We start from the raw sequence: 288,358 nt of genomic DNA, 5'->3' as shown, positions 1-288,358 counted from the left end.
TCCCTGTCTCTGACCAGGGCAGTTTTTCTTGGTGCTGCCGCTCCCCAGAGTGCTGCAGGGAAAACGCAGCTCACATTTCCCACACATGACTGAAGAGGGTCCTGGCACAGGAATGGGGCTTTTCTCCATGGGAGAAGGGTACAAGTTACCGCTCGGTTGAGAAACATTTGTCGCAGCATTGATTTGTTTGCACAAATGAGGAAATCTCTTGTGTGTCTCAGTTTCCTCACCTGTAAAATTCATGTATCTGCCTGAAAGAAGCACAGTGTTAAATCTAAGCAGCACTTCAGAGATAAAGTCTCTGGGCACGTCCTTTTATAATATGAAGAAATGGTAAAAGTGCACACACAAGAATTATCATCATGTGATCATCACACACATTATTTATGTGTGCCTTCTGCAGATTTTAATGTTTCTTTTTTCCTTTAAAAGCAAGTATATACAAATACACTTTGGGTTCAGCTGTTGCATGGAGACACTTAACAGGCTTAAAGAGCAGGGATTTATTTGAATTATTCAGTAACAAAAGATAAATCTTTTCATGTCACATTATCTCTGGCAACCAAACCAGTTCATGAGATTGCCACGTTCCTCTGCCAACTTATCCCTGACCCCTAAGTTGGGTTTATGCAACCAATTTGAGGTGTGTACTATAAGAACAGCCAGTGAAACTAGCTAGGTTAAATTAAAAAAAAAAAACAAACCAACAAACAAAAAAAAACCCCACATGTGCACACCCCTTCCTTTCCCAAAAAAGAAAGAGATGGAAAAGGTTAATCCAGATCAACTCAGCAACCTGGCTAAATGAATGGCTTTGTAAACATGGTGGCATAGCCCAGAGACCCGAGCTCCTGCACCCGTTTGGCACCAGTGACATGAAAATTCTGAGCTACATCATAACTTAATTTGGAGAAGCAGGTTGGGGAAACGCACAATGGTAAAAGGCTCCCCGGCTGGGTACAAACCTGCCTGCTAACTTCATAATATTTTTTAATTTTAATTTTGATGACACTCTCAGATGTGTCTGCGCTGCATGGGTAAGTCCATGTGTTGACATCCCTCCCTGCCACCTACCAGCCCCAGCATACCTCCATGCAGTTGCCCCACTGTGAAGCCCAAGAGCAAGGAGCTGTGCAAGCTGAGCAGTCAAGCACTCCTTGTAGGGAAGAGACCAAAGCCACACCAGAGCAGTTAGGTACATCATGCTGCGCATTACCTGTAAACCAGCATTCAGGCACGCTACCAAATAATCATTGGTTTCAGGCATTTTGGCATTTTTCTCCAGCTGCTGCTAGTCGGGTGGGGACACAACATTGGTGCCACTGGCGGGCATAGCTGCTGCCCGGGGCTGCCGGTCTCCAGGTGGCTGGATCCAAGAACAGCAGAAAACAGTTGAAAAAGAGACTTGCATTTGTAATCCTCATTTTGGACATGCAAAGGGTACCCAGTGGGTTTGTACCACTGAAGTTCCCCAAGAGTATCCTGCAGCTCCCCAGTGGAGGTCAGCCATTGCCTGACATCTGCACTCAAATGCAGGGGCTTAGCATGGTCCTAATTGCACAGCGAGCACACCATCAAAAGCTGGAAACCTAGGCCACCCCTGCATCACACATACAGAAATGTAAGTATGTTAGAGAGGGGAACAAATGCTTCAATCCAGGTAAAGTTCTCAGTGAAGAAGCAGAGAGTGCCCAAGCTCCCACCCACCAAAGCCCCTCCAAACTAAGGCAAGTCTACCCTCACTGTTCTCATCTCAGAAGCTGCTTAAAAATGCACTTAATATGCAGGTTTTGAGATGGAATTATAAACTGATAATAGTTTATACTATCATAAACTAATAATAGTTTACAAGCTATTGGACCAACATGCCCTTTGAAGATCATTGGTCAGGCACTAACAAGACAAGAGAGGAGGCCCCTTTCAGGTCATGATGCTACACTGGTTTTCAGCAATAACGCACATGAGACTGTGAAGACACACTACTGAGACATCACAAGAGCCAGTTAAAGCTGGCAAAATGTTATATGAACTCTACAAAGGAAAGCAGTGAACAGATACCGCTAACATTGCCTCAGTTTGCATTATTTTCATACATCTCTTTTGAAAGAGATATCAAAACAGAAAACCAGGAAAATAAGTGAGAAGCATTTTCTGCAAGTGTTAAACTTCAAGCCAACATACAGCCTAAATGCTCAAGAGAAGTCACATAAAGATAACCTGGCTTACTGTCAAATCTCAAACCTTTTCTATCCAGCCTCTCTCTCATTTGAAAAACTTGTGTCGACCCACTAACCCTGTCAAAATCAACAATTTGAAAAGCAAAGCTTAAATGTGGTGTTAATCAGGATGTTTCGGTTTACTAAAAAGCCACCAAGACTTTGCATTTATGCTTATATCCAGTGTAATTTATCTTTTGTCTGGACTATATAGGAACAGTATTTCCATTTTATTTGAATATGCATAATAATTCCAGGTAGGAAAATATGTTATTTTGAATGCTAACTGATTGCATGAACTGCTTCCCTATTTCATGTGCACTTGCTAATAAAATGAGAACAAAGTTCATGTTAAAATATCCATAACAGAAATAATTGAACTTCATGACAGGAGAGGCACCAATACATTCTCCTCAGATGCTAGAAACTGAGTAGATAGTGGAACAAGGTGCCATCTGTTAATATTTATTGGCGAGGGAGAAATTGTTTATGTAAATGAACTGCTCCAGATGACATCAGACTCCCTTATTCCATTTTGTCTTATCAGGAGAAGGAAGACAAAAATCCCTTTGAACGCAAGTGTTTTTCCAGTTTCCTACACTAGCAAAAGAAAAAAAATCTTCCAGATAGTAGAAAGTAATATTTGAACAACTATCTGCCCTGGTATTTATGTTTTACAGAGGAATACAGTAAACAATGCTTCATGAATATTGCATCTGCTTAGGGAACCTGTTGTCAGCATTTTAAAACTACTCACCAAATGGGACAAAGCATTGCAATAGGCTTCAGTGAGAAGTGGCATGGTCTCCCACGCAAATCACTGAGCTGCAGCTACAGCATCATGAATCTCATTCCAGCTTACCACTTAATTACGGCATGGCCTTCAGCAAATCATTTTACATCCCTTCCTTTATTTCTGCTCACACATTTCTTTATACTCACTTTAGAGGTGGGAGGATAGGTGGCTAAAGGGCTTGAAACATAATGGTAGATAATCTTTCTACCAGGAATAAGGTTTTACTTCTCTTTCAAAAAAAAAAAAAAAAAAAAAAGCTGTCAAAGTGTATCCCTCATACAATGGGAGCTGCTGTCAAGCTCTTCAATATTGACATACACCAGCTCTCTGTCCTGTAGTTCTGGGTTTTGGTACTGTGCTTATTCACAATACTCCTCTTTCCCTCAAGTTTAGGTGGTCCAGGTTTTTTGCTGTTCCCTATCCTGGGCATAGGATTTTAGTATAAAGTGTCTATAATAAACATGACCCAGGGAAGACAAATTGCCCTGAAAACAGCAGAAGCACAAGTCCTGCATAAAAAAATTACCTCTTACCAGATCGCAAAGCTTCTGTGGTGGGTTGACCCTGGCTGGAGGCCAGGTGCCCACCAGAGCTGCTCTCTCACTCCCCTCATTCACTAAACAGGGGAGAAAAGGCATAACGAAATGCTTGTAGGTCGAGATAAGGACAGGGAGAGATCACTTGCTAGTTGTTGTCACGAGCAAAACAGACCAAACTTAGAGAGGGAATTCATCTGATTTATTACTAGGCAAAACAGAGTAGAGGAATGAGAAATAAAATCAACTCTTAAAACACCTCCCTCCACCCCTCCCACCTTCCCGGGCTCGACTTCACTCCCAGCTTCAACCTTCCCCCCCTCAGCAGCACAGGGGGACGGGGAATGGGGGTTACGGTCAGTTCATCACACGGTGTCTCTGCCACTTCTTCATCCTCAGGGGGAGGACTCCTCTCATCGTTCCCCTGCTCCAACATGGAGTCCCTCTCATGGGAGACAGTCCTTCACGAACTTCTCCAATGTGAGTCTCTCCCATGGGGTGCAGACCTTCAGGAGCAAACTGCTCTAGTGTCGATCCCCCACGGGGTCACCAGTCCTGCCAGCAAACCTGCTCCAGCCTGGGCTCCTCTCTCCACGGGGCCACAGGTCCTGCCAGGAGCTTGCTCCAGTGTGGGCTTCCCACGGGCCACAGCCTCCTTCAGGTGCCTCCACCTGCTCCAGCATGGGGTCCTCCACGGGCTGCAGGTGGAATCTCTACACCCCCTCATCCTTCCTCCATGGGCTGCAGGGGGACAGCCTGCTTCACCATGGCCTTCACCACGGCCTGCAGGGGGATCTCTGCTCCGGCGCCTGGAGCTCCTCCTCCCCCTCCTTCTGCACTGACCTTGGTGTCTGCAGAGTTTGTTACATCTTCTCACTCCTCTCTCCGGCTGCAAAAGCTCTCTCTTTCTAAGTGTTTTTCTTCTTCTTAAATATGTTATCACAGAGGTGCTGATTGGCTTGGCCTTGGCCAGCGGCGGGTCCGTCTTGGAGCCGGCTGGCATTGGCTCTGTCAGACACAGGGGGAGCTTCTAGTAGCTTCTCACAGAAGCCACCCCTGTAGCCCCCCCGCTACCAAAACCTTGCCATGCAAACCCAACATACTTCTCCAAAGCATGGAAACCTTAAAGTTGTCTTAAAATAAAAATTGCTATAGTGTCAAAGACAGCTTTTTCCTCTGATTCATACTTTTAAATAGGTTTATTGTTTCATTTCAGAACTCTTCTCTTGCCAATCCCTGACAAAAAAGCCAGATTGAGGCAGTCATCCAGTGCATAATATTTCAGCACAAAGAGTTAAAACTCATGCAGTCATGACAATTGCCAGTAAAGTGGCATATCAGTCCCTGAAAAATAGATGTGCTGTCATCCATGCGGCAGTAGAGTAAGCTTTGGTGCTCACAGAAAAAACAAAAATATTTTTCCCCAACAATGAAACACATTTTAATAAAAATTATAGATTTTTTTACAGCCTAGATTAAACTTTATCTGAAAAATTTTTAGAAAACATTTTATTTAATAAGGAAACAAATAAACCATCTCTCCACTTCTCCTATATTTTAGTCACACTAGCAGACCCAAAACAACAGCAGAAAAGCCAAGTGAAAGTCTGTTAATTAGTTGGATATGTGTTTTACACTTGATCTGAATTTAGAGAAGACTGCACGACTTTCTCTTCTTATGTCAGAGTACCTTTGTCTATATCATTGCAGTGCCAACACAAACACATTCTTAAGAGGTAAATTACATGCAGCCTTAATTTCCATGAACCTTTCAAAAGCACAACTAAAGCCATAAAACACCACAGCAGCAAGAACACAGACCACACTAACCAAGAAAGAGCCCCTAGCCCCTCAGCTACTTTTAAACACAACAGCACTTCAGCACTGGGAAACAAAAAAGCCTACATCCAAATGCAGATACCAGCTGAATATCATAAAATGGCCATCACTGGAAATATCAGCACAATTTTTCATAGGATAAGAAAAAATAAATTACTTAAACTTACTGGTTTTCCTTTTGCAATCTTTTTCTTTTCTAAGTCAACACAACAAAAATAGTCCCCATATCTCACCTTCACACTTTTCCAGGCAATCAGGCTTTCAAGGGAGTGAATAAAACATTTTCAGGGTCACAAGTTCAGTAGGTGCAGGGCTATCTGCCTCTTCTCCTTAGCTAATCACCATTCACAGCTTGGGGCAATAAACTGCGAAACAGGTAAGGAGAGAAGCGGGTGGATGTAGGAGTGTGGTTGCCCTTGATAGCTCCTATCAGAGGTGCTTTCAATGGCTGGTGCATCTAGTGGTCAAGGCTCACATTGTCTCTGAGAACATGATATTTGGATGTGCTTGCCCTCTCTAGCACTGCAGAAGCGCTTACTTATCCATCTTTATTCATTTATCACAAACAAGTACATTTATCTCTTTCCTGTGCCCTCCCCAAAACTCTTCCATGTGACACTGAAAGTATCTGTTTGTAGTTCAGAGGAATAGATTAAATCATCCTGCCGAGGCCAATGGTTCTACCATGACTGCAACTGATAGTGGAGAGGTAGCATGGGCACGGAGGCTACTTACAGGCAGAAAACCAAAAGGGGTGATTTACCAAAAAGCCAGTGGTGGGACCCACACAGGTTGGAAACTCATGTTCTTCAGTGGCTGGAGTTCCTTGAGATAATATTATTTCTGCCAAAAGCAGCATTCTGGGAATACATGACTTAGAGGTACCATCTTCTCCTAATATCGAAAGCTAAGGAAAAAACTCAAATCTTCAGTTGCACACAGTAGCTTGGGCCAGTGCAAGATCCGGCCCCAGCTGCTGTTCTCCCCCTCTGTTCTGGAGCACAACAGGCACAGGGAGGGTGAAATCTGTGTAGGTCAAAACAGATAACTTGGCTGAGTCAAAATCCAAAAGCAAGAGGTGATGGTCTCTGGTGACAGGGTCAACTTTGGGCTTCCCCATGTAATTCTCTCATTACCTTATGCAAATCTTAGTTAAAAGTTGTTATGGCTGTGCTACAATGTATGTGGTAGAGACTGGTATGTGACACAATAGACTGCTGTGTTGTGCTAGATTCTGAGCAAGAAAACGACACTGCTGCCACTGCCTCCATGCAGGAGAAGTACAGGCTTCCCCACAGAAGTGAGCAGTCTGCTGCCCCAGGGCTTGCTGTCACCACTGAGACCTGTAGCATCCACAAGACAACCACAATTTCACCATAAAGTGCAGCATGAGCATCTGCAAGGACTTACCTAGAAGCAAGGTGCTATCTGGGGGCAGTGGTGATTCAGCCATGCCTGCAGACTTCACAGATTCTGCCTTTGACACCAAGTCCCATAAGTGTCCAATTAGTTTTCCCACCTTGGCACAAGTTTTTGATCTAGACTGACATCTCCATTCTAGCATCTCTTCCACTTTCCAGCAGACTGGTTTAGCAAATTACAGTATGTATGATAAATCTGGCTCCTATATTGCACATAAAAGGACTTCCATGCTAACTATTGTAGATTAAAGTACCTAGTGTACGAAACTATATTTACCTCCTCAAGAACAATATTCCCTCTGGCAGAAAAATATTAACTACTCACGTAAGACTTGCTTTCTTTGCTTTCCTCCTCATGCAATGTCCTTACCAGTGATATGCAAAATCTCTTCCCTACCCCAAGTAGGACCTACGACCTTATACATATGGTTTAAAGACACTTCCTTTAAATTACTGCCTTCTCCAGGCACGTTTCAAAATTTATCTGGTAACAAGATATAACCTCTAAAGTTCACTGAACAGCTTCTTAGAGAATGGTTCTGGGGTTCCAGAATATTCAGGGTCTCTTCAGAAACTCCTCCAGCTCTGTGAGGATTCAATAGGGTCTTGTTTTCCCACAGTTACATTTGCTTTGTAATGAAATCTGAGATTTGACTTCAACAACTGAAACAAAACTGCTTGTGTTAAAGAAGGGGAAAAGAACTTTAAACTTCTTTCTAGTCTGAATGTCTGAGGAAGTCAGGGGAGAAATGCCAGTCTGAGCTTGTTCCCTATGAAGCTGTTCACTAGCAATATGAATAGGCCAAATTTGACTAATATCAGTATATTAGTCAAAAGTGTAAAAAGAGTATTTTTTTAGCTACTTGTGTATTTTGGAGACTGCATCTGTTAATGCTGTAAGGATCCTTTGGTCTTGGTAAGTTGCAATTTATTGTAAATTAGCAATTTACAGTGTGTTTGAGTTCATGTTTTCCATAAAGCAAAAAAGATGGAGTCAATTCAATCATTTTGTTCTAATGTTAGTATCCATTATCATATAATACCCATAAACCACTCACTGCATAAATGTGTAGCTGTAAGCTTAAGACAAGAGATTAAAATAGCTCTCAAATTTATTTTAGAATAGCAGGCAGCTCTCCAATCATAAAGTTTTGATCTACTTAAAGACTAGCATGCTCTTTCTTACAGGAGTAGCATTCGTTTAAATCGGAGATCCTTTTAAAGCAATCAAAGAGCTCAAATTTAATCAGAGTTCATCGTCTGCAGTGATGGTGGAAAACAGTCCGTCCGAGTCCTGCTTTATGGGAACACAAAATAGTCTGGGCTTGCTCTCCACCATATGAAACCCCTTTGGGCTGAAATGAAACTCTGCAAATAAGCAGAAAGCATTCCACTCCTATTAAATGCAAGTTCCTCTCCCATCTATGCCAGACAGTACCGGAACTTTCTGTATTTCACATCCAGAAACAGCACTTTTCTACATGCAGATCTGGTGCAGCACATCTGAAACAAACTTACCTCTGCAGTCTATGTGAAAACACTTCAACAAGCACTTAAAATCTGAAAGGCAGATGACTGTGATGACTTCAACTGCAATTAGCTATTTGCATAATTAGCTTTACTGATCATAATCCACTTATGCAAAAAAATAGTGTCCTAGATCACAGTTGCTCCAGGGAGAGTCTATGTGGGCATTGAACGGTCAAGTGTACATTTCTGTTTCCAGGAAAAGACTAAACTCATGGCTGTTTGTTAGGGTGACGTCACTGAGACCCTCATCACAAAAATAACTTCAGGTCTGCCCTCCTGGGCACCATCCACAGCATTACATGGGGTCACTTGGTACTTCATTTGGGACATGGTTATGGTGCAAGGTGACTGCTCAAGTGAGGCCTCCTGCAGCATCACTGCCCAAAGCCACCAGCGTAGCTAATACACCAGCTGCCCACCATAGTAATTTGTATTAATATTCAAGGGTCACCTCCTCCAAGCTCAGGAGCAATGCATCCCAACAAAGAGGAAGTCAAGCAAAACCACCAAGAGGCCTCCATGGATGAACAAGGAGCTCCTGGGCAAAGTCAGACAAAAAAAGGAAGCCTGCAGAGGGTGGAAGCAAGGGCAGGTAAGCTGGGAAGGATACAGAGAAACTGTCCGAGTAGCCAAGGAGCAGGTTAGGAAAGCCAAAGCCCTGATAGAAATTAGTCTGGCCAGGGAGGTCAAGGACAAGAAAAGCTTCTGTAGGTATATCAGTGATAAGAGGAGGACGAGGGAAAATGTGGGTCCCCTCCAGAATGAAACGGGTCACCTGGTTGCCCAGGATATGGAGAAGGCTGAGGTACTCAATGACTTCTTTGCCTCAGTCTTCACTGGCAAAAGCCACACTGCCCAGGTCACAGAAGGCAGGGACTGGGAGAATGCAGAACCGCCCACTGTAGGAGAAGATCAGGTTCGAGAATATCTAAGGAACCTGAAGGTGCACAAGTCCATGCGACCTGAGGAGATGCATCCGCGGGTCTTGAGGGAACTGGCGGATGAAGTGGTCAGGCCACTCTCCATCATATTTGAGAAGTCCTGGCAGTCTGGTGAAATTCCCGCCGACTGGAAGAAGGGGAATATAACCCCCACTTTTAAGAAGGGAGAAAAGGAAGACCCAGGGAACTACAGGCCGGTCAGTCTCACCTCTGTGCCTGGCAAGATCATGGAGCAGACCCTCCTGGAGACTATGCTCAGGCACATGGAAAACAAGGAGGTGATTGGTGACAGCCAACACGGCTTCACTAGGGGCAAATCCTGCCTGACAAACTTGGTGGCCTTCTATGATGGGGTTACAGCGTCCGTGGATAAAGGAAGGGCAACTGACGTCATCTACCTGGACTTGTGCAAGGCATTTAACACTGTCCTGCATGACATCCTTGTCTCTAAATTGGAGAGACATGGGTTCGATGGGTGGGCCACGTGGTGGATAAGGAATTGGCTGGATGGTCACACTCAAAGAGTTGTGGTCAACGGCTCAATGTCCAAGTAGAGAACGGTGACGAGTGGTGCTCCTCAGGGGTCAGTACTGGGACCGGCACTGTTTAACATCTTTGTCAGCAACATGGATAATGGGATCGAGTGCACCCTCAGCAAGTTTGCCGACAACACCAAGCTGTGTGGTGTGGTCAACCCACTGGAGGGAAGGAATGCCATCCAGAGGGACCTTGACAGGCTGGAGAGGTGGGCCCGTGCGAACTGCATGAAGTTCAAGAAGGCCAAGTGCAAGGTCCTGCACGTGGGTCAGCACAATCCCAAGCATGACTATAGGCTGGGCGAGGAATGGATCAAAAGCAGCCCTGAGGAGAAGGACTTGGGGGTATTGATTGATGAGAAGCTCAACATGAGCCGGCAGTGTGCGCTTGCAGCCAACCGTGTCCTGGGCTGCATCAAAAGAGGTGTGACCAGCAGGTCAACGGAGGTGATTCTGACCCTCTACTCCACTCTCATGAGACCCCACCTGGAGTACTGCATCCAGCTCTGGGGTCCTCAGTACAAGAAAAACACGGAGCTGTTGGAGCAAGTCCAGAGGAGGGACGTGAAAATGATCAAATGGCTGGAGCACCTCTCCTATGAGGTCAGGCTGAGAGAGTTGGGGTTGTTCAGCCTGGAGAAAAGAAGGCTCCGGGGAGATCTAATTGCGGCCTTCCAGTACCTGAAGGGGCCTACAGGAAAGATGGTGAGGGACTGTTTATCAGGGAGTGTAGTGACAGGACAAGGGGTAATGGGTTCAAGCTGAAAGAGGGTCGAGTTAGATTAGATGTTAGGAAGAAATTCTTTACTGTTAGAGTGGTGAGGTACCGGAACAGGTTGCCCAGAGAGGTTGTGGATGCCCCATCCCTGGAAGTGTTCAAGGCCAGGTTGGATGGGGCTTTGGGCAATGTGGTCTAGTGGAGGGTGTCCCTGCCCATGGCAGGGGGGTTGGAACTAGATGATCTTTGAGGTCCCTTCCAACCCAAACCATTCTATGATTCTATGATCCTATAACTCTGGGTATTTGCATGGACTGCACTGGTGACAGAGCCCACATGTTTCACTCAGGACAGCTGACAAAGTCCTGTTCACACAGGAGCAAAAAAAATATTTAAATCATCTTAACAACATCAAACCTCAAAGTTGTTTCCCAGTCTTATCTCTTCCAACTGTTGAACATGAGAAGATCATAGAACAGAATCATAGAATCATAGAATGGTTTGGGATGGAAGACATCTTTAAAGGTCATCTAGTCCAATCTCCCTGAAATGAGGAGAGACATCTTCAACTAGATCAGGTTGCTCAGAGCCCTGTCCAGCCTGACTTTAAATGTTTCCAGGGATGGAGCATCTACAACCTCTCTGGGCAACCTCTTCCGGTGTTTCACCACACTCATGGTAAAAAATCTCTTCCTTATACCTAGTCTAAATCTACCCACTTTTAGTCTAAAACCATTAGCCCTTGTCCATCCACAAGTACCCCCAAGTCCTTCTCTGCAGGGATGCTCTCAATCCATTCATCCCCCAGCTGGTATTGATACTGGGGTTGCCCTGACCCAGGTGTGGGACCATGCACTTGGCCTTCTTCAACCTCATGAGGTTCACATGGGCCCACTTCTCAAGCTTTTCCAGGTCCCTCTGGATGGCATCCTGTCCCTCAGGAGTGTCAACCACACCACTCAGTTTGGTGTCATCTGCAAATTTGCAGAGGGCACACCCAATCCCACCATCTATGTCATTGATGAAGATATTAAACAGCACTGGTTCCGATATGGACCCCTGAGGGACACCACTCATTACTGATCTCCATCTGGACATCGAGCCATTGATCGCTACTCTCTGGATGTGACCATCCAGCCAACTCCTTATTCACCAAGCAGTCCATCCATCAAATCCATATCTCCCCAGTCTAGAGAGAAGGAAGTTGTAGGGCACCGTGTCAAAGGCCTTACAGAAGTCATTGCAGATGACACCTGTAGCTCTTCCTTTGTGCACTGATGTAGTCACTTCATCATAGAAGGCTGGTCAGGTAGAACTTGCCCTTGATGGAGCCATGCTGGGTGTCTCAAATCACATCCCTGTCATCCATGTCCCTTAGCATAGCTTCTAGGAGGGTCTGTTCAATGATCTTCTAAGGCACAGAGGTGGGGCTGACAGTTCGGTAGTTTCCAGGGTGCTCCTTTCTACCCTTTTTAAAAATGAGTGCCTTTTTCCAGTCACCTTGGACTTTGCCTGAGTGCCATGACTCTTCATAGAATCATAGAATCATAGAGTCATAGAATCATTACAGTCAGAAAAAAACCTCTAAGATCATCAGGTCCAACTGTCAACCCAACACCACCATGCCTACTAAATCATGTCCCAAAGTGCCATGTCTACATGTTTTTTCAATACCTCCAGGCATGGTGACTCCACCACCTCTCTGGGCAGCCTGTTCCAATGCTTCACAACACTTTTGGTGAAGAAATTTTTCCTAGTTTCCTAAACCTCCCCTGATGCAACTTGAGGCCATTTCCTCTTGTCCGATCACTTGTTACTTGGGAGAAGAGACCAACACCCACCTCAACACAACCTCCTTTCAGGTAGTTGTAGAGAGCAATAAGGTCTCCCCTCAGCCTCCTTTTCTCCAGATTAAACAACCCCAGTTCCCTCAGCTGCTCCTCATAAGACTTGGTCTCCAGACCCTTCACCAGCTTCATTGCCCTTCTTTGGACACGCTCCAGCACCCCAATGTCCTTGTAGTGAGGGGCCCAACACTGCACACAGGACTCGAGGTGTGGCCTCACCAGTGCCGAGTACAAGGGGATGATCACTTCCCTGGTCCTGCTGGCCACACTAGTTCTGATACAAGCCAGGATGCTGTTGGCCTTCTTGGCCACCTGGGCACACTGCTGGCTCACATTCAGCAGGCTGTTGACCAGCACCCCCAGGTCCTTTTCCACCAGGGAGTCTTCCAGTCACTCTTCCCCAAGCCTGTAGCGTTGCATGGGGTTGTCATGACCCAAGTGCAGGACCCAGCACTGAGCCTTGTTAAATATCAAATATCATGGACAGTGTCTTGGCAACTACATCAGCCAATTCCCTCAGGACTCTGGGATGCATCTTGTCAGGTCCCATAGACTTAGGTATGTTCAGGTTCCTCAAGTGGTCTCAAACTTGATCTTCTCTTCCAGTGGGAGGGATTTTGCTCCCCCAGACCCTGTATTGCAGTCCATCCACTTGAGAGGTGCGGAAAGTGAGATTGCCAGTGAAGACTGAGACAAAAATGTTGCTGAGTTGCTGCCTTCTCCTGTTCTGTTGTTACTGGTCTGCCAGACATACTTGTAGAAGCTCTTATTATCATTTGCGTCCCTTCATAAGTTCAGATCCAGCTGCACCTTGGCCTTCCTAACCCCATCCCTACAAAACTGGGTAGTATCCCTGCACTCTTCCCAGGATACCTGTCCCTGCTTCCACTGCCTATGCATTTGCTTCCTGCCCTTTAGTTTGACCAGCAAGTCGCGACTCAGCCATGCCAGTCTCTTGCCGTCCTTTCCTAATTTCTTACACATGGACATCAACAGCTCTTGCACTCTATGGAAAGCGTCCTCAAAGATCTGCCAGGTCTGTTCTGCTTCCTTGTCCCTGAAGGCAGTTTCCTGGGGGGTCCTATTGACTAACTCCTTGAACAGATGGAATTTTGCTTTCTTAAAATTCAGAGTCCTGACTTTACCCTTTGTCCTCCCACACACCTCAGGACTGCGAACTCCACCAGTGCATGATCACTGCAGCCCAGGCTGCCTCCAATCTTAACATGACCAGTTAGCTCACTTGCATTGGTGTCCATCAGGTCCAGTATCACAATCCCTCTGGTAGGGCTGTTTATTACCCAGCTTAAGAAGTTATCCTCAATGCACTCCAGGAGTCCCCTGGATTGTCTACAGCTCACCGTGCTACTTTTGCAGCAGATATTGGGATGGTTGAACTCTCCCAGCTAGACGAGAGCCTGTGAGCGCGATGCCTCCTGTAGCTGGAGTAAGAAGACTTTGTCAATCGGATCCCCTTGATTGAGCAGCCTGTAGTAAACACCAGCCACAAGATTCCCTTTGTTGCCTCGGTCTCTAATTCTTACCCATGAGCTTTCAACCTGTTCATGGCTATTCTTCAGAGACAGCACTTCACAGTCTATCCATTTCTTGACAACTTCTCACCCCTCCTTTCTTGCCTGTCCCTTCTGAATGGCTTGAAGCCATTGATAGCCATGTTCCAGTCATTGGGATTTGTCCCACCAAGTTTCAGTAATGGCAACTAGGTGGTAGCTTTCTAGTGGCATGGTGGCTTCCGACTCCATCTGTTTGTTTGAATATTGTAATGGTGAGGTGATTTGACTCTCTGGGGGTGTTCTCTACCTGCCAAGGAGAAGTCCATCGGGACCTAGTGAGGTGGGAGGACCCAAGTCAGTGGCTGGCACCGTCCACAATCTGCTGGGGAGGGTGGCTCAGTACTTATCACCTCCTACTTATTCTCTGAGATCTCACAGCATTTTGGTGAGGGCCATTGTACACACTCATCTTTCCAAGCTTACTGCTCCCTTTCAGGTCAGTGGTGGTGAGGAAGGAAATGATGTCTCTGGTGTGTAACAAGACCCTCTCCCTTTGCCCTCCAGCCAGAGGAGCACAGAGGACAGCCTATCTCCAGCTGCCCTGCAGCTTCTCTTGGAGGCAGAAAAAATCCTCTCGGACGCCAGCCAGGGGAGTTTTGCTCAGGGCTGTATTGACAGCACATCTGAGATGAGAAGTTTCCCCTGGGTCACCTTGGAAGGGAATGTAAAAAGGATCAGCAACATAGTGTGGCTAAGACATTGCAGTGTGTTGTACCCTGAAGGGAGGAGATACACGGTATCTGTGGTATATTAGCCTCTCCTGATTCTGTGCAAGGTTCACCCTACGGTATCCTGAGGACTGAGATACCTTGTTCCCACTACAGCCTTCTGTTTTGAAATAGGGCACATGGACGAAAGTTGACAGGATACATCAGGCACGGAGGTGCTGTTAAAGGTTCTTTGCAGCTCTCATATTGATGGCACCCCTCTGACTCTTCAGATGCTACAGGTCACTTAAGCCTTAAGACACCAAAGAAAACAAGAAAGGGAGGGCAAAGTTTCTGGGGCTTGTTTGGATTGGTATTCTCATAGCAAACAGTAGGAAAGAAGTAACTCAATTCAGTATTTAGTTACATTCCTGGAAGACAGAAACCACTTAACTATTTTACAGGGCTGTTCTTCCACTTTTTGCGGAAGTTTAGCCCCAATATCTATCGCACTAATGGCTAATGCTGCCTCATGAACAAGCCTATCAGCTCCAACACAAGAGAACAACAACACATTATCTTCTAAAACTATCAAGGAAAGCAAGAGTCTCTTATATTTGCTTGAATAGAGGCAAACACTTCTCTTTATTTAACATAGATCTAGTCTTACAGACCAATTGAGAATGCCTTCCTGTAGAACACTACATGCTATTCAGGACAACAGAGCTCCTTAAAAGTTTAACAAAAAGCTTTTTCATGAATTTTTTTCTTTGATTGAAAACTCCCTGCTGGGGGGGCATAAAGGTTTGGGGGGTGGATAATATGCTCAATGCAAAAGAAAATGCTAAACACGTGAGAGCAAGGGATAGACAAGTTTCCAGTTTGTCTCACAAAATTCTCAACATGTGACCCATTTAACCTCCAGAATATTCATGGGTATCTGCCTTTTCACAGTCCCCATGCTTTTCTACAGCTCTTTTCTGGTTTGCACTAATTTAACTTGTGAATTTCAATACTGAGCTCCTCCCTACATGCACAAACACAACTCCCAAATGAATAAAGCGTAGATTTCTTCAAGGGCAAAGGAAGACATGGTGGGATGAACTGACTTAACACAACTAACAGCACAAGCTGCTGCCCTTTCCTTCAGTCTGGGGTCTTGCTGCACCTCTCAATAACCCAGCTAAATTTAATACCCTGGCGAAAACATAATGTACTAAAACCAGTCAAAGGTTTTCTACTCTGTGAGTTTAATTGATGCATGGGAGGATGTTCAGAAAGAACTAGGTCTGTACAGGTTACAGTGAGGCTAGGAGGGACAAGGCAGGGAAGATCTTCCACCTTTTCCAAGATGAAGCAGTTGCTTAGGCTGTCTATCTGGTAGAACTGCACTGTCCCCATGTGGATACAGATGTAAGTAGCTTTGTGTCACACACTACAGTAACTTATTTCTCTCGTTATCTGTAGGAACATGTCTGCCAGCACTAGGTACCGTCACAACACTATGACTGAATCCATGCAAGATACTGGGGCAGAAAACATATTTAACACACTAACCATGCTCTTACAATTATGAAAATACAACCCGTGTGCGAACAAGCCTTTACTTGTTGGGATTAGCAAGTTGCAAAGAGAAAATTATTATTACAATTGCACAATAATTCCTAGATGTGTCACTGAAAAATGAACACCAAAGCTCCTTTGAAAACTGTTTTGAGGCCATCTGAGAGGCTTTGTACGCTCACTGCCTTGTACAATCAGCTGTTCCAAAGCTAACTGCACAAGTGCAGGAACAGTAGTGAAACCTCTAAAGAAAATACACACACATTTTTCTGATGGCATTAGGAGGAATGATTCATCGTACATGTCCTTGTGTTCCCCTCTTTTTGACTGTTTATTATTTCCTCTCCTTTGTTCAAAAACTGGCATACTTTGATTAGATGCTTGGCAATACATGTACACAGAACTGAATTTTGGCACAAGGTGTTCGTCTCAGGAGCCCAAAAATGCACATTTTTATGTCAAGAATGTCCAAAACTCGGTTACTCTTTGTTCTGTTGTGTCTAGGAGGGCATCCATCTCTGCTCTGCACAAAACCATGGAGCAGTCCTGCTCAGCAGAGGCAATGAAAAGCCAGACAGCTGTTCTAATTCAACACAGTCAGCCATGAGGTGTTATTTTCATTTCTGTATCTGGAATATTAAAGAGGAAGGAGACAGAAATGTGTGTTTCTTGTGGCTTTGTTACTTCAAATACTCCATGCTATGTCATCTCAAGATTTGCTTGTTTCTGGCATGCTGACATTTCACAACCTACAGTGAACAGGAAATCACCAAGAATTAGTCTGTTTACTTTTAGATGCGGAATACACACTGCTCATAATTGAATGGCAGCATCATAAAAACATGTGGTAGTTACAAAGTTTGACGGCACTGTATGAAAATCGCCCTCAACCTTTTTAATCCCAGCTATATGCTACCAACCGCATGTAACTAGTCTGGCTTTGTGCTCTCAGCAGAGCATTTAGCCAGGATGTGTTACAAAATGAGTGGGGGCAGGAGGAGGAGAGTGGAGAGAATCGTATTTCCCAAAGTTTTCAAGGCAGGATTAGTGCTCTTGTCTCCTGAGATAAAATACAGTTCAAATGTGATGCACTTTGAGGTGCAGAATGAAAGTGGAGAAATAAAGAACAAAGCACCCCAAATATTGAAAAACTAACATAGAATGCATACATGATTTGAAGACTGACTCCTGCATTGCAAAGTGTTAACCCTGTTGCTAGCTGGATAGCTGTTACTCAGAAAACTGATAGCAGTTGGTATTATAAGGGTTTATTTCCTCTACTCTTCTAAATGAAGCACAGCTGAATACAGAATGACATGCAATGTTGTCTTTGTATTCCGGAGGATGTGGCTTCTTTGTATCTTTCCTCATTGTGCAGAAGAAATCCACATCTGAGAAATCATTCTAGAGGTTCGTAATTGCATCCAGATGATCACAAGTTGGGGGTCTGATCTTTCCTGTCTTTATAATACATAGTACTTTAGTCATTCCCTAGGATTAAACTTCTGACTTTCACAGCCAAGAGCCCAGGCAACTGCAAACTGAATTAAAGCTGGACTCAAGAGCAGATCTGCAAAAGTATGAAATTCATGTACACTAGCAAGCACCAAAGTGCCAAATTTGGGTTCTTAACTATCTTTCATCTCTGCTTGGGATTTTCAGTGACAAACCTGGAGTTGGACACCTAACTCAGTTCACCCCAGTTTCCTACCTAAGAGGATAGATCTACTAGATGACGAACCTTTGTGAATAAAACACTTGGTTCGAGTTCCTATTTCAAATGAAGTGAAACAAGGATTTGATTACAGGCTGTGGGTACCCAGTTTGAGTGTATCACCTCTCAAAAGACAAACATATCTTCACCCGTGTTCTTGGCTGCACCAATCTCAGATACACAGATGCTGCCTGGGAGCTCAGGGTCTTGGTGCCACGGGAACACTGAGTTTGGAAATCCTGCACAAGAGCCTTCTCTTCTGCTGGCATTGTGAGCAGATACACCAAGGGGGGTCACATCTTGCTAAGTCAGCCCACTGGCAGAAAATTTAATACCTATAAAATTAAGGAGAAGCTAATAATATTATTTCTGAGAAAGTAATTGTTGACTAAATATTAGACTTCTACATTCAGCTCCCAAAACTGGACACAAATGAGGATACACAGAGTACAGACGCTGAATAGGGGCACTGCACATCTATTGAAAAAAGGTTAAGAAATTCTCACTAAAACCTAGCACCACAACAGGACATCTTGGTTCAGGTGCTGCACTGGCCCTGCTAAGTCAAGGCAACACTGTGCTAAAAAGCCACCCTTCTTTTACAAAGGGAAGGTTGCATTCCTTCAAAACTACTTAAGAGACACTTAATACAGTATGGGTTGCTTTTCTTACTCTCACTATGTTAACTCCAATTGAATTACTGATGACTACTCACTCACCACCCTACCCTGAGCACACAAACGCAGGCAGGTGAGCACTCAAGTACTGCCATAGTGGAGGCCATTGGGAAGCTTCGATAAAGTCAGTGTGAGCAAGAAGAGAAAATCCCTCCTGTCCTTCCCATAATGCATGTCCCTACAGGACTATGGAAAGCACTGGTGGAAGAAGTGTTGCTTGACTTTAAATTCTTTAATTACTTTAAATATAGGCAACCCGAGGATAATTTGCTGATGATGGAACTATTTTTAATTGGTGTGATGGTGGCAATATTGAACTATTAATAAAGCGTCAGGACTAGCTATTGTTCACATACCTAATAGGAAGATAGACCTCACAAAAGTACAATATAAGACTGCTAGTACACACAGCTCTTTAAGTATTGAGGTCCTTCTGAAGTGCAAACTAATAAGAATTCACTGAAACAATGTGTTTAAACTAGATTTGCAGTGATGAAAAAAACAAACCCCATCTCTTTTGCAATACTGAAAAAAAACCCCCAAAAACTTCTATATAGGACTGATGGTTTATTGCATTATTTTTTAAATACTTCCAAAGAACGTTTACTCCAAAAATTGAATGGGAAGGTGTCCAAAATCAATTACTTAGATGTGCAGAGTGGAGCCAACAAGAGAGAATAAAAGAGGCTTAGTGAGGTTAAAAGCCCAAATCTGAAGTGGCGCAGTCTCTGCAACTGCAGCAGCCGGCAGCTCGAGGCTCCTCCGGCAGCCAGTGCACCCAGGGGCGACTGCAGTGCTGGGGGATGCCAGGAACCCTCTGCTGCTGGATAAAACGGAGTTGTGTAAAGCTACAGCAGGGCTCATTTACTGAGAGAGTCCTCAGCTCCAAGACGGACTCGTGTGAGCCTCCTTTCCTACTGGGACATCATCGAAAAGCAGACATTGGAGCAGATGATCTGTTCCCTGTATTTAAACAGCTGCCTCAGCCCCTGTCCCTGGTACTTTGTTTCATCACTTCTTTCTTTAGTCATGTCCCATATGTAAAAAGCAGTTAGTGTTAAGAAGAAACCTGGAACACTGCCAGAGGATTCATGTCTGTCCTTCTACCCTCCTTCCAACAGGTCAGCCTGGAAACTCTGTCCTGGAGAGAAACCAAATCTGTGGCTGTTTTCTTCTCCTCTTCACAACTGACTTTGTCTTGAAGATTTCAGTTAAAGAAGAAAAAACCACTACACCCTGCTGACACAAGCAGAGGAAATAAAAATAAGAACAAAACAGGCAAGGGACCATTTTGGTTATACAAGCATACAGGCTGAAGCACAGCCGGGAGAATAAATGGGCAAACAGGACAAAGAATGGGAAGGTTAAAGCAAAATAATGAAACCATGTGAGTGAGAGTCATTTAAGAATTCTGGAGCCTGTTTGCAAAAAGAAGAAGTATAAGAAGAAAGATCCTAGCAAGGACACCATGAGCCATTAATTTCTTCCTGTGGAATTTGTTGTGTTGAAAAGTCACCTCTTCCTTGCCTTTAAATTCACCCTTCATGTTGTTTCTGCAGCATCCAATATTAAAGTAAAAAAAAGTATGTGGCAGAAGAACACAGGAGGGGAAAGGAGGGCAAATTTTGAATACAAATTTTTAAATCCATCTCAGAAGTTGCTTAGTGGCCTTCACTTGCATCAATATCAATCTTCATGCAGCAGAAATCACTGTGTCTGCTTCATCTCTAAGTTGTAACTGTTGTAAAAGGATTCTGAAGGGTGTTCCTTTTGAAGTGTCCATTTACATTTTGGAAAAGAGTAACTCCTCTACATAGCCCCAGTAAAACAGCTAATCTTATGCAGCGTCACATAAAATCTGTCCAATTTCCTGGCAACACCTGGGAGCCCCAATAACAAACAAGCATGAAACTGTGCTACTGCTAGACAAGTACAGAGCCTGAAAACCGTCTCTTTTCCTTACAACTTAAGTATGCATTGTAGGCATCGCTCAGAATGTTTCTTTTTATTTTTCCGAGCACCTGGAAGAAAAGGTTAAATTGAGGATGCTGGAGCCTCTGCCATTTGGGGGCTGTCCAGAGCATCCAGCGTGCCGGATCTTTGCCTCTTGGCCAAGCAATACAGTGCTATTTTCGAGCTCTTCCATATTACTTTCGCGCAGGCTAAGACAATTCATCTGGAGTGCAGTGCAGCAGTTCCTGTGCCCTCAGACATGCTCATCCCCAGGAGGCTGGAGTTCACTGCCTGCATGGTGGGGCTGTGCGGACAGTGAAGCTGGTCTGCAAGACAGGTCATTCTCCTACAAAGATCTTTTCCTCTCTAATCACATTTTATCTTCTCTGCTCCTTTCTTATTCTGCATAACAGCTATAGAGCAGTATATTTTCCATGTGCTGCTGAATTCATTTGAGCAATCAGTTTTCTTCTCTCTGTACTTCTGTTTTGGTTGCTGTTAGAAGTAGAAAGGCCAAAATGCCATGAGAAAAATTACTCTCACAACATTTCAAGCATTGCTAAAATGAAAATGTATTTACATTTCGGAAAAGGCTTGCCCTTTTAAGAGCTCTAGTCTAATTTTGGGAGCCTTAAGTTATGTGAATCCGTTAGGGATATTTTTGTCCATTCTCTTATTATTAACCTGGAGCACAACTCCCTTTTGCTGCATGCCACATTTATCTAGTCAGTACAAGTACAAAGTGGAGCAAAACTGAATGAGATGACTGGGTTTTCTACCAGTTTTAAATTGGCCCTAAAGCAAGACAGCTGCTGAAAGACAATGAGAAGTCAGATACACGGGGATCTGTTCATACTCCTTAATGCCTCCGTGCCATGCTTAACCTTGAAGGCCCAAATACAATATAAAAGTTAGAAACTTACGCTTACAAAAACTTTTAGAAAGAAACTTTTATACCTCCAGATACAATATAAAAGTTACATGAAGTGAGTGAGGGAGACTGTCACAGGGAGAGGAAAAAATAAGAGCTCTGGTCCAAGTTCTGCTCTGACCCACTGCAAATCTGATCCTTTCCTATAAAATTTGCTAAAGGTGCTATCAAAGAACAATATGTTATTCATTATCTACCCCGTGACCTCCTGCCATCTCCCATTTAACAGAAAGCTTTCAGCAAAGAGCAATTTAATTTTCTAAATCTGTTTACTTTTGTTACACTCCCTAAAATGAAGCATGTTGTTTTGGGCACACCGGCAAAAAGTCTGGATCTGCTTATTAGACTGAAATTAGACATTTCAAGTCTCCACAAATACAACTATTTCAAGATTTGGCAATGATTTTAAGTGAATAGGAAGGGGTTTCCTAACCACAAAAAATGTACAAGTAGTTACTTTAATCTTCTATAAAGTCAGAAGCAGTTGGTGTGTTGTAAGAAAAGCCACTGCTGGCAGATGAACAAATTTTTAGTTCCCTCATCTGTAGTTACCAGCATGATTCAAACATAATGTGACCATGTCTAAGAGCCCAAAATGTAATAACTGAAAATCTTTCCGAAAGACCACATTCGCTCAATAACCTGCAAGTTTCTGTGACAGAAAAATCCTTGAAAGTGCATAGGTGGTGTGGAGACGTGGATATATTAGGCACCGCAGCGTGCAGCCCATCACCTGTGCAATTGAGGTGGCACGTGTGGGCTTCCCGGGGATGCAGCCCCCCCCAGCACTGATGAGCCTCACCAAGTGCCTGGCCTGGGCAGGGAGGAGTGGCTGGGGCTGCGTGCGGACACGTCCTGGGAAAAAAACAGGGACAGGATGAGTGGTACAGAAGACACCAGGAAGCCCTTTGAACACTAAAGATAGTTGCAGTGATGATGACTGCAAAGATAGGCCCCCCCGCTGCTCGGGTGTGCCTCAGCAGCAGGTGGAAGCCAAGGGGAGGAAAAGAGGAGCTGGAGGAGGCTCTCCTCCTCCACCCTGGTGACTGCTTTCCAGGTCTGCCCTGAAGGCAGAAAAGGAGCACCATGCAAGTCTGGACCCTGACTGCAGGAGCTGGGATGCTTCTAAGGTGACTCTGAGGAGAGGCTGAGGAAGTGGGAAGATATTTAACGTCTAGGCTTAGACAAAAATTGCAGTTCACATTTTATTTTACCTGTTTTCAGTTCTGTAAAAAAATCCTGAATTCAGATCTCACTGAAAAACGATTTTTGCTTTGTTCTGCTCTCAAGCACTCTCTTGGTGCTGCAGGGAAAGCAGGATAAATCCAGTGGAGGGCTGTCTCCATGGGGAGCAGATGCAGGACACAGCAACGGGAAACACAGACCACTCAGAGGGAGCTGCACGCAGGAGACGCACTGTGGGAGGCTTAGGACCAGGGCAAGGTTACCTGCCAGCCTGCCATGGACCACGTTGCTACAGTCCACGTACCACAAGAGGCTGAATTACTCCCTGCAAGAAGTAATTGGCCAAGAGAGATCCTAGGGCCCTCAGACAGCCCCAGCGCCACAGCCGACCTCATTTCCTCTCATCAAAGAGAAGTATAAGCCCAGTGGACTTAGTTCTGAACATGTATTAGGGAAAACTGAGCCCATGCATTTCTCCCACACACATGCTTCTCCAGACGCACTGTCTACAGTACCGGGTTTTGAAGAGGGAAAGCATATAGCCAGCAGTCAGGAAGGGAACCCTAGGTTAAAAGCAACTCAGGGTGGCTTTCCTTTTCACTAAACCTACAGCATACCCTAGAAGAAGTGAAGCATGCTTGAACACCAGAGGTAACCCTCTATGCCATAAGCCTTTTCTGAAGTCCATGAGATCATCTGCTTACTCCATGCAGATATACCACCTCTCTCAGGGGGTACCACCCTAATGCAGAGAGAATTAGTTCTATTGCATGTCTGCTCCCCTGGGGTATACATCCTAAACTTCTCCCAGTGCTGTGCAACAGGGATGAGGGAAGTAAAAAACTAAAATAAAAGTAAAGACCGTAAAGCCCATTTTACAGAAAAACGTGTCTTTCTCTAAATTTCAGGCTTGGACAAGGTCAGGCTTTCTTTTATGGTAGGATCAAATATACAGCACAATTTTTTTCCCAAGAAGCAGTCACAAGAAGTGAGTTCAGATTGGCAGATGCTCGCTGATACCTTACAAGATTTAGTACCTGAAATTTAAGCTGAACCAGTAACAGCAGCATGCAAAGCTGATAGTCCTGTTCTGTCTTCCAGAGTCTCTCACAGAGACATGGAAGTTAATTGGCCCTCACCTTCCAGGACCCTGGAGCATCTGATGTATGCTGGAGTTTGGAGAGGTACCATAACTCTACAAGCAGATCTGAGCAGGGCACTGATTTTGGGAGGAGATAGACCAGGAGATCCCCCAGCACAAGAAGGAAGTACTCACATTGTCTCTTGACTACATGGAAACAGTTACATTAATCACTGTAATCTAGTAAAAATAAGCCAATAGGTGTGTAATTCCATATTTTGGTAAAAGTAAGGAACGGGATTCCAGAAGAGCTATTTCTCCTGATGTCCACATAATGGTATCTCAAGTGTTACTTCATCACTTGCCCCAAAGGCACATGACAGCACATGTGTCACAGTGCAGCCATCGGTCAGCCTGTTTCTAGCATTCAGCGCAGATAGACATTGCAAAAGAGGAGCAAGTCCAGTGGAGGGCCACTAGGATGCATGGACACATGCCCAGCAAGGAAAGGCTGTCCAGCCTGGAGAAGGCAATGCTTCAGGGGGACCTTATTGCTGTCACAAGCCACCTGATGGAGGGTTTAGAGATGATGGAGCCACACTTTTCTCGTATGTGCTCAGTGGAAGGGCAAGAGGCAACAGACACAAGCTGGAACATGGGGAACTCTGACTTGATATAAGGGGAAAAAATTGCACCCTGAGGATGGTCAAATTCTGAAACAATGCTGTAAATCTCCATACATGGGGATATTGAAAACTCAACCAGACATACCATGAACAACCTGGTTCAACTGGACATGCTTTGAGCAGGATTTTGGATTAGAAAGCCCCAGACTTCCCCTCCTACCTGCACGACTACGATCTGATTCTGCAACTCTGAACATAACCAACACCTTCCACTAAAGTAATAAAATCACCAGCATCCTGAAAGCAAATCATTCAATCATCATTTGCTTCACTCCACTGGTATTTAGACTACTTTCCATCATCCTGTGTTTTGTCTAGCCTTTAAGGTCTTTAGAAAAAGAGCAATGAGGCATTACTTCCAGTTTTACTGCACTTTCTAAGAATTTTAAATTTATCTCCTCTATGATACTGTGTAATGTTTTTCAGCCCCATACTTTCCTTTCTTATTTGTGGGTTCTTTAATTTTCAAGTCTATCAGACAGACATCTCCACTCACAACTGTGGGATGAGCTCACACACACGTACGTGCACCTTGGGTGGGGTGTACTGTACACTTTCTTTCCCCTTTACGCATTCTCCACTTTCCCCCTCTCAGTCTTCTTGGAGAGTGGTATCACTAACCCCAAGTGTAGGTAAACAAATTTTGTCCATTGCTGATTTGGGACCTATAGGACTTACTTGCTGTTATCCAGCCACTTTGGAACAATAAAGTTTTCCCATTTCTGTATCTTTGCACCAGTTCTTAATCTCTATAGCTTTGCATCTGTTCTTTTGGTCAGACAAAAAATTCTGGAAAACCTCACTCCGCCAATATAAAACAAGAAACTTTTTTACTCTTTCTCTTGTCTCCACTCTTTCAACCTTTCCCCAAATCCCCTCTCCTTCAGCAACAATTTCTAGCCACATTCCACGGACTGGATTTGCCTGCTGTGCAAAGTGATTTTCACTAATCTGCTACTTAGTAGGCAATTGTTAAAACAATTTGTCCATACTCATCTGTGGTGTAACATCATTGATTTCAGTTGGAGTCACACCAGGAATTAATGTGGGCTATTAATTTTGCAGAAAGCTTTTCGTATACAAGTAGGTGTGTTGTGCAATTGCCAGGAGTATTGATGACTGCTCCAGCTCCTAGGGCAGATACCAGTTGTTGGGGGCTCTGCAGTGTCTTGCCATAAGCAGATTTAATTCTCTCTGGATGAAAGCTGTTGGAAGTTATTTTTTGTCCAATGGGCTTATTTGCTTTACCTACCAACTGTATTTAACATTCATTTTAAATTTTCATAGAAAAATATGTCAGTCCATGGTGCACAATACTTCTAACAATATCTGCTATCACCGTTGACCCAAAGTTCAGGAAAAGGACGCATCAGGCTTGTCTATGTAATGAACATAAGCTCTCTTTCACAATAGATCATTAAACTTTTTTTAATAAAGGTCTTGTATACAATGCACCAAGACTGACCTAAAACCTGGAGCAACAAGATTTCCATGCAACATTTTTTTTCTTGCAGATGTTGGTACCCTTCTCATGTAAGTGAAAATTTTTTCTCATAGAATAAAATATGATGTGAATGACAGACTGAAGGTCAGTGTTCCTAAGGTCTTTTCATTTGATAAAAAATTAATTTTGTGATATGCCCATTGGTCTTTGTTATTTTAAGGGGCTGGAAGATTTTTAATGGTAAGTCTTGAAGACTGGTGCTGTAGAAACTGGGAAAGAAGACTTGGGAGGAGGGGAAGGCTAGCAGACAGGTAAGAGAGATTTCAAGTTTCTGTCATGTGGCAACAGCCATGGCGGGGGGGGGTTACAGACTATTCAAGGTAAGTGGATATTTTAATGAAACTAACTATTAGTTTTAATCAATTACATGACATCTATGTTACTATTAAGTTTAAATGCATGATCAAACCTCCTGTAGCCATCGTTTTATAACATATATCTCATGTTACCTTCACAACCCAAAAGGCTACAAAGCCAGATTGTTTGAAAATCCCTGTGGATTGTTTGAAAAACTCTGTGGCTCAGAGATAATGAAGCTGTAGTATAATGATACTGATGTGGGACATGCGCAACTGTTACAAGACTCAATAAAAGCACCCTGAATTCAGCATGCATTTATCACACCAACCCAATCAGGCACAAGGAACTAAGAAATTTGCAAATTACAATTTGTCCTTTTAGAACACAAGCTCTATTAAAAAAAAGGACTTCTGAATGACCAGTCTGCATACTCAAAGGATAAGGTCATGTTTTTATCCCAGTGTGCCCTAGCCTTGTATAAAGAAAGCAAGGGACAGTGATGCTAAGAACTCTAACTCTATAAATAAACCAAGAGCAAGCTTTCTCAGCAAAGTGTGGCTGATCTGACTATGAAGACTATCCGTGGTTATATATAGCTAAAGAATGTGTATTTTTAAAAGATCAGAGAAAGAATAAAAATAAGTTACGTACATCCAAACATATTTTGAAATGCAGGTTTGAAGTTCAGCAATAACTGAATCCGTGAACAGGAGATACCATGTCCTGTCCTGTAGAGAAAATCCGGGGAGCCAGATGCAGGTGACGGTGGTTGAGGCATCTGTTGAGGGCAGCAGACAACACGGTCAGTGAAAAGGCATGAATGAGCCTTGGCCTTGCTCTCCACATCATCTGCACCAGACGAGATGAGAACAGCATTGCTCAAGACTGAGGCCCTCCAACCCCACCTCACAACCCGTGGCAGGGTACAGACGTATTGCATCTCTGAGCCCAGATCTACAAATGAAAGAGTAATCCAAGCCCATCAACAAGAGTGGGATTTTTAGTAGTAGTTATATTATGTGGTGACTTGAATAAGTCCTGGTGCATCCACAGATGAGGGCTTACCTTCATAAATCCCTCAGAGGCACATCACAAAAGCAGTTTTGAGACCATCCCCAAGGATGGCCTGCCCTACCTGCCAATTTGACCCTTCTCTTAAAGAGCTGTTCAGGGGACAGCCCATCACTGACCTCAGTAGAGCCATGGGTAGCAGTGTGTGGCCAGGACACCCTCAGATGTTGGGACGTGCTGGCAGGGCTGTCAGCAGCACCCTGCAGCACTAACACCACCCATGAAAAACGGGAGTAGAAACGGAAGAGGAAAAAGGAAATGGTTACAACAGATCTAGATCACATGATAATTTGAAAGTAGAAAAATAGGGTTAAAAAGGATATTTTTAAGGATAAACCAAAAAAAAATCATGGGAAGAGAAGAAACATTTTCAATCAGATCTCTCCAGAAAGAGGTGTATATTAGATGGATTGTTTTATTAAAGCCAGCTTTCTAAGCAGCATGCAGAGGGTTCTGCAGCATGCGTCTGAAATAATAGAAATCAGATGCAAACCAGGAGCACACAGATGAACCTGGCCAAACCTTCAGGGAGATTAGCAAATTCCGAAGTGTGCTTTTAAGCGAAGGATCATCATGCTTGCTTTATATACACCAATTAACCTTGCATGAAGAGTAGCACTGAGGAAGCACAGTTACTCTGGTGTAAAACCAGCATGAGATTAAACTGGGAGGAATAAATTATTTTTTACTGTAGCCTCTCACTTCTCATACAGTTTATACCGATGAGAAGCTCAGACCCTTGACCAGAATAGCCCACATGCTGGAGCCGTACTGGAGTCTACAGGTGGTCAGAAAGGCAGTACAAAGAGCTTTCCTTCAGTGACATTTAATGGCTGATGCTTTGGGGACAGGGAAGCATTGTGTATTATTTCATGTTGTCTCCATGGGGCAATGGCTGAGGTCTGTTCACAGCACCAGCTGGGAGTTCAGCAGTGGGAAACAGGTGGGAGTGGGGTGTAGAGAGATGTGGAGGACAGGGAAGGGGCTGCAACGCTCACCAGCAGCTGTGCAAGGTACACAGAAGTTAGGCAATCATTTAGATTAATCAGTTATTTCAGTGCTTGTGTTTATGGCATTAACCTCTATTCCCACTACACTTCTCTCTCCTTTCCTCTAAGACTTCAAGTGTGCAGCAGCACTGTAGGATCCCCTGCTGAAAAGCTAATAAGCCGTGCAGACCCTGCTCTTTGGTGAGCCGGGATGCCCCAGAGGGTAATCAGGATCAGATCAAAATGTTGGCAGGCACACAGACACCCTGCCACAGCCCCCTCTGGTACCTTTCCCCTCCACCTTCCTTTTCTCCTGACTTTTTTTCTGCTTTTCAGCTGATCCTGAGATCACAGCATGTTGCAATATTTCCCTGGGCACCACCCAGCCTATGAAGACTGTCCGAACGAGGCCAATGCCACGTGCATAGCAGAGCTGAGCACCGGGACCTGAGCATCTGGCTGCGGTGGGCAACCCAACCTGCCTGCCTGGCAGAGCCAGCATGAGCAAGCAGCACCTCCCATCCTGGAAGCACCAGGAGAGTGAGATTTTTCTCCCCTTTCACACTTCTCTTCCTTCTGTCAAAAGCAGGAGCAGGGACTGCAGTGTGTAGTGGTCCTGACAGCAGGACTGACACCTTCGTTCCCGCTCCAAAAGACCAGCAGACAGACCGCACGCAGCGGCCCTGCCCGAGAGAGGGGCATTCACAGGTTCTGATTAAGCCACTTTGGGCACCACCTGGTTCCCATTTCAGCGTGCTGTATTTTTCACTTTTCGCTCTTCTTTTCTCCTGTAAACTAATCAACACATTTCAAAAGGCTGGCATGAATTTTGAAGTGTGCTTGCAGCAGCAGACCAAACTCGTCTCTGTACCCAAAACCCCGAATAGTGCTCCCTGTTTCTCACAGCAAGAGGAAGAGTTGTACCATCACCTCTGAACCCTGTAAGCCCAGTTAGTCCACCAAAAATCAACACAAGAGCATCAAGCAACACTATTTTTTTTCTAGTAGTGGGAGAATGCAGTAGCAGCCCATCAGGACAATACCGCATGAGAGGGGAGGACAGAGATGCCCATGAGTTAGGTGGACGGTCCCACAGCAGCCACTGCCAAGCCCTGCAGGGCTACAAGGAACAGGGTCACTTCGGTAAAACTCCTCCATCCCCCCAACTGGAGCCAGGCAAGGGTGAGGCAGGGCACAGAAATTTTAACAAAGGGATCCGCGTATCTGCAGCGAGCTCACACAGCAGCACGTGGTTATGTTTTCCTTTTCAGCCATTTGATCAGCTGAAAAGCCTTTCTGTTCCCAGGGAGGTTCCTGAATTCATTTGCAGCTCAAAAAGCAGACCCCAGTGGCTGGAAGCAGGGTGGGAACCGGCCATCGTAGCGCCCTGGGTCCCACCAGGGGCTGCAGGGGACGCCGGGGCGGGAGTGCACAGCTATCGCACGCAGGACGCGGCCCAGGGACGCAGGAGCCGCAGAGAGGCTGGAGGAGAGGCAGCTGCAGGCAGGGCCATCAGCAGAGGCTAATTTTACAAACTGAAACAACAATAATGGTATAGGCGTGACAAGCCTCGTCGCAGCTGGTTTGGGATTCAGCCGGCTTTATGTTGTTTTGATTAGCCTGACGTTCGGCTGGTGGGATGCTTGTATGGGCACATGTGTGGGCCGGAGGATAAACACAGCTGAGCAAATCTGGTCTGTCATCTTACTTCTGCACAAGCAAATGGGCTTATCCTCGGCTCGGATGAGAGCCGTAGCCACCCTCCCTCCCACATCCGAAAAGGTGCAGCTGTATTTAATGGCAATGTATTACAGGAGCATTTGTGACAATTTTGCTGATGTTTATTGCTACAGGCAAAGCGCAAATGCTTTTAATGCTGTGTCAAGCCGGTGAAACTCAGACAGCTGTGAAGAAGAAAAAGAAAAGGTACCGAGTAACTTGGGGAGAGAAGAAGGGAAAGCAGCAACATCTTGACAGAGAAAATATGACAGTTTAAATAGGATTCTTCCCTGTCAGGCAAACATACCCCTGCAGAAAGCCTACTTTCAACCAGATCTTTACTGCAGAAACCAGACAGTCTTCATTCGAAGCCTGTACTTCTGTTCCTATGGTGTGTTAATGGCAACTAGTTGTAAACACCAACTGCATCTGAAAGAAGAGCTGGCTCTAGGGGGCTGGGGAAGGGAGAAAGAGGGAAAATATTAATCCATTAGAAGGGGGGGAAATCAAATGTATGAATGGGTTGAGAAAGAAAAAACACCATCATCCTCCCAAGGTAAATTATTATGGGATTCTCCATGCTCTTCATATACACTCTATACCTGGTATCCCTGCCCCTGTTTTAAATGGATGGTTTGACTTTCTCCAATTCCATAACCTTTTCAAAGAGACAACATAACTTTCCTGTAATTTGTATAGAAAGATAATAGAAATTATCTTAAGCTGACAACAATATAAGCTCTGTCTTCTGTCTTCCCCTATAGCTTCTGAGAATTGGTGTTTTTTCATGATGAATGGTAAAATAAATTAAAGCAGCCACAAGCCTCTCCAGGGGATAATAAATGAGCACAGATGGCTGAAAAAGCACAGCCAAGACTTTATGCCTCACAGTGGATCCAAGGTTGTAAACTCAGGCCTACAGTTTGCTAATCCGCCCCAACAGCACCTCAGTGCCCTGTGAAGTCTTCATTACCATTGAATTCCTCCTGAGAGCACCCAACACATCAGAGGTGCTGAGGGGTGGTAACCCCCAGATTATCACCACCTCCTTTGCCAGAGTTTCCTCCTTCTCTCCCATTTCAGCCATCCAAGGTGTGTATGTTTAAATACTCCCTAACTCACTTTGTATCTGCCAAGGGACTTCAAATCACATCAGCTACCTAGATTGATTTGATGGACACATAACTCCATCAGGAGAGAGGCAGCAAGCCTTTCACCAGCACAACAGTTTTAAGAATATTCATCAATCTATGTATATCTATTAACACTCAGAGTTTGATGTGAAAGACTATTTTATCTCCAGTTCTGCTATCTGTTCCCCTGCCAGTGATATCCTCATTAATTAGAATGCAATGAGGATAACGTACTTAAGCAATAGCAAGGCAGGAGGTGGAAAGCCAAGATGCTTTGTTTCCATCTGTGAGTTGGAAGGGAACCAAGGGATTTCAAAAAGTGAGCATAAAACATGGGATATAGATGTTCAAAAGGAAGAGGAAAATGGTTTGCCTGACACTGTTTGCCTCCAGCTTGCCTGAATAAGAAAAATCCCCTGTATTCATGCAAATAGGAGGTGAGTGGAGCTTATTGATATGAATTTTTGTAAGCAAAGGGTGCAATATATCCAAAATATTTTATCCTGCCTTTTGACTCTGCTATGCTGTATAAGGTATGTGTTACACACCGCCACGCAAATAATGGACTTTTTTCACCTATTTATTAATAGACATTTGGTAGAAGTAACTAATTAAATAAATTATTCCCTGTATATTGTTCAGACATTTGAACATGACCTTGTAATGAAAAACCCCACTTTGATCTATTTTTTTTAAGTAAAATGTACCAAAATTCTCTGGAGAAGACATAATTTGTCATTCAACCAGCACCAAAAATAGCTGCTGATCCATCAACAATATAGTTTGTATGTCTTATCTTGCACAGAAGAGTCTTTAAAGCGAGCTAGAATTTTTAAAAGTTACAGACAATAAATAACTCTTTTATGGGTACAAATACTGTTAGAATTGTTTGTAATCGGCTCTGTCTTAATCCTGATGCTCCAGCAATGGCAAGCCTTCTGTTTGTTGCATAAAGAGCTTTTTCTCCAAGGAGTAGGATTTCCACTGTCTAACAGCAGTGCTGCTTTTACACCTCATACCGAGGCAGGGGAAGGATCAGGGTCACAGCATAGCTCCTCCTGTGCTACCGGTTTGACCAGCACATTATACAGCCCAGAACATCTCTGAACCCTTTCCCCCTTCACAGAATCATAGAATGGTTTGGGTTGGAAGGGACCTTTAAAGGTCATCTAGTCCAACCCCCCTGCAATGAGCAGAGACATCTTTGACTAGATCAGGTTGCTCAGAGCCCCATCCAACCTGACCTTGAATGATTCCAGGGATGGGGCATCTACACCCTCTCTGGGCAACCTCTTCCAGTGTTTCACCATCCTCATCATAAAAAAATCTCTTCTTTATATCTAATCTGAATTTACCCTCCTTTAGTTTAAAACCATTACCCCTTGTCCTATCGCAACAGGCCCTACTAAAAAGCCTGTCCCCACCTTTCTTATAGCCCCCTTTAGGTACAGAGAGGCCACAATAAGGTCTCCTTGGAGCCTTCTCTTCTCCAGGCTGAACAACCCCAACCCTCTCAGCCTTTCTTCATAGGGCAGGTGTCCCATTCCTCTGATCATCTTTGTGGCCCTCCTCTGAAGCTGCTCCAACACATCCATGTCTTTCCTGTGCTGAGGACTTCAGAGCTGGATGCAGTACTCCAGGTGGGTTCTCATGAGAGTGGAGTAGAGGGGCAGAATCAACCTGCTGGTCACGCTTCTTTTGATGCAGCCCAGGATACAGTTGGCTTTCTGGGCTGCAGGTACACATTGTTGGCTCATGTCCAGCTTTTCATCCACCAGTACCCCCAAGTCCTTCTCTGCAGGGATGCTCTCAATCCATTCATCCCCCAGCTGGTATTGATACTGGGGTTGCCCTGACCCAGGTGTGGGACCATGCACTTGGCCTTCTTCAACCTCATGAGGTTCACATGGGCCCACTTCTCAAGCTTTTCCAGGTCCCTCTGGATGGCATCCTGTCCCTCAGGAGTGTCAACCACACCACTCAGCTTGGTGTCATCTGCAAATTTGCAGAGGGCACACCCAATCCCACTGTCTACATCACTGATGAAGATATTAAACAGCACTGGTTCCGATATGGACCCCTGAGGGACACCACTCATTACTGATTTCCATCCAGACACTGAGCCGTTGACCGCTGCTCTCTGGATGTGACCATCCAGCCAACTCCTTATTCACCAAGCAGTCCATCCATCAAATCCATATCTCCCCAGTCTAGAGAGAAGGAAGTTGTAGGGCACCGTGTCAAAGGCCTTACACAAGTCATTGCAGATGACACCTGTAGCTCTTCCTTTGTGCACTGATGTAGTCACTTCATCATAGAAGGTTGGTCAGGTAGGACTTGCCCTTGATGGAGCCATGCTGGCTGTCTCAAATCACATCCCTGTCCTCCATGTCCCTTAGCATAGCTCCGAGGAGGGTCTGTTCAATGATCTTTCAAGGCACAGAGGTGGGGCTGGCAGGTCAGTAGTTCCATTCCAAAACGAGCTTCATGTTGCCATCAGGATAACTGCAGAATCAACGCAATCTAAGGTTTGATACTGTTGCTTTCCATCTGGGAGGCTGTTCCAGAAATGGCCACAGCAGCGGGGCTTCCCTGATAAATCCACAGACACTGTTTGTGGGTTAGATTCAACTGAGAATGAGTGTGCTTTTGCTGAAATACATCGAATATGACCATGATTTCAGGAAGTTTGCAACAGCAATTCTCTCATCTCTTCCTCTGCCCAGGTGTAATGAAGGGAAGGGATTTCAGTTACTCACAATGTTATAATGAGCAGCAGTGAGTGTAACTATCCTTTAATGGCTGTTATACCCCAGCAGCATCAACTGTGTAATCCTCCCGGATACAAGCTAGCTGCCTGCTTCATCCAAAATCTGTTTGGTCAGAGAGCATGGGAGATAAAAGAAACCAGTTGTTTCCATATGCAATAGGTCGACATAATCTATCATCAAAATTTAAAAGCAATTAGCCACATTGTCAGGATTATCTAGGACATAAGATAAAAAACACAGAGGCAACATAGTAAATTGAGAAACTTGCTGATATGGAAAGGCAAACCAAAGGATTAACCGAAGAAAAATAGCATTCCAGCAACAAAAATTAAATGTAATCCATATCCTACTTTACTATTTGTTGATTTATTCTAGTTTACCAATGTACTGCCCCATACAAAACTCTACCTCAGAAATTCAGTATCTGTGGGACTCTGGTGAATCTTTATTAAGCATAAAGATGGTGTAAAGAAGACTGAATTAGAACTTCTCTTCAGTCTATTCCTGATTATAGGGTGGGCCTCTGTGTTTTCTTTTCACTGTATCTTGAAGCATTTATCTGGAGGCTTGCAAGCCAAACCCAATGGCTGATCATCTAAGATTAGGAGATGGAGCAACCAAACGCTTGTAAGAAGATACAAGCCAGTCAGTATTTACTGTAGTATAGACATTGTGCCAGGCATGATTTTTTTTTATCCGGATTGACAGTACATGCACAAAGCAGATGCCTATGGGCAGTGGCTTGCTGGGGTGAGGGAAACAGGCATTTTTTTCCACACCAGAGTGCTGGCCACCCAGGGAAGGAACTGGAAAGCAATTTAAGAGGGAGCATGGGCCCCAGTGAGGAGCAGCACCTCCCGCACCCCCAGCCCAGCACCCCAACCGCAGCAGCACACACAGGTCTGCAGAGCTTCTCCCTGGATAAAGTTCACAGCCTACACACATTGGGACAGCAAAATATAATTTTCCCCGAGCTGTTGAAGAGTTCTGCATCAGCTGTGCTTTGAATAACAGCACTATCTGTAGGGGAACAGAAAGGAATTCGGAAATTGCAAGTGTCCCCAGAGCAGTGGAGGAGCACAACCACCACAAAATGGCCCAGTGATGGTTAATGGCAGTTGGCCAGACCTTTATTCCAACTCTCCTTACCAAAGATGGGTCAGATGTTTCCAGCCAGATCATCTCTGATATAGCAACTCCATTTCTCCAATCACAATAATTGTTTGTATCCTGCCATTATAAATAAAGTTTTAAGGATCTCTGATTTTAATTTTCTCCATAACATTTCATTTTCAGATGTACTGCCAAAACCACTAACAGAAAACCAAAAGAATATAAATAATGAAACTATGTATTCTATGTCTGAATTAAGAGTACGCTATTTTTTATCTGTATTTAGAAACAAATTATTTTCTACATTATATTTATTTGAAAAAATATGTAAATCCTCTTGTCATTACTATAAAAATAAAGAATTATTATTTTATGCTTGACATAAAAATACCTGCTTCTGAACTGAACAGACAAATCTTAATTCCATCAAGCTGCTATCACAGGCTATGCCATAAGTGAATGTCTTGACTGTATTACAGCTTTTCATTTCCTTTCCATCATTTATTTCATCAAAGATACTTCTAAAAACAAAATCTTGCCTTCATCCAAAAATAAATCTGGCTGAAAACAACTCCAGAGACCTCCACAAAAAGCCATTAAATAACAAGGTCTGGAAGCAACTGACAAGCATAAGAAAGCTCAAACGGAGCATAAATTTTGATCATTACAGTCCCTACTACCACCTCACCACGGCCCTGGAGAGATTTGGGTTCTGAGATCAGGACAAAGTGTGGCCACACAGTAGGGACAACACTTTGCAAAAGCCAAGATGCAAAATTTCTTTCATCTGGAAAAACTCACAGAGGACTCCCAAGGAGAAATTCCCAGTCACCTTGGAAAAACATTGCAATCTATATTTTCACAAATACTTGAAGAGTTGGCTTGGCAACCTCAATATGTCTGATCCTAGAGGCCAAATTTGACCCTCATTTGCACAAGAGAAAAGCCTGCATTGTTCTAGTGATGCCAGCCAGCAGTCCTTGGGGGTCATGTCCATGACAGGGCACAGGCAGTTTCCCCTGCAACCCAAGCAAGTGCACCTTGGACCAGGGACCACCAATGGCATTAAACTTGCTGACTGGCAAAGATCATTTGATTCATTACTGAACTGTCAGTACGGGTTCAGGCACCAGTCCTCAAATAAGCCAGCTGCACATTGCCTGTTCTTCTATTTCCATTTTGCAAGCAGGATCAAAACCTGATCCTGCTTCTATTTTCTTTCAAAGCACCGTACAGACCATGAGTGTTTGTGTTTTGTGTCACAGGCAACCCCTCTGAAACCTGGTAGGTAAGTAGAAACCTACTGCCTTTTCACAGAAGTCAGTGTAAATCAATTTGCCAGAGCCTTCACACACGAAGAGATACAAAATCCAGATATATCAAAGTAATGTCAGTATCAGTATGAAAAAGCTGTTTTGCAGTGTCACTTCCCTTTCACTCATGAATTACAACCAGCTGCTGTAGGAGATGTGTTGGCCACCTTCTGCCAGATGATAGTGCTGCTCCCTTCTCCTCCCCAGGCAGAAGACATGTCCTCCAACAACCCGAGCTACCTCCTGGGACGAGGACTGTTTGTAGGTACACGATTTTATTAGTGTAATAAATTATTACTCATTTTCACATGCCTTTGATTTGGGAGTTTCAAGACAGTGCTCAGAGAAAACCACTTAACGGAGTCATTCAAGCCTAACCAGAAATTACTGGAAACATTAAGGACAATTTATTCTTGTAAGATTACCTAGGCTAATTTTGCAGACCTAAGAAGTTCAGAGGTAATTTGGACTCATCTGAAATGCTGGATCCTTCTGCAAAACAATCAGTAAAACAAAGCTCTGCTTTCGCTAGGCACTAGCTACCACTACATAGGAGGAGATCATGCTGTTCAAATATTACATTGCTCATCCCATATCAGAACTGTCTTTCAGAATATCAAAAGGCTAAAATGCTCTTTGGAGTTTGGAGGAGTGGGGGGCATATCTCAAATTTGAATAGAAGAGTGTTAATCCACCCTCAGGCAAAATATCAAGTTTGGCCAAAGGGATCAAAGCAACACTTTCCTTTTTTTTTTTTTTTTTTTAATGTGATTCCAAGTTGGCAACTTGTATGCCAAGTTTCAACATGATACTATTTCAAACAGTTGAGATAACATGCAGTACCATGCAAACCAACTTGCATAGTAGAAACTAAAGGAAAAATTATAATGTAAAAGTAGATATCCTACAGGTCAGGAGCAGGTATCTCATGTATGAGGTAGGCAGAAGGATATGAATGACATATCCTTGCTTTGGTGCATGAAAATGCAGAATGTGTCTTTTACACTCTCTCACAATGAAATCTGGCAATTATTGGCAAAATTAAGAAATTGAGGAGTTGCTCTGAAATAAGAAGAAACAAGTGAACTACCAGAAAGCTGTGATAGCTACGGTGTTATAACATCTACGAAATCCTTTTACCTAAACCTACATACAAAGTTAAAGTTGTTAGACCTAGGACACTTTTTCATTGCAGGAGAATTTCACTTCTTGAAATTTAACAAAATGTTAAGAAAGGGGAATGTGAAAACATAAAAATAATATGAAAACTTTCTCCCTGTTTGATCAACTGAGGTGCCTGGAACACAAGACGGTCCCTGGGTTTAGGAGATTATAGGTGGCTGATAGAATGAAATCCATTATTCTTGTCTACCTCTAAACATGTTCTCTGGGTGTTATTTTCTTACACCTTACAGATTATGACCGCTGCTGTCCCAGCACACTTAAGCTAAAAATTTCTGCTTTATAAAATCTTATTTCATTGAGATGCTATCACTGAGTGGAAGGTAAAAAACCTACAATTCATAGTCGACTCAACCTTAACATTCTGAAAAAGGATAACATAAGGCATTTCAATCTTATTATAGTAAGACACCGTGATTTTTAAGTTTTGAGGTAGCTTTTCATTAGTTTCATGGAAATTCTGAAGTACTTTGTTTTATAAGACTCCAGGCTGAAAGCAATTATTTTTAAAGCCAGGCCTCCTGAGATGCAGAAACTAACCAGATCCATGTAGAAGTGCATCAGTACAACAGTCAAGGACATTATAGTCGTATATGTGACCTGGCAAGGAAAAGCAGACCAGTAGACGGTTCCTGTGTGACAGCTCAGACGAGCTGTCAGTCCCTGGTATCAACATCGTGTGTACCACACATCTCCTGCCACACTCCCAACCCCACGGCTGCTGTGCCGTCTGGAGACAGAACCGTGCTTCAGCATCCACACAGCCCAGACCTGCTCCTAAACCTGACCCACTCCAAACTGGACTCGGGCCCAGTGCCATTGAGGCCCAGTGCCACAGTTGTGCACAGACCTCGTACGTCCTTTAGGACCTCAACATCAAAATGGAAGAGAAAGTAGACTTTGCAGGGCTCCTGCCTATGCAGAGCAGGCAGGGTAGTTATCATTTTTCAGAACTTCAGAAGTCAGCTGAGTATCTAACAGACCAATATCCTCTGTATTTTAGTGAAGCTCTGCAGAGTTGAAAGAAATTTGCTGCCTCTTCACTGGCTGTGAAGTCTTTGGTGTCCCATTGAAATGGAGCAGTGTAAGTTGGAGGGGACTTTTGGAGGTTGTAATTTCCATGCCCTGCTCAAAGCAGGACCAACTTCAGAGTCAGATCAAGTTTCTCAGGGCCACCTCCAGTCAACTTTGAAAGTCTTGTAATATTTAAAGTCCAGGTTACTGTATGTGGAGATGTAGTGAAAAAGGATGAGACATGAATGGAAAACACTTGACTTATTGAGGCTCTTCACCTGTTGCTGTTAGCTTCTGACAGTATGCACAGCTGCTAGGATAAAGGCAGCAAGAAGTCCGAAACAGCCAGCTATGAAAACTGCTTTCTTTGTACCTCCTGCTGGGAGCCCTCTGCCCTTTTCAAGCTACCATGGCTGCCATCTCCCCTGCCCTCCTTCAAAACACCCCCCCTGCACCACCAGGGGCTGCAGACAGCCAGGACCACACAGGCACCTGGCATCCTGCGAGTGTCATCAACAACCCCTTTACCTCTGTACCTTCCCCCTGCTCTAGGAGAAAGGTTAAAGAGACCTCAACACCGCTAGTAGCTTCTCCACTTTCCTTTGCCCAGGCATGGTGCACAGTCTGGTATCTTTGTATTTTGATGATCCCTACCAATAGCTTTATAACACAGACATGTTACTTTTTTCAGTCCTTTACACCATAGAACATGCTGTCATTGTTGCAGCAGGAGCAGTCACTCACTGGACAGAAAAGCTCGCCAACCTGATTAAAAAAAAGGGTACTAGGGATAAAAAAATCCAGCTGGATTTGCCTGAACTCAGCCAGTAAGGAATATACTAAAGCCAACTTAATTTGGGAGTGAATTTTGTCTCTAAAAGGTGAGGTAACTCAAAGAGCTGGGTCTGTTTAGTCTGGAGAAGAGAAGACTGCGAGGGGATCTCATCAACGCTTATAAATATCTAAAGGGTGGATGTCTAGAGGATGGGGCCAGACTCTTTTCAGTGGTGCCCAGCAACAGGACAAGGGGCAGTGGGCACAAACTGGAACACAGGAAGTTCCATCTGAACATGAGGAAAAACTTCTTCATTGTGAGGGTGACCGAGTACTGGAACAGGCTGCCCAGAGAGACTGTGTGGAGTCTCCTTCTCTGGAGATATTCAAAACCTGCCTGGACGTGATCCTGTGCAACCTCTCCAGGTGATCCTGCTTTAGCAGGGGGGTTGGAGTAGATGATCTCCAGATGTGCCTTCCAACCCCCACCATTCTGTGAGTCCGTGATTCTGTGAGCTTACTCGAAACGAAACTGAATCAAACACATGCTTGAGATACCCCAGAAGGTTTTGCATCTCGTCCAATGTTAAAATAAAGCCAGATACTCAACTAGCATAAGTCAATACAGCTTCACTGCTTTAGTAAAAACTATACTGACTTCTGCCACCTGAGGAATCTGCTCCACCAGTCAATTAAAGGCTGCGAGCAAGGCAGTGGCAAAACAACTACTACAAATGTGTGTCAAAGAACAGCAAAGCTCAATGCTTTCAAATGGCCAGTGCTGTCAACAGTAAAAAATGTTCATGACAACCAAGTACAATTTAAATTAATTAGGGTCCCTGCCTTCAGAGGAGGCGCATAACAAGCTTCTGCAGCAACAATACAGCAGCAGTGCGTGGAAGCAGCACCTTATCTGTACTTGCTTCATCTGCTCGACTCTGATCATCAGTGAGCACAGACATCAGCACAGTACAATCATACAGATTCACATCACACTGGTCCTAACAAGGTTATGTTGATTATTTTGCTATGTAGTGCTGTCTGTGAAGTTAGACCGGGCAATCTGACACGTCACTCAGGTCTGGAGAAACTACTCTTAAAAGCGTGTATGAGCCACTGAGCTCTACCACATTTTTAATTTCCAGGGACAGATGCTCAGCTAGCACAAACTGATCCCACAGAGCTCTGCAGACTGATACCCGCTGGGAATCTACTGAAAAGAAATAATGTCCTTTAACTTTGCAACACAGAGGATGAAATAAAACAGAGGCTGAAATAAAAACTGAGAAGTGAAATTAGTCAGTGGAGGTGCGGCTTCCAGTAAAAGTTTCTTTGCTATTTTAATGAAACCAATCTACATAAGAACTACAAAACTGTGAGGATAATATAAAAACTGGCAACTGACATCTGTGCAAACTCTTTCCTGTTCCTCTTGAGTGCAGAGCCCCAGTACTCAGTACGTGACCAACTAATTAATCTGAGCACCTACCAAAGCTGACCCTGGGAGACAGGACTCTGGGCTGGAGGGACTGTCACACCAAGGGAGTGCAGCCAGCAAAAAGGGTGCACAACAGCATTCTGGGGATGAGACAGCTGCATTTTTAGCAGCGATAATGCTTCAGGCTCTCATTCTGAAGGAAGGAGGAACTGCGCTCCTGTCTGACCAGCGGCAGAGCTGTGTCTGCAGACAAGACAGCAAGCCACCATACAACACACCTACACCAGGTTAAGCTCGGTTGTTGCAGCTTCATTTCTGCTCTTGGCATGTTCATCTGATCCAGCGGCTGCAATGATACAGGTGAGGATTTGAGCTCAGGCCACCGGGAAATCTCGCCCACCCATGCCACACTACCTCTTTTCCAAACGCCCTGTGGCCCTGCCCTCAGAAAAACACCAACTGGCACATGTCCTGCAATACGGTTTCACTTCCAGCCTCGTGACAGGAGCATGACCAGAGTAGGAGAGTCATGGGACTGGAAAGCACAGACGTAGCCCATCACGTGGCCCACCTCACGTCACCAAGGGGAGCAGCATCACCCCACCTGGCTGGGGCAGGGTGCAGGCAAGGCCGCAACATTTTACCTTCCAGGCAATAACGTTAAGGAGGTAGCAGAGTAACAGGGCTGGATCCTGCTGCACTAGGCTTCACAAGAAATCACTGGGCAAACAGCAAAAGGAAAATTTGAAGTGTTTTACTCTTTTGCAAGTGTTTTCTGCTTCAAAGGTTTTGCGAGACTGATTTGAATTAAACCCAGTGGCCCACATCCCCCCTGTCAAATCCAAATGCCATAATAAAGTCCTATATTTATTCACAATACCATAGGGCACCAAGTTTATGTCCAGGATCTGTAACACCTAGCAAGGGGGCACAACTAACATGAGCACACAATTAGCTATCATAAATAAACCGTGGCTAGCAGACCTCGTCATCATGCATCTTCCACTGCACAAGACGCAGCTGCATGACATCTTTCAGTATTTAGCTGAAAACAGCAGACAGAAAGAGGAAAAAAATCCACTACTGAAAATCTCCCTTTTTAGATTTGCGGCCACACTTAGTAACATCATGTATTGCCTATGTTCTGATCCAAAAAGAAACAATTAATTTCATCCCCAAGTCCTCAAGTTTAGCCATTAAACCATGCAGAGTTGGGAAACAGAAGTACTGGTTTCTATTCAAGTACTTTTATTAGCTGGGTTTGGGCATCATCCACCACCTAAAATCAGCAAAGGAAAACCTTTCTTATTACTGAAGCATAGCTAGTGCATCCTATTTTGGTGGTAATAATGAATGGCAATTAGTCGGTTACTGGTGCATGGGAGAGTTACAACACGAGTGTCCCAAATGATGCTTAGCAAAACCTCATGCTGTTCATTGCTTCATCAATTTAAAGCCTAATTAATGGTCCATATAATAATCAAATTAACTTGCTGTGAATTGTCATTATGTCCTACCCTCAGGAAATGCCTTAAATAAACACTTAGAGCTGAAGGAAGGACTCATTGCTAACCCTGTTAGCTCATGAGTGATAATAATATGACAAGTTATAAATCGGGGTTGTTCAAGAACAGCAATAGTCTTGAGTTTTGCTGTATAGTGGGCCTAATAAAAAATCATTTCCATAACCAATAGGAAGACAAGTAACTGAGTTAGGAAATGTAATCACTGCAGCTATCTTTCAGCAACTAGCAAGCTCCTGAGGAAAAATAGTTGTGACATGAATTAATACAGTAGTGTCCTGTGAATGAATGAAGCTCTCAGCAGCAGTTTATAAAGAAAGGTGACATAGTCCGATGAAAGCCTGAGGCACTGCAGAGGTATCAGCTTTAAGAACAGCCGAATGAGAGCAAAGGAACCTACAACTCCCCTTAGGAAACAATGAATACAAATACTGTTGTTTTAAGAGATATGGACACGTTTCCAGAAAATTACAAGCAGACATAAATGGCCCTTGAATAATGAATAAATGCGGGTTTGCTCTGAAAAGCAATTACATATCAATAAAGCCTTCTCACTCAACTGACTTTCTGCATGTACTCACATTAAGTCCTGATGATATTATTCTCAAAAAATCATTGCTAACAGTTTTTATTTGGAGTAGTGTTAGGAAGCCAAAAGCCTGGCAGAGCTAGTTGAAAATAGTGAGGTCACTAAAGACCTAATTTGGTAGTTCAACTATACATTAAGTGTTCTTGAGTGGTTTCAGTGACTTCCAGGTATTGATAAGTGTTGGTAGAGTAAGCTTTGCTGTTTGAATTTTGGTTTTACAGATGGTAAAGAAAGTCAAGGAGCTGAAACAAGTTGCTGTCAGCTTCAGTGGCAGAGCCCAAATGAGCGCTCTGGAATGTGTCACCATCATCCCGTGTGCTTGTTCATGCCATACTAGTCCAGTTTTCTTTCTTAACTGTTACAATTCCCAAGGTACAGCAGTTTCAAAATTCCTCTCAAGCCTATGACTTGGGCCTCAAGTAGCAAAACAACAAAAAATTGTTTGTCACCATGAACAAAACCACCACTGATAGAAAATTGGCCTTTGTGATCAGGAGTTGTTAAAGGCTACTGAATCCTACCCAGGAAATCCACCTGTAAGAATAAACAAGCAGTCAGAATCAGTGCAGTACAGAGGAAGAGAGGGGAAGCCAACAAATTCTTTTTACCATAAATAATTGAAAAAAAATCAACCAGCATTCACTTCTTGCAGTGTGAAAGCAACAGCAGAGGCCACCACACTAGCTGAGCAGACAGACCTCAGGCACTGCAAAAACAAAATCTGGATTTGCTTCTCAAAGGAGGTTAAGCTTGTGCCAGACTAGTCAAATGCACATCAGGTTTAAAAAATTACTCCTGCTACGGTGCAGTGGCTAAAAGTACAAACAAAAGAGGCCTTGCTAGATGTGTCATGAGGTTAGAACAATGGTCACTCCAAACCCTCTAGTGCAACTGCTACCAAGAGCAATAAGACCATGTTTGTTGCTCAGCTACCTTCTACATCAAAAACATTGAAAGACAAGTAAGTTGAGATGGAGTAGATGGTTTGGAATAAAAGAGGAGCTGAAATAAAATTTCACTCAATTGCAGTCTGAAGGTTTATAAATGAGGGTTTTCTCCCAAAATAGAGGTGAGAGTAAACAAGCCAGCCAAAGCAGGGCAGCTTTCTTGAGCTCATAGATGTCAGCTGAGCTGGGCAATGACTCTTATCTCCCCAAGGACTGTTCCTCCAACTCTTCAAAGCAAGAGGGCACAAGCTTTTCTTTATGCTGTTTCAATTTAGATGCATTTTGTGAAGCTAAATATCTGGTGGAACTGTCCAGATATACAGAGGATACTGCTTGCCCCTTTTTTCATGTCGGCATATACAGAGTGCCCAAAGATGTTGAATTAGCTTTCCAATACCTCATTTTGGCACATGAAGGAGGAAGTTAGTATCTGCAAAGATGCTAGCTCTTCTCAGGGACAACTTGGATTGAGCCAGGCTCAAGGTCACCACTGCGCAAACACAACACTCTGTTCCCAGGGCCAACCCAGTCCTGGAAGCCCAACAAGTGCCTTGGCAGAACTGTGGTTAGTACTCTTCACACAACCTCTCATGGTGCCCTGCAAGCCCAATTCGCATGGCCTGTACCACATTCCCATCACCAGGGACTTTCAAAACCACCTCACGTGCAGCATGGCTTATTAGGTATGAAAAGGTTCTGATGTACATCGATGTACCTAAATTGTAGTTTTTCACTCCCATTATTGATCTGTCCCAGTTTTCACAAGAAGCTGGGAGGGGACATAGCCAGGACAGCTGACCCAAACTAGCCGAAGAAGTACTCCACTCCATGTGACGTCACACTCAGTATATAAGGCGGGGGGGAAGTGGTAAGGGGGCAGCTGGCCAGGCAGGAGGGATCGCTGCTTCAGGACAGGCTGGGCATCAAGTTTCAGGGCAGTAAGCAAATCAAATTGTGTATCACCCGCTTTGTATTTTCTAAGTACTGTTGGTATTTTCTTCTTTCTTTGCTGTCCCAGTAAACTGTCCTTATCCCAACCCACGTGTTTTACCTTTTCCTTCTGATTCTCCTCCCTGTGCCACTGCTGGCAGAGGGGTGAGCGAGCAGCCGTGTGGTGCTCAGCTGCCAGCTGGGGCTAAACCACGACACCATCCTCCTCCTCTCTCTGCCTAGATATTGAACAGTTGGGAGTACTTAGGTACCAGATCACTCTGAATCTAGAAAAAATGCCAGTTTTCCTTTTTTTCTTTCTTTTTAAATCTCTTGATGGGCTCGTAACAGGATATTGCGATGCAGGTTGAGGTAAACTCAGCTTGAAAGCAACTAGGATTAACTTTAGCAAGGTTGCACCCAGCTTCTGGGGTTTTCAGGTTTAAGTGTCTGTGAAACACTGTGTGGTTCCTGGGCGGAAACTTAGCCTGTGTACTTCAGGGCTTGAAATGAGGTGTTCTGTGGGAGCTGAATGTTTTCCCAGAATATTTCCAGGGTTTTAAGATAGCCAGAAAAGTAAAATACCAAACTGTATTTGTGTTAGTTGTTTTTATGTTAAGGCACTAGGGGCCACAGTAGTTTTGGGGAGGAATACCTCGTGGGGGTACATCCACTTTTTTTGCTCCACGTGCCTGTAAAGAGTCAGTGATAGAGGGCTCAGGCAGAGCAGAGATGTGTGGAAAAGCCAGGCAAGGCTCTTCTGCAGCCACAGATCTCAGGGCACGCTGCCATGCAGAGGTCCTAGTGCTTGGGGAGAAGCAGGTCACACGTCCTGGATGGGTATCTCCACCACCACTCGTGCCCAAAACTGAGGCAAGGAGAGTCAGTGGAAGCTCTGCAATCCACCTTGCAGCCAGAGCAATAACCACAGAGTGCATTCGCTGTGACAGCACACTCTTTTTCCCTTCTCCATTTTCCCCAAAGGCAGTAATGGATGTCGTTGTATTGTGTTAATGATAGCAGAAGAAAATGCTGGCATAGCAGCGGTACCTGACATCGCTATAGCTTTGCCTCTGTGACACCATTAACCCAGAAGAGCAGGTTTTGAGCACCAACGATGTTTTATGGCCTGTTCCAACACAACAAAGACAGCTCAGATTTTTTCTAAGCTGTAGCTACACATCTTATTTTGACACAGATAATCCCACGCTGCTTGCTTGAGGGCAGCGGTGAAGAATGAAACCCCTCATTCAAGCGGTGTAGTGTAACAACAGCTCCTTGTGCATCCACATTTATCTAAAAAATTTGCATCTAATAAACAGTAAAGACCTCATTCTTTAATGTTCGTATCTTGGAAGTATTTCAACATTTGGCATTAGAGAGCAGTGTACAATTTTGGGGGCATTTTTAGCCTTAATAAGCTAAAGAAAAATAGTCAGGGCTTTGGTTCAGTTTCAGTCCTGCATCTGCAAAAAAACCCTTACCCAAAACAGCCACCAAAGTCCCACTGCTACAAGAATTTATTCCCCAAAATAATGATGTTCCTTTGAAGCAAGAGCTGGAGCTTGTAAATCCCAGCGCAGCAATCACCCTGCTGCAAAATGCTTCAGACTGATGGTGCTCTGCTGGTACACACACTCGGGGGTGCAGATACCTGCCCCAGGGGCTGCATCGCGTGCTGGGCGCAGTGTAGTGAAGGGTAGGTAAAGACCAGCAGGACTGAGCAGGCTCCCTCAACCTTTCCGCTTTTTTTAATTTCTTTGTATCTAAAAAAACCCCATCATGTATAGGCATACAGGACAGGCGTTTATATTCAAGAAAAATAAAAGTCTGCTGGGTTTATTCTACACTTTCAAAGCAATGCACATAACATTTTCAAGACATGAAAGCTTAATGACGCCTTAATTCAAGCCAGCTGACTGCTGGAAATGTGACTGTTTATAGAGAATTAACAACACATGATAATTTGCTTCTTCCAAAGTTCATCGCTTTGAACATGAAGATGAACTGGATGTTTTCTGGTCATACAGAAAATGAAAAACTTTAAAAGATTTTTAAAACCAGGATGATTTAAAGCAAGACAAATGGTACCCGTTTTAAGTTTCCTGGGTTCAGTCCTACCCTCCCACATAAAAAAAGGTTCCTTTTCCCTTGATCTGAAACAGAGTTGTGGCTGATGATGGCTAATACAAATATGAAAAATATGAATATGCTACTGACTCCAGGGGAAGGAGTCTCTGATAGTTTATCGGATTTCCTGTGGCGGTTCTTTGATCAGGAAAAAAAAAATAAGTGATTTAAAAAAATCTGTCATCAAGTGAATGGTACTGCTATGATATATTGTAATAAAATTCAAATTTAAAAGAGCTTGATAATAGGAGGAACTGAAAACAGAAATACAGGAAACGAATATGCAGAATTCTATGATGTGGGAGTTAAGAACAGTACTAAGTAAAAATGAGTCTCAGCTGTGATATCTGAACCTGAATACCATCTCTCCCAAAGTCTGGGGGTGTTATTTCTTTGGGGGTGGTCTGTATTTACCACGTTGTGTTAAAGCTGATTCTAGTATTACATTTCCTTTCTCTTTTGTTTGACAGATGAATAGCCTGACTCTTCCCCAACAGAAGACGAAAGAGGAAACTGTGCTGGTAAACTTCTGGAGAGCTAAGCACAGAAAATGAGTTTATTCCCTTCTTATCACAGAGAAAATTCCATCCCTCAGCAAACACCTTTTGTATTGTTCAATACATATGGATTAGATACTCTAAGAAATGTAATAAAAATGTAAATGCCCAGGTTTTGGGGGGTTTTGATTGTAAGTAATTGTAAACTAGTTTATTTCCAGATCTCTTCTTTTTATGTTATACACCCTCCGCTCACGAGGAGCCAACTGCAGCCTCTATGGTACAGAATCATCCTCCGAACGTGGAGTTGCCCTGATTCACCCCAACAGAGGGACTGGTCTTTAACATACTCCATGTCACGGGTACCTTGGCCTACAGCAAAAAAATTGTAGTAGTCTAATAATGTCACTGCAAGCACGATGTTTTATCCACACACTCACAGGTACAGGAGCCCTGATGTGGATACCATGTTATCACTGAAGTCCAGGAGTCACACTGGTTATGGGCTTGTAAGTTCCTTACAATTGACACGTTTTGTGCAAGTTTTAGAGTTCAGGTCCGCAGTTAGTGGCGAAAAGTTCTGTCTCTTACTGACAGGATCATACTGCTGTGTAGACGATGCAAAGCCACCAAAGAGCTGGCAAGATGTGAATCCCACCTTTCAGTTGTTTGTATTACAGAAGAAAAAAGGTCTTTTCTCAAGAGGGTGCCCACTGCAGCCAGCAGAGTGCATGTGTCAAGAAGATAATTTTGACTGCAGTTATGGCCATTAGACAAAAAAGGGAAATAGTAAATGTAATATGTGCTTTCCTTACAAGCAGTATGTGGCAGGGGGGAGGTCCTTTTAAGCAGTATATGTGCATTTACACAGCTTTGGCATATATATACACTCATAATTTGTACAGTATTTTCACATCTCAGACATTAATTATATTAAAGACAGTCTTATTTGATCATAAAAGTAACTGTTCCTATTCCCACTGTGACACAGTGACAAAATTCCTAGTAACTTCAGAAGGAAGTAAGAACAGATCAAGAAACTAGGTGACCTTTTTACTCCCCTTCCAGTTCTGTCTCCTTAGATCTAATATTTATGTATGAAGATCAGCATCATGAAATAATAATACCTTCAGCTTCTAACTAACCACGAGTTTGCATAAGTGAAAAGAAGATAAAACATGAGAAATCCATATTGCCTGCTCAGAGGGGTGGGAAGTGGAATAGCAGTGCACTCCAGCGCAGGCTGCGTGGCGAGTCCGGCTGGCGGCCGGGATCCTGCATCAGCAGCCAGCTGAAATGATGCAAACCAAAGGGCACACGCTGTCAACCAAAGCGCACACGCTGTCTCCCAAAGGGCACCGCACTCAGGGGCCTGAGATCTGGAGAGGATGAATACTATTATTGCTTGTGCAAGCCCAATAATTAAGTCTTAATAAAGGAACTGGCTTCCCTGTGTATTCCAGGAGTCTTCTGTTCCGTTAGGGGTTTTTTGTTGGGGTTTTTTTTTTTAGGAAAATAATTTTGGCTTAGATTATAGGAAAAAAAACAAAGAACAAAAACACTCTAAGAATTTCTGTCAAGCTGTCCAGAGAAAACACATTTTTACTAGTGTTGTGCATATTTGTTTTCACAAAGATGGGCTTAATGTTTGGAGGAGAGGAGAAGAGAGGTCTCAGTAAACTTAAACCAGAGCCAAAGCAGTCGACACTGCGTGCTTTCATTTCAGCTCCATTGAAGACAGCAACTCTGGTCTTGCAGGAAGCTTAATATCTTTAAAATACGGTATGGGTGCAACCTGAGCTCATGATGATAGTAGGTATTTAGCATGCTTGCAAACAGAGGTGTTGAGAGAGTGGCAGGCAGGTTTTAAGCCAGGCTTTAGCAGTGAGTCTAAAGACCCTGCCTGGGGTGCGCACATGAGGCACAGTCTTGCCCAGGCAGCCACGTGCTTGGCTTTCCAGAGGGACAGGCATGAGCTACAGGACCACGCTGTTGGGGACCAGAATGTGCAGCAATTTCATAAAACAACAGGCTCTCTATATTTTCTCCTGCCAAGATTAACCTAGGGCAGATATGGGGGCAAAGGGAGCAAGTTGCACAGACCTGTTGCATCCAGCTCTTTGTGTGGGAGCAAGCAAAGACAGGACACCACCACCACCCTCACGTCCCAAGGAGCAGTAATATACTGAAGAAGGTATGCTGTAACAGGAACAAATTGTTAATGAGTTATGTCCTGCACAGAGAGACAAAGTGAAATTACAACTTCAAGTGTCATCACCTCCTCTTCTGAGATAGCCAAGGATCAACACTGCCTCCTATATGGACTGTATGCACCTATACATTTATTTATCTAGTCTGCTTCCACCTTAATTCACAGTAAGTATGGTGGTGGCACCTTCTACTCCTCCACAGTTACACCCAGAAATTAGCCCAACTCCCTGGCAGTTAAATTTGCATTTAAGCAGTAATAACACCTCCTAGGATCAGTCCAAATACAGACTCACTTTTTTTTTTTTCTTTTTTAGAAATCACAGTTTGAAAGCCATCTCAAGTATCACTTTTCTTGCATCTTTATGCCAGCGACAAGCTTAGTACAATCCCACAGACATCAAATTGCACCAGGAACAAACAAGGCCTATTAAAATGCCACTACCCTTATTCTTCCTTTTGAAGAAGGAAAAGCCTACCCTTAGGCTAAAAAGTTTATACAGCAGAATTTAGTCGCATACTTCAAACAGCTGAATAGAGCTGCTGTAAGGAGGGATTATAATGGAACAGCTTCAGAGCTCCGAGCGTAGTGGGCGGCAGAGCAAGGGCTGCTGAAGTGAAGTCAGAGCCTAACGTTTCATGTGACGTTGTTCCTAGCTTCAAAGTCATATGCCAAATTGCTGTGCTCAAAACCACTATTAAACAAAGCACAGTTTTGAAAATATGACATTCTGTATAACCACACTTAAGAAAACAATATTTTAACAAATGTTTTCCTTAACCACTGTGTGGTCTATTGGGATACATTTCCCTGGAGAGACACACAGACAGCACAGAGCAACCTTCTTTCTTGTCTGTGCTGATTTATGGCTGCTAGCACAAAATAACATCGCACAAGTCAATTCCTAACCTACTGCTTACTGCTCAGGTCCTTCAGGGCATGCAGCGTGCCGTATTTCCTCGCACACCGATTTACATAACCACCCATCCATACATGATGTCTGCAGCCCCCCCTCCCGCGTTCGCTGCTCTTGCGGCAGAGACAGGGAGAGAGGTGCTATCGGGCAGACCCCAACTACCCCCGCCCCACGCTACCGCTGTGCAATAGCTGGAACTTGGCTCTGGCTGCCGGCTGGAGCACAGCGTGCACGTCTCACCCCACGGACCCTGCAATCACATCTCTCTCGGTGGGGCAGGCAAGACAGCTGAGAACAATACACTCTTAAGCCACTTCAACAGCTGGCACCTGCACACAGGCCACAGGGTGTTTTCTGAACCCCATTGGGGGTTTACTTTTGATGTGCCAAGAGTGGAAACAGGATGTATAACTTCCAAACCCCATGCAAAACATCTTTTCCAATCCCATATGATGCCTGGCTTCAACCCAGCACTCTTACCTCCTTGTACCTCCATATGTTTGCCATAATAAACTCTCTCACGTCAGCTGGGAGCAGAATGTCATGGCATAAAAGTTAATGCTAATGTTACATTATCTCCTCCTGCAGTTGCCTTGGGCAACAGGGGGAAAAAAAATGAGCTAGCAATGTGTTTCTGCCTCTAATACCTATGAGTCCAAGGAGAGAGCATAAACAGCCAGAATTTTCCAGTAAAATAAACAGTACTGACATTTAAATATAATCATTAAAGTTAGGGATGAGTAACTAAAAGAGCAGAGAGAGATTGGCCGTAAGTTTGCCAGTGGTACATTTAATAAAAGGGCAACATTTTGTGCTTTAAGTCTCCTGTCCAGCAAGAAGATATAACACCCCCTGCTTGGGCAAAATGCTGCCAACTGTTAGCAAGTGCAATGGATATTTAAAAATGAACTGCGATTAATAGTTATTGATTGAAAATCTCACTTTAATATTTTTCTAATGTATTTGTTGCCCCAAATACTGTTTGACAAAACATATCAGAAAGCCATTTATCTGCTTCAGGATGAATGCCTGGCAATGGGAAGGGAGAGAAGGAGCAGCAGAAGTTCTCTCCTGGCTCCTAGAGACCTGGGACGCACGATCGGTCTTGTCCCAGCGCAGCACAGCCCTTGCACAACCACACGGCTATGACAGCCAAGCTCCTGCTATGAAGAGAAGTTGTTTTAATTGAAGGCTGCTTTACAGATTGATGGTTTCAGACAAAAGCTGGATCAAGCAGAACAGCGTTAAAGTTAACAGGCCTTCTCATTATGGTTTCACTCAATCAAAATCAAAGTGCTCTGCTAACTTCTAGTTTGAGGGGTAAATTCATCCATTATGAAGAGCAGTACCTAAAGAGGGCAGAGGGCCCTCTGCAACCCTCCTCTGAAAAGCCTCCCACTGACTCCAGTGGCAGCTGGACCTGTAAAGTTTTTAACCACACAGAAGTCAGATCATCCTCCCTGGCTGAAAATCCTGGGGATGGTGGCTTATGGGATGTCGGGTCTTATTCTTGCTGTCAGCAAACAGCTGCCTCCAAAATACTAGTTTGAATACTTTGTGTAGACAAGCAACAAAAAAATACAATGGAGTGGAAGAGTACAAGATTTTAATGAACCAAATACGACATCTGAGGCAGCGTAATGGAAATAATAGAAACCGAATCACTGAACATATGGTGCGTCATGTTCCAAAGGATGAGCATCTCTGAATGAATCAGTTGTTTTGTAAATAATAATACAACCTCTTTATTACAAAATCAGAGCTGTGAGCAACTCAGCACCTCTGCATTTTCTCTGTTATCTCTAAGTTTATACTACTGCAGAGTGGAGATGATGCAATTAGTTTCCAAGAAAACATGTTATATTAGGAAAAATCACGTGGCAAGAACTGCAAGTTAACAGGCTGTTTGCAAGCTTGACATCCAAAGCATGCAGCCTACTGGCTCTTCTCTGTCCTAAATGGAAACTAATTTATAAATATTTATTTTCACATTCCAAGTTGGAGCACACACCGACCAGTCCTAGACCTTGGTTCCAAAATCTCGACTGCTTCATGGTCATGTAGGTTTTACCACTTCTGCAAGCTGGTGCCTTCACTCTGCTTGTCCCACGCAGCTACCAGACAAACAGGTTGAGACAGACCTCTCTGCAGATGGCCTTGGTGGCAAGCAGGGGAAGCCCCGTCTCTCTCTACGAGGCTTCCAGAGTTATAACCTTCACTGCCAAAAGCCTCTGTGGTAGAAATGCCAGCCTCTGGCAGGCGACCCACGCCGGAGAGCTGCGTGCTGCAGGCGCTCGGCTGCGCCCCAGAAGTGCCGTTATGGCACAGCGTCCCATCGCCCCAACCCTCTGCTGTCTCCCCAGCCAGGTCTTTCCATTTCTGATTCTCCTCACCATCTTCCCTCTTTTATCTTGCTCAGCTTCCCACCGTCACTCTCGAGGTCCCCTCCAGCACCTTCCCATTCGCACTCCTGGCCTCCACTACTCCTCTGTGCACACGCGAGTGTCCCGCAGCTCTGCTTTGCACCCTGCTTTCGCGTTAAACACCACCACCATGACCTCCTTCAGTCAAAGATAAAAATGAAGCTTAGCCATCTTCTAAATTTTTTTTTTTTTGGTAAAAAACCTCATCTTTCTCGTTCATTTTTTTAGAACTGTACTCTTCTCTTTATCTTTGCTCTTATCTTTTTGAAAAGATGGACTATAAGCCAGATCAGATATTAATACCTTTATGACTCCTGGTTAAAAAAAAAAAAAAAAAAAAAAAGACAGGGTTTTCTCACATTACTTCTAAGATTTTTGCCAGAAATAAAGCATCACACAGACCCTTCGTGAAAAAATTGTCTAGCTGACCCCTGACATATATGGGAGTAATACAGACCAAATCCTATTTTTAATTTTTTTTGTTTAAAATAAATCTGATCGATCTTTATAATAGTCCAATGAAAGGCAAATAAGCACATACACTCCAAACCTTAAATATTAATAATTCAGCAGTTGAAGTGTTTAGATCCATCTTCAGGTCTACTTTGTAAAGAATAACAGGACAGCTTGTAAACATTTCCTATGAAGTGTGTGAGATGACCTCCTTATCATCACACAAAAGCTGTTGTAAAGCAGTACATAACAGCCATCACTTCCTTACAGACTCATTACACCTTAAATTCTGGAAACACATAAATTGTTTCTAGTACCTCTTTATTTGCTAGAGTGTCCCTAACATATGAAAGAAGGATGTTTAATTCATGAATCCCCAGCTTATCCCCAAAAGAAGAAATCCAAATCCAGCCTTGATTAATTTGATAAAAATCTATCCTCGCAACTAAAAATCTCTAAATGGAAGTAATTAATCCAAACAAAATTACAAAATCACATGTACAGCCCACAATTTGTTGGTATTCCTAGAAGTCTGAGTCCTCTACCACTGCCTAAAATTTCTTTAGCAATGCCATTGCACCCTGCTAAGCCCTAACCAGTACCGTTAACATGACAAAGAGATATTACAGTCTTGAACCCTTTTGGAGGAAAATGCTTCTCTCTAACAGGAGAAGTTGCAGCACATCATTGACCAAAATTGCTCAGCATTAGCTATAATTTCAAGGAAGCAGTACGAAAAGCAGACTACTGATCTAAGCAGAGTCCTGCGCACTTTACTGGTTGTAGTAAACCTTTCCCAAGCAAAAGGGGCTCCCCTCGATGGGATTTAGCATGTCAAGAGAAACCTGCCAAGGGACATGTCCTAACTGTGACATGCTGGTCATTCGGACTGACTGACAGACCACCAAATTATAGGCTTCAGAGACTGTAAAACTCTGCGTCTTGGAGAGCAGGCCCTCCGCTACACGGCGTAAGGACTTTCAGCCACACATACACGCATGCTTGCACACACATGCAATTTTTTCCATCATTCTTGGAGCAAAAACTTTGCACTCCTCTACCGAGTAGTTTTGCTGTCCTTTGATTCCTGAGAGACAGGTGAGAAGTGTTAACCCCAAGGGAAGATCAGGGCTTACATACAAAATGCACAAACTCAAAACTTTTATGACTCATCTAAGAAAAACAGCAATCTTTGTGCTTGCAGCATTCTTTGGAAGAAGAGTGGAAACTCATGTGTACAAAGTACACACTATCTGCATCTATTAGCTTGTGGATTAAGAACCATGTTGATTGGAGAAAGGAAAAAGTAAGTGTGTATTCCGGTCATCTTATGGTTTCTTAGCTATTTTTTGAGGCTCTATTCATGCAAACTGTGAGGTGAGCTTCCCTGTGCAGCACATGGAAAAGGAGCGATACTCCCATGTTTAAGGAACAGTGAGTGTCCCTCTGTCAGATGATTTAGGATCTGTTCCTGGTATTTCTACAGACTTCCTTTGTGGCCTTGGGCAAGTCATCTGATTTCTCAGTGTAATTTCTGATAAATCCTTTAAAGTGGATTGGGTTCTTTTTTCACACACATAGCATCAATATGCATGCAATGAGAAGCCCATCATTTCATTGGGTGCCTACATCATTAATCCTTACTTACTGTCTATGAAATGTGCAGGTTTTCCACGGTGCTAAGCATTTGCAACTCCTCCTGACCCCAGCTCAGCACTTCCAAAATAGGCTTTACACACAATTAGAAAATTCTGACATCATACTAAAAGTTCAAAAGCAACGTGAAAGGCTAATTAGCACTTTAGAAGTGACTTCAAAGCTTGTGTGTCATAGAAAGCCAGGACAACAAAGGGCTGGTTTTCAGCAAATTATGCTAAGAATCAAAAGCAAAACAGAAACAGCATAGCAGGGAAAGAAAAGCTAAAATGCTGCTCCCAAGACCCAAGCTAGCTATGCTGCATAGCGCTGAACTGCACCAAACATTGTCGTGAACACTAGGTGAAAGTAAAAATCCATCTTGCTTAGTAACCCATTTTGGGCAATATTAGCAATAGATGCTTAAAAACCAGGGCAATTATGGAGTGATCTCTCTTGCTCAGGGCTAGCCTGAGGTCTCTAAACACAGGGAGAATTCTTTCAGGGCTCCTAACTGCCTGAAACACTTTTGCAAACCTGAATTTGATTCATGAATACTTGAACTGATTCTGAAAATCTTAGATGCTTTTGGCAGCATTTGCAGGATGCATTTTCTTGGTACTCTTAATGAGGAGAAGCACAGGCATAGCAGTACAGTAAGAGCTGACACAGCTGGAGACCGTGCTTGCAGTGTGACAAGGGCTACTGAAAAGGCACCACTTAAGGGTGAGCTCATTAAAAAAAAAAAAAAAAATTACAAACTCACAGTTTTTCCAAGCTTTGGCAAATTGTTATATCTGGAAAACATTAGCCTATTTTTTTTGTTCCAAAATGATTTTCATTTTTGGAGGAGTGGAAAGGGAATGTGTCTCATAGCTAAAAGTCTCTTCATTTTCCAAAATGATACTTTTTTTTCCTCAGCACTACAAATTATAAGTGCAAGACAGAGAAAATTGCATATAATTAACTCTCATTGCAAAGACAAAAGCCTTTTCCATTTAAAGGAAAAGTTCAGGTATAACAGTTGAATTCCGTAAGGAAATAACAGCGTTAAGAAAATTACCCTTTTTAAAAAATCTCATGGAAAACTTGGTATCTCAAATACAACAATGGAAGAAAAATAAGTCAGCAAAGACTGAAGAGGCATGAAAAGGGCTATCAGACTTCTCTAGCACTGTATGTGTTCTCATATGAGGCATATTTTAATAACCACTTTCCATTTTTGGCTTGCATGTGCAAAGCTTAAAAACACTTTATGATAGTGTGGATCACTTCTGAGTGGAGTGTTGACCAATCTGTGACTATAAGACTATTAAGTTTATTTCTAAAGACAGCATGTCTGGGTACACTGGGTTCCATGCTGAGGTCTCCTGTACTGATTAGATCACTATGCAGTAACATAGTTTTCGTCATATCTGCATTCAGTGGCCAAAATTTTGTTCCTATTTATATTTTAAATAAATCTTCTAAGTTTTAAGCTCACAGCTATGTAATTTCCAGCATCAATTTGTTAAAATCCTTACACTACAGGTCTTCTAAGTCCTGCATCTTTTATTTACTAAAAACATGCTGTCTGTCTGACCAGAAGAATACATGTTTTTAAATTCCAAAATTATGTTTTTCAAAAGATATTGGGGGGAAAGTATAAATAACCTTTTTTCCCTAACATTTATTCACAAAAGGTTGATAGCAACATGTTTATTCACAATGTATTACTGTGATTTAATATTTTGCAATAAAAAAAGTAATCCAGCAAGAATTTACTTAATCTTTTCAGTTTGAAAATGTTCTGTTTTAATGAAGAGTTTGTTGGCATTTTAAAGAAAAAATTTTGGTACAGCTTTAGCTCTCGGCTCAAAGTCCATGTGACATGGCATTTTTCAGGAAGTGATCTGCTGGGCCCTAATTTGATGTCGTATTCTCTACTTAGAAATAAGGCCTGTTATTTCAGAGAACTATCCAGGTTTGCTTCAGGGTTTGCCAGCCATCTCTAACAATGTTCAATGGTAGTTTTACCATAGAGCATTAGTAAGTATAGGTTTACACTACATAGTTACCACGCACAACTGGCACCAAGGCACCCCAGATGCCCATATGGGGAAGGCTGTGTCTTCTGTTCCTGGAGTAATCTGTGTGTTGGAGGACATGCCACCAGGCTTAATTTTTATGAGATGGTCCAAGTCTCAGATTTTCTTTTAGCCGGTTGTGAGAAAGCCAATCCTTTCCCTGGAGGGGATTTAGGGGATGAACATCAGAGCATAAAGCCAGTGATATTATCCCTCACTCACCCAGGACAGCGGGTACATTAAAGTCTGGGCACAGTCACGGCTTTCCCGTTACTTCTGACTAAGAAAACTGCATATTTGCTTCACACACAGTCCATATATGGAGACTAATCAAAACCACCATAGAGATATCGCCTGGGAGGGAGCAACTGTTGAAAAATATTTGTACCTATGAAATAAGAGCTTTTGTTCAAAGCAGTCTACTTCCATTTTTTGCAGATTAAATTATCTCAAAATCTATCACAAACCTTCTTGACCCTTTGCTTCCCACAGATGATGAAATATTATAGGACTTCAGTAAGCACGTACGGCTAATCTGCTTTGGAAAGATGTGGTATTACCGTGGGAATTAGGAGAGACGTCTAGCCCATTTGGTTCCTAAAATATTTAGGCTAGATTACAAATAATATTTCCTGGTAGTCAGTTGAAATACATCAGCCATCATTCTGATTTCTTGAAATAGAAAACAGATGAAAGCTCCCTGGATCAAAATTGTTTATTAAATCAATTTATCTGAAAACTGTGTATCTTGTTGAGCAAAAGCATAAAGAAAAAAAATTGGTACAGTCCTAATTATCATCAATCAAATGGAGATGTCTTTTGCTCTTTGCTGTAGTCTAAATACTGAAGAGATGGATAATCATAGCTGTGGAGCACTCTCTACATTATCATATCTATAGATATTATGTAAATAGAAAAAATTGCATTTCCATTATTACTTTCCATGTATTATGAGAGACACAATAGGATGCAATATAGAAATGTAGTATAGAAACATCACTGTACATGGAAGGTACTCATCTCCGCTACAGAAAGCACAAGATAACAGGTACTCTGCCTGCTCAAATCAGCTTATGCTTATTTTTCAAAGGTATCTAAAAAGACCAGAATTACTTCCCCTTCAAGTTGAACTGAACAACACATGGTAGTCTGGCTGCATGGATGAGAGCTGTAGAGCAGCTCTGTGTTGGGTGACATTCATTTTGTCTCCAGTCACCTAAAACATAGGTGCCCAGTCTAAGGGGGTTACCTAGGTTTCCTCCACAGTTAGTGAAAAGGGATATGGACCTCCAAATGCCAGTTCAGTCTATGTATCTTCAGAGGAACTAACTAACTTACAGAATTGTCTTTGTGTACTGGCAGCAAAGGGAAACTAAGATGATCTGCATAGGCTAAAAACTTAACTTTCAGTGATTCCTGCTTGTTGTGCCTTCATCTCTGCAATTCCCTTGCCACTCGGTTCCTCCAGAATTGCAGGGCACACATGTCGTTCATAAGCCCACCGGGCATTGGTTTACTCTTTGTCAGCACGTTCAGGCATGCTGTACACAGGACATGCATGCTATATAAAGATCTCCCAGCTCTAATTTCTGCACAGAATGTTGTTTAGAGGCTTTGGACCATGTGCCACTCCTGCAGCAACGGAGAGACTCCTATTGGCTTCATCTGTTGGAGAACGAGCTCAGATGAGAAGGAAAGCTTGAGAGTTATCCTAACCCCTAATGAAGCGGAACATCTGCCCTATAAAAGCATGCATTGCATTTTTATAACTACTTTATCAAATTTACTTTGAAGTAATAAGATTATGAGGATATTTCAAAAAACTTACTCACCTGCCCATCAAAATCCTTCTAAGTGTATTACCTCACGTCCCAGGGATTGGAGGAGTACGTGTGATTTAGGGAAGGTTGAAAAACATCAAAGTGAAAGAATCCTTTTCTTTTGCAAAGAAATACTATTTATTCTGTAAGGGGGAAAAGCACAAAACATTAACATGAGCCATCAGTGGTTTAAAAACCAAATTCTGCTTTTGAAAGTTCAAAAATGAGAAAGTGACTATTCAGACATCATCTTTAAATGAGAACTTAATGTATCCCAAAACAGATGGTTCACAGTTAATGTTTCCTGTTTCTAAAATAATTTATTCAGTATCACAAAACAACAACTTTCAACAGCTGCTGAAAACAAATACTAATTATAGCAGGAAGATATAACCATTCACTGTGCCCCAAAATCATTAATAAGTCAACATGCACATTCGGAGATGACAGCAACAGTCACAATAAATGGTACCCTCTTTTGCGTATGTGTTTTTAAACTAAACAGACTTCACCATCTGTGGTTAATTATTCTGGGATCATTGCCATTATTTTATTCGAGATTTGCTATCTAGTTTTAATAAATTAATGAGGTGTTAGAAGAATCCTTATGTGAATGGAAAGAATGCATTTCCATTGTTTATACGGCAATCCCAATATTCTGTCAGCTGCCATTCCTCTTCTCAGAAGACATCATACTGCGTGCTTAATTACCTTACTCACCCTCCTCTAGAAAACCATACATGCTTATGCAACTAAATCCTTGCGCTACCCGTTTCAGCTTTCCCAGACTGCTCTGGATGAAGTCCTCCATACTGGATGTCTGTTTCAGACAATCTTTCTGGAATTTTTCAGCAGAAGTCAGGAAAAAAGAAATCACTTGAAATCTGTGAATCCTCCTTAGAACACATCTAGGATTGGAGCCAAGCATGAGACAAGGGACAAGGAAGGGAGAATCATCCTCAGTCATTTAAAACATCTTTGCAATTCCCATAAAAACTTACCCAGACTAGGGCGACTTACACACTAGGGGCTTGCTGCATATGCTTTGGCTGCTCAGACCTTCAGCTGGTGCCCCAGGAGCCTCTTTTCAGCAACTGGGCGTTGCTTGGGCTGGCCAGTGAGTTGGGCTCTCACGCATGCAGGATAGGCACTAAGCACCACACACAGGAGTCACCATTGGACCACCTTGCTGATCCTCCCATGGCCTGGAAGAAGCAGGGTTTGGACCAGCCCATAGGTAGAGCCCCATCAGACGAGAGGCAGGACTCTGCCCTGGCTTGCTTGTTAGGCACCTCCAAAAGCAACGTGAATAAGGTGGTTCCTAGAAAAAGGAGCCTCATCTGCTCTTCAGCTTCAGTGAGGCTTCAGAGCAGCTCGGCTCTCAGTACTGAAGAAGGCAGAGGGCCTGGGCCAGAAGCATGATACGTCAGCTTGTAATTAGAGATTATGTTGTAATGCATATGCTAAATAAGGCTGCTCAAAACACTGTTGTTTTTACATCCGTTACCTTACAAATACTTAACCTTGCAACCTTAATGCCTCCTTTCTACATGGTTTTTGTGTCAGTGCACTATTATATGTAAACAAAACAGAAAATTATTCAATCCATGAATATTTCAGCAGTAATGGCTGAGGTCAGTGGCATTCCCTGGAGAATGGATGATAGCGTAAGAGACTCAACGGCCCAGGAAGAAGCTGGGAACTATTAGCAAAGCATTACTTACCTGAGAAATGCCGTGGGATAAGGTTGTCATTTCTCTAGCAGGGATGGCTGTCAACTTTAGTTTTGGGGGTTTGGTTGCAGTCCATAAAGCACAGACAGAGAACAGGTCCTGTTCCCAAGCTTGGTGCTACGAGAGCACAGGGGCCTTCACTATTAAGCAGAAGAATAAAAGCAGCAAAAGGGATTAAACATTCTTGTTTGAAAATCGTTAGCATGTCACAGTCAGATCTCCCCTGAGCAGAACTGACCATCCCCACTGCAGCAGCAGTTTGAAAAGTTTTTCTCTGGCTGGCTTAATTTGGTATAATCCCCTGAGTCTATTGAATTAATACCAGCTGTCAGACATTTTTCACTGTGTTCCACTCTCTACTTGCTCTTTTTGTGCCTGAGTCTAAACGTTGTAACCAGCTAGGGTATTGCTTACGTCAAGTATTTTTGCTTTGTACCTTAAATTGGTCTGAGGTAAAAGATGTCAAATCAATATCTTGTTTGATGTCACAGGGTCAATTTGTATAATCAGATCGGGAAAATAAAAGTCCTTTTTTTTCAAGTTAGTGGTGGAAAGCAATTAACCCAAATTCTTGGACTGTCTTAATGACTCATTATTGTAATAGTGATAAATGCAACATATGTGTTAGATCTAGAAGGAAATATATTTTATACGGTGCTTGAAATGGTCCCATCTGGACCAGTACACCATAACAACACTTCCTAGAATGTCAGGACTAGAAATTTATTTATACACACACAGAGCAAACGGATGTTATGCTATCATTTCTAGATTTCTAGCAATTCTATACACAGCCATGATTTAGAACTAAATAAAAATAAGCAAATAACACAAAAATATTAAATATGGTGAAGAGGGTGGGTGGAAAGGGTACACAGTCCTCGAGAACCTTTGTGAATGGGGTCCTTGGGGGTGAAGCCAGATCCTGCCAGTGTCAGTGGGAGCTTCCCCGTTGCAGGTAAGGGCTTCAGGTACTACTCGAGACAGGTGGAGGTCATGCATGCCAGGGGAGGTACGTGACACACTCCCCCCTCCCCATGCTCCTACATGGGCATAAAGCTCAATTAGCCTTCTTACTGAAACAGAGCACCACACATAGCTAAGGAGATCTTATATTCTGTGGATGAAAACAACAATGATGTCTCTTTAGCCTTGAATAAGAGGAAATATAGCAATCTTATCTGAGTCCTTGTCTCAGAGACCACCACGCAATGTTATGACGCCTGCCTAGCGCTGTGACAAGTGCTTTCTGAAGCAGGGACCGACAACAGTATCATGCTTGTGTACAGCTGCAAGGAAGGGTTGCGACCTTCCCTGGCTCCTATCACCATGGAAAAGATAATGCTACTTAAAATGAAAGCTTTGCCTGGGTCCCCACGCTCACAGCAGGCAGCATGCTGAGTCCCCAGGCCTGGCTATGTTTTATCCAAGCAGCAGAAGGAACACTCCCATAACAACCTCATGTTCTCCCCATTTGTTACACACAGCAGAAACCCCGGGCAGCTTCAGTGATGAGTTGTTTGCTGCTGCTGCAACACCAGGTAACTCCTTCAATCAAGAGCACACAGGCTTTCCTGCACGTTTGATCATACCCAGATGAAAAAACAAGAAGAAATTTTAGCTCACATCCTGTAGGACCTATGTGAAGTCTAAGTCCTTTTAGAGTTTTCTGTGTAATTTCACCATCCACCAGAGCAACTCGTAGAGTTACACTGAAGGGAAATATTTACATACTCTGAAAGCTGAGTAAGTGTATTAGTCAAGGCTGAACTTCAACAAACTAGCCTGAGGCATGACCAAATACTGAACTCTGCAAAACTATTGCTGGACCAAGTTAACACATAGTCAAGTGGTTTTCTGGGCAGGAGTCAGCATCCACCCAAACATGCACTTGCATGTACAAAATAATGAGTTATGTATCAATAATTTCACAGTTAGTCAAAGAATCTGGCAAGAAAGAGAAAAGACTGAAGAGGAAGCAATGCTTTAGAACTAAAGAATCACGGTGATGACGCGAAAACTTTTGAGAATTAAGAGGAGTGTGACTTTGTAATGGAAATTAAACAATTGGCTACATTCAACTACATAAGTCAGAACAGCTCAAATACCACAAGGTTGGGTACACAGGACCTAAAACTAATTGAAATCAGAAGTAAAATATCAATTAAGGAAAACACTAGCACAGGGGGAAAAGAGAAGATGGGAGTAAGGGAATGAAAATGAAAATTACCTCAAATAAAATGGAAGCAGAACTGAAAGATTTTGTGCATTCTTGATTAAAACAATCAGACAAACTCCATCTCAAAACTTCTAAGGCTCTCCTCTATGAAATCGCAGCTTTGGTAGGAAATATTTTCCATAAACTTCACTAATTAGTGGAGGCACAATATGAGTGGATAGTAGGAAATTAACGTCCGTATTTAAAGAACAGGGAGATAAAGTGAACTAGGCAAAACAACCTATGTTAGCCAAATCTTAGAGCAAATCAGGAAAGGCAGCCTAATGAAAGACAGAGTTAAACAGAAACTGGAGAAGACAAGTGTACCAAAGGCAAAACCAGGCCAACATATTATTTTTCCTTAGGAAGAAAAGCAAGCTTCTTAAAAAGCAAGCAAAGGAAACAAACTGTGATAAACACCACCTAGCATCTTGTGGAAGATTACTTGCTCAGAGAAGGGATTTTTGCAAAAACTGTTAAGAAGGCATGCAAGCAGCTACAGGAGAGCTGACAGTCAGCTGTGATGTAAGAACTGTCACTCTGGAGGGACAGTCCCCTCACGTTTGTCTTAGGGCATCCATATTATTTCATATTCTCATTAATGGCCTTGGGGTAAAGGATATAGGAGTCCACTGGTTAAATCTATCAGTAGAAACCTGATGAATAGGAAGGAAAAGCAGCAGAATATGCATCAAGAAGCAGGAGGTCTCAAAGCCTGATTAACCAAAGCACTGAGCCTCCCACACCAAAACTGACCCCTCCAGCTCAGCGTTTCCTTGATCTCACAGTGATATTCGTCTTTTGTGAAGCAGGAAAATATCCCAAGGTGGGTTCCCAGCCAAGCAGCTGGAATCAAGGAGGATGGGGATACATTAACTGAACATGGGAAGTGAGCAGTAGGCTTGGAAAGTCTCAGCACAGTTTTGCAAAGGCAAGTCCTCCTCTGCAAACCTCTTTGAGTTCTCTGGATGGATCAGCAAGCATGTGAAGGAGGATGTATGGTTGACAGATAACCTCTCTGCATTTCTAACGCTTTCAGCAAGGTCCTCCACAAAGGGCTTCTAAGGAAACTCAGCAGCCATAGCATTGGAGGCAAACAGTCAGCTTATGCCATGGAGGGAGGTGACAGGCAGTGTTCTTCAAGGGTCTGTGCTGGGACTTGTGGTGTTTGACAAATTCAGAGTGGAAACAAATTCCAGTGATCTGGAAACAGCAATGTGGTGGCAAAATTTGCTGATGCTTATTTATTCAGGGTAGTTGAAAAAGGCAGTCTTCAACAATTTCAGGAGTACCTCATGAGACTGAATGACTGGATAATAACACACAGATGAAATTCAGGGCAGATAAACATAAAGTCAGCCCCAAAGGAAAAAAGTATCCTAATTTCAGATGTCAGATGATGGTTTCCGAGCTGACCGTTAGCACTTAAGAGCAAAATTTTGAGGTTATGATAAATAGTTCCATAAACACATCAGCTTAGTGCTCAGTAGCAGTCAAAACAGCAAACTGAATATTAAGAATTATTGGGAAAGGAACAGAGAATAAAACCAAGAACATCATTATGCCCCTGTACAAATCCAGGGTTTATCCACAAATTGAATACTGTGTGCAGTTCCACTCTCTCATCTTCAGCAGGACATAATAGAATTGGGAAGGGTTCAGAGCAGGGACAACAAAGATGCTCAAAGGTGCGGATTGTTTCCCACTAAGAAAGAAAAACTTACTGGTTATTGTTTCAGACTCCTCAGTCTTAAAAAGAAACAACTGTGGAAGAAAATTATAGAGGCCCACAAAAGTATGACACCCCACAGGGACAGAGGCACAGCATCTGGCAGGCAGCTCAGAAAAGGCAGTGGGGCTGGCTGTCCAGGCAGGGCATTGTAGCATCCATCATAGGAGTAAGTTGGCCAGCCAGCGTCTGCAGGGAGAGGCAATGTCTCATTAAATCAAACACTGTAGCTGGGGAAGAGATGACAAATTTCTGGGCATGCCCATCCTTCTTCAGGATATTTGGCATTTACCAGACTAAACATCTGGCAAGAAAATGTCTCTTTCAGGGCTGGTATTGAAATGTCTTAAACATTTCCACTTTCCTAATGACTTGATTGCTTTTTTTTGTCACAGAACATAACACGTGTCAGTTGTTGTACTGCCCTCACGGTGTCGATGTGCTGGCTGAAGCCCAGACAGTTTAGCTGAGGTGGGAATGGGAGCACTGAGAAAGATCCCTCTGCCTATGGAGCATCAGTTCTTTAGGACAGCTTCCTATCCCATTCCCACAAGGATTTCTGTCTTTTCAGTATTTGGGACGCCGCTCCATACACCACAGGACACGGAAGCACAGAAAGAATATCACAGCAGTTACTAACAGACAAAACCAAAGACACAAATGCACCTTTGTAGCACAGTTTATCCCTTTGTCTGCTCTCAAAAAAGTGTTGAAAGCCCTCTACTGAATCACTTTTACATACCTCATGCAAACACAAAAGCTACCCACTCCCACAAGTCCTGGGGCCTCATCCAAAAATACAGCGGCGGATATATAGACGCTGCAAATGTGCTGGTCCTGCAAATTAAGATTCTTTTAACTGCATGCTATTATTTTTTCCTGAGGCATGACATACACATAGAAAGGATCCCCCTGCACGCCCTTCTCCAGCTCATTGCGTAAGGAACTGGAGCCTGTTTTATATCTCTGCAGCACCTACTTTAGCAGGTCAGTGCAAGAAAACCTTAGTCACTTCTCATTGAGTCTCAGTTAATCACTCAGAGATTTAAAAAAGAAAAGAAAAAGAAAAAAACACTAAAAAAAACGAGAAAGAGTGCTTCCCTCTGTAACAGAAGTGCATAATAGGGTAAAGACAGCCAGGCAGCTGAACACTCTCTTTTCTCACATATGCCCCACAAGGGCAAGACATATATGTAAGTGATATTACTCAACAGTGTCTGTGCATCTGTTCATGCCACTGTGTAACGGGTTGATAAGGGTGCAGCAATCCGTAAGACAGTGCCGTAGCTGAGCTCTCATCTGAGCCGTACGCAGCGATGGTATCTTCTCTGATTTACAGTCCAGTGCATTCAATTCTTATTACATGCAGTCTGGAAGCACGCGGCGTTTCCCTCCTCTGTAGTAGTCCAGTGGAACAAGAGCTTTTTATCTTACCATGTCTCCCTGGAAGAGAAATCTCTAACATAAGAGAACGATAGATTATCTGTTAAATGCAAGGCTACCAACTAGGAGTTATTTGTTCTCGTACTTACTATTCCATTATAGGAAATTTAATATATTTGCCATCTGTTACCTAAATGACCTGCAGAGCATGTTGGTAGAGCTCTGCTCACGCTGGCATCACCTGTGATCACCCTGGAAGTCTTTTTCAGAAAGAGCAGCAGCAAGACACGGAAACAAGAATGTGCTGATAGAATTAGTGGAATTGCTAGAACATGCACCGGGGAAACAGTCATTAAAATGCTGCAGAATTAATTTCAGTCTGGAAATTATCCGTGACCTAAATGGCTTTTATAGATTACCAATTCTAATGACTTTTTGCCTAATGGCACATTAAAAGCAGTTTTCCATCATTTTTAATTAATTGCTGAAAGCAAACAAACATCCAAACGTCTGATAACATAGCTTCAATTCTGTAAACCAAGGTATGTGTTTAATTTTACCCACTGTGTAGCTCTTCTAACTTTATACATACAAAAAGCCCAGGAAACCAACTACATTCATCTGTGCTTGCTAAATCAGAACCAAGGATCATCATCAACCTTCTCTCCTCACAAAGAAAAATATGTCCTTTTTTTTTTGTTCCAGAGTGCTTGTGGTGGAGACTGGTTAATCTCTTTGTTGTGAAGTTAGGGTAGGGGAGCAGGAGTTAGGAAGGAATGTGTGGAAAGAAAGAGAAGAAGAAGAAAGTAAACATTTCACAACAATCTCCAATGAAAGTTACCACAAGACATGCCATCACTGCCAGATGGATTGGGTAAATATGAGTTTCAACAGATTTTCCTCAGAGATGTGGCCCTAGCTTGAAAAGCAGCTCCATAAAAGTTGATTGTTTATGGTTTGGGTTTATTGCATCTCAGCAGCTTCAGCCTAGATATGCTCCATTTCATAGAAAGACCACAAAGCAAACAAAATCCCTTTCTTAACTAAAAATTACTTCCCAGGAGGCATTAAAATGGCACAAGATACAAATTTATCATATCCTGTCTCAGAACTATTACTGAAGTTTTATTACTTTTTTTTCTTTCACATGCTAATTTGAATTTTAGTGTTACTCTCTGAGGTTAAGCAGCTGCTGTGCACAATTACAGGAATAACTACTTATCAGAAAGTGCAGTGGGTTTTATGCATATTATATACAAGCAGCTATACAGCACTGGGCTAAGACGTGTGAAACTTCAAGCAAGTAAAGAGTGCATCACAGTTAAGCAGAAATCAATCATTATACATAGGGATTTAGAAAATGCATGTCTGGTCAGGGCTTCCTGGGACTGCAGCCCAGCAGATGAAAGCAATACATATATGTATTATCTGAACCAGAATCAACCACAGTAAGTTTCTGAGACCAAATATATACTAGTTGCTTCTGAAGAGCTGATGTATCCTTCAGACCTGCAAGCCTTTATTCTGGGTTCTTACCACTAATTAAATATGTCAAAACTAGGTCCTTTCAGGAGAACAAATATAAACATGGACTTAGAAAAGAAGCCACAGGCCTATTGCTTTAGACCTTATTAATGAAGGGGAATAGTTGGGCAGCCTGGGAACGTATTTCATGAAAATACTCAATGCAAGTTTAATGTTGGGTTGCATACAGTTAGTGGCCTCTGCTCAGTCGAAACTGCTTTTGCTGCCAATTGTTATGCAACAACGGCAACACCAAAGTCCTCAGATATCCCTGAACAGAGTCTCCTGCCCATTCAGCTCAGGCTGTGAGCACAACACGGGAGTCTTACCGGTCCCTCTGCTCCTTCCAGGAGGAGCTCGTTAGCCAAGCATCAGGTCCAAGTCTTGTCCACCATCTGCCCTGGATGAGAGGCTCCCATGCAGTGTTCTCCACCTCTACTCCATGTTTCCATTCTGTTTCTCTCTTCCACTGACAAAAGTGATAAGCAGACCTTTCACTGTGAAAAGCTCGATGCAGCCAAGCATGGCAACGTGCAGAGGAAAACAGAGCAAAACCTGCAAGGAGCTCCCCGCAATTTCAGCACAGCCAAAATTACAGGCCCCAGACCTCCGCCTGTGCGGTGCACCTCCAACTCACGCTCCACCTGTGGGAGAAAACTATTATGAAGGCTGAAAAGTCTTCATAATATGTGTAAGGTGAAGAATACCAGAATTAGAGTTGCATTTGCAACGTAGGTGGGACACGAATGTTTTTTCCTAGCCAAGAAAAGTCTGATGTTTTAGAATGGCTTCTCAGCTTCATTTGAGGTAAAAAGCTGACATTCTGAAAATTACTATTCCCTTAAATTTTCTTTTAATATTTTCAGAACATTTTGTTCTGATTTTGCCCTTTTAATTTTATGAATTCTTTCATATAAACCAAATCTTTAGGGTGAAAGATTGTTTTGCACTATAAAAAAAATACAAGTTTTGTCTCAAAATGAAAAGGAAAAAAAATGGACATTCTGGACACTTCTGAAGTTTTTATCCAGAACTGTCTGATTGGATGGTGCTGTTAAACCAGCCCTTTCCCTACAAATGTTTTTGCTCGATCGGTGTTTCTGATTCTCCTTCTCGAGGACAAACCCTCATGTTTTATTTACTGCCCACTATTCAAACTGCACTCACACTACGCAATTGTTACTCTCCCGCTGAGCTTTGCCATGGTGTTCCTCATCCACACTTCCCAGGCTCCCCAGGAGTATCCTGGACCCTTCTGCCTGACCTTGCCCAGCTGTGACCCCTTCTTCTCCACCACACTCAACATATTCTTGCCTCAGCTACATCTTTTCCTTTAACACCATTTTATAGCCACTGTTTCGCCTCTCTCTGCTTATCACAAGGTATTTTTATTTCCCAGCCCAGGCCAACCGTCACTCTCTAGGTTTGCTGTCCCCAGCCACTCGTGTCTCCTCCCGTCTGATGTTCCGTGCCTGCAACTCGCAGGCAGCCGTGGGCAAAACCTTCTCCGTGCTTCACCAACCCCCTTTAAAAATAAATACACGTACAAGTCAGCTTGAGACAGACTCCTGACACACATAATTTCAGCCCATGCAGTTAGAGTCTGTCAAAGTAATAAGAAACTAAAAAGTCTTCTAATGGAAAGCATTAAGCAGCCTTAATAAATAATGTAATTTTTTTGCTGCTGAAGGAAGAGACAGGCTTTCTACAACACAAACCTGACTCCCCTTCTTAGAGGTCATTTTCCTATCTTTTACCTCTCTCCTCACACCTGCCTATTGTGTCTCTTCCCACTCCTTTAGTCTCTCCTGTTCCTTCCCACATTTTAGGGAAATGCCAAGTCTCATCAAAACAGGTCAAGGCCTGACTGACTGTCCTCCTCTATGGAGGAGGAACCATTGTGCCATTGCAAGGGCAGGCTCAGGTGTCGAAGAAGCCATGGCAAGTGATGTCAGCACTTCTATTTTTTATTAGTTCATGGATTTTAGGAATATAAACTAACTTATGTATTACCCCAGCAAGATGAAGATTTCCTTCTCGTTTAAGGTGAGTCTAAAAAGCAAATAAGCATTGTAGGCAGAGCTTATTGGTGGTATGGACTCTAGAGATGCATTATTTAAAGCAATGGCCCTGGGCAGGTCAAAGACTCCATATTTCAAAATCTGCCTACAGGTTCAGCAGATGGAAATCACGCTGCTGTTGTGGAAAGGGGAATTACTGCAGGGAGGGGACATGCGCCAGGCGGGACCAGAGAGGCCTCTTGCACTGCGGTCCACCAACGCCAGCATATTCTGACTTCACTGGCTTTGCCCAGGGGAAAGAGATCGACCTCTCCCGATGCCTGGCACAGGCAAGAGAGCATTACTGTCCTCCCACACGGATATAATATTGCTTTCAAATGACAATCAGAAACGGTGGGGGGAGGACACGACACGTAAAGAAATTTGTACATTTGCTACCAAGTCACCTAACATCCTGTCACATGGGTTAGGTGGTTTTTAGTATAACAGTTAATGACAGAAGCATCCCAGAAGTAGCACATAGTAACCAAGGTGAAGAAGAGCTGCAGCTCACATTGGAGGCGGTCAGTTTCCCACAGCTGACACTGCTTAAGCTACAGCAATGCCTGAAGCGGCTCCAAGGGTCCCTTTCTGCCAGGCACCAGAAGAGTCCAGAGCCAGAGGGCATCCCTGGCAGTCTGCAGAGACAGAGGCTGGAATGGAGAAACAGAAATCTGGAGAAGCAGAGTGATGCTTCCTTTTATCACATCAGTGATAAGATAAAGAAAGACTAGGAAAAATAGGAGCCTTCTCCAGAATGAAGTGGTAGACCTGGTTACCCAGGATATGGAGAAGGCTGAGGTACTCAATGACTTTGCCTCAGTCTTCACAAGCAAGGGCTCAAGCCACACTGCCCAGGTCATAGAAGGCAAAGGCAGGGACTGCGAGAATGAAGAACTGCCCACTGTAGGAGAAGAGCAGGTTACAGATCACTAAGGATCCTGAAGGTGCACAAATCCATGGGACCTGATGAGATGCATCCGCAGGTCCTGAGGGGACTGGTGGATGAAGTGGCTAAGCCACTCTCCATCATATTTCAGAATCTGTGGCAGTCCAGCGAAGTCCACACTGACTGGAAAAGGGGAAACATAACCCCCATTTTTAAGAAGGGAAAAAAGGAAGACCGAGGGAACTACAGGCCGGTCAGTCTCACCTCCGTGCCTGGCAAGATCATGGAGCAGACCCTCCTGGAGACTATGCTCAGGCACATGGAAAACAAGGAGGTGATTGGTGACAGCCAACACGGCTTCACTAGGGGCAAATCATGCCTGACAAACTTGGTGGCCTTCTATGATGCGGTTACAGCGTTGGTGGATAAAGGAAGGGCAACTGACATCATCTACCTGGACTTGTGCAAGGCATTTAACACTGTCCTGCACAACATCCTTGTCTCTAAATTGGAGAGATATGGGTTCGATGGATGGGCCACGCGGTGGATAAGGAATTGGCTGGATGGTCGCACTCAAAGAGTTGTGGTCAACGGCTCAATATCCAAGTGGAGAACGGTGACGAGTGGTGCTCCTCAGGGGTCGGTACTGGGACTGGCACTGTTTAACATCTTTGTCAGCGACATGGACAGTGGGATCGAGTGCACCCTCAGCAAGTTTGCCGACAACACCAAGCTGTGTGGTGTGGTCGACCCACTGGAGGGAAGGGATGCCATCCAGAGGGACCTTGACAGGCTGGAGAGGTGGGCCCGTGCGAACTGCATGAAGTTCAAGAAGGCCAAGTGCAAGGTCCTGCACGTGGGTCAGCACAATCCCAAGCACGACTATAGGCTAGGCAAGGAATGGATTGAATGCAGCCCTGAGGAGAAGGACTTGGGGGTATTGATTGATGAGAAGCTCAACATGAGCCGGCAGTGTGCGCTTGCAGCCCAGAAAGCCAACCATGTCCTGGGCTGCATCAAAAGAGGTGTGACCAGCAGGTCGAGGGAGGTGATTCTGCCCCTCTACTCTGCTCTTGTGAGACCCCACCTGGAGTACTGCATCCAGCTCTGGGGGCCCCAGTACAGGAGAGACATGGAGCTGTCGGAGCGAGTCCAGAGGAGGGCCATGAAGCTGACTGGAGGGCTGGAGCACCTCTCCTGTGAGGACAGGCTGAGAGAGTTGGGGTTGTTCAGCCTGGAAAAGATGAAGGCTCTAGGGAGATCTGAGAGCAGCCTCCCAGTACCTAAAGGGGCCTACAAGAAAGCTGGAGAGGAGCTGTTTGCAAGGACATGTAGTGACAGGACAAGGGATAATGGCTTTAAACTGAAAGAAGATACATTTAGATTAGGTATTATGAAGAAATTCTTTACTGTGAGGGTGGTGAGGCACTGGAACAGGTTGCCCAGAGAGGTTGTGGAGGCCCCACCCCTGGAAGTGTTTAAGGCCAGGTTGGATGAGGCTTTGGGCAACGTGGTCTAGTAGAGGGTGTCCCTGCCCATGGCAGGGGGGTTGGAACTAGATGGTCTTTGAGGTCACTTCCAACCCAAACCGTTCTGTGATTCTATGATGCCTGACATGGCAGGACACTGGCAGACTTGCAGCCTGTCCATATCACAAGTCACTCAAGGAGCGTCTTACAGGCACCTGCCAGAATGTGATGGCAGCACACAAGGATTAGAAGGAAGCTCTGCATTCTGGCAAGGGCTAAACTACTGTTAGCCACCCTTGTCTGGGAATACAGCAGCAAACATGTGGCAGCACAGCTGGTGATCTGTCACTACCTAGGAGACAAGACTGCTCCAGCAGCTTCAAAACTTGATGTTATGTTCATTAAAAGGCGTCCTTGGGGGTGATAGATAAGAAAAATAAATCAGATAACTATTAGCCCAGAGCAGTTAATGAAAGAGATGTGTAATTGTGTGCTGATAAATACACAGACAATGCTAAGCATCCACAGAAGCTGCTTATTACTACACATTTTTTTTCAACTTAGGAGGGTATTAGAAGCACATTTGAACCAAACAGCTCATCGTCTCTAAAATGGAAAAGACCTACTTTGCTTCATGAGCAAGGTGAGCAATTGCAAAAAAAAACCATGCAAAGGAATTCTGAGACCCTACCAGAAACGTGAAACTCAGAAAGAATCTGTTCAAGCCTGGAATTAGGCTTGAAAACAATTTCCAGCGTACAGTTGTGCAGTAAGGGCCATCTAGTAGTGATGGACGTTACTGTTGTGAATTTAAGTGCTCAGATATGGTACACTAAGATGAAAATGTAGCTAAGACAGCATGAGTAGTGTGATACAATAAAAAAAACCCATGAGTATAGAGACTCAGAAGAGTGCAAGCTTTAAAGCAGGATCAACATGCTGCATTGAGCCACGGTACTCACCAGAACCAGGGTAAAACAAGAGATGAGCACAAGCAGTATTTACAAAACAAGGTAACCTTTTAGAAAACACCATTTCCAATGCCCTATTTCCACTACTAAGCCTAGGTGGTTGCAGGCCAATGTTCTCCTTTATGGAGGACCAGTCTCTAGGAGAGCAGGATCCTTCTGGATCCTGCATCCAGAAAAGAGCCTGTTGCTAGCACTGACTCCTGCACATCCTCCACCATCCTGCTCCCTGTCCTGCCAAGCACAGCACTAGGGTCTTTCACAAGCTGGGAGGCTTGAGCAGGGCCAGAGGAAGTCAAACCATCCCCTCACATCCCTCAACAACAGACTGAACTGGGCAACTGATGAGGAAGCTATGGAAAATCAAAAGCTTAATAAAATCTAGCAAACATTCTGCTTGATCCGTTCTACTGGCTGACAGCAAGCTCTTGCCTGCATTTTCTCTCTCTTCACAAACGCAATTGTCACATTTAAGAAATTGCCCTATGCTATCCTCCTGTCCTCTGCCTTCCCACCACGTACTTTTCCTAATCACTCTGCACAAATTGCAAGGGGCTCTGACTGATTTAGAGGAAAAGCAGAGCGTATCAAAATAGTTAAGCTGTCATTGCTTTGTTTAATGTTTTTTAACTAATTCATTGCATAATATTAAAAAGTCTGGGTTTGAGCCCATTAGCTCAAAATGGCAGAAAACAAACAAGCAATGAGCTTTGTCAGGATAAGATGCACACTAAAAACTATTTCATTTCCATCAACCATGCAATTTCCAAACAACACGCTATTGGTATGCGCTTCGTGTTCTTCCTTCTGGCTTAGTCGGTTTCAGATCATATTGATGATTTGTGAGATGTTACGCTTACAGGTCATGCTAATGTGAAAGCACGTGGAAGAGTCTCAGCTGCAGAGCTAAACAATCTCTTTTCTTAAAAAAAAAAAAAGTGCAGGAGGAATTGCATGTAAACAGATTGTCTGAAAGCAAACAGCTGACAGTCACTGGAAAACACAGTTCCATCCTCTTCTCAGAATAAAAATCAAATAGGTTTGGGGTTTTTTTCCCCAATATAACAACCTGAATCAGCTCATTGAGGACTCAAGAACATCTGAGCCAATTCAAGGGGACTGGAGCATGGAGGACCATACAGGCAGCAAGCAACTGCCCCAGAAGTAAAACTCTTTCCTGATATCAATGACCTGATATATTGGCTCTGCCAGTGCCATTAAACTTCACCCCAATTCATATCTTAACCTCAGGTTACCAGAAATAAAGATGAGCAGTGAACGGATGAAAGATACGGGGCTTTCTTCCTAACAGCGTCATCTGACTGATCAGGAGGATGCTTAATTGCGCAGCACCAGAATTTCCCAGGCAGAAGGATCAGCACAAAGCTAGGATTTTCCTGGGCAGTATTTAACACAGGCAACTTCACAGCAACCACTACCACAAAGTAGGGGCATACAACAATAGCTAATATGCTTGCTGTCTCTCAGCAAAATGTCATTTTTGAGAAATAATGATGCAAAAACTAAATGGACAGTAAGTATTTGAAGGTGTCTGTGATGTCATGTAAAGAGCCATTTGGGATGTTATTTTCCTCTTCATGAATGGGAAGAGCATCACTTGCTATCAGGAGTCTCCAGCACGTGCATGTTCACATGAACATGCAAACTTTGAAAACTAATGTAGAAAAAAGGCCTAATTTGAGTGAAAACTCTTTAGATTCATTCCTGTCATCCTGCAGATAGTAAACAAGCGTAGATAATATTTTACAAAGAGCCCAATGCCATTCCTAGAATCTACCTACGTAAAAAAGAAAAACAAAGTAAACAGAACTCCCTCCCCTCCTGTCATCCCAAGAAGGATGACAGAGAAAAAAAGATAACCTGAAGTTTCCTGTGGAGATCTGCTCATTTGTATAAATCTAGTGGAGAAATGATCTATTTCTGTGCCCCTGCTCCCACGTTTTCTGCCTCCTGAGCAAGTGAGAGCTCTACAGCCAGGATTTCTGGCTGTTTATTTCCACCCCATGATAACTTTAGAGACCGGACAGTTTTCAGTGTGCCTGCTGTAACAACCAAACTGAAGTCCATAACTAAACAAATATACACATGACCAGGCAGGACTAGAAGGACTCATCAGCACGTGTCACTGGCTCACACGAGCTGGCCAAATGCTGTGCTTCAGACTCATTTCAGGCTCCTGCATCCAGTTCCTGCCATACCTTTCAATTCTATGCTTGGGTTGGAAATTAGAGTCACTTTCCTTTGTAGTCAAATCTGTTTCAAGGAGGAAAGTAGCAGAGCAAGAAACAAACTTGAACATCCTAAAGCACTATCTCCAGGATTATCCAATTTAAATTTAAAAAAAAAAAAAAACCACCAACCCTGAACACAAGCTATTTTGATTCAGGAAGATCATTAATAACCTTTGAACTCTTTAGTTATCCTTTGGGTTGGGACCCACAACCAGATTTCAATTTCCTTTCAATCATATCTCCTTATGAAAACAGATGTAATATAACACGTCTGTCCAAAAGAGAGTAAACTGGGAGCAAAAGGCACAGAGTCTTCCAGGAGTTACTACAGCTGAATCTGAGAATTCAGTTTTTACAAACACCAACATATCCTTGCACCCTTTTACTCTTCACTCCCTAAAGCATTTCCAAATAATTTTCATCCATAGATTTCACTGGTCTCTCTCCTCTTTACTTGCCTTCACACTGTACTAGAATTTTGCTATGTATTGATGCTGGCTTTCATACCAAACAATTTTAAGAACCTCAGACTTTGAAATAGTAGCAGGATGCCCAGAGCACAAAAATCAGTGCCCTCTCCTACAGCCCAGTAGTGCTAATTGCAAGTGTGAAAGAGTCCAAAAATATCATAAAGTCAACTCAGCACAGAAAACTGTAGCTGCTGTTATGAATCCAAAACTCACCAAATCTACCCATAAGAATGATTTCACCCAAGCACTCTGCCTCCCCCAGCAGCCAGGAACAGAAGTATGTGTGCAAGAAGAATGGCACCATAGTGATAATTCCTCAGGGACATTACCTCAGCTTCCAAAATCTGGTACCTACAGGCTTTCCTGAATCAGAGTGTGTGTATTCAATCTATTTCCATTAATTTGCCCAACCATTTTGGCTCAGTTCTTACTTGCTTTGCTTCAATCCACCACTACTATAGGATTGCTTTCCTATTGCTGTTACAGAAGACAGAGGGGCAAAGCTGCATTTCCATGGCTTCACCCACACTGAGCAGAAAAATAAAACAAAGCAGCACAGGGAAGCACAGTGGAGACACAGCCAACCTGCATGGATGTGAACCAAACCAGTATAGTTATATTGGCTATCCTGTTTCATGTTCTTTGAACTTTTAGGACTTACTTTGGCATCTTGCTGCTTTGCTTTCATGTGGGTAAGAAACCTGGCAGGAGAAGAGAGAGACGACGACTCTCATTTTGCTGTGAGACTTGGTTGGGGTTTGTGGTTCCAGGTGAAACCTGAACAAAAGGAAGAGAACCCCAAATCATGCACTCCATGCACTTCAGGCATCACTGCTAACTTTTATCCTAAGCAGTCTCAAAACAAGACTACTCAGACCTGGCAGAAGAGAATGATAACTCCTCTGCTATGGTCTGTGCTTGGAAGAAGGGGGTGGAGAAGGGGAGCAACGCTCACTCCCACAGCTCTGACCCTGGAACCCTGTGTTGCTGCAAACTGCTCTTGTCACCTAATTTAATATCATTGCAGTTCAGACGAGCACATGTTGGTAAACAAAGCAGCAATGGAAGGGCAGCATCCTGTTTACATTTCACTGCAGGATGATTCATTTATGGTTCTTCAGCAGGGCAGAGGCTGTAATCATGCAAAAGGTCAGCAGTTTCTGCTAGGGCTTTTGCATTTAGTCAGATAGTGTTTAGGTTTAAAAAAAATCCAGTGTTGATATAATCCTGCTGAACAGTCTTCATCTTTCCTGGAAATCAAGAGTTTGACGCAGATGGAACTTCTTTAATTTAAGGTATGGAAAACACTCCCCGTGTTTCAGAAGAAAGTTGATTGTCTTTGAGTACAACAAATGCAATCCTCCTGCAAACCATACCTTCTGGTGAATGCTGGCAATACACCGTCTCTCACAGATCCCCAAAACCAGCGTTGCCAGACTTGCAAGGTGAAGGAACAAGAAATCTCCCTGAGCATTAATGGCCTCTGTTAAATGAGGCTGGGGGAAGTTCTGTCATTGTTTGGATAAATAGTCACAGATGAGCAAATAATCTAAAGCACTTGCCCTTCTATTACACAGCAGATGGCCTGCAGGATCAGCCATTTCACTTCAGCATTAAGATATCAAATACGACATCCGGCACAGTAGGAGCTAATCAGTTTCTGATGAGCTATGATTTCTTCACGCTTAGCATTTGCCTGAAATCTCATCTTCCACCCCAGTCACTGAGCTCTACCTTTCGCATGCATTATGTACGTTTTCTCATGGTGTGGCTTTGCTGCGAACGTAACACCACACATGCGGGCAGTGCTTGTCTCCAGTCTCTACAGGAACACACTTTATGAAATCTGTGCATGAGCTCCCAAAGGAGCTATTGATATAGAAGTTGACACCAACTCTTAAAAATAGCAAACCCTCCCAAGGTGTATCCTCTTCAAACCCTAAACTTAACTCACCTATACCAGAACACACACGAGGAACAACCTTTCCCAGCTGTTGGAAGAGTCTGACCTTACGGTGCTACATGATTTATATTACAATCAAGTAAACATGGCCTCTGAGAAGGTTAGAGCTACTTACTGCTTTCCAAATACTCCCTCACATATGCGCTTTCAAGCCAAAGATGTCCTTAAATCAGTAACTACTTCAACAAGCCCTCGAGGAACTAGGATGTAATTATTACAGCACCAGTTCCTGATTAAGGACTTGTTTGGAAAAGGGCTCATTAATTTGCATGCATGTCTGATTGACTGTGATGGAAGGGAGCCGGCAGAGAGTTACGCAGGGCACTGGTTCCCCTACACAGTGCTCAGAGCATCAAATACATGTCTATTAGAAGAATTGCCACCTGATTGTTTTCCATGTCTTCTATACCTTAACCCATAAAGATTCAGATCTCTCCTTTTCTTGCTGGCCTAATTAATACTAACAGTTCTGGCTAGTCTATCCAGACTGTAAAGACGTTCCCAAAAAATAAGTGACTCGGGAAAGTCTGACCTGTTTGCAAAGAGTGCTCGACAGGAGAGAGGGAGGCCAGCGTGGCTGGGGAAACAACTTGCTGCCTGTTTTCCATTCCGTTCCACTCCTATATAAAAGAGAGCCATAGTATAGCAATATGAAAAGTAACACTGTACAACTGTTAAGATTATATTAAGGATTGCTCAGAAAAATATGAAAATTATTCAATTTTATGAGTACATTTTAATCAGCAGAAAGATTTAATCACAATTTTACCTGCACTGTGAAAAGGGAGGTTTATAAGCTTTAGAAGCTAGGAGTATGCAACTGACTTATCACGGGACAGCTGGCCAGAGTTATGCTGGAAACCAGAAAGAAAGTAGCTAAAACTAGCGTATTACTTAAACAAGACAAAGGCTCATTGGAACAGGAACAACGGGAATAATAAATACACAGGAGTACACAGGCCAGTTTCCCAGCATCAGCTAATGGTACCACAGACCCACAGCAAGGATGCAACCCTGCCTGCAGAGAGGTCCAGGTGCCAGCAAAAAAGTCTCCATCTCCAGTTCCACCACCAGCTCCAGTGCACGTGTGAGGGGTCACTTTGGCTGCAGTTTCCCTTGCTTGCGTATAGCTGGTGAGAAGTACCTACACCCCCACTTTGAAGACGATATGTACCCTGGAGCTGACTCTGTTTTGATGGAGCATTCTATGAAAAATAGAAAAAGTTGTGCGGGGATGTCAGGAAGGCTCGTTTTCTTCATGCCCTGGCACAGCATAAATGCAGAGCTAACATGTCTGTCCTCCCAGCTACTTTTGCACTTCTTCCATTTGTATAATATTCAATATTTCAGGTTAGACATTGGTGCTGCTTTCCAGCGAGTGGCACATCTTGCACACAAAATCCTTCATGTTCTTAATTCCAGGGAGTTACGTCCTGAATAAATGGTTGCAAGCTGTTTGGGGGCAATAGCGCTCCCCTCTTTGAAGAGTGTTCAACATTACCAGGTCTTTAAGCACTAACACACAAGCTTTTCACCTGCTGCTGATTCCAACCATTCATAAGCTGCTTTTTCCCAAACTCCAGAAGGTTTCTGTTTTGTTTTGCTTTCCTAAATATCCACTTGCTTGTTTGTCTTGGCAAAAACATTCCTGTGTTTGCAGTTAAGCTTTCAAGAACCCGAAGGAATGCAAGAGACATCCACCTTTTTCTCCATAATCTCAAACTGATCACCTCGGCAGCTGGTACCACTCTTCTGGACATGTGTTACACAGTTCTTTCCAAGGACCATTTCTCCCCCTCTTCCCCTCCCTGAGGATTAATTCCTGCACTCTCGACAACAGAGTGCTGTCTGATATCTAGACCCTAGAGAGCAGTTTCATCTGCAAAAGGACCACCTCTGAGGTGGACAAATGCCAGGTATTCAGGACTTTTAAATCTTTTCCTACAAACCCTGCATAAAAACAAAGAAAAGCCTGTTCCTCTGCATTCCTGTCCATTTAGCTTCCAGATTGCTTCCCTTGCTTTGTTCTGTGTGCTTTTACACTGGTGATAAACACAGAGGACTGATAGCAGCGAACATGGGCAGCTCCCTGCTGTCAGTGGTTATTTAGCACGTGGCAAGCACCAAAGGCTTGGCAGGGCAGCCACGTTCATACAACCCGGTATTAGGGATGAACCCTTTCCCAGCGCCGCTGCAGTTCTGGCAGAGCAGCAGCCAGAACCGACACACCGCGTCGTCCAGGGTGGCATTTCAGGCTTCTGCGTGCGATAATAATTGGGGCGCGCACGTGCTTTCACGCTGTCCCTGCTGCAGCAAGAGGGAACATCTCCAAGCGGTGGGATGGGCGGGCAGCTCCGAATGTCAGCTCCCCTCAGCAGGGACACGGCTCCGTAGAGCAGAGCACAGTGCACACCAGCGCAGCAGGGTGCTGCAGAGCCCGTGGCCACGCGCAGCCCCATTGCAGCCCCTCGGTCTGTCTGCACCTGCACCACGGTGGCACACAGCCCCGAGCAGCTGGCACCACCACGGAGGCAGGCCCAGGTGGCATGGTCCTGGAGATGAACCCCCAGCAGAAGGTGGGAGCTGCGGGCAGCCCAGGGTCAAGTTACCTCAGCAGGCAAGAGTAATCCTGATAAATTTCAACCCACAGCCCATCCGTGGAGGTATTCGAAAGCCCTCTGGACATGGTTCTGGGCAACATGCTCTGGGTGACTCTGCTTAAGCAGGGAGCTTGGCCAAGATGACCTCCAGAGGTCCCTTCCAGCCTCCACAATTCTGTGATTCTGTGAAATCTTAAGATCTGTCAGTTCCTGCTGAAAACAGTTGTGTAACTCTGGTTCAACTATATATAAAATTCATAAAAATTACAATGTGACCAACTCCAGCCAGTGCTCTTGTTGAGGACTATAGAACCAGAGCACAATAAGAGATTTTAAAACTCATAAAATGCAAATCAGCATACTTAGATGAACACTGCCAGCTGGTGTTAGGTCCAAGAAAATCTTGACTTTCTGTATAAATATGGTTTTAGTAAGAGCCCAGTAGCAACGGAAATATTTTCTTGAGGAGTAGAAAAGAAAAATGGTTTAATCAAGCAAGTCTCTGCATGGCTGCAAATCAAATATTATTCTGGTACATGGGAGCTTTGCAGTTTATATAACCTGCCTGTAGGAATACTAGAGAGATCTGGAAAGAAAAGTGAAAATTGGTCAAATCAATATGAACATGAAAATGCTCAAAATCAATAAGACGTGAAGTAAGTTACTTTCATTACTCAATAAACAGGGAAGAAAATGAAGCTTTAACACCTGCAGGTAATGAGTTACAGCAATACTGGTTTTAAAAAAAAAAATCAGCTTTGCCCCTACCCTTTTATTTTATTGATGTGACCAGCACTGATGGTTAGGAAAGAATATAATAAACAATGTCAAGACAAAGCTAAATACTACAAAAGTGTATTTGCATTCCATTTAGGAAAGATCTGATACACGAAAGCCAAGAGCTGCTGATTGCTGCTTTTGTTTCCCAAATGTAAACCCATGCACATTGTAGGGTCTATAAAACAAACAAACAAACACGATGAGTTCATTGGACTAAGTGTTCGCTTTAACCCCAGAGTATATTAATCTGTATGTACAAACACTGTGTGAGAAGAGCTCTCTGTTTCTCAATCGCACACTGCGGGTTTGAGACATATGGTAAATAACCTTTGGAAAGACCGCCTCTGATTTCCCTGCACAGTAAGCCAATTCACTGCTCAAATGTGAATATAAATCACATACTTCAGGAAAACAACAAAGAAGTATCTTTCCTGAAAAGTCCTGAGAAGTGGAACCGTTTGTGCTGCACTGGGTGGACGCGGTGGGCAGCGGTGACCCCAGGAGTGACTCCCAGCAACAGCCTCGTGCCCTGCAGCGCTCCTCACGCCTGGCGAGAGCGTGGCAGAGGGACTGGCCAGCCTCCACGCTCTGCAGAGACCCATTCGACATCTTCAGAAGCTACCGCGTGGTTTAGCATATCCTGAAAAACGGTAGCGGCCAGCACTAGAAGCATCCACTGAAGAGACCTTTTTAAAAAGATCTGTAGGCATTGCACTGGCACGGGTGCCATCTGCAGATTATTAAACAGGCAGCACAGGAAGGAGACAGCACAATTACTCCTAATCTGCTCTTCCAGGTCCTAACTCAGACTTACTCAGTCCATACCTACCACGCTTGAAAATAACCTGTGAGCACTCGAGCCTCAGCAGAGACCATATATTTTGCTTCACCAAGGCAAGGTTTTAATCAGTAACAAATAGACATTAACTTGTTAGGACGTCTGGGAGATAGCCCCAGCCTGGAGGGAGGATAAGGGCATATTCTGCTTACACAAGGCAGTACGTGCTGCAATTGGGTGGTCCTCTGAACCCCCTCACGTTTATTCAAACCAGGTGCCTTCAGCAAAAGCTGCGTCTCTGCCCACTGCAGTGACCTGTTTGTCTTTGGATACTTGGGCATTATTGCCTACAACAACAGTTTTAAGTTTCTTAGCAGTGTGTCCTTTAACAGGGAAGGCAGAAACAATGAAACATCCCACGGAAAATGAGGTGGTTCAAAAAGAAACTAAGAATTGAAACAGGATCTGTTCTTGGAGTCCTCACGCAGCTTAAAAATTATATGTATAAGCATATACATGCACACGCATATGCATTAGTCTTTAAGAGTTTTCTGTGGGGTAAGAATTAAAAATCAGCAAACCCACAATGTGTATTTTGGTTTTTTAATACATTTCCATCTCCAATAGAAAGCTACAAAACGTTTAACAAGAAAAAAACTCAAGTCTTGAGCAGAACAAAAGTACGTTTCCGACTTAAAACTCTCATCTCCAGAACATACTGCATCCTACATCACATCATACGGTGGCCTTTATGAGATGGTTGCTCAGTTCTATTTCACCTTGCTCTATTGTCCAGTTCCTCTAGAAAAGAGAGAGTGCTGAGTACACCCAGCATCTTCACTCGAACACCTACTGCCCTGGCAGCCTGATCCCTTACATTTTGGTCTGCTTTATGTATTCTGCTTTTACCTGTAGAGTGCAATAGGCTACAAAATGTTCCTTCCTAGAAAAAGGAATTATTTGGGCCTGTCCTACATGTAATTAAAATAATTTTGTGGAACTGGAGCTCTTAGACTTCCTTCTGCTGTGCAGCTCCAACTTGAGCACTGCCACACAGTGATGCTACCTTACAGCCGCGTGATGCACCATGTACGCCCCAACTTGTGCAGCATCGCTGTAGTCATCACCGTGTGAAATACGTGATCTGCTCTGCCTCTGTCATCCGGAGAAATCCTTAGATTTGGAACACTGCATCATGTTGCTGCTGAGCAAAAGGAGAATGGAAATGCCCAAGCTCTTCTTACAGGGCAAAAAAGCCATTGCAGAAGTGGTGAAAGATGGGGGCAGAGGGCTTCTGTTAAATGGCTGTTTGCAAGTGTCTTTGGGTTTTTTTTTAAAGGAGTAAAAATCTAGGCCCTGATTTAAATGGTCAGCAAAGGTTTGCATGAGAGGTATAGCAAAAAATCTTGAGTATCACCTTAACTCAAGTTGAGGCATGGGCAGATGGGGTGGTAATTCCTCCGCTACAGAAGTAACAAGAACAAGACCTGTGGATTTATTTCTCCCCTCTTGGATGGACACCTCCTGCTGCTTTCCAAGGAGCTGGAAACAGCAGCAGGCAGCTTTATTTCACTTGGACCAATCCCAGGATAAAAGCCAGCCTCTCCTCCTTCAGTCTCTGGCTCCATGAATCCTCAAAGTCTTACCATAAAAGAGCTTTGTACTGGGTAAGTGCATGACCTCCATTACACATGTAGCCTTTGATTTTTATTTACAAAAATCCTCAAGCAGCTTTCTACCCCCACACATCTCTGTTCCCTACAGCAGGAGGATGTGCCCACAACTGAATACAAACATGTGACCAAGGAATTAGAGGGCATTTAGCCCAGGATGAAAACACCTGCAGCATCTCTTACCCAGTCACTGTGACAACAGAAGAAACTAGTGGGAAGTGTTGTCTTCCTCCCTCAACAGGAGAGCCACAGTATCACCTTACATCCCAGAGACAGGCTGGCACATTAATATATCTTATTCACTAACTCCCTCAGGTCTGGATGGTTAAAAGTGCTTTTAATTAAAAGTCTAAAACCCAGTTATGAAGTCTCATTTTCAATCATAGTGAGTATCTGTTACTCCTACTGATCAACTGGAATAGGTTTGCTCTCCATCTTTGAAAAATGAGGCAATTACATATCAAAATAAAGGTGCTTCATGATAGCCACCTAGATTTGAAGGTTCTGTCCAAAAGCCGCAAAAACTTGTCATAAGTACTCATGGCTCATTTCCAACAAGCATGCATCAGAACTAGAACTGCAGTGCAAGAGAGAGATGAAAACTTCTTATAAAAGTCCAGTGGAAAACTCCTTTAAGTGATCTGCAAGTTGCAGACAGTAAAAAGCCATCTCATCCCAACTCTGACAAAAATCAGTCTAGCTGCAAACACATAAATGATAGCATGTCTCAACTATATCTTTTCTGTCCTCTAGTGTCAGCTTTTTGTGACAGACAGAATAAGGTTTTTTCTGTTGTCGATTTTAACTGCTTTTTTTAAGCACTGCTTTTTTTTGTGAGCATTGAACACTCATAGAGACACCTCTGAAAAGAGGCCAAGTTTTGATTGAAGAACATCTGCCTTCCCCAAACCCAACTGCAAAGTTTCAGACAGTATCACTGAAGCACATGAATGCAACCAGCAATCTTCAAACAGGAGATTTACTTCAGGGGAGAATAGCAGCAGAACAGAGAATGCAACTGATTTTGCTCCCAGCTTTTCTTCAAATGTTCATGTATGCACAGAGTTTGTGTAGCTAAAAATATAACAGAACTGTCTTTCCGTCCTTGATTTACAACTTACCTATACATGCAGGCTGTTCTGCTTAAGAACACCTCTAGCCAAACTCCAGCCTACAGCAGGCAGTTCAGTTTCACAAGTATAGTCATAAATTATAACCAAAGTAGAGCAGTTCTATGAACAGTACAATTGTCTCTGCATTTAGGAGCTGGTACAGTAAAGTATATATATTAAAACAAAACAAAAAACTAGAATACTTAGCCACACTAGTTTAGAAAAACAAAACCAGATTAACTAATAGTTGCACAAGACCTGTGAGCAGAGCAGGCGCAGAGACCAGAGCCAGCCGAAGTTCTCCAGCACCCTCTTCTGGTTCCCGGAGCCCACAGGCACGACCGCAGCTAGAAACCTCCCTCCTGCTCAAGCAACATCGATAGACCCAGTCAATACACACCTGGGCGCGACCTAACGCGATGCCAGTACCCTCAGCAGCACTAGGGTGAACAATATAGGACGTCCTACTGTTTTGAAGATTTCAGGAAGAAATTTCAACTGTTGCAATATTCTCTGAGTCTCAGCATCATTATTTGTGATACTGTACTTGTTAGAAGCCATAGATCCAGGGCCAGAACCTTAATGTAGCAGACAACATACAGACACTGGGAAAACTGCTTACAAGACACCCATGGGAGAGCAGAGACAATTCACGTGCAATGTGGTCCCAGAGCCAGGCAGAGGTCAGAGTAGCCTGAGTTGTCAAGGTTCCTCATTTTGCTTCATTTCAGTTTGGAAGGGGTGGGAATGGGGGGGTGTCAAACACCGTCTCTAGGAAGTAAGATAACAATGAAATTTCACTGACCTCCAGAGACAGCATGGAGGAAAGTATAAGGATACCATTTTCAAACCTGACCACACGGATGACACAATCCAGCATCACTGGGTGGCAGATGCCATCCTCTTCAAGTAAAGTGAAAAGTGACACACTGAGTGGGAGTGTCTACATCACAGGAGGCCAAAAGCATGTTTAACATAATTAGGGGCAGGAGATACAGGGAAGAAGCCAGAAAGGATCAAAGATGAGAGAAGAACCTGTGCAGTATCCCCCTGAGACAGGTAAAGCAGCACGGTGCTGAGGCCAGAGACAACACTGCTGACCCAAGAGCTGGGCAGATGAGAAGAGCCCCAGTGAAGAATCTTGAGATATATGGGCAGAATAGGTTATTTCTTAGAGATGTTATACAGCGAAGATCTGCAACAGCTAGAGGCAGTTCTGCGAACCCACAGATTGTGAAAGATGAAGAGACACACAAGATAAGTTAATAATTAGGAATGGAAGTGAAGAGTGAAGTGGTCAGAAGATAGTATTTAAAAGTAAGAAAATAGAAACCTGACCATTGATTGGGACATTTGTTCTCTTGGCTAAGCAATACTGCTTCTGCACCACATGGAGCCATTTGCTTTTCTTCCTGTCACACTAGTATTTTAGATCATTGGTGTCAATAGCTCTGAGGTCTTGGCCACACAACATTGAGCAGCTTCTTCCTCTTGGGGATAAAAACAATCATCAGCAGCTAACCTCTGTTCTCTCTAGCCACCCCACAGTCTTTTTCTCCCTGGAGTCACTAGAGCTCCCCTGAAGCCCAGATTGTCATCACTTTGCACAGAGCTAAAACACCAAAAGCACCCTTGAGGGACAGCCATGCAGAGGCCCTGGCCAAGCAGCTGGAGGGAAAGGTCAGCTGGCCTGGCCAAAGACTGACATTACCCTAGGACCTTGTCAAAGTAAGCCAAAGATAAAATGACCTGTCTGCTACTGCATGGTCAAGCTTTCTTGCAAGATGGAGGATATAATACCGTGCAGGTGCCAGTCACAGAAGAGCTTTGCAGGAGGACCAGGCTCATGCTGAAGAAGTTCCCTGGGAATAAGAACTTCCTCAAGAACAGGGAGGACTGCTGGATGCCCAGGCAGCAAGGCTCAGAGATCACTCCCAGTGATCCCAGCCAAGCAGCTAATCCCCACACCATTAACAACCAGGAAAACCAGCTATAAGCATAACCATTAACGCCACATACCCACTACATGACGATGACAGCAGCCAGCATATTGCTGCTGCTGGGCACCCCTAACATGAGCAAACATGATGAAATACCCTTCCTCGGTTCACACACACTCTCCCCACAGTGCTCCCCGCACGCCCGGCAGAGCAAGGGCTCGCCTTGCTCACCATCCACATCTCCACACCAGATCCTCCCGCTCACTTCCCAGTAAAATCAACAACACTATTTGTCCCCTGTCATCTGGCAGCTCTGCCAAGACTGCCACTGTTTCAAAATTAATCAAAAAGGTTTCCTTCTTTGCTGAGGCTACGTATTAGTTAATTAAGTCTGTCCATCCCGGTTTGGCAAATCCTAACAGTTACCTCACATAGCAAAGATGGCTTTTTATCATTTCTTCTTAAGGAGTTAACAGTGAAACAGCTGCAGAACTGGGGTCTTTTGCTCAGCTCCCATGCATTCCCCATCCACGCACCTCCTTCAAACACTGCTCAGCAACTCACTGCTCAGCCAGAACTATTTCACCCACAGTTCCTCCACTTGCTTCCATGTTTACTCTGTCAGGGCTTAAACACCATTAATTCAGACACCAGCTTACCAACTTGCAGGTCTTTGCTGCCCACGCCATGTACTGACTGTGCTACAAAGCACTTCAGCTCAGCCTGGAGATATAACCCACCACTTTCCATCAGTCCTCCTCCTCCCCTAGGTGTGTTTCTGAGCCCCTCAAACCCTGCTAAGCCCCCCACCCACATGGCACCCATTGTAGCACCAAGACCTCACTGGTTGCCCTCACAGTCCTCACCCAGAGGCCAGTTTGCTCCCTCAGCCCCACCTGGGAGGTAATGAGGAGCTCCTGATCCACAGCTGCAGCACTGCTGAAGCCCCTGTATTCAGCAGAGCCATGCTGCCCATCCTTTATTTTACTCAGCTGTTTCTGCTGAACACTGAGCTCCTCCACCACCCAGCCCCACGAGCCATGTCTCTGCATAGTCCTCTCCACTCTTTGTTCTTACTATTTCTTTAGAAATCGTTTTCCACTCTTTATTAGAGCAGTTTCTGCTCCAGTCTTATCTCTCCACCCATGGTCCTTGAAGCCAGCTCTAGCTGTAATTGCTACCCACCACTGGGCATCCACAGCAAGAAGCTAGTGAGTCCTAGCGGGTGAAGGTGTCTTGGTCTATGTCCCGCTCCCTCAGCCCAAGTGGAGCAGCTTCTGGGCCTGTCCTTTTGCTGCTGACTTGCTGTTTCTTGCCACAAAATCTGCCAAAAATTCAATGGTGAGGCCATCTGCCTTTCAGAAGTCTTAGTAGCAGGAAGACGCAACAAAAAAAAAAAAAAAAGCTGAAAAAAAAATGCAGATTTAACCCACACTGTAGCTGCCCAGTTTTGACCAATACATGAGTTAAGCCAGGCTGTGCATACTTCTGATTTCATTTCAGTCAAGTACCAGCCTCACCTCCTTGGAGAGTTCCAGCCTCTCCCCACTCCTGCCGTACTCTAGCAGTGATACACCTGTTAGGTAAGGGCACTTCTACACCACAGGTTACTTGGAGAATGACCCCATCCTCACCCACAGGACTCTGCCTGCTCCTGAAATCCCTTAACAATTTTACAGAAGCTCCAGCTTTTTTCCAATCTTAATCTTCCCATTGATACAACAGGAAACTATTCTAACATCAGGATCACCTTTGTTAAGCAGCAAGAGAAAAGTATTCAAAGAAAATTAAGGTCAAGCACTTGCAACATGAGAAATACAAAACCTGACTGAAGGCCAGGAAGCACAAGCCTGTACAACCTTCCAGCCCTTGCAGGCATGCGTTGTTACCTTTTAATTGCATAAGCACATGCCATTCACCTAGCAGGATACCTGCCTTACTCAGTACTTTGTTTTTACCTACTTAACATGTCACCCACGCTGTGCACAAAATACAGAACTACTCCCCTCCTCATAAGTGTTGCCTCTGGTACACTTGTACTGAGCCTTTCACCAACACTAACTTACCTTGTGGTTAGCCCACAGCATCGTCCATTTTCTCTAAGTAAATAAATTACCAAGGTCAAGATAAAATTTTTCAGAAACATCCACTAAAATCAACATCTTGCTTATTGTTAAACCTGGCACATCCTGACCAACTTTATGTTCTCTCAGCGTGAAGCAAAAACATTAAAAATAGAGTCAAGAAGTAAGAGAACCACATCAAAACTCTACATGAGCCATCTAAGATTTTTACTTTCTTACAATGCAACTGTGTAATGCAAGATCATCATGTGCAGCAAATGTTGGCTGTAATCTAACACAAGACTAGCCACTAAGACAGGAAGGAACACTTCACTGGCATCAGAAGACGACTCTTGCTTTCAGGTACATGAGCTGGATGAGACCATATTGCAGACCTTTCTTTTCAGAATTAGGAGCTTCTGCCCGCTCCTGTTTGCTCCCATTTATTCTTGTCACTGAACTTTTCCCCCCCTTCTTTTGCCATTGAGTCCTCCTCAGTTTTAGCTGCCCTCAGCCCACCTGCTGGGCTCTGTCGCCCTACAGCTGCATCCCCAGTGACCTGCTCAGCCAGGGAAAACTGGTCCCCCAAAGTTAAGTATTTGGCAGTCAAGTGACTGAGAACAGATCCTTGCAGTGGAAGCGTAAGGTAACCATGACCACAGCCAGTACCATCAGTTCCACCTACGATGTGATCATTTTTCAGCAGTTTCATCAAAAAAAAGACTAGAAATGAAATTATACTATAGTTTAACTGGAACATTAAGATATTTTCACATTGCATTTTCAGAATAACTAATTCATTAAACTCAAATAAGAAAATGCTTTTATTCTGTACAAAGATTCTTTGTCCATGCCCACTTTGGAAAAAAAAAAAAAAAGCAGATAAAAATGCTCATGTAAGGATTTGGTTAGATAACTGTGTACTTTACATTTATACTTGAGCTTCTTTTTGAAATAGCTTTCCAATGCAGACAGAAGTATTTCTCAGGTTTTGGTAATGAAGTGTTTACAGCTTAGCATAAGCAGAGGCTTGATTCAGTAGGCTGCTTACAGAACATGTCAATTCCTTACAGACCAGCTCATTTCAAACATTATCCTGTCAAACAGTACACCTTGTTACCTAAAGCAATTCCACAGGAAAAAATAGGGAACCTGGTAATTGATGAAGAGGCCCTTCAGATTGGCTACAATTTAAGTCCTGTATATCCTGGGCAGGAAAGAACATGATACTCATGATAAGAGCCACCAATAACAACAGCAGGTACAAATGGCAAGTGTAGAAAATAAGTTATCGCTAACAATTCTACAATGTCCCCTTGTATTACATTTGAATTGTGTGTGCACGGATGTATGCCAGACAACTCAAACCTCAATCATTTTTCATCTGTGCATGATGCAGTCACTTGAGCTCAGATGTCCCATATCTTGCTAGAGATTGCTCCACTTCACCAGTCTTGCAACAGGAAGCAAGGGGAGTGGGAAGATGCAAAGATTAGAATAGCACAGAGCTCCCAAACATCCAGCTATCACACAAGAAGGAATAAGAATCAAAACCCACTGTACCAAAGCCACAGTACTAGAATAAGCAGGATCAAAGCTGCACATCATGTCCTGCTATTGGCTATACTGAGTAACAGATAGGAAGAAAAGTTACATACCTTCCTTGACGCAGCTGTGAGAACACTAGGGCAACGGCGGATCCTGTCTGGCTTCAGAGCAGGTCAGGAGCTGTCTGTTGGTACCTGATGCAGAGAGGCCTGTTTCAGAGTGTACAGGCTAAGAAGATAACACAACACAACACACAGCCAGTCTGGTAATCTTAGCAAAATGCAATACCTCAGGCCACCAGGCTGCTCCAAGTTCATCTTTCGAGCATTTGCAATTTCTTGCACCAGTTCTCAAGCTGAACTGCTTCCTGGCAGAGCAGAGTTTGCTTTCCTCTGCTTCCCAAGCTGAAACTCTGTAGTGCCTTGCTTAGTAGCGCCAGAATCAGTTGTCTCCCCACATGTCCCAGGGGGAACACAAGTTTCTCATATGACACAAGCTCCATGAGCCTGATGTGCAGATGCTTCCCTGGATATCAGCAATCAACCTAGTTGCCAAAAATACTCCCTTCCACTTCAAAGCTGTATCTTTGACCTGGACAGGATAGTAAAGTAAATCAGCATTTGCCCTACAAGTACGGAACGCCACTTCCCTGTAATAATCGTGCTATTGCCAGAGGAATAAATAGCTGCATGCTAAGAGGATGTCCAAGGCAGATGTGTACAGAATTAAGGCTAAATCGCAAGCATACTCTCAGGTATCTTTGTAGGGATTTAATAAACACATGCCACTATAGACCCTGTAAGACCTCACATCTCTAGATGATCAGATCTGCAGAAAAGAGTGCAATGGAAGCAGGCTTTGGTAGACACTGAATCCAGTAACAGAGCAATACATTCTACTGGCCAACTGGTCGAAGGTACGAATTTTTCTTTAGTCTGTCTGAAGGTCTTTCCTAGATGGCAACACACCAAGAGACAGACCCCAGAAGTTGCTTACAAATGTCTGAGGAAGCGCAAGAAAGTTTTTGATACACACTTACTCTTCGCACAGAGGCAGACTGCCTCGCAAATCGCTGCCAGTGCTGGTTTAGCAAATGCATTGCCAGCTACCTCTAGGGAAGGCTGAAGGGAGATCCAGGGAATGAAACAAACGTCATTCAGTTTGCAGTAAAGCTCACTGATGACTCTGAATAACAGCACAAGGAAAGCTGACCAGCTAGTCAGTACATTTATCATCCTAATGAGCCAATAATTCTCAGTGCACAACAGCAATAATACTGAATCAGACCGAAAGTTCCCTGCAGCTGAGTAAACTGCCTCAGCCACTGCCTGGCAGCAAACAGAAAACAGGGAAAAACAAAGACATCCTTGACTGAACTCCCTTTCCAGTTTCTGGCAGCTAGCAGTTTAAATGTATTTACTGAAAAACAAGTATTCTTTAAAGAAGAAACACTAAAGTTGAGGTCCTCATCACAAATAAAGCCCTTTTTTTTTGTTCCCCACAGGCAATTGCATAGAACAAAAATCAATTTCCTTCACACTTGATAACATTTCTCAAAGACTGGGATGACAAGCAGCAAAAATCTACTTCAAAATCTTGATGGGTCCAATATGCTTCAATGGACAACTGTGCTGTAATTAACACTCTTTTCAAGAAAGACAACTAGCTTCTTTTACCAGTTAAGAGAGAAAAAGGCCCAGTGAGGAAGGCCTCTGGTCATTCTCAATGAGGTAAAGGAGCCACAGTTCCCTACCGCAAACACAGGTACCCTCGATCCCACCAGCAGATGCAGAAGATACATCCATCATCACCAACAGATCAGAAAATCAATGAGTGACTCATCACACATCTTCCTTTTTGAAGAAGGATGGAAAGGGGAGAAAGGAAGATACGGTTCTCTGCCAATAAAGACAGGATGAAGAGAAATGGCAGTGACTGCAAATCATACAGCAGTGCCATGTCTGCATCCAGCAACCGGTGATTACTGTCATTGAAGCTCTTTCAGCCCAGCATTGACAAACTATCTCCAGCAGACATTCTTTAACATCCAAAGTTTGCTAGAACCTACTAAGGGAATGGGCAAGCTTAGTCCACCAACTTCCTAAGCCTTTAAGGCAGACTTCCTTGCTGGTGTTTAATCTGCTCAAGCAGAAAAACAAGAGAGAATGTATCCTGGGAATGGATCATGGTTTATGTATGACAAAAGAGATAGGCCAATGAACTACTAAAACTGTCCTGGGAAAGAAACAAAGCCAGAGGGAAAAAAACTGCATTGTTATGTACTAAAGAATGAGATTTCATTCTGCTTTACCTCCTCAAGCACTGAACAAAAGGGAAAGGGAGAGCACAAAAGAATGTTTTCGTACATTTTATGGAAGTAAAATACGAAAACCAAACTTTGTTTCAAGTGACATTTCCCAGGAAAATAGAAGTCAAAAACTCATCTGAAAACAGAGTTCCTCGGTGAGTGACTGAAGAAAATGTTTCTTAAGATGGCAAAAAAGAGGACATAAACACAACGTACGGCAATCCATTTCCTCAGCAGAAACATCAAAGCTTCCCCACTTCCATACTGTGGTGAAGGGCAAACTGAAGTAACAGAGCAGGCAGATAACCATTTAAGCTAGGGGCTATGCAGACCTCTGACACATCTCTGAACCAGCAGAATGGACCACTGCATAGGACTAGAACTGCATCCACAAGTATCAGTTGGTTAAGGCTACGCATCTGCACAACATCAAATCACAGTATCAAACATGCCAGACTTCAGAAACACAAACATGGTGTAGCAGGAGTACTGAGTAGTTATGTCGTGTGTACAGAGCCAGGCAGACAACACAGCAGATACAAGAGAAGCCGCCACAACGCTTACACAAGTTGCAAAGGTTGTAAAGGCGTTTCAGTCTACAAAGCAAAACCACTGCTCAATTCCCATTACCTGCTTTACTCACAGATCATTATAACCAGTGCTTGTGTTACCAGTTTCAGAATATAAACTCATGAAAAAGAAGTACCAAGTATAACTGTTATTTCTACTTTCTCTAAGAGAATTTTCTGTTACAACCTGTAAATTTCCCAAGTCTATACACTTAGTATGACACAATTTTTCTATAATTATAGTATATTCCCAAAGGGTTAATTAGAGAGGTAACGCTTCTTACTAAATTGAATAAAGAGGGGGGGGGAAGTCTACATCCCACTTTGAGAAATACCAAGGCCAAAAAAAAAAAAAAGTTTTCATTTAGTAATAAATATAGCGTATTCACATACCACTAACTAATTAGGAAAGGTAGATGATTCTGTTACAAGGATGTGAAAACCAAAAAGGGAATCGACTAAACCAAGGTGTCAAAGTTAGTTAAAAAAAGCTGCAGGAAAGCGGAAGGAGAAAGGTGTATAAGGCATACAGGTAGGAAAGACTTCATTACTGATATGGCAGCTTTCTCTTTAAAAAAGGAAACATTTTTATCTTCTTAAATTGAGAGAAGAAAATGGCATATTTCAATACATTGTGACAAAATTAACTACATTAACATTCGCATGCCTGTTCCAAGACAAAAACTGACCTCTTGAAGAGAAATTCTATTTAAACTAATAAAACTAATAAAAAAACCCAACACACACACACACGTACACACACACATAAATATATCTTTGGCCCAAAATTCATAGATGCCACCTTATTAAAAAAAAAAAGCCTTTTCCTAAAAAATATGGTCAAAATCTCAGCTTTATACATATTTTTGCTTTAGAGTTCTCAACTGCAAATTACTTGCTATAATACTACAATTAAAATGGAGGGAATGTCTATATATAAGCTATGTTATAAATGTATGTGACATCACCAAGAGCACTTGTGCTTATGAATTAGTGCTACAGTTTGTACAACCCTGTGGAAAATGTTTAAAGAACTAAGATGAACCAAATAAAACTATCAATAACACAATATTGTTTTTTAAATGCATGATCGTAAAGAAAAAGTTTGACACGAAGTAAACAAAACAGGTTCTTATTGCATAGATACACTTCTGCTGCTGTAAAAGCAAGATCTGGTGATGAAAATACTTTTACCTCATTCTAAAATGCAGTCACTGCTGCCAGAGTACAGTTAATATAAATGCAAACAAAACTTAACAGATTTAAAAACAATACCCTTGACGTTATGCACTGAGACAATACTCTGTAAATCAGTTTATTTTCTATGTAGTGGACAAATCCAGTCTGTAATTATTTTTTTGCATGTGAATAGTAAAATCAAAGTGCTTATTTTCCCACAAGAAATGTGTTCACTGTGAGAATACGGGGCCCTGCAATACCCCATGAAGCTTTCCATTTAAAGGTTAGTTCTAGAAATTTGGAACTGTAACGTCAGGGTCTTTTGCCGTTAATAACGACAACTACACTACAAATGGCTAAAGAGCAGTTGGTTGTGGAAGAAGTAGAACACTACAACAGCTCAATTAAGGAAAAGAGTTTTAGTGCACTTTGCTCATTTTAGCCAACATGCTACATTGCTCTTTTTGCATACAAAGTGGAGTCAAGTATTTCCATTGTAAGAAAGAAATGATGTGGCAAGCAAAACACTGTGTCAAGCTGCCCTTTCTTTCCTTATAGACTTGGACATTTTAAGACAGAAGCTTTGCAAGACATTACACAATTCCTTTTTTTTATTATTAAACGAGAAAGTCTGATTTGTTACATTGTCACATTGCTAGTCAGAAATGCTTCAGTGATGAAGAAAGTCAATGCCGGGTCAACCCAAGTCCTCATTCTACAACATTCGTTTACAAAGAAATTATAGCAAGGTTCAACACGTCCAGCACAACATTCCTTGCTTTCTTCAGAGAAAAGTGTCATCATTCTTTCTCTAGTGGGTATGTTACTACATAAATTAGAAAATTTTTTTTGGACAACACATCCCCAAATTCTCATGAGATCAAAACAGGCTTCTACAGATGTTACAGAAGTCTTCACACATCATCATCATCTGATGTATCACTGCTGCTCGTCTCAGAATCCTCATTCTCCAGAGCAGGTTTGAAAGTGCTGTTTTTCCAAGGACTAAATTTAAAATTATAGACGAGGCCATTTTTCAAAATGCCGTTTTTCCGAAGGCCATTTTTTTGTAACTGAAATGGGAAAACAAGATGTATTTAGAGAAAGGAAAAACTAAACAACACAATCTATTGTGTTTCAACATTCTCTACACCTTCATCTCTGGGCTACATTAGATCCACAGCACCACCTTTTCATATATACACACGAAAGAAAACTCTCCTGAGAGCTTTCACGTCTGGGCCAGCCACCTGTATCCAACTGCCTCCAGTTGTGCTAAGCTCCTGTAGTCAACGAGAGCTTACCCTCTTCTCACCCACTTCCTCAGACATCTTGCCCCAGTAATCCCTCCTCCCACAGGTCTCTCCTGCAATGCAGTCCTTTTTTCCACAGTGCTGCAAACATCTGTGCTAAGAAGGGCAGGGTATGCAATAAGGAAGGGGCCCAGAAGAGGAGAAGCAGCGTGGAGGAATGGTGTGTTGGGTTTGCGTGGCAGGGTTTTGGTGGCGGGGGGGCTACAGGGGTGGCTTCTGTGAGAAGCTGCTAGAAGCTCCCCCTGTGTCTGATAGAGCCAATGCCAGCCAGCTCTAAGACGGGCCCGCCGCTGGCCAAGGCCAAGCCAATCAGCGCCTCTGTGATAACATATTTAAGAAGTAGAAAAACACTTAGAGAGAGCGAGCTTTTGCAGCCGGAGAGAGGAGTGAGAAGATGTAAGAAACTCTGCAGACACCAAGGTCAGTGCAGAAGGAGGGGGAGGAGGAGCTCCAGGCGCCAGAGCAGAGATCCCCCTGCAGCCCGTGGTGAAGACCATGGTGAAGCAGGCTGTCCCCCTGCAGCCCATGGAGGAAGGATGAGGGGGTGCAGAGATTCCACCTGCAGCCCGTGGAGGACCCCACGCTGGAGCAGGTGGAGGCACCTGAAGGAGGCTGTGGCCCGTGGGAAGCCCACGCTGGAGCAAGTTCCAGGCCGGACCGGTGGACCCGTGCAGAGGGGAGCCCACGCCAGGGCAGGTTTGCTGGCAGGACTTGTGACCCCGTGGGGGACCCCACGCTGGAGCAGTTTGCTCCTGAAGGTCTGCACCCCGTGAGAGGGACTCCATGCTGGAGCAGGGGAACGATGAGAGGAGTCCTCCCCCTGAGGATGAAGAAGTGGCAGAAACACTGTGAGATGAACTGACCGTAACCCCCACTCCCCGTCCCCCTGTGCCGCTGAGGGGGGGAAGGTTGAAGCCAGGAGTGAAGTTGAGCCCGGGAAGATGGGAGGGGTGGGGGGAGGTGTTTTAAGAGTTGATTTTATTTTCTCATTCCTCTACTCTGTTTTGCCTAGTAATAAATCAGATGAATTCCCTCTCTAAGTTCGGTCTGTTTTGCTCGTGACGATAACTAGTGAGTGATCTCTCCCTGTCCTTATCTCGACCTACAAGCATTTCGTTATGCCTTTTCTCCCCTGTTTAGTGAATGAGGGGAGTGAGAGAGCGGCTCTGGTGGGCACCTGGCCTCTAGCCAGGGTCAACCCACCACAAATGGGTATCCCAAGCCGTCTACCTGATGCAGCTGGAAAGTCAAAGACACTGGAGAGAAAGGAAACAACTAATTCTACAACAAGAAAGCAATTAATGCGTTTCTGCACATAGTGCAGAAGCTGGGCGATAAGCCAACCATTTCAGAGTTTAATATTCAAAATGCTCTAATTAATAGAGGTGTGGCTAGACTTATGGACGTATCAAATGTTCAGATGTAACATTGCACAAGATTCTCCTTTCCAGCTCCTTCTCACTGACCCCATCAGGTCTATACAAGACTCGTAATTTAAATTTTAAAAAAAAAGTCTAGAATGCCTTTTCAAACTTTGTTACTAGTGAATTAGATGTCTCTCAACTTCCAACAGAGAAAATTCAGATTTTGGAGAACCAAGGAAACTGCATAAAAACCTTGAAAGAAAATTCCCTTTCCTCACCTAAGGAGCTGGAAAGCCTGTGCAATTCTACCACCAGCAATGCTGAAACCACTCAGAAGTACTCCCTTACCCTTCCTTTGATATTTTGAGAATACGCCTTCCCTACAATAAGCACTGGTTCCTCATCTTTTTAAAGCAACTATTCTTCCAAAAGCACAATACTGAAATGATCCTGAAACGGCAACATCCCTAATCAACAAAATTACTACAGATCCTCCTCAAAGGTAGGCATTTAGGGTAGTCAACTACAAGTTCACAATGGAACATGAACTTTGCGTTACCTGTTCACTAATGACTTGGAACTCCCTCATCTCATCCTCTGTTAGTGGAGCACATGTTTCATCATTTTCACTGTATTCCTGCCAGCCCATCTCCTTTAACAACCTTTAAAATAAAAATGACAACATTAAGGAATTTGCTACACACACTCAGACATTTCAAGCTCTGCCTACATATATGTGTAAAGATCTGTAACAAATGGATTAATCAGTCTGTAATTTTTTTTAAACAAACTTTTATATAAAAGTAGGTTAAAAGCCTTACAAAAGATATATAAAGCACAGAAGTTGAAAAGTACTCAGGTCCTTCACAGATGACCCTGTTTTACCACTACATGTGGTAAAAACTATACTTTCATTTTAAGGCAAGAAATCTGTGTCAGGTGGAAAAGTAGCAAAGTATTTCCTTTGCATAACTGCTCTGGTGGAGCAGCAGTGTACCCCCTTGAAAACTATATGAAGAGACAAAGACTCACACTGAAGGAATCTGAGGGTTTTCCTGGATAACAGAGCAGCCATGAGGAATACTGGTGGTGTCCCTGCATGGGAACCAATTCAGGATGCAATGGCCTCATACAGTTTCTTTTTCCTAGTGTATGCTAACGTCAGAGCCGGGACAGGATTCTTCACAACTGAGTCTCACCCAATGTCAAATGCTGGTATTTCAGCACAGACAGACTGTAACTATGAGTGAGTTTTGGGATGAGGGGAGGAAAAGAAACAAGAGACAGATTCCTCTCTTGACTAAACTTGAGATATCCAATGATGCATTAATCAATGTATTTCAGCTAGTGCCAAAAGTGGGACAGCAGTATCTGAGCAGGAGGAAAGTAGTTTTGCATGTGAAGATGCTGTGAAAACAGACATCTGAGGGTGAAGACCACATGACATTTAACAATGAAGAAAGTAAGCTCTCTTGCTGCAAAGTCTTTGCCAAAAGGATTAGCACCTTCTTCAGGCAAATCATGCACCTGTTGACCTTAAATGTTAAAGGAGGTTAAAGCTATTTCACAAAAAAAAAAAAGATTCTTAAGTACATGCCAGAACCAACACAACAAACTGACACTTAGATCTGAAGATCAGTGAATATATTAAACCAGGGAAGTAAGACAAACTCACAGTTGACGTCATGTGCCAGGTACTTCATTTAGCCAAATGTCAGCAAAAACCACCCTTTAACATAACCCTCTGAACAAAGAACTCTAGGTCCCAATACAATGGGCATGCATTGGGCAAACTTGCAGGTGACAAATGATACCAATGACTGTTGTTAAAACCATAATAAAAGCGTGGAATTGTAGAAGGAGAAGGGGAGAACAGTACTACTCTGTTTTAAAAAAAAAAAGTTAACAGGACAATAACAGAAATGGAAATTACATCCTCTGTGGTATTTGGACCAAATCGGACAATGCGACAGCCAGGAAAAATTAAATCCTCAGGAAGCAGCAGAAATAATATGCAGTTCATCCAAAACTCTCTTTTAAGAGAATACGTACATTTATACAGACGTACACAAAAAAGATTCACAATGCCAAATGCAGTTCAATGATAGTTACATTTTTGGCAACAGTAATTTGAGTTAGAAAGTTTTACTCCAAGCAAGCTAAGATTTTGACACTATTATGTACAATAAAGTGAATAGTTACAGAGCTCCTGTTAATGTAATTAAAACTTTGGGCAATGGCTAATTATCTTTTAAGTAACGTTGTCTGAAGTTAGTAGGACTGCTGTCCTTTTAAAGTGATACTAGGCTTCTAGAATGGTTGAAAGTGTGAACTACACAAAAAATTAAACTTCCGATTAGCAAACTTGACACCAACAGGATGGCTGCATGTTGGAAACTTCCCCAGCAGAAGGGAAGCGCAAGATACATTTTGTACAAGATGTACCAACGCAGTTACTAAGTATGCGCAAGTATTCTGTGAGTTAAGCTGGTGACTTCAAATCCAATTTACCACAAAAAGGCTTGCATCCGTCTACATGCATGCAGAGGTCAGAGCCAAAGGGCTGGGACAGTATGGAGACACAGCCTCTCTGGGATACCACAAGGGAAAGACGCTTGCCCAGAAAACCTGTGACGGCCTTTCAAAGTCATTTGAATTGACAAATGAGAGTTAGATTTGCCTCCTATCTTCTGGTTGAAACAGAAGTCATCAGCAGCCTCTAGTGGCCAAAGATTTGTGTCACCACAGCCAGCAGTGGAAAAAAGGCACAGAGCAATGCGCATTTCAGTTTTCCTAGTCATGAGAGATAAGAGGTCATGAAAGTTTCCTCTGCAGGTACTACAAAAGGGAAAGTTCTCTAGTCCAATGTATACATATAATCTATCACTAAAAAAAAAAACCACCTATCTAATCTATCACTGCAATTCTGTAGTTGCCAGAAACAGAAACAGTAAGAATCTGACAGAGCTCATGATGAGCGCATCTCCAGACTGAGTTGTAGATTTCCCAGCAGCATCATTCTCACCTCTACCAGTTGCTACTGCACTTATTTTTATGAGATATTAGAATCATGTTTCAATCCTTTTTTGGAAGTTACCTTCTCCCTTTCCAGTGCACCATCTTGAGATATCACTGACGGTGTCAACTGGTCAGCTACAGAAATAACTAATTATTTTAACAATGAGAAAAAACTCACTGGAGTTTTACATAAGATGCAGCATTTGAAGTATTATTAATACAAACAGCAGTTACATGCATTGTTCCTCCTAGACATGCACACCAAAATCAGAGGGATGAAGTGACTATGCAGTTGGCTTTATTTCATTATAAGGAAATTCATCACATTTTTAGTAAAGCAAGTTTAAGTCAGTACATAAGTCTAGTAGAAACAAAGTATATTGCATTTTACATTAGTACATGTCTAAGTTAAACTTTGACAGTACTCATTATACATTTTGTGTGTTCTCAGTTTTCAGATTTTGACTTTTGAACCAGTAAGAATTTATGACATGCTCACTTACCATGAACGAACACACTTAGTATTATATAAAGTACATACCTATGCTCTGCCTCAAGTGAGCTTGAAAGAACATCTGCCTGAGGGAAAGCTGAAGACTGAACAATCTGTTGAGATGTAACTGAAGCATTGCCATTCTCCTGCAGATTTTCATTTTCAAAGTTTCGGTTTATATCTCTCTCATGATGAGGACTGTTGCTATTATGCAAGTTAAAGGACTCATCATTCTGTTAAAAAGAATTATATATTACAAAGTTAAAAAGTAAATTTCATAAGTAAATGTCTGCAAGTGCTGCAATTCAGTGATTCCATTTAATTTAAATTAAGTTTAATGGAGATACTCTAACTACTTCATATATAATTCTGTTCATACTTCCAGAGTTTGCAATACCTGGAAACTACAGAAATCTTCAGTTGTGCCACTGATCAAGTAACACAGAAAGAAAGTCCCATGCTCTGCCTCAAACTTTTTTCTACAAAGTTTCAAACATATCTTAAAATTCAAACTTATTTAAGCGGCCCTTCATATTTACAGAAAAAATAGGTTATCTGTTTAACTTACATACAAGGTTTCAAATTAAATATCAGAGCCATCTGTGTCAGGAGAAGTCTGAAAGCCTAAGAGTTGTCAAGTTTACTTAGTTTAAGAGGCGGGTCACAGCCACCATACCTCAACCAGCAAATTCACCTGCCACAAGTTCAGAAAGATTGGATACTGCTCTTAAATCAGGCAACAGCTTCCCCTGCACACACGCACTCACCACAGCTTCTCAGGCTGTTGTTAACAGCAACTGTAACTTAATAGCCATGAAATAAGAATGAGGAAGAAAGTTTATGTAGAAAGCAGACTGTTCAGGTTCACTCAAATATTAAAGGCTCTTTAATCCTATAAACCAGAGATGTTTCTTTTTATTCTCCCCATTCAGCAACCTGTAATTCTTATTTAGTAATAAGCCAAATAGCCTCCGAAGTCTTACCAACTGTAAAAACAAAGAGTACTATCATTATCTAGTTATCACCCTTTTGACAACAAAATCCCTAAACTAGGCAGATACCAGCATCATCCATAGCACGAAGCAATTGCTGCATCAGTCAGTTCTGCACTTGTCAGAAACCATACTTCAGAGTCCATGATCAACCATCATCATCATTCCCCTCCCACTCAAGTGTTGTCTGCTTCCAGAAATTTTAGAATGCTCAGCAAGAATTTCTTAAGAACAAGTATCCCAGTAAATACACATTCAGCTGTTAAATTATATGCCTGAAGAATGCATCTTGAACAAAATTCAATAAAATATTAAACCATTTTTATATATACAGGGCAAAATCGTGTTCTTCAACACGATTCAGCTGCTGATCACTATGTGCCTCGTTAGTTGAGGGGTGAAATCTGTCACTGCAGGCCTTAAAATTCCATCAACGGGATTATGTTATGTTATTGAAAACTGTTCTGCACTTATCTTCCAATCCACTCAGTTGCACACCACATCTTCTACCAATGATCATTAAAATGAATGTTGGAAGTAGGAAGACTGTTAGTTACGTGATTTGTTTAACATTTCTTCACTAACAGCAGGAACAGGAGGCATGCACTTAAAACAACTACTCCAGGCTACATGTTATATACATCTGTCGAAGGACATTACAACTTCCACTATTAAAAGCCTTTTTTTTTTTTTCAATACACTTGCTTCTGAAAATCAGCTGTGCACAATGGGACAATCAAATGCATTTGACACATGTATCAAAGATAACATGGACTCCAGACAATTTCAGGAACAGAAATCCCCACCAAGTTAATGTGCTATTTTCAGAATTCTGAGCTCAAAACAGTGTTTCCCAGTATCTTTTTAATCTTAAATCAAAATCTTTGTGTATTCCTTAAACACACATGAACATTACCCCCAACACCCATCAGCAGAACCAAGTTTTTCCATTAACTATTTGTAGGGTAACAAACAGCCAAGGTGTGAAACACTGCCCTCCACAAAGATTAGGTTAGTATACTAAGCTTAATTTATTCTTTTTATTTTTATTGTTGCTAAAGACACAGATGTACCTGAGTTATTACCAAGTGTGAACAGATACTGAAGAAAGAAAAAAAGAAACTACTAAGCAGCACTGAAGCAAGAGTACTACTTGGAACAACTTGTTTAAATTAATCAAAATGTAATTTCTTTTCTTCATTTAGAGATCCAAGATCATGACTTGACAACTGTTTGCAGCCAAATAAAAAGTAGTTTATGGTCCATCTGAAAACTACTACTGCTGAATCTACAATAGCTATGAATAAAACTACCTTCTCTTGCCCAGCACAATTCTTGTCTTCATGTTCCTCTTCCACTCTATCTTGTTTCAGTGCTTTCAAAAATTCACTCTTCTTATCAGTCCGCATTCTTGTCAATTTTGTTAAACGAGGCTGACCAACTTTGTCAACAGGGGATGAAGAATTTGACCGATTACACTAATGTAGGGAGTCAAAAAAAAGAAAGAATATTACAAGTTTATTCATTTAGAAAACTCTGAAAGACAAAAAGATTCCCTGGCACCTGTAGTTTCAGGTTTCACATATATTCACAGTCAAAAGCAGAGGGAAGATATGTGTGTTTCAGTACACATAGTCTTTGCAAATAAACCCAGAGATGAAGGTTTATGGAGCACTGCTAACAAACAGTGGACCTTCTGAAGTGTATCATACCATTAGCAGCTTTGAATTTAAAACTTATCAGGTTACACTTCCTAATGCAAACCTACAAAGCAAATCGTCAAGTACTTAGATGTGTCTTCCATATTAACTTCCAAAAAAAACTTATTTAATACAATTCTGCATAAAACTTACAGATTCCCTTATCTAACCAAATTAAATGTTTTATGGATTTGACAAAAAACACAGACATTGATTTACCTCTTTCACTGGATTCTGTGATACAGCAAATGCCTTGGCAGTTGATTTGAAAGGACTGAAATTGCCAACACCATATGCAGATTCATGAGGAAATGGATTCCCAAGTTTATTTTCTTTTGCTTGGCTTTTCCACTGTGTAGGCTAAACAAAAATTTAAGCAAAAATTTAAAGAGTTATTAACTACAATAGGATTATTTTCAGGAATCTTTAAAAAAAATGATTAAGCAAAAGCAAACCGTAACTACAACCACAATTTAGCACAAACACCTGTTTTCTTGTGGAGAAGAGACTGTTTATGAGCAATTAATCCACTCACAAATACTGTTTACACTTTTTATATAAAGACTAAAATTTCAAAACAATTAAGACCCTCATATTTGAGGTATTAAGAACCAAAATATGAGTCTTCTACAGCTGAAAGTAGTGTTTTTAATGTAGAACGTTAGAGAGTTAAGAACCACTATCATATGTTCTCAGGAGCACAGAAAAATTCCTGAAACAAAAATCAAAGGAGGAATATGGAAAGTTGCATTTAGAAAGGGATGAGAATGACACTAGTCGATTGCAACATCATCTCTATCAATAATTGGGATAAATTCTGAAGGTATTTTTATGCCAACTATCTCTCTCCACTAGGTATCTACTTTTCTGTTAAAGTCATCTATACAAAAGGCATTGCTATTCTGTAAGTTAAAAACAGCCTTTCCACTCTCACTTGGATAGCTCTTGCACTGCTCAAAAAAGGTATACGAGAATAAGAGAGATCCAATTACAATATAGTTCAAAAAGAAAAATGAGAAGAAGTTCTTTCCATTTACTTCTGGAGTGTGTTCCTCTTAGCAAGAGATGGAAAGCATAATACTCTAGGAACAATACTCTCAGGGGTGAAATAAGCACATTCGGAACTACAGCATTATTTTTTTCAGCATGTTGTTCATGCCACAGGTATCCAAGACTCACCTTTGCAGGTGGAGTGACAGGTTTAGGGACTAATCCTTTATAAACACTTGTGCCAGTTCCATTTCTTACTGGTTGTGAATGAAGACTTCCTCCTACTGGGAATCCAGATATCTGTAATTCTTTTGTACTGCCCTTTTTAATGACCAGCATTCTCGGAGATCTAGATTTAGGATTTAAAGGATACTCTGGAAAAAAAAGAAATACATGTGTGTGTGTGTGCGCACGCAGGCACATGTGTATACAATCTTCATTTTCTAGTTCATAAGGTACTGGATAGCCATATGGTCCAGAGCAAACAGGCATAAATCAAGAACTTAGTCCAGTATTAGTTCCACAAATAGCACACTGTAAAACCTGGATAAACATAGGTTCTGTTTCATTTTCTACAACCACCATTTGTAAAATATTTCACTTGGCAATGCAGGAATTTTTCTTTCAGAAAGTAAAGATTCTTCAAAGATCCAGCTACAAAGTTCTTGCTTGCAAATCTAAAATCCAAATACTGTTAGTTGTTGATAGTTACCTGATCTTCAAAAAAGGTTATGGTTTTCATATTTCCCTTTACGGTTACTAAAAGAATAATTATTTATCTATTTAACAACAGCTCAGTTTAGAGCCAAATCCTTCACACCAAGGCTCTATAAACATGAGTAGTGCACATATCTTGTCTCTAGACCACGGCGATGACCAGTTTCTCTATCTCAAACTGGTATAACAGAACATCTGAAGCTTACAACAGTTCCACGTTCAGGGGAGCACTAATTAGGAGACTTACAGTCAGCTGTCATACTGAGTAACTGACATTTAACAGTTTTAAAGAACATCTATTAAAAACAGTTCTAAAATTTTCAAAAAGTGAAAAAATAATTTTAATTACTTTTTGCACGTGTGTTCCAATGCTGCATTAACAGCCTTTTCCAAGATCATCTCCTCTCCCTGCAAGCGTTTCTACTACATCTTAAAAAATCTACCTTAAAAGCCTAAGTGACTTTGTTTAGCAGGTAGATGTTGGCCTTCTATGATGGGGTTACAGCATTGGTAGACAAGGGAAGAGCGACAGATGTCATCTACCTGGACTTGTGCAAAGCATCTGACACTGTCCCGCATGACACCCTTGTCTCTAAATTGGAGAGACATGGATTCGATGGATGGACCACTCGATGGATGGACCACTCGGTGGATAAGGAATTGGCTGGATGGTCGCACTCAAAGAGTTGTGGTCAACGGCTCAATGTCCAAGTCGAGATCGGTGACAAGTGGTGTTCCTCAGGGGTCAGTACTGGGACTGGCACCGTTTAACATCTTTGTTGGCGACATGGATAATGGGATCAAGTGCAACCTTAGCAAGTTTGCTGACAACACCAAGCTGTGAGGCTGACACACTGGAGGGAAGGGATGCCATCCAGAGGGACCTTGACAGGCTGGAAAGGTGGGCCCATGCAAACCACATGAAGTTCAACAAGGCCAAGTGCAAGGTCCTGCATGTGGGTCGGAGCAACCCCAAGCATGACTACAGGCTGGGTGGAGAATGGATTGAAAGCAGCCCTGAGGAGAAGGACTTGGGGGTACTGATTGATGAGAAGCTCAACATGAGCCGGCAGTGTGCGCTTGCAGCCCAGAAAGCCAACCATGTCCTGGGCTGCATCAAAAGCAGCGTGACCAGCAGGTTGAGGGAGGTGATCCTGCCCCTCTACTCTGCTCTTGTGAGACTCCACCTGGAGTACTGTGTCCAGCTCTGGGGGCCCCAGTACAAGAAAAACATGGAGCTGTTGGAGCAAGTCCAGAGGAGGGCCACGAAGATGATGAGAGGGCTGGAGCACCTCTCCATGAGGACGGGGTGAGAAAGTTGGGATTGTTCAGCCTGGAGAAGAGAAGGCTCCGACGAGACCTAATTGCGGCCTTCCAGTACCTAAAGAGGCCTACAGGAAAGCTGGAGAGGGACTGTTTATCAGGGAGTGTAGTGATAGGACAAGGGGTAATGGGTTTAAGCTGAAGGAGGGTCGATTTAGATTAGATGTTAGAAAGAAATTCTCTACAGTGAGGATAGTGAGGGTCTGGAACAGGTTGGCCAGAGAGGTTGTGGAGGCCCCATCCCTGGAAGTGTTCAAGGCCAGGCTGGATGGGGCTTTGGGCGACGTGGTCTAGTGGAGGGTGTCCCTGCCCGCAGCAGGGGGGTTGGAACTAGATGATCTTTGAGGTCCCTTCCAACCCAAACCATTGTATGATTCTATGTTACAAAACATTCATGATAACTGTATACTTAGCTCTCATTAAACTTTATGAAAAGACTTTTCATAATACTCACATGCTCCCATCACATATATACAAAGTAAAATGGAATCTAACAGTAGCACACATTTTTACCAGGCATTAGAAGGGAATGGTAACATTCCTCCTGTGCTGAATACTGTTTCCTTTAAAAGGGATAGCCTTAATTTCATTTTTTAAATTACAGCACAAGGTTTGCAATAGCAGAGCTGTAATAAAGTAAGATATCAAGCTGTAAGCTGTAACGCCACCGCACTGTAGTTTACAGGTTGGACTAGACCTTTAAAGGCCTCTGCCAAACCAAACCCCTCTATGATTTTATGGAGCTAACAGAACTGTCCTTTCCCTTGTTTCTGAAGAATGCTATCAAAAAAGACAGAAAGCTTGCCCTCCTTCAGATCAAACTGAGCCACATCACACAGCAGCCACAGCCAGAGTGCTGCAACGGTTGTAAAACACCCAAATTGCTACGACATTTTTCCCAACTTTGTTAGGAAAGAATTTAGTTACCATTGCTGTTTTATTGAAAGATAACTGTATTTCCTGACTTTCACATGAAAGGTGCTAAACACAGGAAAGGAGAAAGCAGTCCAATTGTTTAGGCTCCTGCAAAAGTTCTTAGCAATTAGATATTTATATTGAGGGGCTGGCCTACATCTAGTGTTACCTAAGAGCGCAAAACTGGGGAAGTATGAGAAAAAGAAACAGCAAATTAAAGTACCATTTAAAATGAGCAACAAGTTTCAGATCTCTGTATTAGCAACAGTTTAAGTAGTAGGTTTTATGTTTAATTAAAGTTATTTCTTCATAAAGAGAAAGGTTCTTATTATGAGTAAGTTTATTACTTTAAAACCTGCGCAGTTTAAAGCTGCCACCTTCTTAAGGGTGAACAACTGACTACATGAAGCCCACAGAGCTGTAAAGTGGTAGCCAAATTTCATCAAGTAGAGACGAGAAAACAATCCCAGACTACAGTTGAGTTCAAGGCCCACTCTCAGGATTGGATTTCTTACAAGTAAATCATAAACACAACCAACAGCTTAAGACATTTGCTTCCAGGAAGAGACCTTAAACCTCTGCAAGCTAGTTTGCTCTTCCCCACCTGTGGGATGCCAGACTTGTCCAGGCTTGTTGGTGCCAAATACAGGGCCATTATGAGCCAGCAGAAGGGGCCCTGGGGGAGTCCAGCTTGGGCGAGAGCAGGGATTGAGCAACTTGCTTATCTTGCACTGATAAGCACCGGACCCGAACAGGGGCAGGAGATGAGCAATTTGTTCATCTTAACAAGATGCGGCACCTGACGGGTCTACTCCTCAATCAACTAAGTGAGGGGGAGCCTTCACAGCTTGACGTTACTTTGGTAAAACTAAACAGACCACCGCACCTCTGTACTGAACACCTTTGTTCTCTGCCACTTCCCCCCCAGTCCCAATGAACTGCACAACAAGCCTTGTTAAGGGCCAATCAGCACACAATACCTGACTTAGTCCCACCTCGCCAAAAGTATAAATCTGGCATTTAGAATCCTCTTTTCTGAGGACGAGAACTCCAACTATCCGGATGGGTCGACGGGCCTGGACCTCTCTCCTCCCCAAGCAGGGACGCCTCTTTGGTAAGACTTGCGCCTCCGATTATGTGGGATGTTACCCCGGGAAAACTATCATTAACAAAAGCGCTGAACTATTAACTTGAGCTCAAAATTGTTGCAGTAAGTGCATTTATCAATGGCAATTCCAAACTTTTTATATCTGTCGCCTCAATAAATTACCTATTTTTCTTTTCAACTTTGCGAAGCTGTTTCAGTGAAAGTCCTTAGTGGGGCTCTGACAGGCAAATGTTGACTCTGATAAGTGGCTACACACATAATCCTTTAGACATAAAGCACTGACCAAGTCTGGGACTAAGACTGGACCTAGCCGCACCTAGGCTCCTCTCTGAGAAGGAGTTTAGAAAGCAAGGGGGTCCTTTCTGAACCTCGTGACTCAACGGGAGGGCCTCCCTCAGCCACACATCAGACTTGTACCCTCTCATGCGACACCATCCTCCTCAGTTTCTCTCCAAACTCTTCCAACAGCTCTAATCAGTCACAAGCGTTCTTTTACGAAGTCTTCAGCTAGCATTTGCATCACTAGTTTAGGTGACCCACCTTCATTGCATTTCCTCTTGAAAATACAGGTGAAGATAAATTCTTCACATCTTTACAAAAAAAACGTATACTTGTTGTGGAAAAGAATCCTAGTTGTAGCTGCATCTACAGATCAACAGATTGATATTCAAATAGAAGTGTTACCTCTCTAACAAAAAGATACTTACATTCTAATAATATTGAAGTTTCCTCAATTTCAATCTATACCTTAATAATTTAAATGTATATTTATAATTCTAGAAAAAAAAAATCTTACGTTTCAAATAAAACAACTTCAGATCTCTGCTACTTATTTACATTTAAAAACATAAAAATACTCACCCCACACACCTGCAGCTAAAGATTTATTCTGGTTTGGCTCCCTCTCACATTCAGGGTTCAAAGATGGCTGAAAGAAAGTTTTATCATTATTAAAAAAAAGTCTTGAATTCTGTGATCAATGAAATAAAGCATCACTATACTATCAGCAGTATGACCTCTGCTGTCAAAGACTGTTAACTTAAGACAGACTAGACACTTCCCCCTGAGACTCAATGCTCACTTTTTTCTCTTCTCCAACAAAACACCTCAGGCAGCAGTCAATACTATTACATTAAATGTAGAGAAAGCAAAAACCAGTGACGTATCTTTCTTCAAACAGAAAGCTCATGCTTCCTCTTATATCCTACAATTCTAGGTTGAAGCACAAGATCTCAAAGGGCCATTGGCAGAAAGAACACTTTGTTAGTACTTCAGATTTCCAGTAAGGTAACTGTGTGGAATTTAATCATACACATAACCACAGTGAACTTGAACCCAACTGCAGTTTCACTTAAACACTTAAGTGACAATAATAAACATATAATGACAAAAAATGGATATAAAAGGAGAAACAAGTTAGTGGACAAATGACTAACACCCTCTTACCTATGGGAAGGGTGATCCCTTATATGATGATCTGAAAATGGTGAAATCTCATTAAATACCTTGTAATTGACAAAACAGCACTTGCATAAACAATGAAACTTTGTTTATTAGAATTACAATTAACTTACAAAATCCTCAGCCTCAAACTGTTTGGGTACTTCTTTGTCTTCCTTTTTCCCAATTTCATTATCAGGTACACTGTTTTCATGCAGTCCTTGGCCTTTTCCACAGTGGAAAGTGCTGGTACGAGCGCGGGAACCTCCACCATGGTATCCCCCACGATGGTATATATTTTCTGTACCATTTCTGCCTTGTGAACGCCAACCATTCTTCTCTTTCCACCCAAAATGCCCTTAGATTTTTAAAATTTTAAAAAAATGCAAATACAAACAATTTTCAAATAATATTCTACTTTTGCAAAATTGTTAGAGAAGTTAAGTAAGCAGCTCTGTACTCTGGGATGTGATAGTACAGTAAACTTAAGTTTTCATTCACATTAGCAGCAGGGAAGAATCTTACAAAACAGTGCCAAAGAAAGAGGATAGCAGTCCAACAAGTCAACCTCCTTTTCTGTCTGCTCATTTGTATATTGTTGGCTAGAATATTAACTTGACGTTCTTATTCTTCTTAAGAGAGAAAAACACCTGGAATCACACTACTTTAACCAACCCTTAGTCATCACACCCTCTCCCAGAAGATCTGTCTTTCCATTACCTCTATTTTATTACAGAATAAGAATTTAGCAGAGGAGAGGTATTATCATCAGACTTTTTTCTAGCTAGAGTGCTACAAAGCAATGATGTAAATGTATTCACAATGTTCCACAAAAGCTAAATTATACCTCCATTAGGCCGTCCAATGTTAGGATCAAACCCATCTGAAGAGTTGTGTCTTCTGCGATTTGCTTCATAACGATTCTCAGTCCACGGAAAATTTTCCGAATGTTTCTCAAAGTTCAGTGATGACTGTAAAGGAGCACAAGTGGTAGACCTGAGATATCTGATTAATAACAAAACTGCATTATCAGAACTCTAACATGCACATTACTTATGGTAAATACAATTCATTTTTAGAAGGACTTTGAATGACAGACAATGCAGCAGTCCTCAAGTATGCCTATGTTCAGAGCTATGTCACCATCTCCCATGCTAGCATAGTGGAAGCTGTATCTTCCGCTCCAGGACACTGAAACAGTGCTGAGGACCATGCTTGTGACACAAGGCAAAAAAAAAACCAAGTGCCTATTTTGTTTTGGCAGAAGAACAGAGCACAAGTGACACGTGTTCCAGCAAAGGAAAAATAAAAAAAGGTGTGAAAGGACAGAAGATCACAGCTTGGAAGGCAGAAAAGAAGTCTGAGATCTTAATTTGGGTGGTCAGACTACATTCCATAGAAAGCAAGGAGTCACTTCCACCAGACGCAGCGGTACCCAAAAAAGGCCAAATTTATTTAGTCTTGTCATTGTAACTTAGTAAGGCAAATGCAACTAGTTATGAAACACAAATAAAACCTAGAGTAAAAAGTGTACAGATTCACAAACATCTTCAAATTATCAGCTTGTAAGTGGGCATTGTAGAAATTTTAAAGAAATAAATCCTTAAAATATCAGTAGGAAGAATTTTATGAACTAACTCTCATATTAAGAATAGCACTCAGAAATCAAAATACATCCTGACTAGAACTCATACCTGAGGGGATTAAAATAAAAAAGATCACGTCTTACGGCAGCTATCTTCCCTATTACTTCTATCTGGCTTTATTGTTTTAACACTGTAACGTTTCTTCCTCTGTTACATCTTAAAAATTCAAGAATAAATTTTCATTCTACTAAAGCAGTGCTCAGCCTTACTGTTGTTCACACTACACATCTCCCCGTGAGCAACAGCAGAGGGCTGTGCCACCCAGCACCTCCCTGCCACACAGCCAGCCTTCGATGCAGATGAAGCAAAGCCCCCTTCCCTGCCAGCAGACTTACTGTGCGCATGTATGTCCACTGTACTGCACATGGACAAGAGATGCAACACATCCCAGGGCCATAAAGCTACAAATGCATAAATGCACAGCTGGGTGGAAATATACTGTAATACTAAAAACTTAATGATTAAAAGTAAAAGCTTAATGATTCCAGGGAATATCAACTTTACTGCACCCAGACTATCAATTTTGCTGCCTGAAGCTCGTTCCCTCTCCAGACTGAGTAACACTCAGGAAAACAAGGACAGCAGTAATGGTGTATGTCTGAAAATGAAAGCCCCAACTTTATTTCAACAGCTATTATCCACTAACACCTTAAAACACCCCACTGATCAAAGTGAGCGGGAAAACAACAACAAGAAAAAACCACAATAAAAAAAAAGGAAATCTCAGTAATAAGTTTAACTACTTTGGAGAACATGTTGACGAAAATTGCTTCCTTCTTCTCATCTCCCCCACCTCCTGCAAGAGACAATTACACAAAAGAAATCATACCCAAGAAGAGCTCAAGGTGCTGTTCAAAACTCACTGCTTAAAATTCAAACTCAAGCAAGCAACAGATGTGTTTAAAATACAAAGTTTGTGTTTACAACCCGTACAGGATTCAAATGAAAATGGATTGCCCACTCAATTTGAGACCTGGGAAATGAATTACTTCCCTGACAAACTTGGAGAGAGAGAAAAAAACAGAAAACCACAAGTAACTATCAAAAGATCTAAGTAGTTTAAAAATTATCATAATGAATCACAATATTTAAGTAAAAAAATAAATCCTTATCAACAGATTTTGAATAAGCTGCCAAAAATTTCACAAAGCTCCAGATCTGTTGATCACAGATGAAATTTTAGAAGACAGCTTCATGTGTTCATTTACATAAGACAACCTTCTAATATTGCCTTTGTAGTTTAATCTTTTTTTTGTATGAACTTTGAAGAACAATCATATTTTCACAAAGTGTAACTGACAGCATTTTATTTTTTTATATATATATATATATACAGTGTTTGAGCTGTACATGATATAAAGAATCTAAAGTCTCTTAATTGTGTGCAAAAATCATGCAGTTTGCATTCTCCCCACATGATGGAGGTATCAGTCTATCAAGCCTCTTGTAGCAGAGGTGACAGTAATCTTTGTAAGCAACAGGAAATCTACTGGCAATTTCTGGAAGTTGAGAAATTATCCAACTAGGTTCATCCAGCCAAGAAAGCAAGCAACACACGTTTTTGAAGTATAAGAAGTAATCTTGTTGCTTAACATGAAGTAAGCTTGCAAAAAATGAGTTTACCAGTCTGTCTGCAATCTCCTCATACATGTTTCACAGCAATCCTTTCTGAAAAGTTTCATCCATATCCCAAGATGGCTTCACTATTCACTACACCTTCCCATTTCCATCTGCCCAACTGCAATACTGCACTCACATGAATATAGCAGTTCCAGACCTAAATTAAAGCTACTGAGCAATGGATACCCAGCTATTTAGGTGGACTTTGCTATAAAAGAGACAGGGAGATGATACAAAGCTTATCCTTAAGAGGAAATCATCAGCAATAAGCAAGATGGATTTCAGTCAAGCTGTAATCTGTATCAGTCACTTTGAGAAAGCTCATTCACAATCCCAGCTTCCTGGATTAGGTTTTCCTAATGCTAGCCTTTACCTATGTAAGGAAAAGCCTCAGCTACCCAGGATTGAGGGGGGAAACCAGGCTCCTAAAGATGCAATTCCTAAAAGTGCCTCTTCAGGGAAATAAAATCTGACCTGGTAGAGTTCAGTTTCTCCTTCTCAAGTCTAAATGTTGTTGATACCATAGCCCCACACAGCTCTATTCTACATGAAACATGAGACACCTTGCCTTCTTCACCCCATCCTTCATCTCCATTCCTCTTATCTGGTCTTCTCTTCAGGTGCTTTGTTGATACATGGGAAGCAGAAATAAAAATCTGTTCTAGGAAATGGAGGGGACAGGAGGCCACAACATTTGAGACCTGTCTTGTAGAGGAACGACAGGACAAGTCTTATTCTGTAAACTAAGAATTACTACACATCGGGTAGGACCAAAAAAATTTTGCAAGTGTTTAATATCCAAATGTGCTGTCTATCACAGAATGCTGATCACTGGGGCAGGAGGTAATACAAGGAAATAAGCTGCATTTCAAACAATGAAGCACAAACACTATAATGGAGAAAACATACTACGGAGTTTTTGGAAGAGATGAAAAAAAGTCTATCTAAACTCCCTGAGGCAAAGAATCATGGAATAGAACAAGATCCACAACATATGCTTGCTATGAAATTTCCTGCAATTCAGGAATGAGGTGACAAATACAGCCTATACCTCAGACATATTCAAGTGGTACTGGATTAATTCTGGAACTTAGTTTTATGCTGCTCTATTGACACCTTAAGCATGCAGGAAAGCTCTTCCAGTAGATTATTGAAATATGTGAAGATTGTTTTGTAATTGTGACACCATATTAAACTAAGCTCTGATTACTTTTCCAATTGAAAATGCATTAAATTGGAAAAAAAACAGACCAAAAGAGTTAAATATACCAGAAATCAAGTAGAATGAAAACAAACAGATTGCAGGAACCATCCTGGAACAGATAGGCCTGATGTTCCCAGAACAGCAACTGAGAGTTGCTGATAGACCATACTAAACAAAGAAGCTATCTAGGTCACAGTGTAAAAGAAAGATAATAGAGCAATATGAATAAGGACATTCAATGACCTGACTAACAAAATGCATCCGTGTGTGTAGGCATATAGAAGTAAAGCAATGGCAACACAACTAATACTAACAGCTGACTGTGAACACAACTAATACTGACGCTGACTGTGCATTTAACAATAGCACAAGCCTATTTCCATAAGTTTATAAAGGCTAAAGATTTTCCATGGACATGAAATAAAGCAAGAAACTTACATAAATACATTAAAGTAAGGCAATGCCACTCTCATAGCTGCAGATACGGATACTGCTTTCAAAAGATTATAATGAAGACGACAGGTCTACAAATAGGGAAATAAATGACAGGAGTTTGAGTATCCAGTGCTGCCTCTGCTTCTGCATTCACACAAATTAAGAAAGAGTAGAAGGATAGGCCAGAAAAAAGAAACATTTATTAGACAAACATACTTATGACTTCCTAGAATATTTACAAATCCTAACGATTCAGAGATTGCTACTTACTGTTTCCAAGCTAACTGTCCCATTGTATAAAGTGAGTAACAGTAGACTAGACGAATCAAACACAGTGAAAATGCACAATTATTGGACAAATAGCACCTCACTCCACCAGTAGTAACAAGCAGCCCACCAGCAACTGAAGAGAGGGTTTTTTTAATCACTTGGATGACAGAATAACACTTCCATAAAATTTGTAGGACACAGAGCAAAATCAGAAGCAAGAACATCAAGCACATGCCTTGGTACTTCTAGCACAAAATACAGTAATTAATTTTAAACATTTGATGAAGGCAATCTTAATCCAGCAACAGCTCTGATAATGTGGCCAGGCACACCCTTCTTTACATGAACTCGGCTGCTCAAGCAAAAAACTCTACTGGAGGTATGAGATTGACAACCACAGTACAACTACCTAAATCACAACAACAAGACTTGACAAATATCATCTGTTATCGCCCTACCTATAAAGAGATTTGCATTTGTACTATGATTGAGGTTATGACATTCAGACTTCTCTAATAATGAGAGTGCTTGTTCAAAAGAACAACAAAGAACACACCTTTGTTGATGATGGTGGAGTAGGAAAATTAAGCCAGGCTGGAGCAAAGTCATGCTGCGCCATTTAGGTCCAGGCTCCGAATCAATGAAACAAGGCTTCAACACCTCATGGCAAGTCCCTGTAATTGGAAAAACAAGAAATGAGTATTTTTCAGATGCTTATGTTACAAGAAGATTAAACTTGTGGTGTTTTGATCACTATTTCCCTTCTGTTTTCTGGTATTATTTTCTCACACAGGTCTGGTTTAGAATCTAACTATCCTCATCTTGTTTATAGCATCGCGTTTGTGCTTTTATTACCAAAGTGTCACGCTAATCAAATATATCGCAGGTATCATGAAAATATAACTGCAACATTCCTTCCTTTATTTCCTCTTATAAATGGGATGAAGCATCTTGTGTAAGGTCTGATCCAGAAAGCCGTGGCAAAATTAGCTTGTTGAAATACTTTCTGGTAGTATTTAGAGTAGATTTCAGGAGCTATTTCATTAGCTTCCTAGAAGAAGGTGATTTTTTAAATTAGTCCCTACAAGTTAGTCTCAGAGGCCAGATTACAGTTCCTTATGAAAAAAATAAGATTCTCAGGGCCATCGCAGAGCCCATATTATCTCTAGATTCAATGGAAACAGAGTCTACATGTCCAGAAACAGTGTCAAAATCCAGTAAAATTCTCTAGTTTGAAAATGGGTAAGAGAAAAGTAATGGCTTAAGATTAAAACCCAAGAATACTCTTCCTACCTCACGCTCTCCCCATAAGCAGGAAAACATATCTCAATAAGCAAGAGAATGCAATACAATGTGAACTATATTACCTGAAGCTGAACTATAGCACAGAAAGGAAAGAAATGGATGAAACACTGCCTGAATCATACAGATATCTGAATCATGCTCTGCAGCTAGACACTGCAAAATTGCCAATGATTCAAAAAATATTTTAAGTATGATATACACACTATTAGAAATCCAGCTAGTGAAAACATAATAAACACCCACATGCATTTCAAAGGGAAACCCAAATAAACATGTGTTCCACATCTCTGCACAACAGCGTGCAGATCTGTTAGCGAGCATAGATGTAGTAGATTTTAATCTAAGGCGCTGTAATGTTAGCATTAGTAAACTGTGGAATCTGAACTCATTAACTGATAATTATTGATGTATTCTGGCCTGAGCCAGGCTATTGCAGATTTCCAGTGACAGATGAGAATGTTCCAGCTTCTAAAAGAAAGTCTAACAGATCTGTAAGCATTAAACTGCACTTAGTTGAGCTGCCAGTTCTTTTTTTATGCTATGAGCTCATATGTAGGTTTTTAGGTACCTCCAACACCAGAGTTAAACTGTAAGGTCAGATGAACAAAATCTACTATCATTATTAAAGAGAGACAAGTTTAAAGGTATGTCTCACCCCAATAACTTGTTATAAATTGCTCTGTTGAAATCATCCAACGCTTTCTTTTAAATTACTCTCAACAAAAATTCCAGAGATATTTTCTAAAGTATCCAATTTTGTCAGACTAGCAAAAACAAATAAAGGAAGTTCTAGAGTCACAGAACCATCACAAAAATAGCTTGTCTTTCTAACAGGAACCAAATTCACTTTTACTGATTAATCATGTTCAGTAATGGTATAGAAACAGAAAAGGGTATACGTTTACAGATGAACCAATACAAGAGATGCTAAATTAAGAAACAGCAAATTAAATGTGAGCAGACTGCAGCTCCTTCCCTCAGATACAGTTCTCATCTCCAAGCTGGAGAATGCTGAAACCTTTAGAAAGGATCAAGACAGGTATCAATAGTGGAAGATCAGCACAACAACAACCACATCTTCAGACCAAGGCAATTACAGTCTGAAAAACAAAGGGAGAGATTATGTTTATACCAAATAAGAACATAACAAAGGATCCAAGAAGTATTATTGGTGAATTGGCTATTAGGTATGGGACAACAAAGGCACTAACAATGTGATTTCTTAACAAATTCATATTAGTATTTTTAGAAAACTAGTCAAGCTTCCTAACACTACTATTTATCCAACTGCCATAAAAAAGTTTTTTTCTTAACTCATTGTGCTGCTTTTGATTGGGATAGAGTTAATTTTCTTCATAGTAGCTGGTATGGGGCTGGTTTGGATTTGTGCTGAAAACAGTGTGGATAACACAGAGATGTTTCGTTACTGCTGAGCAGTGCTTACACAGAGCCAAGGCCTTTTCTGCCTCTCACACCACCCCACCAGCGAGTGGGCTGGGGGTGCACAAGGAGTTGGGAGGGGACACAGCCAGGATGGCTGACCCCAACTGACCAAAGGGATATTCCATACCATGATATCATGCTCAGCATATAAAGGGCTCGGGGCAGAAGAAGGAAGAAGGGGCGTTTGGAATGATGGCATTTGTCTTCCCAAGTCACAGTTACGTGTGATGGAACTCTGCTTTCCTGGGGATGGCTGAACACCTGCCTGCCCATGGGAAGTGGTGAACATATTCCTTGTCTTGCTTTGCTTGTACACGTGGCTTTGCTTTACATATTAGGTCCTACCATCCAGAGGGACCTTGACAGGCTGGAAAGGTGGGCCCGTGCAAACCACATGAAGTTCAACAAGGCCAAGTGCAAGGTCCTGCACGCGGGTCGGAGCAATCGCAAGCATGACTATAGGCTGGGCGAGGAATGGATTGAAAGCAGCCCTGAGGAGAAGGACTTGGGGGTATTGATTGATGAGAAGCTCAACATGAGCTGGCAGTGTGTGCTTGCAGCCCAGAAAGCCAACCATGTCCTGGGCTGCATCAAAAGATGCATGATCAGCAGGTTGAGGGAGGTGATCCTGCCCCTCTACTCTGCTCTTGTGAGACCCCACCTGGAGTACTGCATCCAGCTCGGGGGGTCCCAGTACAGGAGAGACATGGAGCTGTTGGAGCGAGTCGAGAGGAGGGCCACAAAGCTGATCAGAGGGCTGGAGCACCTCTCCTGTGAGGACAGGCTGAGAGAGTGGGGCCTGTTCAGCCTGGAGAAGAGAAGGCTCCGGGGAGATCTAATTGTGGCCTTCCAGTATCCAAAGGGGCCTACAGGAAAGATGGTGAGGGACTGTTTATGAGGGAGTGTGGTGACAGGACAAGGGGTAATGGGTTTAACCTGAAGGAGGGTCGATTTAGATTAGATGTTAGGAAGAAATTCTTTACTGTGAGGGTGGTGAGGCACTGGAACAGGTTGCCCAGAGAAGTTGTGGATGCCCCATCCCTGGAAGTGTTTAAGGCCACGGTGGATGAGACTTTGGGCAATGTGGTCTAGTGGAGGGAGTCCCTGCCCATGGCAGGGGGGTTGGAACTAGATGATCTTTAAGGTCCCTTCCAACCCAAACCATTCTATGATTCTATTAAACTGTCTTTATCTCAACCCACAAGTTTTCTCACTTTCACTCTTCCAATTCTCACCCCCATCCCATGGGGGGGAGTCAGCAAGCAGCTGCGTGGAGGTGAGCTGCCGACTGGGTTTAAACCACAACACTCACTAACATCCCCACCTTTTACCTTTTGCACATCAATAAAGGGCTCAGTCAAGATTTGGTGATCACCAAGTATCAGAGGACTGGAAAGGTGTTTTGAACAGCTTTGTCCATAGCTCACTGATACTGGATGTATATTTCTTCCCACAAAAATTATTCTAGAAGCAGATTCAAGTCTTCCTCATGTTGTTAGTTCTTCAACTGTAAGTTCTAAAAAGGTTTTTGATGGTGCTGCTCTGTCAGATGAGTCAAATCCTTTCCTACCAAGCAGTATAGTGAAGTGATAAAGACAGAGGCCTGGGCCAAAACTACACAATACTCAGAGTACAAAGTCAGCAACAGAATATCTGTAAATTTGAATAGGCCCATAAAAGAAAAACTCTTTTAGGTCTAATTGTTCCAGCTGGTTTTGATAAAAAAAACCCAGCCATAAAAAAAGCACAGATGTATTTTTAGAACACTATCCAACCAATTTCACAGGTTTACCGTTAAAGACTACCAAGAAAAGCAACTATTGAGGATACTGACTGCCATACCACCCAAGTCAAGAAAACACTTTCTCTCATCTGATTGTATATATTATTATTGATCTGGCAATTAAACAAGAGAAAATCGAGTTTTTTCATATTAAACCATACTAATTTCTAATAGGCACAAATACCCTGGCCATAATTAATTCGGGAAACAAGCAGATCAGGAAAAGGCAAATATTAATTTTTTTTTAAACTCTTGCTTACGAAATTAAATGAAGAAATCAAATATTAAACAGTATAGTAAATTTTTCCTGCACTACTACATTTTTCTTTTTTAAATAATCTCAGAAAAAGATAGAAGTAAACTCACAGTTAGAATAACAGTACAGAAATTTAGAATTTCACTTGGTGTAACAATGAACTATTTCAGTCATCAGGACAAGAAAAGTCCAAGAAAACTACTTGGCATGCTTTGCCTCACAAAATGAGGACCTAGGATGTATTTAAACAGTGGTTATAAACATCTGTAGGAGTAAATTCCACCAAAAAAAGAGATGTCTTAATTCAAAACACCATAAGAATCACAAGAAGATACCGATCATAGTAGTTTTGGGCTGGACACACAGTCCTGAAGATCAGAAGAGCAAGATTCTGGAACAACTTTAAGACTTAAGACAAATATTTGAACTTGTCAATTCCTATTATGTTTCTAAATCAGAAACTATTAATTATAACTGAAGAGTTTAATGTGTAGCAAAATGCATGTACACATTGTAATAATTAATACAATTTTTCCCACCTTAGGTGATAACCATATGAGAATACTGTTCCCCCACCAAGTTTTTTCCCTCTCTCTCCCCTGCTACTTAAAATCAATATAGTGTTTAAAACCCAAGCTTTTTAAGCATGAAGACCACCCACTACAACCAAAGTGTAAATTTTTTTTTTTTTTCTGCAGTAACACAGATAGAATTGAACATGGTACAAAAGCAGAAAACAAAAGCAGAAAGTTATTCATGAACTTTTGGATTAACCTACTTTCAGATTACCTTAGCAAAGTGCTTCTTCAAGCTTCATCTTACATTACAATTTTCACCTTATCTGCAACCTTTAATTCACTATTACTGAAAAAAATATGCAACAGACAAAATAACTAATGTTTAAGTTTTGTTTGCAAAGCTTGTTTGTAAGCTAAAACCCTCCATGCATTTCGCACATAAACAGGGGCACAAAATACATAGATCAAGGAGATTCAGTTGAACAAACTATCCAAAACATTGTTATGGAATACATCTTGGGTTTAACATTTTCTCACATTTTAATAGAACTTGTGTCATTTCTTGCAGTAACTTTTTTTAAAAACAATCTCTCCCCCTGTCATCCCCCCCCCTCCATGTTTTTGGAGGGGGCAGGGGGAGGAATGGGGGAAGAATGGGACAACACATGACAGACTAAAACATAACAGATCAACCACAGAATGCTTGTTCATTCTCATACCATTTGTCCTACATTAGGGACCCCTGCCACCTAAGTCAGTTACAGATTTCACCCTCCTTCACTCCTGAATGATTTCACCAAATAGGCAGACTCGCAATACGTGGCAGTAGCTTCTAACCACTAGTGAAGCGTGAGAGCATTACAAGCCAAGCATAGTGAAAAACTCTAGCAAGCATCTGTTAGTCCAGCCTCTATCTCTATGTAGCACATCAAAAATGGGAATACAGTGCAGTCACATACCAGACTCACTACAGACAGGGTAACTGTAGAGTCACTACAGACAGAATCGAGTGCATTTATTAACTCACTTAGCTGCAGTGCTAAACCAGGAAGCAGCTGTGCTGCCAAAAGTTCTAGAGCAAAAGGATAAGGCAAGAAGAAAGACCTAGACTTTTTTTTTTTTTCATGCCAGGCACCTATAAAAAGCTAGAAACAATTAGACCTGACAAAGCTTTAAAATATATTAAAAAAAAAAGTCTCCAACTCAAACACTGGAACACTTATGAACTAACCTGACTTCCTTCATATACTAGAAATTGATACAATGTCTCCTGCGCTGCTCTTGCCGACACAGTGAAACAATTGTAATTTCCTTTACAAATGTCTTCAACCTGGCCTTAAACACATCAGTAAAACACAGGCTACTGAGGTCTGGAATAAACTGGTTACATACAAAAAAAAAAAAAGAAGTTTAAGTGATCCCTTCTGTTCCCTTATTCTTTATCCAGAATTTCTTCTAGCTTCAGTTCCATTAATCAACTCTTTCCAGCATTAGAAATCCTCACTCTATATATTTGCCTACTTATACAATACTAAAAACAGCTATAAGCATCGCTGGAAGTGCATAATACTCTTCAGGAGTTGGAAAAGTGACTCCCATGAGAATTCATCTCCAGGGAATCTCTGCACTGGCTGCACAAGTGGACATGAGAGCCTACAGACAGGGCAAGAAGAAATGCTCCTCTTGGGTATTGCAAGGGCAGAGAGCAGAGCAAGCAGATGTAATCAAAGCATTCTGAATTTTAGTTCCATGTTTTTGTTTTGTATAAACAGGTCAAATAAGAAAAAATGAGCCCGATTATTAAAGTACAGAATCCCAAAAGTACTATGGCATATAAAATAATATGCATTCACAGTTAACTGCTATGATTTTTTGAGACAATTTTCCTTACTTGGTTTAGGTAGCTGTAACTAGAGGAAATGCATTTAGTATCACATATTTAATATATTTAACTATAAGCACTATAAGAACGTTGCAACTCATAAGACTCAAGTGTAAAAACTTGTAATCCTCCCTTTTACTTTCCCAGGTCCACACCCATTACAGATTATAGGAGGAACCTCGCAACAACACAACTCTTCAATTATCACAGGCAGGGTTATGAACTTTAAGCATCCCATTGTAACGAAACATAGCTACCTTGTAACATCCCTCTGAGGGCATACCCTCTACTCTTTTCTCAGCATTCTGTAGGCCCTCAATAGCATAAACAAACAAGAAGCTCCCTCACCGTTTTCACCTTCACAAAATTTTACATGAGAAAAACATTAATTTGATGGCTTACTGTGGTGGTTTAACCTTGGCTGGATGCCAGGCATCCACCAAGCCACTCTATCACTCCCTTCTTCAGCTGGACGGGGAGAAGAGAAAAGTAAGATGGAAAAAACAACCCTAAACTCGTGGGTCAAGATAAAGGCAGTCTAATACAGCAAAAGCAAAAGGCCGTGTGCAGAAGCAAAGCAAAAGCAAAAGACTTACTCTCTACTTCCCATCAGCAGGCGATGTCCGGCCACCTCCCGGGAAGCAGGACTTCAGTATGTGTAGTGGTTGCTCCAGAAGACAAATGTTTCATGAAAAAACGCATGCCCCCAGTTCCTCCCCCTATCTCTCAGCTTCTTATTGCTGAGCAGACGTCATACAACATGGAATATCCCTTTGGTCAGTTTGGGTCAGCTGTCCTGGCTTTGTCCCCTCCCAAGATTTTGCCCACCCCCAGCCTACTGGTGCGGGGGGGGGGGGGGGGACGGGGGCGGGAAGGGGGAGAGAAATGTTGGAGAGACAGCCTTGATGTGCGCCAGCACTGCTCAGTAGTAGCCAAAACACTGGTGTGTTATCAACACCTTGCTAGCTACCAATGCACAGCACAGCACTATGAGGGCTGCTGTGGGGAAAATTAACTCCATCTCAGCCAGACCCAATACACTTACTAATTTTAAATCTGGAACGTATCTTCTAAAAAAGATACTTTTTTCAGAAAGTATATTACATCCAGAGAACATTTTGAAAGACTGAGGACCAACTCTAGTTCCTTAGAAGATCAAAAAGAGTATCAGGCTCTCTCCATAGGAAAGATGCTCTAGTACCTTAATCATCTTTTTGCAGTCCTTTACTGAACTCACTCCACTAAGTCCGTACGTTTCTTGCACTGGGGAGCCTATAGTGGGACACAGTGCTCCACATTTGGCCTCGCCAGGGCTGAAGGGAGAGATGAACTCCCTTTGATCTGCTGGCAACACTCCTCCTCATGTAGCCCAGGGAGATGCTGGCCTTATTTGTTATGCAGATGCATTGCTGGCTGATGGTTGGCTTTTTGTCCAACAGGACCCCCAGGTCCTATTCAGCTCCCAGCATGTACTGGCACGTGCAGTAGCATGGCATACTACTCCCCAGACACAGGACTTCACACTTTCCCTTTGTGAACTTCATGAGGATCCTTTGTCCCGTTCTCCATCCTGTCCAGGTTCCTCTGAATGGCAGCATAAACATCTACCATAGCAGCCATTCCTCCCCATTTTGTATCATCTGCAAACTTGCTGAGTGTAAACTCTGCCCCATTGTCGAGGACTTTAATGAAGATGTTAAATAGTACAGGCTCCAGTATTGAACCCTGGGGTACAACAATAACAGCTTCCTCCAAATGGCCCTTGTGCCCCAATCACAACTCTGACAAGCCGGGCCTGGCCATTCAACCAGTTTTTGATACACATCATCATTCACTTCTCTACACTTTGTCAGCTTCTCTAGGAGGATGTCATGAACACAATGTCAAAAGCGTTATTGAAATCAAGATAAACAACATCCATTGCTCTCCCTTCATCTACCAAGCTAGTCAGCTCCTTGCAGAGGGTTATTAGCTTGGTTAAGCATGATTTCCCCTTCATAAAGCCATGCTGACTGCTCCCACTCACCTTCCTGTCCTTCATGTGTTTGGAAATGGTTTCCAGGATTAGTTGCTCTACCACCTTCCCAGGGACTGAAGTGAGGCTGACCAGCCTGTAGTTCCCTGGATCCTCCTTCTTATCCTTCCTGATGACAGGATTGACATTTGCTCTCTTCTAGCACTCAAGAGCCTCTCCCAATCACCCTGAGACCTCTTGAAGATAATAAGGAATGGCCTTGCAATGACATCAGCCAGCTCTCTCTGCACTCATGGGTGCATCCTGTCCGGCCCCATGGATTTACATAGATCTCATTTAAGTGTTCCCTAACCTGATCCTTTCTCCACCGTGGGTGGAGAAAAAAGCACAGCAGAACTTTAAGATGACAAGGACATGAGATCAGAGACTGTCTCCACCCAATTTTAAGAGCATGTTGTTTAACTTGTCTAACCAGTATTTAGCTGGCAGAAGTAAGACAGTCCCATTGGTACTGAAGAGATCCAGCTTCAGGGAGGTCTCTTCAAGTGTACAAAATAAAAATATCTCCTCAGTCCAGAAAGATGTCTTGAATGTTTAAGATAGGTTTCATTACTGTGGGCAAAATACATTTGGTAACACTATTTGTCTGAACTACCAGAATAAACAAAAACAGCTTTTTTTTTCCATAATGTCCTAGCATGAAGAAACAAAAATGGTGACACCATTATAATAAGGAAAAGGTTAGTCAATATAATAGTAAAATAGCCAAAACACCTACAATCTAAAAATTTAATTTACTAAAAGATTGTATGCTTTTGTCCATCTTATGGATTATCATATTAATTAATACATCCAATTTAAATGGAGCCAACCAAAATTTTATGGGAAAAACAATTTTTAAAATAATACTAAAAATTAGGGGAAAAAAAACCACGCTGACAGCTGAACCCATCTCACCAGAAGCTAGAGACAAGGAAAAATAGTTCTGCATTTTCAGCTTCTATACTTCTCATGCTCTGTGGATAGCCTATATTATTTCAAACAAAGCAGTTTCTGTGACACTGGGTATTTCAGAGACTGTCTCTCAAAAAAAACCTCAAAAAGCTAGGAATACTTGAAGCTTGTGAGTGGAGTAGCAAAGTTATTAACAGGGGAGAAAAATAAGGAAGCTTCAAGCCATGAATTCCAGAAGTTAGAAGGGAGATATAAATTCAAATTTCTTGATGCTCCCTGAAGACCAGTTTATCAGTCTATCGATTTGCATAGAGAAACTCTTGAATAGAATAAATGTTAAAAGCACATGGATATATACACATTCATAGTCTTCAGAAAAGTCTAAAATTAGCATGTACACATATCTAAGTGGCACATACCTATGATCTTTTACCTATTGCCTCACAGATTATTATTACCACGAGCACACTGCACCACAAACTACATGTGGGAACCTTAACTCCGCCCCTCAGCTACACACTTGTTTGACAATCCACCCTCACCTTGTCACCATAATTTTTAGTGCAATATTTAAAAATAGGGGAAAACAAGTTTGTAAGCCATCAGAATTAAAATATACTATAATGTTGTTGTGACAGTAGAAAAAATAAAAGGTTATGTATTATTCGATGTCTCAAGTTTGTTGCCGCTGCTTTGCTTCCTTGGTAATGAGCTACAGCAAGTATATCAAATCCTTAAGAAGTCAGGAAGACAAATGAAGCATATATATGAATTTCAGAGGTGTCTAATAAGGAAGTCTGTATGACATCTTTGAAAAGAGTGACCATCTAACAAGAAGGGAAAGGAGGCACATGATTTTCTAGGAGGGAATTAAAACTGAATGTTTACTATCAGACATGACAAACACCAGTGGTGCTGCATTTCACAATAAAAAGAGAAAGCTATTTGCCAAGGTAAAGTTCTCACTAAAACAGAGCAACTCCAGAATAACTGAGCTACAGAATAAATTCACCCTTCAGTTCTCCCGCCTTGGACCAGCTTCAAATGTTTATTTCACCTATTTAGCATCAACCATAGAAAAACTACAAAGCTTTGCTCTGAATTAGGCAGAGAAACTCTACGCACAAGTCCTACTCATCAGACTACACAGTCTCTCCTTCACAAACAGAAACATTCAGAATTTTTCTCAAACTAAGCAGGCCTTTAAAATAACCCACTCCATCAAAAGTTTTTTCCTTCTGCCACAAAACCACATTCTTTCAAACCACAAATTTCTTGTGATAACAGATCCTTCCCTGTTACTTCTAGTCAAGAGTAGGACTAATTTGAAGTAAAGTTGTAAGTGTAAACTTTAAACTACTTTTGTTTAAATCCTATAGATCCCGATTTCCATCCCCCTTTTAAAGACAGAGCTTACTGGAGATGTTCCTTACTCTGTGATTCATTTAGTTTGAACAAAGCAAAATGAGCTAATTTCAAGTTATTTTGCTATCCCAAACTTGCATGTTAGTAAAACAGAAAATAATATTCCAACCCCAACACAAGCTTCACAGAGTTTTAAAAATGGAAGCATTTCTACTGATCACAAATTGCTGCAAAAGCATGACAATTATTTGAACTAAAGATTATTTATTTCCTTTCTTTTGTCTCCGTGTAAATACACAGCCACGACAACAGAATGAGCTTAAATCTCTACAACCAATTTTTTAACACTTTGAAGGGAAAGTGTGCATGTTGCCCCCTCCCTATATTTCAGTGCAGAAGAGGGTTTACGGACATATAATTTACAAATGAGGTTAAGTTTGGGTATGGTAATTATCTCAAGTTATTTGGTTCTCTAAAATTTACTGTCAAAGACTCACACCTCCAATAAAAAGAAAGGGAGCTGAACCTTTAAAGGTCTTCTCTCCCACTGGTTCTAGGGCCACTAAAAGTTCTGAACAATTCAGCTAAGGCCTCTTTCTCAACTGTGCTACTACTGCAGAGCAAGGAAAATCTCCGGGTTTAGTCTTGCTGTCCCCACCATCCAACGCAGAACTGTTCTGATGAGTATTCTAGCACTAGACACTAAGGAAGAGTAAAAGAAAATATCCACGCTTTAATTTACCTTCTTGCCTCATATTTAAAAAGAAGTATGAGAACTAAGGCTTCCTGCAGAACACTGAGGATGGATCCATGTCCTCTGTCAAACCTAAATGTTAAAGGAGAGGCTGCTGCCCGATCATTCACACACCATTAAAGGTGTCACACACACACAGAGGGAGAAGCTGTTGAGGGATATTAGTTGTTTAACATAAATAAGTTTTAATTAGAATAAATTACTTAGGATTATAATAGGGTGTGATTTGTGCTGTTTGCTTAGCTTTACTTAGCATGAGTGGCTAGATTTGCTGAAGTCTTTAGGCTATGACAGAGTTATTTTTCTTAGCAATTTTCCTAGCAGTTGGTACAGTGCTGTGTTTAGTCTTTTAGTATAGGAAAGTATTTTGATATCACCATTGTTTTGGTAGTGTTTTTCCCAAGTCCGGGACGCTTCAGTTCTCCATGTTCTGCCAGCAAGGGCAGGTGCCGAAGGAGCGCAAACCAGACGATAAGGAGGCTCCAACCTTCAGCTGAAACTGCAAATCAGCAAGATAATAGCCTGCCTGGGCACAGAAAAAGAATCCAATTAGATGTTAAAAGACCCCAGACCAAAAATCACCACTGGAACTAAAAGAGCTTGGACAGTGCATGAAGGGTGCATGAGGGGTGGGTGTATAGATCACAAGTGTATAATTGCCCCGGGATTTCTTTGTTCAGGGTCCCTCTCCCTGGAGGCACCCAGCCCAGGCTGTTCTTACTGCTGTACCTTTCAATTAAATTATTTTATAAAATCCAACGCCTGAGACTCTGCTACAGGAAACTTAGGGTTGAGCCTGAAGAAGGAGGAAGTGTGCCCAAGAAGTGTGTGTGTGTGCAACATCGTGAATGTTGTGTGAATGCTCGGGCGGCAGCTCCTCCTTTAACACTGAACACCTCCAAAAGTCTAATGACATGCCTAGGTGTAAGAAGTGTATGAAGCCAAACTGTAACAGTCAATTCTTTTAACCATTTAACGCCAACACATTGCCTCATACAGCCACAGCCCTACAACCTAGCTGTACAATGACTTAGCAAAAAAACAAAAACAAAAAAAAAAGGAAAATTCGCCTTCATTTCTACCTAGGGCTGAAGTTCCTTATGTGAGGAGGAATCGACTAAAGCACACTTTGTTTTGCATAAGGATCTAGAATGTCGGCAGACTTGGGGGGACACTGATGTTCTAAAAATACCAGTCACTGCACTTTATCATATGGTCCCCTTCCTGTATATATATATAAATGTGCTTCATAAGCAACAAGGTTTACATCACTTCTGTGAATCAAATATTAATGTCACAACATTCAAAACATCTTTTAGGAAATGTTTTAGAAACAAAGTTAATAAGAAAGCTTTGAACAACTTAATCATCACTTCTATTCAAAAAAGTTTTTCCTCCTTCCACTGTACCAAAATGTAAATTTAAAAAGTAAACAATTTCACAACACAGAATAACTTCATATTTGAAGGTAAACTACAACCAGGTTCCTTCTGCTTGAAACCCTATACACTTGCAGTACCATTAGTGGAGAGCTAGATAAACGCTCATCTCTTGCCCTTTGCAAGGTTCAAAGTCCAAAAGCCGAAGTGTTAGTGCACTAACATCACTACCCCGTTCAGCATACATTATGTAGCAAAATCACCAGGAATTCTTTTGCACTTGGGAGTCTTCACAGGGATCTAAAGAAAAAGCAGTTTAAAAAGTCAGCAGCTTTGACTTATCCTGAATGTATAAAGCAGAAAAGTAATTCTATGTATTTTAGCTGTTTCCCAGACTATGTTTACCCAAAATACAAAAGGAGGTGATTGTGGAAGAGTTGATAGCACCACATAGGGCATTATCACCAGTTACTGTATAATACTACTGCTCAAACACACACAGTAATAAAAACCAAAACAAAAAGCATGCCAAGTCTCATTCGAGTTCATTTATAATAGGGTCTGTAAATAGTTCTCCTTGCAGGCCAGAATTTAGTCTTCGTACTGAAAAATAAAAGCAACTTTCCCAAAAGTTACTGATGAACTATCACTGGTTTATGCACACATTTTAAACAGAAGAATCTCATTAGAATGGAGGGAAAGAAAGAACCATAAAGTATATTAACTTGTTAAGTACTAACAAAGCTAAATATCTACACAATTTCTCTATATTATTTTACAAATGTAATTCCACTTAAGCTTTGCTGCAAGTTTAAACTCTGCTTACTCTTAAAAGCCTCCACCAACACTTTTTTCACACAGCAGAGCAGCCTACACCACTCAAGACAATGTCTCAATACAAATGTACCCATTCTAGGATTCTACCAGAATAAACACATCAATAAAAGAGCCAAGCTGCTGACAGTTATTCCAGTACAAAAGCAATGTTTACATTAAGGCTTAAAGTATAACCTCTTGGGGGCAACGATCTTATCTTCATAGCTGTCTGCAAACCATTTAACAGAGGGTCAGCACCAGACAAATAAAAACTTAAAGAAGAAATTAAAGTGGACCAGCATGCTAGGCATTTTCTCCTCAATGGGCCTAACCCCAGTATGAATTTTGCTTAGGGTACAAGGACACAGCTGTAAAACTCACCTGAATCCTTGTCAAATACATATGCATACAAATAAGAACAACTGGACTTCCCAAGTGCAAACACAGTGAAAAGAAAATATATACATATATCCTACCAGCAGAGACATGTAAAGACAGAGTTAATTTAATGAAGCTAAAAAGCAAACTCTTCAAAGGATCCAGAAGGGAGAGTCCAGATAAAGATGTCAGCCAAAATAGTAAGTGGGGGGATGCAGCTCCTTGATTTCAGTGAGAGCCTCTTGTCAAAAGGTAAGTATATCACAGCACTAAAAGTTACTATGTTGAAAAAAGAGACATACCACTTTTCCAACTCTTTCAATTTACCAAATGCTTTCAAGTAAAACACAGACTAATCCAACTAAAGGCACGAGGAAAATCATTCTTCTTTGTTGGTTTGGTTCCTTCATGTGTGGCTGAGTTCATTCAGTCAATCCCCAGCCACACTGAGACTCAATGTAAAAGAGACACAAGCCACAGCCACAAGAAATTACAGGAACAGACTCCTAATCAAATTCCATAGTTTCCATGTTTTCAAAAGAGCAAAACTGAAATAGAAGTTAAAATAACAAAACAGCAAGGCCATCCAAACAAAGCAAAATGCTGAAGGTAGATCAACTTTTAGATATTGACAAGACAGCACACAGAATACAAGTACCTCAGCGAGCCTAAGAATTTAAAAAACTTACTTAGATGCAAGTCTTTCATTCATGGTCAAAATAACAAGGTATAAGGGGAAAAAAACACTGTAGCAATCTTTACATACAGTTTCACAGGCTTAACATTACTTTTTCTACAAGGCTTTAACACAAGCCATCTTTCCAAACATCTTTGCACTGCCCATTCCTTTTTTCATTAGCTCACTACTACTACTATTACTACTGCTTCAGTATTGCAGAAGCTCTGAAGAATTTTTAAGAGGTAGCAACTAAGGTAAATGTATCACCTTTACCAGACACTCAGTTTACAGTCTACCCAATAATGCTTAAATTAAAGCTTTATGAATAATCAAGGGGTAGTAGGGGGGAGAGAACTTAAGTAAAATTACCACTGACTTTTGAATTAAGTTCTTCTGTCCATCTTAATTTTCTTTGAGGCAGTAGCAATTCAGTTGAATGCAAACCTACAAAAAAATTATTGTAAACATATTAATTTCAATATTTAAATTATATCTATCTTCAGAAACATTTAACCACTACAGGAGGAAGGGGACAGCAATACATCTAAAAATAACATGTAAAATTAGTTAGTTCACTAGATTTTGTTTTGAATCCTTCCAAAAAGGTGGAGGTTTTTTGTAATGTTATACTTTCAGACCAGGCTCATTCATTCCTACAGAATAGGAAATTACTCTGAACACAACCTTAAAATATCAACACATTAAAAAGCTAGTTTGCATAGGCAGTAAAACTAACTTTTGGTAAAAAATATCTTGGTTCCCTAAGTGACAAAGAACAGTGGAAGGAAATAATAAATAAATAAATAAATAAATAAATGCCAACAGAACTACATTATTAGTTTATTATTATACTGCAAAAACATCTAATGGAAATGATAGATTGAGATTTCCAAGCCATCCAGCAGACTTGGTCAATAAGTATAATAGCTCATTGTTGAGATTACAATATTAATGTGAAGGATAAGTTACCTAGGGATTCAGTCTAGATGTACCTATTTTTTGATCTCCCAGAAAAATCACATTCCTATCTGCACATTTCTTCTTGAACATGTATTCTTCAAATTCTTCAAGAATTATTCCATTAATTATTAAAAACAGCAAGTAAAAATGAGATTCTGCAAGCTTATTTCAATGTTCTCAAAACACCCAACAACCCCTAGGCAGTAAACATTACTAATTTAAGGATTTTACTGATAAAATGTTTATTCAAGGGTAAACTGATTTATGAACAGTATAACACTTACCTAATCCAAGAGGACTATGCAAGGTGTTAGGTACTGTGTGATTTATATTTTTCCAGTTTGTTTTCCTTGAGATAATATCCCCAGTTCTCGTTGATACTACATTCGTTGCTCTTTGACGTAGATTTGACCTCACAGAAATCAGCCACCCATCCTTCTTGCTTACAGATTCCACAAGGCTATCTCCAAAATTTGCCAACTCTCTGTCTTAAAAAGCTTTTTTTGTCTCTGACAGCTTCTTCTCTTGTCTATTCCATGTACATATCACTATAAGAAGCATCAGCTCCAGGTGAAATAAATACACTTTTTACAGCACAAACTGTGAAGCTGAAAATCCAAATTTCACATCTGAACTGTGGAACATCTGCTAGCTTCGGGTAACAGAGGCATTTGTAAACAACAGCTATCTGGATACCTCCATACTGCTTATTGGGAACAACATTTTTCAACAAAAATATTAAATAAAATACAAAAGAAAAAATGATAAAAACCCATCTATTAGATTCTTCATTTAGAAAATAGGTCTCACTGCAAAATGACAGAAGGCTATGTCAAAAAATCTAAAAAATAAGATAAGGGGAAAAATATCTGCCATGAAACTTTTCAGCAATGTCTACACAGTGACTCAGGCTGCATTTAACCTGGAGCCAGTTAACAAAACTGCTTATGCCTATGACTCAGACAGAATGTTGCCTAGAAGAAAAAAGTATCTAAAAGCAAGAAAGCACTTTATTTTGACAGCCAAAGTATTCAGAATTTGATAAATTTAGCCATGTATCCATGCCATGTGGACAAAAGCATCTAAGGGTGAGGTGCTCGGCAGTGCTAAAAAGAAAAAGCTCACGACTTCAAACTTCCAATTCACTTCTCAGATGCCTACTGTTTGTTTCAGGAGGAAGCACCTGGACAAGTAATCCCAAAACAGTGTCCGATATTTCTCCCCTTTCACGAGAAGCAGCTGCTGCAGGTACGTTTCCACCTTTTTTTTCTCCCTAGCAGCTGAAGCAAAAGGCTGCAAACATCCAGGACTCCCTCTGTAATCCAAACTGCCTACGGTAAAAAGAACCAGAACAATCAGTTTTCTCTTTGGAAATCTGAACTGGCGTCAGACAAACACATAAACCTGACTCTTAGAAAGCAAACACGCATGCAATCGGGGAGACGAACGCGAGTACAGCAGCCTCGGTTAAACCTTCACTCGCACCCCGGAGAAAGCAGCAGGCATGTTTATGGGAGAGCGCAGCCTATCAGCGAAAACGTTCTCCTGCTTCTCATTCCCGAGAGGAGAAAATATTTTTAAAAAAAAAAAAAAAAAAAAGAGAAGAAAGGGGCATTTCTCATTTTATTGGGAAAGATGGACGTGTCTGCTGCAAGCACCCGGGAGGGCGGTGCTGACCGGGGCCAGGGACACCGACCGGAACCACAGAACGAGCCCCGCGGGAGCCGCGAGAGCCGCCCGGGGGAGCCCCAGCGCGCCCCGGGGAAAGCCTCGCCGCTTCGGGGCTGCCCGCCTGACCCGTGCGCGGGCCGACGCCGGGTCCGCGGCCGCGATCGGGCCTTTTGTTGCGGCGCCGCGCCGGGCACCGGGAAGGGCTTCAGCGGCCCGCACTGGGCGCTCGCCCTGCCTGCCCGGCGCGGGGGGTGGGGGGAGGCCGCGCCGCCCCCGCGCAGCAACAGCAGCGGCAGCCACCGCCGGCCGCCCCGCCGGGGGCTCGGGGGCGGCTCCCCTTGCCCTCCCCGAGGGCGGGCCTGGCCGCGGGGCGGGGGAGGGAACGGGGCGGCCCGGCGCCCCGCACGCCAGTACCCGCCCCGGCCCCTCCGCGCCTCCTCCCCCGGCCTCGGCGTCCCCGGCCCGCTGCCGCCACCACACCGCCCCTGGGGGGGGGGGGGGGGGGGGGGAGCCGGGGGTGTCCTGGCCCTGGCGGCAGCCGCCCCCCACCCCCGCGAGCCGCGGGGACCACGGGCGCGAGAGCGCCGCACGCGCACACCCCCCGCGCGCGCGCACACACATGCATGCACACACGCGCGCGCACACACACACACACACACCCCGCTCGCCTCGCTCCCAAAATGGCGCCGCTCCGAGCCGCAATGCTCTGCGCGCACAAGCCTCGCGAGAGTTGCCGCGCGACCCCGCGGGAGCCCGGGGCGGAGCTTCTCGGGCGCCGCCAAGGGTGCGACCCCGCCCCCGCCCCGTCGGCGGGAGCCCCCCTGCCGTGACGTCACGGAACAATCCCGAACGTTCCGCGCGGGGCGGCGGGGGAATCCCCAACGCGCGCCCCGCCCCCGCCCCGCCCCGCCCGCGGGAGTCCCCGGCGCCGCCGTAATTAACCGTGCAGCGGCGCCACCCCTACCGGCACGGGAGGCAGCGGCAGCCCCGGCCGGCGGTACGACGCTGCGGTGCCGAAACGGGTCAACGCAACCGAGACGCGGGCTCAGGGCGCGGTCGGGTCGAACCAGCCCGGGCGGGCGCCGCGGGACCCCGGCTGGCCGCGGGAAGGTCCGTGTGCCGCGTACGTGGGCGGGAGCGGTCGGCGAGCGCGGTGCCGGCCCCCGAGAGCAGCGCCGTCGGTGTCCGGCAGAGTCCCGCTGCCCCCGTGACGAGGCGCGTAGGCGGCGGGGAGCGCAGCGGGCACCGGGGAGCGCAGCGGGTCCCTACCGCTGCCGGCAGAGCGGGGGCCCGGGGCAAGGCTGAGCGCAGCTCGCACGGGCAGCGGGGTTAAATCGCGGCGCCGGCAGGGCCTCAGGCCAGTGAAAAAAGCCGATGACCGCCATTTAAGCAACCAACCAAAAATTAGCATCTTCACCGAATCGACAGGAATAGCTGCAATTTACAAGCTTGAGAGAGGAAACGTGCTTAACTTGCACGCAGCCCTTCGGCTGAAAGAAACGTGACGGATTTTTGCAGCCTGGGAACTAAATGTCTTGAATTAACGTTTTGCGATTTGGAAATCTCATTTCCTACGCAAGTCAAATTATTTTGCAATTAATTACGTGAAAAATTAAATACACAAAATTATGTTTAAATATTATTAGAAAGGGTACTGGCAAGTGTTTTTAGAGCCTGCATTTGATTCTGGATTTTCTTTCAATGGCAGGGTATGAGATTTAAATTGTTGTAGGAAATTAAATTATGCACTGATTTTTTACAATTCCCAGAAAAGTTACTAGACATTAACAACTCAGAAATTTAGAGAGTACAAAATACATGAGAGTTTCATCTTTATTATACAAAAAGGTAGAAACTGTATTGTATCACAGAATGGTTTGGGTTGGAAGGGACCTCAAAGACCATCTAGTTCCACACCCCCTGCCACGGGCAGGGACACCCTCCACTAGACCAGGTTCCTCAAAAACTGACAGAACCTCTGAAACTATGAGCCCAGTTACCTTCAGCTCAACCCTGAGTAGTCACCCCAAGTTTCAATTCCTAACAGCAACGGTGTTTTTCTAGGTTCCCATCACAATCATGACTGCATTGCACTCTCCTTTCTCTGTCTCATCCTTGAAATTGTTTGTCCTTTTGTTTTCCTTGACCTGTGCTGCAGGACTGAGGCTCACGAGGCAGGGTGAAGGAGCATAACCCATGCCCCTCGGTTATTTTCATAAACAGGAAAGGCAGGGCAGTGTTCTGCAACCTGGCCCGACTGTGAACCACCGCTTCAGCTGAGGAGCCAAGTCCGATGCCTCTACATGGTGTCACTCGGACCATACTACCAAAACTGCCCATGCTCTCAAGTTTCATTATTAAAATCTGTTTCAAACTAGTAATTTATAACCTACAGATTGATCAATTTAACTCGTATCGGACATATGCTGCAGTACTAGCTAGAAGGTAACACGTTTGTTCAATCAGGAAAAGTCACCAAAAACATCTCAGGACTCCAGGACTCACTATCCTGTGTGCTTCAAACACATGTAATATCAAGAAATCTCTGACCTGAAAAGGGATCATAGACAACTCCCAGAGCAAAGTAGACAATCCTAAAATATAATGGGTAACAGTATCTAGGAAAACAAGGTAAGAGGTGAACCCAAAGCACCATGAAAACGCAGTGTATAAAGTCAATAACGCATTTCCAGGCCACGTTGACAACACACACTTAAGGCTATATTAATGATCTGAAATGACCTCTCAATTCATTTGAGTGAGTTATGGCTAAAGCCTCCACTCTGCACAGCTATTCTGAGCATCTTCTGGCTTTGCAATACATTATACACTGTGGGTATCAAAAGAGAAACACAGAGAAAGTAGCAGGAGACTATCAACTAATCCATATCAGTACTCCTAATAGATTACTGTTTGTGTTGCTTCATATATGATCCTTCTATTTCCTTCCAGTGACAACCACCACATCAATTTTAGTAACCACAGGAAAAGCTGTGATAGTGATTGGGGAAATTATTTTAAAGCAGTAATGGGAAATAGGTTTGATTTATATCTCTTTAATTGTTTAATAAAAGAAGGTATAATGCCATGTCCACTTCATGAAAAGCAAGGCTTTGACCCAGCAAACAGCTGAGGTGATGTCCTTACCTTGCTAGCATCAATGGCAAACCTCACACTGAAATCAAGAGCTCTTCTCTTTTAACTCATCAGAGTTTACGTGTCACAAGCATTCAAGCATTTCTAGCAAAGTCAACAGGACCATTCTTAGTGTGTGAGGATTAGTTTAAAGGAATTAATTTGCAAGCCTGCTGGATATAAATTTGGTTTGTGAAAAGGTTCCTGCCATGCACAGCCTAACTATACGAGCTGGCTCTTGTGGTATTCACAGAGTTTATATGAGCAGAACAATGCTTGTACTAATAGAGATTGTTTTGTTTGTATGGGGAATAATTAAATTACACTGATAAAACCATACGTGTTCCATTACTAATCCTAGCATAAATATAGTCACTGTCTGTCATGAAGAACAAGAGGAAAGACAGAAGATTCCCAGAATGGCAAATTCGCAAAGCAATATTTATAGTATTTTTTGTTTATAAAATGTGTTATTTGGTCTTCTGAACCCAAACTGTACCTGGATCTTCAAAAGTTTATAGAGCACAGACAAGGGCAAGAGCATTAAAGTCATTGAAATTTAACAGAAACAGCTTCCAAAGCTAGGTAGGCTGAGCAGAACACATCTGTTTTGGAAAATTGCTGCAGGAGGTTATGATGACACTTATGCTGGAAATTAATGGGGGGGCGGGGGGGGGCGGCACGACATATCTCCATACGAACAGTTCCCTTTTGTTAAACAAAATTGGAAAAGGCGGCCAAGATTTTTGCCACAGATGCTCAGATGTTTTTAAAAAGTCCTTTCCAAAAACCATGATATAAGCGAAGGGTAACACATGGAGAATTGAGCCAACAGTTGAGATTTAAGAATTACTGTTTTTGAATGACTGAGGTACCTCTGGGTAGTTTGATGAAGAGAGAAGAAAAACACATTTAACACTTTCATCCAAATTTAGTATTCTGGATACTGTATGTAATTTAATGCTCTCTTTGGTGTAGAGCAGTCTACAGACTGTGAGATAACTGAAGAGTGAGAGATCATTCCATGTGCAGGGACTGTCTACATCGATACATGAAAGCATTGAATAAATACAATGAAACAAAAATGTATAGGAAATGGTGAGGTATAAGAAATGAAACCATAAATATTTTAACTCCCACCAAATACTAATGATCCATATTTAAATACAAGTCTTAGAACTCATTTTAATATGAAAAATGTATAATTAATTTAAAAATAAATTATTTACTGAACAAACTTGGACGATGGGACAAAGTATGAGACCAAAAGTTTAAAAAGTATTTTGACAGGTATTTGAAGCGTGCTGACTTTCATTTGTTCTAGGAGTAGAATACAAGATACTTCTGCGAGTATATTACACACTCAGATTGTTAATTAAGCAAATATTAAAGAAAAATATGGAAAAATACCAAATTCCTTACTATTGCACATTTTTGTGCCACTCCATGAAGAAGTACAAAACACTTAACCCTATATTAAAAACCCAGTGTGCCCAATATGCAATCAGTCTGAACCAAAGAATCAGGCAGAAGGCCAAAATCAAAATTTTTATATAACAGGTTTAAAATCTGATTAATACAGATTTGATATAGAAAGCTCCTGATGCAATGAGCCCAATATTTAAAAACTAGACAGAAAATAGCCACCTAATATTAATTAAAAAAACAATTTTGATGTATGTTCTTCTCAACAGAGGAGTATTTGTACAATCAGATCCAAAGCACAGTGATAATTCCTCAGTACAAACACAGTTCTAATAAAAAGTCCTTGTTGCAAAGTTTTAAATATCTTTCAGCAGCACGTTCACAATATGAAACATTTTAAGTAATAAAATTAAAAGAAAGGAATTAGTATACAAAAGTACAAAGCATCATCTAGTCGTTATTTGCAGTAACGCGATGAACACTAGTACAAAGTATCTGTACTTGTCTATTTATATCTATTGTCTCTTCCAGGAAAGGAAAGTAAGATGACTTTTGCAGTTGCTTCAAGATTTCAGTGGGTCTAACTACACAAATAAGACAAAGGGATTTGACTGTATTAAAGAATTTACCATTATTATTATTTGCATTGAAGGATGTATAACCTCTAGTTATTTGATTTTTCAACAGTTCTGAGCATCTCAGTGTCCAATGCACTTCAATACAATTACCAAGTGCTAAACAGGTCTGAAAATTAAAACACAAGTGCTTGTTGACTCATTCTTTTCTGAAGAACTTTAATATCAAAATTACCACTGGCGTTGATGGGAGCAGCATTTTGGGCCAAGACTTCAATAAAGCTGTAGGTAACAGTTCATATTTTGAAACAATACCTAGGTATTAATTTTGAATGACACATTGTTGTGGTTTAACCCAGCTGGCAGCTAAAATAACCACACAGCCCTTCGCTCAATCCGCTCCTCCCCCTACCCCCCCCCAGTAGGATGGGGGAGAGAATCGAAAAGAAAAAGGTAAAACTCATGGGTTGAGATAAAGACAGTTTAATAGGACAGAAGAGGATAATAATAAATAATAATAATACAACAAAGCAAGTGCAAACAATTGCTCACCACCCAAAGCTGATGCTCAGCTGGTTCCTGAGCCACACCACCTCCAGCCCACCCCCCAGTTACATACAGAGCGTGACATCATATGGTACAGAATACCCCTTTGGCCAGTTTGGGTCAGCTGTCCTGGCTGTGTTTCTTGGGCGCCCTACACCTTCTCGTTGGCAGGGCAGTGTGAGAAGCTGAAAAGTCCTTGACTGCTTGGCAACACCTGAAAACATCAGTGTGTTATCAACATTATTCTCATCCTAAATCCAAACCACAGCACTACACCAGCTGCTAGGAAGACAATTTAACTCTATCCCTGCCGAAACCAGGACACACATAAGTATAAATTTGGCCTATATTATTGAAATTAATTAATCATTTTATCTCTCTCAAGATAATGACTGTTTCTACCTGCAGGAATCAGCATCTTGGTGACACTAGTGAAAAGGCAGGACAAGAACTCAGAGGCTGTTCTTTTGTTATACTAATCGGAAGGTAAAAAGATTATTAAGAATCAAGCTTTTGAAAGAGCAGCTTCTCCTTTTCAAGTTTTCCACCTATATTGTAACTGAAAATAGCCTGACTAGTACCTTTTTCCCCTTTAACAGTAAAAGCATCCATCTCCAAGAATACAGCTCAGAAACATTGGGCAGTATTAAATCAAGGGTAATTTGAAACTATTTTAATGGTTTATCTATATTAAGTTGTATTCCTTTCATGTAAGTTATCCAGCTAATGAATTGAGGTTAAAAGGGTGCAATTGTTCTTCAAGTATGTCCCAGATGAATGTTGTCTACATGATATTTATTCTGTTGAAGGATAACATCATGCTATATACCTTCTCTAAAATAATGAGCACATAAATCCTAAATGTACTCAACTTCGGCCCTGTTCCACCCAGGAAAGTGAAATAACAGCAAGTGAATACCCCATTGTTCTAAATTTCATGAGGAACTTAATAACTGTTAATCACAATAAACAATTTTGATGCAAAAGGAACAAGTTGAAGGAATTATGAACTGAACATGCAATATCAAGTGGCTCCTTTTTCATAAGATGTTTGTCTTTACCCTACCCTTTTATCTATAAAATAAAATTCCTATATTTTCCCCAAAATGAACCTAGCTAACTTGTGAACTTAGACCATGTTAATTTTTAAATAAGGAGACCAGACGATCAGCATGATGATAGGATCTTGCACATACTTAAATATGAGCAGATCTCATTTTAATGCAGGTACATTTCATAGCCAAATCTATTTGCTTTATCCCTTTTTCTGTATTGACAGCAACTTGGCATTTTATTTCCTCCCATTTTTTAAAGACAAGATTAATTTAGAAACTTTTCACATCCAAGTGAAGAAAACCATTTTTGTAAGGATTTTCCGTAAGTTTTGCCCACCGTCAATGTACGTATTACCATGGTTTTTAAAAGTATGTTTAGTTACTACAGAGGCGCATGTCAGGAAACTGGCCCAGGAGATGTGCTGTTTCTCTACACAGACAGACCCGATGAAGGAATTGCATGTAGAAAAGTCTGTGTCTTCCCAGCTATACTAACTGATCTAATTAATAGAATAATGTCTCCCTACTTTACCCCCCCCGCCCCAAAAAAAGACACAAACTTAAACCACTTTTTAGATCTGTTTGCTAGAACCACTAGAAGCATAGTTTTTGTCATATATACCAAACACTATGGGACATAACTCACAGTTCAAAGATCTGAGTTTTGTGGCATGATCCCCCAAAAGAACTACCATCAAGGTTGATAGAGCGGGCTTAGCTGTTGCAGACCCTTACCTTTAGTACCAATCAGCCTTTGAGAGAAAAAAATGCATCACATGATCAAAGTAAGATTCACTTCCAAGTATTTTTAAGAAAGACTAAAACTAGCTGACTAGCAGAAGATTTCTTCCATCTTTAAACCACACTGAAATGCCTCAGCAAAACTTTAGTATTCTATGAAGGTTAAATGCAAAAGGTTAAAGAGGGAAATCTACCTGTTTCTCAGCTGCTCCTCTTTCTCTATTTTGCCCTTCATGGATGAAAACAGGCAGCAAAAGTTTCTACTATATCTGTTGCGTGGTTCTGTCACCTGAAACTTTGCAAAAATAACCCCAACCAACAAAAAAAATCCCCAAAAACCAAAACAAAACCACCAAACCCCAAACCACCAAGGAAATTAATGGTATGAAAGGCTGTGAACAGTGTCAAAAGCAAATGAAATATTTTCTCAGACTTATATTTCTGGAGCTATGTTATGCTGTTTCCAGATCCCTCTGAACAAATTTCAGAGGCTCTCTTTTATTTGTTCCGAATTGGCAATTTAGAGATATGGTTCCTTCCTACAGGACACCAACCCAATGTGTACTCATGGAGCAGATCCTCCAGGAAACTATGCTCAGGCACATGGAAAATAAGGAGGTGACTGGTGACAGCCAACATGGCTTCACTAAGGGCAAGTCGTGCCTAACAAATTTGGTGGCCTTCTATGATGGGGTTACAGCATCAGTGGATAAGGGAAGAGTGACAGACGTCATCTACCTGGACTTGTGCAGAGCATTTGACACTGTCCCACATGACACCCTTGTCTCTAAATTAGAGAGACATGGATTCCATGGATGGTGGATAAGGAATTGGCTGGATGGTCGCACTCAAAGAGTTGCACTCAATTGCTACACGTCCAAGTGGAGAACAGTGATGAGTGGTGTTCCTCAGGGGTCAGTACTGGGACCGGCACTAACATCTTGGTCGGCAACATGGACAGTGGGATCGAGTGCACCCTCAACAAGTTTGCTGACAACACCAAGCTGTGTGGTGTGGTTGACACGCTGGAGGGAAGGGATGCCATCCAGAGGGACCTTGACAGGCTGGAAAGGTGGGCCCATGCAAACCACATGAAGGCCAAGTGCAAGGTTCTTCACGTAGAGTCCTGCATGTGGGTTGGGGCAATCCCAAGCACAGCTACAGGCTGGGTGGAGAATGGATTGAGAGCAGCCCTGAGAAGAAGGACTTGGGGGTATTGATTGATGAGAAGCTCAACACGAGCCGGCAGTGTGCGCTTGCAGCCCAGAAAGCCAACCGTGTCCTGGGCTGCATCAAAAGAGGTGTGACCAGCAGGTTGAGGGAGGTGATCCTGCCCCTCTACTCTGCTGTTGTGAGACCCCACCTGGAGTGCTGCATCCAGCTCTAGGGGCCCCAGTATAAGACAGACATGGAGCTGTTGGAGCGAGTCCAGAGGAGGGCCACAAAGCTGATCAGAGGGCTGGAGCACCTCTCCTGTGAGGACAGGCTGAGAGAGTTGGGGTTGTTCAGCCTGGAGAAGAGAAGGCTCCGGGGAGATCTAATTGTGCCTTACCAGTACCTGAAGGGGCCTACAGGAAAGATGGTGAGGGACTGTTTATGAGGGAGTGTAGTGATAGGACAAGGGGTAATGGGTTTAAGCTGAAGGAGGGTCGATTTAGATTAGGTATTATGAAGAAATTCTTCACAATGAGGGTGGTGAGGCACTGGAACAGGTTGCCCAGAGAAGCTGTGGATGCCCCCTCCCTGGAAGTGTCCAAGGCCAGGTTGGATGGGGCTTTGGGCAACGTGGTCTAGTGGAGGGTGTCCCTGCCTGCAGCAGGAGGGTTGGAACTAGATGATCTTTGAGGTCACCATTCTGTGATTCTATGATTCATACTCTTATATAGTGGCATTTTTGTATGTTGCTATTAGAAACTCCTGGTATTTGTAAATAAGTAGAAAATAAATTTGAAATCCCTGAAATGCAAACTTTAATCTATGAAGATGATGCAAGAACTTCAAATCAGCATTGTCTCATTTTGATTTTCACTTCTGTCAGAGATCCTGCATTAGACTTTTGCCAAGTATTTTTTAACTTTTCTGTGCAGAATATAGATGCTTGTGTATCTTTGTGAACTTATTGAAAGACAATGATGATACTTTTTGTAAACTTGCTAATTATTATAAATTGACTCAAAAGAAATAGGTAAAAATGCCCTCAAAACATAAGTACAGGGCTTAATGTTCAGGAAACATTGCTTCTCAGTCCTTCCAAAACAACGATATCCTGTTACACTATACTAACTTTGGCAGAATGGCTAACAACATTGCTTTACTAAGTAAAAGCAAGTTTCCTGCAAATATTTTTCAAATTATGATGGCTATGGCATATGCATTTAAAATATTGACAGACACCAAAAAGCACAATGTTTTTTCCTTCATACCATGTGACACATCTGCTGATACTATAAAATGAAAATTAGTGAGGTGTAATACTAAGGAGAAATTGTTTCTCGTCATGCTCTTAATTGTTTACAATTTACTCACACACCTACCCTTTCATTAAAAACTCCTACAGTCCTCCTTGCCCAACAGTAAGGCATACGGAGGAGATACTGGGTCATCTGTTTTTCTATGCGTAGCTGACTAACAGTTGTTTTCATTTATATTGCAAGTGAAGTCACATGTCAGTATAAGTACAATTGCAAAGCTGCTTTCTCTAAGCAAGAAGCCCTTCCTGGGAAAGCTGGGGCCTTGAGGGAGCATGGGACTCATCCCCTTCACACCACGATTATCCCACCCCTGCAGTGATAAAACCAGGAGGGCTGCAGGGTACAGCCTAAGGTGGGTGCCTGATAACAAGCCTTCCTTAGACTCCCTCTGTAAAATGCCTGAGGGAGCTGTGGTGGGCAGGAGCTCCATGGGGGTGAGTGCCTGCTAAAGGAACAGGCAGGAACATGCCACCTGGGAAGTGAGAGGGTGCATTACAGGTGCTTGGAGAAGACTCTGGAGTCTAGAAAGAGGGACAAATTCAATACAGGCTATGCAAGTAACATGTAAAAGAAGCTTGAGGGCAAACTAACCAAGATGCTGGCCAACTAGAACCCCCTTGGCACTTTAAACTGAATGAAAAATAAACCCAAATAAATACAAACAATTATTCCAGTCAAGGATGATTCACTGAAAAGCTGCTTCTCCTGGTAGAGGGGAACTGATGGAGTGACTTGGCCAGGAGATTGAGGCTGCCTAAGTTCCTGCTACAATAACTAACATTTTATTTACAACTATTTATGATGATATACAAATGAAATTGTTTAAATTCACAAAAGAAACCATAAAAAAATCTCCTAAATTAAAATATTTGTTATGCTCACATTACACCATCTTTTATGTAATTACCAGTAACGTCATTACATGCAAGTGCTGTATCTGTCTGTAAATCTGGGTAAAACATCTCCTTGCTGTAAATCTGCTGGCTGTTGGTAAGCTTCACCAAAAATAAGCTGTTTTGCCTATTACTAAAATTAAATTATTATTATTACCATAAGTAAATAATTTTTTCTCCATGTTCTTTGGTGAGAAATTAAACTTTATTTTTTATAAAGATAACAGAATACTAAAAGCTTGGGAATGAAGTAAGGGAAACTATTCCCTTTCAAAATTTGGCATGAGAGGTAAGTAAGCAACACTATTTAAAAAAGTCAAACTTACTTATATTATACTGGAGTCCAATTAGTACTGCAGAAAGGTGTGTTACTTGCACTCACAAAAGTTAAAGTGCTGGGAGACAGAAACAACTAGGGAATTAAAAAAACTTACTTTGTGTATTGTCATGGTTTAACCCAGCTGGCAGCCAAAACAACCACACAGGCATTTGCTGACTTTCCCCTCTGCCCAGTGGGATGGGAGAAGAGAAATGAAAAGAAAAAGGTAAAACTCATGGGTTGAGATAAAGACAGTTTAATAGGACGGAAAAGGAAACAATAATAACAATAATAATATACAAAACAAGTGATGCACAGCACAATTGCTCACCACCTGAAGCCGATGCTCAGCTAGTTCCCAAGCGGCCCCACCTCCAGCCCATCCCCTGGTTATATACCGAGCATGACATCGTATGGTACAGAATACCCCTTTGGCCAGTTTGGGTCAGCTGTCCTGGCTGTGTCCCCTCCCAGCTTCTTAGGCGCCCTACACCTTCTCGTTGGCAGGGCAGTATGAGAAGCTGAAAAGTCCTTGACTGCTTGGCAACACCTGAAAACATCAGTGTGTTATCGAGTGCACCCTCAGCAAGTTTGCCAATGACACCAAGCTGTGTGGTGTGGTTGACATGCTGGAGGGAAGGGATGCCATCCAGAGGGACCCTGACAGGCTGGAAAGGTGGGCCCATGCAAACCACATGAAGTTCAACAAGGCCAAGTGCAAGGTCCTGCACATGGGTCGGCACAATCCCAAGCACGACTACAGGCTGGGTGGAGAATGGATTGAAAGCAGCCCTGAGAAGAAGGGCTTGGGGGTATTGATTGATGAGAAGCTCAACACGACCCAGCAGCGTGCGCTTGCAGCCCAGAAAGCCAACTGTATCCTGGGCTGCATCAAAAGCAGCATGACCAGCAGGTCGAGGGAGGTGATCCTGCCCCTCTACTCTGCTCTTGTGAGACCCCACCTGGAGTGCTGCATCCAGCTCTAGGGGCCCCAGTACAGGAGAGACATGGAGCTGTTGGAGCGAGTCCAGAGGAGGGCCACAAAGCTGATCAGAGGGCTGGAGCACCTCTCCTATGAGGACAGGCTGAGAGAGTTGGGGTTGTTCAGCCTGGAGAAGAGAAGGCTCCGGGGAGATCTAATTGCGCCTTCCAGTACCTGAAGGGGCCTACAGGAAAGATGGGGAGGGACTGTTTATCAGGGAGTGTAGTGACAGGACAAGGGGTAATGGCTTTAAGCTGAAGGAGGGTCGATTTAGATTAGATGTTAGGAAGAAATTCTTTACTGTGAGGGTGGTGAGGCACTGGAACAGGTTGCCCAGAGAGGCTGTGGATGCCCCCTCCCTGGAAGTGTTTAAGACCAGGCTGGATGAGGCTTTGGGCGACGTGGTCTAGTGGAGGGTGTCCCTGCCTGCAGCAGAAGGGTTGGAACTAGATGATCTTTGAGGTCCCTTCCAACCCAAACCACTCTATGATTCTATGACATTGTTCTCATCCTAAATCCAAACCACAGCACTATACCATAGCTGCTAGGAAGAAAATTAACTCTGTCCCTGCCAAAACCAGGACACATATCCATTTTCTATTGCAAATACGATCCCCAAAACAATGGTATCTGCACAACAAACAATGTGATTCAGAGTAGTAAGTGATGTTCCTAATACACAGATGGGGTTCCTTCTTTCCTCCCATCTCAAAGCTCAAAGAATATAGATTTGTGGGAGATAGTGACTTCTATTTTTACAATTTAATTTTTTCCAGTAAGTTAAATACTGCTGGGACATGGTCATCCATAACATCAAACTATTAGGATGGTCCCTGCATGCTTCTTGCCCTGCTCCCCACCAACCTGCCTCCTCAGTACCCTTTGGGGCTTATTGTGCTCAACAGTCCATCTGCATCAGGTGGCCTCTGAAAGAAGCAGAGGTTTTGCTAGCAGAGATGTGGGTAGTTCTGTGCTGTTTGATGGTTTTAATGCCTAGGAAACATCCCTGAGCATATTTAACTTACTAGTAGATATACAGCCAAAGGGTCTAAGACCAGCTCCGTTGCCTGAACAAGTAGGGTTTACTTTTTGTCATTATTATGGAGAGGGCTGTTTGAGGCCATTACTCTAAGATTCGGGCATCAGGTTTACTGGAAGAGTGTGGACTGAAGTGAAAATCTATCACAACATTCACGCCACCCAGATACAGACCAAGTCTTCAAGCATGGTTCTAGTATTCTCTGATCACCATGTATCTGTTAGATGTATCCATGATATACCTAAGAGTACAGAATATAAAAGACTTAACAATTTTATCATTCTTTAAGGGTAAAGGAGAAAAAAAATGCTATAGATCAAGAGATTTTCTTCTAGAGCTTCTGCACTCTATCTTACAACTCCTCACCTATAACTGTTCAGATTCATTGCATTATTGGTTTTGGTTTTTTTTAAAAAGACTGGATTATTCTCTTTAATTAATTTTAGTTATTTCCATTTTTTTTTAATATTTCAATCAATTGAAACAAAAAAATCTATTAAAAATCTTTTTTTTCCCCTTTTTTGATCCGAGATTAACATGAATGATAAAATATAGTCAAAATACAGATACAAAATATATCGTCCTCTGTTACTTCAGAAAGAGGAGTTTAGGCAGATTTTTGTCCCATCTTCTCGATTCCAATTCAAGAGAAAAGACACCTTGAAATACAGAACTCTACACAGTCCTGTATGTCCAGCAGCTATGGAAAACTGCATGTCCATTGATTTAACTATTTGATTCACTGTATATATACATACACATATGTTGTCCGGCCATCTCTGAGTCCCTGTAAAATGGAAAGAGCAATCTCACATGGCCTTTCTGCTCAGAGAGGCGAGGCAGAGAGCAGAAGCGCACCTGTGAAAGCACCTGGGCACCAGTGGAAGCTCCACACCAACACTGTACCAGACTCCACAGAAGCACAAGGTAGTTTGGTTTCCAAGATGCACTTTAAGAGCATATCATGCTCTCAGCCCTGTTTCTGGAGAAAAATGCTAATCGACAAAGGTGGTGCAATCACATCCTTGTTCCTCTCCATCCTCTTCAAATGAACTTACCCCAGTAACTTCATCATCCTCACTCTTTATCTTGATCTGTACTCAGTGAAAACCTCTGGGGACGTAAAACATGTTGTAACTTAATCATGTTAAAGTCATGTTTAAAACTGAAAGACTGTGAAGTAAACTATTTCAGAAGTTAGGAAATAGCTACTTGCATCCAAATCAGGGAGAATTTCTATTAAAAAAATGTATATAGTAGCAAATATGTACTTCCCTGAATTGGGGATTCTTCCTGCTGCATTTTCTGTGCTATTTTGTTGATAAGATGTTGGGTGTCGGCGTACCTGCCAGCCCTCCGTCACACCAGCACCTAGGAAGGGGCTCGATTCCGAGTGACGCACAGGTGACTCAGCCGGGTACCGTTTCTGCACGGCATCCCCGGGACAGGACGGCAAGCCGCGGCAGTCAGAGACGCGCTGACCCAGACGGGGGGTGTCCGAGTTACCCGGGCTCCAGCCGGCCTCGGGGCCCCTGAGGCAGCACGGTGAGTGCCCTGCCAGCTCCCGCTCGCCTCGCTCCGGGGCGGGCAGCCTCTACCGGCCCAGGCTTCCCCGGGCGGGGCGGGTGGAGGGCGGTGGCCGGCGCCGTGCCACTCCTCCGCTCTGGGCTCGGCGGCGGGCACCGAGCGCCCTCTCCGGGCGGGGCAGGGCCGGGGCGCGGCGGGCCGGGGCGGGCAGAGCGCCCTCACCGGCCGGGGCGGGAGGCTGCGGCGCCGCCGCCGGAGGTGGGGTCCCGGCGCTGCCCCTGCCCCGGCGCCGCCTCCTCCGCCTCAGCCCGGTCCCGCCGGCCCCTCCGCTCCCTCCCCGGCCGGCTCCGGCTGGGGTTCGGCGGCTGCCATTGGCTTAGCGGCCCCATCCGGGCACTCGGCGCAGCGCTGTTCCTCAGCCCGATCGTCCCAATATGGCGGAGGTGAGCGGGGAAAGCGGGCTGGGGCGCCGGGGTTCGGCCGGTTCCCCGCGGGGCCCTGTCGCCGGCAGACCCCCCGCGCCCGCCTGGGCATCCCTGTAAGGCACCTCCGGGGCGGCCCGGCGGCGCAGGGGAGGTCAGCGGAGCGGCGAGGCGGCCGGCGGAGCCGCCGGCGCCGGGGCAGCGGGAGCCTGCGCGACTAGGCCGCACGGCGGGCGCCGCGGAGCGCGGGTGCCGGGTTCGCAGCCCGCGGGCGGCCGACAGGCCCCGGCCGGGCGCGGAGGGGGGCGCGGCCGCCGCGCCGGGCCCCGGGGCGGGGGAGCGCTGGACGGGCCGGTGGCGACGCTGTCGCAGCAGCGCGGGCGATGGAGAAACGCCCGGCGGGAGGAAGGAGGAGCGAGCCCCGGGATGGGAGCGGGGAAGAGGCGGCGGCCGGTCCGGCTGCTTCCCCTTGTCATGTCCCGCCCGGCCGGGGCCGGAGGGAACTGGAGTGCCGTCCGGGCCGGGCGCGGCACCTGGGGGGCTTCAGCCGCCGGAGGAGGAGGGAAGGAGAGCGACTGGCAGGGAGCGAACAAGCGAGGGAAGGAGGGATGGGAGAGGGTGAACGGGATGAAAGGGCCAACAGGGCGGGACGCAGGGGCTGAGGCCGGCGGGGAGCGGCCGAAGGGGGGCCGGCGGGGGATGAGGGCAGCTCCAGGGGGAAGCATGAAATGAAGCCCTCTGCCCGCTGCCGGGCCGCAGGAAGCCTGCTCTCACCTCGCTCTCTCTTCTCCCCGCAGGCTTCCTTTGGGAGTTCGAGCCCAGGTTCGTCCTCGCCCACCTCCTGCTCCAGCACCCGGCCTGCTGCCCTCACGCCGCTCTCTCCTTCCTGCTCCTTCCCAAATTTATTCCCTCGTAGCTTTCCTAACGCTTCATGTGCACGCAATTAACCACCTGACAGATTTTTAAGAGAAGGAGATGTGCACTGTGGAGTACTTTCCTTAACTCCGGTTGCAGTTAGTAATTGGCTGCTTGGAACCCAAAATGAAAACAAAGTTTTGTAGCACTTTTAAGTCAGCATCTCAGTAAAGCCATGTAGCCTGGAGAGAGACTGCTTCTCTTGTTGCTGGTAACTACAGGCTTGTGTAAATTTTTGACTTCTTGGTAGTAACCGAAAATGTTTAAAAACATAATGATAAGTAATTTTTAAGGCTTTAACTGCTATTAAGGTTCTTTGGAATACTTTACACAAGCAAGCATAGTTAACATCAGCAGGGCTACTCTTGAAGAAGAAGTATTTGGGGAATGTATTTGCTTCTGTGTAACTGCTTTCTGCAGTGGCTGTCATCGTTTTGAACTACTATTCTGAAATTTATTGAGCTTGTATTTTTTAATATGATTTTAAATATTTTAAATGGGATACTGAGCATGCAGAGCTACTAAAGAAGTGGGACTTTTCTATCAAAAGTCTGTGAGTGGAATAGAACTTCCACTTGAGTTACTCAAACATAAAATGAGTTAGAACATCAATTAGATGCAATAATCGCGAGTACATATGTATAAATAGATTAAGGCAGTTGACACTTCTTTAAAACTAGATCAGAATGTGATGGCAAACAGGATGAAAATTCAACACATAATGCCATTATTGTAATTGGAGTAGTGTTACCAGCTATAGAGAAAGCTCTAGGAGACCATCTATGTGAATAAAAAGCATTTTTGGCCTGAATGTTTCTCTACAGTATGATATTATGAACTTTCACAGTATTGTCTTAAGTGAGCTAAACAGATAAAGTTGTAATTACCTGCATATAAGGAATGAACACTTAGCATAATTGCTGAAAAATTAATTAGATGCTTTAAGACTCGGAAGTGTTAGTGTATACAGCTGTCTCTTTCAAGGCTGGAAGCAGTGCAGAGAGGGATACTGCTTTATGTTTTTGAAGAGGATTGAAAATTTGTAGCTATTTCTTTCAAAACTTCTAAAGAAGTTCTTACATGGAAATAATTTGTAATGAACCTTTTCTTTGCTGCTTGTAAGCCAAGGATTTTATGACAGAGCACTGGTATGTAAGAACTAGAAGGGGAAACCAGAAGAGAAATACCCCAATCTGTTTGTTTTCTCCACCCTGAAAGCCATAAGAAAGTGAACATTAAAGAACAAAACAACCCTGTAGTTCAGTGATTTTCATTGTAGAACACTGTCTTTTTGGTGCAGAATATTTGCATCTTTAAAATTTGTTTAATGATGAACTTTCGAACTGTTGACAAAATCCACTTAACACTACTTTTTTGATGACTTACAACTGTCCTCTTGAGTAATGAAAAAGTGTCTGTTGGACCGCAAAGCTATCACAAGAACTTGTTAATTAATATGATCCATTAGAAACACTTTGTTATTTTTGGTATATTTTCCTCAATATTTCTTGAAACTCTGCTATGTTTATTTTTCCTATCTAGATCAAGTGCTAAGAATTAAATTAGTTTTAATAAAAGATCTATCTGTGAGGCTAAACTAATCTGAAGCATTATTTGGTGTTAGTAGGAAGCTGATTCATAACCTGTTAGCTGTTTACCAGTGAAAAACGTTGCTAGTTACCATATAAATAACATAAATAGAGTCTATAAATCAGTCTTGCAGCATCTGAAATCTTATGATGTGTGTGCTTTGTACCTTAAAGATGATTTCATGGATGTTTTGAAAAATCTTTTATTCAGTAAAATACTAATTTGGGATTGTACTTTCTGAACTTTGTTTCAGTAGCTTAGGTACTTCTCTCAAGTACTCTATACTGCAAGAGAGAAAGCTGCCCCTATTACTTACAAATAGGAAAAGGGAGGGCCGGCTAAAACAGCTGAATTTGTCAAGTAGTTAGGAGTTTGTTCCACTTATTCCATTGAGAGTTCTGACCCTGTGTGTAAAAGAATTCATGGAACCATATTTTTTTCTGTGATGTAATTTCATATGTTGGTATAGAAAAAAAGTGACTCAAATTAGGTTTTTTGATAGTTGGCTCTTTATCGTCTGAGGATCATGACTTTGACCCGTCTGCTGAAATGCTGGTACATGATTATGATGATGAGCGAACTCTCGAAGAAGAAGAAATGATGGAAGAAAGCAAAAATTTCAACTCTGAAATTGAAGATTTAGAAAAGGTAAGAGTGACTTTCTCTCTTGCAAATGTCCATACATGTAACTTTTCTAGTGAAAAAAGCACTCGGCTTGTTTTTCAGTTTGTATTGTATAATGCAGTTTCCTGCAATATGCCTTTGCAGCTTGTTTAAAAAAAGAAAAGATCAGGTTTGGTTAGGATATAGCAGTGCATCCTCACAGAAGGGCTGAACTTAGCTTCTCAAAGATATTAGTGTTAAGTTCATATTCTTTTTCATTTAGTAGTCTCTTTGGTAGAGAAACCACTGAAGCAGGTTTTAAAGTCCTATCATCTGATACCAGTTATCACTTCTGAGTTTTACAAGTTGGATATAAGTTGAAACTGTACATTTTGCATAGTATTAAGTGACAGCTAGCTGTATTTCATTCTGTTGGTCAGGTTTCGCTTTCCCAATGTGTGAACAGTCCTGTTTAAGGCATGATGGATCACATTCGTTTTCTACATAAATGTTAGTTTTATGTCTTAGTTTCATCAATTTGGCATTTGGTGGGTGTGCAAAATGACCAGCATGCTCCTTGGTTTTTCCTATTCCATTTTACACTCTTTAATTAAATATTTTTCCTGTTTACACCTGCTGTTCATCTGTGGCAGTGCATCACCCATTTTAAATGCCTGCTGAGTGCTGAACACCCACAAATTCATACAGCTTGCATTACTGTTCAGTGACCCACTTACACCACTCAGCATAACTGCAGATTTTGGTCAAGAGAGTTCCAGGAAAGTGTAATTTTTAGCATCGTATAGGAGACTGTGTTTTTGTAGTCCATGTAAAACCAAATTTTCTAAATGTGGAGTTGGCAGTGTTTATACTCATGGTTTGGTTTTTTTTTTTCGGTCCTGCCACCTTTATAGTTACATTTTTACTGATTATGAACTTGCAATTATAGTACTGAAGCAGCTTGCCAAGTCTGGTGGTTAAAATGGAGTTGTTACTCCACAAAATGATCTTGTTGCTTCTGTAATAGAAGGAAGAGGAACTGAGAGCCACTCATCTTAAACACTTTATTACTTTAGGTCCCGATCCTGGAAAGACTTGGACATGAGTTTACGTTTACCCATTGTGAAAAGTCTTTGCAGGACTAAGACCTTAGCTGACTAAAGAAAACAAGTAATTTAATCTGTGTTTGAGTTCAACAAGAAATTTTTAAAGGTAATATAACTTTTAAAGGTACAAATATTGGAAAATATTTTTAATGTTTTGATGGCTTGAATCAGGTAACTAGAAAAATCTCCACTGTTTATTATTTTATTAATTGTATTGCGATATTTACTAAAATCACTTGATTGAAAGCTGTTGGAAAAAACAAGTTATAAATCAAACCTTTCTCCTGATTTTTGCCTTCTGTATCATTAGCTGTCTTTTTCCTATTACCTTCTCAACAGTCATTATAAAATATATTGTGCAGGAGATGGAAAGGAGGGCTTAAATGTTGCTATATTGGTTTACTTTTGTGGGTTTTTGCAGACTCACAGCTGTAAGTGTGTAGGACTAAAGTCTTCAAGTTTTTCTGTGTTTCTGTCTTGTAGGGGGGTTGGTAGTGTTTCTAGGATATCTTGTGTCTTGAAAAAATAGAGGCAAATCATGCTCTACAGTATGAGTCGGATAAGGAGGACATTTTTTATAATAACTCTCTAGTTTCATCCAGTAAACAGTTTTCTTCAGTAGCTTGATGGGACTTCACTATATGCCCAGATAACATTGTTATGAATTATTTCAGTCCTGTGCCTGAAAACATTTTAAATCTTTAATCAGGATTCCTGCTTTCAATTCAGTTTTTCTTTGTTTGTTTTTTTTACTTTTGTTTTTCAAAATATGTCTTATCATTTTAGGCCTGAACTGTTTACAAGTATTTGGGAGTGTGTTGAAATGTTTGTAAATCCTCTTGTATTAGGAGGGAAACATGCCATTGGAAGATTTACTGGCATTCTATGGCTATGAACCCACGATTCCAGTTATGGCAGGTTCCAGTGCAGATAGTTCTCCAAGTGAGCTTGCAGATGAACTTCCAGATATGACTCTAGATAAAGTAAGTCAGAACCATTTCTCACTTGTATTATGGTTAAAAAACAGAAATTCAGATGACCTTAAACTACATTTCACTATCTCTTGATGTTACAAAATATGTATCTTTGTTAATTTCAGTATACAGTATTACTCTGAATTCACTCTTTTTCAAGGGTATTGAGGATCTGATTCTAATTATAATTATCACATTTATAAATGTGTAGCAACTTTAGTGGTACTGTATTACTACAAATGAGAAATGAGTAAGTTAACAGTTCTTCTAAAACACATCCAAAGAACTTTAAATAGGTGAAGGGTTTTTTAATAGAAGTGGAATTTTTTTTATAATGTGTGCAATGTCCAGAAAAAATAATTCAGGTTTCTGACACACATGTCAAGTATCAAAAGTTTTGTGGATAACTTGAAAATGAACTCCTGAATGCTTTGGAATGTTGCTTTCAAATGCATATCATTTGGAAAGGTCTCAATTTTGGGGAGTAAGAGAGAGATTGTTTTATGTGCAGTGACTCTATGTGTTGCATTGCTGATGTAAAAACCTGAAACTTCAGGTTTTGTGATTTGCAAGTGAACTTTGAATTCTGAGATTTTAAACTGATTTTTGGCTATAAAGCATATGCAGCTGCTAGTTCAGATTATAAAGTATGTAGGTAGTAAGTGTATGTCTCTTTTTTTTTTTAAACTTTCTGTAAGTATGATGTAATGGTAAACTCCACAGAAAGTAGGGTATAATGATGGCTCTGCACATCTGATTCTCATTATGATTCACGATTGTGTTGAGACTACAAAAATGTAGTCGGCTTGTTGTCCAATACAGTTCTTTCCCTTCCTAACCTCTATACAGAGGGGTTCAAACATATCTGCTAGTGGAGGACATGTGCTTTTTCTTTTTTGCTATATTTTTTCTTTTTTTAACCTACAGAAGTGTCATTTTTTTTGTTTTGGGAAGATAGCAGATTGTCTATTATCTGTAACTGTCCTCTCAGCAAAAGAAATGTGCCTGGCTGTTTTATCTTTTTTTCCACAGAGTTTAAGGGGTAACAACCTTTTAAAGCTTCGGTATATCTGTGACGCAAAGAGTGATAGAATTCTAAAGATTTGAGGCAGTTTCCACTGGCATTTTTCATTGGGAGCAATTGGAGGAACATCTAAAATTAATCCTTGCAGAAGTTACTTCTTGTGTGTTTATTTTAATAGAAGACAAAGGGGAAAGGAACCCCTGTGTTCAACTCTGAAATTAATGGTTATATTTGTTCTTAGATTTAGGAGGAGTTAACTAGCTTTTTAATTAAGGGTGTATGGTCTGCTAAATTTACTTATGGCAAAATAATTCATTTTAATTAATGAGACTTAAAATTTGCTGAATCTAAATGCTCATCAGTCTGAGGTTTTATTTTTTTATTTTAATGATACAGGAGGAAATCGCTAAAGACCTCTTGTCGGGTGATGATGAAGAAACACAGTCCTCTGCTGATGACTTGACACCATCGGTTACTTCACATGAGGCTACCGACTTCTTTCCTCGGCCATTAAGATGTAGGAAACCTAATTTTATAATAGTACTCAAAAAGTCTTAGCATTATATATAGCTTCCTAGCTTAGAATACCAAAATTGTAGAGTAGTGCTGACTTTACCAGGAATTGAGAAACAGTGCTTTGCAGGATGTTGTGTATGAATGTTGTCTTCAGTTGGTATTACTGATTACCTAAAAGACTCACATTTGATACTGTGCTCAAAGCTCAAGTGCAGCTAATTTCTCTACAAATAAGAGAACTTTTCATAATTAATAGTTAATGTGGTATTGAGAAACACTCTTCATGATTTTCAGTACATTAGTGAATTACATGAATATGTAACCCATATGTAACCCCTACTAAAATGTTTGCTGCTGCTTTTAAGCCAGTGACTCCTCCATGCAGCCTGTGGATGTGAACTGGGATGCAGTTTCTTTGTGATTATTTCCCTTCACACATTCAACACTTTTCCGTAGGACTTCATGGGGTGAGCCAAAGTGGTTTTATATGGGATAGGGCCTATAAACGCATGAGCACCAAAATTTCACTATCTATGGAGCTATTATGGAAAAAATCTGAGAACTAGTGGTTCAGTTATCCAACCTGGATGAGATATTCCTCATTGCCTGTTGCAGCTCATTTGTTCACTGGTGTACTAGAATTAGAGCAATGTAGAGCATTTTTATCACAGTTTTAATTTGGTAAGTCTTTTAGGCTATTCCTGGGGGATTTCATCCCTCTGCAGAAGGGGGACAATAAAGGGGATGTGCTGCCTCAGTCATCAGCAGTCGTAGTCCTTTGCATGTTGCTGATTGCGTAATAAAAATAATGTATTTGTAATGAAAAAGATACACAAAAACCTTAGAAATTTTAATGCCCTTTTTTCAGTTAAGCAAACCCCAAATTTGCTGGCACTTAATCATTGCTTGTGAATTGTTAATGAGTATGACACTGAAAGTGTGACAGCTTTATAGAAAAAAATTATTAGCCCCTCATCCTACTGAGGATTAAGAAACAGTCACCTTTGTTTCGCTATCATGGTTTTCTATCAGGATGTTACTTTCTCTATTAGAACTTTTGGTTGGACATTTTAAAATCAAATATCCACCATTTCAGGAAGGGAGAAGTCAGTTCTCTGTACTGTTGGCAATTTCTTTTTTTTTTTTCTCTGATCCCTGTCCATTTCTCAGATACTAAGACAACATTAAGTTTTGAGATAAACATGTCCAATACATACTATAGGCTATTTTATTAAATTTCCATTAATTGGAAAAAATAATTGCCTCTGATTATCCAGGCATATTTTTTTTTCATGCATTCATGTTAGCTTCTTGCTTGCTGTTTCTAACAACAAAAAGAGATAGACTGGTGATTGTAGTAATGATTACAGAAGAGGAGACTTAGTCCATACGGTCTTGGATATTGTCTGTGATGTTGACAGTTCTATTCAGTTGTGATGAAGCTAAAATTGCAACCCTATTTATGAGCATGTTGTTTCCGAAGTTTGAGAAAACAAAATAGTTTTAATTATATCAGAACTGTAGATTTCATTCTTCTGAGGGTTATACAGCTATAAAACCAAAATTATTTCAGAACAGTGTTCCAGATTCTAAAATACGAGTTCTTCTATGGAATACTGTATATGAATTGCTTGGAGTGCTCTGCTGTATTTCTTCCTAAGTTAAAAAGAAAAATAAAATTCAGTCTTTTGCTGATTCCGTTTTGTATATCTGTCCTGCATCTTCACTCCATGCTGAGGCAGCCTTCTTTAAAGGAATGTTTTGAATGCCCATTAAAATTTCTGATGAAAGGTTTTAGTAGGTAGTAAAGACATGCCTTCAACTTTACTTTCTTTGTGATTAACCTGAGGCTAAGTCATAGCCCTGGAAGTTTTCTGTTTTTCTCATACCTTTTCTGTAAGGTATAAGCCTTTATTGGAGAAAATTCATTAAGAAAAATGATCTCATTTCCTTTTGACTGTTAGAAATATAGTAGATGGTCTCAGTTGCAGTGATGATAAATGTTTCACTTCTGCAGTGTACAAGTACCAGTGCCTTCTGACTTCATGCTAGTTTGATAGAACTGTAGATTAACAGACTTCTGATAGAAATGTAGATCAACAGACTCATGATAAGTGTCTCCCAGAATAAAAACAGGTACACCTTTCATAAGTAAAGGATATCTTGTAGTTCTGTGTTTCAACTGAAAATTCTTCCTAGCTAAAACTAAACTTCTTTGTGTCTGAAGCAAACACTACGTGTGATGGAGATAAAGAATCAGATGGTGAAGATATAGAGGCAGACAATGGTAATTCGTCTGAAGATTTGAGAAAGGTAATAATAGTATCTTTAAAAAAAGTTAAAAAAACTTTACTGTTAAGAAAAATGCATTAAGATTTATAGTACGTATCTAAAATAGTACCTGAATTCTGGAATTCTCTGTCAAATGTCGTTAATGACATTTCTAATGCTTCCATACACAACATATTAAGTTAATACCTTTCTCTTTTAATTTTTGTTACATCTTCAGGAAATAATGGTTGGTTCACAGTACCAGGCTGAAATTCCATCTTACCTTGGCAGATACAGTGATGATGAAAAGGGTAAGTTCTTCTGACTATTTTACTTTTATTTTATATGTATACATAGCACTTAAATTTAAATGTTATTTAAATTTATAAGGTAAATCCAATGGCTTACTTAAAGTCTCAGAGACCTGAAAAAAAAAAGGCACTAGAAAACTGAAGTAATACAACCACATAATTATGTCTCAGAAATGGGATTTCGCAACTTTGAGAGGACAAGAAAACATCAGAGGATGGATTACAGTGTTAATTCTGATGTATCTATAATATTAGGAGGCAACAAACTGTGTGTCAAGTTACATTGAAGATCTTCAAAATAGTATTTTTCTTTCCTTGTTTTTGGGAAGTCTAACAGTGTGGGTTACAGAATGGATATGGAAAACAAAGCAATAAACCATTTTAAATTACCATAGCATGAGTAGAAGATGTAGGTCCTGATACACTGTCTTTTAAAAAAATACAGTGTTTTAAGTATGATGTTATGCCAGTGTAAATTTAGGTTAAAAACTGCAATCATGCTAGAGTAGGGAAAAAAAAACTTATTTCATAGAGTCTTATTTGGTATCTTTAGAAGCCTTCACTATGAGAAAAGTATAGCACATACAGGTGTGGAATTCAAAAAGCAAATAATGAAAGAAATTTGCTCATGGGTGGAACAGCTATGAAATTAAGGAACAGTTTGGGGGATATGTTAATAAATGAAGGGCATTCTTTGTTTTTTGCTGTGAATTTTCAATATTCAGTAAGTTACTTGTGTTCAAACTGTAACAGTTCATGGGAGTATTATTCTAGTGAAGTATCTAAAGTCTTTTCACCATTACTACCTGCTTTTTTGAAGAATGATCCTTTGCAATAGAGAAGAAGAATGTTCGGTGTGGGTGGAGCTGGAAGCATTAGCAAGTGAGCATCACTTCTGTTGCTTAAGAGACCTAGGGAAGTCTCTTATTTTCTAAGATTCATGCATTATGCTTATGGGTTGTAAGAAATGGAGGAGTAAGAACAGGATTTATCTTTTATCTTTTACTATTTACACATCTTGACTTCCCCGCAGCCAAGAACTAGAGAAGGGCCAATAACCAGAGGATGACCAGGAAGGGTTAATCTGACAACTTTGTCTGGAATGGGCTGGTGCTAGAGAGAACCCATGAGAGTCTTGTCTGCTGGCAAGGCCAAGAGCAAAGAGGTAGCTAACAGATGGGAGAGCCAGGGGATCTCCTCTTGAGATTATCAGTCATGGACTCCAGCAAGAAGGGCTGGATTGTCTTGGCTGATAAACAGGGTTGAAGCTGAGCGTCAGCAGTGCTCAGAGAGGTTGGACCTGACCGTAGGAGTGGATGATTCTGTAGAAGCCTCTTCTGTACTCCCTGAAGAGCTTGTGACAGCAAGCAGGGCCTCATATTTCTGCTGTGTAGTTCCAGCTACCAGAATTATGCTAGAAGGCAGGTCTGCTCTTCTTTAAACCTTACGCTTGTAACATGTCTGTCTGAAAGCCTTCCATGTTCTTAACCTGTAACAGAACTTTCAGAGGACATGTAGTTTTTTTCTTCACCTTAGCTTAATATTGTTTCCTGCAGTTTTATGAGAGATTTGAGAATCTTCATCTCTTCTACTGTAACAGCCATTATGCTTGTGTTTGAATTGAATAACTCTCTAATTTTGTATCATGAGATTTTGTATCAAGAGAGTACATGAAACACTATGTAAAATGTTAATTACATCTATCGATCAGAGTAAGGGATTTATAGTTTAATCTAGAATTGAAACATGGGCACAGACTGACAAAGGGTTAGGTCTACTCTTGTAGAGTGTTTCCAATGTATTGTCTTTCACATAAGCTACTTAAGAGGTGCATACATAATTTCAGTGTACTCTGAAGGAGGACTATACATACTGATTGCTTGTAAAGTATGCAGTGTGTAAGTTCTTAACAGCATTCAGTTGTTAGTGAATCAAAAAACAAATTACCACATTGAGACCTAGATTTCCATTCTGTTAAGTAATTTTTGGCAAATTTTAGTTGAAAATGACCATTTAGTCACCATGTAGGGGTTTTTTTTGACATGTGATATTTGAAATGCTAAAGTAATATCCTAAACTCTTTCACTGTAAACTATGGTTTATTTTTTTGAAAGCAGCTGAATAAAAGTGTGAATGATTTTACTAGTTTGTTCATACGAAGTTGATCAATACATGTGCATAATTTGACTTCAATCATCTAGCTGTCAACACGCTGCTCTTCTGTAAAGACTCTTGTCTCAAGAGTTGAGTCCCTTATCTCATCCTCATGGAACCTGAACCTTTTTGCCACACCACATTGCAGAGTCTGTCTCTTAACTGAGGCTTTTGGGGAAAAAGTGAGCTGCAAGTTAAGTGGCATGATAGTGCTTGATTTGATTACTTCTGTGTTCCTGTTCTTTGCCTTTCTGAAATAGTTTTTAATGTTACAGCCTTAAAAATGCCACACCTGGTGTTAATGGATTTCTGTTTTAACAGCCTACGAAAATGAAGACCATTTACTTTGGAAACCTGATGTGATCTCAGAAAGTAAAGTTAAAGAATACCTTTTTGAAACCTCCTTAAGAACAGGAAATGAAAAAATGATTGGCAGAATTCCTGAAGGACTACATACACGGGACAATGAACAAGTATGTTTTATGTCTTCTTCCATTTGTGACACATTGCTTTGTAATTAACATGTGCTCTTTTTCTCTGCCTTGTATTATAAAGGCAGCAGTACTCCATTTCTTTTTTTTTTAATTAGATGTTATTGGGGTCAGGATCTTATTTGTAATTTTAAGCATATGCTTAAAACTCCGAGTATTTGAATGTTGGCAGTGTTGTGATCTGTGATATTTTCTGATTGCTATGCTGTTGACAAATCCAGTTTTTTAATAATTGCATATAATGTTTTACATTTTCTTAATTAAACTTTCCCTCAACTTTTGGATGGTTTTGCTTTTGGTTGTTTTTTTGGTGTTTTTTTTTAAATTTTTGTCATATATAAAGATAAGCCCTTTTTTTCACATTAGATGTGCTCACTGAAAGGCTAGTTTTAGAGGTCTAGTTTGGATATTTGCAAACTTTCACTCTTTCTAAAGACTTTTTCCATTTTATAGGCACTGTACGAACTTCTTAAAAGTAGCCATAATGTTAAAGAAGCAATTGAGAGATACTGCTCAAATGGAAAGGCATCTCAGGGTAAGAGTACCTGTTTTTTCAGAAATGTGTGGGTAAAAAAAAAAAAAGGATGTGTAAAAACTTGAGCAAGATTCAGGTTGAGGAGCACATCCATTTCCATGATTTCTGTAGTACAGATTAGGTGTAATCTGACTGTTGGCCAGTTGGAAATTCCTGCTAGAGAAGTTTGCAATTTGTATAAAGTTTGGAGGATCAGCTTTTCACCTTCCTTTCTTTCCTCCATTGCTGTTGTAACAGTGGCATAGACTGAGGAGAGAGGTGGGAAGAGTGGTGATTTTGCTCCCATAAGGTAGTTCTCACCCACATTACAGTATCTTTTTGAGATCATGATCAATTATCATCTGATGACATTTATACTAGAATCAGAAGAACATAGCTGGCTACATAAATAAGCCCCACTGTCTTCTTCACTGTGCTAATGTTGTGCTATGCCAACCCTAAACCAGTTCTGTGGTATAGTTCTGTAGGTCTTTGGTAGAACATGGAGAGCTTTGCTCGAGTTTACAGTGGAAAATGAGCTTCAATCTTGTTTATCTGTAACTGTATTACTCCCTTAAATGAAAATCAGAGTTTATCATTTAGCAAAAACAGTTTTTTGTCCTGTATTCTAACGTATGTGTTATGTCATATGCTATGATCTGCTCTGCTCACTACTCACTGAGGTTCACTGCCATTCTCAAGATGAGAATTAAAAATCCACCACTCCCAAGATAATTTCTTAACATTAAGACTTTACATCGGGATCTTTTCTTCTCTTTGAAGCTGGAGAACTCTGTAGTAAGGAGTGCAAAATTAATGAGGTGAGAAAGAAAGAAAATGGCCTTGCAGTGGCACGATTATCACCTTCATCTGGGAGCAGAAAGGTCTTGGTTCCAGTGTCTGCTTCCAGAAATGTTTTGAAATTAGTTTTTTCCCCGCATTGGCTTTAAATGTCAACGGAATGAAACTTTTTGGATCACCGTTATGAATGTGAGATGCCTGAAATATAATTTCTTAATTATATATAGACCCAAAGCCATAATCCAGATGGGAAAGCAACAGTGCTGGAGACAAAACTGACCTATTCAAATTGCTTGAGCTACTTTGTTTTAAGAGTCCTCTTCTTTAATGATTTTTTGTTGTTGTTTGTAAAACTAAAATTCAGTTTGAGAAACTGCAGGTTTTATCTTTAAAAAAAAAAAAAGAGATTTGCAGTTCCACCGTAAGAAGCCTGAAGTGGTTGTTCATGGGATCTTTAGGAGCAGATGGTTCTTTGGTTTGTTCTGGATTCCCTGATATCCCTTGTTTTTCAAAACCCTGGATCAGACTAAGTATAGTCCCAGTCGGTTGGCCCTGTATGGCTACCTGAGGTATGCCTAACACTAAAGCTTTCCTCCACAGTTCATTATACCTTTTCTGGGGGTCCACTACCTCACCAGGGTGTTTATGAGATCAGGAAAAGTGTCAGGTTCCAGGGAGTTTGTCTCACTTGTTGGATCTGTCTGCTGTCTGTGTCAGCTCAGGATCACCCTGCTGGTGTCAGTTCATACTGCCTCATTTCTTGACTGTGATTTACAGTGCCATACATCAAGTCTGCCCAAGTTGGGATGGGTCAGAGGTGGGGTTGGCCATCCTGACCCTCCTGAGAGTTATGTTCTATATTTTATCTTATTTCCTCTCTTTTTACAATGAGGTACAATTTTAAAACAGCTGGGCTCCCCTTATTAGTGGTCTCATGACTTTGGGGTCTGCAGGGGCAGAGATAGAGTAATTACCACATGCACCCCTGTCGTTTGTAGCCTGAAGGCAGGCTGCTTTTGTAATGGCAATAAAAAGTTCATTTAATGATCTTACTGATACAGCAGTGTGCTCCCCTCTGTCCTGAGGGTCTGTGCCCCCTGCCCAATATGCTACTTGGACGTAAAAGAGTGTGGTTCGCTGTTAGGGGCTGATCCCTTGTTCAAGAACACTCCTGGTCCCCAAAAGCCATCTGCTTTGCCTTGATCTAACATAATACAATCTCCCCTAGTTAAGGAGATGTACCAGAGATATTCAGTTTCGTTTTCACCCATATTTTTCAAGCGGATTGGCCAGTTGAAAGGATTCCCATGGAGTGGTCTTTATGGTATTTCTCCAGTTTCCCCTTTGAAGTCCGGCACATACCTCAGTTTTAATAGTAGGGGCTACCTTAAATTCTGATTCATCTAATTCACTCTAATCGCTAAGTTCTTGATTGGGGCCCTCCCAAATATCTTCATTCCTGTCTTTCAGGGGAAGGATTAGCTTACAAATTTTCACAGGATCGGGAGGGCTTGGGGGCCTGAATTATCATGAGTTCTAGTTTATCCTCTACCTTCCTGCATTTTTCTTTTTCCTCCCAAAGTTGTTTCAGCAATTGGTCTATTCACAGAGGTAACAGCATTTCTTGTCGCTTTCTTTTTTCATCCTCATCTTGTAACATTCTCATTTCTATTTCTTTACGTTCCTTATGGTGATAGAGTATAAGGAATGGAGAGGGACTGTTTATCAGGGAGTGTAGTGACAGGACAGCGTGTAATGGGTTTAAATTAAGAGGGTAGATTTAGATTAGATGTTAGAAACAAATTCTTCACAATGAGGGTGGTGAGGTACTGGAACAGGTTGCCCAGAGAACTTGTGGATGCCCCATCCCTGGAAGTGTTTAAGGCCAGGTTGGATGGGCCTTTGGGCGACGTGGTCTAGTGGAGGGTGTCCCTGCCCGCAGCAAGGGGGTTGGAACTAGATGATCTTTGAGGTCCCTTCCAACCCAGACTATTCTATGATTCTATGGTATGCAGCTCCTAAATACCTCTTCAGCATCTTTTACATTATTATTACCTTCTTTCTACCATCTTTCAGTTTCCCTCTTACAAGAGTCAACTGTTCTTTTTTCTTACTCCAATTATCCCACTTTTTGTGTGCCCAGTCATCCGAAAATTTAAGTGAAGGGTTAACTCCATGCCTCCGTAAGTAGTCAGTGATTGAATCTGCCATCCTGCCGACTACACCAATTTTTGTCGCAGGTGAATTACTAAGAAAAGTCATTGTTGTGGGGTTAACTAAAAGGTTTTATTAATGATCAAATGATAATTAATTGATTGAATGATAAATGGTAATTAAGCAATAATTTAATGATTTAAACATGATTTAACAATTAATAATTAGTAGAACACTACTACTTACTACACTTCTAATAATTAAGCTATAGCTTGATAGATACATACATGTCATTAGCATACAGTATACTTTTAGGCTTAATGTAAAGTGTCACCTTACCTTGTTACAGACAGCCCTGAAGGGTAACCTTGAGTGGTGTCCCTTCCCTGCTCAAGGGGAGATCATCTCTGTGCAGCCTGCTGCTGTACAGGAGAGCTCAATGAGCTCAGGGGGCTACAAATATTTATAGTGTGAAGTCACTGACACATAGTCATCCCCTCCTTTGGTGTACATACAGGTGTACAGCTGTAGCAGTTTTAGTTTTGTCTAGTCCCAGTGTGGGTTGGCACTGTTAGCTGCTGATGAGACATGGCCTAGACTCCGTAGTTGCTTAGAAGACACGACCTAGCACAGTTCTCCCAGTTCGCACAACAGGGATGATTTCACTCAGGCCTTCTTGGCAGTGATTCCTGATCCGAAGTGCTGTTCACTCAGTCAGAGTGGGGACATCCATCACAACAGGTTGTTCCTTCAGTCTTTTTCCAACAACCACTGTTCTTTCTATGTAGAAATATTCACAAAAATTATCTCACTGATATCTCAGTGATGTGATCAAACCTTGTTTTTTTGATGACAGACTTACTAAGAAAAATAAATCTTTTGAATGCCCTTTGCCCTCAAAGATAAAAGATTTCAGAAATCAAATTTTTTTATGAGTTTTTTTAAATAAGAATGTTACATTTCGGGTAGGATATCTGTACAATAGAAGAAGGAACATGGATTTAAATAACTGAACTGTTGGGGTTTTTTTTAGAATGCATTCAGATATTCATGTATTAGCAACATAAATATTTTATTCTCTGTAAAAGGTTGGTGAGTGAAAGTAAGTTTATCACACTACTTTTTTCATTGTCTAGAAGAGATGACAGCGTGGACAGAAGAAGAATGCAGAAGCTTTGAACATGCACTTCTGATTTATGGAAAAGACTTTCATCTCATACAGAAAAACAAGGTTAGTATTTACAGTTAAATGGAAGAATTGGTAGATGATAGGATGCTGAAAATTTGTAAAAGCAATAAATTTGTCAGAAGCCATGCGGAAGAGTGAAGTAAGAACCAACATATTAAAACCCGCTTGGCATTTTTGTGCGAATTGTTCCTCAGATGTCATTGGAAAAGCTAGGCATTGCAAGATGGGTCATTATATTATCTCTGATACCAACTTATGTTGACGTTACTTCCATTTATGCATTTATACTATAATTTAGTTTAAATGTGTTCCTCTCCTAGAAGTATAGTATTTCCATACCATGGCTGTGGGAGGGGAAAATGCATCTTGTCTTAACTTATTTTTGTCGTCAGGAAGGTGTCATTTTACAGAAACCAGTTTAGCTCTTTGTGTTTTCAGAAAGTGTAGTCATCCATCAGTACTCTGGTTTCTCACCAGCGAAGGAGTTCTAATCTTGATGTGGATGGCTTCTGATTGACTCCTGTGTGCCTGAGGAATAGGGATTGGATTTTAATTTTTTTTTAAATGAAAAAAACTTATCATTTGGTACAGTTGACAATACAGATTTTCCCAAATTTTCTGTGTATCTCCTTTATGTTATGATACCACCTTGAGGTTTTGTTCTTTAGGAGACTGGTGTTTTTGTTCTATTTCAAGAGAGCTTTATCAGGCTGTGATTGCTGCAGCTGGTACTGCTTAATACCTGCTTTAACCTGTTCTATGATAAATATTTGGGTGGTTCAGATTTTAAATGGACCTTACCAATAAATAGTAATTCATCAGAGATGCAAAGAAATAATCTAAAAATATTTTTTTCCAACATGCAACAAAGCACATGAGTTGATGTCACTATGGACAAGAATTTGTCTTAAGAAATCCACTGGAATTTTTTCCAAGTAGGTAAAATGCCAGAAAGTTTAGGGAGGGTTCTGGGACCCAGAATAAGCTGATGTCACTTGTATATGGAAATGATCAGCTAGACAAGATTTAGTGTGTGGAGAAATTTACAAGAGGTGTTTCCTTGTCACTGTACTGCAAAACGTTAACAGGGACTTTGTATACTAGGTGGTGCATATGGACATTTCTTAATTTCCTCTCCTGCCTGTTATGTCTAAACTTGCAAGGTTTACTACTGCACCCAAGGCATTTTGGATTTGCTTCTGATGTTTCCAGAAGTTTGATTAAGCTCAAGTATAGTTTACTGCCAGACTATTTCTGGATAGAGTTGTATATTCTAGTTGTAAAACTTCAACTGGAACTGTGAGCTGATGATGATGTCAAACGTTTCTGCATCTTAAAACGTATAGTTTATAAGTATATAGGTAGAAGTAATGACTTTTTCTCCAAGAATCTGACTTCACATAGCAACCTCCATTTTGTGGAAAGATACAAACAATGTAGATCAAAATGAATCTTTTGAGTCCTTTATACATTCTCAACAAGACTACAGTTTTATTTTGTTGTTTAAGCATTTACTGTTGTGAATATCTGTTGTTGAAGCCTCCAGAGTTCTGGCCTTTCCGAAAAGAAATAAGTACCCAAAATCTTTTCTGCTTTTTCAGTCACTTCTCTTAAGTCATTGATTTGCTCAGCTTTTTCCATCTTAAGAGTCTGTCTTACAGTTTAAAAAATTGTTATATATGTTATGAACTGAGATCACAGAATCACAGAATAGTCTGGGTTGGAAGGGACCTTAAAAACCATCTAGTTCCAACCCCCCTGCCATGGGCAGGGACACCCTCCACTAGACCACGTTGCCCAAAGCCCCATCCAACCTGGCCTTGAACACTTCCAGGGATGGGGTATCCACAACTTCTCCAGGCAACCTGTTTCAGTGCCTCACCACCCTCATTGTGAAGATTTTCTTCCTTCTATCTAATCTAAATCTACCCTGTTTTAGTTTAAACCCATGACCCCTTGTCCTATCACTACACTCCCTGATAAACAGTCCCTCACCATCTTTCCTGTAGGCCCCTTCAGGTACTGGAAAGCCGCAATTAGATCTCCCCGGAGCCTTCTCTTCTCCAGGCTGAACAACCCCAACTCTCTCAGCCTGTCTTCATAGGAGAGGTGCTCCAGCCCTCTGAACAGCTTTGTGGCCCTCCTCTGGACTCTCTCCAACAGCTCCATGTCTCTCCTGTACTGGGGCCCCCAGAGCTGGACGCAGTACTCCAGGTGGGATCTCACAAGAGCAGAGCAGAGGGGCAGGATCACCTCCCTCGACCTGCTGGTCATGCTGCTTTTGATGCAGCCCAGGATACAGTTGGCTTTCTGGGCTGCAAGCGCACATTGCTGGGTCGTGTTGAGCTTCTCGTTCACCAACACCCCCAAGTCCTTCTCCTCAGGTCTGCTTTCAATCCATTCTCCACCCAGCCTGTGGTTGTGCTTGGGATTGCTGCAACCCATGTGCAGGACCCTACACTTGGCCATGATGAACTTCATGCTTCAGATATACAGTTTCAATCTAGTTTTAAAAAAGCCAATAATGCATACAATAGAAGAAATGTAATACTGATTTGAAGCTGTAGATCTCTTTGAAGTCTCCTAGTTTAATTGATTTGTTCCAGATACTAGAACAACAAAACTAACAACATTGCAAGAATATGGGAATTGGGGAGATGACAAAACATAAGACTTTGCATTAATCTTCTCAATTCTTCTTGCTTTCTTTTAGGTAAGAACCAGAACAGTTGCTGAGTGTGTGGCTTTCTATTACATGTGGAAAAAGTCAGAACGCTATGATTACTTTGCTCAGCAAACGAGATTTGGAAAGAAGAGATACAACCATCATCCAGGAGTTACGTAAGTAAAATGTTCTTGAATATGTTTTCTGTTGCAAATCATAAACGTAGAATAGTGGGTTTTTTCCTTCTGTCATTGCAGTGTAATAAATACCGCAGTGCCTATGGTAACTGAAATTAAATCTATCATCATTTTTAGGCGTTGTTTTCTGGTTAAATAATACATTATGGATGCAACATTCCTTTAGGGACTACATGGATCGTTTGGTAGACGAAGCAGAAGCCCTTGGTGGAGCAGTGCATTCTTCATCCTTAACATCTAACAGTCGAACAGAAACCATTCCTGATCAACAGCTAAGCATTCTGAACTCTATCACTGCCAATGAGTTGACAGGTAAATAAAAAAAAAGATAAAAATCTTTTTGTTCAAACTACACAAACAACTATTTCATTTGCACTTGTGTTCATCTTTTTTCCAGCATTGACTAATAGCGTAGCTACAGTCTGCCACACTTCAGATGTGAACTGCCTGGATGATGCCTTTCCTTCTATGGACAGCTTACCCCGAGCACCAGTTAATCATGTGCCTGTTGGAACAGAAGAATTGCTCAACTTGCCTAGCAACGGTGAAAGTGATTGTTTTAATTTATTTGAGACTGGCTTTTATCATTCAGAAATAAACCCAATGAACATGTGCAGTGAGGAGACAGAAAGACCTGCGAAGAGATTGAAAATGGGAGTTCCTGTCCCAGAATCTTTCATGAATGATGTCTCTGTAAATAACCTTGGTGTGGACTTCGAGAACCACACGCACCATATTACCAGTGCCAAAATGGCTGTTTCAGTGGCTGACTTCAGCAGTCTATCTGCAAATGAGACAAATGGTTTTATCAATACCCACACTCTTCACCAACATGCTGCCCTTCACTCAGAATGACTGTGGAAAACTAAACAAACAGTGGGTACTTTATGCAGTAGTAGTAAACTTGATGGGAGCTATCAGGTTTGCTTAGTCTTTCACTGGAAGTTTGAACTTTATGACATCAGTGATGTCTTTGTATGTATAGAACTATATCTTGATTTATCAAGAGTAATTTCTTTTTTCAGTCCATAAATGTGGAAATGTCATAGGATATTTGGCAGAGTTTGGGACTAAGAGAACTCTGTGGTGCAGCTTTAAGCTCTGCTTCAATTTTTTTTTTTTTTTTAAAGCCTGTAGACGGAGGCCACCATTTCAAAACCAGCACAGAAGTCCTGAACAGATTGAAGTGGCTTTTTAGTCTAAGTTACTTTTGCTGTAACGGATGCAGTGGAATAACAATGTTTACAGGTACCAATCCTGATCCCTGCTCAATGTAGCATTTTTTTTTTTCTTATAAAGGCAGGGATGGGTTTCTTTAATTTAAACTGCACAAACATACAAGGATGTTTTTTAAATGGAACCTTCTCTCATGTGATACTAAACTAGAGCACTTCAGTTTACAAAACAGCAAGTTCATCTTGGTGGAAGCTAGCACAAGGGACTTAACATAAGTGAAGTGTGAAGACCTACACTTCGATGCTGTTGCAAAATTACAGGCCATGGCTACCTTAGACAAAAGTAATTACGCTGCCGTAGGTGTCTGTGTACTTTAAACTTACTGGCTTCAAACAGGTGCATTGTAGGCTATATTGTATTCAGATGGGTTTTGTCCACGACTTTGAAGAGTAATGTGATGGTGTACCATAACTTTCCTGAGGCAGCTGATGTTGTATAAAGCTACAGTCTGCACAGCTTAGGATTTACCACTAAACAGTCTGTGTTTGGAAGACATCTTAAATTGTTTGGAGCACTGCAGTTCAAAGTCTTACAGGTTTAAGGGACTATTTAGTTTGTATAGGAATAGTAGAACCTTGAAGTATGTATTGGAAAGTTTTTCTTTAGTGTGGATGGCATTTATTTGTTTTGGCAAGTCATTGGCTCAAAAGTGGCACTTCACTACCTTGGTCAAATAAGAAAGGATGAGTAAAAATGTTTCCCATAAAAGCAACTATTTAACTTCAGTATTATTTTTTTTTATTTTGAACACTGAGTGCAATTTAGCCATCCAGGAAGTTTGTCTTGCAAATGTACTGATTCTTGTGGGACAGTCAAACCAAACATAGTATTGGCTTAACATGTTGTTTTAGCATACAACTTGCAGGGTTTTTTAATGAGAATCTGAACCTTAGTTCATTACCCCTTTCCCTCCATACTTTTTCTTTGCACTGTTTGTATTGCAAATTTAATTGCCACTAATTTGTTTTCATTATTCAAGAGATTAAGTTTGCATTGCTGATACTTGTAATAGTTGCTTCAAGGTTATGCTGAGTAATTAGGAAGTAGTGACTTTAATATTTGAAAGGGAAGAGGGTATTTATTATGCATACTGTGAACTGCATTGACATCCTGGGTTTTGGATGCAGCATATGGAGTTTTCTTTACAGCATTGTAATGAAGATTGCTTTGAAGTGTTTACACAATAGCACACTTACCGTATTAAAAACAAATTAGTTTAGCACAGTGGACAAAAGTAGAGATAATTTTGTTATCAGTTCTTAACTAACACATTTGAAATATGTAATTTTAGTAAGTACACGGTAAATAACGGGTAGCCTTGGCCCTGTGTTGTACTCTGACATTTTTAGCCAAGTTGTCAGCTTCTTGTTGCTGTGTTTTGTGCTGAACTTTGTACCTTCTTTCTTTTGTTTATGAATCAACACATTTTATGTAATTTTGTAAAATACTGGCCATGATCTTCCATTGTTATACATTCAAGATTATCTATGGGTTTACAGTGAGTGGCTGGTCTGTATAAAAATTATTATACAAAGATGACTGAATGCTTATACCAGTTGCACTTAAATGAACATGCCCATTCTCATTAGCTGATGCAGTAATATATTCAGTTTATCTATGCATTGCTGGGCTCTTAATGTAGACAGAGACTTGTCTAAGATTTGGGTTGTCAGCAAGTTGAATGGACACTTTAGTTATTTAATAAAGACTTTTGACCAAAATTCAGAAAATGATATGAGAGAAAAATGAATTCCAGCTAGTCTAATAGATTTTTAAATGCTGATCTTATTTAGCCTGTTGGCTAGCTAGCTGGTATCGTTTACTTTTAATTCCTTGTTAAAATGAGGCAATAATTTGCAAGATTTTGTAAATATGTAAATTCTTCATATCTTTTTAGATATCTATTTCAATATTTTCTGACTACTTCTGTGTATAGTAACATTTTTGTGCATGCTTGATGTGACATTCATAAATTTGTACCACTATGACTTTATCCATGTAAAATAGCTATTTATTGAATTTTTCTTTTAAAAGCTGGACTTACTTATTTTTCTCTCAGTTTAAGCATTTAAGTGGAGAACTTGTTACTGTTTATTAAAAGAATTGTGTTTTGAAAGTCAGCATGAACATAACCGAATTGCAACCATACGAAGAAATTGCATTGCCTTGTTTCTTGGATGGTGAAGCACAATTCTTGTAACAAACTGTGATGAATTCTTTGTCCTTTGCCACACTTTTTCTTCAGACAAACAAACCAAAAAAATCCATGATGGGCAATTGCAGTGTTGGTAAATGTATCCTTTTTATGTACAGGGAATTTGAAGAGGATAGCCGATTCATTTAGAAGTGTAACTGGTGCTGTGATTATAGCAATACTTTTACTTTGGTTACTCATATGTCATCTTCTCAATGCTAGGTTTTTAAATGTTTAGTTTTCCTCTTGTCATGATCAAACTGCTGAATTTACTTGAAGGATGTACAGTACTGTTTGAGGAATACTAAATTGTGTACAATTAGGTCAATGAATTGTGCAATTGTTTCCTGTTTTTAATTTTTAAAACTGAGGGTAAAAAATATAGAAAAACTACAGATCAAGTAGAACATAGTGATATTACTTAATTTAACCAAAGTCTAGTGAATATCTCAACTTTGAATGTAAGCTAATGGATAAACTGACCAACAGGGACACTATTTGCCCAGCATTACAAGCACATTGTCTACAGACAGGGAAACTAAATACAGTAATTTATAAAATAATGACAAGGTTACTATTTTTTTTATTCCTATTTTTCATTGTAAGACAAAGGAAGATTCTATTGTAAAATACAGTAGGAATGGTTATAGTCCTCCTAATAAAACAGAGATTCCAGTTATTCTCAGTTTAAAGTAAGTACCCTGTGCATAACAACAAATCTAGTGACAATCGGAACATGTTTTAGTATCAGATGTTCAAGAGGAAGTCGCTATTGTTGCATTGGTTTTAATATTTGTACATAAACACTGATTTTTTTGAGCATTATTTTGTATTTGTTGTACTTTAATACCTGGTGTACAGTTCCAGAAATAAATGTCTGGAAACCTTTCTTTACTTGTAAAGCTTTTCATGCATCTAGGCTATGTTTGCTACTTCATTTTCAGAATTATTTAGCAATAACTGTGAACACATTTTAAGAACTCCGAGTACCACTGAAGTGCATGCTATACCACTCTACCTAATGTTAAAAAGAGTGAAAAATGCAGCGATGCAGGTAAAATTGTAACTAATTATTTTCCTCAAACATTAAAATATTATGGCTGAAGTATAGTGCAATCTTAGATGGGACTTAAACATAGCTTCAGAGTAACATGTGGCCGCAGTGTAACCCGCTGTTCAAACTACCTGGCAAGCTGTGGGGAAGGCGGTCCTGTTCGCTAGCGTAAGAAAACTTGCCCAAATCCTTAAATCCATGGCAAGCCAGATGTGAATACAAAAAGTTTACCCTGCTAAGGCCTTAATGCTGAAGTTAAACTATTTGGAATGCTTTTTCTCTTGATTATGCTTTCCCTCAAGAAAATGAGCACTACTCTTGGATCCTGGAAAGCACTTACTTCTAAGGTCTCCCATAGCAATTCTGTCAAGGGCCAGTGCTTTCCTAGGCCCAGCGTGCTTGGTTTTGCAATGGCTGGCACAATAAAGCTTCAGGTAAAGAAATTATTATAGTGCAAGCTGATAGAATTCTGAACAGCAAAAGCTGTAATTTGCCAAGTAATGTCATGAGCTTTGCTTCCCCTGATGACGAGACACAAGGGAAGTGTCTTTGTAATGGTGGTTGATAGAAGGTGCAAAATACCTATCCAAAACTCTGCTGACAAACCACATCTCCCTTTTTCTAGATGTTTACCATAAAGATCAATGTTAGAACAAATCATATTGACGGACCTCCTCTATCGTCCTTTCTTGTTTTGACACAACTAATTGTTAGCCTTGTGATGCTGCAGTCTTAAAAATGGTTTTAATTATATGTATATATAATGGCAACCTATTCCCCCCAACTCAGTAGTTACTTTAACTACTTACATTCCCAGTAAAGTAATCCCAGGACCCATCCACTTCTGCCACTAAAAAGGTGAGCGGCCCCTGAAGTCATACAATCATAGAATCGTTTTGGTTGGAAAAGACCGATCACCAAGTCCAACCGTTAACCTAGCACTGCCAAGTCCCCCACTAAACCATGTCCCTAAGCACCACATCTATGCGTCTCTTAAATACCTCCAGGGATGGTGACTCAACCACTTCTCTGGGCAGCCTGTTCCAATGCTTGACAACCCTTTTGGTGAATAAATTTTTCCTCATATCCAATCTAAACCTCCCCTGGCAACACTTGAGGCCATTTCCTCTTGTCGTGTTGCTTGTTACTTGGGAGAAGAGACCAACACCCACCTGGCTACAACCTCCTGTCAGGTAGTTGTAGAGAGCGATAAGGTCTCCCCTCAGCCTCCTTTTCTCCAGGCTAAACAACCCCAGTTCCCTCAGCTGCTCCTTACAGGACTTGTGCTCTAGACCCTTCACCAGCTTCGTTGCCCTTCTCTGGACACGCTCCAGCACCTCAGTGTCTTTCTTGTAGTGAGGGGCCCAACACTGAACACAGGACTCGAGGTGTGGCCTCACCAGTGCCGAGTCCTTACAGTGCTTGGCTATTTGTGCCTAAGTCCTTGTTTTGTCCACAACATGCAAGGCAGCAAAGATGGAAAGCATAAACCCCAGTTACCAGTTTGCTAAACCATTTTTTACTAGTTCTTGGATTTGTCTTCCCTCTCTGTAGGACAACTAATTTAGAGCTCCCAGCAAATCTTGTCCCTCTGATCCAGGAGGAGGTGAGGATGCCTCAGCAGAAACACGCTCTTCTACTGCCTTCGTGCTCTGCTGAAGTCGTGGGCCTCCTGCCCTGCAGCATGGCTGCTTACCCCCACCTGCCCCTTCTCCTCAGCGCTGGCACACGCCTGCCTGCCGTGCAAACAGCTCTGGCGTCATTCATTACCTCAGCAGAACTTCCCTCCCTTTTGGTGCGGTTATTGACTTGGCTTCCTGTGTCGCCAGGTGAGCTCCAGGACTGGGGGGGAAGGTGCACACAGCCAGGGAGCAGAGCAGCCTGGCGGGCAGCAGGGAGCTGTCAGGTAAGTACAGCATCACCTTTATACACAAAATAAAAGTGTCTTAAAGCATGGTTTCATATATCCAGTGAGTCAAATTAGTGACTTGCAGCCCTCACCTGCTGGCTCACTCGCCCTGGCCTCTCTGAGCTGTTTGAGCTCGCTGCAATAACAGACAACAAAAGAAGTGAGACAGCCTGGGGTGCGTGGTGGTGTCACCATGGTCAGCAAGTGAGATCAGTGCACGGTAGGGTGTGATGAGCAGTGGTCAGGAAGGAACGGTGGCTTTGAGAGCAAGGGAGGAGGGAAGGATGAGCAGCAGCATTTACGCATGCTCACACCTTTCCCCCTTGCCTCCTGTCACAGTGACATGGGAGTTGCCTGGGGAACTGTAGCCCCTGCACCAGTCTCAGATATGTGTATGCTTCTGTAGAAACACACCTGTGTATATGTATGAATATATACACACATACACCTGTAGTTCAACAGATTAAATTTTTTCAGTGCCTGACAAACTCTTAGTCCCGCCACAGCAGGGAGATGCAGTTTGCCCTGCTCACACTCTCCACGGCCACACACAGTGGTGACTGGTAAAACAACATGCTGAGGGAAGGAAGGGTGACCTCTGAGCTGCCCCCCTTCACCTCCCAGCCCAGCCTTGCCCATGTGCACAGGCATTTCAAACACAAATGTGCTAACCAGGAGAGCTGACACCGCCTATTTCATGTCTACCTGCTCTAAATCATACTGGTGATACTTCAGAATTTGCAGCTCTATCACTCCCATCCTTAGCAGGACAGAGGGGGTAAATAAGGTGAAACAGAATGTGTGGGTCAAGATGAAGGCAGTTTAATAAAGCAAAAGCAAAGGCTGGGCACAGAAGAAAAGGAGAACAAAGAAAATATTTATTCTCTACTTCCCATCAGCAGCCGATGTCTGGCCACTGCCCGGGAAGCAGGACTTCAGTATGTGTAGCGGTTGGGGCAGAAGACAAATGCTTTAAAAACAAATGCCCCCCCCCCCCCCCTTAGCTTTTATTGCTGAGCAGAGGTCATACAGCATGGAATATCCCTTTGGTCAGTTGGGGTCAGCTGTCCTGGCTGTGTCCCCTCCCACGATCTTGCCCACCCCCAGCCTAGTGGTGAGGTGAGGGGGATGCTGGAGAGACAGCCTTGGTGCAGTGCCAGCACTGCTCTGCAGGAGCCAAAACCCTGGTGTGTTACCAGCACCTTGCTGGCTACCGGTGCACAGCACTATGGGGGCTGCTGTGGGGAAATTAACTCCGTCTCAGCCAGACCCAATACAGGTGGTGATCCTCACTGAGGACATCACAGCAGCAACACAACAGCTGGCAATATCACAGCTGGCAACATATTTATACAAATTATCTCTTGAATTAGGACAGTATTTGAACACGTGCAGAGTATGGGTCTGCATCTGGGAGAAGGACTTTGCAGATCGGGCCTATCAGTAATTGAAACTACCTTAAATTTCGGGTTGTTTTTCCTTTCCTTCTTCTATCACTAAGCATACAGGCATATAGAGGCAGAGTTAGCCAAGTCAGTCCATATTTTTAGGGATTTCCAAAGAAAATTACCCAGGTAAATAATTGTTTCAAGAGGGAAACTGTGCTTACTATAATGAATAATTTATTATTATCAACAAACCATAAGTAGATTGCATAGAAAAATTTATTGGGTTATTTTGAGATTGCGCATTACATCTGAAATTACATCAGAATACATCCTCCTCTCAGGCACTGGCAGTGTCAGTTTGGTGGTAATGAATGGGCACAAAGGGAACTAGAATGACTTTCACTTTTAATGAAGAGACAGGAACCTAAAGACAAGGAAAAGTCTGATATGCCTGAAGCCCTTTCATAGGCTGTAGCACTTTACTGGAATATTATTTCTACTCCTCCATTTTCCCTTCTCCTGCTCAGTCCCCATGTTGTGCTGCTTCTTGCCTACAAGCACCACCTGACCGGACCTCCTCCTGCCACTTTTTGGCTTTCTATAGCCACCAGCAGACAGAAATCAATCGCTGCTGCCAGTTGCAGGCCAGGCCTTGCTTTCCCTCACACACGAACAGTCACTGAAGCAGGCTGTCAGGTGAAAGAATTTCAGCAAGGCGAAGCCAGCCCCCGCACCCCATTAGTGACAGGCAGCCTGCCCTTCAGCACTGCAATCTGCCGCTACTGTGCAACGTTCACATCCAGGAGGCAGGAAATGCAGTAAAGCAAACTATTCTCGATAAAAAGAGTTGTAAACCAAAGTTGCACGGTCGTCAGACAGGAGTATACTTTCAAATATGGTAATTTAAAAAGTATTATAAGTGTATAATGAGACAGCTGAAGTAATCTATACTTTCACATGACAGCGTCTCAGCCTGGAGAACATCAGCAGCACCTGCCCTGTCCAGCATGCTGAGACTAGTGTTCCCCACCTACCCATAAACCCGAACCTGCTGAGCTGGGCAACACCGCAGGCGCCTAAACAGCCTGCTCTTCAGAGATCAAGAGATGCCCAATACTCTCCCCACAGAGAGCTGGGGAGGAGGCCCAGCTCAGGAGAGAAGGGATCCTCGGAGTGATGGAGGATGAGCATCCTCAACAGTAGACCGGAGATCACCACCTGCTCTGATCCATTACCGCACAGTGAAGACACAAGGACTGCCACTAGAAGTTGTCCCCAGCACCATCATAAAACTTGTACAACCCATGCTGAGCCACATGCCACTATCTCACAGCTCTGCCATTTAAATCTTCCTGAAAAGCCAGCCTTCTCTGGCTGAGAAGGACTTCCGGATGAATATGAAAGACAAGGTTCAGGCCTTGGAAGGAGACCAAGTAACACAGACACCAAAAAGCTTTGCATTATGAAAAGGAGACTAGATGCATCTGCAGCTAAGCAGGGCACCCTGGCTGCTCTGACCCTACCAGATTCCTTAGAGCGCACCACTTCCCGGCTCCTCCGTTCTCATGAGCTTATGCCAACCACAAATTCACTGGGAGGCTTGTTTGGACTTCTGCAGTAAATACTGCATGATTTTCCTTTCCCAAGCTGTTTAGCCAGACCCAAAGACTGACAAGCTGTCTCTTGTTTACTTTCTGAAGGCAGTTTGCAGGCAGCAGCAAGAATTAATGTGGGAATGGCAGCTCTGTTTATGCCAGTAACTCATTAAAAAAAAAAATACACAGCACACTTGGCTGGCATTATTTCCTCCAGCCACGCTGCAACATGCAGTTTTCTCTCTTGGAGAATAAAAGCTATGAAAGTTGCCACATGCCAGGAAGCTTTCACTGAACCACTGAAACTAGGATTGGACAGGGCTTCAAGATACATACACCCTCCCTCTACCCCAAGACAGGCACAGCTAAAGCAAGTGCCTGAAGCTGGCCTCTTGCTCACAGCACATCCGAAGTGCATATTGGCACTGTTTCAAAACTGGCTACTACAAGATTCAGACAACTGGCTACACTGAAATACTTTCTAAAAGGAAGCAGATACCAAAGGGACCAACTGCAAGAAAACCAGAACAACTAGTCATTACCTTGAACTATGAAGATTACCTGAGGAATAGGTCACAAAAGGGAAGTAATTTTTACAAACTGTGTCCATTGCAAGCATGAGAAATGAAATGGCATAACATTAAAACTGAGCCACAGGTACAACTATGCAAACTAGAAGATTAAATGACATGTCCAGAACTTAGGTTTTTATTTTATGAGCTATCATATGGACAGCTGAACTCCAATAAGCAGTAACAGTAGGCAGCTGAGAAACTAATGATGCAAACAGTTAAATTTTCACCACTGCATCAAATGTGGAATAATTTCAGGGAAATACAAGCCTGCAACTTGCTTTCTAAATGGTAAAGCTACAGCCCCCCATCATGTAAAAATGCCCATGAAGCTTGAAGTACACACACAGTAAATATTTTAATGACACAGATTTCTTCAGTCTTGAATTTATTAATTCAGTTGACAACAGTGTAGTAATTAGAAAAAAGTTCTTCTCCTTGCTTGATGTCTCTGAGAGTGACAAGCACTACACATCTCAGGTGGCTGTAAGAAAAGGAAAAGCAAAACATATAGAAGTGAACAATTAATTCTTCATGGCAAGGAGCTAAAACAACAGCTCCATCTAGATTACTTTTGGGAGTAATATGCATAATGCAGGCCAGGGAGCCTGGAGAAACAACACTGAAATACAGATATCAAATACAAGCAAACCCAATATAATTTAAAAAAAAAGCACAGTCTATGTGGGTATGCAAATAATGTTTCCACTCACACAATTATTCAGAAAAGAAAAGAATTAGTCAGGACAGATAAAAAGACACTTATACAAACAGGAGGAGAAGCTGCAGCGAAGTGCATGGAGCAGAAATTACTCCTCTGGACACACCTACCTACAGGTGCTCGTTGGCTAAACCCACTCTCAGCTCAGCAACATCCAGAAAAACAGCTCTGAACTGCACAGAGACCTGCTGCGATCTATGATTGTGGGTGCATATTCCACAAACTCCATGTTGAAATGAGTGGCTGACAAACAGTTTTCTTACAGAGAGGTTTAGCAACCCACACCTCTAAACTTCCTTTAAGTAAATGACTTTGCCCTAAAGCTGAAATTCTAGGAAGGAGAGCACATTCTTCTGATGCTGATGAATGTGGAAGTGAAGAACAGCATCAACCCAGTCTCCACTAAGAAATTTAGTGTGAGGGCATTCTGAAACATATCAACAACAAAAATATAAACAAGTACTAAGAACTCTTTTACAAGACAGAAAAAGATTTAAGAACCAGATTACCTATGTTGTTAGCACAGTAAATATCAATATCAAAACAAGCAGCTAGAAGCAGATGGGCTCTTTTGTCTAGTGGCTGTACAGAGGGAGAACTGATGACTGAAACACTCTATTTTCTTAGACAGGTTCCAAGGAAGAGAGCAAAATTCTGCCTTCCTGAAATGGTCCCATAGCTTAGCTCTGCTCATTGAACTTTCACACTTCAAGTACAGCATCCAGGCTTCCTGAAAGCTCAGTTTTATCTCTTCTTTTATTAGCATTTATTTATTTATCTGCAGATTACAAGTGCATCCCTAACACTGCCTCAAGAAAGTCTAAGTTTAATCAGAAAAGCCATTTTCCCAATATGGACCGTAACTTTCTCAAAGGGTTTAAAATAGCTCCAGAATTACATTAAAAGTCTAGATCATCTGTTCTGAAATCCATATGCATCCTCTAGATGAAGAGGATTATTTCATTCCTGAAGGTAACAACTGGACCAGAAGTGCAATTTCTTTGGTGTGTTAAATTCAGGACCATCATTACAACTTACTTCCTCTCTCTTGAAAGTTCCTCTTGACCACATACCAGTACAAGGCACAGACATATTGTCTGTCCTTGTTGTCCATATTCATTTAATTGACACTTTTCCCACATTTCCAAACAAAAATCTGAGAAAGGTTCCTAAGTGTTCTAATTTCTAAAAGAGGTGGTTTTTCAGGACATAATGAGGATGCTGTAATTGTGTAGAGTAACTAAAAGTCACATGCCTTTATATTGCATAGTATTTCATTTTTCTCTACAAATTAATTTAAGGTTTCTCCTTGCAAATTCATCTGCTTATTTCTCACGTTGATATCTATAAAGTAGAATTTTCCACTTTACAGGGACAGAAATGTGTTTGGGTTAGTGCTTAGACACTGTTTAATTTAAGGTTAAATGCACTGCTGTGCTTTGCTAACAACTATACCTTTGAGGAAGAGATGAAGGACTGATAAAAAACATGCTTTGCTAAAAAGTATCCTTGAAGAAGAGCCAAAAAACTGATAAAATAGAAACGTCCTTCCCCAGAAGGAGCGGAGAGCTAGGTGATTGCCAGAGAGGCCTAAAGTCAACAAAAATTGGTAGTAACTAGGGGAAAGGTAAAGGTGGCTGGGGGAGTTCGTGACCACCCACCCAATTAAAGGACTATGCAAATTACCCCCCCACACCATCAATGAGCATGCATGCTAATTTAAATATGCTTGACCAATAGTAGACGATGCAGTAATTACTAACCTATTAGCATCAATTTAAGCAGGTTTTTCTAATCTGGTAACAAGATAAATACATTGTAGATTCTGTGTGTAGCTGCTAGCTTTGTGCACCCATCTCTGCACAGACACGAAATAAATAAAATACCTCTGCTCTGTGTGTATATTGTCATACTGCACACCAGATGAATGATCCCACTTTTAGGAAAACAACATAAGCAGAGGACATGGAGAACAGGAGAGTAAGAAGCCTAAATCTAAACTACTTTAGAAGGGCTTTTTTTTGGTTAAGGGTTACTAAGGGTTACATTTGAAATACATATCAAAAAACCTCAGTACTGCAATACAAGCAAAATATAACTAGTGCTTTTTGGGATTCAGAAGTATCCCGCTATAGTGTAACCACTGCTTGTAAAACCATGTCTTCAGAGCTATGCTGATCTCATTTGCAAAGATGTGGGAAAAGGAAGGAAAAGAATGTCTTCTAAATCACTTAAAATTTGTGTATTCAAAATGCTCTTCCACAATGGTGCACACTTTTGTGTAACTCATCTTCATATGGAATATTATTATGTTCAACCATGTTTGTCTGCTTTACACACACAGTGTGCTTTGTATCGCACAAATCTCTGAGCTTTTGGTTTGCTGCTAACCTCTCTATGTCATGGCTGTAGACGATGTTTGGAAGATACTGTTTCAGTTCTACTGGAAAATATTCCGGCACATCAAACTCCTGGTAACACACGTTGGCTGCTTTTTCTAGAAATAAGAAGGAAAAAAAAAAAGTCTCTATGATACTGAGAAAATCTAAGATCGGGTTTAGAGATGTGTAAAAATATCAAATGTATTGCTGCAAAAGTACCAGATGCTTCATCAAGCCTGAAAACCTTGCCTCTGTTGAAAGCTGCTAGACTCCTCTGAAGTCCTAATTTGAATTTACACAAGAGATACACAACCACCTATAGAAGTTTTAATTCATCCTTATTGCATTAAGCAGGATGGTCTGATTATCAACATATGCATGAAGGGGCACAACTTGCATAGCACCAGGGGTAGCTTACAGCATTGCTAAATGTTAATATACAACATTTACTTTTACAGTTTAAAAGTCTTGAAAAAAATGTTCCCATGGCAAAATATATCATAAATACAGCCAGGGAGAAAATCACCTTCTGTCCAGCAGGAAGAAGGCAATTTTCTTTACATGGACATCGGACCTGGAAGCTGCAGTTTCACGGGACAGACCTTTGTCTCCATGCCAGTCAATACCTGGTTCGCTACTCCAGCAACCTTTCTGGATGCTACTTGGAGGCAAAGTATCTTTAGTGTAACACAGGCTCTGAAAACCACTTAGAGGCTGGGTATGATAGCAACTGAACTTTCTGTATCTCACAATCACTCCTGTGAGTTATTTATTCCCCCAAACCTTAACACCAACACATACTGTGTAAGACAGAATAAATAAATAGTTCCCCTTTTCATGTCCAACAGCTATATCATACCAACAGTTTCGCAGATTTTGCGCATAAATGGAAGGAAGTCTAAAAAAAGTACTATAGTCCAAACTGAGCAGTGATAGAATCTTACTGTACAAGTCACTGTGCGTATGGTTTTCTCATGAAGGCTGCTGGAACCATACTGCGGAACTTGATCTGCAACTCTGCGCTGCCTCAGCCCAGCAGTCCTTTGCTAGATATCCTTTCCCACCATCTCACATTCTGGGATGTGTGCCTTTCACTCTACATACCAGGAGGGAGACTGGGGGATCTGCAGGAGTCATTGAGAAAAGCACATGAATATTTGAAGCGTTGCTGTGCTGAAGGATTCTAGCACCCAGCTGTCACAAAAGGCCTCAGAAACTCTTCATCCCGTAAGTGCTTATCTTGTTTTAAACAGCACTATTGGTGCCCAAGATCATAGAATTGGTTTAGTTGAAGACCTTTAAGATCGTCAAGTCCAACCGTCTACCTAGCACTGCCAAGTCCAAATCAACATTTGATTCTCTTTGTCACCTCCAAAATAATTTATATCCTTAAAGACAAACTCAAGCCTGGAAAATTTACCTGGCAACTCACCATGTGAGCAGTTGTTGACATACTGTCCCACTGCCAGTGGGTTCTGCAGGGCAGCTGTGAGCCAGCTCTCATCGCTCATTTGAAATGGGCCAAGTCGATCTCTCCTGCTGCAAGACCTGAAATGACTGACAGCGTTAACGTGAATCACAGCTCCTTCACAGATGTGAAGGCTCATTACAGTATGAACTTCAAACTCATTCCCAGAATTAAAATCTGGTATTGGTATTAATATTCAAATTAGGTATTATTTTAGATCATTTTGCTTGTTAATTTTATCTTCTTTTCTTGTCATATTTAAACACAAATTACATTTCATGGTAAGCTGAAACAGTTCAGGCTAGCTGCATCAGGGGAAGTTCAGACTGGTCATTAAGAGGTTCTTCACCAAGAGGGTGGCTGGTCCCTGGAACAGGCTCCCAGGGAAGTGGTCATGGCACCAAGCCTGTCAGAGTTCAAGGAGTGTCTCGACAACACTCTTAGTCATACGGTTTAGTTTCAGGTAGTCCTGTGAGGAGCAGCGAGTTCAATGCAATGATCCTTATGGGTCCCTTCCAACTTGAGATGATATTATTATCATCATCATTACCATTATTATTACTGCTCCCTTCTAAAGTGCTGCTCATCTGTAGACCAGAGCCGGAGTTACCAGATTTGCCCTTTTGGTTTTAGCAAGTCCATACGGAAGCTTTTTTTTTTTTTTTCCCATCCACTAAGCAGATTTGAATAACAGCTCAGAAGCATTTAAAAAAGTTTATGCTACATCCTGCTCCTATTAAAACTATTTTCTTTACAGGAAACAGTCTCTGTACATCAAAACGCATCTCACTGGCGTTACAGATGAAGACAGAAGTATGTAACACATCACATCCAGCAGCTCTTACCCTTGTGTTTTTTGCATTACAGGATACACATAGGTGAATGATATCCAACTATAACTCAATTTAGGGTAAGACAACAGGGAGCTGAGACTATTAGTACCATTGTTTAAAATCAGTTGAGTGACAATCCCCTATTTCTTTTGACTGCTTACCTGTACACTGATCTTGATATTCCTTTATCGTTCCCATCAATAAGGATGCCATCTATGCACCTAAAAATAAAGGGATTGCCAAGGGACTGGAAGAAGATGGGCTCATGCTTTCTGTATACTGTACCTGTTGCAAGATAGATATGATTATTTCAGAAGAAAATAAGTTAACTGTCAGAATGGGCTTACGATATCATCCCGTCCCCTCCACACAGAAACTCAAAGGAGACAGAGAGGGTAGGAGAGAACTCCTCTCTCAGTTAAAGACATTAACACTTGTAAACCTACACACTTTTAGACACATCTTTGTGGGATGCAAAAAAAATCAACATGAGCGAAGATATTCCAGAGAAGCCACTGAAGGAAATCATTGAAGAGAAGACCTGTGTTCAGTATCGATGTGAGGTAGATAAAGCATCATAGCCAACTGGCCTGCTTCAGAGAGGAAAACAGCAAGTGATGTTTGTTCAGAAAAGCACAGCTGAAAATACTGTTTTGTTACTACTGTGTCAGGACACTTTGAAAAGCACACACACATAGACAGCAAAGAACCTCAAAAGCCCCCTCCACCACCCTGATCAGAGATTTGGCTTGGTACAGGAGAAGGAAAAGGCCAAACCAAGAACAGACAAATCATTTCAGCAGACCGTTTCCCAAATTTGTGGACAGGATTTCAAGTGCCCTGGCTGCCAAGCACAGAAAAGTGACAGCAGACTGGCTTCCAATTTTTCATGACATTGCAGTGTCACATGTCTTGCACCCACTATGTCTTCAGCAACACCCTGCACAAATCCTCCACTGAACCTCACAAGGAGTTAGGCGAAAGCCCTGCTGGCAGGCTGCACTCACTGCCAAACAACAGGCAGGAGAGCACTGACCTGCTTCTCTCCACAGGGTGCCTTCCCCAGCCAGCAGCCCTGCAGTTTTCTCCATACCCCTGAAAAAAGAAGGCATTTCACCAGCTCATCCTCTTTTTTCACTAGATAAGCTGTTAGAGGAGACTCTCAATGAGCCTACACTCATGTTTAGTATGTGCCTGAAATCTGAAGCGAGCTGCAAGGTTGCACGCTCATTCTCTGTGATTGCCACTTGACAATTACTCAATTCATCAGTCAATGGTAACAGCCAGACACTCCTGCCTTGGCATGGCAAAACATGCTCTGCCACCTGGTCTCAGTCCTGCAGTGTTGGCATAAGCTAGAGACCCCACCCAGGGGATGATTCTGTGGACAAATCCAAAGCATTTCAGCAGAGCTGTCCTACCTTGGCCGTACTGACAGAATTACAAATCTTTTTATGAAATGTAGGCAAATACAGTTCCAAGAAATGAGGAGGAGGAACAGAGTAGTGCTGATTATCCAAACATGCTTTATGGAAGAGAGTTCCACTAAATAAGGGGTTGATTTTCACTCTCCAATTTGTATTTTTGTGGTCTGAAAAAAGATCATAGTCTTATGATCTGTGTGATCTCAAACCCCTATTTTCAGATCCTTATCCAAAACAGAAACCCAAAAAATTCAACTGTATTGTTCATCTACTTGAAAGTGCTCCCATCCAATTGTGTTTACAGAATCTGGAACAACTTTTCCGGCAGCTGAAAAAGTATTGAAAGTTTTTTTTTTTTTACAAACAAAATTACCCCACCAATATTGCTTTGCTTATTTCCAAAAGAACTCTAGTCAGTTTATACAGAAATATTCTCATTTACCATCACTTGTGATTTTGTTAAGGAATGATAGAAATAAAACCTGTAAAATAAAAACTAGTGCAGAACTTTGGCATTCTATAATTAGATGGTTAGAAATCACATCTAAAATTAATGAGAAAAAAGAACATTGCATTACCAGGATACATAGATACAACTGTCCCTTTTGGTACAAAACCTTTGGTAACAAAGACTCCAGTCCCAGCAGACACCAGGGAACTTTGGTCTCGAGTAATACTGAACCCTAGTGTATTAAACAGGACTTCCTCTGGACTAAGCACACGTTGACTCTGGTGGTTATGTGAATTTACTGTTGATTGCTTCTGCTCAACAGTCAGTAATCCCAGATATTTACATTTGATTTCTGGAAGTAAGGCCAAAATATGTGCTTGTCTACTTAAGTCATTTATGAACAGAGCTTTAAATGTTTTCAGTAGTGTTTCAAAGACATCTTCATCAGAGATAATTTTGTCTTGGGAGCTTTCAGGAACATATCGAAGCGTCCTGTAAAGAAAAAAATACTTTAAGATTACATTTTTCCTAAATAAAATACAGAAGAACCATTTTTACAGCAGCAAGCTACATGCACTGTTGTTTCAAACCCAAACTCTAAAGAATATTCTTTCATTTCTGTCCTACTGTAAAACCATCATCTGATGTATTTACAGCAAGGCAAGTAGGTTAATACCCACTGAGTTCTTAGTGACAAACATAGCAAAAATCAAATATATGTTATTAATGAAGTTTACAAAAATATATAAGAAGTTCATCACATTTTAAATGAGGTGAGACCAAATACAATGCTGACTTGGGAGATTTTAATTTATGCTACTTATAAAAATGTCGTACTCACTTAAACTCAAGCGCTACTTCTACCTTTAAAAAGAGGCAAACAAATCTTACTGGAAAAAAGAAAAAGCTACCTATCTAGTTTTAACGTTAAATAGCATTTTGAAGTGCCCAAGTATCAGAGCTTTACGCCGGGGCAGTGACACGGGAGGCTGAACCGCTTTGGCCAAGCAGCCCCCCTCAGTGACAAACCCGCTGGCCCGAGCGGCGCCCCCGCTCACTCCCGAGAAAGGGGGAGCGGGGTCTCGGCCATGGCCGCTCCTGGCCCCCCGAGGTGAGCTCTCGCCCGCCGCCAGCAGCTACTCGAGGTCGGGAAACCCTGCGGGAAACCCACCAGGGTGACACCGGCTGCCGCCGCTTCGCCCTGCCGGGAAGGGCACAAAGGGGGGCAAGGCAGGCCCCCTCCCAAGCGGGCTCGCCGCTGCCCAGGGGCCTGCCCCTTCGCCTCACCTGCGCTTGCGGCGGAGGTTGAGGGCCAGCCAGGGCACGAAGCGGTACTTGTAGGCGTCCCACCGCCGCCGCAGGGCTCGCAGCATGGCGGCGGGGAGCCGCGCCTACTCCCTCGCGCCCGTCGTGGGCACCGCTCGCTCTCAAGCCGCGCCCGCGCAGCCGGCCCAGCCAATCCCCGCTCCGCTCGCGGGGCCGTGTTCGCGTACGGAGCTGCCAACCCGGCGTCTGAGGCGCCATCTTGTCACTGCCCGGGGGCGGAGCCCGGGTAGTCGCCGCGCGACTTGCAGGGGGACGAGCGGTAGCCGTCACACCGCTGAGGCGAGGAGGCATCTCGCAAGGAAGAGGAGAAAGGTTTTAATGCCAACACGGAGTTGTTCATTTGGGCTCAAGTGGAGCTGGGAGTCCCTGTGCTTCAACGGCTGACGGCTCTATGAAGAAAGAGTTGGTTAACCAGAGGTAGTATAAAGGCATGGTATATTTGCACCAAAAAAGAGAGAGCTGCAGGCACTGGAAAACAAAACTCACATCCCATGGGTGCACATACACACAGATGTCTAAATAATGTTACATGCCCCTTCTCTGTTTTATTGAACAATCCAAAAATGGCAAGATCTGTTACCAAAAGGAGATTTAAAAATTATCTAGAAGCAGTTGAACCCCACCTCCTTGACATTTCTGATCCACGGGCATTCCCAGCACTATCAGATCACTTTTCCAAAATTACACTGTACCCACCTCTACTGACACTGAAGACTGGTAGTGCCTCAGACGAGCCACTTCATAAAAGGAGTGGGTTAATGGTCCAGAGCATTTCTGCCCGCACTTTTGACTAGTGTTTGGCCCTGGTGACAAGGAGACATGAATTGTGCTTTGTAGCATTGTAAGTGACTGCAGCTTGAAAGGTGCAGCCTGCTCACGGACATGAAGTGGTCTGCAGCATTTACAGCAAGCCTAACAAGCCCAGCAAAAGGGATATATTACAAATCATGAGCACTTATGACTCAAGTGCACATGGGGTATGGGCAAAATCTCTTTCGGTGCCGCATTCTACTATCATCTGTAAAAAAAAAATCCCAAAAACATAGTGAAGAAAAAAGTCACTCAACAATTGATCTTCAAAAATTAACAAAGGCCTCCAAATCATTCTTCATAAATCATTAAGGGTAATGCTCTCTCCTTAGCCACTGTTCCTCCTTCTCTGCTTGGGTACCTACTTTCATAAAACTTGTATCTTTGGATGGTGTTCCTTATCTGCAGTTTTAGTTAAAGTCTGCCGATGAAGTCAAAAGTTATTGGGAAAAATTGAGACAGAACACAACGACATATATCTTACTTTTATAGGAAACTAGTTTAAAAACAGTCACATGGAGCTAGTGTTTGAGAATTGGTTTGGGGGCAAACAGAGGAACCAAACCTCAAACTACTGTCAAGGCTTATACTCCTATGTCCAGACCTGAACTTTTGCCAACAGTTTGGGATTTTGTGAGGCAGGCACACCAAAGCAATGAAAAGCAGAATTAACTTCTCATCTTGGAGCTTTACAAATGTTTATAAAGTGCCTCTTGATTTACTCCCTATTCACTTTAATTCTATTGTTAGCCTTGCACATCTTTTCTGATGTGGACTGAGTGATGATATATTGCAAACTGAAATAATTGAGGGAAATAAAAAGAAGTGTCACAGCAGCTGCCTCAAAATGCTTTCCTGCCATCTCCTGGACATTCTCGGTAATGACAGGGAAGAAAGGTCAATCCACAACTTCAATTCTGGGTATTGGCAGCTGGGTGCCATAACAAGAAGACGACATGCATGTTTGCCACAGCATATGCATATTGTGGGTTTTAAAAGCAAGACTGTCACATTCATGATTCAGCTCAGCAAGGAAGAGTATGCACTGAGAAAAAAGTTAAAGGGAAACACGGTGTCTTGGGAGCTGGGCACAGTCAGGTCAGAACAGCCAGGCATACAAGTTGCTCACTCAGAAACACATGATATTTATGACACTCCAACATGTTCTGGAAGCAATCATTACCTTTCAATGAGAATTTGCAAAGATGAGACACTGTCGTACTTCAGCTAATGACCATCACATAGAATGCAGAATGTACATTACTCCCACCAGACAAAAAAAATGGGAATAGCTTACTATTTGCCTGCCAAAGAACTGAACATGTCCTTTGCAAATGAAGACATTTGGTTCCATAAGCAGGTATCTTTGACATTCACTGCCAGCTGCTGGGGACAGGTGATCTCCACCATCCCTTGTTCCTAAAAAGGAGACTGCAACATCACAACTACCACAGAGTAGAACTGCTGAATCTTACTGTGGTACTATAGTGAATTAAATAAAGGAAGGTACATTACACTCAATTTATCTTCTATTTAGTCCTTGAAATGTCAAGAAGGAAAATATATGACAATTAATACATTTTTCTGATTTAAAAAACCCCAGATATTAGACTTTATCTGAAGATTTATGCTGCCAGTTTTTGCTGGTGAGTTATGTGCTCATGTCTATTTGCAGAAGTCACATAAGTAGTAGAGACTATAAAGAGAATGATTCTTCAAAATGTAGAATTTAGTAGTCACAAAAAAAGGCTACAGAACACTGGTTTTCAACTATCAAAAAATTTCTAAATTTTAAAAATATCAAAAAATCAGGAGAGACAAGCAACTGAAACAAGACCTAGCTTTGCAATACGTATTCAGATTGCCTGACTATGGGACTGATTGTTTGCTATTTAAATCACAAGCAACAGAATCATTTAGCTGGAAACAAAATAGCATATTAACTTCCAGGATACACCTCAATCTGATCTAACCAAATCAGCTCACCTGACTTGGTAATTAATAGTTACATTTACAGTGATTCAAAATTTAGATATTTAATGTTTGATCTGGGGCATAAGCAGGTGAGGCTCAGATACAGTGTTGTCCTAGAGACAATTTCCTACCTTTATTATCAATTAAAAAAATTTAGTGTTTGTTGCTACCCTTTATCTAAACATTCTTTATTGATACACCTAAGATATACATATATCAGCCAATACTCACTCATACGTGTCATTTAATATTAGAAACTAAGTCTTCATATATCAAGTGTTGCATACAAAATTGTGTCTAAACAGTAAGTGTACCAGAAATATTTTATTCGCATTGGTAAACTAAATGTGTTTACATTACAATAAACAAAGGGCAAAATTTGTCCAAAAACTTTTATTTACTATAAAGACAAAAACCACCAAAATAGGTACAAATTATACTATATAAAATTGGTTCAATGGGGTAAAAACTTTTAATTAAAATATCTTGATATATTTAAAATAACAAAGGATACAATGAAGCCAAATTTCTTAACCCAGAGATTTCTGTAAAATTTGCCTGCACAGTAAGGTGCTAATAGAAGTTAGCCCTTAAGCCCTGGAAGTCTTAGGAATCAGTCACATAGCAAATATAATTTCATTGTGAAAGTGAACTTTGGTAGAAGAAACTCTATAGGACACCTGAGGTAGTAGAAACTGGAATAAACAGCAGTAGACGTTATTTACAACTTAAGTACCAAATAACATTAAGAACACAAAAAATAATTACACAATACAATTTTCAGTCCAGCTTTGATCCAAAGAAAATAAGAATATTACATCACATCTGCATTTTAAAAACACCACAATTACCAGCAAGCTGAGGGAAACGCAAACAAACTCAAACAAATGCATTTGGACACCTAGAGGCAGTTTGAGTTTGAAATGTGGTAGGCATGGTGATCTACAAAGTAATACTGATTAGCTGAGGTTCATCAGTCTATACAGTTTACATTTCTGCCAGAAACAGTATTAATCTGACAGCTGATCTTCCAGTACATGAATTGGCAAGAGTGCATCCTTTAAAGCTTGCACATAAGAAAGACTTGGAGACAATCTTATTAGAATGAGAAATTCTAAAGTGGTCAAAAAAAAGTCAAGTACAAAACAGTTAGAGCTACCAAACTTCACATTTCGGTATTATCTTTTTAACTCTTCAAAGTCTGCCAATCTTCCAAAACAAAGGAATGTAAAATTTCCAAAAGACACACATTCACAACTAATGACACTGCTTTATTAGCATGAGCACTATCATTCTTGTAAACTTATCTTTAAGATGTTTTACTTCCAATTTGTGTTGTACGTTTTTAATGTACTATAGCTTATTTAGTTTGTCCTGAGTCTTTGAAAATAACCAATTCCATTTCAGTCCAACGATCCAACTGACTTCTGAAGAGTTAAAACACAAACAGTATTTTTTCCAAATGGATTAAACACAATCAATATTTGATTTAAAAAGATCCCCATTTAAAAAAAAGCAAAAGAAAAGCTGCCATTTTCCTTCAGAATTACATGCATCAGAATCTAAAAACCTGCCTTTAAAATTATTTTAAAAACCTGTTTTTAAAAAAAACACACCTGCTAAAAACACAAGTTTTGCACTACAGGTGAAGCTTTACTTCACATTTTACTTTATCTTGCTTTTCAAGTCCAAGTTTGTTTCTTGTTAGAATAAATACCTTTCTTACGGTAATATTTTTAACATTTTCAAATTAAATTATCACTAATGGCTACAGTAAATAGATGATGTATGGCAGAAGGAAAACAGCAGGTAAAACTTGTTATCAGTAGAGAATGTCACCTCAGTTTTGTTACATAAAGAATGAGATTTGCTCAAGCCAGCACCTGCTTCCACTGAAGTACAGGATAAAGTCTCCCGTAAACTTTAGTGGGAGCTGGGTTTGGGCCCTTTGACATGAAATATCTCTACATGATTTGCCAGAAGAACTGCTATATGAAAAGAAGGCTCAACAACTTTTAGCGTGATTCAGACTAAGTTGTTTTATGCAGAACAATCTTGGTTTTTTCTGTTTCATTTTTTAAATAACCTATACTATCAGAGCCTTCAACACTGCCTCATTAAAGGTGGCATTCTATTTTATTCCAGATTTCCAGCAAATCTGTTTTTAAAATTCTTGTGTCAGCAAGATGTTCCATGACACAGTTTGCATCTTTTTCTAAAGACTATTTTAAAAGATCACCTTTCCCTGAAAGTTAAAGATACAATGAAAACAAACTTTAATTTCAAAAGAAATTACATAGCCAGCAGTAAACGCACAGTGAACCACAACTGCCTGCTCTTAATTTAAGGAAGGCAAAATTTTTTTTTCTTAAAGTATCCATCAACATTTGGATTTGTTACTCAGAGAACTCTGTATAATTAAAAGGGACAGATACAGAACTTCCTTTTAAACAGTGCTGAAAACTGACTAATTGCAGAACCCTCTGCTTACATCTACGTGATGTGAAATGGAACAGTGATTGTTATAGTAAAACAGATCCTGAGCCCCTCAGCTGCTAATATTGCTGAAAAAGTGCTCCAAAGAAAATAAAAATCACTTATCTGCTAAATAATCATGCAGATTTAAGGAAAAATGCTTTTGAGTTCACGTAGAGCCAGATGTTTGAAAAGGCACAGTTTACAAATCTCTGCTCAAGTTGTGAAATGTTGCATACTGAGCTTAGGTAAAGATCTCGATTTGTCAATCACATACTTAGGTAGAGTCCTCCACTGGCCTTAAGTCCTGGATGTATCTATCATTAAGGCCAGCAGAATAATACAACTTGCTGTGCTTAACTGCACTGCGAGACAGTTAATTGTATATTCAGCAGAAGCTTCTTCAGTAATCAGCCTTATACATATGTAGCTACCACGTAGTACGGAAGACTGGGTGCTTCAGCAGTTCCCTCGATGGGGGTCTGTCCTGAGGCTGAAGTTCTAAACACCGAAGAGTCACATCTTTCAAGCCAGGAGACAGATGTGTAGGGATTGATGGAGCAGTAGTTGCACTAGCAATCTGAACAAACAGAAAATAACCTCTTATAAGTCTGTGATTCTTAAGCCTCCTCTCCTACTCCAAACACTTTCCACAAGCTGATCATTTTCAGCTGACAAGTTACATTTATGAGCTTTTATCCACTTAGCATATTTCCTACTGCAGTTTGAAGATTACATTACTGCTTCCATTCTATAAAATGGGTCTTAAAGTTGTCCTTATGCCTCTTTCCCCCATAACATCAGTTCTATTGCCTTTCACATTCTGCCTCTCTCCTTGCACTTTTCTCTAAATTTTCTTCGTACAGCAAGACTCTGCAGCAACCATCTGCTGAGCAGGCTGTAAGAAAAGCTCTCATGCCATATATATGGGGTATTCCTTAGTCTACTAGTTGTCATCACTGTTAACTGGCATAAGCCAACATAGAGATATATTAAGCTGAGTGATGTTACATTATGATAGGTTAGGCTGGATATCCTCTCTTGCATTGTCTGTGCTGTATTTCTGCTACCACTCCAAAGGGCAATCTTTCTCAGATAGATACAGATCACTCCCAACCAAATTAATTTTTATCTTCTCTAGATCAAATTAAGCAAGATGATTGTGAACACTAGGGGTGGGACCCCCACATTGACGCACACAGAACCAAGACAATTACATATTTTATCACAAGGGGTTTGTACTTTAAAATTAGAGCATATTTGAATACTGCTATGCTAGTTCTGTTTTGTGGAAACATTTTCTTCACTCATGCTAGTGAAGATGTTAATCCCTTTCTTCACTTGTGGCAGTATTTTCTTCATTCATGCCTACAGTTCAACTAGACTTTTAGAATTAAAATATACCTAGTTGATTTTAGTAAGAAACATGAATGCCAAAATGGATGGCCTAGAAAAGGGAGGGGCAATATTTATATATAGCATGGCACAATCATAGGTATCTTTCAGCAAAATCTGAATGTGGAACATCAAGTTTTTACCAAAGGACATTCCCTGCTATAAAATACTAATACACTCAAATGATTTATGGTAGAAATACTACTTTTACTCCTGTATTTTACAGTATTGTAAGAAAGTTTAAATCCCTATCTTCTGCTTAAAGCCAAGACCAACTCTATTTCCAAATTTTTCTTCAGCCTTTTACACTAAGTATTTGTATCTTAGAACAGAGCTTTTTTGCATATTATTGTATTGGTACCTTTTTTTTTTAACAAACAAGTATGATTATGTTGATATCATGTATTGATTTTGTAGTAACAGCTCCAATATAAAGAGCAACAACCCCTACTACTTGTATACTTCTCTAAAATTTACATCACTGTATATGAAATTAGTCAGCATCTTTTGTAGCATATTTGTAGCAACAAAATACCTCACCTTAAATATCAGAGCAAGATGATTGGAGTGTTTCTCTGCATTCCAGGGAGGTTTAGCACAGGCCATTTCTATAACAACACAGCCAACGCTCCACACATCACAGCTCCTACCATATTGCTGACCTCTCAGAACCTGAACAGACAGACCAAAGCTCAGATTATCCACTTTAAAGTCTCTTAACTCTAAGTAATTTAGATTTAAAAAAAAAAAAATCAACTAAGTGCATTCTGATAAACATTTCAAGTTGAGAGAGTGATCAGTGATGAAAATGCCGTAAGATTTATACAGCTGTAGAACTACTAAATAAAATGCCTGATCAAGGGGCAAAGCAAAGTACCTTGCAACAGTTAGCTTTTGACCAAATGTCATTTGGGCTTTAGTAACAATACTTACAATAGATGTAACAAACTACTTAAAACAATTTTGACAGCAAGAATGAAACGCCATTATTGCTATGTTGGAATCACTTCTGTACTTTAGAACAAGTACACTTAAAATACATTTGAAGCATTTACAGCAATTTTCTTTTAGTTATGTATATGAATTAGCTTAAAGAGTTCAAACAAACCTTTTGAAGTAACTTCCAAAACCAGTTTCTTACCTCTGGTGCCATAAACGCAATAGTTCCCAACAACTGTCCCTGAAACTCCCCAGCACCAGTTCCTTTTGATGCCAACCTGGCTGCAGCTCCAAAATCAGCAATTCTTAATCTATGACCTGTGCTGTCAATTAGCAAATTGGCACCTGTCAACAGCATAATAAAAATACTGCTAGTTGGCTTTCTATTAAAGGCAAAAGGATGAACACACACTCTTCCTCCCTCCATTTCAAAACTATAAATGGGTTGACCTTCCCCACCCCCAATATCAAGAAAATGTAAAAGGACAAAGTCTAATAATGTCACTTTTCTGTTATGCCTGAATGACACTGCACACAGCTTAAGGCTATCTGATGGATTTAGAGAAGCAATCAAACTAGACAAAGTAGGGCAAACACAGGATTCTGGAACAATGCCTGGAGACAGAATAATGAAAGAAAATGGTAACCTAAAACCCCGGAGGTTTTTATTGCCTGCAGCTCCCTGTGAATTTAAAACATATTTCATCCTTCAGCAACTTTGAGTTGTCTTGAAGAGAATTATAGAACAATTGAAAGTTTTCCTATTTTAAGGAGAAATATTAAAAGACAAATATTTGCCATCACTATGTTGCTACTTATCTGGATATCTCTTCAGTTCGTGGACAGTTATAGTCACATTAAAGTGAAAATGTTAGTAAGACTGGTATTTCCCAGTAAAGTCAACATTTTGATCAAACATAGTACAACTGTATTTATGGTCAATTAGGATGAAGGAAGAAAACACAAATTTTATTATCATTTCAGTGTAAACATTTAATTTAACTAGCCATATTTAAAGCCACATGGCAACTTCATATTTTATTTGAACAAACTCAGAAAATCAATTTTTCTAAATTATCAGCACAGGTAGCAAATATCCCCAAGCATGCTATGAACATTCTGATTAATTTCACTAACTAAAGGTTCTTAAGAATGATTAGACAAACCTAACAGAAATACCATTCTTGAGATGGTATCTGAGAAAAGCAATAGGTCTCAAGCTGAAATAGATGCTGTTTTCTGAATATTCCTGTTTAAAAGACATTCTAAATAATTCTCACCTTTAACATCTCTATGGATTATCTGATTCTCATGGAGGTAAGAAAGGCCACGTAACAGTTGTTCTGTGTAATTAATAATAACTGATTCTTTGAAGGCTCCATATTTACTTAACAAATGAGCAACTGAACCTCCTAGAAGACAAAAAAATAATGCATTTTATCAACACATATTTTGTATTACTAGAATACAGCACTGCCTCCTAAAATTGGAATTTGTTATTGGTATTCCTAATTTATAACTAGATTTCTTCCCCCCAAAAACCACATTAAAAAGTTTCATAGGCAAAAAGTAATATATTTGGTTACTTAATTACTTCCTACCTAGAACTGTACACATTAGACATAAATCTTCATGCTTCTTAATTCTATACTTCCTTAAAAGAATGTACAAATCCCTTAGTATACAAAGTACTGTTGCTGATTAAAAACTACACATATTTATCCACGTTTTGCGTTAATGTTTAAGCAGAACACTAGCTTTCTTTGGGGCAATCGATATGTACAGCCTCCAGTAAGTGCTCCCTCTGAGGATCTTAATTTACTGTTGTTACCATCCAAGTACCAATATATAGAAGCAAATAGAGAAGTAACGAAAAGCAGTACCTTCCTGTTTTCCAAAACTGATATATAGATCCTCAAGATTTTGTATTTCCATTGTGCCTCTCAAAGTATTCTAATATAATTTGGGCTTGAATGAGGTAAATAATTCCTGACATTTTGTTATCTAACTATTATTTCAAAAAAATTATATTTTAAAAAAGTTAAACACCCTTAGTTTCGAGAAAATATTTTCTGCACTACTGCTTGTAATAACACATACTTGGGCTTTGTTTGTTAGTACTCTGGTAGTGCTAAGTGGTTTCTGCCAAAGAACATAAGTGTAATGCTTTCTTTAGTAAGAAATAAGGACATATAAAACACCAAATCTAGTCATGATAACTGGACAGCAACAACACACAATCCATTCATAAGATTTATTAATCTCCTTAAAAAAAGGATATAGACTTTCTTTTCCCTACTCTGCACAATAATGAAAAGATTTCACTATTTATTACTAAATTACCACTTAATATATTTAAGATTTGAACATCTTTTTCCCCGAAGGATCCTGCTTACTACCTATTATTAGAAGTTTACTCTAAGTTCTTAAATGTCTTTGCATGTCACTTCACACAATTTTTATGAAAATGCTTGGGACAAAGACAAGTTACAAGTATTCCAAACTTCCTAGCACAGTTACTTTTAAAAATAAATTTACACAGGTACGCTGAAAATCTAGCAGTTTAATGTATTTCCAACTGAAGTGCCTGTCTCTCAAAGTTTCTATCTTCTCCGTTAGGTTCAGAAATGGAGGAAAAAGTAGTAGAATTTTTGTTCAGGGCTTCCAACTGCTTTAACTGTATGACAGATTAGGTACGGAAAATTCCAAATCAAAAAAGGATGCACCACAAAGAATATTGCTACGACCACTTGAACTGTTCTGTAAGTAGGCCTTTGTACTGGTTACCAACAGCAATGAAAATCCAAATTTGTAAACTGCAGTGTTGCATTGATGCAAAATGCAGTATGAATCTACATAGTTCCAGACTCAACTGCTATTTTCATTTTCTTTGGTATAGTAGTTGTTTACCTGCCATCCATTCAATAAAGAGGTTATAGTTGCTCTTCTCACATGTAGCACCCAACATTCGAATAATGTTAGGATGGTTCAGATGACTCATCATCCTTATTTCTTCTCTCAGTGCTTCAACTACCTCTTCTTGCTCAGATGATGTGTTCCTGACATATGTCACCTGTTTTGAAACATGGTATTCAGATCTACTGTACATAATTACCAGTCCTGTAAACCTCCCCCCCACCCTGCCTTCAGTACAGTAACAAGAATGGATGATTTTCCATCCCTTTTTGCCACCTGGAAATAGCAAGTAATCTTTTATTTCAAGTCGCTTCAGCTGAGAACATATCTCCTTGTGAGACAGTCATAGAAAATTGAGAGTGATCTTCCAGGGAAATACCAGCAAAAATCTCTCCAAGTATGGAATGGGGATACTTCCCTCTTCACTCTCCTCTGCTTAAACTAGGACTTTTTTTCCAGATGTTGAAGAAAAGGAAAGATAAGGCCTGAAATGTGATTCTGACAGTGTTGTTATTTATAAGATTTTTACCAGTTTAACCATACTATCTGTTTCATAACTAAACGTCTTATCCCAGAAATCTGATATGGGGAAGAAAAAAAGCAGATCAGAAGTCCTGTAATGGAACTGGAGCCAACCCAACTCTGATCCATACTACATTCTGAAATAATGGTATGCTGCAGAGAATGTCTCCTGGGCATCAGAATCATCATAATCTCTTCAGGAGGAACATCAAAGATTACGAGGACAGTTCTACTCTTTCACAAGCAAGAGAGTTTCAAGGGAGAAATAGCTGATGAAGATATTCTTCCCCTGATTAAATGTTTTGAAATTGATCAATTCCATAGGTATAAGTTCATTCCAGAATTAGTAACAAAATGTTAGGATGAAGATTCTCTCTATGTTGGTATCATGATTCAGACCTAGGGCACCTTACGTGTGAAAGATTTACTCACATCTAGAACCTTCAAAAATCTTGAGTGAAGCATGTGCATTTGGGCCTCTTTTCTCAGTCACGCTTCTGTATCTATTAATTCAAATATTAAAAATACTTGCCTCAAAGTTGGCTGTTGGATCAGAGAAGACAAGCATTAAACTATATTTCCTCTGCTTAAATTGCTTTAGGAAAAAAGTCTTGACAAGTAAGGGGAAACTACTTTTAATAGCTACCTTGCAAACAGGGCATCAATTTGGAATCAAGAGATCTGGGCTCCATTCCTAACCCTGTCACTGGTTTATGAACTTGATAAAAGTAAAAATGCATTTGAAGAACTATGAAAGAAAATGGATGTATAAAAACCTACAGTACTTTTTTCATTTTAATATTTTCAATTTTTTCACTTCTTATGTTAATACCATGCACATAAAGGATTTTTATTATGTATTATGTGAGAACACATGACAGGAAGCAGAAGAAGCAAGGAATGCAAGAAGTCTGTGAGAGCCGAGAGCTTTTATATTTAATATTCCAAAGAATTATTGAAGAACAAGCATAATATACTCAAGAAAGTGAAGTATTTGAAGCATTTACCTGTTTTACAGCCATTAATGTCCCCGTTCCTACATCTTGAGCTTGGTAACAGGAAGAGAAAGCTCCAAGACCAATTTGCTGACCTTTCAGCCATTCTGCATCTTCTCTGTAATGGTGTTTTGCTTTGGTATGTCCAGGCAGGGTTTCTGGTGTCTGCAAATTAAATTCCAAATCAATTCCATGTTTACTAGCATGCATCTAAAATGTAGACATTCCAGAAGGTTATGAAATATGCAAGCTTATATGCCTCTCTTCTCCCTTACAGTTCTTTGTACTGCATGTTATACATGTTTCAGCTGAGACCAAACCACCAGTGTATTCCATCACCCACATATTCTGAGTGTAGGCAAGAACAGAGCGCCTCCTCTATGTTCCTACCTGAAGATGAAAGGCAAGATTTAAGGACACAAACAGGAGCAAGACTTTTATTTTCTATTCCTGATCTCACATCTAGTTAAGGTTTTAGTTAGCACCTACAGTAAACACAACCAAAATCATGCTTTCTATTTAATTTATCTCCTTTTATGCTTCAAATGTTGTTACCTCATGCCAAAGATCACGATTAAAATACTCCTGTGTCTATTATTATTTCTTGTGCTTTTGTCTATTTGCAAACAAATATCTTTTTTCTGACTTCTCAAGTATCTCACATCACGTCTCTCAAGATGTGACAAGATATCTTCCAACTCTGCCTTCTCTTTCAGAAACTAGTTTGGTTTTGTACAATTGCCTTCAAAGTAAGTCAGCATTAAGTGTCAGTACAATTCTACTCCTGCTTAAAAACTTTGTTCTCATGTCCTGTTTTCCCCACTTTTACACTTCCTTTGCCATTTTAAAGGTTGGTACATGACATGATATTTCTCTTCCAATTACCTTCTCTAAACTTGTTAATAACCATGGAAGGATTCTGTTAGCATGGTCAACTGGCAGACTGCTTATACTTCAACTCTGAGGAGAGGGTACTGAGTACCTCTGTGTTTTATGTGACTTTGGAAATATAACAGCAGTGCTTTATAAAGTCAGTGAACCTCAATTAAGACTTACGCTAAATTCCCATATATATACTTACATCCTGCTGAATGATTATGATATCTTCACCATTTTCAACCTGTAGTTGGGGAATTATTGGCAGGGCATCTTGAGATGCTGACATTGCCATAGCAATAGCTAAAGCTTCCTCCTCTTCAGCTTCCATCTTTTCCTTGCATTTTTGATTATGATTTACATCATCTTTGTAAGTGTCATCATTTTCTGCCCGCTCAGGAGAAAGAACTGCAACTTCAGACTTGAATGTAACTGTGCCATCACTTGTTGGCATGGAGGCCTCAAGTAGGTCCTCAATACTGGAATTGAGCTCTGCATTAACATCCAATCGACATTTTTCATCTACTGGCGTGAACACTGTCTCTTCACTTGGTATAACTGCACTGCTACTACTACTACTATTGCCATCACACTGTGAAATATCATTCAGGTCAAGTGTCATACTGGTTTTTAAGATTTCTCCCTGCTTGTTCGCATCACTTGGGGTGGGTCGTGATGGCTTTGGCCTATGTATGTGACTGGATGGCAACGGCCTGGCTTGGGTAAAAACTGGAGAAAGTTTCTCTGGTTCTTTATTTTCAGAACAGTTTCTATGAAACTGGAGAGAAAGTTTCCGCTGTGTTTGAGGAGAAGATGAAGGGATTTTGCAGGGAACAAATCCCTGAGGTCTGAGTTTAGAGACATCTGTTACAGTGCCAGCTGGTACAGATGGGTTTGAAGGAGACAGAAGCGTTGGGAATAGTGACTGGGAATGACTGGATGAAGGAGAAGAGTTCAAACACTGACCGTGGGGCTTTCCTTTTGTTTGAATGGCTGGCTTTGGTTGTTCAGTGGTTACTGATGAAACAGGAAGTCCCACAGCAAGGCCAGCCAGCATCTCAGAAATGTCCTCTGGACTGGCACTCAGTTTTTTATCACTTAAACCTTTCCCACTTTTCCCTGATAACTGGACAGTATTGTTAGGAGTATTACTTTCTGTAGTTTCTGGAGAGTTATCTGGTACAGGGAGCTGCAAAAAGTCTTCATGTTGACATTCTCCAGAGTGCATTTCTTCCATGCCTAGCTGGATGGCTTCTGCAATTTCCATTTCATCTGCTATTGCCATTAGACGTCGACGCATCCTTGCATAATGAGTTGAGCTCGTCACACTCAACATTTCTAACAGCTTTACAAAAACATGGGGCACTCTTGCCACCATTCTTGCTGCACTCAAAAATACTCTCCGTGATAGTTTACCAACCATCGAGTGGCAATTGTCAATTGACTGCAAGGCGAAAGTTAAGAGGGAGAGGAGTTTCTTATACCTAAAAAAAGGAACAGATATGCTCTAGTTAAATAGTGCCAAGAAAGCCATTTCAAAATAATGTATTTAAGCTGTCAGTTCTGCAGTAGAAAGGAGACTTATTGCTGAACTGGTGATTCACAGGTCAGAAGATTTAAAAAAAGGCAGTCATTTACTCCATAAAGTAAACACACTTTTGCATATAAATATATACTACTTGTTTACAGGAATTACAACAACTTTTTTTTTTTTTTTAGAAATCACCAACATTATTCAACTATGAAGAGTAATAGTCACATAGTGTAAGCAAGTACCTGTCTACTACAGTTTCAGCCTGTAAAACATCTCCACAGACAATGTGGGGATAAAATTCACCAGGAAATTCCAACAGAAGTCTGTCTATTAGACAAAGTCGCCCCAGTAGCGCTTGCCAGTTGCTAGATTCAGTTTGGGTTCCAAGAATACAGTTTAAGACATAATCCACACCACCAATGCCAATGGATCCTATAAAAAAAATTGATAAAATAAGGATTAGATCTGTTCATAATCTAACTTATCATCTAAATAAAAATCAGAACTATATCATGCAAAAATACACACTGTACACCCAAATTACCCCCCTGCCAAACTGCTGAGACAAATAGTTTTCTTTGCCATACTGATATTGGATAAATCCTGTATTAAATTTAAAACACTTCATATGTAATTGAATTACAATTACAAGTAAATATACTGAAGAGCTATTATTACCAGATTTAAGTATTTCTCTCCCAACTGCCAGCTCGCCTGCTTGGCCTTTACACATCTCCAATAGCGTTGAGACTGAAAGTTGACTTGTTCGACTGTAAGAAATTAAAACCAAAAAATAACTCTTAGATGCTTTCAAGGAAAAAACAGTCTAATCATTACATTTCAATAATCACTAGCTTGGAATTGTGCATGGAAAATTATTTCACATCACTTTATTCTAATACATTTCTATAATCCTCTATCTGTAAGCTACCAATAGTTCTGACATTTTTTACAAGGATACTTCCAGAAGTGTAATGTGTATCACTAATAAATACATAAAACCCCAAACAGGACCTCATCCTTTTGCAAAAACAGGTCAAATCCAGGAATCCAGCGACACAAGGAACAGTTCTATCTCACTTATACCTTTAACTTTAGATGTTCTATTGCTAGACTACTGCCAGGCCATCTCCAGCTGCCACTTCAGAAGCAATGCTGCTTAGGAACTAAACCTAAAGAGACAAAAATCAAGCTGGTGGACTTCTGCACCTTGTTTACAGTACAGGGGAAGAAATGGTTGGTCTGGCAGAACAAACAGGGTAGCTTGGGACAGGAAGACAAGGCCTACACAAGCCAGAAATGCCAAGGGTATTCACTCAGAATAGCCATCTCCTAACATTACACTACAAAATAAAAAATAGCAGTGTTAGGTTAACACTTCAGGGCACAGATATACAACAGATTTTGCTGAAGTAGGAAACATATGTGATTGGTACTTGCTGAAGGGGACTTGGTGATTGCTTAAAGGTGAGTCATGAGAATTAGACCAAAACAATATTAACTGAGATAGAGAGGATGATGACTGCACCTAATATCTTCCTTTATTTTTAAGGGGAGGAAAAAAGGCCTTATTAAAGCACAATATCATTTAAGATCTGTAAGTCCTGGAAAAATACAATCAGGTGTCTTCAAAACCTACATCTTTCAAGACAGAAGTTTGTTCATAGCAATTAGACTTTAACAAAAACATGATATACTGACACAATCCACACATTTTATTTCACCACCAACTAAAAATGGTCTCCTAGTTGCACATAAATAGCAACAAATACCAGCAAAAAAGACAGACAAGGAACTACTGGAGAGAGTCTAGCAGAGGGCTACAAAGATGATGAGGGGACTGGAGCATCTCTTGTATGAGGAAAGGCTGAGAGAGCTGCGTCTGTTTAGTCTGGAGAAGAGAAGACTGAGAGGGGATCTCATCAGTCCTTATAAATATCTAAAGGGTGGATGTCTAGAGGATGGGGCCAGACTCTTCTCAATGGTGCCCAGCGACAGGACAAGGGGCAACGGGCACAAACTGGAACACAGGGAAGTTCCATCTCAGTATGAAGAAAAACTTCTTCATTGAGGGTGACCGAGCACTGGAACAGGCTGCCTAGAGAGTCTGTGGAGTATCCTTCTCTGGAGATATTCAAAACCCGCCTGGACGCCATCCTGTGTGACCTGCTCCAGGTGATCCTGCTTTAGCAGGGGGGTTGGACTAGATGATCTTCAGAGGTCCCTTCCAAACCCCACCATTCTGTGATTCTGTGAAATGAAGCTTCAAGACATTTCAGTAACAATCCAAAATGAATTTGGAGTTCATGAGACATCATACCTGTTGGCATCTGCACATTTAACTAATATCGTCTCTACAACTGGCTTGAGAAGTCGCTGTAGTTTAGTCCTCTCTGCCAAAGTATGACAGGGTGTATATACCAGCATGGCTCTTAAAGTTTTCTAACAGAAAGGAAAAAAGCAATACATATGAAATCAAGTTAGCTACTCATTTTTTTCTTAAGAGTTGTAAATAGTTTTACATAAATTGCATGCAAAACATCAGTGAAATGTTCAAAGGATGAAGAGTTTACTACATATTCATTGTTAGTATGTATTCTTTGAGGTTGGAAAGAACCTAGTCATACAAGTACTGTTAATACATTGCACTGTAGCAAGCATTTCCTTATATCTGGCCAGTGGAGTCATGACATTTCACTCTTGATGAGGATTTTATTCATCTCACTTTCAGATGCTGGTTAAAAGTTAAGTCACCAATGGTGCTCAACAACAATTACTAGGATTCCTGACTTCATGTATCTCCTCCCTTTTCCTCCCCTTCAAAAATGAAGTAATTTCAAAATTACTAGAATACAAGTAAACAGCTACTTACTAAAGCAGCAACATACACTTTGTAGACAGGGTCGGCACAAACCATGGACAGCACACTGCAGCAAGATTCCACCACCACATCTCCTGAGATGGTGGTCTGAGATGACCCACTAGCTGCTCCTAGCGCTCCAGCACTTGTGTTGTTTCCATTGCTACTTCCAGAATTCCCTGTACTTTCACCATTAGCCAGTAGCAGAGCACCACTAACATCATGGGAAAGACGTCTTAGTGCCATCTCTCGTATATTCCAGTTTCGAGAAAACAAGCAACCAACTAACTCCATTCCAAATACCTGTCAAGGAAAAAGCAACATTACATGAGTCAAACTGAATAATACTTGTGTTGGGTTTTGTGTGGCAAGGTTTTGGTAGTGGGAGGGGCTACAGGGGTGGCTTCTGTGAGAAGTTGCTAGAAGCTTCCCCTGTGCCTGATAGAGCCAATGCCAGCCGGCTCCAAGATGGATCCGCCCCTGGCTAAGGCCAAGCCAATCAGCGCCTCTGTGATAACATATTTAAGAAGGAAAACAAAAGAGTTAAGGAAAACTTTTGCAACCGGAGAGAGGAGTGAGAAGATGTAAGAAGCTCTGCAGACACTAAGGTCAGTGAGGAAGGAGGGGGAGGAGGTGCTCCAGACACCAGAGCAAAGATCCCCCTGCAGCCCATGGTGAAAACCATGGTGAAGCAGGCTGTCCCCTGCAGCCCATGGAGGAAGGATGAGGGGGTGTAAAGATTCCACCTGCAGCCCGTGGAGGACCCCACGCCGGAGCAGGTGGAGGCACCTGAAGGAGGCTGTGGCCCGTGGGAAGCCCACGCTGGAGCAAGTCCGGGCCGGACCGGTAGACCCGTGAAGAGGGGAGCCCACGCCAGGGCAGGTTTGCTGGCAGGACTTGTGACCCTGTGGGAGAGACCCCACGCTGGAGCAGTTTGCTCCTGAAGGATTGCACCCTGTGGGAGAGACCCACACTGGAGCAGTTCGTGAAGGACTGTAGCCCGTGGGAGAGACTCCATGTTGGAGCGGGGGAATGTTGAGAGGAGTCCTCCCCCTGAGGACAAAGAAGCAGCAGAGACAATGTGTGCTGAACTGACCGCAACCCCCATTCCCTGCCCCCTTGTGCCGCTGAGGGGGGAGGAGGTTGAAGCCAGGAGTGAAGTTGAGCCCGAGAAGATGGGAGGGGTGGGGGGAGGTGTTTTAAGACTTGATTGTATTTTCTCATTGCTCTACTCTGTTTTGCCTAGTAATAAATTAGATGAATCTCCTCTCTACATTCAGTCTGTTTTGCTCGTGACGGTAATTAGTGAGTGATCTCCCCCTGTCCTTATCTCGACCCAAGCCTTTTGTTAGACTTCTCCTCTCCCATCCCGCTGGGGGAGGGGTGAGTGAGCGGCCGCGTGGCACCCAGCTACCGGCTGGGCCTAAACCACAACAATACTGCAACACAATCCTGTGCAACCTGCTCTAGGTGATCCTGCTTTAGAAGGAGGGCTGGACTAGATGATCTCCAGAGGTGCCTTCCAACCCTTACCAATCTGTGATTATGGGATTAAGTAACTTATGAAGAGAAAAGCAATCAAAAAGAGCAATGAAATGTTGCTGGTGGAAAAATCACCTTAAGAAGTCTGACAGCAAAAATGTGTCAGAAGGTACAGTTTTTTAAAAAAAGATTCTGTCATAGAAATGAAACATCATAAATGATAAGTCATTGGTTCTCCAAAGACTCTGTTAAGACAAGTGGGACAATGACTGTATGGATGGTTTCATTCACTCTGAATTTTAATTATCCAGTACAGAGTTTGTTTCTAGACAATGATATAAACAGCCCTGAAACCAAGGTCCGGCTACACCATACAAAAGTTACAACAGAAATACAGGCAATACAAGTTCTCCCACTTTTAAGAGTGTGACCCCACACTCAGTTGAACCCACCTCTAGGCTCTAGTGGTTATTTTATTTTGGCCATTTGGCTCCTGCAACACAACCTGGGTAACAGTAAGTGCCAACTTTGTATTTATATGACACCTGCACAACCAAAACTAGAGTTAAAAATACTGCATTTTATTACATGGACCTTTAATACAAGGCCTGAGATGGAGTCCAAAACTGAAGCACCAGTTAAAACAAGAATGGAAAGCCTTCTCTTCTGATGCAAGTTAAACATAATTCTTTCCAGTAATAACAAACCATAAAACTGATCAGATTCAGAATAAATTTTTGAATTGTTGATCTGACAAATCATAGAATGGTTTGGGTTGGAAAGGACCTCAAAGATCATCTAGTCCAACCCCCCTGCCATGGGCAGGGACACCCTCCACTAGACCACGTTGCCCAAAGTCTCATCCAGCCTGGCCTTGAACACTTCCAGGGATGGGGCCTCCACAACCTCTGTGGGAAACCTGTTCCAGTGCCTCACCACCCTCACAGTAAAGAATTTCTTCCTAACATCTAATGTAAATCGACCCTCCTTCAGGTTAAACCCATTACCCCTTGTCCTGTCACTACACTCCCTGATAAACAGTCCCTCACCATCTTTCCTGTAGGCCCCCTTCAGATACTGGAAGGCCACAATTAGATCTCCCCAGAGCCTTCTTTTCTCCAGGCTGAACAACCCCAACTCTCTCAGCCTGTCCTCACAGGAGAGGTGCTCCAGCCCTCTGATCAGCTTTGTGGCCCTCCTCTGGACTCGCTCCAACAGCTCCATGTCTCTCCTGTACTGGGGCCCCCAGAGCTGGACGCAGTACTCCAGGTGGGGTCTCACCAGAGCAGAGTAGAGGGGCAGGATCACCTCCGTTGACCTGCTGGTCACACCTCTTTTGATGCAGCCCAGGACACACTGCAAGTGCACACTGCCGGCTCATGTTGAGCTTCTCATCAATCAACACCCCCAAGTCCTTCTCCTCGGGGCTGCTTTCAATCCATTCCTCGCCCAGCCTATAGTCATGCTTGGGACTGCGCGAACCCACGTGCGGGACCTTGCACTTGGCCTTGTTGAACTTCATGTGGTTCACATGGGCCCACCTCTCCAGCCTGTCAAGGTCCCTCTCGATGGCATCCCTTCCCTCCAGCGTGTTGACCACACCACACAGCTTGGTGTCGTTGGCAAACTTGCTGAGGGTGCACTCGATCCCACTGTCCATGTCGCCAACAAAGAAGTTGAACAGTGCTGGTCCCAGTACTGACCCCTGAGGAACACTACTCGTCACCATTCTCCGCTTGGACATTGAGTCGTTGGCCACAACTCTTTGAGTGCGACCATCCAGCCAATTCCTTATCCACTGCGTGGTCTATCCATCGAATCCATGTCTCTCCAATTTAGAGACAAGGACGTCGTGCAGGACAGTGTCAAATGCTTTGCACAAGTCCAGGTAGATGACATCAGTTGCCCTTCCCTTATCCACTGACGCTGTAACCCCGTCACAGAAGGCCACCAAGTTTGTCAGGCATGATTTGCCCCTAGTGAAGCCGTGTTGGCTGTCACCAATCACATCCTTATTTTCCATCTAGCAAGACAGTTCAAAATCAGGTTTTACATTTGAAGCTTCTTTTACAAAGTAAAATTACCTGAATCCATGGATCAGCCAGATCTTTATAGGCAGAAGGGATCTGCTGGACCCCATAATGAGTAGGGTTAAAATTGCTGTCTTGGGTTCTTCTCTGTGATCCAGCTGTAGATTGCTGCTGCGTTTGCTGCTGAACCACACGGATAACAGAAGAATCCACAGGGCTTGGCAATTCATGACTACAGATTAACAACAGGTAATGTGGATTAGCAAATGAAACATTTACTGAAGTAAATACTTCAGCATATTTAGGAACATCAACTAAGGATCCAGAAACAAATTGTTATACACAGACTGAATCCTTACCTATAGAAATCATGAGATCTCCATTTAGATCTACAAAGAGGACATATAAGTGGCTCTCTGTTTCTTCTGCATTCTTCTGCCCCTGGAATACAGCAACAGGATAAGTAGTACTTCAGTTTTACAGAAGCTCGCATTACTATTTCCAAGTTTTACTGAAGAACGTTAGTTTCAGGATAAATGCTTCTCAATGAAGCTGTTTGCAGCAGCCTGATAAATATGGGCATGTAAACATTTTTGCATGCAGAAATGCTTCAGTTTAGCACTACAATTAATATTAGAAGTTATGAACAAAAATGCAGTTCTTTTTGTACCTGAAACATAGGAAATATGTTTTCAAAAGTATTAAAATATCAGAGATGGACTTTTATTTGTTAAAGCAAACTGTAACTATTTATATACTTCATTTAATGTAGTATAGAAGTATACTCTGTAATTCACTATATAATCCTGGCTGATAGTAGATGATTTTCATGTATTCTAATGACAAGTCACAGGGGGCTAAAAGTCTGTTCCTAACATTGCTCTAATTGGGCATAATCTTTTCACACAGGTAAAAAGTTCAAACCTCTACCCTTGAAGTTTTTTCAAAGCATCAAACTACAAATTTGATCTGTGAATAGCTGATAAAATTGGGCGTATCAATAGTACCCAAATGATACCAAACTCTCACAAGAGCTACTGGTCATCACTTAAGAGCAGGTTTCTGGTTTTTACTTTTAAAACAAACAAAAAACCCAATGAAAACATACTAAGTTATAATACTTTTGCACACTTAGAGTCACCAGAAATTAACAAGACAAAGATGACAACATACATATTGACATGCAGTGGTGGTGTAATTTGTTCCTGCAGCCATCTTCACACACAGTCAGGCTCTCTTCATCCAGCATGCCTAACAAACAAATGGGGCACATCTGTTCTTCTTCATCCTTCATACTATAAAAATAGATATTTGTGATTGTCAAAGTGGCATATCAGAATTCAGAACAGGCTTTAACAGCAAAAAATGATTAACTTCCAGTTTGAAACAGTCACTTCTGACTACTGATAGTCTATTCATGAATCATTCTCCTTAACCCTGGTCTGAATATTAAGCAACCAAATTTTTAGAAGCACTGAGTACAGACAACACGTTGTCGACGTGAAAGGGAAAGTCACAAAACACGCGACATCTTTTCAAAACTGGGTCGGATACCAATTAGAGATTGAAAGACGCAGCCTTGGGCACTTACTTTTTTTTTGCCTAAGGCTTCTTTAAAAACCAAACCTTTGGTTTTTTACTTACAATTTGGGTTTGAAAAATTAAGATTTGTTTATATTTTGAAAGCTACCCACATATTTTTTTCCCATCACACTCCTTTCAGAGTATTGAGTTACAAGGTAGTCTTTAGCCGATTACAGATAACTGTAAATACTATTTGATGAACATATGTAAAACTAAAAAAAAACCTAACAGAATATAGCAGCTACTCAAGAATTTTCTGCCACTAACACAAACACTAACATACCTACATATCACACGGGGATTTAAAAAAAACCCCAAAACTAAACAACCACATTTTCCCTGTTTTACATGTTGCTTCCATTTTATTTACCCCACCTTAATTTTTAAATGGATATAACCAGAGATTTTGCCAGAAAAAATTACTCCAGACTTAAACAACATGTAGTGAAAAGACACAATTTTAATATTCTGTAATATTGTTTAAGTGTGCAAAACTCTTACTATTCATAGCAAAAATTTAAGTTACAGTTGCTGTGTGTCTAAAAGTTTGCAGGAACTCTGAATTTGTTCATGAACAATATATTTTAAAAATAAAATTTGTATATACATTGTTTCAATACATATATATTAACTTCTATTTCCTTGCAAATGGTTGACATTTTTTTCCTTGAAAAAAATCCACAAAAATAAGCTTACAGTGAAAAATTCATTTCCACAGTATGTATAGAACACAAGTATTAATTTAACTTTTTGAAGAATTAGTAGTAAACCAAAAATAATTGCAAGTCACAGAAGTTTACTCAGTTCTCATTGAGCCAGTAATGCTAGGAACTAATCATCAGGTACACTGGCAAACAACTGAAAAATCTTTCATCCTGTCAAAAATGAGAACTAACAGAGCAAAGTTCACAATTCAGTGAAGTCAATTCTATAAAAAAAAAAATCCTGCACAACATATCTACGTTACAGAACTCACTTGCCAGATAAGCAGTTCCAGCGTAGATTATGTATTTAACTGCTTAGTTTATGCAGTTTATTTACAGTGACACAATTTGGCAATTTCAAAAAATAAGTAAAAGATTATGGGAAATTAAGGTCACAATCTGTACATCAGAATTATAAGCCTGTCTCAATATATTCATCTAACAGTGTGCTTATTATCGCAACGTAACATACCAAGGTGCTCCTGAAGTTAGGTTTCACTGTACACAACAGAAAGCCTTGGTCTGGGTTTCCTTCTGTGGTTTGACCTCTCTAGAGGATGTCTAGTTGTGCTGGTTTTGACTGGGATAGAGTTAATTTTCTTCATAATAGCTGGTATAGGGTTAGTTTGGATTTGTGCTGGAAACAGTGTTGATAACACAGAGGTATTTCAGTTATTGTTGAGCAGTGCTTACACAGAGCCAAGGCCTTTTCAGCTTCTCACACCACCCCACCAGCAGGTGGGCTGGGGGTGCACAAGGAGCTGGGAGGGGACACAGCTGGGACAGCTGACCCCAACTGACCAAAGGGATATTCCATACCATATGGCGTCATGCTCAGCATATAAGGGACTGGGGGAAGGAAGGAAGGGGGATGTCTGGAGTGATGGCGTTTGTCTTCCCAAGTCACTGTTACGCATGAAGTTAATAGATGCTTCAGTCTTGCACTTACATTTTAAAAGTTTGTTTCCCAAATTCACAAAGGGTCAAAGTAATTTTTTTTACAACTCTACTTAACATTTTTCAAACCAAAGTTATAAATCAAATACGCCCACTTGGTACCATGGTGACTGATGTATATTCGATTCTTTGAAATGAAAGCAGCTTTGAACAAAAAGAATGTAGGTGATTCTAAACCTCCAAAGTTAGAAGAAAACTACAGAACAAAGCTTTTAATTCCTTTAGAAAAATACTAACCTGTTTTCTGAACTAGATGTAGAAGTACTAGATGATGACAATGTATGAGAATTTGACATGCGTGAGACAAACTTCTGGATGGTGTTACGAGATGGAGCTTTGATCCTCGAGCTACGCCTACTGTGATATTTCTGGAACAAACTCTCAACCTAACATCAGAAAAAGATAGCAACAGTCGTATTTATGCTATGAATAGCTTGTAATTAAAAGTAATGTTACTGAAGCTTAACTACTGCTAAAAAAAAATCATCTATTCACCTTCACAATAATGCATTAGTAGTAGCAGCAGGAATTGCAGAAGTCTTACAATTAAACAGATCACAAGAAACACTTTACAACAAAAACTTATTTGCTTATTAAAAACAGCTTTAAGTATAGACACAATTACTTCTGAAGGCTCTCTACTTACTCTCTATTTCAGCTAATCAGCAAGACAAATCTACTCAAATTTGAGTAGAAAATCCAAGATTTGAATCACTCACTGAACTACAGCTCTCTACTATTCTTCTAGTTATGTCTTATTTGCAGCTTGGGGTTTTGTTTCTACTTACAGACCTCTTGAGGCTGAATTAAAGATATAATTAAAAACATATATCCTTGTTGCTTTGAAAAACAATAGTTCTCAGCATTTTTAAGATAATGTCCTAAAGACTTTTACCTGGAGTGTATTTTAGATCTGCCATTAGATCTATTCGAAATCAATTACCTCAAAGTTCTTCAGTGTTTTTCTCCAGAGCATTGGGTCTGAGGGTTCAAGCTGGAACACCCGCAGCATAACAAACAGCAGATGAATGCAAAATGTTCCACGGCCACAGCTACAAGTCTGCAAAGGCAAGTATATGCTACAGCTCTACTGAATTGATAATTACATACATAATTTTTCCACAGTTAAGTGCATCATAGAACATATACTAGCCACCCCTACACCCCCTGCCCCCTCTCCCCCTGCCTCAAAAGTAGTTAATGCAGAATGTCATATATAGGCAGAAATATGTTACATGGCCTTACAGAAAATTTGAATTCACAAAATATTATTCAGGAATATATATGGAAAAGCAGATCATTATTATACCAGTTTTCAATTGATTTTTCCCCTTTAAAAAAAATCAACTGAAGCTGTTGCTACACTTCATACTAGAAGGAATTTATGCACATAATCATCATATATCCATAACATGACAGCAATCAAACTTAGATGTTTCTGTTTACTCCAAACCTAGATATTCCCCACTGCAGCATCACATTAGTACTATGAACGTCTATGAAAAGGACCTCACTATGGGTGTTAATGAAGTTATCACATCCTTAAAGGAATGATGACATATGTTTGCCATATACACACACACATATATATATCCCTCAGAGGAAATTGAAAGACTTTCAGAGTGACAAACTAGGAAAATGAAGTGGCCAAATTTTAGCCAAAAATACTTAGGAGATATAATTTGGAGCCACCTCTAGGAATGAGAAATAGGACAATAGTAATTGCTTCCCAACTACAGTCTTTTTTTTTTAAAAGAGAAATTTTAGACTTGCTACATATTGGACAAAATATGGGCTGATTGTTATTTTACATGAGCACAGATTACAACTTTTAAACATTACTTTATAGAACCATTATCATGGGTTGGCAACTAACTTGATCTAATTTGGTTTTGAACACTTTTCCAAAATTAACTATAAATTAATAAAAGCTAGAGACAACACAAAACTATTCTGTACCTGAGGCCCAATAAACACTCTGTATTTATTATCAGGGCTGTCTCCTCCAATTAAGAAAGAGTTGGGTCCTATCTGCTGCAGCAAGTACAGCCTGGCTCGCATAACTTTGTTGACACGACGATTTGTTTCCTCAGGGCTGTAGGGAGAGAAGCCATCTGGAGATGGGGCTCGTCGAGGTGGGGTTATTCGTCCACTCTGAAACTACATAAGTGGTTCCATCATAAGCATTTCCAGGACAACAGTAAGTTTAGTTAGGTGTTGTGGGTTGTTTTTTTGGTGGTTTTTGTTTTGTTTTCCTCCAAATGACACAGAATAAGAGTCCCCAAAACATTAAACTACTACAACCTGCTTAGACTGCATGATTTTAAGAGGATTACCTTCCTTCCATGACAAGAACTTGAGAGCAGAAGAAAAACTGAAATTTTGTCTGACATCATGACAGAAAAGGAGTTTTTTAAATTGCTTCTGTTTAAGTCTTCAGTGGTTGCCTTATCACATTACTACTGAATTAGCAAGTATAATTCAATGAGAATATAATCATAGACTTGTGACAATACAAGAAATTATTATATAAAGTTATGATGCCAATATATTTCATAAATGAAGAAAACCTATGACTACAGTTTACAAAAGGGTATAGATGGTCAATGAAGAACAAGAGTTTAAGCAATTCCAGAGAAAAGGAAGAAGGATACAGCTTCCTCTCCTTTGCACAATTAAAGTACCTTTCAGCTCAGGATGTTTTTGGTTTTGTTTGTTTGGTTGTTTTTTTGGGTTGTTTCTTTGGGTTGCTTTTTTTTTTGTGGTTTGTGTGTGTGTGTGTTTTGTTTCCCCATGATTAAAAATTCAATGACCCAAACCTTTTAGCTTAACCTTTTATTTTAATTGTCTTCCTTTAAATTCTTCACATTTCTAACATTATGAGATACATTAATGGCTCTGCCCAATTTTAAATCTTCTGCTTTGATTTCTATCCACTTTGAATTTTATGTAATGATGCCATTTATAATTGGCTCACTGTCCATTGGTTAAGTAAAAGACAGCCTGAACTTGTAAAGCTTTTCATGTGAAAGGTTAGTATAAGACAAAGAAAAACAATCAAGTAAAAATGGATCAAAGTCTAAATTAGATAGTTTGGTGGGTTGTTGTGGTTTTGTTTTGGTTTTTTACCATTTCAGTTTCTTTTGTCAAGAAGAAAGGAGCTGTGCTGCAGTGCTGTAACTTGTGATATTTGTCCCTAGTTCAGAAGAATAGCAGTACATATTTTAATTGTTTTTGGAAACCTTGTTTAAAGCAATTAGATCCTGTTCTTCCCCTAATTGCACTGTGAAGTTGTAGACAAGTCCACTGAAGCCAAACTATGGATGAGCATTTTTATAACAAGCAAACCTGTTAGATACTAGTGCTCAAAACATTATACTCTTGATCTTTAATGAAGCCAGTTACTATTGCTCAGAAGATTCTATTCGAGATCTTCTCAAATGTAATGATAGAGATTTTAGTCCTCTAACAATGTACATACCTAAATCTCCCCTAATCTGTATGTACAGATCAGTTCTGGAAGAGATGATCACTGGTACCATACCAGTAACACTTTTCTGCAGAAATCTTAATCCAGTTAACAATCCTGTTCCAATCCTATTCCTCCAGGAATATACCTGCCTGGAGAACTGACATGTAAAACTACAGGAAAAAAACACAAAATACTAACATCTCCTCATGCAAACGAAGCTAAGAGAAAATACATGTCTTCACGACTGAGTATCTATACTTCTTCATTTATTTCCTAGAAATAAAAATTGAAAGCAGGACTGAATTAACAAGAAAACACACCCCTAAGCAGGGAATAGAATTTCACACGTAAGAAACGTAACACGAGATATGCTCTGTGTATCTCACTCAAGTAATACCCTGGAATAACCCCTTTATATCAGCATCTTGCCCTGTGCAAGGAAGATTAATTGCCTCTATAAGCAAAAGATTGCAGAATATAGCTAAATTAAAAATCACATTACAGCTTGCAACTTACAGGCACTGGAGATACCCTTTTTCTTCTAACACCTGGTGATTCAGATTTAACCGTCCTAGAGGATGATGATGAGGAGCTACTAGGAGAAGGACTACGTCTTCCTTTCAGTGTAGGTGAAGAAGCAGTGCTTTGTCCTTCGTCTTGAGATTCTAGAGAGAGTTTGTTCATTTCTGATCCATCTCCTTTCCCCAGGATAGGTTTCACCACCTTGCAGGAATTAAACCATGTGTTAGAATTACAAATTGATCATTTTATACTAAAGCAAAACAAATTAATCAAAACTGGTTTTGCTAGCATTATGTAATTAAGCCCTTATTCTTACATCCAAAGTTTGCATATTCCCTAGGTTCTAATATTAGTATCTAATAGGAGCTATCTTGTTAATCTATACGAAACAAAAGCAAGAACCCTTTTTTCCCCGTCCATTTGTGCAGTTTATGTTAGTTGTGGCAGCAACTGATTTGATTCTCAAAGTACTTCTGTAATTGTCATTCATGATATCTCTAAGGACAGCAGTTTCCCCATTTGGATAGCAGGAGCCAAAGGAATTATTTTCTACAGGCATTGTCTGCTCTTTAAGACCTATAACATTAGATCCATGTGTTATATACAGTAAGTATCAGCTGAGAAATGTTGCTATTTGCAAGAAGTGTTGTGCTGTAGAAAGTAAAAATTACTTTAAACCTGGAGGCAATGCAGCAAAATTGAGGTGCACTGTGCCCTGTAAGAGCCACACCCAGGTCTTCTGCCTGCCTTACAAATAAAACAGCTACACCACATCTGGTATCTGAGCTCATCACTGTGCACAATGCTGCACTACATGAATGGACGCATGTGCTCAAGCACAGTGAGTACAACAGTGTTTTGTTGCATGAACACTGAATTTTGACACTGAGGTGTGGAATATTTCAAGACAACTTTCAGATGCCTGTCCCTCAGACCCACAGAATGCATGAGAAGAGTAAGGCTGCTGGGAATCAAATTAAAAGCAGTCATAGCAGGCAGAGTCAGTCTACATTCCTCCATGTCTTATAGCCTTGACTCAAAACTGGAGGGAAGCTCCAAGTAACACTTCAGATTAACAGGGCAGACTTCTTCTAGAAAGTTCCAGAGGTTTCCGATTTAGGCAAAATTGAAAGAGGCTTTCCCTGCTCAGGGTAAGGGAAGACATATTTAGACCCTGTGCCTTTCTACCTGATTGTTTGGACTGCATCCATGAAGTCAAATACTATTTTAAACTGAACCATTTAACTCATCCAACTGAAACTATTACACCATCCAGAAATGCATTTCAGTTTCAGCCAGCTACAGGGAGAAGACGACAATGAGGAGGTTGTGGTTCAGCAGTTAAGCACTGCCTATAGAAGAAAAACCTGCATCTACAACCTTGATCCAAGCACTGCTCATTTTATTTTAAGAAGTCGCCATATTTGATGTATTGCAAACCTGAACTTTTCAAAAAGCTTTGTTGTTATTGTTTTTAAATATATTGCCATCTGATTATGAAAGTGAACAGGATAAAGGAGAAGTATAAAAAGCAGTTCAGCCTTTTCCAGCCCCCCCTCCCCGATTACTTTAAAGGCTTTTTCGTTCCTGGAAGGTCAGAATGGAAATTCATGTGCCTATGGACAAGTTACAGTTACTAGCTACAACTGCATGAAAATATTAAAAATGTAAAATAGTAGTAATTGAGAATCTGGAGCATCAAAAGTTGTGTTAAAAAACCCCAGAAACCTCAAGGGAAGTGGGCTGAGCAGGGAAACAATTTCAAGCTATACAGTAACAAAGACACATTTAAAATATTTTAAAGTAAGAACTGTTTTGCATTATTTGACACTTTGATGTATTGTTTTTTTGGTGCATTTGTAAGTATTTTCAATGTTCTTTCTCATGACAGAAAGTTACCAACAGAGCCGTGTTATTTCTGTTCTAGAAAAGCTGCCTCCAAACACTTGTTTACTGCATCAGACAATGTTAGCTTTAAATTAGCACTCTCATCAAGTGGTACATGAGAGCCACATCAACCAATGCAACTATACTTCTAGGTAATTAATTGTTATTAATTAACTAGCATTATACTCACTAGAATTGTAACTATGCTTAGTAAGTTTCAGGTTTAATCTGCCCACAATTTCTTAAAACTGCTTCTGAACAATTTATACACAATGATTACCCAAAAGGCTGATAGAATACTCTGGCATCCAAAATTTAGCAGAGTTGAGATTTGTGTGAAGGAGTTACTCAGCTTTGGTTTTTTTCTGGTTCCAGTAAGATTGCCATTTGTTTTTTCATCTAGCAAAAATTCCATATACTTCCGTTACAATACGTAGAAAACTAACATTTTCAAACTACGGAAGAGTGAATTCAAGAAACCCCTAAGAGCTAAGGAAGTACAAAAGGACTATAATGCAGTTTTGTACTCAAGTTTTTACCTGGTGAACAGGAGCTACTTTTGTTCTTGACATTAGAGGGCAGTGTTGTCACAGTTAACACTACACAATCAGCAGCACAACTGTATGTTCTCAAAAATAAAGCTTAATAAATGCATACATTTCAGAAAGTCAGCCACAGTTTCCTGTTAAACAGGAAAAATATTCATAAAAATGAACAAGAGGACCATAATTAAGAGTATGCAAATTGTTAAGGTAAAGAGGTTTCTAACAGAAAAAAATTTAAGGGATTTTTATTTGTAACAGCTGTTACAGATATTGCCCTTCCATCAGTGCCGCTTACCACAGGGCCTCTCCTGCTTCTTCTTTCCAACCATTCATGCTTCCAGGCTGGCATGCACGTTGCCTTGAGTTTCTCTCTGATCATGCGCTCTTCTGGGCGGTCTTCCATCTTCTGCAACCCCCTGAGGGTTTCTTTATTCTCCATGTCACGACTACAGCAAAGAAAAAAAATACAATTATTTTTAGTTAAAATATAACACCACAGCATTCTTAAATTTGTGCCATCCTATTGTCCATCTCCTTACAACACAGCTACTAAAACATTACTTCCAACTAACTGCAGCAAGCAGTGATGACCTACAGCATATGCCCTGTGACATTCATGGCAATAAGATGATGTTAAAACTACAATTCCTATCTTCATCAGCAAAGTATTACTAAGGTTCATTTATCACAAATCCCTACTTAGAAAATGAGAAGTTTTCACTGGTCAGAAGGAGTAGTCCTGGTATTTTTTTTCTCTCATTGTAGAGACAAAGGAAACAAAGTATTCTGAGGCAGGAAATAACTCTTCCTGTTGAGTGCTGAAATGTAATAAGCAGCTGGATACTGTAAACAATACATTTTCTTTCAAGCATCTAAACCTACTGTTAATAACCCATTTTAGACAGTGTCTAGCAATTAAAGACTTAAAAATGTTTATAAATAGAAACAGTCAACCTAAGAATTAGTGTTTTTTCAGAGGTTAAGCATTAATGCTTGCTTAACTTCAAAACTAATGCAAGTGACATAAGTATTTGTCCCAGCATTGAATTCCATACTATTGCTTTCTAGAAAGAGAGACAAAAAAATACCTAATGACAGTTCATGAAAAACAAAAATATTATAGCAGCTGGTAGAGTCCAAATAGAGAACGTCCTTAAAAGTTTAAAATAACGTGTAAACTATTGTGTAAAAAGGGTCAACTTCACATTTTTTCCTCAGTCAAAAATAATCAGTTCAAAGACAAAAGTCTTTGAATAAACATTATGTTCTGCACAGGAACAGTACAGTTCCAAAATAATATAAATGCAAGTTAAAAATATAGAGTTACTCTGTTTTTTATTTTAGTTATTCCATGGCATGAACCATCTCAGTTGCATGAATACTTTGTATACAAGACAGAAAACACTATCCCAGCAGTGAAAGAATGACACAGTATTTCATTTGTTCATATAACCATGATTAACTTCCCAACTGATATAAAAAAAGTCTTTTAGAGGCCCTTGGACTTGAATTCATGAACAATGTAATACAACAGTGGAGGCTTCACAATCTGTGCTTGTTCTCTAAAAAGCAGAAGCAACTATCTTCCTCTCATGTGACAGCTAAACTGATCTACTCTAGCCTGCACAAAGAACTCTTGTGCTTTTTGCTCTAAGCAGGTGGGAAGGACCAACCGAGTCTGAAAGCTTTTGCTTAGTAAACCACGGTTATCTTTTTTGCAGAATTTAAGCATTATGTGTATTTTTATAGAACACAGTTTCTGAAGTGGTCAAGAAAACTTTGTATTTTAACTCAAGCTTGGCTAAAATATTTATTATATATTTTTATGCTGTTGGGTCTGTGGAAAAAATATTTTTCCTGTGACTAGACAAACCCCCTGCATACTGCAGGACATCCTCATTTTGTGGCCCTGAAGCTGCAGGGGGTTTTTTTGTTATTACTATTTTTTTTTAATCTAAAGCAAACCTCTTCATCTATTCCAAGCAAGCTGAAGTTTCCCTACATGACAATGGCTAGGTTGCCAATCTTCCATCAATGTACCTCAGCACAAAATAAAAATAATAAATCCAGAATATATTCCACCAAGGACTTGATCCGGCAGGGTACACAGCATTCTGATCTTCCTACAGCAAAATCTATTCACGAGTCAAAGTGATGATGTGCTTATGTGACTGTGAGGTGGTGCTTTATTTGAATAGCAGTGACAAAGCTAAGGAGCAGGCCAAAAAATAAATCTCAGAGAACATCCTGGCTTGGACCAGGGAGTCTGACATTTCTCAACAACCCACTCCTCTGCTTGATCAGGAAGCAACAATTTTGGTCTTAAATGTTTCAGCTTTTCATGAATCAAGAAAAAAAATACAAGGCTTTTTTCCAGATAAAATTTAACTTCTAAAAGAATTAAAAATATGGGCATCTAGCTACCTGCAACCAAACTGTCAACAGGTCCTGAGAACCCTGGGCTAGTCAGTAGGCCTGGAGGCATGCTAGGAGCAGCACTGAGCACTTGGAGCAGGGACAAAAGAGTTAGCATTCCCCGAAGTGAGAAGGCCAGCTATTAGAGTCGTAGATAGCTTCTTGCCCCTAACAGTTCAAGTAGTGCTCACAGTTTCTCTTTTGCCATTAAGTATTTTTAAGGATATCAAGATCAGTAAAGAAAAAAATCAGATCAAGATGGGCAAGGCATTGTCTGTCCTCCTGCCAGTCTCCCATTCCTTCTCCTGATCCACTACTGTTGGCATCTATGATCTAACCATTTATGTCCATGCTAACAAAGCAAAAGATCAGGTATTGCACATTCTATTAAAATTAAAAACTTAACAGGGAACTTTCTCAACCTGGTACTAAATGGCAGCAACTGCCACTTAAAGACAGCATTGAACACATTACTTCATAGAGACTAATTAATCTGGCTTCCTAAAATAGCTACAAGGATTCCAGCCAAATGTTATATAAGTGTGAAATTAAGTTATATTCTTCTGTTAGACTACCCGAGAAACACAAAAGGGAAAACAATAATCATATTTCTTTTTTCTAGCTGCCTCAGCTTCTTCCATAGCTCATCATCTTTCCTTCAGAATCACATAGGCTCTCTTCATTTGGCTAACACATCATCCACTGAAGCTCACAAGGAGTATATATTGAGTGGTACTCTAAATCAACTGTTTACCTTTCACTCACATTAAAAAATTGCCACTTTCTTATGTCATTTAGATGAATCACTAACAAGCATTCTCAATTAGAAACACTCTTCTATTTACCTCAAATAAGCTTGTATCTTATACATATATATATGAAGCACACTTATAAACTACAAATACATTTATATGTTATAAAAATACAGAAAAAGCATAAATAGTGCCTAGATGTAATTAAACAGAGAAACTTAACACCCAGCAGGTTCCTGTGGAACCTCTGATGCCCTGGGGTCCCAGGCTGCAGTGCCCCCATTAGAAAACACTATCAGGTAAGAGTCCCTGCATCTTTACATCAAAGTAGTTTTAGAAGCTAAAACATATCACATTTCTTCCAGCATTTTTCTGTAAAAGGGATACAAATCTGTACAGAATGTGAAAACATGAAAGAAAAACTATTCTGTTATTTGGCTCTAAAAAGAGAACTACTGAGCTTACACCTCTATTTTGGCAATAATCATTATTTAGTCCCAGTTTGATACACCCCTTGTCTTGTCTCCCTGTAATTTTATCACCTGTCTCTCTTGAAGACTGGTACATCAAAAGGTGTATTTTTCAAGGAGAGTATTTCACTGCTAACAGGACAATATTCACAACCAAAGCACTAACTCCATAGACTGAGCCATCACCTCCAGTGGAACCTCACAAGCCTTGGTCAAGAAGGATCATCCCCTCAGTGATGAAGGCTCAGATCTCCAAAGATGGTATGTCTAAAATTACAGAGGTAAGTTACTTGCCTGGATTTTCTAGCTCCTATGAAGTCAAATCCACCTACCTGAAATATATAAAACATTGGTTGGATTGCTTACTCTGTAGTCACCCAGCCATACTTTGAGATTTTGGTACTATTCTGTAGCCACTGAAAATGAGTCCTCCTACAAAACAAGCCAAGAAATACTAGCCTCTGTTTGCAACAGATGCTTGCTACAAAGCTAATAAAAATGGGCTTCTCTCTTCTGCTTGTTTCCTAAGAATGTTATCAGACATCTGAAACAATTATGAGAAAAGCTCCTAGGGCTCTCTAATCCCTCCCACTGTTATTTAGTCTCCCAGTACCAACTCAGATGCATCAAGGTATACACAATACTGGGGTATTTTTAAGATGTGAAAATAGCAGTTACATTGCATGAGCTCTCACACACTTCACTCATACTAAAATGTTTGCACAGGGAATCTAGCATTCTACCTCTATAAAACTAAAAGTTTACACCATTATTGAGTGGAATTTCTAGAAAATACAGGAAGTAGATAATTTATATTGATACATGAGACCCAAAGCTACTAATTATTGTGCAGCTTAATTATCTTCATAATTTTATGTGTTTGGACTAATACATCTGAAGTGTGTTAATACAGCTCACACAAAGATTTGTAAGTTTATTACTGTATGATAAACTTCAGTATCCCAACAGAGAACAGATTCCAGATGCTCAGTTCACGTTATAGCAAATGAAGAGAATACGCAAGTCCTGCCCCCATCCCGGTGCAACATATTACTGGGCCTTACTACAAGAATAGCAATAATGTCATTAAAAAGAAAAAGATTGCAGTGTGAGTGCTCACTGACAGTCAACTATGTGATCAGTTCATCTGCACCAGGTTATAGGATCTCAATCATAGGTGTTAGAAAGGGATTCGTTTTTCCCCTGGTTAGCCCACCAGGGCCCTCTCTATCCCCTGTTAAACTGTAAGACCCAAGTTTTACTTGGTCATGTATCACCTAAGCTAACTCTCCCCTTTTAACAGAATCAAAGTCTTTACTTGTAGTATGCAGTTTAATCTCTTAGGCACCAGACTGAACTTTGGATTCAGATTCTTTAAGCCCGTCAGTGACAGGACAAGGGGCAACAGGCACAAACTGGAACACAGGAAGTTCCATCTCAGTATGAGGAATAACTTCTTTATCCTGAGGGTGACCGAGCACTGGAACAGGCTGCCCAGAGAGGTTGTGAAGTCTCCTTCTCTGGAGATATCCAAAACCTGTCTGGACACGTTCCCATGCGACGTACTCTACGTGATCCTGCTCTAGCAGGGGGGTTGGACTAGATGATCTCCAGAGGTCCCTTCCAACCCCTACCAATCTGTGATTCTGTCGTACACCAAAACAGGACTACTAGGTGAAATGCAATTGGCTAAGATGCAGAAAGCATCAGGTTAGAACAGGTATGGTCCTTACTGATGTGAAAGTCTGAAGCCATGAACAGAAAAATGGAATTAAAAGCATAGAATCATTTAGGTTGGAAAAGACCTTTAAGATCATTAAGGCCAGCTGTTAACCTAGCACTGTCAAGTCCACTGCTAACCAACTCCATTGCTACACCATGTCCTTAAGTGCCACATGTACACATATTTTAAATACCTTCAGGGATGGTGAATGGTGACTGCACCACTTCTCTGGGCAGCCTGTTCCAGTGCTTGACAGCCCTTTCAGTGAAGAAATTTTTCCTAATATCCAATCTAAACCTCCCCTGGCACAACTTGAGGCTTTTTCCTCTTGTGCTAAAACTTGCCCTTGATAAAACTCAAAATTGACATCCTAAAACAAAGTTCTCGTTGCAGATTATTTTTATATGTCCATATATTTGGTATATGAGAACATTCATACTGTTTTGAATTAGTGTCTGCCCTACTTTTAAAGATGAAATTGCTTATTGCATATTGAATAACGGAGCAGAGTAAAACGACTCCACACATGACACAGAATTAGACAATTAACTCCCCTATCGCCAGAGAACATCATCAGATATTTTATACAAAATAATTATACTTTGAATCAGTTTAATATAATAGGGATAGGCAGATAAAACCATGCATACTACATTCCCCACCTCCAATTAGAATGGTGGAAATAAGATGGCATACAAACAATTAACTTGGACAGGATGAACTACGTAGATTTTCAAAAGCTACAAGCTATTGAATACTTTCTGGAGGAGTTATAAATGAGAAAGGGAATACAGACCATTTTGGCACCGTTCAAAACAGCACAATTATCTGCAGATACCAAATGTTCCAAGATTGCTACTGGAAAGAGAATTTTAAATTTTTCTCAACAAAAGATGATCATAAAAATAAGCGATATAAGAAAGCAAATAAAAATTAAAGGCTTACAAACATGTAATTTCTTGCAAAGAAACATATTATGTTTCTTTAAACGATTTAAAGCCTAATTCAAAAAGCTATAAAACCCAACAATGTTTTGCCTTACAGGAGGAGACCAGAGACCCAGAAAGACATTTAGCAGGTTTGGTCTCATTCTTTTCTTTTTGTGATTTTACTGCCATGCTTCTGTGATTAAAATAATTATTTCTCACCAGGGTTATATTTGTTTATTATTGTCATCTACTAGTTGTCCTGAAATAGCATTTAGGACTCATGAAGCAGGACCCTAGTATGTTAATCATCTCAATTTGGTTTTTATTTACGTATCTTGTCTATGTCTGGTTTTGTTATGTGATACTAATCTTTAAGCTTACACTCTATTTTGATAAATATATGGATGAGATATATGAAAAGAGAAGAAAAAGCCATCTGAGTTACACTGGGAGTTATGATCAATAATGATTTCTTATGATACAGGAATAATAAGCTGTACTAAATAAGCACTAAACTTTGCTTAAGAGATATCTGTCTTGCTCACTGACACTCAGAGTCCCATTTAAAAAGTCCCTGTCCCACAAAGACTTAGGCATACTCTGAATTTTGGTCCAAAAGCCAAACATGACTAAACATTTCCACATATATTTCTGTCTCTAGCATAAAATGTGCAGAAATAAAGTAAAAAATTCCTTGCAAACTTATTTGGAGTAACTGCTAGGTGAAGAAATACAACCCTATAGCAACATATTACAACCCTTCACTCACTTATAGTAGATCCACGGCGGACAACCTATTTTCTATCAGCAGAAAGTCAGAAGTCAACTGGCTCTCCCCACGAAGACCCAGACTTATGATCTTCAGTTGCTTAACTCTCTCACGTGTAATGCCCTCGCACATATACAGAGTGCTCTGTGCTGTATGGGGAGAGCACTGTCTGCCTGTGCAACAAGGGGACCTTTTGGTGATATCTGTCAACTAATTTAGCCACAGGCCAAGCATACAGTAACTACACCCACTTTAACAATGGCAGCTACTATTACAAATGTTTATTTTTGTAAGATAACAACAAGGTAGCATGACAAAAAAAATTACAGGAAAAGGCATTCAAAACTTCTGCAAGCATATGGCTAAAAATGGCTATAGTTTCAGTAACTCCTATTTCAACTTCTTTAAAATCCATAGTATAAAGAGAAAAATAAATACAAGAATCTTATTGGATGAGGGGGGCAATATTTAGTGAGGTAACTTAAAAAAATAAACAAAAATCTATGTAGTTAGCAAGCAATATCAGCAAGTATATGGACTACTCCACAAAAATATACCATTTTTTTTTATCATCCTCAGTGTATACCTGAGATTTAAAAACTTTGCTGCACTCGTATCTCACTTATAACAATGTACTTAAGGTTTTAATTTATAGTAATGCATACTTCTTTAGAAATGTAATTCTTGATACTAATTACAAATTACATACTGTCAGAGTAAAAATGCAGTGATCTCACATACCTTTGATATGGGCCTGGATAAAAGAAAAGGAGTTATCTTCAGTATTTGCTTAAAAATTGACATAAAAATTGCAGACACATTCATATAGCAAAGCAAAACACTAGAGAAGCATCACTTTACAAGAGCTCCAGCTTGTCACCTCCATCTTTAAGGAAGGACGCAATGTTCCATGTGAACATAATTTGATTAGAAAGGCTTTGCATTCAAATTTCAGTATAGTCATTCCTTCCCAGGCTCCTAGGCACAACATATTGTCCTGTGAACAAGCACCTGGGAAAAACAGCTTCACAAACCATGGGCACCTTGCCATAACAGATAAAAATAACATAGAAAGATGCATGAGCATGGAATTATATAGACAGATATTACACTTAGGCAAAACATGCTAATATATGAAAAGGAATAGTTTAATTTCATCAAGACATACTTGTGCAACAGCAGTTAGAACCAGTATTAAACATTTATACAGTATTTGAGGGAGGATATAAGAAGGAAGAGCTATTGGGTCAGCTGGATATCATTTTCCTTGTCTGTGAAACAATCCTAATAAACGAAGCAAGGAAAACTAACTTATTTTTATCTAGTCAGATGTATGGGGTCCTAAGTCCAGGTTCATGAAACAGTAGCAATATTTGACATAAAGTGCAAAGTCTTAGTTTAAAGAGCTACTGATAGTGAATAAAGACACCTTCCTTACTTTCACATTGCAGTTAGGACACTACCGCCAACCCTCAGCAGGTTTTGCAGGCCATCACTGTCATCCCTTGGCTTACTAAAACCAGTGCTCAGTATGTACAGCTCTACATGCCAGATCCCTGCATCCTACTTTGACCTCATTCCTAAGTTCTCTAGACCAATGGCTTCAGTAATCATTACAGGGAAAGTAGCATGTGAAAAATAAAATTTAAAAACAAGGCAAATGTACACTTCTTGCAAAAAGTCAGATAATTTGAATTCAAATCAAGTAAATGCTATAGGGAATCTGAGGATGGTGCTTTCACTTCTGCCTTTCAGCAGTCTACGGGAAAATTCTTTGGCTACCTTTCATTTCTTGCATTTATTTTTGAAATTAAGGAAGAATTTTTGATTCAAAGATAGCACTTTTTAGGATTCCTATGCTTGCCAGCTACAAGAAATATTTTCCTTCCATCAAGATTGTTTAAAGTGATTGTTTTGTAAAACTTTGTAAAATATCACTGTACTGGTTACGCTTCCACACCACTTTGAAGACTAAAAGCAACTCTATGTCTAGGGAAGTATGGAAAGATTAAAAGATATGACCAACACGACAAAATAAAATCACACTGTGGAACAACCCCAAATCTACACTGATATTCACCCATCCCCCATTATTGCATTATTCTAACATTCTGGTATACGTACTTACATGGTAGTTGGAACAAATCTGTCTCTATCCTCATGTGGGACTTTAAGGCCACAAAATACATTGAAAATAAGTAGTAATATTATTATTTTAAAATAAGTAATGAACTCTAGATCATGCCAACTGTATCTATGTTTGGCAGAATGATGAACAATTTTTTAATGCTGCTAAAAACCTCTTTGAAGAAGAATGGAGGAAAGTTTTCCAGAACTGGAGAGTTAATCTTTCATTGTGCTTTCTAATCAGCGGCACAACTGAGTAAGAGTAATTCCAGTTCATAACTCCATTCTGACATGTCCTCCCCAAGGTAACTGTATGGGTTTTGGCTGGGAAGGAGCTACAACAGTAACTCAAACTTTCATATATTATTGTTGCCAAAATCAGAGTAGCTAAGTTTACCAATGACACCTTTGTATTGATCCAAAAGAATCAGGGAAGGAGGAAAAAAAGTGACAAATCACAAAATTTGTAAATGGGAATAAGCACATGCAGTTATGGTACACAAGTTTTGTGGACATACAAGGGAGTTAAAAAACTATAAAGTCAAAAAACTGAAAATATCAAAAATCAAAAACCCACCCATTTCAAAAATATCAGCAGCAGCACTCAGGTAGTTTTCTTTATTGCCATGGACAGGTATCACATTAAAATGACTTTAAGACAGCTTTTTCATTTATCCTAACCCACATGCACAAAAAAGAAATGACCACTGTCTTAAAAGAGGAAGTAGTCTTACGTTGTTGAAGCTACAGAATAAGTATGATTATAAAAAAACCCATTTATTTGTTTACTGAGAGAACTGTATTCAACAGCATTGGCTGTAAGATAAGCACCAAAGGTATTTTCAGTGGGATGTATGGCAAGTATATTTGTAAGATAATTATCTGGAGCATGGGAATATAGAGATATATGTATACTTCAGGCAGTGGAGACATGTTTTCAATGACAGTAATCTCTCACACACATATTAGACGCCCTTATAAAGGGAACTTAAGAAATGGAATTACCATGATTCACTTAAAATTTCAGTTTGGTTTTATTTGTGACATGTTTTAAATATGCAATACTGACAAACATCAGAGATAGAATATAGTATTTTACAAGTGCACAATGCCAGATCCTTCTTTTAAACTATCTGCCAATTTAAACTTCTTGCTTCATCAGAAATTGACTGTCAGCATTCAAGCTAATAGGTTCCAATTTCCTGTACGTTGTTGACCAGTTAAGATATCAGTTACCATTTAAGACCAGTGATATCAATTTTTCTTCAATCATATACAACCTACAATTACTCAGACCATCTTTCAGGTAGCTGACAGAATAAGCCTGGGGCCCACTCAAGCTTTTAAATTAAGATAGTCAAAACAGAACTGCAAGAAAGACTCCAAGCCATGAACCAGCAACAAAGGAAAATTTGATTATGAACTGTCATGCTAAAGGCATAGATAGGAAGCGGTTCTTAACCATTTGTGCAGTAGCCTTAAGCATGGCTTCAGCTGAGATAGCAGCACTCAATGAAGTCCATGGCTTCAAAGAAAAAAACATTAACAAAGGTGTACTTTCAGATTTTTAAATTGCTCTCCTACATACTCCAAAAGACAAAGATCGTGTTTGTTCTGCAATACTATACACTATGCTTTTGTGGACTACTCCTGTAAGTTCATCAATGCAATCCTCAAACGTCCATCTTCTGTCCACAACTGTATTACCCCTCTACAAATCAAGTCTGAAATTTAACAGAATTCTGACACTACCGATAAACTTACATTAAGAAATCTAAAATATTAATAGCAAGGCCCTTTCATGAGCATTCCCAATATAAGGAAGAATGCTGGGATGCTCCCGCATGAAGTTCACAATGCCTAACTATTCATGTACAGCAATGACAAGGTTTTCTTGCTTCATCCCTGCCTCCCCACCCAAAGGAACTAATTGAAAAAACTGATATAAAACATGTGGTCAGGCTATCATGAAGCACTAATGCCTACCTGAGCTTTACAGTGAAGTGGAAGCAGTACACTGCTGACCAGTACACTGGTCCTGAGACCAGAAAAACAGAACATACTAATGTTTTTATAACAGTAACTTTACTAACAAAAATTAACATATACATAAAAGTAAACTTTATCCAATGTGTCAAAATTAAAAACATTAAATATTTTTGATAGGTTGATCAATCACTTCTTTGCATATGTGTAACTAAGTTCCACAGTTTTATCAAACTTCTCTTGATACATGTTTGAGAATGTTGTATAAACAAAAGAGAAGGATCTTATCATCTGTCTGGAAGATGACATTTCACTATTACATATCAGAAGCAAGGCTATATTGAAATTAAAATTACAAGGAATTGAGTTTTCTTTAGAAGGCTTTCTTACCAAGCCAAAATTTACAGCATGGTTTCCAAATGTCTTGATTTGCAGACTTTATTTTAAAAGGTAAAATGATATCTTAGTACAGAAAGGTCCTGCTTATTTTTATGGAGTTTGTGAAATATAACTAAGCTATAAACCCTGGAGAAATGTGTAGGCCCCTGGTTCAGGAACATTAAAACAAGAGAGTCAAATATCAAGATCCACCTTTTTTTTTTTTTTTTTTTTAAGATGTCTTCTGTCACTAAGTAAATTTGGAAACTAATAGTATAACTTATGTGGCTGCATTTCATTCATTTATATTTGACCATTGAAATCTTTAGCACAGAAGTCCACTTGCCAACATACTCAACTGAAAGCACTTCCTTGTCCCAACTATTGTTTTTCTACATTTCTCAGCATGCCTCCCTAAAAAATAACATGCTCAAGTGCCACCATTCTGAAGCCATCTGAAATATAGGAAAGCTGGATTACAAATATTTTGCTTATATTCCTCAGCTTCCTAGTTATCACCACCATCACCTGATTAACAAGAACAATCATTATCAGGAATTAGTGAGTATGATTCAGGCAGCAGTAGAATTGATTATATTTTTGCATTTTATTTAAAACCGCTCAAGAAAAACTTCAATCCTGAATAGCAGAGATTTTATTCATATTATCCCTGCATGCTTTTATTTTTGTAAAGTGAAGAGGTATCACAGCTTTGATTTTCAGTTTCATGTGTATTAGCACTGTCCTTGGAATTTTTTTTGGGGGGGGGAGGCGGGGGGGCGTTGAAGAAAGGCCTTGCAGGGCAAGTTAAAGCTGTATGGGAAAAGCATGTACACTGCGTCAGCCCCTGGTATGAGTGTCTCATTTATGAAGGGATCATAAATCGAATGTACTTAATCTTAAATTTTGTTGCCGCCAATGCATTAAACATTTTATAAATCCACACATTAAGCAGACAGCCTGCTACACTAAGCCCTGTGTACAGGACAGTATGTCTGTGGCTCTGTCAAGTTTCAAAAGCAAGACAAGAAATTCAGATGCTGCTGCAAGCATATGGCATGTATCCCTCCCTACAAGAAAACTTTAACAGGAATACTGTTTTACTGCACAGATGTGTTTTACCTGTATCTGCCTATGTATTAAGCTTTAACACTGCCCCCTTACAATGCTGGATTTCAGAGAGTTTCAAATTCACAATCACTGTAATGACAGGAGGTAGGAAAATGAGGTCTTGCTTACAGCCACACTTACCTGCTCTAGCGGAATACAACAAAATTGCCCTTGTCTCCCAGAGCAGACCAGTTTTCAACTTACCACCTAACGCTGTCAGTGCAACCAATTCAGCACTCAGTGGAATGCACAAACTCACAGTTAAGACTAGGAGTCCATGCTACTGTAAAAGGCTTTCCTTAAGTTTAGTTCAAGTATTAACGAGAAAAATGAAGTTACAGCATTGTGAGACAGGCATATAGGCTTATGAAGACTGCTGTGCTCCCCTTTTCAGGAAAGAAGCACAGTTAGAGAGGATATATTGTCAGCATAGAGCTAGCTACTACGTAAAAGCAGCAGATTTCAAACTGGAACCTCAGCCAAAAGCTTTGTTTTCTATGCAGTTCAGTCCAAAATAACTACTTCTTAATGGCAATTTTTAAATTCAACTTCCTAAAGTTCAATTTATTAAGAAATACTAATGTTAGGCTATCAAGAAAAAACCCTGTGTAATTAATCTTTTAAAACCTATCATGCATAAATACAGAATGTGACATTTTTCCTAGTTAGCCCATTAGAAAACACAAAATCAATTAAATAGAATGTTGAATTTTAAATAAAAAAAACAAGTAAAGCTGATGATTTTATTTTTAATATCTCAACTACAGGATGTACTCATACAACAAAAAGGAAACTGCACAAAGTCTACTCTATAGGCCAGAGCTGAACTGGATCATAAACCAGAAAAATTAGAAGTACAGGTTGTTGGTTTTTTGTTTTTTTGTTTTTTTTTTTTTGCAAAATAAATCAGCTCACAGCAGGCTGCAACGAAGTTCTAAAATCTTCCAATCTACTAGCAGTATGTGACAGAGATATTAAGTTATTTTAGCATTATAATGTAGTCTTTAAAAAAGCTGAACTGAATCCCAGGGAGTGCTATCAAACTGAAGGTCATATAGAATATTTGTGAAACTCGAGGTTCAGAGATATTACTGAAAATTTATTCCATGGGACAACACAAAAAAGTAAAAAATGCAAGTTTTTTGTTTCTTGAAGCAGCTTTCAAAAATTTATGAGGAATGAAAAGCAAAAAAAGTTAAGAGTAAAAAGTTTTGCAGAATATTAATCGGAATGCAAATCCACTTAAGGTATCCAAATTTCATTTCTTGTCACTCCCCCATCTGCCATTCCATATCCATTAAATAAAAGCCAAGTTGCTGCTGCTGTGGGTACTAAGTTTTTCAGTTTGGTTATGGATCTAAATCTCAGCCATAAACACTTAAGTTTTAAGGATGAGGATGCTTTTAAGCATGAAAAAATACACATTTAAAAAAATAACAATCAAAGAGCAAAGAGTCCATAAAATATTTGTATGCAAGTAGGATCTTGAATTTGCTGCTAGAATACTGTTAGATCAAGTACTAACCAGAACTGGAGTGATAACAAGCCTAGAAACACATTAGGTAATTTAAATAATTAGGCTCTGAATAAACAGCTATATATGCCACTACAGAGGAAGAAGGGGCCAGAAGCTATCCTTATTTGGGCAGGTAACGTGTTGAAACAGTTCCATATACCATTTTCCCCAGCAGCAATGTCAGTTTGAGGAGTTCCTACTCCCCACCTTGATTATTCATTTCTATTCCTCCCTACCAATGTGAATCTGACTTAAAAACCCCACAAACAAACAAAAAAACAAAACAAAAAACTACCACCACCACACATTTTGAAACCTGAAGTTGGAGAGCAAAAATAGAAAACTGTTGTACTGGATTTGATCTCCAATCCAAGTCATAATATGGTCCCGCAACAATTTTCCAGGAAAACAGATAGGACGGCATTTCTGATGAACAAGCTTTTGTCAGTCTTTTAAGACATAAGAGTAAGTTCTTCCATTTTCATAGTACACATGCACTGTGATACAGATTTATTCCAGTAGAGAAGATGCCACACACGCAGCAATGGAATTTACCACACTAGAGACTACAGTATCATAGGATGAAGCTGCATTATTAAAATGAAGCTGTAGCAGTAGGAACTACAGCCCCCAAATCTGAAGTTTGCTCTCCTTCAACCTAAATTTACTCAGGTTATAGCCTACAGTCATGAGAGCAGATGTACTGGAAAGCTTAACACGCTGAAAGCAATTAATAGTACTTTTCTTGGTTTTCTGTTTAAGAGGTTACTCCCAAAAAAATAACTACTTCATTTGTTTTCTGTTTACAGTAGGAAGAAAATGCCAAGTTTTCAGGACAGAAAGAAAGCATGGCAGTATGACTCGAAGGTAAAGACAAGAACAGAGCTTACAGGCAACTGTAGATCCTGTGCATTTACAGGGCTCCCAGCTGCCTAGTCTGTCACTCCACAGGATGTCCCTTTAAGAGCATCATTAAAAGACCAAACCAGAAGTCCACATAGCCCAGTAGCCTCTGTCAAACACCAATTAGCTGTGCATGCTGTGGTAAAACTACAGGAACAACCTTTGAGCAACTCATGCCCCTAGATTCTTCCCCACATTCACCAGCAATGTGTGGCTTCAGGGAAGAATCACAGGATTGATTTTTGATCTGCTGTAAGCTTTCATCTGCTGTCACATGAAATGACCTGAGATGTTTAAAAGTTAAGCTTACCTGAGGAAAAAAGAAATTCTGTTTACTCAGCACACCACAGTACTAAAAAACCAAAATGGCAAGGCGACAGCTGAAACTTAACTGTAGTACTATTAAATACATGTTACAGGGAAATGCACGTTTATTCCAATTTATATGCCACCTTTGTGTACAAATGTAGGTCAGGGAACACAACCTACTGTTAGAAAACAGAAGAATTGAAGGCCTGGGATTACAGTAACTTAAAAAAGAATTCCCATAAAGACACAAACAAACACACCTTGAGCTCTCCCCTTTCTTTTAAAATCCTGAGGCAAGTTTAAAAAAGTTGTAATCATCAAATCTGCTCCTGTAGATAAGTCAAAAAGAAAGAGGGTACTTAGACACCCCTCTTGAGTATAGAGAAAACTATACTCAATTTGGTCCACAAAGTGCAGGCTTTGCTTTCCTTATTTTTGCTATGAATGTTTATCTTAAAGTCTTTGACTTCTCTAGGTAGAAGACACTGTGTGCCCTTGATTACATGTCACACTATCAACATTAATACACTAGAATGATAGAAGAAATCCCACTGTTGCAATCTTTAGAAAAATCTTAGACCAGAAACACCATTATATACAATTCCATTTAAACTACAAAAGCCAAATAATTCTCCCAATGCAGAGAACTACAGACTCCAATAAATACTACCCTGAGTTACACAGATAGCATTTCCTAGCAATATAATCTACTAGCTTAGCTTTCCTTAAAACTTCCATCCCCTTTAGGAAGGGAGATGGATGAGGTGGCAGAGAAATAATACTTAAGGTTAGGACATCCAATATTGCCATAAAATGTTTTATGCATCCAATGAATAAGTTTCACTCAAATCAAACTGGCAGATGTAAAATCCCAAATGACCTACTTGAGCTTTTGGGGAGGGAAGAAGGAGAAACTGTACAGCTATAGTTTATGTTACATGGACAGCTTCTTTTAGAGTGTAAGACGACTTTCAACAAACAGATCTGTCAGTGTTAACATGTACATACAGCCCAGAAGAGAAAAATGAATTCTTAGAAATAAGTTCTGATTGCACCATGACTTGTTAAAAAAATGACTTGTAAGTCATACTTGAACAAATCAGAATATGATTACCAATTACTACAAACTATCAAAAAATGTGTTCAGTTAAATCAGTTTCCTCACAGTGACACTAAAATAGAAATACTCTGTGTTTGTATCTTGGAACATGTTCTTAAGGATCTCAGCAGTTCTTCCTGCTCTAGGCATTGAAGTTTCTGACAAAGAGTAAGAAGTCTGTAATTTCCTGCTTTGCAAAACTATCAAAAAGACTGTCACTTTTTCAACATTTAACAGTCAGACAGGAACAGATTACTGTACCTAGATGTTGATAGTGTTTCATTAGCACACTGAAAATGGTACCTCAGCTACCAAGACAAGCTGGCAGCAGAATTAAAGATAAACAAAGCCAAAAAACAACCTCAAATTCCAGAAGATATCAACAAAAAAGTGATCTCTTCTCAAGGCCTAGACAGAACAAGACTAGCCATTAGTCAAGAAAGATGCATTCTCATGCTCTCTCTGAAACATAAATACAAAAAGGACAGAAATTTCAATGAACACACTAAAGTTGTATTTGCCATAACACAGACAGCATGAAGACAAAGCTAGTTACTAATGAAAGTTAAAGAAGGCTTCATAAGGAATACTTGCAGAAGTAGGGAATGAAAAAAACATTTTTCATAAGTCAGCCACACGCTTTCAGTTTCTCTTATCTGGCTAAGAAAAAACCCCTTTCTTTCCTGATGTAGCATGCAAAAATATTTGTGAAACTCAGTTGATGGGAGGCAGAAATCTGGAAAAAAGAAGTTATTTTTCAAGTGTGTTCTAACATCTGAGCACGTTTCGGTTTATGAGCAATTCCTTTTCTGTGGATTGTTACATTAAACAACCCAAAATGGTTGGACAATGTAGAAATACAGCTGTTTGTTTCAACAATTAAAAAAGGAAAATGTGTGTGAGAAACAGTCTTACATGATGTCTGCACTGAATTGTTACACACAGTACACAGTTGACTCAATTTAAAGCACATAATAGTTAAATAAACTTAACAGATATGATCACCACAGAACTAAATTTTACTATATGATCTGTCATAATTCAGCTTCCCCTTAGATGACTTGTTTAAGTTATAAACAATTTACTACGATGGAGCTGTTCAGCGAAACACTTCCTGCTGTGTTCTTGAGATCAGGACTGTGTTTCCCTGCACTGCAGAATACATTTGCTGGGCCCATTCTTTGCAGTAAGTATTTGGTTACTTTGTGTCAAGTCCACAGTAAACTCACCAACCATTAAAGATTCAGCTGTGTGAGGTGAGCTAAAAAAAAAGTACAAGGCACTTGTTACTTGCAACTTACCTTAGAAGACTTTTACAGCAGTATTTTTAAATGTTCATCTAGGAGCAACAAACTCAGATCTGGTGGGTTTTTTTAGGGTAAGTTGCTTTATAGGTCACAAAATGTAAATAGTTCTCTTATGAAATTACTCATTTCACAGCCAAAGAAATCTTGTGTCATTCATATATAACACATCTAGTTGAAAGTGGTACAGTAAAGAAAACATTAGCTAATTTGGGAGATGTTACAATGTAAATAGCAGCTGGCTGTTCCATTTGCAACTTACCAACTCCAGTTTCACAGTGCATTAAACTACTTACACATCCATAGGATACGGATATCTCTTATCCATAGGACAGCATACCATACTCTCTCCTCAGCCCAGGACCCAATAAGCAAAGAGAGGTGTTCACACGTATTTAATAGCATTAATTTAAAAGCAATGTTCTGACTGAGAAGAAAGCAGAGCATGAAATCTAGCCCATGCATGAAAGTATTGCCAACAAAAATTATGATCAATGTGTGAAGCAAGTTAGTCATCTGCAGTTTTTATTTTAGTTTACTCAAAATATAGTTTTTTCTCTCTTATGAAGGGCAGTAGAATTCAAATGTATGCAAACAATAAGCAAAAATGTCTAATTTAACACAATGCATAAGTGTCATTAGTGTCTGGGAGTGGGATGGTGGTGTCAGGAAGGAACAGTTATCCTTGTCTGAATCTTTCTCTGGTTTCATGTATTTACCAGTTAGTATAATTATAAGCAAACAAGGCAATATTCCACTGTATACCCCTTTAGTGTTTCACAAATTGATTTGATCATTAAAAGCAAGGCATCTAGTGTAAAACATACTGAAACATACTGTTAACATGCAATCACATCAAAAGACATTAGAGTTATACTGGTATTAATGGCAGCCCCACAAATCAATCAAGCAATTCTATCTAAGCAAGCAATTTACACTAAATCTTGGGAAAAAAATGCAAACAAAAAAGTCTTGAAACAATATCAGAGAAAGTTAAAAGAAATCACTCCAATATCTGTATCTCCCCCCAACTAAAAAAAAAACAAACAACCCAAACCCAACCTAAATATTCTTTCCTTGCATTTCATTACATATATTCAAGTACCTCATAACTGTCACTTGTGCCACAGAGGTACATGACCAAGTTTGCTAGTAAACTCCTTGCTTATTAATAGGCAATGAAATAAATTGAGACAGGAGACTGGAAGCACTGTTTTTCCAGGAAGTGCTGAAAATTAGGCATAACAACAGTCCTTTGACACTATGCATTTCTGTGAAGTAATTCCTGATATAGGCAGTTATGCAATACTATCATAATTATTACACTATTCCTCATTCCCATGAGCTGGAACCACACTACTTGGCAATATTTGATTTGTGAAGCCAGCCTATACAGCAGACCTGAAAGGCATCCTTACTTCTGCTGAGTCCAAAATTTTCCTGACTGACATTGACTATGTCTCTGTCTGGGAGCAAAAGAGGTCTGCTTCAATTTTTTCCCCCTTTCATTAGGAATAAAGCATTTCAAAGATTTTTATTTTAAAAAAAAAAAAAGAAAAAGTAAATACTAGATTGAATCTATGGAACAAGTTAAAATTTAACTTCCATATTTGTTTCCCACTTTTTTTAACCATTACTCTTTAAAAACGGCTTCCAGATTTCTCACTTCATAGCAAATCCTGCATGGTGTTTTTATGCCAGTGTATCTAGGACACCTTTAACTCATGTATGAAATGCAATGTAAATGGTTATCTGGTGGAAAATATAATACCAATCTACTGGTCAAGATTTGTGCATCTGCAATGAAAGAAAACTGCATAATTCTACAATTTCTCTGATTTTAAAACCTTAAGAAAATATCCCAGAAAATAATAAAATTACTTTGCAGGACATCCTTGGTAGTAGACACTATGCAAAAATATTTCATAAAATTAGAGGGTTTTAAACAACAGTATTGGATGTAGAAATGGGTGTAATTAAGGAAGAATATGAGCTTCACTTTTTAATCTTATGTTTGAAAGCTATCTATATAATTTTGTAACTACAAAGAACAAAAAAACCTACAAAAGAACAGCATTATTCAAATTAGCATTCCTTCCGTGTCTGTGCTTTCAGGAAAACAGCCAAAATCGGAAACCCACCTCCCAAGACCTAGTACAGAACCTAATTACAGAAATATCTTTTCCTTAACTTTCACTCTACTGTTTAGTGCAGTGAAGAACAACAAATGGAAAATACTTGAAACATGCGTACAAAGGCAAACACAGAAGAACATGCCATAAATGACAATGCTGAACCAGCTCCAGTTTCAGTAAAGCCAAGACCTGTCTCTCTTACTCTTCACATCCCACTGCCAGACACAAATCCTTACAAGTTTTGAGGCTGGCTGAGAAACCATCACCTCTTACAAGAAGTCCAAAAACCTGATCATTTGCAAGTGTTACCACTTCCCTTTGGAACTAAGCTAGGAGAGAGTTCCTCAGTCACTACATTAACCAATTGAGATACACTTTGTGCTGCAGTTTTAACAGGACTTTCTGAAACTGATGCATACATTCCTGCATCAAATTTTTACTTCAATTTATTATTAGTTTCTCATGAAGATTCTCCAGTAGTTTTGAACACCATGATGCCCCAAAATAAGAAAGGCACTAAGTTAAACTGTGTTTTCAAGTGTGTCTTAGGCTGGTTTCCAGAGCTTTTCCAGTTTATTTTATTTCAGTGGTCTAAGGGAAGGTTAAACTACCATTGACTGAGTCTTGTATTTCTGTTCAAAACCATTTTATGATTTCTTCACGCAACAATAAATTCTGGTCCATTAAAATGACAACCTTAAAAAAAGTATTGATTTTCAAATTGGTGGATAAAAGCAAGCTAATCTCTCTTCAAAAACATTTAACAAAAAGCACCTCAAGCAAGTTAAACATATTTTGAAAAAAGTAAAATTTTGGCATTATTCTCAGAAGATTCTTAACCACCTCCAACTTCAAATTAGTAATGCAAATAACATGTAATATTTTGCACTCAATCCTAAAAGTGTCAGAATAAACTTTGAGTAAAATGGCTGATAAATATAGTCTTCTGTTAATTTGTTTCCACTGACAGCTTCAGAAAAAGAGGAAATTATGTTTCTGAAGAAGGTGAAAGACTACCAGTGACTGCTGGTCTGGACCATTCTCCTCCCCGCCTTCACATTACAAAAGCTTTGCAATGTATCCCCAGGAGCAATTTGGTTTTCTTAAAAAATGCCAAATCTCCCAAAGCTGTTATCAAATTTAGGCTTCACATTTAAGTAACTAATTCTATATTTCAGCTGTATTTAAAATCTAATCTTCACTTTCTGTATAAGAAATTCTAATAAAAGAGGGCACAGTAAAGAAAAAAGAACAGAAGATGCATTCATCTCCAGAAAACACATAAATCAAATACCAACAAGAGAAGTCAGAACTGTTAATTGAAATTTAAAAGAATTTTTAGTAACCCTAGTGGGTTTTTTTGTATGAACAATCAGACAGAAGTATATCAATCTAGAAAGCAATCTAGAAAGCAGCAACAGAAGACAAGGATATGTTTTAAAATTCTAATATTAAAAAAACCCCACTGAATAAGGGATATGACAGTTTGAAAAACAAGCCTAACCATGAGGAAAATGAGACTACAATGAATGAGAATCTAACTGGACATGAAAAAAATGAAGAAGTTGCTAGCTAGAAGTTTTGGTATGGTTTGCAATCCTATTCAAGTAACAGCATGTACTTAAGGCCAGGTGAGGCCCAACTTACCTAATCCTTTTTTAATTTTTGGATTTCATGAAGCAAAACTGTAATTATCTGTATACTCAATTAGGCTAAAGTATCCTCACATTGTAAAAATCTACACTTGCACAGCTCAAAAGAGTGTCTATCTTTGTGGCTTTATTTTTCTTCCTTCCTTCTGAAGCAAGTTATTTGCTTACTCTTTGTACTAGACTCATTAGACCAATCTACAATTTTTAAACTGTCTTATTCAAAATCAAGTGAAATGAAAATGAAGAGTTAATTAACTCCAAGAACGTTAATTCTTATTTGGAAGATCAAATTGTCAGATCTGCCTTATAAAGCTCTCCTCCAAAAGGTTCACGGGTATTTTTTACAAAAAGAATCATAAGTGATATGTCCATAAGTTGCACGTTGTCCACACTTCCACAATCTATTTGAGGAGTTAAAATCAGAATCCATATAAAAACCAGTAGTAACCTAGAGAAAGGCATAAGCAACACATTTAAAGATAAGAAACACAAAACACAAACTAGGACTATGACTTGAAGCAGTAATACCTACTCTAGCAATGAAATAGTCATAAAAATAGTTATTAGAAAGTCATGGAAATAAAAGTGCAAGTTTTCACTGAACCAACTAACTTAAGAAACAGGAAAATTATCCCCCTTGTTACAGAGCAAATATCTTTCACCCAAAGGAAATCAATAACAACTGAATCTGTAGCCATTCCCTGAGGTGCCACCAAGAAAGCTTTTACTTATGAACTGTGCTTCAGCAAATGAAAGGATAAAGCAGCAACAAATTAAACAAGTGATTACCAAGCAGTCTGACCAGCATGACAGCTGTAGTAGTTTATACTCCCATTTGTGACCATTCTGCCATGTTATGACTCCTCTGAATGGACTTTCAACCTTAGGTAAAAACAACTTGTGCTAACATGACACAGTAAGAAATCTATCCCAGAATTTGTCTGATTATTACAAATTCATAATCCAATTTAATTTTCTCTACTTTGCTACACAAGCTAAGTTTTATTTTGAAAGAATGAAAAAGTGGGGAAAAAATCCACACCTCTTAGAATTCTGGAAGGTGCTCTAGTTTAATGGCATTGCCACATATTAAGAGATTGTAAAAGAAATCTTATGTCAAATCAATGCATGAGCAGATGTCTTACAAGTTTAACTACCAGCACTGACACACATTTTCAATATGCTGATTTTAAGGTTAATGAAAAGCATACCATTCTGAACAACATTTACAAGACAAATGTCTGAGAAAAGAAGATGCAAAAAAAGCATTTGCTTTAACACACAGTTAGGTTCCTTATTAAATTTTAATAATATACTCAAAGATTAAGCAAACATTTGTGATCACTAAAGATGTCAGACTCATTTTACTTCTTACCATGAGGACTTGTATCTCAGTAGCAGCCTCTCAAAAATGGGAGACTGAGAAAGCAGTCCCACTTCTTTAACAGGTACGTAAGTGCTTTTCAAATCACTGTGAAACTACACCACATATATAAAAGACCAGAAATCTGTGTCCAGAAACATCTGTGGAACGATAGGTGAGGGAAAGCCTGTGCGGGAAACAAGTCATGCCCTTGTGTCTTACTGTTTATGGAAATACTTTGCTCAACAAGTTAATCTTATACTACATACTGGAAGTGGCCTGGCTGTGAACTAGAAGCTGAAGACTGATGTCACACATTGAATTAATTGCTATGCTAAACTGACAGGCAATCTGTGACTAGGGTGAAGGAGCCCCAAGTCCACACAGACATCAGAAGGAAGACACACCTTCAACATGGATTGGTACAAGGCTGACTTCAGCCTGGACTGCACAGGACCAGTGAAGAACACACTGCCATGTAACACCATCCTGGAAAACTAAAGGCATTTGCATAGACAGCTTCAGTCATATTTCATATAAGAAATACTACATAAACATTCATATACAAGACCCAAACTGTACCTCTTTGAACACTGCAGACAGGGAAGGTCAACACTTTCAGAAGGCAGCCTTCCCATTTACTTGCTTAATATGCTTGGGTTAAGCATTAGCCAGCCAGCCACGCATCTACACAAAGTTAGAAGCAAGCTGCTGTACGAATATGGAATAGCACAGTTCTCAATTCTTATATCCTGACTGCCCATTCACAGCTTCTGAAGGACTAATGTAGTTAAACTGAAAGAGTTAAACATCTTAAATCCTGTAATTATAGTTTATTTAGTGACTGCAAATAAGTATACTGTAACCCAACAAATCCTTATCAAAAGCTGCCATAGTAAGAACCAGCTACACTAACCACTTCCCTTGTGAGAGCCAGCTTTATTCCCTCCCAGTTATAAAAACATGCCAGTTATTTGAACATGGAAAGGGAGTTACAGTGCTAGACTCATATTGTCTCACTTCCCATTTCCTTTTAGGTATCAAAATACAGACCTTGTCACAATAAGACTCAGAAATGCAATGAAGTAGACATTGCGCCTTCAGGAGAGAAAGTGAGATGTTGGTTCTCTAAAGTGAGCTTACGGGAAAAAAGTCTAAGTTCTACATAGTATTTTTTATTTTCCAAATAAAGAATCCTGAGGAAAGACTGGAATGACTGTTACTGACAAATGCCAAAATCTTGCCCAAATATAACTACTACAAAAATTGACTGCATTTATGCTCACCCACTAATTATCTGTTGTTTCAAGCAAAAAAAATAGTTTTAAAAATTTCTTTAGGGAAAAATCCATAGGCTTACTCTGCGCCTCCGCCAAATCATAAGTTTATTTGTCATCATGTTTGCGGCACAATAAAGTATTTTGAAATTCAGAGACAATGGTGTGTTCTGCCCCAGAGATTAACTGAAAATCCTTAATGGAAAAAAATGCCTGTTCTTCTCGAGGTACCAGCTCCCATAACACAAGCTGTGTTCTCCCCACAGAGGGGAGACAGAGCACAGCTGGTCCCAACTAGTATAACCAGTAGAACTCTTTTGCACACATGATGACATTTCACAGATCTGAAAATGCCGCAACTGCATAAATCAGTCCTCTGTCTGTTTTTGGCTCTGTCCCAATCCAGTTTACCTACTTACTAGTTGTACAAATCAGGGATATGTGTAGCCCTTTTGGCTCTATGATCAGAGAAACTTAATGTACATTTTGTACCAATGGTAACCAGAGAAGGTGGATTTGTTCAGTAGTCTCTCTCTTACAAACATTAATTGGAAGAGAGCTGAATTATTTCCCAATAAGCAAGAAAAAACAAACAGTATTTTTTCCAAAATCTTTGGGCTCCTTAAGTATAGCTATTTATAGTTAAAAAGGTTTTAGGTGTATTTAAAAAAAAGGAAAAACAATCATATTCTTACTTTTCACAACTTTCACTGCTATATCCTTTGAATTAGGGTTTTAATCATGACAAATTTACCATTTCAAAGATATTTCACAAATCAGCAGGTACCAAAACACTATCAGCATAGCCTAGGCAGAAGTGACCTAAGAGTGCTAATACGTAAATTGAAACATTTGTATGTGGAAATTCTGTTAGAACCAGGAGGTCTTGTCATTTGTAACACATATTACACTACCAGACCTTGTATCCTTCTTTTTCCCAAGTTCTATAGGCATCTGCTGCCTGAAGCATCAGAGATGGTCCACCTCGCTAAACGTATGAGTCCCATACCAAGTTTTTTTGTAGCTGAGGGCCACAAGATGCACAGCACTTACCTAGTTATTTTGAGTACAACAGGTTTTATGCTAGCATCACCCTGCTGCCAGCAGCTTGACAAAGCTGACAAGCAGAGAAGCTTCACTCAGAACCCTGCAAGTGTCACGTCACTCCAAGGTGGGCATAGTGGTAATTCAGGTCCTGATTTTCCTCTGAATTGGGATTCATATTTTCAATGAAACCCAAATTAGAGAAGTTCTACCCACTCAGTGATAACCTTGCTTTATTTCAGCCTAAGACACCAATACCACAAATGGGATAGATACACAAGAAGTGAACACTTCCTCACAAAGAATACCAATAAAGCCTATAAGGCTCCACTATTCCATAAGGGTTTTACTAGAGGCTCACTCACAAGCTTAAACTTGTATTTTTGTTTAAGTTTCAGCTATTTATGGTTATTTAGATCTCAACTGCTTATGCACATATGAATACTTCAAAGACAGTGGAAATATTCATGCATACATAAGCTGCTGCTGCCTGGAAAGAAATGCTTTTTTAAAAAAAATTAGTTGTCAATTCAGAACACCTCAGAGACCCATTTTGATGAAGCTCCTATGCAACTTTATCTACATGGTAGAAGCTAGCAGATGTCCTACTAGTTCCCCTTGCTAGCTCCTTGACAGTCCACCCTGTGGGATGAAAGGAAGCCAAAAGCCTAAAATGTCTGGCTGTGCTCTCCCCTGCAGTCTTGATTCCCGGGGTCTACAAGTGCCCTGGTACTGGACTGACATTCCCATTTGCAGTCAATCTTAAAATACAGGAATGTAATTCATACATAGCTGATTTCAAAATGCCAAAGCAATTGTCCTTCCCACTTAGCTTCGCTGGGCACCCTAACTAGTGGCAAAATGTAAAATACTGCCACAAACATGCAGCTCGGAGCAGGTCAGAACAAGCAAACAGTACAGCACACTAATTTTCTGCTGAGGTATAAGGAGAATTATATACTTCAGCGTATTTACCAGGACAAGATGGTAAATGAATTGTACCTGAACATGCTGGAACTTAACCACATGCTTAAAAGACAAAACTAAAGATACAGTAGCACTGTTCCTCTTAGCGTACATACATGTAACTTTCTAAAGAGCTAATCTATACTTCAAAAATTCCCATGTAAATAATATAATTCCAAAAGCAAGTATAATTATACTCCAAATGAGTTTAGAAAGATGAATAGTAAACATTTTCATTAGTTTAATATCATTAATTAGCAAAAACAAGGGAAAGATTTGGTTAAGACATTACCTTTCTGAGACATGCCAGAGTTTTCATAAAGGTTTGTGATGTCATTAGTAAACATATTATATAGAGCATCCCAAGAGCAACAGCCAAGGAAAGGTACTGACACTGATGTGTTTGGTACAGACAGTAAACATTCGAATGAGATGTCATCAAGACCTTTCTCATAGACATCTCACAAGGCAACTTTCAGCTCAAAGTCTTCCAACAACTTTTTTTTTTTCCTTCAGAAAGGGAAGTCCAGCTTCCACTGTAGAAAAGAAACAGAATTTGTAGGTGTTTTGGGTTTGCATGGCAAGGTTTTGGTAGCGGGGGGGCTGGAGGGGGGCTACAGGGGTGGCTTCTGCGAGAAGTTGCTAGAAGCTTCCCCTAGGTCCGACAGAGCCAATGCCAGCTGGCTCTAAGACGGACCTGCCGCTGGCCAAGGTCAAGCCCATCAGTGATGGTGGTAGCGCCTCTGCGATAACACATTTAAGAAGGAAAAAAAAACGTAGCAGCAGCATTTGCAGACAGAGAGAGGAGTGAGAAGATGTGAGAAACTCTGCAGACACCAAGGTCAGTGAAGAAGGAGGGAGAGAAGGTGCTCCAGGCGCCAGAGCAGAGATTCCCCTGCAGCCCGTGGAGAAGACCATGGTGAGGCAGACTGTCCCCCTGCAGCCCGTGGAGGGTGATGCTGGAGCAGATATCCACCTGCAGCCTGTGGAAGACCCCACGCCGGAGAACGTGGAGGTACCCGAAGGAAGCTGTGACCCCGTGGTAAGCCCATGCTGGAGCAGGCTCCTGGCAGAACCTGTGGCCCCATGGAGAGAGGAGCCCACGCTGGAGCAGGTTTGCTGGCAGGACTGGTGACCCCGTGGGGGACCCACGCTGGAGCGGTCTGTTCTTGAAGGTCTGCACCCCGTGGAAAGGACCCACGCTGGAGTAGGTCGTGAAGAATTGCAGCCCATGGGAAGGGCTCACGTTGGAGAAGTTGGTGGAGGACTGTCTCCTGTGGGAGGGATCCCACGCTGGAGCAGGGGCAGAGTGTGAGGAGTCCTCCCCCCTGAGGAGGAAGGAGCAGCAGAGACAATGTGTGATGAACTGACTGCAACCCCCATTCCCCGTCCCCCTGCACAGCTCAGGGGGAGGAGGTAGAGAAATCAGGAGTGAAGTTGAGCCCAGGAAGAAGGGAGGGGAGGGGGGAGGTGTTTTAAGATTTGGTTTTATTTCTCATTACTCTACTCTGATTTGCTTGGCAATAAATTAGATTAATTTCTTCTAAGCTGAGCCTGTTTTGCCCATGATGGTAATTGGTGAACAGTCTCTCCCTGCCTTTATCTCCACCCAAGAGCCTTTCATTATATTTTCTCTCCCCTGTCCAGCTGAAGAGGGGAGTGACACAGCAGCTTTGGTGGGCACCTGGCCTCTAGCCTGGGTCAACCTGCCACAGTGAGAGAGTTCAGGACTGCAGTCTGCAAACCTTGACTTCTTTCTTGGATAGGAAAAAGCTTGGTCTGAGAAACTCTTTTGGGCTGAAATGATGAGCACCCCAGATACAAGGAAACACTCACATTTGTTTATTTTACTGATCTGCTGCTTTCTAACCCCTTCCCCCATGTTTTGCATTCCCAAGGGAGTCACTTGTACCCATCTGGTTTTGAAGTACTATACAAGGAAAAGAGCTTTAAGAATTGAATCCTTCAATGCCAACAATAAAGCTGAAATGAGCGACAACAGTAACCATTTTGAATGGAGGCATGCCGACCTACAGCAGAGGCCAAAAGCAATAGTTAAGCATTACACCACTGTAACCCACCGCAGTAATTCTGTATCACCTAAGCCAAACACTTTGCCAAGCATTAATATTTCACCCCAGCTTGCTGAGGCTATCAGTATATGAACACACCCTTACAAGAAAGCACCTTACAACTTTGCACAAATGGAAAATGTCTTGTTTTAATCAAAAATATTTTATTACTCAGTTCCCTGATGAAGATTATCTGCCATTTCCGCCCCCCCGCCCCCGAAAAAGGCAATTTGAGTGTCAGTCTGCATGTCAATCTTCACAGTAAGAGAAACCAAACAGTCACCCAGTCTTATCTGTATCAGTTTGGCACAATGCACTTCTAAAATGACATCCCTGAAGACTATGTGCATTGCTCTCTGCCAGGGATCTGCATGGCTTAAGGAGTTCATTTTCATGCCTTCTTGTACACAAGGCCGGGGGGGGGGCGCGCGGCAGCAGGCGGGAAGCTCCTTCCCTGTAACGCTGGCTTAAAACAAATATAGAGAACAACCTGCGTGTCTTTAAGACCTCTTCCCCAGGTACCCCTGCTCTTTCTCCTGTGAGCCTCTGAGAGGGATAAGAAACATGCAGTTGCAACTCAGAGTAAAGTCTTGTCAGGGGAAGAAACTGGAACTCTCAGCTAGTTTTAGGAAGACGTTTGAAGAAGGTATGAACAAGCCTATGTGGAGCAGGACATACCAGTGCAGAAGATCCTGGCCCTTGGAGGTTCAAAGGGAAAACTAGTTCTGCTGGATACAGTGACCAAGCCAGCAGCCACCACTGCAGGGCAGGCAGTGAAGAGCCTGCCTGCATTTGCTGGGCAGTATAAAAGAAATAGTTTCCACACTTACCACTGAAAACCTAATAGAAGCCCCAGTGCTTCCTACTGGCTGGGGCATCTGATGTGCCTGCAGAGATTAGCAAATCTACTGTATTGAGCTGTTCATTACAAATAAATGGTTAAGTTACAGTTAAAACCCTGACAAATTAATGTCTGTTCTATATTTACAGAAGCTGTTTTCTAAAACTATATGCAGACATTATTGAAATAACTTTTTTAAAAATAAACATATGCATATTATTATAGTTCTGAGAGAAACTCCATCCAGCTCCACTCCATTTAAAAACCAGCTGTTCACATTTCAAGTCTGAACTGCCTAAGAATTTTATACAACTATAGGAGCCATGACCTATGTTTTATTTATATAATCCAACAAAATTAATAATTAATATGGATGCTTAATATGGGAGATCCTTTCCAAATTTTTTTTAAGAACACATTAGCACTGTTTCAGTGAGCTGCCATGCTAGTTACAACTGCAATATTTTCTTACATTAAGCAAACAAGTCTTTAGTCATAGGCTAGGCATTTGTAGAGACATTTACTTTAGCGAAATAACAAATGTTTCAGATGTACTTTATGGGAATATTTAAGATACTGATCACATATCTGGTGGTAAAGTTAAAACTTGCAACAAGAGAAAAAATTGAAAGGAATATTACTATCATACCTGGCAACTCCACAGTCTAAAAACATGGAAGTAAAAAAAGTGTAAAACATCGATAATCTAAGAAAACTGTCACTGAATATACATGAATTTACATATACATATTTAGCAACTAGAATTTAAGGAACTGTTGTAATTTAAAGCAATTAGAATATTGTCTTAACCATGACAATAAACAAACACTTGCCTGCTAGAGTGTATTAATATGACAAGCTCAATAAACTCTACATGAACTGCAAACTGGAGGTCACTGCAAGTTTCACCACACATTTCAGATATTTGCCTCTCCAGATGCAGAACAGGTAAATATTACCTGAAGGTAATGGGGAGACACTCTTATCCACTGAACTGAGCTTTGAAGCTTCCCTTTTAAATACAAAGAATTACTAAAATAAAATTCTACAGGTATTTATTGGCAGTAGAACAGGAGATAACACTGACAATTTGTTTAAGAAAACCCCTAAACTGTTTCTCAGTTTGTAATTACCACAAATTAGATTTTTTTTTTCCTTCAACACTTAAAATAAACACTTTCCTTCAATAGTCAGCATCTTCAAATCCTTAGTCATCAGATGCTGAGCACTATCAAAAAATTGGACAATTCTGAGCAAAATTAAGAGTGTCATGGCTCTATCAGCTTCTATTAAGACAATTTTGAAAGTATTTCATCAGTTTCCAGACAGAAAATAAACAATTCCCAATTTCAAATGACTCTTAAGTATCATGTCAATAGAGCTGCTGTTTTTTCAGGACATTTTTCAGTCAAGATCCAACAAAACTGATCAAAAAACCCCCAACAAAACAACAAACCCAATGAAAAGCAAAAACCCACAAACCTAGAAACAAATAAAAATCCCTAAAACACAAAAAAACCCCACCAAACATATCTTATAGGAAAAATAAAAAAAGTCAAGACTATTCACCACCAAGCAGGATTCTCCAGTTCTGCAGCATGTGAGACAGGAAATCGGAAGCATCCTGCAGGCAACACACTCATCCTCCGGGTAAAGATAAAAAGGGAGGGAAGCAACAGAAAGCAACTTTCCACTTGGAACCACTAAGTTCTCCTAGTCACCTAGAGACTAGTAATGAAGCCCTCTTAAAGGATCTGTCCACTTTGCTGCAAACAAAAGAAAGAACTGTAATTCTAGAGTTTTAAGTGAGAGCAGAGCAGAAAAAGTAAAATAAGATGACCCTTGGGTCTTGGCAGAGAATCTTCCAAGAACACCAAGATTAGCATTAGAAACTCAGGACTCAAATCAGATCCTGTTCTCTTATCACCACTGCTGCTGAAAACTAGCTTTACAAGTTTGTTTAAAGAACAGCTACGTGGCAACATATAATTTCTATTTTAAACAAGCTCAAGCCAAGTTTCACCAATACTGGAAGCCAGGGAAAGCCAACAGAAGTATTTCCAGTCGCCCCACCCCCAGCTGCTTGTTTCCACTCCCACCTCATTCTCTCTTGCACCAGGATAAGCTTTTGCACAGCTGCACCATTACCTTTACTCCAACTCCAAAAATGAAAAAAATGCCTTAGCCCACCAAAAGATCTTATGAAGTTCAAATAATAGAATCATAGATTCCATCATACAGAAGGAAAAATTGATCTTCAAATCTTGTACTATACAAGTTCAAGCTTTGGGTAAGGCACAATTGCACATGTCTACACACAGGTGTGTACACACTGAGCAGTACTTAGACCCCACTAGAGTGACAGTGGAGATGGAACCTTTAGTATCACTAAATCCAATGAGACAGAAAGCTCCAGATTAGTTAGTTACAATCTATTTACTTTGCATAGGAACAAAGAAACTGCCATACCAGATCAGATCAGTTAAGCAGAACCCTACCACTTGCAATAACTAAGACTGATAAAAATCAGACACAGTACAGGGTGACCCTTTTCCAAAAGTACTCTCAAGCCACAAGGCACAGAAGAGGTAAGAGGTGAATTTTCTCTCAGCAGTACCCAGCTCAAACTGGAAGCAGAAAATTTGGTGGCTTATTTAAGCAGCCAGTTAAAAATATCCAGTATATGGACTTGGTTAAAACACATAAAATTATATTTTACCTTAGCTAAGAATAGACAAGGTCAAGAACAAGTTATATTTTTTACCTCAGCTACATTTTGACAACACGAACAGAGAAAGTTATAATCATTTCGGGGGGGAAAAAAAAAAAGGCAAGTCCAACCTTGGCCACGCTGTGCTTTCATTGTACGTGCTCTCCCTCTGTTGCCACCCCACTGCCCAGTCCAGTGCTCTGTTAAAGCATTCATGTCCTCCTTTGAAAATCAAAGGTGCTACAATTTGATAAGCAGAGCTAAAAGTGACAAGCTTTTAATAGTACACTTGTACATATAGTCAAAACTTCAGTTTCACAGCATGTCTTTGGTGTCTCTAGCAGGCATCAAACAGCAACTGCAGAAAATATAGTATAAGTATCTATAAAGGCTGTCTTGCAGCTGAACTACGACAAGTCTGCTATATCTAGTATATACATTTTCAAATTCAAACATGTAGTTTTCACTCAAGTCACACAGTACATGGTTACTGTATGCAGAGGAGGTGAATTGCAGCATTTCCTGCTTTTCATTTTTATAAAAACAGGGTTATAGCAGTGTAATTAATCCTGTACTTGGGGGTGTAATAAGTCACCTACACCAATTTGATATACAAATAACCATCACTTAAAGGGTCTGAATGTTTTAAAAGAACATTGTTAAACATTGCAGAGAAAGAAGTGCATTTTGCCTTCATGGATTTCCCTCAAGTTACAAGAAATCATCTTAGTTATCACTGAACTCACTGCCTGGATCTTTTTATATAAACCAAATCAATATACTGTCAGTATAGATACAGGTAAGAGGTCTGAAGTGCTTTATGTTGAAGCTGCATTTCCTAGTAAAACAACTCCCTCCTCCTCTAACAGTGATACAAAAAGATAGCTTACAACATTCCCAGCTTTTAATGAAACTATTTGCTGTACTGCTGTGACAAGCAGAATGCTTGAGAGATTAAAGAAAAAAGGTAATATTTACATTTAGAACTTAACAGCAGAGTCAATTATCCTTCTCAGCTTCATTCTGAGGCTCATGCAGGTCTTCCAGCATAAACAGAAACAGAAAATCTATTTAAAAAGAAAGTAACTGTAATTCCAAAGATACTGATAGGGGGACTTCGGAGCAAGCACAGTATCTTTCAAATAACAGTAGATCCTTACAGGAAAGTACGATTACTGTATTTAAAAACAGAATAGAAAACCTCCACAAATAAATGTATTATTTTGATTATGTCCTTCAGTTTGCCTCTTAATAAATGTCTGGGCAACAGCTGCATGCAAAAATTTAATATATAATATGCTAACTGTTACTCACATACAAATTAACCTCCCTCCTTTGGCTAGAACAAGTAAATTAATATTACAATAAAGGCAGAGAGATGTTCTAAATTCTTGATACAGCCTAACAAAGTAGTACTTTGCCTAACATCTGTTTAGACGTAACATGACAAAGAATTACTGAGATACTCTACACGAGCACTTATAGGATATTTCTGAAGAACAAGCACTATCATATATTTTCAGCTGTACCCATGATAAATTCAAAGTAGACTCACTAAAATACTAAACTGAAAAGCACTTGGCATTTAGTATTTTCTATGTCCACATTCCTGGTCAAACATGAGAAAGAATTTAGGAGAAGGGTTTTAACTGGTACACACACTCAAAACATTGACTTATCCGAATGCAGGTACTTAAAAGTAAGCAAAACCACCCATGTGAAAGGAAAAAAATCCACAGCTGCTCTGTCATTGCTGCTGTGGGGCTAACTCACAAGGATGGACTCAGTATTTCAGCATCGACGTGACACATATTGACCTTCCTGAACCTCTAATATCAAGCCTAACTCCCACTTGCTATCACTCTGAGTTGTTTTAAATGTGTTCTGACGCTGATCCTTTATTTTCCTTGAAAGCCATGAAACTGATTACAATTGTATTGCAAGATACAGTACATTATAATTTCTTTACTTGATAGAGACAAAGATGGTGCTAAGAGTCATAAGACAAATTACTTGCTAAAATTCATACATTATCCCCCCCCAAAACACTTAAGATTTGCCACTAATCATTCTGTAAGTACAGAGGCATTTCTTATCTGTTATGAGCACACTGTATCAAGTATTTTTACACTGCCCTAGAAGTAGACTAAAATCCACCTGAATTGCTGAGAATTCATATAAACAGGACATTGGTCTAGAAAACAGTTCTTATTCCCGTAGTCCCAAGATAAGTCAACCTTTAAAAAATATCCTTGAGGTTTAACTGACATAAGACACAACTGAAAAGAATATATGAGTCATGTGTCCACACTGGAACTAGATTTCTTATAAGGTTTAAATAATTAGCCAGACAAACTGCAAGGCAGCATAAAAATAGGTTCTTCAATGTTAATACTAAGTCCTTAAACTACACAGTCCACATCATATAAAATCTTACAAGAAATCCACATGAAACTATCCACTTTGCATCAAAATTACACCATCACTACTGCAGTGCCTTCCCACACACATATCACTTAGATCTAGCAAGTGCACGTTGAAGCTGAAATCTCCTCTGAAGTACTTAAAGTGCTTCACTGTAGAGGTGAATTCACTTTCACCCTGAATAGTTCTACACACGTCAAACAGGTAGAACATGCGCGGTTCTACAAAATCTCAAGAAGACAGACTTACCAAATAATACATATGGAAGGCAAATATGGGCTACAAACACCAGGGCACTAAATGAAAACACTGAAATATATCACCTAGATTAAACCATCACAAAATCACTTTCTCTTGGAAAAAAAGTGAGAGGACGTTTACGTTTGATAGCCTTTCTGCTCCCTTACTAAGAAGTAAAGAAATCAGTTCTGCGATATCACGATGCTGCAAATTGGAATTAGACTTCGGAGAAATTATTAAAAAAAAAAAAATTACTCAGTTTTGCGCAGCAAACTCCCAGGACAGTGCAGGAAGCGGTCAGGTGCTCGGCGAGCACCCGGAGCAGGAGCACGGCCGCCGCCTGAAGCACGGCGCAGCCCGCGCCCTGCCCCGGCACCGCAGAGCCGCGGGCAAACAGCGGGCTCCGCTCGCTCCGACACCCAACGGCTGACACATCCGGCCACCACCACGAACTCACACTTCAAAGCCTTTCGGGAAGTTGAAACACAAAAGCACCCCCCCCCCCCCCGCAAAGGCACACGCCAACCCCCGCGGCTCGGCACCCCCCGCGCAGTCCGACCCGCTCCTCCGGCGCCGGCTGCCGGGCCCCGCGCAGCCCCGCGCCGCTGACAGCTGCGGGCAGCCGGCGGGGCAGGTCAGCCCGGCCCGGCGGCCACCCCGCCCTCACCCACGCACCAGGTGCCCCCGCGCCCCGGGGGAAGGCGGCCGGCGAGGGCCGCCCGCCGCGCCCCAGCGCTGCGCTCCGAGGGCAGCTCCCGCCGCCCCCGCATCCGCTGCCGGCCCGCGGCCAGGCGGCGGCCGGGCGCCCGCAGGGGGGAAACGGTGCGCCGGAGCCCATCCCGAGCCCTCCTCGCGGGAACAGCCCTGCCGCCGCTGCTGTCACCCACCGTCGCCAGGGTCGAGTCCTGCCCGCTCCCTACCCCTGGCGTCCCCTCACCTCGCGGGGGGGGACGGCTCCATCCTCCGCTCCGTGGCGGGGTCGGTCCCCACCGGCAGTGGCTCCGGCAGCTCGGCGCAGCGGCTGGGTGAGGCAGCCGGGCTGGCGGGGCTAGAGCGCGGCGGCCCGGGCAGGTAGTGGAGCAGCAGCGTCTCGGGGGGCTCCGGCGAGGAGGAGGAGGCGGCGGCGGCCGCGGCGGCAGTGAGGAAGAGGGGCGCCTCGGGCAGCCGGTCTAGCTCCACGCTCCGCACTTTGCGCAGCTGCTTCCGTCTCCAGTCAGAGCGTTGCTCCCGGCAGCCGCCGCCCGCCTCCCGCAGGAGTCCCCCGCCGCTCCCGGCGCCGCTCCCCGCGACCGCACCGCCCTTCAGGCTCCCGCAGGCGGCGGCGGCGGCCGCCTCCGCGCCGCTGCCGGAGGATAATCCCGACGACGAGGTGCGATTCCCCGCCGCCGCCGCCATTTTCTCTGGCGGGTCACATCGGGCTCCTGAGATTCGGGGGGAGAGGGGGGAGCCAGCACTCCAACTCGCTGCGGAAACGGCGCTGCCTGCGCAAACTGCGTAGGGAGGGGGTGGGAGACGGGTGCGGATTGGTGGCAGCGGGCGACGCGGGGCGGGGCGGCCGCCTATAGGTGCAGCAGGGGCGGGGTCGCGCGGCGCCCCGCCCCGCCCGCCCTCGCGCAGGTGTTGGCGGTTGGAGGGAGCCTCACCCACCGCCGCGCGCCGCGCTCGCTCGTCAGGGACGGGGCCGGGGACAGGGACGGGGACAGGGACGGGGACAGGGCCGGGCCCGGCCCGGCCGGATGGTGCGGATCGGGCCGGGTCTGGCCGCGCTCGGGAGCCGGCTGAGGCGCTGGGCGGGGAGGATGTCCCTGCCCCCACACGGCCCTTTCCACGTGTGGGAGAGCGGCGGGGGGCTCCGGCAACCCCGCGGCGGAGGGACCGCGACGCGGGCCAGCAGCTGCCCCGTGAGGAGCTGAGGCGCGGGGAAGCCCTTCCCGAAACTCGGGCCCGCGCCGCGCCCCAGCTCGCAGCATCCCGTCTGTGTGCTCCCCCTCCCCAGCACCCCTAAAACTTCCCTAGGCGACGTCCTCCCCGGGAGCCGGCCGAGGGGCGAGGAGGGAGTAAAACGCCTGTGGTGCCTTGCTGCTCTGCAGCCAGCAGCCGGGAAATCGCTGCTGCGCCCGAGTTTACCTGCTCATTCCTCTCTGGGATTAGTACGAAATTCAATGCACATCCTTGTCTGCAGCCTTCATTCCTCCTTCTCTGGGCTGCCCTCACTTGGCAGGCGCCGCTTCCCCCGTCCTCAGACACTTTTCCGTGTCTGTAACTACTTAGAAGCGTTAGTGTCTCGTCGGAGCACACCCGTTTGCGCATATGCATACGTACGCAAATCTAGTTTAGATTATAGCCTGCCACATATACCTACCGCTGCGGCTGTTTCCCAAGAGACTAAGAAAGAGAAGAAAGGCAGGAGACATCACATGACCAGAACCCTGGGGAGGTCCAAGTAAAATTTACTCTTGGTCTAGATTTCCACTCGACCACAATTGGGTGGTTTTGCTTCCAGACTCCAAGAAGGGATTTAAAATTCTGCAAGAATAGAAGGGTGTACATTGCTGTCACAAAGGTGCTGTTTCGCTTTTAAACGAAGCGAAAGGCTGTTCGCCTTTAAACAAGCCTACCTATTTGAATACTGATTTAATCTGAGGTGAGAAAAGGTAAACTAAATGTCACTATGCATACCAGGCTGTTTTCAGGATGGTGTCCTTTTGGATACAGGAGAAGTCACACAGTTCAAAGTGCTTTTCTTTAGCTGAATATCTTAGGCTTATTTCTCATAATTTGCGATGTATCCCCCAAGTGTAACATTAAGCATCTCTACAAGGATTATTAGTATGGTCACTTTGCTGGGATCACCGCTTTGATCTGAAACATCAGTTGAGTGAGAAGTACCTCCTAGCAGAAGCATATTATTTCTTGCCTTACCTGTGTGATCAGATGCTAACCTAAATGTAGAGTCTTCACTGAAGGATGTGACAAACAGATTAGAAAAGGTCTTTCCCTCTAGACTTGCAAGAGCAAAAGCTCAAGGAGGCTGTACTCCATAAATTTGCAGAATAGTATCACTATGCATGTGGCCTCAAGGTCACACTAAGTGGATCACTGAGGTGGTCTGTCAAGATGCCATGCTATAACTACCCTTATGAAGGTTTTTCAGTGAAGGATGCTGTGAGAAAGTCAGTTGCGTTCATTGTCAGCTTGTCAGTAGGGTACCTTTGGGGTAAGCAGGTCATCTAAATATCTTCTTGTAATGTACAACTCAGGGATGTATATTTAAAGATAAATTAATTCTGAATTTCATAAAGGTAGTATTTGACACTAATTTAAAGACTCTACTGTAATTTAGGGGCAGTTTTCTGGAAGATTCCTAAACAAAGCCTTACTGTCAAAGTGAGGATGTTACTAAATGCAAGGAAGAACAGAGCAAAGTATGTGCTTTATAGAAGTGGCATGAGATTAGTTGCATGCAAATTCTGAAGCAGGTAGCTGAAAAGAACTCAGATTATTACCAGTTGTTGCCACTGTAGCCTGTGTGTGCACAGGATCCACTATTCTTCAATAGGAAAAAACCTCCAACAACAAACAGTGCACTATTATATCTTTTCAAATATTCCTCTCTGCCATAAAATCACATACACAGACACACACCCCCACCCCCCATAGCCCTGTGCTTTTAAAGTATTCTAAACCGAAAATAACCCCAGCTTTAGGAATTTATTGAACACTTGTCACATGGAGGAGGAATGCGGATTTGAATAGCAATTGGTTAGAAAAGGATACAGAGAAGAAAAAGCAAATCTGTAATAAAAGTAAATGTAGGAGATAAGAGTGCATATGCATCCTTTCAGTCTGACAGAGTCCTAGGGCACATCTCTCTCAGAGTGCCAAGGCTCCAACAAGGCTTAAAGGAGTTTATAAACTTATAAACTTGGGAAATTCAAGGCAAAATGTCAGAGTGACAATGGGGTACTGAGGAATGTCCATGGGCACTGAGGTGAAATGCTTTCTGGAAAGCAGCTAAGAACAGGGCAAAACATGAAATCTAGGGACAGTGGGAGGCACCAATGTAAGAAATAATTAAGCGCAGACAACTGCTGTCACCATCCCTGTTAAGGCATGACTTTTTGCCTTTGAGTAGGCCAGCACTATCAAGGTTTTGAGCTACTTTTGGATAAGAAGGAAAGTGGAAAAAACAGACTATTTAGTCATTAAAGAATACATGGCATGCCTTATAAGGGCTGTTTATCCCCTGATTACTGGCTGAAATCCAACTCTAATAAATTACTTTTTGCCTATGATCCTTATATTCACCTTATTGTTTCAAACGGATGTTTCTTCACTCTGCCTTGACCAGGACAGCACAGCAAAATAAGAAAACACCTGCCATGCCTCACTCCACAATATTAGGTAATGTAATGCCTATATGCAACATAGATCTATGCACAATATAGAGGCTCTACTAGAAGTCCTGAATTCTGAAATCAGTAATTGAACATGCTGACTGATGTCTGTTCTTTTCTTGTGATCTGCTCTTAAAAATTCTTTTGCACTTAATCAATGTGAGTTGACCTGATTGCAAAAAGCATAAAACTTACTGGAGAGCTCAGAAAGATATTCAGTTACCTCTTGCACAGATTATTTCTCAGTCTATCTAAAATACAGCTCTGGAGGGTAACATGAGACTTTTAGCAGTTTTCAGTGGGCCTGTTTCCCCTAAGTCATGAGTAGCAGCACCCGGGGTTTGTTATGAAACAGGAGCCTCTGGCCTCAAATTAGCATCATGCAACATTTGGAACATCAACTGTTGTATACAAAGAAACTTCTGTTTGGGAACACACTGGAGTTTCTGCAAGCCAAGGAGTTTCCTTGTTGCACAAAACCTGTAACACTGTCATGAATAACCAACAATTTTCAACATGCTGGAGATAGGAATCTGCCGTGCCCTTGAATACATAACTTAGGCATCATCATCCACAAACAGAATAAATATGAGAGATAACACAGTCCGTAGCTTCTGGTCTTGACTAAACATGTAAAAAGTGCTTTAATACTGTATACAAACTACATTCTCCCCCTCTTGTTCTTCTGTGTAGAAAGACTTATCCCCACCTTGATCTCCGTTCATTTCTTCCATTGTGAGAAACGGAAAACAAACCTGCTCCTAAGCCATAATCCTTTCCTCTTTACTGCTCTGTGTAATGGAGAAGTCAAGCAACTAAACTTCATTCTTGTTTCCTAGACCCTGCTGAAAATCTGCTGGTGTCTCTGTTGACTGTAGAAATGCTTTGCCATCTTGCTGATTCTCAGGTCTTTCTTCATATTGTAACAGGTATACCTTTTAGATTAAATTCCACCTCAGAAAATCAGAATGCCATATCACTTTTCAGGAGAGAGAAGGCGAGGTAAATCTGTTATAGGGAATTCTATGGATTTAGTTCAGACACTGCGAATGTCTAATCTCACTGTTAATTAAGTACTTTTCTTACTAGTTTACCTATTCATTTCAGCCTTGATTTCTATGGAAAATGTGTTTAAAGATTTCTTCTCTCACATTTCAGTTCACACGGAACTGAACTTTTGTTTAAAATGTATTTTGGATCCACAAAACTTAAGATTATGTCTTGACCTAGGTGTCAGACACATTATATAAGAAAAGAGCTGTACCTAAGCCTCCTTCTTTCTGCCAAAGCACGTAATAACAGTTCTCTGTTTCTTTTTAAGAACTAATAATGCTGATGTTTCTTCTAGCAGCCCTGCACCATCTAGTCATATTCATCACAGTTATCAACTTTCTTCCAGTAGCATCTGCTCATTAACTGGGCAACCTTTTGGCCTATCCACCGTATGATCCAAAGCAAAAAGGTGATCTGTTCCAAAAAGTTTGCAATTTAAGTATGAAAGACAAACAAGGAACAGAGCAATCAGCAAGCTGGATTTCAGTCCTTGTACTGCAGAAGTCTATCTGCTGTGTTGATTTTTTTTTTTTTTTTATTTTGGTCACTGGTTTGTACATCTTGCATTAACTACTAAAATCAGTTCAGTGTATGACCTCAGGTAGTCTTTAAAACAATTATACTTTGATGTCTAATCTGGATATTCTTCCTGGCTGTGCTACAGACTATTTTTCTGACCTCGAATCAGTCACCATCCTTTCATGGCTCAGTCTTTCCCAAGTGTAACTGGGTAACAAATATATTTACCTACCTCAGGCCTGACACAAGGCTGAGAGATTTAATATTTTTGAGTTTCCAGGTGAACCCTTGCTCAAAGGATAGTAATGAAGTGAGCAAGACCTGTTAAACCTCTTCTCGTACATCACTTATGAAGAGCTACCGAAATTATTGCAGCCATCAGCTTTTTTTTTCCTACATTTTTTCCAGACTACTAAATTGACAACATAGCTCTCACCTGGATCAGCAGTGACAGGAATTGTAAGCACCACTTCTCTTCCCTCTCCAGGGGAAAGCAACTGTACCATTTCAGACTCAGAAGACCGGCAACAGCTTAGTTTTCCTTTACCCTACTGCTACCCTACTGTTACATCTCTTTCAGCCTAGGCACTTATTACTCCTATCATTCTGTGAGACAAAGGCACGGGGTATAAGCATGGCTGTTAATAAACTGTGGAACATTTTCTCCACTGGAAGCTATAGATTTCCAAATTACAAGGGAACAGATGAAAGAGTTTCACTCTTATTTTTGTCTCTAAGGACAATCTAGCAACCTACTGAAAGGGAACACGAAGGGTCAGGATGGAAGAGGGGCCGCTTCCTCGCTCCCACCAAAGAGGACCCCACAGTTATTCTTTTCCTCTGCCTGCTGCTCTGTCATCCTTCTTCCACCAGTGGCAGAATCATACGGTACCAAAAATAAACTGTAGTTACTAGAGGGCAGTAACATGACAACAACATAAACATTCAACCATCAGCAAACACAAAACCAAGGCCAAGTCTTGTTGGTGTGTTTCAGCATGGCTGTGGGCTGTGAACCAACAGTCTCGCATGATTGGTATATCCAGCACATACACACAAGCTGTATGAGGATCCTGTAGAAGAGGAGCAGACAAGAGCGATGCAGCTTGACAGCTACCTCTGTATAACTGCCTCCCTAAATAATCACCAGACAGGCAAGGAACTGGCAAGAACACCCTCCACAGAGTACCCTACTCGCTTTCTCCAGAGCCAGTGCATATCTGAATAATCATTTCTGGGTGCAGTAATGGCATCCAGGCTGACATATACTCTCCCTCCTTTTTATTTCTGTTCATCCCACCCTGCCCCTCTACTAATACTGTCTGTATGCTTTCATTCATGATGGCCAGCAATGGTGGTTCCTCTTCCTAAATCCAGCAGGCAGACCTCGCCAAGGCCCTCACAGCTGTCAGAGGGAATAAGAAAACTCGGCAGTGACATTAGTGCCTAATTCATCATGTGATGTCTTTATGACAAGCCTGTCAATTTTCTGGCACCATGGCAGAAATGAATCAAATAGCTTTTTGCTGTAATGATGGAAAGGAGTCCACAGATCTTAAAAATAGTTATGGGAGCTTTTATGTCCAAACAGTCAGACCTTTATCATACCCACCCTTTTAGAAAAGCCACATAATTTTTTTCCTAAGCTCTTAAATTTTACTCCCTCCAGCAATTATAGTAGGTGTAACACTACTTTATTGCTTGTGTGCCAGTGCCAGTCCTTGAGAATGGTGTTTCCAAAGCCATTTAATCACAACATCCCAAGCTATCATATAAACCAAACATCCTCCAAAGCCAAATGATCATGACATCAGTAGTAGGCATTTGCCTATCCTGAGACAAAATGTTTTCAACATTGTGTTGCTTCAACAGTCTTCTGTGCGTACATAGGTAAATAAGAGCCCAGGAGTCATAAAAACGTTTCCTGGGTAGTTTCTGGAAAAAGAGAGATTGCACTGGAAAATTCTGAGGAAAGTAACTTTTCAATCTTACTATTTGGTTGGTATTAAACGCAAGCATCTTACCTTTATATTGCATGAGCAGCTAGCTCCAAAAGAAATACAATGAAATAAAATGAAAATTTCTTACCTTTCTTGAGATCTGATTTACTGATAAAAAGATATTTCCAAAAATATTGTATCTATTCCACAGTATAAACCTACTTTTTGAATTTGGTTGCTGTTCCTGGGGTTTGTTTATCATTCATAGGGCTCTTGCTGCTCTGTATCATAGCTTCCTTTGATACACCTGGTTCATTTACATTTTTTGTGATGTTTGCAGAGACTAATGAATCTCACCTATCAACAAATCATCAGTAGATAAATGGTCTGTATGCTTACCTTTCTTCTCTTGGATACTGAAATCACAGAAAATAGATCTTGTATTAGCTGATCAACTTTGACATTTGCAAAGTTAATTTGCATGTAATATAAATACACATGTACACTATAAATATATATGCTACTTCTTTAATAGATTTGGTTTATATTTTGAAATTTTAATTTTGATGATTTAGTTTCATCCTGCTGTTGTAACCTGAAAACACTGTCAGGGTACAAAACTGAGCTGACTTCACAGGCTCTACATGTTTTCACTACGAAAGGCCTTTAGAAACAAAGAATGACCTTGACAGATGAGGTTTGCGTGGATTTGGAGGAGGGCATTAATTTAATGCTTGCCAAGGTTGGATACATAATTTATTTTGACAGATTGCCTATCTTTCTTGTTCTTTGTGGTTTAAGCCAAAACTTTTCAGATTTTGAAAAAAGGCTTGCAAGTCTCAAGAACATAACTGACCACTTACTGTTGAAGGTATTAACCACTCAAACCACTTCCAGTGAGTTGCATAACTGCTTTTCAAGGACGGTGCCTTAATCCAGTTTATCATGCATGATACTAACGGTGCAAGTTAGATCACTTCAAAAATACATGTCACTATTTTCTCTTGATTTTCATTAACAAATGAACACTATTGAGCTACTGCTTTTATTTTCCTGTCCTCTAGACACAAGATCTGGAGGTGATTTTATTTGCAAATGTTAACACCAATTTCATTATATTAACTTCATTAGGTAGTCTCTAACATCTCAATCATAAAGCTGCACGAACTGTCTGCTTTATGTTGAAAAGAACAATCTTCCTTTTAATTTCTATCCAAGATAAGAATGTGTATTAATCCATTTGCATATTAGTCACAGAAGTCTTGAGATTATAACTATTTGTTTTCTCTGTTTAACCAGAACAAAGGATCCTTCTCAAGGCAGTAACATACAACATACTTTTCAGTCTACAGTAAGAACTACTGCAGGCCCCTTTCTAAAAACTTCTTTCACCCCTTGGATCATACCCATATATATTTTAAGTATGGACAGATACCAAATGTGAAAATGAAATGTGAGGTGCAGAAGCTAAATAAAGAAAATAGCATCTCCTCTTATTTTTAAATTCTTAAACCCAAAATTTTCTGAGTGGTTCCCAAACACCTTTGTATATTCTAACTCCCCATGTTTACTATGAATTGTGACAATATATATTCCTTCTTTTTTTTGCAGAGAACTCAGATTTATTTGGATTTAGTTTAGTGGAAGTGCTTACACATAATTGCAGCAACATTTTATTTTAAGTATAAGGAAAGCCCAGCTCTTCATGTCAGTTAAGCTACAGGCAGACATTAAACTCATTAAACCCTAAGAAAAGGTACTTTTCTTTTCGTATGTTAAAACAGCCTCATAGTTCAGGTTAATCCTTTATTCTTTTATCCTGCCCATTAGATTTTAATAGATTGCCATTCACTGCATCATTAATCAGTACATAGCTCTTTATTCTCCCTGACTAGTGGAGTCACTGTTCTTTTCCACATTTCCAAAAATCCCCCCCAGATTTTTAAAACTCAACTTTGGTTTTGGGAATCTTCAGTCTCAACACAACAGCCAGATATATACTTCTGTAGAGCACTATACATGTCCACCAGAAGCTTCTCTTTCAGATTTTGAAGGATTTGGGGTAGTATATACACTACTATATGGGAGTCTAGATACCAAAGAACATCACAGCTCATCTTTTCACATTCTAAATTAGCCAATGTTTGAAGGAAGCTGGAGAGCATCAGAAAAGTATCACTTGAGAAAATTATGAAAGAAGAATGTGGACAATTGGAAATGCCTGCAGAAAGACAAAAAACCTATATGAGTGGTATAAAGCAATTTATTTATGTCTAAAATAAAACAGGACTATTTTTCTAACTCATGTGAACATGTGTGTTAATCAGTTAATAAGATGCAAAATTCTTTGTACATATTTTTTTCCCTTAAAAGTATCTTTGGTTCTTATTTTTCATTCTAAAACTATTACTAATGACAGCATATTAGAGAGGTATGTAACATAAACTCCTGTGTCCTTCCTCCTTCCCTCTTTTTTTAAAGTACTGAAAGAAGAGAAGCTAAATTCCAATGCATTTTGATGATGTCATGAAAGCCAAAGTTGTAGCTATAAAAAGAAAATGTTTTTATTCCCCCTGCCCCCAACAAAGGATGAGATAAACAGCTACTATTTGAATAATAACGATTGGTATCTGAGACTTAGACTAGCTTTATGAGCCTGTCAATTAATTTGTTTAAGACCATAACCAAAAGTAGATTTGATGTTAGATGCATGTTACAGAACTGTGTGATAGTGTTTGTAGTCTGTGTTGGTACGTGGAAAGGCATTCCAACCATCTTATTTTAGTAATTGTACCACACCAAAGACAACAAAAGCTGTCCTGAGATTGAAGTGTATGATGCTTTCAAAGTGGGTTCATTGTGAATATTCGGAAGGTCGTAGGTCTAAATTCCAGTGATGTCTCACATTCTAGTCTTGTTGCAGAAGATGGGAAAGTATGAATGAAAATTTTGCAAGTAAGCCCAAGATTAGCATATGATTTTCCGAGTATTTTGGCATTCATTGGTCTAGAAGAAGATATATGGAAGTTCCAAAATTACAGAGAAGAGACAAAACCTGTCTACTTCTCCTTTGCAATCTCAGCTAGGCTTTTGTAGAGCACCAGTCACGGTCCAGATGGCTCCACTCCAGTGACGGGGCAAGGATGCTCTTACCATTCCTGCTAAGGCCCCTGGGCCTCGTGAAGGCAACGTCTGCCTAAAGTCCTGTCTTGTCCAGAGCCCAACTTTAAAGTTTCTGGATTTTGTCGCTATGAGAAGTTCAAGTTTAGAAAAACCTCTTAAAAAATGAAAGGTATTTTTATCTAAATAAGGCAAAGATAAATCAAAACACTCTGCCATGTGTGTAATGAAAGGTGTGTGGCATACTGTATTAATAGTGATAAGAAGATCTCCTGAAGCACAGCATTCATTGCAAGGTAAAGTGTTCCCGTTGCCGCACACCTTTAACACTGTAATTCTCTGACTATCCAGACTTTATTCGTATAACAGGAATTCCTAAAGCACAGACAAGTGAAACAATTTGCCATCACACAGAAACCTCATGTGCTAAGCTGGAATTGAAATTGGATGAGACCATCCGCTCTGGTCACTAGGCGCAGGCACATCTCCTTTGGGAAAGATAAAGGACTTATGGGGCTGAGGCTTCTATGTCATGGCTTGGGCCTCCTCTTCACCTTAGCAACAAATGCTTTAAAGAGAGAGGTCTAGTTCTCTGTTCAGTGCTTCTTAGTCTACATGCCATTGATCGCAGTTTAGACATTAGGCTGGCTAGATGCTGTTTCTTTTGGGTTCGAGCATCAAAATACTCTTAGTGGAATCCCTACAGACTCACCTAAAGCAGAATATGGTTTAACTCTCTTTGCTGCAAACACATGTGCTTCTCCCACAAATTAATAGACAGTCATCCAGGATTGAATCAATTCATCTAGGCCATTGCATTCTATGTCACTTATTCCCTCTTCTTGTTACTGTCAAAAAACCCTATGCTAATATTTTTAAGCTCTAATAATTTTTTAATTATTGACTAATAATGAGTCAGATAAGAGGGTTTGTGGCAGCATCACAGTGAATCACACAGCTTTTTTGCACTTCAGGAACATGCACAAAAATTACAACTCCTATCACAAGACACACTGGCCAATGGACACAGTTCAATTTTCACTAGGCCCAGGTAGCAGAAACCATGACAAAGGGGCTAGGAAGTCTGCAGAATAAAGAGGCTGTGGTGGTCACGCCCTCCTCTTTGCTTGCACTGGGCTCAGCAAAAAGCAAATTGAGCTGGCCAAGAATGAGTTGATTCAGCATGCTCTGCTGAAAAGGCTCTTAAGCTGTTCCAGACAAAACTATGAGGAAGGATGACAGTGACAACACCATCTATCCTTCAGGCTAAGTCCCCCTTCCCAGGCTTTGGACTGCTGCCAAAATGAATCAATGAATCATCTCTACTTTAAAATATACTAGGAAGTCCACATGTGGCACAAGTAGTTCCTTAGTTCTTTTTAATTGTCCTTCGTGGCTGCACGATCTACTGAAATTTGCAGGTATGGTTTATACTGCAGCACAGAATAACGTGTGGCTGAACTTCAGGTAGATGGGCTGGATCTTGTTTGCTATTACATTCATTTGTATAGTGTGATCCAAAGGTAAAACCGGAGGAGGTGAAAGCTAGTGAAGCGACTGAAGTGCTTGCTTCAGAGAATTTTTTTGCTCTGCACTGCTTGACCTACAAATACATTCCCTTTCCCCTGTACTTATTGCTTCAGGCTTTTTCTTTGGTCTTGTCTGTACCACAGAAGTTGCAATGATTTAACTGAATCAGTTTCTAAAGGAACATATTTAGACCAGAGCAATCCCTTTGTATGAAGACTGGGAGCCCCCCTAAGTAATTCCCAGAGATAAGACCTTTTATTTATTATCGGCAAACTCTCTCATTTAGTTGTTTTCATCAATAGATCTCAAAGCACTTTATAAAGTAGGTCACTGCCATTTACTCTGTTTTGCAGATGGGGAACAGATGAAATGATTTGCCTACTGTGGGCAAGTAGAAAGCTGGGAATAAAAACCTGCATCTGTCCAATTCAGTGTTTCAGCCACAAAGCCGCATGGGGTTTCCAAGTTTTCCTGCCATGAATGTGCTTTGAGGATCACATTTCTGCTAACCTTGTAATGATGTACCAGGGATTTCATGGTAATCATAATAAACTTGCAAAAAATGCAAAATAATAGGTCTTACTTGGTGTACTTTAAAGTGTTTTTATACAATGTTAGCTCCTAACAGAGCCTCCATCTCTTAGAATTTACTTTTTGCCATGCAAAAAATATTGGAAGAATCTGTAAAACATCTAGAGCCTCTCTTCCTCCATAAAAGTCAGGCCATGGAAAATTCACTCCAAAGTTATGTTCAGATGATAAATAAACCATCTAACAGCCAAAATACAGTGCTATAGCAGAATATAAATCAGCCAAAATGTGAGCATACAACTAATTTAACAAGGAGGAAGAAGCAATAAAAATGATTGTATTGAAACACCATCTCGTTTTCCATGTAGGCTTCAGGATGCAGAGATAAGCTTAGCTTATATCTTCAGAAAGGCCGTCCTAACACTGAGCTATCAGGTAGTGGGCTGCTGGTGGATATTTTTTTGTTAAACATTATTCCTCTGTCACTGGAACTTAAGGGATGTAGTGACTTGTCCATCCTTGGAGGTTTCCAAGGCTCAGTTAGACAACACCACAACTGACCTTATTTAATGCTGGCAATAGTCTTGATTTGAGCAGGAGGTTGAACTAGATAATCTCAAGAGAGCCTTTCCAAACAGCATTTCAACAGTCCTGCAGTTTTAAACTTGGTGTGAATACAATGGATCTTACATTTGGATTGGCCTGGAGTATCTGGTAAAAAGCATGAGAATGGATGAGCTCTTGCAGAATTGCCAAGTTAGTAAAATATTAATCTCAGAAAAATGGAAACACTTGATTTGCTATGGTATGCTGTCTGTTATGGTAAGAGAGGAATTAATCAGATTTTTATATTAGCTAAGTCTTGTACTATGTGTAAGGTGATGCTGAAGCAGTTTATTAATAGGTCACAGTAGTTAACCCAGTTTTACAGATGAATAAGAAGGTGAGTTCCTGTTGCAAATGATACTTAGCCCATTCTGGATTCTGGTATTTGTCTTTCCTTTGTCAATAAATGAGAGAAAACTGCAGATTGGCATAGGCATTGTGATCTGTAGGCTTTTCTTTGTCTTACCTTTTTGCCCAGTACTTCTACAGGCTATTTACGTTGAAGAAGGATCTGATGATGGGAAATGCCTTTTAGAACTAGGAAGACACTTGCTTCTTTTGTCACAGGAAAAAAAAAAACAAAGCAGGACAAGTACAAACATCCATGTTATATGCTATGCAGGACATAGCTAATCTGAAGTTACCGTTTTCACATATATACTATGCATTACTGCTAATTAGAGCCAGGTAGAAAGAGGTAAGGGAACCATTTTCTGCCTAGAAGTATAATCACATCTCAGTATTTGGCTAAATTTTGCTTTAGTAAAGAGCCCTTTAAGGATTCTAATAAGGTCTAAATGTCCTGTTCTGCTTTTTTCTTCTTCACTTTTTTTTCCCCCTCTCTCCTGTGCATGTTTAGTTATTTATTTCATATTATAGTATATAAATTGATCATATAGCAGTTAGACCTGAAATGAAATGTCTTCTCAGAACAAAATATTTGTGTTGATTTCAGCTGAATTTTTTGCCTCAGATTTTTCACTTAGACTGTTAATTTTGAATTAAAAATAGAAAAAGCCAGATTTTGAAATGGAGAGATCTTTCTGTCGATGGATTCCTGTGCTCAGGTCTGTTACTAGTCACATTTGCAAGATTCTGGAGAGCTCTTAGAGAGAAGTGAAATTTTGGCTTACTTTAGTCATTGGGATTTTTTACTCTGACCGCAGTGGTAACCTTTGGGTGGAAGTATTATTTTTTAAACAAACACGGTGCTTATGTTCAAGGCCTTTCTTTGGGGACACGTGAAATATATTGGGTTTCAAACATTTCTATGTATCACTGTACAACTGTGAACAATCTTTCTATAATGCTGAGTTTTCCCAGAGCAGTTGATGATAAACAGTTGTTGGAGTAACAGCAAAGCAGAATTAGGATGGACATTTATCAAAGCTATCAAAGTTATTTTGCTTAGGGTAAAAGCTAATGGTATTTATTTAGTGTCTCCTGCTAAGCTTATTCACAGAATAGTATCTTACTAGAAGATACATGCATAAATCAAGACAAAACTAGAAGCAGACAGTATCAACATGAGTACATTGGAGTTCTTGTTAAGCATGGATTCATTGTGGTTATTTTACAACTCTAGAAATCATCACTTCAGATGCAGAAAAGTAGGAAGATGCTAGGAAGACATATTCAAAGTCCTGGGGTTTTGGGGTTTGTTTTGGGTTTTTTTCCTTTTTTTTTCTTTTTTTTTTTTGTGCTGAAAAATAGAATTACGTACATAGCAACATATACATATTAGGCAATTTTTAAGATCTTAAATCAAGGGTCCTGCTGATTTTTGTTGCTACAAAAATCATATGTCATCCTTTTATGTAACTGTTCACAGTACCATCAAATGAAGAACAACTGACGAACTGTCAGCTCATGCATCTGACATGATACATCAAGAAAAAATGAATATGCAATAAATAAAGAGAAGTTTCAAGTTCAATAATATTATTTTTGTTGGAAATTCTAGAAGATACTTTAAAATACTTTCAGAAGGGAAGACAATGTGCAGGCTTTGTGACAATGTATGTTTAAAGAAGAATGCAGTACAGGAAATTAAGATATACATGTAGAAGAACTTGCTGCAAATAAAAATTTGCAGGAATATGCCATAGATTTCTAACTGTTCACATTTAGCATTTCCTAAAGTTGGTGTAGGAAGAAAGCTCTTTCATTGCTTCATTATAAATTAAATGAACTTATGTTTCTTATTAGTGTCTTTTACTTTAGATTGTTTTGGGGTTTTTTTAATACACAGTGATTTTTTTTTTACCACATAAAAACCAGAAAGTTTGGGGAGTATAAGCCTCCAAACACTGGCACTGGCGAATACATATATTCTCCTTTTATAGCCTTCTGAATCACAAGGTATGTCACACTCAAATCCTGCACTCTGATCCAGGTTATCTCTGCATCCAAACTGCATTCCCATTGCACATGACTAATCTGTTGGGAGCAGATTTGTTCAAAGACAGTACCAAACTTCTGAGCCCAGCAGCGTGGTCTCAGCATCCCAAAAGTTTCTGTCCCCACAGTTATGTCTATTCTCTTTCGTACATGGCTTGTCTAAACCAAAGTTGTGTAATGACCTTGCTTAAAATCCCAAGAACCTCTGCTAAGAGCACTGGCTCCTGAGCAGCGGTGGCAGGGCTGAGGCTGGCAACTCAGGACACTGCTCTCCATGCATGGACAGCTGAGCTGCTCACAGATCAGCTGCTGAAATACTGCAGATTACAACATGGCATTTGCCTTCAAATTTTGCTCTAAACTGCGCTGATTCAGCAGCTTGTTTGTGTACATCTCAGCCATCCCTGCAACTGGGGACCGGCAAATGAAATCGTCAATAATGACCTTGTCAGCTATCCTGAGGTATGCTTTCCCCCCTAGTGAATTAGAACCTTTTTTAAAGACCACTCTTTTTGTTTGCTATTTTTTGAGTCAGATCTTAAGCATATCCAATTTAAAGAACAGCCATAGCAACAGCTACCGACACAACAGAGGAAATGACATCTTCTAGCTTGGGAGGCAGAAACAAGGGATAACCTTGAAAACCATATTCTGTCTTGACACAGTCCTGATGTACAACCACAGCCCTGCTCTAATATGACTGTGTGGTCCACTTACTGCAAATATACTTAGGCAGTTGTTGTTATCTACAGGGAGATATGCCCTGCTATCCCCATCCTGATAATGTCACCTTCTGTCAGATGGGCCCTACAAGCATTGTCATCCTCTGTGGTAGTTCTTCCCAATGCAAACCTCATCAGTGCCCATGGCACATGTACTGTGCCAGGGCAGCAACTGCAGGAGGTACTGGCATGACCAAATCCCAGCGGAGTTCAGTAGAGACGTTGGTGGAACGAGGCTTGGGGCACCTGAGCTGGCAAAAAGGCTGGACACAACCCAGCCTGCCCTGCAATACAGCAGTGGGACACTGACACATCACCATCATTTCTGTCCCAAACCACTTCTAAACCTCCTTCTACCCAACCACAATAACCAGTAAACAGAGCTAAGAAACAGAGAGTCTGCTTGCATTTTATAAGCGATTCATATAAGAACCATAGGTGCAGAGTTTTAATAGCCCAGTGGCAGAGCTTTCAAAACTGGAAGCATCATTTCTTCCCTCTGAATTATGTAAATAAAGGGCATGACTATATGCATTTGACTGTAGATCAAAGTCTTACTGACTTTAAGACATGATGCACAAAATTATCTGGGACTGGAACATCAAAGACCTTGAAGAAGGCAATACAGATGGCTGTCACCACAGTAACATTCATATTTGTGACTTCTGATGTTTCCCTCTGTAAACAAAAAGAATAAGAAAACAATCTACTTTTATGTCTGCAGACAAAGGGATCTCTGTACCTGCGTGCTTTGGAGCAACAGGAAATCCTCTGCCTGTGGCAGTGGCGGGATGCTAAGGGCCAGCACAGCTCACTGCAAAGGATGGACAAGTCCTTGTTATAAACATGCTGATACAAACGTGCCTCACTGCAGGCTTATGACATCGGCACCAGCAGCAAAGCACAACACACTTTCTTTTGCTCCTGGAAGCCATGAGATAAATAAAGCCACTTGGCAGGCCAGTTACAACAGCCAGAGAATATGTGTTTTCCAGCAGCACCTCCCCTTCTTGGGGTTTTGGCTTAATGGTGTGGGTCCCAGTCACCTAAGCCAGTGTTCATGACCTGAGCTATCCCGTCTGCCTCCTGCAAGGTGGCAAAACACAAGTGATCTCATGTACTTGCTGAGAAAAAGCTTGAGAGGTTTGAAATCGCATCGACTATGCCTCATATCGAGTTATTACAATTATAGTCAGAGATAAGCATTAGTGTCATATCTAACTAGATGGTAATGTTATTAAAATGTATATTTGCAGCAACCCCCCTCCTCCCTCATTTTCCGGCAATATTTAAAAGGAAATGTAAACTGATAGCAATGTCTGTTGCCAACGCAGACTAGTTTGTCTGTTGCCTCAGCATTGTGAAACTGATGTTGTGAAACAGTAACTGAAAGAAGCCTAGCCCAAGACACAAAAGGGGTGATTTGTGCTACTGACTTGAGAAAGAAAACTGTCCAGACACTTTAAAAATAAATAACGCACTGGGATCTTTTAACTTATTTCTCTAATTGTTGCCAACCACATACTGATTTCAAATCTTTATACTATACAAAACTGCCAGCAGTGAAGCTTGGCAGGGAATTAGCAGCTGAGAAAGACAGAGAAGATGAATCATGATCATACAGATGCAGCGCTGCACGTACTTAGCACTGAAACTTGTATATTTTGTAATTGCAGAACAGCCATGCAAAATTTCGGTATTCTTTCAATTACAATGCATTCACATATTTTAACAATCTGTAACAAGAACAGTTCTACCAAAGCCATTTTGGAGATCAAAGTTCAAAGATCTGATAGGGAATATGCATTATAGAGTCCCATACAGCAATCATTATCTTGTAAGTAAAGTGTAAAGGAAGCATCCCTGTGTTTAGACAAGCTGAACTGAATTTCAACAAGGATTAAATTGGTTTAAAGGTATGCACACTCTGGATCTACACTACTTAAAATTAAGCTAGTTTTAAAGCCTACTAAGATCTATATGATCTGTACAAACACTCACCAGCTTGATGCTGTCTCTCTCCCAGAAGTGTTAAACGAAGGCAAAACATGCTTTTAGAAACACATGAGAATGGAGCTGTGTCTACTTACAATACTTTCTTTACTGTATGTAAGAAATGATCAAGGGGGTTGATAATGTATCCTTTGCTCACATGAACCACCCAAGACTAACTACTTAGAAAAATCAAGTTCAAAACATGTCTCTAGCATCATATTCCTCTCAAAGAAAATGGAAGATTATTGACACCAGAGCAGTAAGTTTTCTTTTGATTTCACTTATTTTTACCGTTTAAAGCTCTGCAATTTTTATGACCTATTCAGAAAGTCCATGGAAATATGCCTTATAATAAGAAGAAGGGGGGGAAAAATTAAAACCAATACATGTATGGATTTGGGTTACTTTTTTTTTTCTTCTTTTATAGCTTTATACAGAGGTAGTCAATTAAGTAAACTGTTAGACAAAAGTCAGCGATGGCTGGCCATGTCTGAATATAAAAAAGTAAAAGGTATTGGTCACTTTGCAGATGATTAGATCTGGTTAGAATAATTAGAATGGTTGAAATAATTTCTAGTTCAGCTCTAGGGTAGATGATAGTAATAATTTAAAAAGACTACTGTCTGTTTTCTAGATGCCAATCTTCTTCCATTTCCTCAAGGCTACATATCCTCATCTCTACTGTTGTATAGTGAGAGTCTGAGGCGTGAGAAGAGATCATCTTTCTAAATGAGAGCTCAAGAGACTTCCAGGGCAGGAAAGGATTGCAGCACTAACACTGTATTCAGAAATTGGTATTGTGATGTAACCTGGGATGTACTGCTTAGATAAGGGAGCTTCATAGTTGTTCCAGTCACAATAATACAGTACTTTTATTAAACCATGAAATGGCCTTATCAAAAAGAGATTTGGAGCCCAATTTACATTGTTTGTTTTCTGCCAAACCATATATGGCTTTTTGGCATAATAGGGGAAATTTCAGGCTTGATGCATCTCTCTTCTCAACTTGTTTCACTTTATACCAATTAACCCAAGAGAAAATTGGGGGAATAATTATCTTTATGTCTGGAAGAACAAAATAATCAAAGAAAGGCTTCCCCTCCTTCCTGCCCCCTCTCCCCAAAAAACACTTGAAAACACTTTCTTTCTGAGGCAGTTTGGTGCACAAGACAGCATTATGTTCAAGGAAAGGAATTTACAATTTATATAAGATCAGACTGTTCTTACAGCACGTTGCTGCTGCACAGCATGTGGTGCCTTGTCTGAACTCTATTGTTAGACCATACTGGCTTCAGCTCCACTCCTCTAATATACCAGATATTGTTAGGGGCAGAGGGACAGATCAGACAATATCTGTCTTCATTACAAAGTTTGGAATAAAATTTGCATTGGAATGAATGTGAAAACATATTCCTATGGCACTTACATTAAAGGCAGAGCAAGGTTAATTTTCCTTTAAAAATAAAGTAACTCCTGGATATAGATATGGGAGGAGGCAGTGGTGTTTAATCTAAAAAGAAGTCTTTTTTAATATTAATGTGATTGTTCAAGGTAAAACATACTTTCCTGGACTCAAAAAGAGTACAAAGTTGAGAATCTTCCATTTGGCCAAGATATATTTTGAAAAATATTAAAGACAGCTTACAAAAAATTTTACCACTGCCTGATGTTGTTGGAATGAACTAAATTAGCTGACGCTCATGGTAATATCTGCACTGGAATGCCTCCTGATGTCCCATTGCTTGGGGAACTTTGGACAGGTTACTCAACCGGCTGTGAAAGTTGTCATATCTTAGTTACTTACGAAGCTCTTACTACATAACCATGTGCAGAGTTTAACACAACCCTGAAAAATCCTTAGGATTGTCTATGGATCAGTTATGAGACTTAGATGATCAGGTCCTGAAGGATTACAGGTCTGGATTTCTTTAATGTGATTTGAAGGCTCTCCAGTTAGCTGGAATTTCAGTGCAACAGAATATTCTATCTTTCAGGAAACTCATCACTTAGCAGGTTGAACCTGCGTTGCTGAAAGCACTGCTGAGGACTTCAGATGCTCCCGTGCACGGCATGGTCCTAGCAGCTGTGAGCCAAGGGGCACAGAGCCACTCTCCGGACTTTAACTTACCTGATGTACGTGCATGATTAAGCATCATTAACCCTGTAGCTGACTTGGTCAATGCATTTGCATTTTAATATATACAACAACAAAAAAGCACATTTGAGTATATCTATGGCAAAGTTATAGTTCAGATTATATTCTTGCACGCTTGTGGACTCAAACACTGGAAAATTTGATTCAAGATGTGCATGATTATACACTCCTGTGCTGCTGTAGATGCGAGGCTGTAGCAAGGGTGTCATGCACACTTGGGGCACTGATCACAGAGAAGAGGGGATAGCCCAACAAACCAGAGGCTTGCGCTGAGCTGTAGGATCATGTGCCTGTGCTGTGTTCTGCAGTTTGTCTTGTTCCTTGGGGTCTTCAGTGCCTTAAGCCACCCAGGACCAAATCAATATTTAGGGGAGAAAGAAAAGGAGAAGAAAACACAGCACAGATAAAGGCAACTTTGAGGCAATAAAATGTCAAGACAGATGAGAAAAAATATGTGACTGAAGACAGAAAGTGGACAGACCAAAGGTCTGAGCCTTTTCTTTTATAAGCGAACATGTATTATTTCTGCATGGTTTGAACACATGTGCTGTGATCACAAACATATGTTTACAAAATTCAGGGTGTTATTTGCCTACACTTAGGGAGCTAATTTGAATGCCAATAAAAAAGTGATGAAGAAGATATAAAAATATATCTTACTCATACCTATTGTATATTTACTATTTTCCTTTGATTGATCAGAGGATGCAGTTAAACATTTTCTCTTCCACAATTTAGTAGGATTGATCATCACGTATAATTTTAAACTGTTGTAAGAACTCACAGAAAGCCTTTTAAAAATGTAAGTGCAGTCAGAAACTTTTGTTATATGAGCCCCAGCAGTAAAAGCCATAAGCACTACAAAACATGCCGTGAACAATCCTTATGATTAATTATAAATGTTTTATTATATGAGAAAACAACAGAATTTACTGAGGATGTCAAAACATGAAAGCCTTATGTTTGTGCTTTTCATTTAATATTGGCTTCTTTGACAGGAATGATCTACTTAGCTTTTACAGCGGGAAATTTTATAGTCTTTTTATAATTTTATAAGTATCTCAGGCAGGACTTTAATCTCAGTGACTGGCTGTGGAAACGTTAGCCACACACTTAGATTTCTTCAGACCAGAGCTCTAATTCTTTACATTAATTTAGAGACCAGTTATATTATGAGAACCACAGTGGTAATTCTATATTAATAGAAATTATAACTTACAGCCTTTTTTTTAAGTATCTGCAAGCTAACTAGCCTCATAAAATAGAGACAGCCTCGTGTTTCTCTTCTTTGAGATTATTTGTGTGTTATAAAATATGAAACAGAGTTCACGCTCATCCTGGGCTGTCAGTACCTAAATCAAGTTCCTCAAAAGCAACCGGGATAAAATAATGCTGCATGACCAGTAATAGAAATGACACGTTGCTAAAATGTCACCATATGTTCCTATTTTGTACACTTCAAAAAGCAACATTCTGGCCTTTACAGGACGGAAAATAGAGACATTTGTTTGGCTTTTAAAATGTCATTATCAATTCCCCACCCATTAAAAAACCTGAAAGTTTTCAATTAGTTCAGAAAGGCATCATGTTTGCCTTTTAGTTAACAGCTATTTGTCAGACAACGGCTAGAAAACGTTCTGACAACTGGAAATTGTCAATGAGAGGAACCCAACAGCCTAACATCTATTACTAGCTCTTGGATTTAGGATTTGAGAAAAACTGCCTTTGCAACTCTCTGATTTCAGACCTCTGTCTCCTGGAGTGCTCATTCCCTGCTGTATTCTGAGGAATGAGGGATGGCATGGTAACAAATCAGAACACAACTGCAAATCTGTAATTTCCTCCAAAAAAAACCCCCAAATGTCTCTATGTTACATGGTATTAGAGATTAAGCTGGACCTTTTAGGGGGCTGCCCCTGGGACCGACAGGGACCCTGGCCTCAAGGCAATTATTAGGTCACTGGCAAACATGACCCAGGGACACACCTTGAAAAAGAAATGAAATGAGGACCTTATCCGGCATCAGTACAGCTGAACAGATGAACTGCTAGGAAGTGAAGACGTCCTGATATTTATTCATGAGTCATTCTTATAATTAGGTAAAAATAATAGCCTATAGTCCTCTTGAAAGTCATTTGGGGGAAGCCCAGTTTTGTACATACACAGAATAACTGCAAGGCATACAAAATAAGATTGAAAGACTTTGTGGAAATACAGGTAAATCTGAGGTGAGAGCCTGCTATTGACTCTCTGGTGGGAGACACTCAGCCATACTTTTCAGCCGTTATCAGCCTTAACAACATTTTTGACTGTCAAACCGGTGACTCCACCGATGGTTTCCAGCACATCCAGGCACTGAACTGTTACTGGCAGCTTTACAACTAGATTAGACCCAGGGAATGAGATTACAAGGCAAGGCATGAAGACCTCTGCAGTATCTGTCCTCCCTGTCCATGCAAGAATCAAATGTGTCAAATGTGCTGCTGCAGCCTTTCCTGAAGGTAATTGAGGCATACCATCCATATCTGCAAAGGTCACATGACCTTGGATTTTCAAAGATGTATTTACATTCACACACCTAAATCCATATGTAGCAGTTAAATAAGTAGTCTGATCTTTAGAAATGAATTCATTTGATCTTTGTATTGCTCACAGTCAGTAGCCCTTAAGATGCATGTCTTAAAGGAGAAAAGCCTGTTTTTAAAAATAACCCTGTAATAAAAGTTTCTGTAGATCATTTTTCAAGTGTTTTGCTCATTATTGAAGAGCTAGATGGGATTATGCGTAACACTAAAATCCATGACAACCTTTAGATTTAAGCCTATAATACCACTTTGATTCAAATATCTTAAAATGTTAATATGGGCTAGTCCGCTCAGTTCCAGTCCTCACTCAGGCATGTACAACTAGACTGTCATTTGCATTTCTCTGTCCTACAGACAGAAAGTGCAAGGTTACGCTATTTATAGCTTCCCCTTCTGACCAAGTACATTCAAAACAGAGGTAAGGACAGAATTAGCTAATTCACTCTCAATAAAAACTCCACTCTGTGTATTTATCTGCATAAAAGATGTCTATTAAAATTTAGTTTATATTTTCATTAACTGAATAAATAAGCTTAAAAAAAAATTTGAGAGCAAAATAAGCAATGAGAGTTTATACTCGTTACCCAGCAAGGAACTAATAATCCTGATGCCTTCCTTGAAATCGAGTCAGGAGTTCAGTAGGTTTACGGGAGATGACTGTCATGATTTGCTTTATTGTGGTGCTCGAGGTCTCCCCGCTGTGCTACCAGAAACAATGAGGCAATCCCTGCCCCAAAGCGTTTTCAATCTCAAATTGCAAAGGTACAAGGACTGGGATGGTCTGTGCTCCCCCTGCTAAACTCTTGGATCCTGGCATCACAGGGTGGTTGAGCTGAGTTTGCCCAGCTGTCCTTCGCTTGCCCAGCTGATGAACAGGACTCTGTGGTCTGGGTGACCACACTAATGCTTCAAGTCTGCAGCCCAGGCTTTCTAGGAGTCTGACCAAGAGACTGCTTCAGTTCACTGATTTTTCTCTCCAGGCAAACAATAGCTGACTCACATGGGGTATTAAGCGGCTCAAGAAGTACGTAAATGAAACAACAACTTCTCTCACATTTTCAAAAATTTGGGTTCTGCACTCGGAGATCAGGATCTCTACTCATGAAAGAGTTTGGGATCCTTTCTCTCTCACTGACTTTCTGAACACAATTTATCTCCTAAAATGTGTGATCTCTCTAATCTTTCCTTCCTCTACAAAACTGCTTACTTTTAATTATCTTAAATCTTCAGATGATTCATTAAACTCATCAGCTGTTTTGTCACTTAGTTACTTCTCCAGAGAAGTTCAGACTTAAACTTTGTCTCAAGCCACCTCTTTAAATGAGGTGGTTTCCACGTGAAGAAAATCTCATAACTACTCACTTCGCACATTCCACTCAGTACCTATCCCAGATCATTTCCACGTGACACGGAAGCCTCTACGTCAGGAATCAAGAAAAGCCTTCTAGCAGTTCTTTGTCAGATTAAAACCCATCCTTTCACAAGCTGGGCTCACACAAGGACACCTTATTTTACAATAAATAATCTAGCCCATTGCTCTTTTATCTTGGAGCTCTCTATTGCACATTATTATCCTACTAAAATTATGCTGGAAGCTCAAACTCCACAGTGACTGCAGGTGACAATGCATCTTTCTGTAATAAATTTAAAGCTATCAAGCTACATGCTTGGCAAAAAATGTTTGGAAAAGTGCTTGTTAATCCCTTCCTACAGCCCTGATGAGGGCTCAAGCCGTAGGGAGAAATTCTGGGATGCCTTCTGGGACAGCTTGGTTCCAGCACAAAGCTGGATGGTCCACGTAGTCACACTTAAACCTGGGGCTATGAGCATAAAAATATTTTTATGTTGTAACCTTTCTTTTAAAATTGTCGATCTGTGATGCTAATTTGTTTCCTTTCTTCTCATTTCTTCGCACAAATCTCTAGTTTCCATGAATGGTGTTGTGATGCAGGGAAATACTTTTGAGGATGAGAGCATCTTACATCTTGCACACAAAAGGAACCAAATCACAATTTTAAGGCTGTCTGAAGAAGCTAAATAAGAAGTACTGATTTCAATTGAAAATTACAGTAAATAATCAAATTCTATTTCTGAACAGAGCCCAATGGCTGCTTAATAGACGCAGATTTGGGACCATCGGAAATCATTCATGTGTCTCTTATCCACATCAGGTGTTTAAATTGGTTTTTAATTATCTGTGTAAGTATCTTTATCCAACAAAGTGACTATATGCTAAAAGCCTTCCAACCTGTTCCCTTTTAATTTCTCTAAGCAATGTTGACACAACTGCTAATGAAAAATCCTAGGACCATGGAGATACATGGAAAGGGAAAAAATTACATTCAAGTGTAACTTCAAAAGTTGTCATTAACCAAAAATAACCAAATATTTTAGTAACCAAGCTTGTTTACTAATGCTGAAGGCTAGAAGCTCTTCTGTGGAATTTCAGTCTAGCAAGAATCTTTTTTTTTATGATTCACCCCGGGAAGGAATCACAATTTCTCAAAGCTCAGAGGAGCAAGGCATTTGTATGCAAGAAATAAATCTTTACTGAATATTTATGAAAGAAAGAATGCCTACAATGCAGATGCTTCCTGTGCTTGAATAAGAAATAGTATTGAGGCCTAAAATCCCTCCAAAATATGAGATAATGATCCTGGAAGTCTAGTCCTCTAAATGCAAAGGAGCAGAGATGCAAACTGATCAAGGCTCTTCCTTGAGTAGGGAATGATTATACATAAGTGATACTTTGATAATCATCTATGTTATATATCTCTGAGGAACTTACATCTTTGTTTTCAGATATGCAGAGGGATGAAATGTACATAGGACCTTTACTAGGTAAAGTTGGAGGGGAAAAAAAAGGAGATAGAAGCTGACATTATTACCCTGTATTTTTTAAAAATGAACAAATAAATATTCAAAAGTATAAGCAGTAGTAGAGTCAAATTATACAATACCATTCAGCAAGGTCATAGATATGTAACCATTGAACATCGGAATTCATGCTAGCTCATAAAGAGAATTGAGAATGACTCTGTTGGAAATACATCATCTCAGTCCATGATCACAGGAAATACCAAATTAAGTATTATTAAAGCTGTATAGCAGTTAGCCAAGAAAAATCCAAATAACTGTCAGAAGATACCAATATGGCTTTTCTTTGCAACCGCTCACTCAAACAGGGAAGGTGCTTGAGCATGCTGTTGCTGAAAAAATATCTTTTCAGTGGTTAAAATCCTAGTAACTGAGGTGCTCACCAGAAGATATCAAAAAGAACCTGTGGCATTTCCCAGCTTGTGAAGAAAGAACCTCTGTATCAATGTCATAGCTTAGCAGTTACTCTTCTAAAGGGTTTGAGAAAGACAACCCAAATACAAGTACATTAGCAAGTAACTTTTTATGAAAAGTGGTTTGCATCCACTTGCAGATTTTTAGGGCCTTCCAAACAGAAAGAGGTTGAAAAGCATTGCTCCAGCTAATTTCCCACTACATAATTAGCATTCTTCTGACTTTAACCATCCCTAATTTCCATAGTGTTTCCTGCTCCCTGTCACAATGAACAGTATTGTGTTGCAGGGAAATACTTTTAAGGATAAGAGTTTCTTACATATCTTGCACGCAAAAAGAATCAAATCACAATCGAAACAATATTGATCTTGTCCTATTTCAAAGGAATGCACAGATCAGAGCCTCACATAAAGCTCATAAAAGATACTGAAATTAAATGCTGATAGCATAGCCTATCACACTACCAAGCTCTATGGTTACCAGCAATGTCAGAATGTACAAGCTCAGCCTTGAGTACTGATTTTTAAAACTGCTCTTAAGAGCCATTTAGGTTCATACAGTGCACCCCAAGATGACTTACACTGAAAACCAAATGAGACTGGATCTTCTCAGTTAAAGAAGCAGCGTCCCATAACTGTAAACTAAGGGCCTGAGTCAGTTAAAAATACATAAGAACCATGATTTTTTTTTTCTTTTTTTTTTTTTTTTTTTCTTTCTAGTGAAGGGCTAAGGAGAATTAATATCAGTTTTTCTGATCTGGTAATGTGAGTTATGCCATTGAGTCACTGGGGTTAGTTACAGAGACTAAACAACACTTAATACTCTGAGCAAGGTGAGACCACTCAGAATCTCGTAAGATTTGGCCCTCAGACTTCAGATTTCTATAGGTACTCCTGTTAATGTTACTAGTCTTGATACAGAGCCATTGCCAAACATTTTTTTTAGAACAGAAAGTATTTTCTATTTGATCTATTTAATGACCCTAATTGTACAATATTGTCTCAAATGCCTCATTATTATAAGCATTGTCCTTTCGACACCATATGAAGAAAGGAATAGTGTGCTACACAGCCTCCTTTTTATGACGGCAGTGGCTCCTGGACTCCAGGTGTGGTATGTGACATTTCATTTGGGTGGTAATTATACACCAGCTGAAGAAAATAGCACACACCGATGCTTTCCATGGAAATTTGGACTGCATTAACTTTTTGGCAGTGGTATGAGACTATTTTTGGTAGCTTTATTTAAAAGAACCAGGAAATGAGTTTCATTTTACTAATGACATCTATTAATGAAATACAAGGGATTTCACTTTGGTTAGCTATCTTGTACGTGAACACTGAATGGGAAAGCTCTTCTGGAGTTCGCCAGTTTACAACAAGCCTAGCTAGCAGAGTTAGCTTTCCACAGGCAGGCAATATGTAATTAAGGCGTTTCTTCTTCAAAAACTGCCTGGGTCTATTCACTTCTGTTTTCCTTGTGACCTTAAAGAAGAACATCTTCTTGGGCCAGGAGGTCAGGACGCAGGAGTAGCTGTTTATGTAAAACACAGAGTAATGGCCCTATAGGGTCTGCTTTCTCTCCTAGATTTCACCTTGGTCAAGCTACGGGTCTATCACATCCCTTCCCACTGTTAGACAAGTTATAAGTGGGCTTCCCCACTCCCCCATTTTTTCATATTTTCTAGTCTTTTATGGCAGGTCTTTTTATAAGGGAGAACTTGCATATCGGAGATCTGTCTGCAAGGATGGGCATAAACCAGAGCCAATACCCACAACTGTAATCATAATATTACCTTGGGTCTTTATTTCAGGATTAGACAGACGACTTCTCTCTCTGCCACGTGTTTTTCCTCACTTGTGAGAGTGGATAAAGTCAGTTTAGTCTGCTTATATCCTTTCATACTCTGGGAAAGGCTGCCCTGTAATTTACAGGGAGCTGTGTTTAGCTTTGCCTGAGAGTTTGTTTGTCCTTACAGCATTAAAATAGTTTGCTTGAGGTTATGTTTCCTTATAGGAGACTTTCTACTAAACTTTAATTGGAATTAAAAGCAGACCAGGAGTTATCTTGCACTTCAGTGTGTTTATTTCAGGGTATGCTTACAATTGCTAATGCTGATATGTTTAAAATACTGCCAAATGAAGATTGAAATGCTGTATCAGAAAGAAAAATGTTGGTTACTTACTATAAGACGAAACAATGCAACCAAGTGCCAGTCACATATCTAGCCAGAATAAATAAATAAGCCTAATTTTAAATTCTACCCCAATCCCAAAAATTTACCCCCAGGAAGGCACCCTGGGAAACAAGTGTCATCTGTATACATAAAATGAAGAAATACACAATTATTTTTATTTAAAAAAAAAAAAAGTCTGAAAATGTTTCGGTGAATACCTTGAGGTTTGCATATAGCAATTTTTAGTATTTGCTTTTGTAGTAGTCTACTCTAAAATGAAATATATTTTGCTTACCGTGCTGCAAGACATACCACTGTTTTACTTTTCCCACAAGTAACTAGGACTCACCGAGACCCATTTTATAACTATAGCATTTTTAGAGCTGTGTGGAGGACTTAACTACAGTACCTCACTCCTAGGAGAGGGCCTTCTGACTGCTTGTGAGTAGCCAGAAAGCTAAAGAATTTGAAAAAAACCCGAAACCCCAAATAGTCTTTTTATCTCTTCCATTTTCATAGACTTGCACTGGATATGTTGCTTAGGTGCACCAGGACATCCAGTTAAGTACTATGCAAGGTCGCGGTAAAATGTACCCAGGCTAAGAGGAGGCTACCTTAGCAAGTAGCTCTTAGGTGTTATAGTACGTACTTTCAGCATATGAATAATGTTTGTGTACTCACGGCTCCGCAGTTGGCCTGGGCTCTTCCCAAGGGACAAGCAGTCACCCAAAACTAAACTGGTGAAGGTCAGCAAGCTGTATTTGTGAGTTCGTAGGGGGAACAGCTGAGGAGCGTTGCTTCTAACATAAGTTGTCTGCTGGGAAGCAGTGTCTTCCATCTTAAACTCCTCTGAAGGCATCTACACGAGCCACTTTATTTCACCTTGTCTTTCTTTCTTTCTTTCTTTCTCTGTTTTTCAAATTTCAACCCACTGCCAAGACATGACAGCCAGTTGCAGGCTGCTTACACGACAGACTTCAGTTCAAATCCTCTTGCTGGCTGATTCAGATGGATAACCCAACCTCCCATTTTCCATCTCCTAGTTTGGCGCACTGACCATGGCTGGTGGATCCCTCTGAACTACATCGTTTTGCGTAGCAAACAAAATGTTCTCTTTGGGGTGGGCTCCTAAAACCAGTGCTTGTCATCTCAGCCCATGGTTATAACCACTCAGACCTTGGTCAAGGTCTCAGCTGTGAAGCAATGTGGCTTTGCAGCAGGGTGCTGGTGGGAGGTCAGGCGTCCAGAGAGGTTCGGGTTTGTGTGTCTCCATGAGAGGCAGATGTGAATGCAAAGAAACAGCGGGAGCCTGTGATTGGTCCCCTGCCTGCCGTAGGGAGACAACAGTATTTCTGTACCCCATGAAGAATCATGAGAGGTTCATGTCCTGTGATGGGCACTTCAGGGAAAGTACTCATCTTTTCTTTATTCATGCAGAGCTCCCACAAAGTTGTACATGTTTTTACCTAAATAATAGTATTAGCAGCTGATCTTCAAGCACCACATTGCTAGCCCTATTTCAGAGATGGTGAAACTGAAGTCCGAGGAGGTAAAGGGCTCTGTGTGAGATGACCCAGCCAGCTCCTCAACAAGTTAGCTGTGAAGAAAGCTCAGGTTTCTTGAGTTGCATCCCACCACCAGACTGTGTAAAAGGTGAATATAACATGGCAGCATTTAGCCTCTAACAAAAGACTTGATCTCACAAGGTATCCCCTGATCTGAGACAGTGAGACCGGAGCTGGTTCTGGTGATGTTCTTGTGGTGTTTCTTTCAGTCCGCAAGCTGGGCACTGCACTGAAGGCAAGCTACCAAAAACTTCTGTCTTGTACGTGTACTAAAATGCTAATACTCCTGTTTCTTAAAATGAGGCATTTAGCTGCATGGGAACCATTTGTGCAGTATTTTCAAGTGATTGCTTATTGTGCATGGTATACTGCTCACATTTTGGCTATCTTTGTTCTGTATGGGCAACTCAGGCCTGATTCTTTCCCCATTGCTTTCAAGGAAAGTTGAAGTTAAGAAAGTTTTATATCATTAGAAGCAGTATTCCCATATAGACCAGAGGAGGAAATATCGCTCAGCATGGAACTGGGTCGTAGTAAGAGAAATGGATGCCAAAGTTATGGCAATGAGGATATTAATTCGTGCCGATAAAAATGTGTCAGGCAAAATCCGGGGGAGATTTGAGGAGTGTGGCTACCTATTCCAAAGTATGGTCTGACAAACGCTAGGCAGCAGAGCGTGACCAATTGCACAGAAACTTCTCTACTGAGTGAAGGTGCATATCAGGGACCAAATATTTATCAGTAAATTCCTTCCACATGGCACTGGAGAAATATTAGATGTCAGTGGAACCACTGCAAGTCAGCATACATAGGTGATATATGATGACATCCACCGAGATGCACATATGAAAATATGGAACATGAAAATGAAATATGTATTTTGCACTACTGACGTGTTTGTGAGAATAATTGGTGTTACCAAATACAAGAAAATATCTTCTGTGCAATATTGACTCAGTGACCCAAAGGTTGGGCTCTCAGCCAAGATCCTCAACAAAAGTAATGTGTCACGATGCACGTACTATTGATTGGAGCCAAAAGCTGCAGCTTCTTTTAAGGACTACATGCCTGCACAAGCTGTGTGGCATGAGTACAGGTATCTGTCATGTCAGTACAATGTGACAAGTAAAACCTAGTCCTCTCAAATATCTAAACACAGTGGAAGAGCTTACCCTCAAAAATGTGAATGTCCTCAAGTCTGCAACAGTTACTTGTTCCCTGTGAGTGGATGCCTGCGGGACACAATTTACCAACATCCAGGTAGATATAATGATTTCCTCAACATATTTCCATTAAGAACCCATTCCAATATAATGACTTCCAGAGCAGTGAATATTTACAGTACTCTACGTAAAGATGTATTGCTTGATGCTTACATGCACTCTTTGACAGTCATCATATTTTCTGTTCCCCCTATGCAGCAGGCCAAATTTTTAAAGTAGGTTATGCTCTTCCATACTCAGCCCTCAGACACGTCTGGAAAGCACTTCCAGAAATGCTCACTCAACACCTAACCACTCTCACAGTGGAGCTGATGGCCACGTTCCAAAAAACTCCTGATATACAACTTTTTGAGCTGTCCTAAAGATCTGGGAGCAAATGCTAATGTGCATATGAGAGCTAATGTAATTTGAAAATAGGTTTAGTTGTGGTTTCTAAGCTCTTGTAAACATTTTTACCTGTATCAGTACACCTCAATGGGCATTCTCTGAACTACTTCACTGATGACTAGGATTTATACCATTGTATGTCTATATTTAGTACTTCAGGATTTTATTGAGAAAGGAATTTTAATCACCGGTGCTAAAACAAAAGAAAATAAAGCAGTTCATCTGAAATGATCCACATAGGGGTACTATAAGTAGGGTAGTAAACCTAGGCATTGCTGATGAAATGAAAACTTTCTGGCTTCCTTTTTCAGTTTGATAGTTACCTAAAGCTGCAACACAAGTATTGGTTCCTATCCATATGACTCCGTCTCTTTACTGAGCTGATCTTGGGCTTCAGATGTTCCCTTTTCCTATATTTGTTATCACAAGGTGGATTTAAATCTGCTTAATCTCTCTTGACTACTAATCCATACTCAGAAAAAGTAATGCATTTTTAGACCTCTGTAAGTGCTTAGAAATGATTTTTGAAGTCTGAAAAGCAGGTTTGTGGTGTGAAAGATCGGTCTGCCAGTGAGTTTGTATTCTTACAATACCTTGTATCGTATTCTTAAAATATGTTGGTTTGAAAACATAACCGCAAAAGTGAGTAACATTAAAATTGGAGACAAAGTGTTCAATTTAAAGCTTTTTCAGATTAACTGGAACAAAACTAGACATTGGTCAATTTAGAGCATCAAAGGAAGTATATTTCAAGTCTCTGAATTTATTTTTAGATCTCTTCTGCATAACAAATATGGAGGAAAGAACTATTTTTCAAAACTGTGTTAAGGTCTGGGTCGTATGCTTAAAACAATATAATTTCAGTGTTTTAAGTACTATACAGGAAACCTGATAAATATTGTTTTCTTTCCATATTGTCCCCATAATATATACAACTCTATTTGATTTTAGAGGAGAAGAACAAGCTGGTATTAACACAGTCCACACCAATGGATTTCAAATAATTTTTACCAGTGTTTTGGAAGGAATTCAAAAGCCCCCTGTGGGGTACGTGCTTGATCCTGGGGCTGTGGGCAGGGATCTGATGGTGGATGTGCATTGAGTCAGGAGGCAGCTCCCAGCACCCTGCCTTCCCCTTGCAAAGGGCCCAGGACACTGCCACCACTCCCACAAGGTGCAAGCAGTCAGGGCCGCTGTGCCTGGTCATGTCAGGCTACAGCATCCGCACTGCACTGAGCCCTGTCCCACCAAACCTCTGCTTCCACATTTTGCTGATAATTTGCACAGTCAGCATCTCCTGGGCCAGCGAAGCAGCGGTGAGGACTTACTGCTTAGCTGCAGCAGTGTTTGCAGCCCCTGTGCTTACCCCTCGGCAGGTCAGGAGGCACCTGAGAGGCATTTGGGAGAGGTCATATGGCAGTGGCGTCTCCTTGGTGCACTGTTTCTCTTCTACTAGACCTTGTTGTATGTTCTAGAGAAACTGTTCAGGCAATGCTTTTTTGCCTTTTTTTTTTTTCCTCGTTAACTCCAGCAAAGGTTGGATAATGCCTTGTAATGTGAAGGCTTCTCTGCTGTCACCTGTGAATGTCAAGTACAATTAGAACTTTGCAGGAGCAGTACAAAAGCTGATCCATTTGGAGTCCTCTTGAGCACTTGACCTCCTTTTATCTTGGGGCAGTGAGCTTCACAGATTAATGAAGTGTTTCTAGACTGTCGCTCTTCAGCACCACTGGATGCCAGCTTCCCTGAAGACAGACCACCAGGATTACCTTGCTCATGGTGTGAAGGTCCTTCTTGGGTGCGCGTGGTCCAGCTGCAAGGCAGCATCACATGGCTTGTAGGCCAGGATCACTGGTGAGTTGTGCAATCAGCCTGACCTGGGTAAAAGTCTACTATTGCTGGAGAATTTTTATTCAGCAGCATTTTGTGCCAACTTTGCAGTGAAGCAAATGAGATGAAGTCTCATGATGAGTCCAGAAAGAATCAGAAATCTATAACATTCAAGGCGTTTGAGGCCACATTTCATTCACATCTGTATGAATTCTGACTTGTCTACAGGAGGAAAGCCCATGTTATACTCTGATAACCTCAAGTTATTCCAGTTAGGCCCCATAAAATGCAAGAAATGCAGAAGCAAATTACTAACCCCAGTGAAAAGCAATCACCACCACCCCCCCAAATCATTAATCTCTGAGCCCAGTCACCCCTAGTACATCTGAAGCCTCAACAAAAGCCCAGACTAATAAACAGGCTGATTATACTGTGCCTGAAGGTCAAGAATTTGGAGCTATTTGTGGCCTCAGGGGAGAAGGAGTGAATTCCAAAATCCAGGAGCCCTCGCTTTGTGCAGCTTCCCAAAAGCCCTCCTTTGGCTGCAGATGCACTAGCCCCATCTACCCCCTTGGCGGGTTATTAGCAACTCTGGGACTTCCATGTTCACGGACTGGCAGCTAGAGCTTTCCTCAGGGGTGCTTTGCTTTTTGCAGCGGAGCTGGGTTGTGCTCACCCCTGCACAGCCAGCCTGTGTTTTGGGCTATGCTTGGGCCAACCCAAACAACGGGGCTGATATCTCTTTTTTTGAATTTTATGTTGCATGTAGCCAAGAGTTTTCTCCTTGCTGTTTGAGCACCTTTAGGGTGAGGGAGGTTGGTTAAAGGAAGAGGTGAACGAGTTTGAACAAATCCAGACATCTGATATTTTCCACCTGGGCATTATTCATGAATAGTCATCATATTCTGCTAATATCAAAATCGCAAATCAGTTGAACTAAACAGTAAAAGATCCAGTGGGATTTTTTTTTTCTGAATTACCAGTCTGAATTCATCTTTAAGTGCTGTGTAAAGGGTAAAAGTACTACGCCTACAGAGGGTAGTATGTTCAAGGCCCAGTGAATCTGCTATTTTATTCATAGAATCATAGAATGGTTTGGGTTGGAAGGGATCTTAAAGATCATCTAGTTCCACCCCTCCTGCCATGGGGGGGCGTTTATTCTGAAAAGGAATACTATATATCTTAGGTCTACCCAAAAGCAATTCTGGAGGCTTGCCCAGTCTGTTCACAACAGCCTAAACTTGCTCTCAGAAATCCTGGGAAGCTGCTTTAACCAAAGAGTGGAGCATGATGGGCTAAAGGATGGAACGGCTCCTTTTGAGATACACTGAAGCACTTGGCAGCTTGAGGTGTCCATAGCAGGTGCTGGATTTGCTATAAGTGGACAATTTATAAACAGACCTGACAACTGGGAAAACAGAACGGTGGGAGTGCGGCATTCCTGATCCGGTAGCGCCTTGCCCATTGAATGCTCCCCAGCACACGGTTCGGGAGAGCGACCCTGCTCACAGGGGGCTAGCTGGCTTACGAGCAAGTCAGTGCTAACTCGGGGTGTCCAGCAGTGCTGCTAGGTATTTTCAACAGGCTAGTGCAAGTCACTTTTTTACTTTTGTCCTTCATTAATTAACAGTGTGTATTGGTTAATTCTTGCATTAACTGGTCTTTACTGTGTACATTTTGTAAAGAGAGAAACCCCAGAATGGTTTTAGTCAGGCTTGCTTTTTAATATTATTTAGGGGTTTGCTATTTTCTGCATAAGCAGCTTGGCTCACCATATGTCGCACCTTGGTTTTGGAGCTAATTAATGGTCTTCACTGCACGAATTAGACTGCAGTCTTGAGTGATTTAAAAACACAGAGCATCCTCCTAAGAGACTGGGCTTGTAGGGCTTATTATAGCAGATCTAGCTGTAAGGGAGACACCGACGCTGCATGGCAGCCAGCTGGAAGTCCAGCCCCAGACCCTCATTCCATTAAACTTCACGCTTCATGGATTAGATGATGCGTGCTTTCGTTTTGCTTTCTGAGGCTAAGCAGGTCCAGCAGGAACAGAAGTGTCTCACCACTCCTTCCACAGGTTTTGATTTGTTTTCTTCAATCTAAAACAAGCCAAGGAACAGAAGAGAAAAGGAAAAATACTCCTAACTCTTGCCCCCACCATCCCTTTGCTTTCAGTAAGGATCCAGTTCCTCTGGAGAAGGAGCTCAGTACCTCAGCCCCTTCCCTCAAAGCACAGGTAGTACTGCACATGCTCTCACTTCTCATGGTGTGGTTGCAAATTCAGTTTCATTACTTTGGTCAGCTTCTGCTTTGCAAGCATCTCTTCTCCATTCTGCTCTTTACTTCCACATTCTTGAAGAGGTCAGATACAGAGAGAGATACGAGCCTTTTTTTTTTTATTTCCCAGTCCTGCCCTATAATGCTGCAACAGAGGGGCTGCAGCATATACCTTTTTTAACTCTGACATGATAATATTAACACTCCTTTTAACATTTTTTCTTCCTTAGCCAGAAGTTGGAAGCAAAACCTACCTCTAGTCCCTACCGACACCAGTATAGTAACTCACTTGCTCATCAAGGCACCCTTTTAGGGCACTGGAGACAGGTTCGAATCCTTGCTCCATCTGATTGATACCAGCAATTTGTTTAGGAGAAGCTTTTTCCTGCTGCTGTTGATTCACACTGTGTAAGTAATTAAATATTCATTGGGTAGAAGGATGAGTTTTGCCCCAGGCAGTAAATCACTCACAGCAGAAGGCTTTTCCCTCTCCAGGTGAAGTGAAGCTCTGAACATCAGCCTTCCCACCGTTCTGCAGCAGGGCTTGTACGTGCGCTCTCTCTGCCCTTCTCCTTCTCCAGAAACTCATTCCAGGAGCCAAGGAACATTAATTGATGCAGCTGATGCCGCACCGGGTCTGCTGCTATTTTTGGTTTCAGCAAAGGCACGTTTTCAGCAAATAACTGTTTCAATACGAGACTGCTAAGCAGCTGCAGATGTGCTAGCCAGGACACTGATGAGCTCTGACAGGCCTGTTTCAAAAAGAGTGATGGCAGGTTTTAATGACAGAAATTTGGATGTCTACTACTAGTGTTATTATTAGTGTTACTCCGCTATTTATAGCCCTAAATCAGTAAGGCCTTTAAACATAGCAATATGTGATTGAGTGGGATCATTTACTTGCTCTCATTTCTGAAGATCTCCAAGTACTTCGGTAGATCAAGGCCGTGGAGAGCAGGCCACGAGCATTTCATTTGCAGGCTCACAGAGGTGAGGCCCATGAGATACAGATGTAGGTGACCTCTTAATTACCCATGGATGTTACACGGTAGTGTATAACAAGTTATAGTCTGAACACACCTGCTGCACTGTAGCAGTGATGTTAAGCATGGGGTTCCTCTTAAACATTTGGATACTACATGCTAACAGCAATTGTTCTTTCTGTATTTTTGTGACTTTTTTC

The 288,358-nt window shown here is 41.0% G+C and overlaps 4 protein-coding genes across 18 annotated transcripts; 1 reads left to right on the top strand and 3 right to left on the bottom strand.

Annotated features, from left to right (window-relative positions):
• Window positions 1–94,169: 94,169 nt before the first annotated feature.
• On the bottom strand, window positions 94,170–133,444 carry GPBP1 (GC-rich promoter binding protein 1). Of its 4 annotated transcripts, XM_054810097.1 has the most exons (13): window positions 133,384–133,444; window positions 131,338–132,384; window positions 130,470–130,537; window positions 115,163–115,280; window positions 110,279–110,402; window positions 109,566–109,789; window positions 108,853–108,919; window positions 104,118–104,302; window positions 103,158–103,298; window positions 102,552–102,716; window positions 100,295–100,479; window positions 97,295–97,397; window positions 94,170–95,131 (listed from the first exon to the last, which is right to left on the bottom strand). In XM_054810097.1, exons 4-13 carry the CDS (start codon window positions 115,223–115,225, stop codon window positions 94,973–94,975), a joined length of 1,416 nt encoding a protein of 471 aa, XP_054666072.1. In that variant the 5' UTR covers window positions 115,226–115,280; window positions 130,470–130,537; window positions 131,338–132,384; window positions 133,384–133,444; the 3' UTR covers window positions 94,170–94,972. The 4 variants fall into 4 exon arrangements, with proteins under 4 accessions (XP_054666072.1, XP_054666073.1, XP_054666074.1 ...); XM_054810098.1 differs by lacking the exon at window positions 131,338–132,384 and having other exon boundaries at window positions 133,384–133,436; XM_054810099.1 differs by lacking the exons at window positions 130,470–130,537; window positions 131,338–132,384 and having other exon boundaries at window positions 133,384–133,437.
• A 14,326-nt stretch (window positions 133,445–147,770) lies between these two features.
• Window positions 147,771–171,581, top strand: MIER3 (MIER family member 3). Of its 4 annotated transcripts, XM_054810095.1 has the most exons (14): window positions 147,771–147,875; window positions 148,652–148,676; window positions 150,862–151,007; window positions 152,917–153,051; window positions 154,463–154,583; window positions 156,810–156,895; window positions 157,092–157,164; window positions 159,640–159,791; window positions 160,263–160,344; window positions 164,415–164,509; window positions 167,181–167,308; window positions 167,496–167,641; window positions 167,727–167,873; window positions 168,460–171,581. In XM_054810095.1, the coding sequence occupies exons 1-14, from the start codon at window positions 147,867–147,869 to the stop codon at window positions 168,525–168,527; spliced, it is 1,413 nt and encodes a 470-aa protein (XP_054666070.1). In that variant the 5' UTR covers window positions 147,771–147,866; the 3' UTR covers window positions 168,528–171,581. The 4 variants fall into 4 exon arrangements, with proteins under 4 accessions (XP_054666070.1, XP_054666068.1, XP_054666067.1 ...); XM_054810093.1 differs by having other exon boundaries at window positions 164,418–164,509; window positions 167,727–171,581; XM_054810092.1 differs by having other exon boundaries at window positions 167,727–171,581.
• Window positions 171,582–177,473: 5,892 nt separating this feature from the next.
• On the bottom strand, window positions 177,474–186,061 carry SETD9 (SET domain containing 9). Of its 4 annotated transcripts, none has more exons than XM_054810101.1 (6): window positions 185,843–186,061; window positions 184,683–185,047; window positions 182,842–182,965; window positions 181,800–181,936; window positions 180,390–180,495; window positions 177,474–177,761 (listed from the first exon to the last, which is right to left on the bottom strand). In XM_054810101.1, the coding sequence occupies exons 1-6, from the start codon at window positions 185,926–185,928 to the stop codon at window positions 177,674–177,676; spliced, it is 906 nt and encodes a 301-aa protein (XP_054666076.1). In that variant the 5' UTR covers window positions 185,929–186,061; the 3' UTR covers window positions 177,474–177,673. The 4 variants fall into 4 exon arrangements, with proteins under 4 accessions (XP_054666076.1, XP_054666078.1, XP_054666077.1 ...); XM_054810103.1 differs by having other exon boundaries at window positions 177,477–177,761; window positions 181,812–181,936; window positions 185,843–186,058; XM_054810102.1 differs by having other exon boundaries at window positions 177,478–177,761; window positions 181,800–181,927; window positions 185,843–186,058.
• A 2,982-nt stretch (window positions 186,062–189,043) lies between these two features.
• Window positions 189,044–253,256, bottom strand: MAP3K1 (mitogen-activated protein kinase kinase kinase 1). 6 transcript variants are annotated; one of them, XM_054810090.1, is made up of 20 exons: window positions 253,002–253,256; window positions 216,656–216,806; window positions 213,923–214,129; window positions 211,894–212,094; window positions 210,878–210,994; window positions 210,172–210,320; window positions 207,863–207,984; window positions 207,049–207,130; window positions 206,744–206,921; window positions 203,190–203,480; window positions 202,638–202,759; window positions 200,996–201,087; window positions 200,560–200,749; window positions 198,989–200,267; window positions 197,920–198,072; window positions 196,385–196,547; window positions 194,755–194,886; window positions 193,677–193,819; window positions 193,076–193,207; window positions 189,044–191,720 (listed from the first exon to the last, which is right to left on the bottom strand). In XM_054810090.1, the coding sequence occupies exons 1-20, from the start codon at window positions 253,007–253,009 to the stop codon at window positions 191,571–191,573; spliced, it is 4,062 nt and encodes a 1,353-aa protein (XP_054666065.1). In that variant the 5' UTR covers window positions 253,010–253,256; the 3' UTR covers window positions 189,044–191,570. The 6 variants fall into 6 exon arrangements, 4 of the variants coding, with proteins under 4 accessions (XP_054666065.1, XP_054666063.1, XP_054666066.1 ...); XM_054810088.1 differs by lacking the exon at window positions 253,002–253,256 and adding an exon at window positions 251,812–252,325; XM_054810091.1 differs by lacking the exon at window positions 253,002–253,256 and adding an exon at window positions 249,189–250,536.
• Window positions 253,257–288,358: the final 35,102 nt, after the last annotated feature.

Source organism: Grus americana, chromosome Z (assembly GCF_028858705.1).
Source record: "Grus americana isolate bGruAme1 chromosome Z, bGruAme1.mat, whole genome shotgun sequence".
Lineage (NCBI taxonomy): Eukaryota > Metazoa > Chordata > Aves > Gruiformes > Gruidae > Grus > Grus americana.
This window is presented reverse-complemented; position numbering and strand designations above follow the sequence as displayed.

What these genes read in the sequence shown, in the direction of transcription:
- GPBP1 (XM_054810097.1), bottom strand. Translation starts at nt 115,225, where the DNA reads ATGGCGCAGCATGACTTTGCTCCAGCCTGGCTTAATTTTCCTACTCCA. An exon ending in CACAGAATCCAGTGAAAGAG is followed by an intron (nt 102,717 to 103,157) that starts GTAAATCAATGT and finishes TCCCTACATTAG; the next exon opens with TGTAATCGGTCAAATTCTTC. An exon ending in ATTGTGCTGGGCAAGAGAAG is followed by an intron (nt 100,480 to 102,551) that starts GTAGTTTTATTC and finishes TCTTTTTAACAG; the next exon opens with AATGATGAGTCCTTTAACTT.
- MAP3K1 (XM_054810088.1), bottom strand. Translation starts at nt 252,269, where the DNA reads ATGGCGGCGGCGGCGGGGAATCGCACCTCGTCGTCGGGATTATCCTCC. An exon ending in AAAGGGTATCTCCAGTGCCT is followed by an intron (nt 212,095 to 213,922) that starts GTAAGTTGCAAG and finishes CCACTTATGTAG; the next exon opens with TTTCAGAGTGGACGAATAAC. An exon ending in CCACCACTGCATGTCAATAT is followed by an intron (nt 207,131 to 207,862) that starts GTATGTTGTCAT and finishes GCTGTATTCCAG; the next exon opens with GGGCAGAAGAATGCAGAAGA.
- SETD9 (XM_054810101.1), bottom strand. Translation starts at nt 185,928, where the DNA reads ATGCTGCGAGCCCTGCGGCGGCGGTGGGACGCCTACAAGTACCGCTTC. An exon ending in ATATCAAGATCAGTGTACAG is followed by an intron (nt 181,937 to 182,841) that starts GTAAGCAGTCAA and finishes TAACGCTGTCAG; the next exon opens with TCATTTCAGGTCTTGCAGCA. An exon ending in CTCACATGGTGAGTTGCCAG is followed by an intron (nt 180,496 to 181,799) that starts GTAAATTTTCCA and finishes TCTTATTTCTAG; the next exon opens with AAAAAGCAGCCAACGTGTGT.
- MIER3 (XM_054810092.1), top strand. An exon ending in ATACACGGGACAATGAACAA is followed by an intron (nt 159,792 to 160,262) that starts GTATGTTTTATG and finishes TCCATTTTATAG; the next exon opens with GCACTGTACGAACTTCTTAA. An exon ending in AACCATCATCCAGGAGTTAC is followed by an intron (nt 167,309 to 167,495) that starts GTAAGTAAAATG and finishes ACATTCCTTTAG; the next exon opens with GGACTACATGGATCGTTTGG.